Raw genomic sequence first — 288,358 nt, forward strand, 5'->3', positions numbered from 1 at the left:
TTTCATGGGCCTTATATCCCTCCGTTAATTTGGGAAATGATGCTGCATATGTGTAAGTGTGTGCAGGCTGCTACTGATGTTTTATCAAGCTTTGGCTTTATGTTCTTAGGTTTCGAAGAGCAGGATTTGACCAAAACCATGAATCTAAATCCATACTTGTTATTACATGGATTTGGATGACAAATCCCATGCTCTAAAACATAACCGCAGACAGTCAAAGCGCTCGAGAACAGGATTCGCTTATAAAGCAGGTACAAGACGTCCAAGATCCAGTGCTATGAAAGGGTTCTGCTACATTTCATTCCATAATATGACATTTGAGAAAATTCTGGCAGATTTCTGTTTAAAGCTACAGGTTGTATTGTCTAGTAAAGCAAAAGACAGGAAGTTGACAGAAGACACATGTTTCAAAGAGTTGAGCGGTAATAATTCCTTCTGGGAGTATAAATAGAGGAAGCTGGATGGAAAAGACATTTTTTAAAGGATAATAAAGTGTAAAGCACTCAAAAGAGTTGAAGGTAAGACCTCAACCCTACAAGCTGACAAGCAGGCCCAGACTTTTATTTATAGTGACGTGAGTGACATTTATCTGCCTTTCACTAGAACATCTAATCCACTTGTCAAGGTGTGTCTTAAACAGAGACCTGATTTCTGGTCAGAGTTGGCAGCCTTTGAATACAAATGTGACTGCCCTGGCTGAAATTCCCAATTGAAAAAAAAAACATTGAGATATGAAATCATCAGGTAAATATATCAACTTGATTTCAATTTGCCTCAGAGAGGTCATTGCTGGAAGACGGTCCTGGCTTTGTGATAGAAACTGTGATCTGTCAATTAAAATAGAAGTGGAGATGAATTACCAAGGGGTTCACAAAACTCAGTATCTCCCCACTTAGTCCCTGAATACAACCATAATAGAATTATAGATGTCTCTTTCTTCCCCCAAATTGTTAACACAGTCCAGTTTTAGGAACTGAAAATCAGGATGGCTCAGGGACATCTACAAAAGCTGCCCAGCTGCTATAGTTAAGGAACTTTGGGAGATCCAGGGTATGCTTCTCTCTTAAGGAGCTTGGTGTAGATGATGTGAGAAGGCATAACCACATTTAAGAAATTAACTAGCAATAAGCAAATTGAATAGCAATTCAAGAAAACAAAAGCCATGGTTATTTCCAAACAAATTGAACAAACAGAATTTACTCTAAGAGTTCAGAGGAAGGAAAGAAGAAGAAGTTGCCATGGGTAGCGAGTCAAGCAAGAATTTATGGAGGAAGTGGGATTAGGAACAGGTCCTGACCGAAGAGTGAGATAAATAAGATCTTCCTTAAGATAATATGTCGTTAGTTAAGTCCAGCCATAGTGATCTCATCCCACACAGACACACACATACACACACACTCTCTTCCTCTACTTCTTGTCCATATGCTCCTTTGGTCACTTAATCCACACTGCCATCCATTGCTCTTCAGAGTAGGGTCTGTATGTCACAGAGCTGTACCTGATCTTCATGTAGATGACAAGCACCTTAGGAAAGTCTCTCCTGTTTCCTCTTTGCCTTGTGGACAGCTGTGCCCAAATATTGTTCTATATTTTTAACCAATCAACTTTTTGAGGTGTAATTTACATGCATTAAAATGCATCCACTTTAAGTGTACAGTTCAATGAATTTTGACAAACGTATACACTTGGGTAACCAGCACTACAACCAAGATACAGAACAATTCCATTGCCCTCAAAAGTTCCCTTGTATTCCTACACAGTGCCAACTCCCTCCTCACCCCTGGCCTCAGGCAACCATTGATCTGCTTTTTGACCCTACAGGTTATATTAGTTTTTTCTAGAGTTTCCTTAAATGAAATCATACCACTTATAGTCTTTTGTCTGGCTTCTTTTACTCAGCATAATGTTTTTGAAATTCTTCAGCTTTTTTTTTTTTTTTGCCGTGTGGTATCTCGTTGCATGGATGTACTACAATTTGTTTACACATTCACCTGTTGATGGATATTTGGGCTTGTTCCAGTGGTTTGGAATAAAGCTTCTATGAACATTCATGTATAAGTTGTTTTTTTTTTTAGGAAATACACTTTCATTTCTTTGGAGCAAATGCTAGGACTAAGGGTTACATGGTAGCTATATGTTTAACTCTGTTAGAAACTGCCAACCTGTTTTTAAAGTAGTTGTACCATTTTACCTAAATATACGTTTGATGCTTATAGGAATGGCCTCCGTGAGCATTATTGTCATTGTCAAAAACCTTGGAAGCCTCTCTAATTTCTATAGAATGGAATTCACACTCCTAAGTCTAGCATCCTTGGTCTACTACCATCTGCCCTTATTTCACTTTTCAGACTTTATTTTCCACCGCTCTGGTACATGCTTACTTCGCTTATCCACACATCATTCATCTACTTTCTCATCCACAACTGAGCTGTACATAAGTGACAGTGCTTCTAGGACTGCAAATGGATTAGCAGTAGTTCAGTTCCTCTTTGTGCTTCGTCCGTATGACAATTGGCACACACTTACCAGCCAAGTGGTCAGGGTTAGGCACCAGCTTAGATGTGTGACTCACCACATTCTTTTTTTTTTTTATTGGGGTAACATTGGTTTGTAACATTATATAAATTTCAGGTGTACATCATTATATTTTGATTTCTGTGTAGAGTACATCATGTTCACTACCCAAAGACTCATTACCGTCCATTACCATACACATGTGCCCAATCACCCCTTTTACCCTCCTTCCTCCCCCCTTTCCCCTCTGGTAACCACTTAATCTAATCTCTGTATCTATGTGTTTGTTTGTTGTTGTTCTCTTCTATTTATGTGTGAGATCATACAGTATATGACTTTCTCCCTCTGACTTATTTTACTTAGCTTAATGCCCTCGAGGTCCATCCATGTTGTCGCAAATGGCGAGATTTCATCTATTTTAATGGCTGAGTAGTATTCCATCACATCTTCTTTATCCATTCATCCCTTCTTGGGCACTTAGGTTCCTGCCAAGTCTTGGCTATTGCGAATAGTGCTGCAATGAACATAGAGGTGCATAAATCTTTAGACACCCGTGTTTTCATCATCTTTAGACAAATACCCAGCAGTGGAATAGCTGGGTCATGAGGTAGTTCTATTCTTAATTTTTTGAGGAATCTCCATACTGTTTTCCATAGTGGCTGCACCAGTTTGCACTCTCACCAGGAGTGTATGAGAGTTCTCTTTATTCCACATCCTCTCCAGCACTTATAGTTTCCTGCTTTGTTAATCATAGCTATTCTGATGGGAGTGAGGTATATCTCACTGTAGTTTGATTTGCATTTCCCTAATAACTAGTGATGTTAATCATCTTTTCATGTGCCTGTTGGCCATCTGTGTACCTTCTTTAGAAAAATGTTCAGATCTTTTGCCCATTTTAAAATTGGCTTGTTAGTTTTTTTGTTGTTGAAATGTATGAGTTCTTTATATATTTTGGATATTAACTCACCACATTCTTAAGACAAATTTCACAGATTATTAATCTTGAAATTTTATTTGTCTCTAAACATGGCAAACATGTTTATAGGATTCAGGAATCCCTTTTTTGAGGGGAGAGGAGTACAGAGGGCATTCTGTCTTCATACATTCAGTCCACAAACATTTAGTGAGCATCTACTATGGACAAAGCTTTGTGGGAGACACAGGTATGCAGCGTCTCTGTAGGACAGATGTGAGGCTGCAGCATCTACAAGGAGGGAAGTAGCAGACAGCTCTTAGAAAGCCAGAGGTAGCTAAGTGGGATGATGTGATTTTAACTGAAGCACAATCTAGAAAATTGGAATGTATTTTTCATGACAATTACAAAGAGGAAGAAAAATAAAAATGCAGCCCACCCTGCCTCATTATTTACTCATTGCTTAAGCAAATAAACTTAAATCATCCATTTGGTGACGCTGAATGTGAATGAAGCACCATCAGGGGCAAGACTTGGCCCCATGAAGTCTTCTGGGCTCAGCTGGTGGTCTCTTCAAGGTAACGCTAATCATGAAGATGAAAACAAGGATGGAGGGGAGAAGAGTTGTGTATGTAAAAAATCACCAATGTCCAATTTTGCTCATAGGACAATGGTATCAATTTAAAGGAGAAACTATATTAATTTAGTGTAGAAAGTGTACAAGCACCGTTTCTCATTTCTTCTCCCTATTTTTTAAACCTGATTCGCACTGTTCTGTGAATCCTCATATTCTTTTCTGGAATGAACCTTCCCCCTGGACTAGTACATTTCTTTGTACTAATGCATGTTACTTAAATAGAATTATTCAAGAAACTTGATTTAGAACTAAAACATAGAATTGGACTCTTGTATTATGCAAAATGAGTCATATTTGACGTATGGCTGCACAATGTAGGAGCTGCTCATACTCCAGAATTTAGCGCAGCACAATAGGAGAGCGCCTTAATTAGCACTTGCAGAAATGTAACAAAGCTAAAGACCCACAAGCTTTTCTGTGAGTGAATGGCAGTAACATGTTTATATCTTTCTGTCACGGAGTCACCTGCTGAAGAAGAATAGGCTTAGAAATCTCTACCTTTTACCAAGAGTGCTTTAGCCAATGGTTTGCAAAAAAGAGGATTTTAGGACACCAAAGACCAGGATTATTTTTCATGCAGCTGACCCCACCACCTCAGGTATCAAATGACGTAAAACTCCAAAGAAAATGCATTTTCCTTCTGTCTGGTACACAGCGATGCTACAATGTCTGAGCCTGACTTTATTGTCCGATTCATAGAGTTAGTCTCTTTCTAAAACCTCATTCGTTTTTGCCCAGACAGCACTGTCAGGCTAGGAATGCTCCTTTCCAGAAAGGTGCTGTGCTGGAGAGAGGGGCAGCCCCTCCCCAGAGGAATAAGACCCTGGAGCTTTAACTTTACGTAGTGAGCCAAGTTACAGGGCCTGGCTCCTAAACCTGCTGCTGTGTGACCTTGAACGAGCCTCTCACCTCCTTTGGATCCCACTGCCCTCACCTATAAATGAGGAGCTAAACCAGGTCACCTCCAAGGACCCTTCCGGCTCTAACAGGCCAGGGTTAGATGCTCCCTTCCTTGTCTGAATGCCTGGGACCTTTGTGATCTGCATTTAAATACACTGATACACATGGCCCTATCACCATTTGTTTTCAGCTGTGTGGGCCTTCACTTCACTTCCTGGAGTCATTCAGTGCATTAATGACATCTGACAGATCCTGACTGAGCAGCTGCCATGTGCCAGACTCTGTGGGAGGTACTGGGTGCTCAGCATAAAGTGCCTACTCTCCTAAATTTTACAGGCTTGTTTGGGGTGGGGAGGAGGTTAGGAGAGAGACAGCAAATAAGTGAAGAAACAATGTATGATGTTGTGTTGCGTTGTGATAAGTGCTATGAAGTAAAATAAAACAGAGCAAAGAGATGAGGAATGACGGCAGGGTGGGGCCTCTATTTTAGGATCAAGGAAGGCTATTTTCCCATTTTTTAAACTGGGGTGTAATTGACTTCTATGACTCTGCCACCACTTCAAACGTGGGTTTTCTCCCTACACCATCAAGCAGTTCTCTGACACCAGGTTGGTGTCTCACAATTCAACTCAATCTAACACTATCTACCTGCAGACAGCATCAGATCCCACAGGGCTCAGTCCTCAAGACTGTCCCCCCTGCACCCTCACTTCAGAGGCCAATCACAGGTCCACATTGTCACCTGTGCTTCTGACCTAATGGCTACAGATTGAAGGTTTCCACGACCTCCTCCTCGTGTTCAACTAATTTGCTAGGGCGGCTCACAGGACTCAGAGAAACATTTTACTTACTAGATTACCAGTTTATTACAAAAGGATATAACTCAGGAACAGCCAGATGGAAGAGATGCGCAGGACAAGGCATGTGAGAAGCCTCGCGGAGCTTCCATGCTCTCTGAGCCACCACTCTCCCCAAATCTCCACGCGTTCACAATCCTAGGAGCTCTCGGAACACTGTCCTTTTGGGTTTTTATGGAGGCTTCACCTAGTAGGCATGATCACCATTAACTCCATTTCTAGCCCTTCCCTCCTCCCGGGAAATCAGGGAATGGAACTGAAAATTCCAACCCTCTAATCAATGTTGGTTCCCCGAGTAATAAGCCCCCAGCCTTAGGTGTGTTCCAAAAGTCACTTCATTAACATAACAAAAGACACATTTATCATCAACTCATCACTTAGGAAATTCTAAAAGTTTTAGGAGCTTGTGCCAGAAACTGGACAAAGACCAAATATATGTTCTTATCATAAACTACAATATCACAACACGCCATAAGATGAACAGTTCTTAAATGTACAGTTCGTGAGTTTTGGCAAATGTACAGACCCGTGGTGGTGTTAAAACATGTCTGAAAATTCTGTAGCACTCACCTCATGGTTCCCTTCCTTTGCATTTGGACTGGCCTTAGTGGCTTGATTCCAATGCACAGAATGTGGGAGAAGAGACATGATGTGACTTCTGAGTCTAGGTTAGAAAAGGCAATACCACTTCCACCTGGCTCTCTCTCCCACACCTCTCTCTCTCTCAACCCATCCACCATGCTGTAAGGAAGCCAAGCAGCCACATGGAGAGGCCGTGTGTAGGTGTTCTGGAGGATGGCCCCAGCTGAGATCCTAGTTAACATCAACATCAACCACCAGCTATGTGAGTGAATGAGACTTCGTATCATTCCACACACCAACCTTCAAATTTTCTAGCTGAGGTCCAAGACATCACAGAATAAATTGTCCGCCTATGCTCTGTCCACATTCCTGTTCTACAGAAACTCTGACAGATATTCAATAGTGATTCAATAGTTGTTTTGTGTAACTGAGTTTGGAGGGCAATTTGCTACACAGTGATAGATAACAGAAACAACACCCATGTAATCACCATCCAAAATAAAATACGAACATTTTCATCACCTCAGTAAGTTCCCTTGTGCCCCTACCAGTCAATTCCACCCTCCACCGAGAGGCACCTCTTTCTAAATTTTACTGTCAGAAGTTAGTTTTGCATATTCTAGAGAAGGAGGTCCCTTTGGATGAAACGAGTTCTGATTAGACACCTGCGGGAAGTGAAGGAGTAAGTGATCCATGCAAAGATCCATGGGATCTAGGCAGAGGGAACAGCCAATGCGAAGGTCTCTGCTCTCCTAGATTTTACAGTCTTGTTTGGGGTGGTGAGTAGGGTCGGAGAGAGAATGTGGGAATGTGACTGGTGAGTATGAGAAACAGCAAAGAGACTAATGTGGCCTGAATGGAGTGAACAGGAGAGAGGAGCTGGAAGAGGGAACGAGAGCAGATTAGTAGAATGTTGACGACCATAGTGAGGAATTTAGGTTTCATTCTGGACCAGGGAGAAGCTATTGCAGAGTTTTTAGGATAGGAGGACGTGATCTGACTTAAGCTTTAAAAGAAAGTCTGAAGGTTATGTGAAGAATTATAGGATGGCAAAAGTGGAAGCAGAGAGAGGCGTGGTGGTTAAAAACGACCACAAGTTCTTTGCCATTCTTCCTGTCGAGAGGTAGAGTTTCTTTCTTATTGCTTGAATCTGGGCAGTCCTGTGGCTGCTTTGACTAAAAGAATGCACGGAATAACTTGGTGTAACTTCCAAGGCTGCAATTTAAGAAATCTGCATCTTCCTTTCACTCCTATCCCCAAAAGTCTCCAGTAGCTTCAGTGCTTGGAACACCCTCGCCTGGAACCCATGCTGTGAGGAGGCCTAAGCAGTTACATGGAGAGCGGAGGTCCACGTGGAGGAGATCCAAGGCTGCTGGCTGTCAGCTCCTGCTGAGCTCCCAACTGTGATGGCAGCCATCACAAACTGCCAGCCATGAAGGTGAGGTCATTTAATCCTTCTAGTCATCTTAGCAACCCAGCTGGCACCAGCTGAAACTGTAGAACTACCTGGCCAACCCACAGAATCATGAGAAATAGTAAATAAACGGTTGTTGCTTTAAGCCACTTGTTTTGGGATTGTTCATTATGCAGCAATAAATAACTGAAACAACCTGTTAGGAGACTGTTAGTCTGGATAGGAGGTAATGGTGGCTTGGCCTAGAGTAGTAGAGTGGAGGCAGTAAAAAGGGAGATGATAAGGTTTGTTATTGTGAAGTAAGAGAAAAAGAAAAGAAACAGGAATAACGCAATGGATTTAGGCCTTAACCCTTGGAGGAATGGACTTTTCATTTACTGAGATGGGAAGAATGACAGAGGGGCAGGTTTGGGGAAGAAATCAAGAATTCAGATTTGGATATGTTAAGTGTGATATGCCTATTAGACTTCCAAGTGGAAATGTTCACTAGGCAGGTGGATTTGGAAGTCTGAAATCCAGGGGAAGAATTTGGGCTGGAGACTTTAATTTGGAAGTCAGCGGTGTGTAAGCGGTATTTAAAGTCATGAATATGGATGCAATTGCTCAAGGCTTGTGTTAAAAAGGAAGAGAAGAGTTCTGAGGACAGAGCCCAAGGTACTCCAGTATTGAGAGGTCACATTGCTATGGAGCCTGCTACTTATACCAATCATTTGATATTTGTTGAAACTTGCTCTGTGGCTGAGTATGCAATTAATGTTTACTAATGTTTTCTGTAGCAGAGGGGTGCAGTATTCTGTATATGTCAGATAAACCATGCTAATTCTGTTCAAATCCTTTATCTTTCCTTATTTTTGTTGTCTGTTTGATCTATCCATTACTGAAAATGGCATGTTAAAGTTACCAACTAATGGGTGATTTTATGTCTTTGTAGTTTTGTCAATATTTTTTTCTTTGTGTTTTTCAGGCTATGTTATTACAGGCATTTAGAGTTAAAATTGTTACAGTGTTACATCTTTATGAAGTGACTCTTTATTTTGAGAAATGCTTTTTGTCATAAAAATCTAATTTGTATAACATTAATTTAGCCATACTAGCTTCCTTTCAATACTTGCCAGATATGTAATTTCCTATCCTTTTTCTTTCACTCGTTATGTATTCTGGTGTTTTTTATGTGTTTCTTTCAAATGACAAATACATTTTTTTTGTTTCTTATCCAACCATCTCAGTCCAGGGGCCAGACAGGAGAGTTAAGAAACTGTCCTAGACATCCAGCCCAGTTAAGCATTCAGCTCACTCCCACTTCAGCCATGATGTTATCACATGCAAGACGCCAAGCAAGCACCCCTGAGCTAAGTCCAGTCAACCCACAGAACCGTGAGAAATAGTAACCAATTGCTGTTTCAAGCCGTTAAGTTTTGGAGTGGTTTGTTACACATCAGTAGGTACCTGGAAGGCAGGACTCTCTACTATCAGAACAAAGAGACTAGAGGAAATCACAAATGAGGAAAGCTAATGATTTGACTTTATGTAAAATAGTAACCTTTTGTATGTTCAATTTAAAAAATATATATGCATATTAAAAGATAGAGGCAGATTCTTCTTTCAGTGTCACAAGAAACCGAGGGCTCTGGGGCCCCTCTGGCCCCACAACAACCAGATATTACACACTCTTTGAGGCATTGCCAGGCTCGCGAGAGGCTGGTGAGATCTCCAGAGGCCTCTCTCCTTCCTTATTCTCCAAACAAACTACAAACCAGAGTTGAACCTGGCATGTCCAGGAGCCAGGGACTGGGCAGCCGAAGGCCAGAGCGGGAATGCCCAAGGGCCAGGCCGGAGAAGCGGGGCGGAAGCAGTAGAGAGTGGCGAGCCAACCCGCAGCCAGTGATGGAGTCCGATGAAGACCTTTAAGGACCTTTTAAAGTCCAACAAAGTTAGATTTGGTAGCATGCTGCCACAAGGGAGGGAGCGCCTGGGAATCATGGAGCCGCTCACCAAACAAAGGAAAGGACCGGGGTAGCCTCGGATTGGGCGGAGGCGAAGTTTAGGTAAAGTTTGAACAAAGCGGTGTTTTGATAGGCTCAAAGCAAACCAGGTTATGTATGAAGAAGTTAATATTAGGCCTCGACTCAGGATCCTACTTCCTTGAAAAATACAAAATTAAGGTAAGTGGTAATGCTGTTTTGGGTGGCAATGGAGGCTGCTTGTCTGTGTCCTAGTGACTCAAAATTGACAAGAGGCAGAGGCTGCACTGTCACTGACGTGGATTCAAACAGCAGAGTTTCTTTTTTGGAAAAGAATGATTTTAGAGGGTAAGGTTCCTCAGCACCTTGTCGTTTCTGTTGGTTAGCAAAGCAGTTTTTGCAGGTTCTCACTGGAGGTCTTTAGCGACAGTTTGTTGAAAACAGCAAGAAGGAGGGGAGGCTGAGTCTCAGATGATCATCTCTGGTCTAAACCCTGGATGGGGACTGAAGGGGTCCAGAGATGGGGATCCCCTCCTCACCCCCACACTCCCACAAAAGAAGAATACATCCTTCCTTTAGGAAGGCTTTGCCGAGATAGATCAAGAGGCTTCCAAATAGTAAAAATGAGCTTTGTCTCCAACAGAGACCTTGCATCCTTTCCAGATCTCCCTAGAATATTTACAAAAATGACTATATTAGGTTGGGCATCGCAAATTCCTGAAGGCAGTAATCCCACCATCCTCATTTTCTGACTCCAAAGCAATGACTTAGTCACTAACTGTAAACCTGCCTGGATGCTCAGCGTTAGTAGTAATTACAGGAAGGCAAATTAAACCAACAGGGTGATGCCATTCTTTTAAGCCGTTAGAACTGGCAACAATGAAAAGCATTAATTATACCATGTGTTGGTGACACATGGGGAAATGGGTAATTTCAAAAGCTGTGGGGCTGAAAATTGATACAGCCTTTGTGGAGGGCAACTTGAGAGTTTCTACTGAAATTGTACCAGCGTTCCCTTCTCAGGATCTAGAGATATCAGTATCCTTGTGCATAAGGGGGCAGGTACAGAAAATTTCAAGGCAGCACTCTTTTTTAGTAGAAAGGAGGATGGTTGAATAAAGGTAGCATATTGATATAAAGGAGTACTCTGTAGGAATGTAAAAAGACCAAAGTAGAGCTATAGGTATTAATATTTTATCATTTGTAGCACTTTTATAACCAGAAACATGAAACTTAAAATTCCTAAATGTAAGTGCCTGTTACTGAATGCAAAGCAAAACATAAGGTAAGTCTAAGGACACTTCCCTGTATTATAGAAGGAGAACCTATTCCTGTGCTACTTGGGCAATGAAAACAAAATTTTGTAGAGAAACTAGAAGAGAATGGAGCTAAATATTTGCAGTGCTTGCTTGAGAATCAAAGGCTTTAGTGTTTATTTTCTTCTACATCTTCATTTATGCATTTAGTAAATTTTTAGAATGATTATTTATATGGGAAAAAGGACAGTGTCGAAATAACAATAGAAACAAAAAAAAGAGACCACCAAAAAAATTAACAGAACGTGCTCATTAAAGGAGATAGGAAATTGCACAGCGAGAGTTCCTGAGCATGTTCTAGAACCCTTCTCATTGGCTATAGATACTTCCCAGGGAGTCTGTACATGGCGGTGGGGGTAGAGCAGGGTAACGGACCTCTGCAATCATTGTTCTTTGGTGACCTAGAATTGGAGTGCATCTTAATTATTAGTAGTATAACACATTGTAAAATGATCATTTATCTTTTAAAAAGAGAGACTTTGGGGCTGGCCTGGAGGTGTAGTGGTTAAGTTCATGCACTCTGCTTTGCTAGCCTGGGGTTTGCCGCTTCAGATGCCGGGCACGGACCTACACACTGCTTGCTCATCAAGCTGTGCTGTGGCAGCATCCCACATACAAAATAGAGGAGGCTTGGCACAGATGTTAGCTCAGGTGAATCTTCCTCCCCCAAAAAATAAAAAATAAAAGAGACTCTTGATGTATTCTATGTGTTTAAATGTCTTATGAAATTTGGAATAAAATATAATATGACTTTCTACCTTTTGTTTTTCTGCAAAATGAGTACTTTCAGCCACATAATAGGATGAGCAAGTGTTAAGGGCTCATTTGGACAGCGACCTAGCCATCGTGTGGAGCACTGTTTGTATGGGAAAATGCTTTCCAAGGATAAAACAACCAATTTATAAAAGGACTTTGAAAGATAGGCTAGTCATAAGATGGGTTCAAAAGGCAGTTGAACTAGTGAGTGAAGTCTAAATTTGCCTTTAATCCTGAAATTCTTGTGCTTCTGTTTATCTATAATTACTTTTAATTGGAAACCAATTCAAAGCTCGACTCTTTCAGTGGCGGAAAGTGTCATTTTAACGCAGGACTCAGCTCTTGTAGTCCTTTCTATGTTCACCAGGGGTCAGTTCAGAAAATACCTGTCAAACGAACTTCAGGGACAAAGAGATTTCCTACCAGGTCACGTGTTTTGGATACATGGTTTGCCCAACATGTGAGAACATGCAAAGAAAACAAGGTGAGAGCAGGCAATTAGTTGACCCCACAGAGAGGTGAGGCAGTGGTTCTCAAAGTGCGGTCCCTGGACCAGCAGTGACAGGATTTCCTGGGACAGGGAAGAAACGCATGTTCTCAGTCCCCACTCAGACCTCTGTATCTGAGTCTCTGGGGGTGGGGCCCAGGAATCTCAGTTTTAACATGCCCTCCAGGGGATTCTGATGCTTCGCAAGTCTGGGAACCACTGTTCTAAGGAGAATGGCGGAGGGTCAGAGCTGCGCTGTCTAACAAGCCAGCCGGCTTCCTGGTGGGCAAGGTGGGGAGCAGGAAAGGGAAGCATCTTCCACTCGGGGGCAGGCTTCCTGTCTCAGGTCTGGCTCAGACAGCTGCAGGTTTGCCCAGAGCCAGGAGTTCAGGTGACCCACAACCTGCAGGGAAAGCTCCAAGTAGGGAGTCCCCTGCAGTCACAGAAAATCCACAGTGGACAGGGGTAAAAGATAACCTGAGGTATATTAAAAATTTTAAGAGTTTATTTGAGCAAACTTTATTCGAATTGGGCAGCACCAAGCCAGAAAAGGTTAGGAGTGCTCCACCCACAGGAGCCAGGGGAAAGACTTTTATAGAGGAGAGGTGGAAGCAAAGCAAGATTTCTTTAATTGAAATATATTTGACATAAAACATTGTGTAAATTTAAGGTGTACAACATGTTAATTTGATAGGTTTATATATTGGAATATGATTGCCACTGTAGCGATAATTAACACTTCTATCACGTTATATAATTATTCTTTCTTTTTAGTGTTGGAATAATTAAGCTCTAGGCTCTTAGAAAGTTTGATGATTATAATACATTATTGCATCTATATTCGCTATGCTGTGCATCAGATTGCTGGGGCTTATTTCCTACTCACTGTAAGTCCGTACCCTTAGACAACATCTGTCTTGCCCCACCTCCCCACCCGTAACCACCGTTTTACTCTCTGTTTTTACAAGTTTGGCTTTTTCAGATTCCACATGTAAGTGATATCATACAGTACTTGTCTTTGTCCAACTTATCCCACTTGGCACAATGTGCTTAAGGTCCGTCCAACAAAGCAAGGAAATGATTTGAGAGGCTATAGCTTGAGCGGTTGCCTTATGTGGAAAAGCTTAGCTGGCTGTTTGTGATGGGTTATCCTTAGGTTTTGATTTCTTAACCTCAAGGCATTTCAGGCTTAGCTTTTGGTTTGCTTACATAGGCTACTAAGGCATTAAAACCGCTTTAATGTAATGGCCTCTTTGCTTAATTTAACGGTGAGAGCATGGATATGTACATGTCTGCTGGCTCCAGGGGTTCCCAGTCTATGCCTGATTCTGTTTCCAGAGCAGTCTTCTTAGGATGTTGGTTTTCTCCTTGTTGAGTCTCACCAGACAGGTACGGGTGTGGGGCATCCAAGGTCAATAGCTATGGGAAGCCCTGGCAGAATATTCCCACGGGGAAAAGGTTGGGGGCCAGGTGCTGAGGGCTGATGGGTGGGGACAAAGGTGGAGGGAGCTTCTCCCAGACCTTGTGGTCTGCCTCTCACGTGCCGGGGAGCATCCCCTTACCCCACCCAAAATGGGAATGTGTCCACCACAGAGTCTCTGTTTATAACCACTAGGATGGAGGATGATGGCTGTGATCCCAAACTGCAACTATAATAATATTTGACATCTATTTAAAATCTCAGAAGAAAGCTCTCTGCTGCATAAGAGGGACTGGTTGTAATCCGCAGATGGATGCAGAGTTAGAATGGAGGGGTCAGGAGTGGTCATGGGCAAGCCTTGTCAATGAGCTATGCGGACAGGGACCTGGCGTGCTATTCTGAACTCATCTGGGACAACATCATCTCCCACTTTCTGAGAAGAGAGGCTCGGAGTGACTTAAACCTTAGTCTTCTTCAGGAAATTATAAAGCTAGTTGCTGTGATGAACGCTTTTCTGACTGGGGCAGCACCAGCAGCATGAAGATCCATGTGCTCCATATTTAATGATGAGCTCAGGCCAAGATCAGCCTCCAAGGGGAAGCCGCTGAGTCTTTCTGCTCACTCAGAGCAGGGCTTGAGAGTCCTATTGGGCTGAGAGGCTCTTCAAGGATCTCAAGTTTGCTCAGCAGGGACGATATTGACCTTCCGTTTTAAATCAATGGTTCTTCCCCTGAGGCTGCACAGAAGATCTGGACTGTAATCTGTCCTTGTGCCTTTTCTCTCTCTAAAGTCCTTTCCAAGTTCTTGCAGAGCTGTTTCCTTGGGAAGAAATAAGTAAACATTTACATCTGACTTCCAAGGTTCTACTTACAGCCTGCGGGGTTCCTGCAGGATTCTGTTTTCTGAAGGTTTCCTGGGGTAGAGGGTGGAGGAGGGGAACAGTCTAAACCCAGGGTCAGAGTCCCTCTCCCTCCAGCAGAGGACTCACAGGAAAGGGACGCCACCTCACGGGATTGAGGTCGTGAATGAAACTTTGAAAGTCCTTGTAAACATTTTGCGTTTATTAGAATAAAATAATGACTCCTCACATAATGAAATGCCAGTATCAGCACTCCAGGAACCTTCAGGATCCTTCCACACTGTCAATAAGAAGCTTGTGAATTTATTCGGCTTTGGGCCACATATTGTACAAGCCAAGTAGAATTATTACTGTGAGTATGCTAGCTCTTCATGCAAAAAAAGTATTGTTTAATGCCATGAGTAGGGTTGGTAGACTCCTGTCTCCCTGACTCCTCTCTGTTTCTGGAGGTGTGCTTCTGCCTCTTCCATCAACAGGGGCAGGAGAGCCCTCTGTTTATTTACTTTCACTCTCTTGACACCACACTGCAAAAACAGTTTTACCTTCCTCTTCTCTTCCCACCCTCCAGGTCTCATTCTTTCTAAGCACCTCCCTTCCAGAGTGACTCATCTCTACTCAGAAAAGGTGCACTGAAGTAAACAGGAGGGAGCTGGAGGTTCCCATAAGGGAAACGCACGGCTTGGAATTACTATACAGAGAAATCAATGATCCACCAAGAAATAAAATAAGAACACGGGTAGCATTACCTCACAAAGTCGGGGTTCTCTGCTTGATGCGCATAAACAGCCAATTAATTACGGTGTCAGTGTCTGGGGGAGAAATCAGCTTTTATTCTGCAGGACGGGTCTGCAGGGAGACAGGGGGAGTGTGCCCTCAGATCTGTCTCCCCGACTGAGGATTTGGGGTGAAATTTAAGCGGCTAGGGAGAACAGGCTGGCATGTGGAAATGCCAGTGGGACAGGTTGTGATGCGTGGGCTTCAAGTATTTATGGTGAGGTTCTAAACATTTATGATGGGGTTCCAAACATTCATGACGGGATTCTAAACATTTATGACAGGGTTCTAAACATTTATGATGGGGTTCCAAACATTCATGACGGGATTCTAAACATTTATGACAGGGTTCTAAACATTTATGATGGGGTTCTAAACATTCATGACGGGGTTCTAAACATTTATGATGGGGTTCTAAACATTTATGATGAGGTAGGGGAGGAATTTTAACACTGGATCTTCCCGAATGAGGGGCCCCTGGCTTCTGATAAGAGTCTGACTTTCAAGTTCTGGTCTGGGTTCCTCAAGAAGGAGGATCTTTTGTCCCGAGGTCATTTCAGGTCACGATTTCTTCTTTTGCACATGCTCTGGCCGTGGGACTGCAGATTTTCTGAAAAGCAATTCTAAATCACTCTGTCGATAAGAGATGGGGTCAGTTGAACTGGTCCTGGAGGGCCCGCAATTACAGTAAGATCCACGAAGACGCCGATGCCAAATAGCAGGTGCACTGTGTTCACGTATGACCATAAACGAAAATAATACATATGAGAGTGCTTTATAACAGAGTGTCAACCAGTTATGAGGTAGACTGATAGACTTGAACAAAAAGTAGTTTATTCAGGGCTTGTTAGGACTGCAGCCCGGGAACACAGATGCAAGAGCGGCTTGAACCTGTGGAAAGGAGAACAAAGGTTTTATACTTGTGGCTAACAAAGACAGAGAAAAACAGGGCAGGGATGTTTTTTAACAAATTCCAGATGCAAGGTAGTCATGGGGTGAGGGTCGGTTGAAACAAGCCATTAAAACTTAGGAGTGTGGAAGATGACCCTGACAGGAACGAGGTCTCTGTCCTGGTAATCTTATCTTCTCTGAGAAGACTTGCAGATGCATTTCAGGCATCCAATGAGTTCAAGAGTTCGTCCTAAAGGAGGGATTTTTTCCTCTCCTCTCCAGGCCAGCCCCACTCCCTTTTAGTGCCTTAATGTGAGAGATTCCATCTTTTTTCAGTTCCACACTAGAAAGGACTAGTTTAGAACAGTGTTCACCACATATAAATGATGGCTCCTGTCGAAACTTATCACGTGTGGAGTAGGTAGAACAGGCGTCTTCCCCACTCTAAGAGGAGCGAGGAGTCAGCCAGGTAATAACCACGCTGTGACTTCTAGTTATGATCCTTTTCTTCAGCGAAATGCCTTTCAAGAAGTATCCATGTCGGGCCGGCCTGGTGGCGCAGTGGTCAAGTGCACGTTCCACTTCGGCAGCCCAGGGTTTGCCAGTTCAGATCCCGGGTGAGGACATGGCACCGCTTGGCAAAAGCCATGCTGTGGTAGGCGTCCCACATATAAAGTAGAGGAAGATGGGCATGGATGTTAGCTCAAGGCCAGTCTTCCTCAGCAAAAAGAGGAAGATTAGCCGCAGTTAGCTCAGGGCTAATCTTCCTCAAAAAAAAAAAAAAAAAAAGGAAGTATCCATGTCTATGTCTATAAAAACCAAATACAATGAGTAAGAGTTAAGTGGCTCCTGGAGTTAAAATTAAAATGCTATATAAGAGAAATTTTTTGGCACCAATAGTGAAATTCGAATATGAACTATATATTGAATGCCGTTGTTGAGTTACTGTTAATTGTCTTCAATATGACAATAGTGTTGTGATTAGGTGGGACATGTCCTTATTCTTCAGAGGTGCAGGCTGGAAGATGTAGGCCAGCAAGAAAGGAGAGGAGACTAGAGAGAAAAGCAAAATGAAGGTATCTGAAGACCCAGCTGGTCTGCTCAAGACCCCACTCAGCCACATGGAAAACAGACTGTTTTGAATGTCAATTGCTGCATAATAAACTAGCCCAAAACATAGAGGCTTAAAACAACAATTGCTTGCTTGCTCCCAGTCTGCACTTCGGGCAGGCAGCTCATCTCTGCTTCCTGTGGCCTCATCTCTAGTGCTCAAAAGGTTGGGGCCGAATGGAATGATTTACTGTTGGCTAGGTCCTTCGTTCTTCTCCACATGTCCTCTCCGTGTTGTTGGCTTGGGCTTCCTCACAGCATGGTGGCCTCAGAGCAGTTGGACTTCCCAGATGCCAGCTGGCTTCCTCAAAGTGCAAGACTGCAAGCTGCCAGACCTCTATAAGGCTTAAGCCCAGAACTGGCACTGTGTCGATTCGGCTGCAGGTCACAGGGCCAGAGCAGATTCAAACGACTTACACACCAGGAGGAGAGGCTCAGTGGGGGCCACACATAGGGACGAGGAGCTGTGACCAGTGGACATTTCCTGTAGGCTAGCAACAGGAACAGGTACATGAGAGATGACTTTCTTTCAAAAATCTTTGGATTCTTGATCATACCAGGGCACCTTAGATGAAAAGCAGTGATCAAAGTGTTTCACGAAAAAAGGGAAAAACAAGGGTTTCCTTATTGCAGCACCTCTCCAAGAATTTAAGAAGCTCATATGTATTGGGGGTATGATATAAAGTATTTCTTAAACCTATCTGGCTATGGTGCACACTTTTAAAAAAAAGGCTATTGTTTGGGACATTAGAACTATAAAGACTCCAATTTGGATTTTTTTTAAAAAATTAAAAATCTAATAACACTTTTAAAAAAATTGTGATAAAATACACATAACCTGAAATTTGCCGTCTCAACCACTTTTAAGTGAATGGTTCAGTGGTGTTAGGTGCATTCACGTTGTTGTGCAACCATCACCACTATCCGTCTCCAGAACTCTTTTAATCTTGCAAAGCTAAAGCTCTATACTCATTAAACAATAATTCCCCATTCCCCCCTCACAACCCCTTGGCAACCACCATTCTGCTTTTTTGTCTCTATGAATTTGATTTCCTCACATAGGTGGACTCATACACTATTTGTCTTTCTGTGACTGGCTTATTATAGCCATCTCTGCTCTCTTTTGATTGCTATTTGCTTAGAACATGTTTTTCCATCCTTTCACTTTCAACCTATTTGTGTCTCTAGATCTAAAGCAAGTCTCTTGTAGACAGTGTATTTTTTTTTTAAAAATCCACTCTAAAAATCTCTGTCTTTTGATTGGAGAGTTCAACTCATTTACCTTTAAAGTAATTACTAATAAGGAGGGACTTATTGTGTCATTTTGGTATTTTTTTCTATATGCATTATCGCCTTTTTTGTACCTCATTTCCTGCATTACTGTCTTTGGTGTTTAGTTGATTTTTTTGCAGTGAAGTGTTTTAATTCTCTTCTCATTTCCTTTTGTGCATTTTCTACAGCTATTCTCTTTGTGGTTACCATGGGGATTACTTTTAACATGCCAACATTATAACACTCCAATTGGAATTTATACCAGCTTAACTTCAATAACATACAAAATTACTCCTATACAAGTCCATCCCCACCCCTTTTCAGTTATTGAGGTTACAAAATTACATCTTTATACATTCTCCAAGAAAATAAACTAATAATTATTTTTTACATGTTAATCTCTTAAATTATGCGGAAAACAGAATGCGGAATTACAAACCAAAGCTACAATACTAGCTTTTAAACTAATAGTTTTTAAAAAAATATATTGTCTCAAATCATGTAGAATACAAAAATTGGAGTTATAAACCAAAGTTAAAATAATACTAGTAGCTTCTACTATTGCCCATATATTTATCGTACTGAGATCTTTATTTCTTCATACAGCTTCAAGTTACTGTCTAGCGCTCTTTCATTTCCACCTGCAGGACTCCATTTAGCATTCTTACAGGGCAGGGGTCATGGCAACCAACTTTCTCAGCTTTTGTTTATCTTGGAAAGTCTTAATTTCTCCCTCACTTTTGACGGACAGTTTTGCCAGATATAGGAATCTTGATTGACAGTTTTTTTCTTTCAGTGCTTTGAATGTAACAACCCACTGCCTCTGGCCTCCAAAGTTTCTGATGAGAAACCTGCTGAGAATATTATTGAGGACCCCTTGTATATGATGCCTTACTTCTTTCTTTTTGCTTTTTATTTATTTATTTATTTTTGAGGAAGATTAGCCCTGAGCTAACATCTGCTGCCAATCCTCCTCTTTTTGCTGAGGAAGACTGGCACTGAGCTAACATCTGTGCCCATCTTCCTCTATTTTGTATGTGGGAAGGCTCCCACAGCATGGCTTGACAAGGGGGTGCGTAGGTCTGCAGCCGGGATCCAAACTGGCTGACCCCGGGCCACCAAAGCAGAACATGCAAACTTAACCACTGTGCCACTGGGCCAGCCCCTCTCTTGTTGCTTTTAAGATTCTCTCTTTGTCTTAGTCTTTCAACAGCTTGATTATACAGTCATGCATCATATAATGACATTTCAATCAGTGATGAATTGCATATACAATGGTGGTCCTGTAAGATTACAATGGAGCTGAAAAATTCCTATCATCTACTGATGTTGTAGCCATTGTAACAGCATAGCACAACACATTACTCACATATTTGTAGTGATGCTGGGGTAAACAAACCTGCTGCACTGCCGGTTGTATAAAAGTATAGCACATACAATTATGTACAGTACATAATACTCAACAGTGATAATCAACAGCTATGTTACTGGTTTATGTATTTACTATACTATATTTTTTATCATTATTGTAGAGTGTACTCTTTCTACTTACAAAAAAGTTTTACTGAAAAACAGTATGCCATGTGCTTACTGCATCTCTTGATTTTCTCTTGTGCTTGATTTAATCTCATATTGTTTTGTTCATCATGGCCCTTAAGCATACAAAATCCACTACTAATGTTGCCACTCAGAGGTCATGTTGCGTGATTGAACTGGAAACAAAATTAAAAGTGATTAAGAACTACGAAGGTGGAAAATCAGTGATGGTCATTGCTTGCCAGTCAGGCATGTCCCACTCCACCTAGCTATGATCTTGCAGAATAAGAGCAAAGTGACAGAAGTTGTTAAAGGATGTGCTTTGTTCAAGGCAATGAGACTAACAAAAATACGAGAAGGGCCTATATCAGACATGGAGAAACTTCTAATGATGTGGACTGAAGACCAGTCACAGAAGCATATCCCTCTCAGCACTATGACAACGGGGCCAAATCAAAAACTTTCTTTGCAATGTTGAAAAAAAAGGCAGGATGTGACTATGATGTTGAATTTACTGCTAGCTCTGGGTGTTTTAAATGATTGAAGAACTGTATTCATTACATAATGTGCAAGTGAGTGGTGAGTCTGTGAATGACAATGTGAAGGCAGCTGAAGAATTTTTGGAAACTCTAGATAAGCTGATTGTGGAGGAAAATTACTTGCCAGAGCAAATATTCAATATGGATGAACCTCCCTATTCTGGAAACAGAGGCCTGAAAGGACTTTTCTCCACAAGGAGGCCAAGTCAATGCCAGATTTCAAGGCTTTTAAGGACAGGATGATAGTCTTGCTTGGGGGAAATTGTGCAGGCTACAAATGGAAACCCTTTGTGATCTGGCATAGTGAGAACCCCAGGGCCTTCAAGAATGTCAGTAAGCACACACAGCCAGTGTACTACAGGAGGTATAAGATGTTATGGATGACCCAGCTCCTCTTCCAAGATGCCCTCCTGAATTGCTACACCAGCAAAATGGAGAAGTACTGTTTGGAGAATAACATAACTTTCAAGATTTTGTTTATTGTTGATAATGCTCCTGGACATCCTCCTTTTATTGATGGTCTTCATCACAATATCAAAGCATTATTCCCCCTCCAAACACCACCTCTTTGATCCAACCAGTGCATCAAGGAGCTTTTAAGGCCTACTCCCTAAGGAGGACCTTTGCCCAGGGTATTGCTGCAACTGAGGAAGACACTGGTGCAATTCTGGAAGGATTACAACATTTCTGACTGCATCAAGAACCTTGCTTGGGCTTGGGGTGATGTGACCAAGGAGTGTATGAACGGCATCTGGAAGAAGACACTCAAGAGGTTCGTCCGTGACTTCAAAGATTTGTCAAAGATGAGGAGCTTGCAAAAATCAATGAGGCTGTGGTTGACCTGACAAACAGAATTAACCTGGGTGTGGCTAAGGATGACACTGAGGAGCTCCTAGAGGTGGTTCCTGAGGAATCGACTAATGAGGAATTGTTGGAACTGGAACAGGAACGCATAGCTGAACAAGACACATGAGAAAAGGAAACTGCAGAAGAGAAAGAAGAACCCCCTAGAAAACTCACAGTGAAGGGTTTAGCAGAAGCTTTTGCAGACCTCAACAAGTTCCTTAAAAAGTTTGAAAATATGGACCCAACACTGAAAGGTTTTCATTAATGGAGAGGAATGTTCATGGTGCATTATCTGCTTACAAGCAAATCTGTGATGAAAAAAAGAAACAAACCAAGGAAACCACCATGAATGTGTTTCTGAAGAAAGTGACACCTCCTCATGAAGAGCCTCAAGCAGGTCCTTCAGGTGAAATTCCAGAAGGCATTGTTATCATAGGAGATCAGCTCCACATGTGTTCTTGCCCCTGAAGACCTTCCAGTGGGACAAGATGTGGAGATGGAAGACAGTGATATTGATGATCCTGACCCTAGGTAGGCCCAGGCTAATGTGTGTATTTGTGTCTAAGTTTTTAACAAAAAAGTTTAAAAAGTAAAAAAAAATAAAAATTTTAAAAATAGAAAAAAGTTTATAGAATAAAGATATAAAGAAAGAAAATATTTTTGTACAGCTGTACAATGTGCTCATGTTTTCAGCTAAGTGTTATTACGAAAGAGTCAAAAAGTTAAAAAAATTTAAAAGTTTATAGAGTAAAATTTACAGTAAAGGTTAATTTATTATTGAGGAAAGAAAAATATTTTTTATAAATTTAGAGTAGCCTAAGTATCCAGTGTTGATCAGGTCCACAGCAGTGTACAGTAACGTCCAAAGCCTTCACCTTTTCTACCGCTCGCTGACTGACTCACCCAGAGCAACTTCCAGTCCTGCAAGCTCCATTCATGGTAAGTGCCCTAGACATTTTTTATCTCTTATTCTGTATTTTTGCTGTATCTTTTCTACATTTAGATAGTAACATGCTGTACAGGTTTGTAGTCTGGGAGCAATAGGCTACATCATACAGCCTAGGTATGTAGTAGGTTATGCCACCTAGATTTGTGTAAGTACACTTTATGATGTTTGCAGAAAGATGAAATTGCCTAATGATGCATTTCTCAGAACGTATCCCTGTTGTTAGGTGACACATGACTGTAATGTGTCTAGGTGTGGGTCTCTTTGAGTTCATCCTACTTGGAGTTTGTTGAGCTTCCTTGATGTTTACATTCATGTCTCTCATCAAATTTGGGAAGTTTTTGACCATTATTTCTTTGAATAATCTCTCTACCCCTTTCTCTCTCTCTCTTCTCCTTCTGGGATTTCCACAGTGTATATGTTGATCCTTTTTAGGGTATCCCATGGGTCCCTTAGGCTCTGTTCACTTTTCTTCAATCTTTTTTTCTGTTCCTCAGACTCAATAATTTCAATTGTCCTAACTTCAGGTTCACTGATCTTTTTCTTCTGGCTGCTCAAATATGCCTTTGAATCCCTCTAGTGAATTTTTCATTTCAACTACTGTAGTTTTCAGTTCCAGAATTTCTTTTCAGTTTCTTTTCAGGTTTTCTACCTCTATTGATATTTCCATTTTGCTCATAAATTGTTTATTGACTTTCTTCATGTCTTCCTTTAGTTCTTTGAACATCTTTAAGGTAGTTGTTTTGAAGTCTTTGTCTAGCATTTTTGCCACCTGGTCTTTCTCAACAACTGTTTCTATTGCTTTCTTTTTTTTCCCCCTTTAAATGGGCCATACTTTCCTGTATGCCTTGTGATTTTTTTCTTTGCATGCCTTGTGAGTTTTTGTTGAAAACCAGACCTTTGAATCTAATGATGCAGTAATTGAATATCAGATTCTCCCCCTTCCTCATGGTTTGCTGATTTTTGTTTTTTGATTGTTGTACACTGTATCTGTGACAAGGATAAGTCTCAGATATAAACTTAAGGTCTTCTTAGGTCTTTTTAAAACCCGTGCCTTTCCCTGGGCTTGTGTGGTGATTTTTTAAATTCCCCCATATGTGTGATTCCTTTTGAAAGTGCTAGACTTTAAACGTCTGGCTCCCAAAAGAGAAAAAGGAGAAAAATGAGGGGGAGGTAAAACGGAAAAAGGGTGCTGACCCTTTAATTCCCTGGAAGTTGTTTCAGCTGGAGAGGGAGAGACTTGCAACGTTGTGAGGAGGGGTACAGCAATGGCCACCTGCCTAGATTTCTGTACCTCCAAGATTAGAAGCAGCAATCAGCAATCAGAACACAGATCCCTAATATTTGGAAGACAGTGTCCTCATTGCCCATCCTGGCCCCCAAAAGTTGCCTGTAAGCTGCCTGCCATGTTTATGGGAGGTGCGGGGATTGGTACCTGCTACCATGGTGGAAGCTGAAATTGGCAAAAATTCCCTGCAGTTTATCATTCAAACCTTCCCCTGGAAGTTGCAAGCCTTGGAATAGACTCTAGAGTTCCCAAATAGTTACATCAGCCAGATTCTGCCAGCCCAATTGTTCTAGGTGAGGAGACAGATTTCTGGTGCTTTCTCCTCTGCCATCTTCCCAGAATCCTCTCTCCTCTAGTTTGGATGTTTTGTCCTTCAGACATGGAAGATGGTAAGTTTCTCACTGGATCGTAGTCATGGCTTTTCTGCTGCCCGTTGTTGGTGCCAACATGACACCTGTCCCCTGATTCTCATGTTGTATGTCGATGGTCCCTTTGCTCCCACATCCTCCCAAGGGAATTTGCTGAGGTTCAATGTCACCATGGGGTCATAATATGAGACTCAGGAGCCTAATGTAGCTCCCTAGGTATGATAAAATTGTAATTGCTCACAGGTAAAAATGATTACCCAGTCATATACTTCCCTTCGTACACGTATGCCCAGAATGACCAGACCCCCACTCTTCACTTGCAGAACTCCTCTTGGTCCTTTGTGACTCAGCCCAAAGTTTACCTCCTTGTCTAAGCCTAACCACAACCTAATGTCTAGCCACATCCACTAGCAGGCAGTCTATCCAATCCTTGAGATGTGTTTCCACAGAATAGCAAATAATAAAACTGTTAGCTAATATTTATTGCGTACTTACTACGTGTAAGATATTGTGCTAAGGACTGGGATTCAGATATAGACTTGTCTGACTCCTGAACCTGAGTGTTTAACCATTGCATGGTTCAGCCTCTCAAGAGAGGTTTCTCTATCAATATTTAGTACATAGCATCATCTGGCAAAAACTGCCAGTTTTCCACCAAAATTCATTTTCCGCTTCTTCTTGGGAACATGGCTGCCCAGTTGGAGAGTGTTTCCCAATACACTGTATGGCTAGATATATCCAAGTAAGTATACATCAGTGAAATGTGAGAAATTCTCCTGTCATTCCTTAAAAGGAAGTTCCTTTCTCAGGACTTCCACTTTCTCCCTCCTCTAGTGACTACAACCCAGCTTGGCCCTGCAGACCAGGATTATAACCCAGGGATGGTGGGGGAACAGGATGGAAGGGACCTGAATTTCTGAATGTCTAAGAGCGGAGCCACTTGCCAAACTTGGGGCTGTTGAGAGAGAAATAAACTTCCATATTCTCAAAGCCACTGTATTTGGGGGCCTATTTGTCACAATGGGTAAAACATCACCCTCAACAATTCACATTTACATGATTTGTCTCTACCTTTCTAGACAGAGAAATCCTTGAGGGCAGGGAACATACCACATTCATCTCTCCATATATTTGGCCTGCCATAGGGCCTGCGGTGTAGCAAGTACTCCGGAACGAGCGCTCTTTTTAAATGAGTGATTGAATAAATTGTTACTTCTTATATTATTGCAAAAATGCCTGTGAGAAATGGCTGAGCTTTGAGACCAGATGCAGGCATATCTGAAATGGGAGCAAGAACTGGTCCTTGGGGGCCGACCCTGTGGCCAAGAGGTCAAGTTCGCGTGCTCCACTTCAGCGGCCCAGGGTTTCGCTGGTTTGGATCCTGGAAGCGAACATGGCACTACTCATCAAGCCATGCTGAGGCAGTGTCCCACATGCCACAACTAGAGGTACCCACAACTAAAAATACACAACTATGTACTGGGGGGCTTCAGGGAGAAAAAGGAAAAAAAAATCTTAAAAAAAAAAAAAGAACTAGTCCTTGGCAAGAATTGGGACCAAGATGCAGGACTGACAGCATTCTTGTGGCACTGGAGGGAGGGGTGTAGTTTGATTTCAGCTGATTTCATACAGTTGCCATAAGTATGCTTGCAGGTGCTAGAAAGGCCTGGCCAGCAGGACCCTATGAATGCCATTTCGTAATACCATGGTGATTAATCTGCAGGATGCTGCAGAGTGACGTCCTAGCTCTTTTCTCTAGCACGCTCCCTCGGTTGAGAAGCATCCGGCTTTAAATTTGGGAAGGCAGGAGATGGCAGTTGTACTGTCCATCAATATCATCTGTCGCCATCTTTGAGCTGCCAGCGTGACAGCTGGGGAAGAGCAGGATCAAGTTGACTGGCAGAATGTTTTACATCTAATGAGTTTGTGCACAATAATAGTATAATAAATAAGGCTCTAGAGGAACTCGGTTATCGCTTGCATTCCAAAAGTGAGATATGGCCTTACCAGAAGCTCACAGAGCCATCTGTCATCAAATATTAGTCTTTGTGTCAATGGTTGGACTGGCCTGAGGAAATGGAAAACATCAGTGGAGAGGCAAATGACGACACTATGCCGTTCAAAAAGATTTAAAGGGAGCTACTTTAAGGAGCTGGAGATTTCCAGATGATTTTGAAATAAATATACAAAACTACTAACAAAAGCCATTAGACTTGAAATCTTGGCTGCTGAATGCGAATGAGTCTTTCCATTGGATGAGTTCAGTTTCTGTCACTCGGGGTAAGTTCTCGAGTAATATAATCCTTATCTGCTTGGATTTGGGGCTGGAATTATTGCGATCTTCTTTAATGTGTTTTTGCCAGTTTGATACATCAAGATCTGATCGTCACCGAGGCACTCTGCTGGTGACACAACTGCTAGTGACAGGAATACTGAAAGTGGACGAAAGCTTGAGAATTGGATAAAAGCTGTTAGGATTTGTGGTTGTTTGGTTTCCTCATTTTTTGTTGAGGAAAAGGAGGAGGGAACTCACGAGCAGTCACCAATAGAGAATTGGGCCTAAACAAATCTCGCCAGTCAGTAACACAACTAAACGATGAGCACATCACACCACATAGTGATGGGGGTAGTTGGGAGGACACAGGCGTGTTGACCATTAAAGATGAAGTGCATTTAGAAAAGCAATTCATTGAGATGAAATGGAGAGCCAAGACCTAGTGGCCCCCAAATGCAGGAGATTTTACAGGCCTTATCCGTGTGAGGTCTTCAGCCTAGACTGGCCTCGTTAGGGTTTATGCCTGGAGGATGTGTAATTTCCCACTGTGGATGGGAGACCCTAGATTGGCCTCTGTTGGGAGTTACAGGGTTGGGTCCCCAGGGACGGAGTTCAGTGAGGTCAACTTTCGTGGTTAAAACACAGAATTCGCCTCTGGATTTGGTTTCCCTGTTTAGAGCAATCCTTCCCAAGTGTATTCCAGAACTAGTAGTAGTAGCTATTTACAGTGGATATGGTAGCATGGTGCTCAACATCCATTCCAGCCCCTTGTAGTCTGCCTTGCTATACTGCAGACCCTGGAAAGCTAAGAACCACGTTTTCTAGACTCCCTTGAAGCTGGAGTTCTGTTGTGATTTAGGCAGATGCTACCAGTCAGATATACTTATATGAGATTTGCAAAGCGGTTTCATTATAATGGCTGGGAATGGGGAGTTATTGTGTAATGGGTACAGAGTTTCAGTCATAGAAGAAGAAAAGAGTTCTAGAGATGGGTGGTGGTGATGGTCGCACAACAATGTGGATGGATTCAATGCCACTGAACTATACACTTAAAAATGGTTATGATGGTAAATTTTATGTTATGTGTGTTTTAGCATAATTTTTTGAAAATTAGAAATTTACCGTAATTAAAAACCATCATTCCACTCTTGTGCACATATAAAAAGGAAAATATAGGCCAGTTAAATAATTAATGCTTTCCTAAAACTCCTTCACATATAGAAACTGCCTCTTCTAAATGACTTTTTGATTCAGAGTCTCTGATGTCAACATTTTCCCACACATTATCATTCTCTGTGCCATGAAGCATGTTGGTGTTGCCGCATTTAAGAGAGCTCCATTCTCATCTCCAGGCTTTTCATCCAAGCAGCTGACACTCGTTCTGCAAGTGTTGATGCATCAACACAGGCATTGACGACTATGTCCTCTCTGATGAGTGGCCAACGTGACATGTCCCAATTTTAGAGTTGTTCAAATGTGGGGAAAAAAGCTTGACTTTCATCAGCTGGTGGGCTGGATGAGCCTAAAATGAGATGACAAAATGCTCTCCTTAAATGGAAATCTCTTCCCCTGTTTAAAACCCTTTGATGGCTTCCACCCATTGACCAACAGAAGACAGTCCAAACTGCTCACCATGGCATACAAAACTCTTCATGACCTGTTTCTTTTAAAAATTACGAACTACCTTAAACACACAAAAATGTAGAGAACGACATAACTAACATGATGCCACCAGATTTGACAAATATTTGACAAATGTTGACACTTTGCCATATTTGCCTAGAATATTTGTTTTTCAATCAAAGAGATAAGCTGTTACTGATGCACTGAAGTTCTCTTTTTTATCCCTCCACCCATGTTTTATATTTTTACTATATATGAACCCTTTCTCCCCTTTCTATAAACAACACTTTGAATTGTTTTGCGTTGTTTTCACTTTTACATATAGTTTATTAACTGTAGGAATCCTCCAGCAATGTGTTTCTTATTGTTTTCCTGTTGGTGGGCACTAATGTTTCCAAATTTTCTCTATTTCTAACAATACTACAGTTAAGTTTTTGAGGATGTCTCTTTGTGTACAGTAGTGACAGTTTCTCTCTAGCAGCTTTGTCCAAGAGAAATAGAATAGAGCTACATTTGCAAGTCATACATGTAACTCTAAATTTTCCACTGGCCACATCAGAAAACATAAAAAGAAACTGATGAAATTAATCTTAATAAAATATTTTAACCCAACATATCCAATATACCCATTTCAGCATATAACCAACTTAAAAATCAATGAAGTATCTGACTATTTCTTTCATACACAGTCTTTGAATCTGATATGAATTTCTCAGTTTGGATCAGCCACATTTCAAGTGCTCAGAAGACCCACATGGCTGCTGATGACTGTGGTGGACAGCGTGGCCCTAGAGCTTATATTTAGAGATGGAACCATGGATCATAGGATATGCCATCTGCAGCCTTACTTGATATTATAAATGTGCTCTTCAAAGTGTATGAAAGTCCCTCTTTCCTGCTGCCCTTCCAAGTACCCGCTGCGATCTGCCTCCCAATCGCGACCGGTCTGCCGGGTAGGAAATGGCACCTCACCGTGCTTCCCTCATGCCGTTTGCTGGGCTAGTACGTTTGAGTACCTCTTTATGTTTACTGGTCATTGGGTTATTTTTTTAATGAATTGCTTGTTCTGATCCTTACTTCATTTTTCTACCGAGTTGTATTTCTCTTATTGGCATGTGGTTCTTTCTATATTTTCTTATTTCTTTATTTTCTTATCTGTTATTTGTTATTTTGTTTATTTGCTTGTTTTTTGCTGAGGAAGATTCACCCTGAGCTAACATCTGTTGCCAATCTTCCTCTTTTTTCTTGAGGAAGATTTTCCCTGAGCTAAGATCTGTGCCAATCTTCCTCTATTTTGTATGTGGGCCACTGATGAACGGTGTATGTCCACGCCCTGTTTATTTCTATAAAACAAGCAAATAAACAGAAAATAACAAATGTTGGTGAGGATGTGGAGAAATTGGAACGCTGTGCCCTGTTAGTGGGAATGTAAAATGGTACAGCTGCTGTGGAAAACAGTATGGAGTTTCCTCAAAAAATTAAAAATAGAATTACCATGTGATCCGGCAGTTCCACTTCTGGGCATAGACCCAAAAGAACTGAAAGCTGGGTCTTGAAGAGACATTTGCACACCCGTGTTCATAGCAGCATTATTCACAACAGCTAAAACATGGAAGCGACCCAAATTTCTATTGACAGATGAATGGATAAATAAAATGTGGTATATACATACAAGAGGATATTATTCAGACTTAAAAAGTAAGGAAGTTCTGACATATTCTACTATATGAATAAACCTTAAGGACATTATACCAAGTGAAATAAGCGAGTCACAGAAAGACAAATACTGTATGATTCCACTTCTCTGAGGTACAGAGTAGTAAAAATCAGAGAGACAGAAAGTAGAATGGCGGCTGCCAGGGATTAGGGGGAGGGAGAATGGGAAGTTAGTGTTTCACGGGTACAGAGTTTCAGTTTTACAAGATGAAAAGAGTTATGGAGATAAATGGTGGTGGTGGTTGCACATCGTGAATGTATTTAATGCCACTGAATAGACATTTAAAAATGGTCATGATGGTAAATTTTTTGATATGTATATTTTACCAAAATAAAAAAAGATTGTAAAAACATGTACTGGGGGAAGTGGAAGGGCATCAAATGTACCCTGAATAAATGAATGAATGAATGAATGAATGGGGGAGAGAGTGCTGCAGCGAGGCAGTGAGACGGGCCTCTTCTCTGTCTACTCGTGAAAGAGAGAAGATGCCAGCTGTTAAGAGATGGCAATGAAAGAAAAAGGAGCTGATACCCCAATCTTAGCAAAACAGGGGTAAGATTACCCGCTGCAGCCAGGGGAAAGGAAAGGTCTGGAAGAGCTGGTGTAGTGGTGCACTCTCCTAGGGAACTGACAAAGCAATGCTAAAGACGTCACTAAGCACTGAGAGCTAAATTGATGCAAAAATAAAAATTTTATGATTACCATGTAAAAAAATTTGTGTTTTTCATTTGGATCACCAGATTAGTCCAGCACCATTTATTGAGAAGTCTGTTACAGCCTCACCGATTTCAAATACTACGTCTGTCTACAGCCAGTTCTCATGCTGGGCTTCTATTCGGCTCCATGTTCCCGTCCCTGAGCCAATACTGTAAGGCCTTATCACCAGTCTTTATAATAAATCTTGATATTTGCTATGGCAAGACCTCTTCCTCTTTATTCTTCAAAATTGTCTTGGCCATTTTGGCCCTTTGAATTCCTTCTGAGTTTAATGACCAGCTTGTTGAGTTCTGGAAAAGACCTGTTGGGATTTTGATTGAAATGGCATTGACTTTTTGGATTAATTTGGACAGAATTTGTGATTTTTAAGGTACAGAGTCTTCCCATCCATGAACATGTAGTTCTCTACTGTCAATAAATGTTTAAAATTTTGTCTTTCAATAACGTCTTAAAAATTTTAATATTTTTGACATAATTTTTGGTGTTACTGCAAATGGCATCTTTTTAAAATTTACTTCTGAACTGGTTTTCCTGGTGTATCACTATACTGTTGAATTTTGAAATTGCTCTTATATCCACCAACTTTGCTGAACTCTCACTGGTTCTAACGCGTGGTCCTACATCTCTTGATTTTCTTCATGGACAATTGTATCTTCTGTCAATAAAGAACACGTTATTTCCTCCCCTCCAACCTGCAGTTGCCCCCTTCTCTTGGTGTACTCCGCCTGCCGTCATACACTCAGCTCTCATCCTCGCTGCACACGTGCTAGCCTCACGCAACAACTGTGTTCCATTTACACGAGTTTATTGTACCTCTGAGCTTTGCACATGTCCTTTCTCTGCCTAGAGTCTCCTCATCCCCCCAGCTCCACCTCATCCTGTACAAATGTCACCTCCTACATGAAACTTCCCTAACTCAACCCCAGGAGGAACAATTCTTTTCACTCCTCTGAGGTTTGGGGCACATGCACTGTACTTAATGTGGCTCCAGGTTTTGTCTCCTTGCTGGAGTGTGAGCACCCCGAGGTCAGTGACTGTGTTAGATCCATCTTTATATTCCCAATGACAAGCACACCAGTGCCTGCCACCCAGGAGTGTCAGAAAAGGCTTACTAAATGAGCAAATGATAAAGCTGCATCTGAACTTCAGTTAGTAGGAGCTGGGAGGGTGGTTACCCCAGATCTATAGAGAATTGAGTCCTCAATACTGTGAGTTTTGGTGCTCAATTTCATCGTTAACTAAGCTCACAAAAGTTTGATTTATAAGTTAGAAGACCAGTGTGAAAGAATAGAAAATATATATATGAGTCTCTGCCCCTGGTTCCTAACACAGAACTCCTAAAACCTTTCCTGGGTGAGAGGAGTATCTTCCTTCCTCATGAGGTGACTCACGGGGGACTCCTGGATAGCTTCCGGATGGGGGCTGGTCACTAGAAAGACCAAGCCATGATTAGAAGCTTGGAATTTTCAGCCCCACCTCCCGTGCTCTCAAGAGGGGAGATGGGCTGGAAGTGGAGTCAATGATCAGTCATGCCTACGTGATGAAGCCTTCATAAAAATCCCCAAAGGATGAGGTTTGGAGAGCTTCGAGGTTGCTGAGCACAGAGGTACTGGGAGAGTGGCGCATCCGGCAAGGGCACGGAAGCTTCAGGTCCCTTCCCCACACCTTGCCCTATGCATCTCTTCCATCTGGATGTTTATCATCATCCTTTCATATCCTTTCATTATAACCTGGTAAATGTAAGTAAGGGCTTCTCTGAGTTCTATGCGCCATTCCAGCAAATCATCAAAGCCAAGGAGGGTGCTGTGGGAATGCTGATTTGTAGCCAAGTCAGTCAGAAGTTGTGGGAACGTGGGGACCTACTATTTGCAATTGGTTTCTGAAGTGGGGGCCAGTCTTGTGGGACTGAGCCCTTAGCCTGTGGGTCTGCACCAACTCCAGTTAGTGCCAGAATTGAATTGTAGGGCACTCGGCTGGTGTCAGAGAGTTGGTTGATATGGGAAAAACCCTCCACACATCTAGTGCCAGAAGTGTGTGTGGTAGTAGTGTGAGAGTAAAGGAAAACACAGGAGTGTTTTTCCCATACAACCAGCTTATTAACTGACCCTGTGATACTGCTTTCACCTGGGAAACAAGACAAGCCACGGGCTCAGGGCACGACCTCCCCAAGAGCCTAACCCCCTGGAGACCTCAAAACAGATTAGAGTTGTTGGTGAGCATAACAGAGCGGAGCTTCCACCCCCATCCACCTAGCCATGGCCTCCTGGCACTTGTACTATTATTTCCTAGTATATTTTTTAAAGTAAATTCTCTTCTTTTCCCTAAAATGTATTTAAAAAGGAAAGCTTTTATCACTTCTATACATTTTAAACCAGAGTCACTTGCAACAAATAGAAAGTAAATGAAAAGAACAAGAGTTATTAAATTTTAGCTGGAAAATTTTGCCTACGAAAGGTGCTGGGCCCCAGGCCTACTCCCCCACGATTCAAAAGTAAGACACGTGTTAGCCAAGTGTTAAAGAGCAGCGCCAAACCGAGGTTCTCCTCTGCACCCTCACGGCACGCACGACACGCGACCTCCAGTCAAAGGAGCTCACCTGCAGGACTCCGGGCTCCCTTGGCATCGTGGACAAATAGCCAGTTAGTGCCCTGGCTGAAGGGCCTGTTTTGTTTCCTTAGTGGGTATAAATCTTTTAAACCTGGTAAGGTTTAGAATTAAAACTAAAAATGTTTAAGAGAATTACATGCATAGGAAAAAATGCATAGAAAAAGTTTGGAAGGCTATCACACAAATGTGAAGAATGTTTATTGCTGGATTTCTGTGTGTGGAATAATTTTAGATTTACAGAAGAGTGGCGGAGGTTCTTGTATATATTTCACTCAGCCTGCTTCCCCTAAGGTGATGCTCCTCTAATCTTAGATGACTGTGTATATTTGTCAAAACGAAGAGACCAGCACTGGCATGTCACTATCAACTAAATTCCAGACAATGTTTGGATATCACCAAACTTTCCATTAACGTCTTTTTGTTCAGGGATCCAACCAAGGATCCCACACCTCATTCAGTTGTCACGTCTCCTTTGTATCCTCTGGTGACAGTTTCTGTCTCCTTGATTTTCATGACCTTGACGGTTTTGAGGAGTATGGGCCAGGGGTTCTGTCGAATGTCCCTCAATTTGAGTCTGTCTGATGTTTTTTCTCATGATTAGACTGTGGTTATGAGCCTTTGGAAAGACCATCACGAGAAGCGCCCTTCTCATCACTGCGTATTGGGGGTCCCTGACATTCACAGGACCTATCACTGATGCTATTAACCTTGACCACATGGTTAAGGTGGTGTCAGCCAGGTTTCTCCTCTGTAATGTTGCCATTTGTCCCTTTCCACACTCTATTCTGTGGACGTGAGTCACTAAGTCCAGCCCACGCTAAAGGGGATGGTGGGGAGGGAAGAATTCAGCTCACCTTCCTGGGTCAGAGGGTTGGAGGAAACTTAGTTCATCTGCTATTTTCTAGCTAAGACATATATATAAACACCCTGAGAAATGCTGGAGATAGTGTGCCAGCTGTCCTGAGACTCCACTGGGCTTCACCATGGGGTAGGGTGACTGGGGGATTTCCCAGTGAACTGGCTCCCATCAACTGGTCGCCTTTTGAAGAATCGCCCAAGTGTTTTCCAAAGTCGTTGCACCAGTTTACATCCCCACCAGCAGTGTATGAGGGAATTTCTCCCCATCCGCAGCAAGCCTGTATTAACCTGTCTTTTTGATTCTAGCCATCCCAGTGGGTACGAAGATACTGTGGTTTTGACTTGCCTTTCCCTGATGACTAATGATGTCAAGCATTTTTCAAGTGCTTATTGGCCATTTGTATATCTTCTTTGGAATATTGTCTATTCAGATCTCTTGCTCATTTTTAAACTGGGTTGTCTCTTTATTATTGAGTTGTAAGAGATTTTTATATAGTCTGGATATGCCCCCTTTTGATTTACATAAAAAATATGACTTGCAAATATTTTCTCTCATTCTTTTCACTTTCTTGATGATGTCGTTTGCAGCAATAAAGTTTTAACTTTCATAAAGCCAAATTTATCTATTTTTCTCTCTTGTTAGTGCTTTTGGGGTAATATCTAAGAAACCATCGCCTAATGGAAGTCACAAAGATTTACACCTATGTTTTCTTCTAAGAGTTTTATAGTTTACCTCTTACATCTAGGTCCTTGATGTGTTTTGAGTTGATTTTTGTATACAGTGTGAAGTAGGGACCCAACTTTGTTCTTTCACACGAGGCTATCCAGTTGTCCCACCACCATTTGTTGAAAGACCATTCTTTCCTCATTGAATGGTCTTGGCACCCTTGTCAAAAATTAATTGACCGTAAATGTGAGGGTTCATTTCTGGATTATCAATTTTAGACTATAAATAAATCAACATTTCATTGATCTGTATGTCTATGCCAGTACCACACTGTCTTAATTACTGCAGCTTTTTAGTAAGTTTCAAAATTGGGAAGTGTGAGTACCCCAACTTTGTATGTCTTTTTCAAGATTGTGTTGGCTACTCTGGGTCCCTTGAATTTCCATATGAATTTTAGGATCAGCTTGTCAATTTCTACACAGAAACAACTTGAATTTTGATGGGCATTGCATTAATCACTTTGCATTCTGATAACATTTAAAAATGAATATGCTAGTTCATATCGATGTCATGAAATTTCACTGGAATAACAATGTGGTCCCAAGTTTTCATATTAAACAATTAAAAAACTTAAAAGGACATTTTTATTTTGGACATCACATATGAACACAGGGTTTCAGTTTGTTTAACGTCTTTATTCCCAACAGACGTTACAGCTTATTAGTCATAAAAATCATCAAAATCATCCGTGGACGTGTTCTGGTTTCCAGGACGTAAAGCGGCTTCAATTTCTGAGTTGCTGTCATCAGACTCACCCCAGAAGGCTGGAAGAGAGAACCAGACAGTTGTTTAACATCTCTGCATTTTGATTAGCTCAGCTTAATCAGCTGACTGGCTGATTGGAACACTGGCCTGCAAAAGGGACACATGTGATATACCCGAACAGATACACCCGGAATGCATGTGAACGCTGCACAAACTTAGACATTTCACCGTGTGTTCCATGCATTATAATGGAAAACACTTTGCAGAGTACTTTTGTTTTTAAAGATTGACACCTGAGCTAACATCTGTTGCCCATCTTCTTTTTCTTCTTCTTCTCCCCAAAGCCCCCCAGTATGTAGTTGTATATTCTAGTTGTGAGTGCCTCTGGTTGTGCTAGGTGGGATGCCACCTCAGCGTGGCTTGGTGAGCGGTGCTAGGTCCACGCCCAGGACCCGAACCCGCGAAACTCTGGGCCACTGAGGTGGAGCGCACGAACTTAACCAATCAGCCACAAGGTCGGCCCCTACAGAATACTTTCTTTTCCCTTCTCTTGTAGCTAACTCTTCAGGATGGGGGTTTAAAATCAGGATTAACATGGAAGCAGGGTTACCTGGGGTCTTTTATTAGGCTTGATACCACTGGCCTCAGCTGCTCCCCACTTTGCCCTCCCTCTGGTCTTCAGAGAGCAGAGAGAGGCAGGGCAGACAAGGTGGAGGAACAGCAGTGAGGTTTATGCTGAGACAAGGGCTTGGCTACACATGGTTTATTTGGGAGGTGATCCTGGGAACAATATGGGGGAGGCTGGGAGAGTGACACAGGGAAGAGAAGAAGCCAACCGAGGGTGTTAATGAGCAGGGGCTGGCAGTGGACAATGAGGGCTCAGTCCTGCAGGGGGCCCTTTGGGAGACTGAAGAACTCTCCTCAAATTATCCCAAAGAAAAGTAAGGAAGTGGGGTTATTTATCCACCAACTCCCATCTCTCATTGGTTGAGGGTTGTTCTCAACCAGGGCACTGGTCAATTCCCCGGCACTTTGGGCAGCCTGTGAGAGCTGAGCATGTTCCTGGGGCCAAAGAAAGCCCTCCGGTGGAGATACACAGCTACCTGGTGTAGAAGGCCAAGGGCATGTCACTGCACTGGGCTGAGGTGACCTCCAAGGTGCCGGGGCACACTGTCTGCTACATTGACAATTTCCATGACCAGCGATATCTACATGGCATGACCTGTCAGCTCTGTGATGACTTCTTATATACAACCCCATTTAATCCTTCCATCAACCTGGTAAGATAGGTATTAATGTCAGTTTCACTGAGCAAATCAAGGCTGAGAAAGGTTAAGTAAGTGGCCACCATCAGCGTTAGTGGGTGGTCAAGCTAGGAGTTCTACCTAGGTTGTCTGACTCAAACCCATGCTCTCAATTACAACCCACTGGGAATGGGGTTTAAGGAGACAGGAGTAGAGAGAGCCCAAGCTCAGCAGCGCATATGCCACTGTGTTAGTGTGGAAGGAGGGTTAGATTCTCCCTGTGCGCTGGGTGTTGAAGGATGTATAGGAGCTCACTGCGCTGAGGAAAAGGGAAAAGCATGAGCAAAGGCAGAGAGGTACGTTGTGGTATATCTGGAAAAAGCTAGTTGTGACTAGACCCAAAGAAGACAAGACTGGGAAGAACTGGGATGGGAAGTAGGGATGGGGCCAGACCACAAAGGGAGAAAGCTACAGACTCTATCCTGCAGGTAGTGGGGAGGCACTGGCAATTCTTAGCTAGGAACGGAAGGTTAAACGAGACTTGGACGCTGGTGGCCAGTGGAGGGCAGTCAGGAGTCGGGGAGCGGTTGGGCTTGAGGAGACCAGTCAGAGTCTACGGAAGAGCCCTGTCCCGTCGTGAGCAGCAGGCACTGGCGGGGCACAAGCGGTGAGCGGGACAGAGACAAGGTGGAATACACGGTGTGGGTGACCCATGAGATGTGGAGGCCAACAGCTCCTGCGAACTCGCACTCGCAAATTCAAGTGCTGAGCCCACGGCCCCTGTGCCCGCACCCCGTCAGGCAGCCCTTGGCCCGGGGACCCGCAGGCCGCCCTGTGGCCACAGGCCCGCCTCGCAGGCCTGACACGAGGGGCAGAACACAAAGCCACTCACGGCTCTTTTGGTTAAAACACACCAGGAGAATTTAGTCTTCAGTTATTTCTCTTACCTTTAGACTTGAAATTGACAGGTAGTTTCTTTTTAGTCTCACACCTGTAAAATAAAGAAATAATCTAAGTCCCGAATCTCAGTGCGCCTTTTCAGGAGCTTTTGCAATTTTAATGAATTTAAAAGTCCCCTCGAGGAGCATCATCCAAGTTTTTTATTATACTTACGTTCTTTAGGTTCATACTGAATGGTTGATGGAGATATTAAAACAGAAACTGTTGCTTGTGTATGGCTTGACATTTTTATTTATTTTCTCTTGTTTTCGTCAAAGTATTCACTTGCATTTACGTGTACAGATTATTTCACTAAAACAGACTCCGGCCTTTTAGATGGGAAGAACGCCGAGAAAACACCCAGATCCCACCGTGACCATCACTGCTCTGCTCATGGCTGGGACCCTGGTCCCCTGATGCAGGAAACCCTGTGAACTCATGTGCTCCTCTCCTTTCGGTGAAGTCTGGTTAACCCAGGGCTTAAAAATCTGCCTTATGCCATAATTTACAGTTTCTTTTCAGTAAAAGAAACTCCACTAAGGTCTCATTTTCTAGGCTCAATATTCGTCTATGTTCCCTTAAACTTGGTGCCGGTTTCTTTACTTGACAGGACCAACTAGAGGCCTGTGGCCATGAAGAGCGGACAGCCCATGACGACCTGAAAGGGCCTGGTGCTAACTGACGATCAAGGAGGCTGCCAGGAAGGTGGGCACTGAGGATGTGAGCCTGACAGACTCCCTTACACAAAGTGCACACGTGTGAGCGAGTGGGCGCACACACACAGACTAAATGCTCCTGTGGGTCTGTCCACCATTTCCCCCCTCCCATTGATGAGGACATGGGGCTAGATGCTAGGGGGAGAGGCAGAATATAAAAATGCTAGTGCAGTGTAAAGAGAGGCTAATTTGCCAGCTGTGGTTCAATAAGAAGAACTCTGGGAGGGTGAGGCGACAGCACCAGTGGCTGGGAGAACTGACAGCACGGGCTGGGTGATGGGTGGCTGCAGGATCCCTGAGGAAGCAAGGCACCTCCTGGACTCTGCTTTCACAGACTGGGACTGAGGGGCAGGAGGCGGTGGGATGTGGCAGTAAGGAGTCTTTGACACAAGCAAGAGAACAGAGGCAGGTGAGCCCAGGCCAGTCCCCATGGCCTAGGCTCCTTCTCTGAGCTCCAGAAATATGTGCACTGCCCACTTGCTAACTCTACTTGGCTGCCTCCAAAGTGCCTTGCGGTCAACACGCACATCCAGGACCGAATTCATGATCCTCCCAGCATGGGCCCCTCCCCTGCCAAACCATGCCCCTCCTCCTGTCTCAGCCAGTGGCACCCTAACCCTCTAGTCCCTCCCAAGGCCCTCTCCACTCCTCTGCCCTCCCGCACCCAGTCAGCCCGCAGGTCCTGCCTAGTTCACCTCTCAGCACTTCCCCAAGTCCTCTCTCTTTCCCCACGCACTGCCACCACTGGGTCAACAAAACCAGCATCTCTTGCCTGGACCTTTCTAACAGCCCTCTCACTGGTAACACCACATCCATCTTCTCCCTACAACCCATTTTCCACTCAGCAGCAAGAGTAAGCTTTTTGAAACACAAATCTGATCACTCCACTTCCTCGCTTAAAACTCTTCAATGCTTTCCCATTGTATTTGGCAAAAGACCTCAATCCTGAACAGGGCCTGCAAGGTGGATCCCCAAGACTTCGTCGGGCCCTCCTGCTGTAGCCTTCCCATCCCCTATCCCCCTAGCCAACCACCGAGTCCTCCTCAAAGTCGCAGTTTCACACCATTTGTGTGACTGGTATGTGACCTCTCCCCTCTGGACCATGTGCCCAGCGAGGACAGCACCCATTCCTGTTTCGTTTCCCTGCGTATCCCTCTGTCTGCACTTTGTGGGTGCTCAGTGAACATGTGCGGGATGAAGTGATGAACCTCACTGAGCACAGGGCTCTGCTTAAAGGCACTTGATCGATATTTGATGACACACTATTTGATTTGCATATTTCTACTTACTATGTGACTTCAGAATCAGGTTGTTCAAGTTTCTTACCAGAGACATATTTTCTTTACAAGAAACATGTTTCAGAACCAAATGCATGTAGTTCACCACTGAGAAAGGTGGAAGATGCCCTTCAGGTGTCTCCAACTCCATCTCAAATGTAAGGGGCAATTATTTTTCCCCTTGGGGAATCATTCTGCAAATCAATGTGACATTGCAATTCAAGGTTGATTTAATTACACACAATTCTTAGGGTCAACATTTCTTTCTTTGGGTCATACCTAACAAGTAAAACTAAGACAAGACCAATGGAGACAGTGTGAGAACTTTCTTTGGAGTGCTGGATAGAGGCAACTTGTTTAGTTACTATTGGAAATGAGAGAAAAACAAATTCACTTCTGAAAGTACAAGAAACGCAAGAAAGAGTTAAGCTGATAGGCCATGGGATGTGGTGACCTTACTCCCTCAGATGCACTTGGAACCTGACTGCTTAATCTCCCCTGAGGGCGTGAAAGTAACCCCTGTGTGGTTGTGGCATGCAAACAGCCACGGACAATATGTAAATGACGGGTCGTGGCTGCATTACAATCAAACTTCGCTTATAGACACTGACACTGGAATTTCCATAACTTTCAGGTATCATGCAACATTATTCTTCTTTGGATTTTCTGCCCAACCATTTAAAAATGTAAAAACCAATCTTAGCCTGTGGGCTGCACAGAACCAGGCAGCAGCCTGGACTTGGCCCCAGGGCCGCAGTTTGCGAGCCTGCTGTCCAGCACGGCCCACACACGCTGCACCTGCGTGGTCTTTCACAGCAGACTTTTGGAACCCAGGATAGCAGACTGCCTTTTTTTCCCCTAGAAGTTTACAATTAGACTACTTCAAAATAACCCATTTTCAGGTAAGATACCAAAGACAACTGATTAAATTAAAATGTGACCATGTTCTGCTGGTCTCATTATAATTGGAAATGATCTCTACAGAATTTTCTAGTAGGTTTGGTAATGTTTTCCCATAGCTGTAAAGTGAACATGATGAACCACCAAGGAGATGCTCAATTGTTAACATTTCGCCATCTTGGCATATCTTCCCTCTGTCTATCCATGAAGCCACCTTATTTTTTGATGCATTTCGGTAATTGTTTATAAATTGCCCTGCTATTGATAAACTAGATTAGGACAACTCTAATTAAAGTCACTTTTGTTCTCATCTTTGCTAAATTTAAGAAGTTAAGGTCAGCCAGGGTCTTAACAGAACAGGTTTTAGTCTAAGAGCAGCAGCTGGCACAGAGTGAACACCCATGTGTGTCATCACGATGATACAGTGTGCTAACGACAATAGCAGAAATTACCTGTCAGTTGCTCATTTTATATGAGCAAAAGGCTAACATAGCTAGAAACAGTCTACACAGCCCACCTGGTCAACACAACACAGGATTAGATGGCAAGGACTTCCGTAAGCATTAAGTTTTGCTTTGCAGTGTCAGCAAGAAGAGACAAAAATGGGACATGGAAGACCTACAGGTTTCTAAGAAACCCATTATTAAAGTATAGCATTTATGGATTATCAATTCAGTGCCTTCACTCTACAGGTGGTGGAGCCCAGAGAGGTTGAGGGATGTGTCCCAAGACACAGAGCCAGTGGGTGATGGGGCAGAAGTTGAACAAAACGCTCTTCCTGGCCCACTGACACTTACACAATGCACATGTTGCACACACCTGTCTCCACAGGGCCTTGTGAGAAGTGGTCAAACAGCAGTGCGGGGAGAACCTGGGTCAGAACGACTGGTCCCCGTTCCAGGTTTGACTACTGGTGGGAGGTGCTACTTCAGAAGCTGGGACAGTGTCAGCTCTGGGGCCAGACGGACTCTACTCCTAATGCCCACTTCTGCTCACTGCGCGGCCCTGGGGTTCCCTACTTCTCTGAGCACCTGTTTTCTTGTCTGTGAAATGGGGTAGTAATGCCTTCCTTAAGTGTCTGTAAAGCTCAGGGACAATCCTGCGTGAGAGCCCGTGGCCAGCAGGCTGCAGGAAGAGCTGCTCAACCGTCACGGCCTTGGGATGGACAGAGGTACGTGCTTGGTTTTGTGATCTGCAGTCGTGGGTTCTCAGCAGAGGTAATGAGTCCTCAGGCGCAGAGCGACAAAGAAAGGTAAGGTTTGGGGACAGACTGAGAAGAAACAGGCCTGAGCCACAGGAAGTTTTCCCCTGGAGGAGCCTGGTGGTGGGAGCACTGGGGATGGGGCAGAGACAGGAAACTGCCTCCAGGCCTTCTACAGGCGGGCGGGCGGAGCATCTAAGCTGCAATGGCTTGTTCACACCTTCATTCACTCATTCATGTACTTACTCAGTGAATACTCGACAGGAGACATGATGCATCAGGCTCTGTGCTGGGGCTGCAGCAACAGACAGACTCCATCTCTGCCCTGGGGCTCTCACGCTCCAGTGTGGGAGACAGACACCAAAAGAACAACTGTGGCATAAGCCAAAAAGGGCAACTGTGGAGTGGGCTGAGAATTGACGGCAGCTGATTGGGAGGTAACAATTGAGGGCCCCAAGAGCCCACCAGTCGTCGACAAGTTCAGGGCCAGGAGCCAGATGCCCTTTCAGCAGCAGACAGGATGGCTGTCAGGTAAGCACCCCAACAAGGCACTCTGCAAGTGCACTCCCCCGGGTCCTGCTCCCTGAAAACTGACAATGCAGAGTGCATGAGCAGAGAGGATGGAATCAAAGTGGACCACGAGAGTCTCCCTTTGAAAACCTGTGTGCGCACGTGTCCCTCCCTCCCCTGAACACTCGTGCAGATAACTTTATGGACTGCGTGAGTACCTGCAGGTCAGGTGCATGATGCCGTATAGAGGTGAGGGCAGGTGTGCAAGTGACTTTTATAAAGAAAAACGCTTGCATGAATGGTGGAGCCACATACAGATGCGCATTCACTCCAAGTCCAACGGTTACTGAGCATTGTGACTGAGAAAAGCCCCCAATACCAGTGAGGAGCTCACAGCGGGGGGAGTGTACCTGTATATGGCTTCTACCCCTGTGCTACAATGATGGCAGAAACAGCCACAGGGCCGCAGGAAGGGGATCTTGTGTGGCCAGATCTTCTGCTGGAAACTTTTAGAAGGTTAAGAGTTAAGCCTTGAAAATCTAGTAGGCATCAGCCAGATGACAGAGAGGGGCAGAGGCATTCCAGCAAAAGAGCAGAAATGAAAGCCAGGGCCCATGACGTGGCACACTGTAAGGGCATGACCTGTGGCTGTCGAGCGGGCAGGGGAGGTGAGGGAGCAGGCGGGGAGGTGCTGCTGTGCAGGCCACGCCGAGCTGGAGGGCGCACGGGCAACAGGGGCCTTTGAGAGACTCACAGTGGCGAGTGTGAAACAACTGAGCTGGGGCGTCAGACATTCATCTTAGCCCTGCAGGGAGAAGCAATTTGGAGAACAGCCGATCTGTGGCATGTCCTAATGTTAGTAACACATTAACTTTCAGCCTCAAGGTCAGTATCATTTTTTTTTAAGAAAAAAATATTCACAGCCCATACACAAACTACCCAAGTTCTTGTGACTCTGAGGCCATGTCAGTCGAATTTGGCACTGAGATTCTGAGCATCCTGCCAAGTGCAGTCTATGGTGTAGTGGACAATGGGGAAGGGCTCCCAGCGGGAAGTGTCCTTCCAGTTCTAGGGTCTTATTATAAGCCTGAAAAATAGCTAACTTTTGAGAAGATGTGGTCTCCAGACTTTGAATTCCATATTTTTTTAATGATTTGAATGTCTCAGACAACATATTTGGCTAGAATTTTTCCTCAAAACAGACACATATTTCTGAAAAATAGAAGGTAGAATATAATTCAGAAAGAAAAAAACCCCCCAGAGATGCCCACAAATCTCTGTAAATACTAATTTTACGTTTTAGAGGCAAACCAAAGTCTGAGACGGTTTTAATTTGACAAAGTCTGAGCGCCCCCTGATGGTTAAACGAGGGCCCTGCAGCAGATGCCATTTTTTTAGCTGCCTGGGGTCAACTTGTTAACTCCCTCCTTTCAGCTAATCATGCAAGTAATTGTTCTTTCATGCTCTGCAGAAAAAATAAAGTATGCGGGCTTATGATGAGAAACGTGGAATATTTAGGAAGTTGTTAATTCAGTAGAATTTAAGGAGAATGAAGATGTGCTAAGCCAGAGACTGAGACGGGTGTTTTTACATGAGAACCTACAGGACTTCCAGGAAACCCTCATTTTTATTTCACTGGACTATTGGTTCCTTATGATCTTCTTATTATCCTAGGGGAAAATGGCACAGTGACCAGGCCAGAAGAAAGAGACCACAGCCCCCAGCAGAGCATCAGCTGCAGCCTGGCGCCCTCCGCTGGCCACTCCTGCGGCTGCAGGGCTAGCATAGAATGCCACCCAGGGCGGCCCTGCCAGGGTGCGTGGCTGGGTGACTTCTGCCACCTTTCCCCCAGGCAACTATGTTGCAAGCACACATCCTTTTCTTTTGGTAAAACGTTATCTCGATCCAACCAGTAAACTGAAGTTACACGGCAGGCTGTTAAAATATACTCTCTGTTGAATAAACGGATCCAGGAGAGTGAAAACTGCTTCCTGGGGAAGGTAAAGCGAGATAATGTTTGCAGAGGAGAGGAAGCTCTGGCATGCACCCCTGAACAAAAGGGAACAAGTGGTCTTTACTCAGAGAACGGCTTCCTATTAGGATTCACTCCTTCGTACATTATGCCTTTCATCCCCACTCAACCACAAAATGATTTTGCTGAAGCAAATACAATGGTAGAAAAAGATTTACACTGAAAGAATCTTTAATAATAAACTGTTGCCGATCTGCCTACTTGCCCGTGATTTATAATACAATAAACATCGGATTCTATTACGGCTCATGCACTGAAGCTGCTGCTCTGAAAAACGGAATATGAAAGCGCCCAGACCCCACCACCATCACAATGAAATGAGCATGTATAAATGTGCTAAGAGTATCTCTTTGCATCTTTTATAGCTTGTGTGTATTAATCTGTAACGCTTATTAAGAAAGTCATTGCTATGCAAAGCAGCACCCAATCTCTTTCTCTGGCTTTTCAACAGAGTGCACTGTTTAGCCAATAGGACGGACCCTCCGGCCCTCATTCTGCATTCATCACAGGCAACATTTGCACAATGTATCTCTCAAAGGCGGCTGAAAAGAAGGCCTTAATACTCATGTAAACAACTGCAAACCAATTACTTAATGAATCAGGCCCACACATAATGAGGTGCAGACAAAGAGCTATAAATGCATTTTTGCGCCCAAGCCGCTGCTTTAAAGTAAAATCCCTCAGCTGTAGTTTGGGCTTAACTAGCACATCATAATTATTGTCTCTAGGACATCAGAGGAAGCCATTTTTTTTTTAGGTCCAACAAGGTCTCTTTTTTTTTTTTTTTGAGGTTGCTCATCAGCTCACTGACAAAATAGAGCAAAGAAGAATTTTTAAAAGTGCTACAGCAGCACTGTACTGTTATGTTTATTCTCAAGTACTGGGTTTCGAGACCACTTGTAAAGGCAATAAAGCACAAGGAGTGACTGCACTAAGTGGGATCCTTAAATGTAAGCCTCTAAGAAATTTCAGTGAATCCAGGCACAAACAGCAAAAGCGGGGCTCTCCAAAGCCCGGGGGGGCGCATTAAGACCACCAAACCCAGCGCAAGACCCAGACGGCGACACCCCGCGCGCCAAGCCCTCGCACGCCGTCCAGGCCTTCCCTCACTGCATCTGATCAAGTATCTATACAACCAAGGGTTCCTAGAAGACCTGTCTTTTTTTTCTTAAAGGGGGTGGTAAGATTACTTGTAGTTTATTTAGGAAATTAATTTCATGCAGAAACAGTAATAACAAAAGGCCCCTGCCTCAAATTGAAAGGGCAAAAAAGTTCGATTTTAGTTGTAGATGCAAGGCATGAAACAATCTGGCTGAGAAAATATTCTCCAGGATCAGCTGCCTTCTGAATGTATTTAAAAATTGCCCAAAGAATATAAATAAATAAAAGTTTAAGAAGAATTGGGTCTTTTAATGCCTCTAAAATATAATGGAAACACTTCTAACAATCTTTAAAAACTAAAGCGGTGTATTATTAAGCCAAATGGTAACATTAAGCCCTGAAAACTTTATTGTAGAATTTATTGTCTTTTAAAATTTCTTTCAAAAGACCTAGAATTTGAATTTATAGCATAATCATAAAAATATAATACTGTGACACTTTTCCTGTCATAATTCATTATTTCTCACTTCCTTCAAAAAACATAAAAATCCAGGTATTAAAATAATAATTTCTGATAATTAAATGTCCCTAAAATTGAACTTATCAGGTTTCTAAAAGCAAGAATTTAATTTCAGAAAATCAATCTTATTTTAATGTATTCTAGGTCCTAAAAATATTGTAATATTTTTCAAAATATAAATGAAAATAGGATTTTTTTTCACTTAAAAAATACTACGTTCCTGGATCAAATCATTTTATCTTATGTGACATTAGAAATGTAGAGTTCCTGTTTTAAAATCTCTTCGGGGCAAGCAGTTAATTCACATGTGACGCAGTCATCTAAAGGACAGCTTTTTCCTGAGAAACGCTATTACAAAAGGAGACTTGTGCTGTTTGACAAGAGATTTAGCCAAAGCAAAAAGGGAGGCGTTTCAGCAGGCGATCGCTTCTATTCCCATCTATAAATTCTTCCCAGGTGACTCAGTGCCACTGCCTGATCAGAATCTTATGTTGATGACAAATCTCGCATACAACTCACTTATCGTTGCTTGAAAAACTTACAAGAAGTGCTACTGTTTAACAAATGTGAAAAAAATAAATTTTGTCCTTTAGGAAAATAAGGAAGAAAGTATCAGAAAAGGAAAGAATAATCTAGCCCATCACTTGGTAAGAAAGAGGAATACAAAAACAAATATCCAGCAATTGCTAGTATATATATTGGCCATCTCAGAAAGAAGAAACAGGCCACTTTATTTCTTTTAAGGCCTCATGTTTTCTCTCTGCCCTTTTCCAACACCCTCCATTGTGTGGTCTCTAAGCAGCCCTACTGCGAGCAGCTGTAGACGCTAATTTGTGGTTCACTGAGGTGTCAATTGAGTCTTAAACCAAGGAAACAACAGCTGCAAAACAATACTTGGCTCTGGTGCAAATATTTTCAAAGGTAGACTAAAGTTTCAACTGTTATTTTAGATAAACAAAATCCCAAACCATAACCTTCCATCAAGTCACAAAACAAAGTAATATGCAGTGGAGTTTAATTCATCACACAGTGACATTTCTCATCTTGTCGCCGCTATTCAGAAAGGCTTTCACGACTTTACCTTGACAAACGACTTCCTTCGCTAGATGAATAACTAGCTTCCGAGGCGATTTTGTTAGTTGTCTTTGTCTTGAATGTACTGCTGCCAATATTCAGACCTGTGAGAAGCACAAACGTGGAGAGCGTCAGCCACCACGCAGCATCAAATGAAAAAGCGGCCTCACAATAACTCCAGTGAAGCAGACAGAGGAAGATGCTGCTCGAGCCGCGGAAGGCAAGGCAGTTTCTGAGGCAAGGAACATGTTGATAGAATTCTGAAAGGAAGTGGAGGGTTTTCCTGTGATACCTAAACAGCAGCCACAAAAAGTAAAAAATAAAATCATTCGAAGAGCTCTATTCTAAACGGCCAAGAGACACAGCGAGCACATGGGTCTCTCCTACAGCACCACGTGCTGGAGAACTCACAGTGTTCTAACACACGGGCAGCAAGGGGTCACCAGGACAGTGGGTGCTGGAACCAGGTCTCAGAAATGACTGGCACCCCTGGACGACAGTTAACCACCCCACCCACCCTTAAGCTCTCTGCCAAATCCTCTTTTTCCATCTTCCAGGAGAGAATGAAGCTCCACGGAAAGCCATCACGGCCACTCTTTAACCAGCCTGGAAAAGGCTGATGGGGAAAATGCACAATCCACCTCTTCTCTGGAGCCAGGAGAACCGGACTGCCCCCACGATGCTCTCAGCTTGCAGGGTAACCCCTGACCTCTGCCCCCTGGGGGACTTCAGCCTTGGATGTTTCTGCTGCCAAGTCTCATTCTTAACTGGCAGTCACCTGAGATCACGCATGGAGAGTGCATGGGCATGTCTGCAAAAGGCATTTGCTGAGTTTCCATCCTGTAACCTGCCTGCCTTCCTGTAATCTCTGCAGCAAAGCTATTGTCTTAACCCTGTGTCCATGCTCAGCCCGAAGAGGGTCTCCACGTGCTTAACAGGACAAGGCCTTTGCAGATGTGGAAATGAAGGTGCAAGGTGGCAGTGGCTTTCCTTTGTGACAGGTCCAGAGACAGAGACATCTGACGCAGAAAGTAATGGAAACATGCACTGCTTCATCAATAGTGAGATTTGGGGTGGCTCCTATGTTCAGAGTTCACCCACCACTACCTGTAACGGCACTAGCACAGGGTGCATGGCTTCCCTTTCCCTCGGCCCTCCCAGCCCGCCTCCTGCTTCTCCTCGGAGCTCAGAGAAGTCTCCAGGATCAGAGTGCGAGGGAGAGTGCAAAGTATCATGTGATCACAAGTAAACTAAATACCAGAGGCTGTATCTGACACCGGGGAAGGACTTCTATGATCCCAATGCAGGAAAACGTGGAGTCTTGCAAAGCACATAGTGTAAGTTAGAGTGTGGAGCGAGCGAACAGAATCTAGGGGTGCTTGATTATACAACCTATAAAGTATCACTTACGAATAAATTAATAAATACATTAATAATTAGTATACTAATAGTACCAGCATTTTTGAAACACATCCAAGGGACTACAACTTATGTCAAATTTACTCATTTTTTGAACCTGTCCAATTAACTATCCAAAACATATTTACCACACACAGATTTACGGAGTCACCTTGCAAACACGTGTGTCGTGTGTGCTAACTGGCTGTAATGCTCTGAGGGAGGTGCTGCTCTCTTGGTCCCTCCTTTGCAAAATGAAGGGGTTGGATAAATACTTTCTAAGATCTCTCCGGATTCTAATTTTGTGACTCAAATGTGAAGAAGGTGATGAAAAGCAAACGGTTAAGGGCTCACAAGAGCTGCATCTTTCCAAACAATGAAGCCCTCCATTGGGGCAGAGGCCCCGTCTTACACCTCAACAAACCACCAGGTCTCATGTTGACGAAGTTCAGATAACACCCTCCGCCCCTGCAGCCAGCCCTCCCTGAGGGCCGCTCTCTAACAGGCACTGTGCTGGGCATTTCACCTACAGTGGCTCACTGAATCCTCAAAATAACCAAAATAACAGGATTTTGCAGCAACAGATTCTAACACTAATATTATCTAGGAAATAGGTCTCTAAAGACAGACAGCTAAGTCTGATGCACCGTATGTCCCTCGAAAAAAACATCTGTCTGATGTAGACACCTTTGAGACAATTGGGAAATCTGGATATGGACTGGGAATTATGTGACATTAAGAAATCGCTGTTCATTCTGATAGGTGAAATTATGGCATGGTGGTTTACGAAAAAATAAAGTCATTCAAGTGTACTTCCTCTGTATTAATCCATTTACTTTCACAAAGAAAGTTGAAATGACATACTAAAAAAGAGGTGTAATAAAATAAGAACCACTGAAAATAATAAAAATGCAACAAAGTATAAGAAAATTACAATTAAAACAAAAATCCTAGATTGAAGAAACTACAATTAAGCTTAAAATTTAGCTTTACTGGGATTTACAGTCTTTTCATTTAAAAAACCCAAAGTTTCCCAATATCCTGGTAAGGGAAAACAGCCCGGGATGATGCTCCCCATTGGTGATTAAGAAACTGGAAGATGTGGGAAAAGAAGGCATTTGGGGTGTCTCCTGCGGTACTTAGCGACAAGTTACTACCATGACATGCCAGGTAGAATCCAAAGCCCGTAAGGACATCGCCACGCCAGGGCTGGCACATATCCAGGAGGGGAGACTCTTCCCAACTCTTGGTTGTTAAGGATGGAAAAAGAACTGGCTTATTCTAACCCAGTGACAGTGTGTTACAAAGCACCAGGCACCTTCAAAGAATGACCACGCTTTCCTGAACACAGCACTAGCCACTGCCTTGGGTCTCCTAGACACTGGCTGTGAGTGCTAAATCAGCTTGCTTACCTGACAGTCGGGATGCAGAAGCATCCGCCTTTTGGAACCTGTCTTCAGTTTGCTTCGTATTGTCCTGAAGGGTAGACTGCTTCAGTAACTGGTACGCTTTTGTTTCTATAGATTAAAAAAACGGCACAGGTAACTGGATATCCACATGCAAAAGAATGAAGCTGGACCCTTACCTTATACCATACACAAAATCCAATCACAAAGCGTTAAAGACTCAAACATAAGACCTAAAACTATTAAGTTCCCAGAAGAAAACAGAGGAGAAAAGCTTGAGGACACTGGATTTGGCAACAATTTCTTGGATATGACCCCAAAAGCACAGTCAACAAAATAAAAACCAGACAAATAGGACCATCAGAAACTTAAAAACTTTTGCATGTCAAAGGAAACAATCTTAACAGACTAAAAAGGCAACTTACACCATGGGAGAAAATAATTGAAATCATATATTTGAAGAGGGGTTAATATCCAGAATATACAGGAAACTTCTACAACTTGATGACAACAACAACAAACAAATAATCCGATTAAAAAATGGGCAAGGACTTGAATAGACATTTCTCCATATACAAACGGCCAATAAGAACATGAAAAGATGCTCAAAATCACTAATCACTAGGGAAATGTGAATCAAAACCACAATGAGATATCACCTCGCACCCATCAAGATGGCCATTATCAAAAGAACAGGAAATCAGCATTGTGGAGGACGTGGAGAAATTGGAACTCTTGTGCACTGTTGGTGGGAGTGTAAAATGATGCAGCTATACGGAAATCAGTATGGAGCTTCCTCAACAAATTAAAAATAGAACTACCATATGATCCCACACTCCACTCTGGGTATATATCCAAAAGAACTAAAAACAGGATCTCAAAGAGTTATTGGCACACCGTTGTTCATCACTGCATTATTCACAATAGCCAAGAGGTGGAAGCAACCCAAATGTCCATCAATAGTTGAATGGATAAACAAAATGTGACATATACATGCAATGGAATATCATGCAGCCTTAAAAAAAGAAGGAAATTCGTCACATACTACAGCATGGATGAACCCTGAGGACACTACGCTACGAGAAATAAGCCAGTCACAAGAAGCCAAATACTGTATGATTCCACTCAAATGAAGTACTGAAAGTAGGCAAAATCATAGGATCAGAAAGTGGAAAGGTGGGTAGTCAGGGCTGGGGAGAAGGTGAGGGAGTTTCAGTGTTTAGTGGGTACAGAGTTTCAGCATTGCAAGATGACAAAGCTCTGGAGCTCTGCTGCACAACAACATGAATGTCCTTAACACTACTGAACCGTACGCTTACAACGGTTAAGACGGTAACTTTAAAGTTACGTATTTTTTACCACAATTAAAAAAAAAAAAGTAGAGTAACCAGATATCCCAATTTGTCCATGACAATGCAGGTTTAAGCCTCTTGTCTGAGCATGATAATTAACAAGATAGTCTTTTGTTATCAAAAGTTTCCTAATTTAGACAATAAATTATATGGTCACGCTGCTTAAGAGACATATGAACAAAAGGCAATGCAACGGCACAGTTGGGTTACTCATCAAAGAAAACCAACTGACAGGCCAGCTCTGGTGGCCTAGTGGTTAAGTTTGGTGCACTCCGCTTCGGCCGGGCATACCTAATTCGTCTCTCAGTGGCCATCCTCTGGCAGCAGCTCACATACAAAAAGAGGAAGATTGGCAACAGATGTTAGCTCAGGGCGAATCTTACTCAGCAAGAAAAACAAACCAAAAAACCAACTGAATAAACATTTGAACACTGACTGAATATTTGATGGTATTGCTAAATTATTATTAATTGTTTTAGGTGTGAAAAAAATACACAGAAATACTGAATTTTCTACTACCTAGAGACAAGTTTTTTAAATTCTTCCTATGATGTTAACACTTTTCAAATGCATGTAAATTACTTTTTTGAATTGTCTCTTTTTATTTGTTTTGTTTTGATTTTGTTTTTGCTGAGGAAGATTAGCCCTGAGCTAACATCTGTTGCCAATCTTCCTCTATTTTGTATATGATCCATAGGCATAGTATGGCCACTGAGAGACAAGTGGTGTAGGTGCGCACCTGGGAACTGAACCAGGGCTGCCAAAGCAGAGCACGCCAAACTTAACCACTAGGCCATGGGTCTGGCCCTGTCCCTTTTTAGATACTCTGAAAACAAACAAACAAAAAACAATTTAGTTGAACCCAGATTTCAAGACTTGAAGTCAAGTTGTATGAGCTTATTTGAAGTGGCCAAATTCCAGTCATTATTTTGAGAGGATCTGTGGATAGGTTCAACTCCTAGTAAAATGGTTTCTCTGCATTCCAGGCCATGCAGCAGCTACTACAGGACCGAATCAGAAGAGACAGCACTGACTTCTTTGGTTGGTCAGCTGGTCACTCTGGAGCACTCCCTGCCCGAGCGCTCAGGCTCTCACATTTGAGCGTGGGGTCTCTGGGCTGAGTGAGGGGAAGGACGGTCCGGAAGGGGAGTAGTAGCAGGATGAGCTCAGAGACCCACTGCTGAGAAAATCTAAACAAGGCTTATTGTGGGGACAGAGAAGAGCTTTTGCAGGGAGCAAAGCCAGGTGCCCCAGAGGGGGCAGCCTGGGCCTCGCACGGATCCACAGGACGCCCTTACCCTGCAGGGCTTCTAATAATGTCTGCTGTAAGTGAAAGTGGGGAAGACTGTTGGGAAAAACAATAAAGATCACAGAAAGAACCTGAGAGATACAACCTTCCCCATTACCTCAAGTCTCAAGGATACCTGGATGAAACAGAGCATGGAGAAATAGAGTTTTAGCATAGATATAACAAAATAGCATCCGTGTCCACATCTTCAACGTGGCCACAAATAAGAGGGCTCCTGCTGTCAGCACCAGAGGCTGGCAATCGGCTGCACTCCTGCTTTTGCTGGCTCAGTTTAAGAACTTAACCACAAGCCCCTTATTACTGGATTAAAACTACCATCATGCTGAAGAATAAAAATGTAACTTATCTTGCCCTACTGAGAACCAATTAAGATAAAAATAAGTATTTAAAATGAGCATGATATTTTGAAATATTAAATGCTATATAGTTAAAATTTGTATAAATCAGGGGCTCTTTATTTATTTTTTTTCCTTCTTCTCCCCAAAGGCCCCCAGTACAGTTGTATATTCTAGTTGTAGGTCTTTCTAGTTGTGGTATGTGGGACGCCACCTCAGCATGGCCTGATGAGCCGTGCTAGGTCCGTGAGCAGGATCCAAACTGGTGAAACCCTGGGCCGCTGAAGTGGAGTGCACAAACTTAACCACTCGGCCACGGGGCTGGCCCTAGATCAGGAACTATTAACTCTGAAAATAAATCCTAAGGCAACACTTTTTCTTTTTTTTTTTTTTTAAGGATTGGCCCTGATCTGTTGCCAATCTTCCTCTTCTTTTTTTTTCTTTCTCCCCAAAGCCCCCCAGTGCATAGTTGTATATTCTAGCTGTAGGTCCTTCTAGTTCTGCTATGTGGGATGCCACCTCAGCATGGCCTGATGAGTGGTGCCATGTCCGCACCCAGGATCCCAGTCAGTGAAACCCTGGGCTGCTGAAGCTGAGTGCATGAACCCAACCACTTGGCCACAGGGCTGGCCCCAGGGCAACACTTTTTAACATTGCTGGATTGTGATGTTAGTTTGGTGCAGTGGAACTAGTATTTTGACAAATTTAATAAAGAAAACATGAGACATAATGCATGCAGAAGGGGAAAGTACTGTTTTGCATAACTTCCGTGTGTGTGTTGGGTACTGGCCTGGAACAGAAAGTGTTTCTTGCTACAGACTAGTCCCACTGTCCTAGGATGGGATCATAATACTCTCCAATTAATCCTACCGTCCATATTACTTCAGATTTGTGGTAAGGTACTTTTGGGAGAGGAGAAATATTAATAAAATCAAATACAGAGGGTCTGAATTCTAAAAAGGTAAGGAATCACTGTAAAAGAGGTGAAAATGTTGTGTTTTGTTTTTATTTTATAAAAGATTTTCAGCTTTTAGGATGTAAGTCCAGATCATAATAACTACATGGTATTTCTGCATTCAATTAAACTTACTTGCTCAAGGAAAAGAGAGTAAAGATGAAAATTAAAAACAAAACAGAAAAAAGAAGAAAAGAAAAAAGAGTAGTTTCTTGGTAAACAGAGGCTGCTAGCGGCTGGCAGCTGGGGCTGGGGCTTCCTCTCGTCTACTGCCGTCAGGTAAACCATCCGACTCCACTGAGCCGGCTCTCCTGCTTCTCAGAAACCAGGGGAACAGGGGCCTTTTACATTCAGGAGAGGATTTTTGTGAAAAATATCCAGCTAGTAGTTGTACGTTAATTTAACATTTGGGGGGGATTAAATATCGTCTAAGTACAGGACAATATGGATACTATTACTGGTCTGAGTGTAGCAGGGGAGAAATGTGAAGCGAATTCACTCTTAGCAGCAAGGGACCATTTACTACTCTGGAAAAGACAGGCCATTTCTATGCTCCACACACTTTCCATTCTGGTTTCTTTCCCTTCCTTCCTCTGCTTCTCTTTTTTAATTGAGGTATAGTCGACATATATGAGTTTCAGGTGTGCAACATAATGATTCAATATTTGTACACACTGTGAAATGCTCACCACAATGAGTCTAGTTGGCGTCCATCACCACACATAGTTACAAATTGTTTCTCCTTGTGATGAGGACTTCTAGGATCTACCCTTCTCTTCCTTCTTGAAGGACTTGGTCTCCGTAACTGGCCTTTCCCTTCAAGGCTGCCCTGGGTCCGCTTTCAACTGTACAAACAGTTTTGGAGGGCTTTGCTCGTCTCTCCTGTCCCATTCTACTGGAGCCCACCTGCCTTCCCAGCCATGGCTCCTACCGGGATTTGATCTCAAACCTTCTGTGGCTCTTCTTTAAGCAGAGAGTCATCGAAGCCCACCCAGACAATTTTTATCACGGGTGTAGCCACCCTGACCTGAGTAATAGAGGGTTGGCAAAACCAAGAGGACTACTGGGCATATGGCCCGCCCATCCCTGACACAGACTTCCTCAAGTGGAAGCAAAAAAGGCAAAAAATAAGTGGAAAAGGTAAAAGGATAAATGCATTCACTTGGAGGAATAAACACTAACTGAGGCAGGACTAGGACACCAGACCAGCCGGAGGGGTCAGGCAGGTGGCAGGCACTGCTGAGTAACAAACATGAGGCTGTGCCGGGGAGAAGACGCTCAGAGATGGGAGTCCGTCTCCCCTGGGATGCATCACAGCCTTAGTCCCCCCATTTCAGTGAGAAGAGCTGCACAAAACATTTGAAGGACTGGGAAACAACCCAAAAAGGAAAAACAAAATGAGGGTTTGGTTAAAAAAATAATCAGGAGAGGCTAAAGGTGACATAGCCTGCGTAGACACAAGGGAAGCAGGGCTCAAGAGCAGGTATTACACATGGAGCGGACAGGGTGGGGCTGCAAACGCAGATGCTCTGGGCCAAGCAGGTACCACAGATAAGTGAGTCAGGCCCCGTGGGAGCAGTGGAGGGGCAAGCCCTGAAGCAGGCTGGAGAGCAGGAGCCTGTCCAGGGGGGAAAGCTGTTCCCTGGCTACAGCCAATTGCTGCCAGGTGGGAAAGTGGGCCTATCTGGCCAGACTTCTGCCTTTAAAAAAAATAAAACAAAACAATGCACAGGCCAAATAGAACATACGTGCAACCTCAAAGCTAGGTGGTGCTGAGCAATTTTTTCTGTGTTCAGTAAAAGTGGCACAAGAACATGTACAGAAAAACTACAGCTAAGGGATATAAGCTAGGTGTTGGGAAAAGCTTTCTTAGTTTAGAGAGTCCCGAGACCCAGGAACACATTATCAAGTGGGGCTGCAACAGCCATATGGAGATTTTTAAGTAGCTGTTTGCATTTTATATAAACAATTTTATAGTCTATTTTATAGAGCAGGTTTCAGACTCTTTGGAGGCAAGATATACAGGGACCGGCCTGGTGGCACAGTGGTTAAGAGCGTGCGTTCCGCTGTGGCAGCCTGGGGTTCACCAGTTCAAACTCCGGGTGTGGACATGGCACCCACATATAAAGTAGAGGAAGATAGGCATGGATGTTAGCTCAGGGCCAGTCTTCCTCAGCAAAAAGAGGATTGGCAGCAATTAGCTCAGGGCTAATCTTCCTCAAAAAAAGAGTATACCTTTTGCTAGGGGTACTCAAACAATTCAGACATCCTCCTGGAACAGCCTAGAAGAGCTGGCCAGGATACCAACTTCATAAAACTACACGGCAAAGCTGTGGACGTGAGGTTTGGGGTAACTCAGGCCCAGGCTGTTCTGGAAGGAGGAAGGATGACGAAGAATCAAGCAGTGAAAAGCTGCGCTGCGTTGCTCTGCAAATTCATAGTTACGAAATGCATGAACGAACAGAAAAAGGAGGAAAAGGAACAGGCCTAGAGACTCAAGCCAGCCTGCTCCAGACAAGGTCAGTACGAGGTTCCTCCAGTTCCAAGAAGACTTGAGGCTCCTCTACTCTAAGTCAACCCTGTCTGCAAATTTGAGCCCAGGTGGCGCCTTAGGCTTCACTTTCCAGCCTGTGACTTACAACTCCAGGGAAACACTTCGTCTCACTAGTAACGTCAAACTCTCAGACAATTATTGAGTAGTGCATATAATTAGATAAAACAAATATTTCTAAAGAATACAATTATTTTCAATTAGAATGTTCTGGTGCACACAGAAACAAATATACATGCATGCTCAAGCTTTCAGTTCTGGATCTCTCAGTCAAGCATCTAGTATATACTCAAATCTGTGTCAAGATTTAATTTAAAAAGTAGAAAATACTGCAACTTAAAACATAAATAAAGGAGTCCAGGGGGCTAGAATCCCTCCTTGGCTATTAAATCCAGGCTGATGACACGACGAGATAAATATATTTTTCTCTACGTTGTTACATAGGTCAGCCGAACCCAATCATCTATCTTCCCGCAAAGTCAGAATCATTGAGATTGTTTTTTTTTTCTTTTTGATATGCATTTCGTGTCTAGAAAATGGAAACAGCTAGAGAAAGAAAGTGAAAACATGCTGAATAAAGGGAGGTAGGAGAGAGAAGATGTTGAGGAGGGGAGGGAAAAAAAGCCTCAACTTCTTATCTTTTATTCTCTTTTTTATGCAAATGTACACCTGCTAAAATACTTCTAAATCTACAAATAAAAAGGAAAAGAAAATATCTGATGAAAAAGTGCTTTTAACAACCCATTACAAGAGCCAGAGGAAGGCGGGAGCACTGGTCTCTAAGGGGCATCTCGAGGCAGAGGACCTGCCTGTGGCTGTCGCAGAAATCCCTAATGAAAAAAGAGGAGTTGGGCTGGAAAAGGAGTGACAAAGGGAGACGCAAACACCACCACCAGGACAGCTAGGAAAACAACCTTGAACCGACAAAGAACTGCGCATCTCTGAGTAAGGAAGGGTAACTACTATTCCTATACCAAGTATGCCGAAATTTAAAAATTAAATTTGAAAAGTATTTTCTGTCCACTGAGTGTCCCAGTGCTGTTACTTTTCATGTATTTCTATACTCATGCAAATTTTTTCCACACTACTAGATGTGTTGCTGATGCAGCAAACCTAGTCCTTTTGTAAAATAAAATAAAAATTGTCAGATATATTTCTAAAATTAATTATAAAGATAAATATTATCACTTAAAATCCAGAAATCATTTGTCCAGTAATCTGCTCAAATGAAAACAAGAAAATATTAGGATATAGATTGCCTTCACAATTCTGAAAATACAGAAAACTCATCTACATTTAGAATTTTTTTCAAAGGCCACAAGTCTATGAGAACGTGCGATACAGAGGCTGGCTCCAGAACCAGAATCGCTGTCCACGTGCAGACTTTCTGCAGTGAACTCCACTCCCCCAGCAGCCGTGCGCCTGTGAGTATAGTGCCAAGGCTTCTCTGTGCTCTCACGGAGAGGGCAGTGCACAGAGAAGAGAGACTCCTAATTCCTACGAGTTGCCTGGAACTGCTTCAGAAAATACATATTTAGATCACATTCTTAATTTCTGTGCAGCAATTCAACAATACACCTGGAAGTAAATGCCAGGCCTGTAACTGACCTTTAACGAATGTTCTAAAACTGCACTGAAAAGTGCTGCTGGGAGTTATAACCACAGTGCCTGCCACTTCACACGGTTTAATGATGGGAAGAGAATTCTCAACTCTCAAAGTCATGCAATCTTCTACTTTTCAAAGATTGAGTAATCTTGATCAGGAATCTATATTTTACAGGTATAATTAAATATTTTTAAAAACAATATTTTTAGCAATTTACATTCAAAGATTTACATAATGAGAAGAAATCATAAATAAAGACGATAATATCAATATTATCATTAGCATCATACGGAGCAGGGTCAGGAATAATCAACGTATAAGATGAACTAGATGCCAGAAATGTAAAATATGAAGAAATCCCTCTTCAGCCCCTGTAGTGGGTTGAATAGAGTCTCCCCCAAAGCTCATGTGCACCCGGAATCTCAGAACGTGACCTAATTTGGAAATAGGTCCTTTGCAGATGTAATTACCTAAGGATCTCAAGAGGAAATTATCCTAGATTTATGGCGGGCCCTAAATCCAATGACTGGTGTCCTGCCAGCAAGAGGAGCGGACACAGAGACACAGGAAAGAAGGGGATGTGAAGGTGGAGGCAGAGACTGAAGTTGTGTTGCCACAAACGAGAAGCAGCAGAAGCTGCAGCAGGCAAGGAAGAACTCTCCCCTAGGGCCTCCAGAGGGAGCACAGCCTGCTGACACTTTGATCTCAGACTTCTCGCATCCAGAACTGTGAGAGAATATGTTTCTGTTGGTTGAAGTTTGTGGCACTTTGTTCCAGCAGCACTAGGAAAATAATATACTCCCTTATCCCCGATTCTATTAAAATATCTAAAGCCCAACCTCCTCTCTCCCCACTTGAGTCTCTTGTATGAAATGAAGGTGTTTCATAACATGACCTACAAAGGCTCTTTCAGCTTTGGACCCCCTGCTCCATGGTTCTCAAACCTGGCGAGACACCTGGGTGTGTCATAAAAGACTGATGCCTGGGTCCCTCCCCTGGAGATTCTGATGTAACTGGTCACAGGTGTGGCTGGGGCACGGGTAGGTTTGAAAACTCCACACAGGATTGTACTGTGCAACCACCAAAGAGAATTTCTCTAGGCATTTATGAATTAATTTCCTTGAACGCAGGAACATCCAATCAAGAGCACTCTTCAAAAAGGTGCCTTTCATTCTTTAATGACCGTGTTAAATAAACACCACCACCCTGCAATGTCATGAGTGAAGACGCTTTGCTGAAGGCCCCACGGGTGAAGCCCCAGCAGTCTGACCTCTGGAGACAGGGCCACGGGGACTGCAGTGGACAATCCAGCAACATGCAATGGTTTCCCTGGTTTTGCACGAGTTCGGGGCTTCTTGTCCTAGACACAGCAGGTAACATACCTTCCCTGATTCTCGTGCATTTCCGGGACAGGAGAGGGGAGACACATTCCTAGTAAAGTCTCAGTAGTGGAGTGTCACACCCCTGTACTCTTGCAGTCCAACGCTGTCACCACAGTCTTCTCTCCCAGGGTAAATCCAGCCACCAACCACCACCTGGCCATTGCATGTTCCCAGCCTTTTCCACTTTGAAGTAAAACTTAAGCAATAATCTTTTGAGAAGCACTGCCCAGAACCCCAAGTGGCACCCCTACAATCTATCCTGACCTCCCACAAAGCTTCTAAACGGACATACCTTAGTATGACCTTGAATATTTCAGCTTGCCAAAGAACATCAGTGAGAAATGGCACATCAGGCAACCACTTTCAACACAGCTTGACCAAGAGAATTGGTGTCAAAAGAATGAGAGGCTGAATGGACATTCTTAGAGGCTTAATCCTCTTGAGATAAAAGCTGAGAGCCTTTTCACATGCAGCTTAAGAAGATGAGTTTTGCCAGGATGGGCACGTGGGGTGGGAAAGTATTGGTGGAGTGACTGACTGAAAGAGACAGCGTTCTGGCCTGAATCAACAAGCATTTAAGGAAACTCCTTAATACTCTCATTTTTATTCATTCATTTGACAAAGTGAGTGCCCACTGTGTGCCAGATATTGGGTTAGGTGATGGGTTTTTATGACATGTAGCATAAACTGCTCACTTGCTAAAACTAAAACTCACTTAACTCTCAGAGGTAAATTCAGTGTGAATACAAACAAAATTGCCAACGTGGGAAATTTCACTTTGGGGGTATAAGTAGTTCAAACGAGACTTTCTCTCAGAGTCTAGATAAGCATCGCTTTACTCCTGGCCTAAGCGTTTCATGGAAACGCTGACCTGAACATCCTATTACCTGCATGGGGTCTCAGGCCTAGGTGTACTCATGTTTGCCCTGCTTTATAAAGGGCATACACACCTCTGGGTAAAATCCATACTTGGAAATCCCTGCGAGTGCCCACCTCTAGGCCTAACAAAAGAGCAAAGAAAGGTACGGCTGTTTTCATCGTTGTTCTGAAAGCATCCTTGCGGAGCTCATCTTTCGTTATGATATACACTGACACTTAATTAATCCAGACATCTTGATGCAGTTGCCTCTCTTACAAAATGAAGGCAGTGGAACAGAAGGAGTTCAGGGCTTAAATCCTGAAGTTTGAGTTTGATTCAAGATCCAACACACTAGCTATATGGCCTTGAGCAGGACTCTTAGGCTTCCTAAGTTTGCGTTGGACTGTCTGTAGAATGAGTTCCTAATGTTTACCCCACAGGGCTGTTGTGAAGATTAGAGATGATGGAGGGTTAGTGAGGGCAAAGACCCAGTCTCACTCCCAGGACTTAGCCAAAGTAAAGTTGTGATACACGTGAAAATGATATACTATTTACTATCTAGAGAAAACCACACATTTATAGATATCAAAATTAACCTTTGCTTTCTATCGTAACTCTTCAGTGTGAACAACTAGACTAATAAAGGGGCAGACTGTGCTAACAACAACAGATCATACAGGCAATGGGAATAAACTCTGGTTGAGTGTGTGGGTGTGTGTATGGGAGGTTTCTATGTAAATCTCAGCACAGAGTGCAGGAGCTACAGTCATGAAACTTACACTCTCCAAATGATTAACAAAGCAGATGCTTTCAGAGTGACAGTAAACTCTAAGGATGAGCCCCTCTGCCAAGGAGACCTATGTTTGGAAGTGATAAGCAAATAAGAAAGGGAAAGAAAGAAGTGAGAATATTGGCATATTTGATTTCTTTAATCTGGAACGAGAATCACAGTTGCTCAGCAGCGGAAGGAAAGCCGGAGTTCCAGGAACAAGAACTCCTTCCACAGTGCCCCTCTAGAGAGTGGGTTCCCGCCACGGTTCAAGCACCCAGCACATAATCTCATACCCGGAGGACACTCAGCTTGGTTTTGCTGCAAAGAAGAGCTAGAAAGTTCCTCTGTTACTAAGCTGTGAACTCCTTCCCTGGAACAAACAGGGCCCGCTAAGTTACACTCTAAAATTAAGCTCGATAAATGTTCTGCCTTGTATGTGGCAGCCTTGCAAATATATTTAAAGATAGCTTTTGTACCCTCACAGGTAAGCTTCCCCACGGCCTTCGTTATTATGAAAGTGGTCTAACTCTGGAGCTTCCTCTCCATTCTGCCCAAACTCCTGGTGCCTGCCTGGAGTTCACCCGGGCCTCTTTCTCTACTACAGCCCTTCTGAGATGGCTGTAAAGCAAACAGTCACACAGAAGGACCCACACGACAGAGGAGCACTTCTGGACTGCCCAAAGTCACTACTGGAACCTGCTGGTTGTCAGTTCGTCACTTGAAAGCTGCACAGGAAGCAGCTTTAACAAGTAACTTTCAATTATAGCATCAACTGGGTTTAGTTACACTAATGTCGCCAAAGCCTCATTATAAAGCAATCTCATCCACAAGGGAGATTACCACAAAAAGGAATCACGGGAAAATGCTGACGATAATTTTAGTGTACTAAGAATACTGGCACCCTCATTGGACTCAAAGTTTTAGAAAACATGCCACATATAGGTGTGCATATTTCCCAAAACATGTTCCACAGAACATTAATTCTGTTGGCTGCTTTCACAAAGGATTCCATTTTCAAATAGAAGATAAATTATTTGAAACTCTAAGTTTACACCTTTAAATGGTTCATTTACTCAAAGTCTTCTAGAAGCTTTCAACATACTCCCACGCACTGTGCATGCTGCAGAGGGAGAGAGAGATGAGGCAGGGTTTCGTCACAGAACATGTATTCCCTGAAGTATTTTCGGGGTGGAGCCTGCACAGAACACATCTGGGGAGATGCTGTATCAGCCCATCAACACCGTGAGGCAGCACCCCAGAGGAGGACTGTCGTCTGGTGACCGGGTGCCCTGCAGCACCCTCACCTGGGAGCCGTAAGAGTTATGGCACACAGGCACTCACAGGCAGAGACATCGGGCCTTGACCAGTGAGATCCCAGGCGTAACTTTAGCAGCTTTTTGTGATTCTTCTCTAAGGGTTTCTTCATGGGACTAATTGGGAAGTTCCAAAAGTATCATGAAACTCTACTCAAGATTCCTTTTTGATAAGGTAAATATCCTTCTGGATTCAAATCATCAATTGAGTCCTCCAATGGAAATTTTTTGCGGAAACTAATTCAGTGGTGCCATTGGGAAGCACTGTGTGAGGAATTATAGCAGCACAGGGCTTGGGCGGGCCTTGGTCCCAAGCGGCTACTGCAACTCTGGAGGTGGTGTTCAGTCGCATTTCCATGGTGCGTCTCAGGATCACACTTCCTGTGGCAATGCACCCCCATCCCTCTGCTTCCTTTCCCCTGAGTTTGGTTTGTGAGATTCCTTTTAACTAGAAGTGCCTGGTTTGAAAATGCCAGGGATTGTGGGCCCGGTGCAGAAGATCAATACTACTACTAACATTCACATGAATATTATTATTATAAATTGTGACTTACATGTACTGAGTGTCTGGTACATGCTTGGCACTTTTACACACATTATCTCATTTAAACTTTAAGATCATCTTGCCAGGCAGTATGTCTGCTTTCCCAACACAGAGGCTCAGAGAGGTGGAGAAATAGAGCAGGGAGTAAAATGCTGACACTGACGCCAAAGCTCAGGCTCAACTACCACATCCCCTCAACCCTAAGAACAGCCTCTGGAATATTCCTTTTTTTTGGAATATTCTAGAAGGAACGCAGGCCATACAATGGGAAAGTCTCAACAAAACTATTATAAAGGGCGATGCAGACTCTATCTTAAATCAAACTACGTACCTGCCTTACTCTACCAAAGGCCAAATCTCCAAATAATTATGCCCAAAGAAACAAAGATTTAATAAAGAGATAATGGTCAAGAACCTAGAGATTAAACTAACACAATGTTATATGTCAATTTTATCCCAAAAAAAAACTAGGAAAAACAGGAACTTAGAGATCAAAGTAGCTTCAATGAGACATGACAAGAGCATTAAGCAGAGCCACGGTGCATGAGGCTCTCAAACGTCAATTTCATGGAGGTGTAGTGGGCGGGGAGCAAAGAAGGAAGAGAGTGTGGCGGCAAGGACAGAATGGAAACGCCCGAACAAAGTAAATGGCTTTGAAAGTTGTTTTCCATATCTCCCAAGTTATTTTATAAGTCTAATACTTTGGCATGCAACAAGCACAAAGCATTTTTTTTAAACTGCCAACTATTAATGGATCGATGGCAAGTTGTGGGAATTACAATTTCTTTAAAAATCTTAATGGCAAATAGCCCTTATTACTTCTAGGCACATCACACCTCTTTCTGTATGAAGAAAAGAAAGATTTCAAACCCCGGTACTTAACTATTTCTTCTCTTATAAAGAAAGTTTACGAGAAAACAATATTTGCATTAATTTTAAGAAGAGTTATCTACTTGCAGCAAAGAATACTGAAAAGAGAAGAAAGAGTGGGCAACCAGGTGATCTCCTGGTTTCTCCCCAGTAAGTCTTTATAATTTTAACTGAAATGAATTCAGAGGCCATTAGACACTTCTGCATCCAAGGGCGAATGCGAGAGAAAAGCCAACTTCTGGCTTATTTGCAATGCGAGACCATCTACACTCCCCCCTGTTAACAAATAATAAAGAAGGGACATGAGCAGAGTTTCCTCAAAATGAAGAATAAAAACGCAAGAAACATATCACTGGGAAAATGTTGAAAAGAAAAGAAAACCTCTGTATTTTGGAGTGAAATATTATCTGCTGCAGAATATAAACAATAATTGCTCTACTATAAACTTTTTTTTCAAAATCAGAGTTCATCACAGAAACATGGGTTTAAAAAATTAATCATCGGCCCATGAATTATATTGCCATAAAAGAAAGCCATTCTTTTCTGCTTATAAACAACAAAACGACCACATATGCAGATGCATGCCTTGGTACCTCAATGCAATGGTGTGCTTATTTGTATAAATATTTAAAGTCAGACCTTTGAATTTATAATGAAGTAGCACACCACTTTACAAAATAAGATCCTAGTAAATTTAGATGTATGACAAGTAGAACTCTGTTCAGAATACTCATTGCTGCTGTTGACAATCTAAAGCTAAAAAAGTAATGATATTCAGATTCCATCTAAACAAGTCTAATACATGTGCAAAAATCTTAATAGGTGTTGATGAAACCTTACTGCTAAAATTTTTAAAGTATCAGATGGGTTTTGTAACTGAGGCACAAGCAAGCTTCCTGTCTGGCACTGTTTTGCCCCGGCTCTTATTTTAATAATACACATTCAATTATCAGAGGAAAGAATAGAGTAAAATCAGAAACATCTGTAGCTGGCCACACAATGACTGGTGTTCCCCATGGAGACTGACCTTTTCACACAGACGCAGGTGTTGTAAGGCTGCGTGATGGGGTGCTCACATGTGTAAACGTATAACATGATTATGAAGAATGCAATAGACATGGTTATTTTCCACCCCAGTTTATGTTAATGTAATCTCCTGCTCTAGCACGTAGTAGTTGAATATACTTGCTCTTAGTGGAGTCCACAAACCACTAACCTGGAATGTTCCAATTATATAACAAGGTCGAATCCTGCATTTGAAACTCATAGGAAACCATAACTTTACCTGTGACTGGAATCTTTGCTGCCACGCTTTCTTCCTTGCCCTTGTCTCCGTAGCCACTTGAAACTTCTAAAAAAATCGAACACATGATAATAAAAATGTATTTCAAGGTTATACTCATGGAATAGGCCTTTGCTTTTTTTTTTTTAACTGCCATGCCTTTTATTTTCACTGCACCCTCAACTCATTTTTTGGTTAGTCTATTTCTTATCTGAAACAGTACTATTCAAGGAAACCCATTCTAAAACTAAGGTATCTCTATGTTGCTTTCTTGCAAAAATAATTTAGCCTGATACCTAGCAAGTTCGAGTGGAGCTTAAAACAAGCGAGTCTCCAATCCTGTGTGTGTGTATCGACTTCTGAGCACGTCCTGAGCACCTCACAGCTGTCCTGGGAACACACTACAGCAGTTTCCCGGCACGTCTTAACAGTAACGCTAACATAATCACAATTTCTGGAAACTAAAAATTGGTTATTAAATTTGGGGGGCATAAACTCATTGATTCTTAAACATCTGTTTAGACTTATAAAAGGTTCTATTATAATTAAAAAGAATATTTACAAATTATGAATAAATTCTATTAAGCGATATCAAAAACTTTACAGTACTTTATGTGAAGTACTTTAAGGAATCACTTTCATGGAATCCATCTTCATCTTTGCAGGATGATCAAAATTATTTACTAAGTGATTAGTTTTGTTGATTTCAACTTACAAAAACTTATTTTATTGGAAATTCAGCATAACAGCAGACCTACGATTAGGTTTCCTATTCCTGTTAGACCAAACAAAAACATATATTTATTGGAAGGTCGTACAGAACAAATAACATATTAGGTATATTAAAGTCAGAGGTATTCTCAAGTCTGCTTTATTTTATAGGCACACCTTGAGAAAGAGTGTGTTGCGATGACTCTGAATGCATTTTCACCGTTGACAGGCCCTTTAACAATAGTTACCTTGTTCCCTTGTAAGAACACTGTGGAGCCATAGAGCCGGTTTTGCTTCCTTTATTCCACTATTGTCATTCAGAATAGATGGCAAGCTGCAAGATGATTCATTACTGTGAATAGCTGACCTATCATCACACTCTTCTGTAAGGGCTTTTTTCAGTAATGCTGTTCCCTACAGTGTTTAAAAGAAATAAAAACAAACTGTAGCCACATTCCTTTTGGTCTCAAAGACCCAGCCTTCAGATATAATTTTAGGTTAAACTTTACTTAGGATTTAATTTGCTTCCTGACATTTAACTGAAATTAAAATGTCTTCAAGATAAAATAACATCTGATTATTTTGCAGCATAATTTAATTCTTTACAACAACTTACACATGCAATAATACATTTTTTGTGGCCTGAATCTTATGTAATGCTAAAGTGTTCTACTTGTGAAGCATGTATATGAGATGTGACCACCCTTGCAAATCTGGGCTGGTTTATCCAGGATTTACTCCCTCATTGCATGAATGCTGTTGGTTTGGACTGAAAAAGAGATCTGGAAAAATGTGACCTCAGAGTATCCTCATCCTTCTAGAAATGACTCCTGAACTTCCTCAAAATGAGAAGACCGCATAAAAACTTGGTGGCTGAGGAGGAGACACCAAGCAAAAAGAGAACTCCCCTTATTCTAAATCATAATCTTCAATCAAGGATAAAGACGCCCTGCACTTTGCTGCTAGTCTGCTGGGGAGCTCAGGAAACTTACTTGCTACACTGTCTATCTGTTTTCAAAGGGCACTAAATTGTCTTACGCTTATCACCTCATGTGTCCTGGGCAAGGAGGTGGGCACAGATTTTATCACAGCCAACTTGAGAGGCAGAGAAAAAGTGGCAACAATTAGGACAGGTGAATACTCCTGTCTCATAATTTCTAGGTCAGCACTCTTCCCCCGAGAAATAAAAATAAACAAGCAACGAGAGTTAAACAACCAATGATGACATTGTCCCACTGCTAGAGTGTACGTTTGTCTCTCATTTCCTACTTAGAAGTGGCGATTTGCCAGGCAGTTGGGAGGGGAAACCTCAGTGGTGGTGCTGATCTTTCACTGGTATCTGGCAACAGCAGTAAATACAGGACAATGTCCAAGTCAACCTGTAGAACGGATATGAGACTACAAGTAAATGTGAAGAGTGAAACTGGACAAAGCCTGACAGGTCATCTTTGGTCCAAGAGCAAGCAGTAACAACATTATTTTCTAGTGAACAAGGGGAAGATAACCATCTCTCCTTGTGATGATGCCCCAACAGGGAGAATCAGAGGCAGAATATGGAAGATCTTGCCTTGCAAGTTTGGCTTTGAACACACAAGGCCACTGCTATTGGCCTTGCTATCCAAGCAAGGCTCCTGCTCTCTGCCCTCTGCCCTTTCTAGGACTGGCTGGCCTCCTGGATCCACGGCCCGTCGTAGGGCCTGGAGCAGCTGATTTTAGAGGATTTTAGGAGTTCTAGTCTCCTTGGCCAAAGGACTTGATGTCAAGTTAGCCTTGCAGCCAGGACGTGTCGGGGGTCCAGTTCTAGTAACCAGGAGCTCTTCCTCCATTTATATGAAGCAGTCGTGCACTTCACTCGAGCTGCGGTAACTCTCTGCTGGGATGACCTACACAGTATCCCTGTTTCTGTAGACTGGGGTTCAGGTGTGGAGTCCTGCCCTTGACGTTCAGGCCAGGGCTGGTTTCCATCACTGACTGCCATAGTACTCCAATTCCAGCTGCCTACATGGACCACTGCACTGCACTTGCTTCCAGAATCTGTCCAGGAAGACAGGTGTGAAGAGTAGTACCACCTCCTTGATATGTCATCTCTCAGTTGTCAGTATGCTCTCTGGACCATCCTGGCCTGTCTCATTTCTAGATCTCTACCTATCCTGATCTAGTCTGTTTGTTCCCACAAAGAGTTAAGCTCCTATTCTGTGTGCCTGGATATATGAAAAGCATTTTAGAATATGAACAAAAAGAATTGGCCCAAATTCTGTAGTGAAAGTTATAATTTTCTTTTTCTGATATTTAAAATAATCCAAACATGCTGCGAGTGCCTGCTTTATGTATTTCTTCCTCATATCATCTTATGCAATAGCTGTAACTAATAATTTCTTCACATGACTTCATAATAGCCACTGTTTTAAGGCACTCATTTTAAGAATAAAATTGTTAAAGGACTTTCTATACTTTTTTACTGTAGAATTTGCAGTCAATGGAAACTGGTGTGGACTGTCAATGACTCAGATTACTTCTAGTCTCTCAATAATGACACACAATTTATCTGTTTTGCGCATCCCTTTCATAAAAGAGCTTTTGCTTTAGCTGGGTTCCAAGTGGGCTTCAAAAGAACACAGAATAAAATGCTACAATAATACAGCAAACATCTTTCTAACCAGTCCTTCTCTGCTTGATACGAATACCACCACTGCCAGTTGTACACGGAGCCCTCTTTTTCATACCACAGTGAGGTAAATAAAGTGGTGGGCATACTGCAGGTTTTCATTTATTTCATATATTTTATCTCACTTATCTTCATTATTCAACGCTCATATCTCTAGGATTTCTCTTACTTTTTTGATCGATATGTTTATAAAAGGACTCATCTTTTAAGATAATTCTAGAGATCATTTCTCAAAGATGAGTCTTTTATTCTATAAGGATTTTGATGGTCAAATTACAACATGAAAATGGTTGGTTTGACTTTACAGGACCAAGGAGCCAACAGAGAGCAGCAGATCTGCCCAATGGGTCATCTGTAAAGGAATCCACAATATAAGTCCCTAACAAGCAGGGAATCATGAAAAGTGGGGACAGAAACAAAAGTCAACCTCCGACAAGGAATGGTCAGAGGTTTCTAGTCAAAAACAACTTCTGCAGAGTCAGGAAAAACATCTGTAATACATTCTCAAGATGTATTGTTTGCAGATCTTTTAGAAAGGCATATTTCTAAGGAAGAGCCTAATTTGAAGGAGCCTACAGCCTGAGACTGCTAACACTAACCTACACCTACAAAGGAACAAAAACCCAGGCAAGAGTGAAGAAGCTGCTTTACACATCTCCTGCTGGGACTGAACGGGCTCTGCAGAAGGGAGCTCTCTATCTGAAAAATGCCACCAGACAACAGTTTTACCACGGGCCTCCTGATGGGCCTTATGAAGGGACTAGCTTGGGTTTCAACTTACCCTTCAGCTAATAAAAGCTCTCTTTGATTGCATACATTTGGAGCCCAGGAGGGAGACTGGAGCCCATCTCACTCTTCTCAGTCGTCTGAAGCCTAAGTGAACACCAACTAACTAGTTCCTCACTTTTCTGCCTTCCCAGGAGTCAGGAGAAAAGGCTTGGAAATTCAATGCCAAGGCACACATTGTTTGCAGAATGACTGATGGTATACATCTCCATATTTCAGAGCTTAGAAAGATAAGTTGTCCTATGCTTTACACCGAGCAGGACACCTAGAATTACTAGCTCAATTCTACCAGAATTTTTCTCAAAGTTCAGTTATATATGGGTCCTGCTAGGTCTAGAACCACAAGAGTTGTCTAGGCTGACTCAATTTATACCCAGAGACTTATCAATTGTGATATTCAAATGCTTAAATAGACAGATGAAGATATTAATGGAAAAGACTTTGTGTCCAAAACATCATTAAGAAAAATGAAAGGTGAAAATCAAACTGCTCAAAATATTGCAACAAATTGTAAAAATTTATATAAAAACAGTTCCTATAAGTCAATAAGAAAAAATATTACTAACATAATATAAAAATGAGCAAAGAACATGAACTGGCAAATTATAAGAGAAGGCTAACAAATAGGTAGGGGAGAAGTTTGACCTCAATTGTAATGTAAAGGCCAAATGAACAAAAAACTGGATGTCATTTGCACTTCTTAATTTGGTGATCAAACAAACAAAAGAGTTGATAGCACCCAGTTTCACAAAGAGCTCAGAGAAATGACACTTCCATCCATTCCTGGTGACTCTGACCACCCCTCCAGAGTGAGATCCGGCAGTGCAGAGCAACAGCCCGAGACACGTAGACACCTTTTGACCGAACAACTCTACACCTAGGAACTCAGCCTAAGGAAATAGCATGGATATTTGCACAAACTGAACTGCTCAGATGTTCTTGGAAATTTTTTAACTAGAGGAAAAATTAAAAACAACTTAAATTTGACCAATAGGAGCCTGCTTAGGGAGACGGTGGAGTATCCACACAGGGGCCTCTGTGCAGTCGTTGAAATGATGTGGAAGAACATGTGATGGCATGAAAGGAAGTCACTTGTGACAAGTGGGAAAAGCAGCAGCTATGTACCTAAATAGTACAACCCATGTTTGTCAATATAGTAAATATTAGAAACCATACAGCACAATGTCAATGGGTGATTTTATTTTCTCCTTTTTGTTGACCTCAATATTACAAGTTTGATTTTCTTTTTTCCTGCTAGTTTTTTAAAGAAAACATTACGTTAGCCCTAAAAGAATCTGGTTTCTGCGATGGGTGGTACAAATACAAACAGAAAGTGAATGTGAAAGCATTTATTAAAATCACATTTCCTTATATATGTAAATCACTGCCATTAATGCAGACAGAAAAGCAAGAGAATTAAAACCACAGATGCAGACAATAGATGACATTTCTCCTAACACACAGACTTAACTGACTCTTCTTCAAGAACCTTCCTCTTGCACACCAGAAGCCATTTTTCAATGTTTAAATAGAAATGCAAGCATCATCACATAAGTTATGTCTAAGCTGTAGGAGAAGAAGGGGATTTTATCTATGCAGCAATTAAAAGAAAGGGGAAAGTATTCGTAGGAGCCAGTAAATGAATATTCAAGAGAGAAGATCAAGACAACAGTCCATCATTAGGGAGAGGTGAAGGGATTTCTGTGACTAGTCACATATCTTTCTGGCGTTGTGTGGTGGGGACAGGATTGACCTACTTCTCTGAGCGCCACCAGCAAGCCACTCTGTCTTGCCTAGAGAAGTTCTCCTGGGTGGAAACAGACACCACTTAGGAGAAAAGGAGTATTAAGGCACTCTGTGTTTTAATGAAGCACCCAACTCATTTTTTTCCCACATAAAGTAATTACAAATTTTTCTGATTTAAAAGCATGCAGCTCAATTATGTAATTGCCTAATAGGGTATGCGGGTGCTGTGGATCTTATCTGGTCTCAAGGGGACATAATCTGAGTTTCGGAGGCTTTAATGATGTATTTACTCAAGAGACGGGATTGACTCCAGCTGACGGCAAGGGGACCCACAGGTAAACATCATTTACATGTGGCTGTTTAATTAGCCACTTACCCAAGAAATCAAAGTAAATATTTCTGAGCTTCATTAGACTCTTAGCCAAGTAATTTTTAGTAGAACTTCCTTAAATTTTGACAATCTCTCTTAAGATTTTTATCTACAGAGAAATATTTAACCCATGGTATTTACTAAACGTGTATATTGTTTCAATATAGGGAAACAACTCAAAGATACTTGATTTTGCTAATAGTAAAAGGATGATGTGTAAACCAAAACAGTCCTAGAACTCATAAAAGCATTTTGTTCTAAAGTTCTCAAGGCTTTCCCTGCCCATGTCATTTTGGTGACATTGTTCTTTAGGGCTGTGCAATTTCTTCAGTCACAACCTAACCGTTTGAGAAACCGCCTGCTTACTTCTACTTTTAAGGACAGATTTTGTCATTAATTTATTGATAATTCTTATGATTGTCACTAAAATGATCATGATGATTTAAAAGGGAACAAAAAACCTACTAGGGGAGGCAGAATATCATTTGCTTCATAAGTTATTAATTGGGCAGCTCTCTTCTCATTCACAATGGAATTATTATTTGAAAAATTATGAGCGGATTGGTTATCTGGAACTTGGAATATATTTTCTAATATAAATAATACCTTTTTTAAAAAAGATGACTAGATGGCAAAGGGCAGTAGACCACTAGTTATTTCATCCTTGACATGGCTGAGATGTGACATACTTAAAGGAACAAGAATGGAAAACGGGAGCAGGCCCAGCGGTGCAGTGTTAAGTTTGGGCGCTCCACTTCGGCTGCCTGGGGTTCACAGGTTCGGATCCTAGGCATGGACCTAGCACTGCTTGTCAAGCCACGCTGTGGCAGCATCCCACATAAAGTAGAGGAAGATTGGCAACGTCAGCTCAGTGATGATCTTCCTTAAGCAAAAAGAGGAAGATTGGCAACAGATGTTCAGTCTTCCTCGCAAACACACACACACAAGAATGGAAAACAATGTTGTTACAAAATGGTGCTAAATAAAACGGACAACAAAACTAGAAAACAAATCCTTCTTAAGATCTACGCTTATCAACAGATATGGAATGGATCTAAAAAACACAGGTTTCTGTTGTTCCTCAAGGACACAGTTCTTTCTTAAACAACATTCACACAAATGGGATCATACCTCAAACAAAGACAAAACTACAGGTTATTTGCTGAGTCACACAAAGTGCAGTAAAATGAAAACGTGTGCAGGAAGAACAGCACAAGGTTCTCTCTGAAAAGGCGCATGGGCTCGGTGAGAGGCGCACAGGGCCTTATCCCCATAATAATTTACTTCGGGAGAAGGAAAGTGGGGAGGAAGGAGTTTAGAGAGGAGAAGGAGAAAAGGAGGGGGGAAGAAGAAGAGGAAAGAGCAGAAGGAGGCAGGGAAGGTGGGTGAATCGGGGAGAGAGAAGCCAAGTCGGGGATAGGAAGATGGGGAGAAGGAAGATGAGGGGGAGAAGGCCTGAAACAAACAGGTGCACTGGTGACGGCACATGTGAGTCTCGGCTGGTGGGCAGGGAGTTGCTGGGTTCATTTTATCACTCCATGTACGTACGTTTGAAATGCTTAAAAAGACGATTCCTACTCTCTTTCAATTAAATGCGCAAGGAAAGGAGGGGCTTGAGGAGGACTGAAGGTACTCTGAAAGGCTTGAGGGGTGATGGCAGGGGCTGTGGACTGCACAGCAACACGGGTGTGTGACTTTGATACAGGGGTGCAAGCCATGCCTCCAGGAGGGGCACGTGTAAAATCCCTGAACTTTGTGCATGATAAAAATAAAAACTTAAAAAGGATCAAAGCCAGAAAACCCTGTATTACATATACAGATGAGAAAACATACTTGAAACAAGACACGTTCAAATTAAGGAAAAGAAAGGCCATCTCTGAATACATGGCTTTTCTAGGGAATGACAAAGACTATAACGGGAAGGCTCTAAATCTGGGCTCCGGGGTCCTCCCCTCGTGCTTTCCTCGGGAATCTGCGCCATCAGTTCCATTTCTCTTCAGCATACTCTTCGTTCATACTCCCCTCTGCGCCAGCTCCTGAGTCAGGCCCCTCCCTGTCTGTCTGACCACAGCAGGGCTTCCTCCTCTCCATCTCAGTCCTAATCCAAGCAGATTAAATGCCCCAAGGCGCTGCAGAAATCTTATTGCAGCCCAGCTCAAAAGGCTCTAGTGGCTTTCACAGTCTATTCAACTACACACCAACGCCCCAGCCTGGGCTGGACCCTGCGCAACAGGGCATGACCAGTCGGACTTTCTCACCTACCATCCCCTGGAGCCCAGACTCCAGCCACAGGGGATGGCTCTGCTTCCTGGGTCAGCATGGAACAGAGAAGGAAAACCAGAATGCTGCAAGATGCTTCTAAGTTCCTTGGAAAATGTTGTGGTGGATGAGCTTAATTAGGTGACCTCCAAAACTTGAGTTAACTTTATGTACGGAGTTGAGATTCCTACATAAAACACTATGCAAAAGGCTTGAGATCAGAAAGTTAAAACAAATAAACCACAAAACCTCACTATTATTTAACCTTTTTTCAAATATGTTAACCATTGTTGAGCATGCGACTATTTCCTCAAATGAATAATTTGTACATCTTGAAACTTATTTAAAAAAAATAAAAATTACTAACCCCTGTCCTCTGGTCCATGTTTTTGACTGAAAAAACTTTAGACAGCTTAGCTACCTCTTCTATGATAGAATTATCATGTTCTTTTGAGGTGGCAACATGCTGACCCAACTGTGCCCTCAATAAGCCTGAGGCTGGTGCTCGTTCATATCTGTAAAACAGAAACAGGAGACACATTAGAGATTTGTAGTATTAGGTTACTTATGAGATTCCCACATTTTTAAAGGCCCCATAATCAAGTTAGTAAAGACAGTTTATCTAGAAAAGTCTGAAACCTAATATATTCTGGACTGAGGGAATTTCCAGAGTCTAGGTATTTCTTTTTTAATTTTAATTTTATTTTGGTTATGATTTCATTGCTAGCTGAGCATTCTCAACTTTGGCTGCATACTGGAACCACCTAGGGAGTTTTGCAAAATCCAGGTGCCTAATGCCACCCCTATAGATTCTAGTAAAATTGGTCTGAGGTGTGACCCCATCATCGGGACTTTTTAAAAAAAATTTTTTTATTTGAGTTCATGATAGTTTACATCATTGTGAAATTTCAGTTGTACATTATCTCTTGTCCATCACCACATAGGGGCTCCCCTTCACTCCCTGTGCCCGCCCCTCATCCTCCTTCCCCTGGTAACCATTGAACTGTTTTCTTTGTCCATGTGCTTATTTATATTCTACATATGAGTGAATCAGCTGATGTTTGTCTTTCTCAGTTTGGTTTATTTCGCTAAGCAGAATTCCCTCCAGGTCTTTCCATGTTGTTGCAAATGGGATGAATTTGTCTTTTTTTCTGGCTGCGTAGTATTCCATTGTGTGTATCTGTGTGTGTGTGTGTGTGTACACACATATGGCGCATCTTCTTTATCCAGTCATTAGAGTCGATGGGTACTTGGATTGTTTGCATGTCTTGGCTATTGTGAATAGTGCTATGATGAACATAGGGGTGCATATGTCACTTTGGATTGTTGATTTCAAGTTGTTTGGGTAGACACCCAGTAGTGTGATAGCTGGGTCATATGGTATTTCTATTTTTAGTTTTCTGAGGAATCTCCATACTGTTTTCCATAGTGGCTGCACCAGTTTGCATTCCCACCAGCAGTGTATGAGGGTTCCCTTCTCTCCACACCCTCTCCAACATTTGTTATTTTTAGTCTTAGTGATTATAGCCATTCTAACAGGTGTAAGGTAGTATCTTAGTGTAGTTTTGATTTGCATTTCCCTGATGATTAGTGATGATGAGCATCTTTTCATGTGTTTATTGGCCATCTGTATATCTTCTTTGGAAAAATGTCTGTTCATGTCCTCTGCCCAGTTTTTGATCAGGTTGTTTTCTTGTTTTTGTTGTTCAGTTGTGCGAGTTCCTCATATATTATGGAGATTAACCCCTTATCTCCACCATCGGGATTTTTTTTAAGGCTCACAAGGCCATGGTTTCACATCACTGCACAGATAGTCAGGCTCCTCTTAAATGTAGATAAGAGAAATACATCACATTTCCATCTCAGCAACAGTTGATCCTTGCTATATACTTACTATGAAATTTTTTAAAAATTAAGATACTATTAGGAAAGAGTTAAAAAGGAAGGCTATATTGCTGTCTAGACTACGGTATTTAGATACTAAAAGGAAGCAGGGCCCCTTAAGGAAATGCCCTGTTTCAGTTCTGGGGCAGGAAATGTAGAAGACGAGCCTGGAACACCTCGTCATACTAGAAAGTATGGAAGCTATGAAAGACTAATGAACCATGTTAAAAGGCCTCAGAGACCATACTGAAGGGGCTCCTACTGGCCAAAGATGGGAAAATTTGAGCACCAAAAAAAATAATGACTGCAATGGACTGAAATACAGCAAACCTATAAAAATCCATGAGTTCATTTAAAAAGCAAATAATAAAAAAAAGTTTTAAAAATAATAAAAAATCTTTAGATTCAGCCTTAAAAAGGAAAGAAATCTTGTCACATGCTACAACATGGATGAATCTTAAGGATGTTACGCTAAGTAAAATAAGCTAGTCTCAAAAAAACAAATACTGTATGATTACACGTACATAAGGTACCTAGAGTTGTCAAATTCATAGAAACAGAAAGCAGAAAGGTAACCGCTAGGAACTTGGGGAAGGAGAAATGGAGAGCTGTTTAACGGATATAGAGTTTCCGTTTTGTAAGATGAAAAAGTTCTGTGGATCTGTTGCAGAATAATATGAATGTACTTAACACGACTGAACTGTACACTTAAAAATGGTTAAGATGGGAGCTGCCCTGGTGGTGTAGTGGTTAAGTTCGTGTGCTCTGCTTTTGCAGCCCGGGGTTCGCGGGTTTGGATCCTGGGCATGGACCTAGACACCACTGGTCAACCACGATGTGGCAGCGTCCCACATATAAAATAGAGGAAGATTGGCACAGATGTTAGCTCCGGGACAATCTTCCTCAAGCAAAAAGAGGAAATCTGTTGCCAATCTTCCTCACAAAAAAAAAAAGAACATAGTTAAGATTGTAAATTTTATGTTATGTGTGTTTTACCACAATTAAAAATATAAACAAACCAACCAACCTTTGGAGGTTGCTAGGGCAACAATCTGTTATTTTGAAAATTGGTAAGTAAAGGGATAGAATCAAGAATTTATCCTGCCTTTGTGGTCAAAAAACACATTTCACAATTAACAAGTAGATGATGGGAAAAATTCTTCCAACCAATAAATGAAGAAGAAATTAATGAATTAGAAAAGGCAGCATTTCGTAAGTTCAAATTAATGAATGCATCTAGGAAATGATCATAATTTGGTGAAAACTGCCTAACAGTAAACTCCATACTGAAGCATTAGTCTATCGCTGCTCAAACCCAGGGATCAGTCTCAGCACCGCTAACAACAGGACAACCAGACACCACGTGCTGCCTGAGGAGATGTAATAAGAAGTGCAAGCATCAACTATGATGTTGTCTTGCCAAAATAACTGGGCTGGAATATAGTCGTGTATCTGGATTGAACCACCAGTTTACAGGTAATAGCATTTTGATCCTGATTCAAACAAAGCAAATGTAAAAAGACTTCTTTGAGATAATCAAGGCAAACTGACAGGGAATAGGTATTAGATAAAGTAAAGAATCTTGTTAGGGGCCGGCTCGGTGGCACACAGGTTAAGTGTGCACATTCCACTTCTGGCAGCCTGGGATTCACCGGTTTGGATCCCGGGTGTGGACATGGCACCGCTTGGCACACCATGCTGTGGTAGGCGTCGCACATACAAAGTAGAGGAAGATGGGCATGGATGTTAGTTCAGGGCCAGCCTTCCTCAGCAAAAAGAAGAGGATTGGCAGCAGTCAGCTCAGGGCTAATCTTCCTCACAAAAAAAAAAAAAAAGAATCTTGTTAAATGGTAATGTATTAAATCCTCATATGTTAGAGATATAAGTATTTGTGAGTGTTTATAAGTAAAATATGTTGTCTGTTTTAAAATACTCAAAGAAAAAAGTGTGGATGAGGGAAAGATAAAACAAGACTAGCAAATGTTGACAATTGGTGGATCTGGGTGATGGGTACATGGTACTTCATTATGCTGTTATACCTGCCTTTGTGAATGTTTTAAAAATTTCAAAGTAAAAAGTTAAAGAACAGTATACTAATGTCTGCAACTTAATTGAAAAGGCACAAAAATAATAGATTGTGACTGATGGATGGATAGAAGTATGGAAAGAGAGACACATGGGAGTGCAATAAAATGTCAATGGTAGAATCTGGGTGGTGGGTTGGATGTTCACTGTACAGTTCCTTTTACTTTTCTGTATGTTTGTAAATTTTCATAATAAAATATTTGGAAAAAAACTAAGTCTAGGTACAATTCAGAACCTTCTTTAATAAACCTTAATTGTCATAACCTTTGCCTGACCTAACTCTAGTTTTTCCCAAGACTTGAATAAAGTGGGATGGGTCATCAGGATCCTTGAACTTACCTAAAACCTTCCCAGAATGATTCTAGGTTTCTGGCTGGCCTGGTAGAAAGCCCCTTCAGCAACTTGCATTTCTTGGTTCTGTCCAGACCTCACCAACATCATAATGCCACCTAATTCCTTTTTTCTGATCCTATGTAAATGAAGCAACCTTTGCATGTACATTTGGTTTCACAATAGATTTCCCTACTGGGAAAATGCACTCACAGGCTACCAGCAAATTCTAGTCCATTCAGCCTTTATATTTCTCATAATGAGTAAATCAATTGTGTTTGCAGCCTGAAAGGATGTTTACTTAGGCTGAATTAAACTTGGAAACAAGTTGAAGTAGGATAAATTAACATTAGTTAAAGCAGTGGCATAGACTGAATTATCAGCGACCAGTCTCTCTGGTGACCGATATACATAGTGACTTTCTGCAGAGGCAAAGCCAAGGCAAGTCTGGTTACTAATATCCCCACCAAGTATAACCGTCCTTTGGGCCCTGGCATTATTAAAGAACTAGCTAAGGTTTCCTATAACTATTATACGCACTTCACAAAAGGATGAAACCCATTCACTGACTTGCATGGGGTCAAATAGCAAATGAGCTATGGAAGGAGACACAGCATCTAGAATTTGTGACTTCTGGACAGCTAAGCCAACACGTAAAGCACAAAACCAGGCTTTCTGGCAGATTTATTTCAGGACAGATTGGGCAAGAAGTACAAAAGCCATGGCTGCCCTTGCATGAAGTCTTGCCCATGGTTCTACATAAACACACGAAGTCAGAAAATTTACAAAGTAGTACAAAGGATTTAAAGGAATTTTTTCTCCTCTTTTGTCCACTTTACATTGGAAAATTTATAAAATCAATGTCACACAGAAAAAACAAAGTTTGACGTCAGCTAAATTATATACTCTTTCAATTAAAAATTAATAAAAGAATAGACTTTAAACAGTCTATGCTTAATTTTATATACTTGGAATGGCTTCCAATCAGAAAACTGCATTTAAACAAATGTACCAGCATTTCCTAACTACAACTGATTTATAACAGATTGGTAGTTTGACTAAAGTTTTAAATGCAGACAAAGTAATAAGTACCCTGAATTTTATTCTGAACATAATAGGCAGACTAAAATAAAGAGGATTTTACATATTGTAATCCAAATAATTAAAGCTGACAATTTTTCAGCATGAGTTTGAAACCACAATTGGGCAACTGTTTCTGAAAGTAAACACTAATAAGAGACAATTAATTAGTGGCACCTGGAAAAAAATAACATAATGGGTAGTCTCAATATGGTTTTCATGTACGATAAAACTACGTAATCATTTTTATGTTTTCCAGAAGGCAATAATGAACAAAGTTTTTTTTTTTTTTATCAATTACTCCAAACGACATGAATCATATTTTAGTAATTCATGATTGTGTAAAATAACAACTTGGTCCTCCACCTAATAATAATAAACCTTTCATATGAAGGTCTTTGAACATTTAATCTCTGATATAACAAAAATCAATAATGATGACAGGAATAGTTTTGTTCTTTTTTCTTTTAAGTTGCTTCTCTTTGTGAGCAGGAATTGAGAAATCTTCACACCAGCTTTTAGCGTACGCTGTGGGGCAGGTGTTCCATTTTGTGGATGAGATTAAACTAAAGAGACAGATGTCAACTGCCATGGTTTGGGCAGGGGCACAAGCAGGGCTGCTGCCACACCAAACACAGCAATAGGCTTTAAGGAGTTCATAACCTGCTAGAGCCTTCCCACTCTGCCTGGCTTAGAATTCTATGACATCAGTGTCATTAACAACTAAAGAACAAAAGTAGACCATTCTCTCCAAATGTGTGTTTCTGAAACAGTTTGTCAAGTTGACCAGTTGACTGCTTTGGTCCAGGGGAGATCACAAAGCAGAGAGGAATATTTCACTTAGGGGAATAGCCAGCGATGACTCTTGGGAGTTGAGGGGTCAGGGGACGGCTAGAGCAAGGACGGCAGCAGGGAGCCTGTGGCCATGATTAAAACTTGTTAGAAAGAATCTGTATTTAAAGACCTGACTGCTTTTCTCTCAAAGGTCATATAAACACTTGGCACCTTTACCAAAGCTAGAGAGTGAACCAGTGACAATTAGTGCCCATTAAACAGCATCCCCAGTCACAACACACAGGGCAATCTTAATAGCAACAGAACATAACGCTGACATTAGTAACCATTCCTGACTTCCTTATCTGGCTTAAAAAAATCATTGTTGTAAAGAAACAGTCTTGAAGCCTCCAGATATTAATTTTAAAATTTGTGTTGGTCATAAAGAAGGAGCATTTCTTAAGGAAGGCTGATTTATACAAAACTGTATATCAATAGTCACGTAAAATGCAAGCTTTCATAATGGAAATCAACGCTCCATTATGCATGTTGAGGAACTATAACAAATGCTTAGTCTAGTAGATGTAGATATTTTATCTTATCACCCACAATCACAGTTTGGCAGCCTAGGTTAAGAGAGTCACACAATGAATCATTTAGTCTAATAAGTCAGTTTGCACACAGAATTATAAATGCATATATGCCTTCTATGCTACATACCACAACTGTGCTTTATGCCAAATAGTATATCAACAGATATAAAAGGCAGTGGGAAAGAAACAGGGGCCTGGCTAAAGAGCCTCACATAACATAATCACCAAACGACCTAGAGAGCGCAGAAAGATTCTCCCCAGACAGCTTCTTCCACTGCCTTGTAAAGGAGTATTTAAGACTGCTGGTTTTGGGGCTGGCCCGGTGATGCAGCACTTAAGTGCACATGTTCCGCCTCAGCGGCCCGGGGTTTGCCAGTTCAGATCGCAGGTTTGGACATGGCACCCCTTGAGAGCCATGCTGTGGTAGGCGTCCCACGTATAAAGTAGAGGAAGATGGGCACAGATGTTAGCTCAGGGCCAGTCTTTCTCAGCAATCAAAGAGGAGGATTGGCAGCAGTTAGCTCAGGGCTAATCTTCCTCAAAAAAAAAAAAAAAGTGCTGTTTTTTATTCCATATGATAAAACACAAAGAGGATTTTCTTGCATTGCCCTTTACTCCTTTAGGTTGAAAAGTTACTGACCAGGAAGGTCATTTCCAGCATTGTCCATAGTTTGGAGATCACTAGTTCAGATCAGAAGGTAATGTAGGGACCTGGAATTGGCCAGCTCAAGATATGTCTCTTTGGCATCAGGATTATTTGAGGCTGATTGCTTTTGATAAACTGGGACAGGGAAGGAGGAATGGAACTCGCCCTTTGTTAGGACACGTTTACATTTGTAAGGTAAATCTCTATCTGTAAAAGGTGCCTCCCTCTCTGTACCAGGAAGAAGAAAGGAGATGACCTTCTCTCTAGAAACTCTTAATCAATACCAAAGGCAAGGACTTAAATCTGCATTTTATTGTGCTAGTCTGGTAACCTCCTGTAACTGACTTCCCTCCCCCTCCCAACGTTGACATCTCCTTAAAGATTAAGCATCTTTCTTTAGGCTGGGAACCGATTGCTGAGCTCATCTGTGACCCCCCAGGCCGAGGCAACACACCTGCCACCCCGCGGTGCTCACTGGGACAGCAGACCTATCCGCCTCCATCAAGCGCTGTGCTGACAGAGCAGCTTCGTGACTATTGTAAAAGGGACATTTCAATCATATGTGAAACACCCTGTTTGGGGGTATATAACCACTCTGTGCACCCCACTTCTTCGGTGCCCTTTCTTCCTTTGGGAAGAAAGGCCCCGGGCCATGGTTCCTCATAAAGCTTTGTTTAATTTTCTCTTGTTATTCTGTCTCATGTGAATTTAATTCGTTCTCCGGCCAGACGAACCCACATTTGGGAAGAGGAAATGTCTTCCTCCCCTACAGTAATGTAAACACACTAAGGACTTGTGAACCTCATCTTGTGGTCTGTTAAATGGAACCACAACATTGGCCAAGTTTTCTTGTGACAAGGTCCTTTTAGAAACCATTACCCTGACTTCTCCTCATGCCTTGATGGGACCTAATACACAATAGATTTATGCTGAATTCTACTCTGAAGAAAGTCATTAACATAAAACAGCCTCTGTGGCACACTGAAGGTAAAGAAAATGACGTCGGATATAAGACACCCAGACCCAAGGCCCTCTCACTCTCTCTGCCAGACAAGGTCCTTTCAGATGGGCTTTTGCAGACACTCATCTGCTGACCACGCTCAAGAAATAACTTGTTCTCTGCTAGCAAACAGTGGGGATGTATTTTAATAAGAGGAAATAGTCCGTAAAATAAAAGTTAGGACCCTGGCAACAATTATGCATGAATTAGACACTGACCAAGTGCCAGTACTGGACAGACCATTACACATATCACACATCTGTAACTCTATGAACTCAGTAAGAGGCTCAGATGCCACAAAGCTCCTGAGGCTATGAAAAGAAACCCAGACTACCTAAAGGGTGCAGAGAGGGTACGGAACAGATTTCTGATTGACTTAGGAAGGATGTACAAGAATTATGGTTCATATGTGCCAACTACGCTGCAAATAATTAACCCTCTCTCTCATCCCAGCTTTACGGCCATTTTAGGCATATCCTTGAAGAACTGACTCTCAAACCTGAGCAGAGTTCTCTTAAGGGCTCAGTAAAACCCAGATGGCTGGGCCCCACTCCCAGATTCCTGATTCAGTGCGTCCTGGGTGGGGCCTGAGAACATGTGCTTCTAACAAGCTCCCAAGTCTTGTTGATGCTGCTGGTCCAGGGACCATACTTGCAGATTGGGGGCCTGTATCACTAGCATGACCTTGGAAATTGAGGAACTCATTTGGGGTCTGGACTTGCCAAGGACATCTTCTAGGGTGGTGGCTATACTGGAGTATATCCTGGGTTATTCACCAAGGTATGCTGATATTCCAGACAAACGCTACCTGTGCTCCCTCCCCACAAGTAAGCCCTTAACACATTGTTATGAGTAGGGACTGAGTGGATCTATCTAAACAATGATTGTAACATACAGTTACAAAGAAGTAAATGGTAAAGTCCATGAAAAAGTTAAACTGACAACTGCAAGTGTCTACCCTAGTGGTGACCAAGTGGACTGGAGTTTTGTTTTCATTTGGAAGCATGTGGGAACGAGAATGGCCATCCTACCACAGCAGCAATTTCACCACAGTAATACCTGACTTACTTTTCAACACTCCCACCTCCAGGTAAGAGTCTCGGAGGCTGGTGAAGGGCAGCTGTTCCACAGGCTTCAAGGTCTTCTTTCAGAATGTCATTCTGACTATGGAGCCTAGAAAATAAAACAGGTGCTGCATGAGATGTTTATTTAAGCACAGCTGGTCAGCTTCTAGAAGCCACAGTGGTTCTTCACGGTTTATTGAAATGCATCTGTAATACAATCTAGACATAAAAATGCAGCAACTAGACTGTCTCTCGACAAAGATGTAAGATGGAGCAGTTCGAAAAACTTGTTTGCGTGTATGTGGCAGTTTTAAACGCATCAGCGGAAGTAACTTTTAACCCTTTGAAGACTTTAATGATGTTCACGTCCACAGCTGTGCAACCGCACTCCGCATTCCACCTGACTGATGGGAGTGCTACATAATCTTAACAGCAGAAAAGGCTCATTTTATATTGTCAATCACAACAAAGTTAGCTCTCCACAACTCACGTGAAATTTACTTAAATTGTCAGTGCTAAGAAATTGAACACTGCTGGCTGAAGTACTGGTTATGTTCTCCAGTTCTGAATGCAGAAAAATATTATTTCTCCATTCAGATCCCACTGCAATAAAATTTTCTCTATTTTTAGTAAGAATAGGGAGGCAAGGAAAGAGAAATGTAGCCTTCATTATCTATTTCCAGTCTACTGGGGGACTGGTCGAACCTAATGATTTGGCTGCTGTTTTACGTTAGGTCTGTCACAGTATCAAACTAGCCCCCAAAGAGACTGGTTAATAAGCCCCTTTAAATAAGTGTCTATTTGGGCCAGCCCCAGTGGCCTCGTGGTTAACTTCAGTTTGCTCTGCTTCAGCGGCCTAGGTTCAGTTCCTGGGGGTTGACCTATACCTCTCTCTTGGCGGCCATGCTGTGCTGGCAGCCCACATACTGACAAAATAGAGGAAGACTGGCACAGATGTTAGCTCAGGGCAAATCTTCCCCAGCAAGAAAAAATTTAAAAAAATGTCTATGTGGGGGAAAGCATGATTCTAAAAAGCTATGGGACAAGATACCAAAGACAAACAGTACTTCTACGTTATAAAAGCTGATGACATATGTAGTTGGGAATATTCAACATGTACTCCAAAAAGAAAACGAAGTAACTTAGAAAGCAATATGTTAATTAGCAAAGTATTACTAATTTGTAATTAGTACAACAGTGGGTTAAGTTACTGGCTCTATTTGATGGCCATGTGACTAATATCACAAAGATGAAAGAGATGTGCTCTGTCTCATTGGAGGGTGAATGGCAAGTGTAGGCTCAGGCTCACGCTGACTCTGAAGCAGGCTTTCATCTTGGGCAAAAAATATAAATGCTCCCCCTCCCCTGATTCAAGCCCTATTCTGGACTCTGGGCCACCCTGTTGGTGCCCCACTTCCTTGACAAGTCTTGAGCTCTTGTCTAAACTCTAAGGCTGAGATTCTTAGTCCCTCTGGGCCACCAGATCCTTCTTGGGTCCTTCACTCCTGAGCTCCCTTGCCAAAAGCCTTCCATTTTTTGATTGAATTGTTTGTCTGTATTTTTTTGGTGAGGAAGAATGGCTCTGAGCTAACATCTGTTGCCAATCTTCCTATTTTTGCTTGAGGAAGATTGGCCCTGAGCTAACATCCATACCAATCTTCCTCTATTTTGTATGTGGGATGCTGCCATAGCATGGCTTGATGAGCAGTGTGTAGGTCCGCACCCAGGATCTGAATCTGCAAACTCCAGGCCACTGAAGTAGAGCATGCAAACTTAACCACTACACCACTGGGCCAGCCCCTGGATTGTTTTTTTGTTGTTGAGTTGTATGAGTTCTGTATATATTTTGGAAATTTACCCCTTGTTGGACATATGATTTGCAAATATTTTCTCCCAGTTGGTGGGTTGTCTTTTTGTTTTGTTCATGAATGGCCAACAGGCACATGAAAAGATGTTCAACATCACTGATTATTAAGGAAATGCAAATCAAAACAAGGTGATTTCATCTTACACTTGTCACAATGGCTATAATTAACAAGACAAGAAGCAACAAATGTTGGAGAGGATGTGGAGAAAAGAGGACCCTCATACACTGTTGGTGGAAATGCAAAGTGGTGCAGCCATTATGTAAAACAGTATGGAGATTTCTCAAAAAATTAAAAATAGAAATACCATATGATTCAGCTATTCCACTACTCGCTATTTATCCAAAGACCATGAAATCAAGAATTCAAAGAGATTTATGCACCCCTATGTTCGTTGCAGCATTATTCACAATAGCCAAGATGTGGAAGCAACCCAAGCGCCCATCAACGGATGATGGATAAAGAAGATGTGGTATATATAAACAAAAGAATACTAATCAGTTTTAAAAAAAGACAAAATCATGCCATTTGCGACATGGACGGACCTTGAGGGTATTATGCTAAGCGAAATGAGCCAGACAGAGAAACATAAACACCGTATGATTTCACTCATATGTGGAGGATAAGCAAACACACAGATAAGGAGAACAGACTAGTGGTTGCCAGAGGAGAAAGGAGTCGGGGGAGGGCAAAAGGGGTAAAGGGGCACATATGTATGGTGACAGATAAAAACTAGACTATTCGTGGTGAACACAATGCAGTCTACACAGAAACTGATACATAATAATGTACACCTGAAATTTACACAATGTTATAAGCCAATATGACCTCAAGAAAATAATTTGAAAATAAATTTTTAAAAACCCAAAAAGCCTTCCAGACTCCTGACCTATATGACTTATAGTACCTATAATACTTCTTTTTCCTTAGGCAAAATATGGGTCCTAATTCTTCCTGGAAGGCTTTATCTTGTCACCAGTTAATTCACAGAATAACACCTGCCCTTAAGAAGAGGAAGATAGGCCCACCGGAGGTGAGCCAATTTCAGAGCAGCAAAGGAGAGCACATCATCATGGGAAGACAATCGGGAGCTGTGAGGCAGTAGAGAGGCAGAGAGCTCCCTGGCATCACAGGGGCTTGACTACAGAGGAGGAACTTCAGCCAGGCAGGATGTAGACGGGGGAGGAGATGACACTTCAAGCTAAGGGGTAGCACAGGCAAAGGTGACAGGAAATGCCAGGGTAAGAGGGGTGCAGGACCAGCAAGGACACCAGTGTGGCCAGGTGGGGGTTGCTCTTGGTGGTGATGGGATAGTAATGGGAAATAAAATTCAATATGAAACTCTGGTGAGAAAACAGTAATAAATCTTGTGGATTTCTGAGCTACAGCTGGTTTCTTGAAAGTAGTGTTTTTGAGAGGGTTAGCCTGGCAGCTATGTGCAGATGTGGTTGGTGAGGGCAGAGATTTGAAGCTTAAGCCCAGCCAGAACACTGAACTTGTGCTCTAGATGGCAGGGGAAGAGCGTGTAAGTGTGACAGCAGTGGTACGGGTGGCAGAGGGGGAGAACAGTCATTCACAACTCAGCCGGGAGGAAGTCAAGCGCCGACAGCTGGTGGGGTAGGGTTGCGAAAAACTGGGGCATGTACCTCACTCAAAGGGCCAGTCACTCTCCTCCCACTGTGGAATGTATCTCAGTGATGCAGGTCTTCCTGGTTTTCAAGAGAAGCTAGAAATTCACAATTGCTAGTTTTATTTTGTATGACATCTCCCAAATTTAAAAATGTGGCCACTATTTCAAAATAAGGTTGATGCTACGCTGGACAAACAGAGCTGGCCTGCAGGCTTGAGGTCTCCGGCTCAGACTGCCTTTAGTCTCGCTTCCTGAACCAGGTGGTACCAAGAGGCTTGATGTTTTTGTACCTCCTCTGGAACACCAGTGCAGGAGTGGAAGTCAGCAGACACTCACTAAGGCTGCGGTGCCAAGGTGGGGGGCGGGCAGGGTGTTGAGCAGCCCCCCTCCAGGGAGGGCTATTTTCTCTGTGCCATTCTCAGGAATGCTGACAAGAGAAAATAGGTTCAGCGGTTTTATTACTGTTTATAAATTCTCTACAGCCAACGCACTCTTGGTTGCCTGTATCTGCATCCCCCCCCCCCCCACCCCCATGGTATGCCTGTGCTCAATTATACCTGACTGTCCAGTCAGGACAGATGCCAGATAACCTTTGTTCTCTTCCAATCTGATCAGCCCAAATATCAGGCTTGCTTAGACTAGCTCATCTCATACTTATCTAGGGGCTTCTCTGACTACCTCATTCATAAGGATATTTCTTACCCCTGAATTCCTTTAGCACAAGACAGACAACCTCCTACAGTGTACCGTTCTCTAGTTATGTCATGTCTGTCTAGTCTTTTCAACAAGACCAAAAGCTTGTTGAGTACAGCAACTGGACTTTTGAATTTTTATCTTACTTTAAGTTTCATGTCACACTCAGCACAATACTGAAGACACACTTAACAACACTATGTGATGAATGACAGGCCAAGATTTTAAACCTAGATTAGAGAAATTCATGACACCTATTTTTACAGTATGTTTTTATACGGTTGTTGTTATATGAGTCCAGGGCTTCCACGGCTAGGCAATGAGTGATCAATAAGATGGCCACAAGTATTGACTGAGCTTATGGACTACTCTAGATTAACTCAGAACCTTCCCTGGCTAAAAGACGAATTGGTCTGCGCTGAGGATTTCTAATAGTTATTTCCCCACGTGATACCTTACTTTAGTTTACAAAATATCCATCAGTCCTTTGCTGAAAACAACTCTATTAAGGAATTCAAACACTATGCAGCTAAAGATGAAAGACTGTGTTATAAAAATACTATTTTAGAATTCAAGGCCTCAATTTCTTTCATGTCTTCTATTTGCATTCCTACCAAAATAATTCCAGCTGGAGGGGCATCAGTCTGACAAGCCCACGTCCAGTCTTTCCTGGGGAATCTGCGGAGGGGCCTGGCACCAACATGCTGGGCGTTACCATCAGTTTGTCTCTGCCAAATCCAGCAAGTGGACAAATCTGATGGATGACAAGTAATTGTTACCCACTAGTTGCCCCAAGGAACTCAAGCGTGGGTTTGGAAGCATTTAACTGTTGTTCCAAATTGTTGTTTTCCTTTGGTTATGTGAAGGAGATGCAATCACCAACCACCCTGAATCAGACCAAGCCTCATCACAAAAGCTACTTTACGCCTATGACCTTTGCCTTATTTTTAATGCTAAGATCTCTCCAGGAGGAGCTTACGCCTCATTACCGTAACCTGTAGTGCATATGTTAGCATGTTTTCTAACTGAGCCTGCACAAGCGAATACCCTCCTCTCCCTTTTGAATATTCATTCCCATCTGAAATAAATGTCCCTGCTTCCCTTTGGTCGGGATGCCATGACTCTGGAAATGATTCCTCATGGGCTCCTATTTGCTGCAAAATATACTTTATTTTGTGAGACAACTACTTGTGGTGAAGAGTCTTATTTAATTCGCCAGGAGGGAGCCCACTTTGGTTTCGGTAACATAATCACTAGAAACACAAAAGGCATTTTAAAGAGGCACATTTTATTTTACGCAACAGTGCAGGCATACAATAAATAAATTTTGGGGGGCCAAATTTAAAGTAATTGCTTTCTAGCTTCATTTTCATCTTTCAGTCACACAGAATTTAGGAGATAACTTGAAAGAAAACAACTCCACTCCAGGCTAAAGAGAACACTCAAATGAAGGTATAATTTTCTTTTAAAAAGCGAGGAAGAGAGAAAAGGTACTATGCTTTTTCTCTCAGCATTGCAAACTGAGAATTACTTTTTGGCAAAAATAACCCTGTAGGAGGGCTGTAGAAAATAAACTTTTCCTTAACCCCACTAGGTAACGTCCACACAGTGCTGCAGCTGTTATCTTAGAGTTGACGTGTTTCTGGTGCAGTACTGTAGGCCTGACTTCCAGGTTTTATTTTCCCCAGGGAATAACACTCTCAAAATGGCATGGTAATCACTGACCATAACTAATCATAATTTACATAATGTAGTGTCACTTTTAAAAAGTTTTTTTAAAAGATTTTTTATTTTTCCTTTTTCTCCCAAAGTCCCCTGGTACATAGTTGTGTATTTTTAGTTGTGGGTCCTTCTAGTTGTGGCATGCAGGACGCCGCCTCAGCATGGCCTGATGAGTGGTGCCATGTCTGCGCCCAGGATTTGAACCAGCAGAACCCTGGGCCACTGAAGCCAAGCGTGTGAACTTAACCAGTTGGCCGTAGGGCCGGGCCCTAAAAAGTTTTATAAAATACGCTTACTGTATTTGCAATGAGACTGAAGAATAACAAAGCACCATAGTTAGTCACATCCAGAAAAAAGTTTTAGGGAAAGAAATTGTGTTTCTAAATGAGCTACAACAAAAAGGCATCCTCCGTGGAGGTGGTCCATAAGTTCTGAGCATGGAGTTTAGGAACAGCCCCTACACAGAAAGGTGGGCACCGGGCAATGTGACCAGCCTCTGCTTCCAATTCCACTGCCTGCTGAACACTGGCCCAGAAACTCAACTTCTTCCTTCTCATGGGTTTGACCCCACCCTCCAACAGAAACATAAGAAGGTTTTGATCTTTAAACTTAGAACACATGGTCTGGATAGAAAAGATTACTTTTAAAACCATCACATTTATCATGTTCTGGTTCTGTTTTTTCACATTTACTTCCCAGGGAAATTTGTTGGTTACAATTAACAACATTTAAAAATCCTCCTAAGACCCATGAGAATTCTTAAGTTTAAACAGAAGTAACAATGCATTCATGTACCCAACTCTCAAGGACCACAACTGCTACAAAATATAACTAACGAACCAAAGCGGCTGCTGTCAGTCAAACCCTGACAGCTAATTCAATTTGTGTAGATTACTGGTCATCCTGAAGCAATTTAGCACCTTCACCAGTAAGAGAAAACCTCCAGTGACCTCCCACAGACAGGTACACAAATACAACAGGGAACCCGAGAGGTCTGTGGAAGCCCTACCTCCATAAAGATGCAAATTAAGATTTAAACAGTATAACAATCGGCGAGAGCTAATCCTTTTACAGAGGTGTAAATGGCTATTGAGAACTGAATTCCGGCTGCTAGCTTTTGTTAAGTGGCGTTACAGACAAATTTCACCCAAGAGCAACACCACCAACTCTGAGGGCTATTGATAAACTAGTTTCATAAAGCGAGCGCACTTTGTTTACTTTGATATCAAGTTTCCTGACCATAAATCCAAACATGTAAATATAAACTGCATCAAGAATTAGTGCCCTGGGAAAATAAACTGGAAGCGACTATCTCAAGCCTGACACCCGATGGCTGGAACAGCTGTATGTGCGGGCACAGTGAGGTCTGTATATGGGGTTTTGTTTGCCACACAAAACAGTTGTAGAAAGGACAAACACATACATAGTTAAACAGTATTTTTCTTTTAATGGGCTGTCTTACAAAAACCTATGTTTTGGTGGCTACCTCAGTCCCTATTGTGCAGCCCCCTGGGTGGTCCCTTCCAGGGGGCCACTCGAAGGGAGCACAATGCCAAAAAGGAGGGAAGGAGGGGGCAGCGACACAAAGGCCAACAGAGCTGGGCGGTCTGCGGCAGGCTGCGGACCAGAGGTCAGCAAACAAGGCTCTCTCTTCACCCAGGAAACAAGGGCTCCTTCTCTCTACCTGCAAACAGCGGGATTAGGCTGACAGCTTGAATTATGGGCGACATTTTGTAGGGTACAGTCCGTCCGTGTTGCGGTCCTCTTTATTGTGGCAGAGGCTGCACAAGCAAAACCCTTGCCTTTTCCCTCTCTGTGGCCTCAAAACAGACCTCATCATTCTGCTCCATTTTAATTCTCAGGACGACTTTCCCATGCCACTTTTCCTTTTTTTTTTATTTTTTAAGTTCCTTAATGAGGTGCGGGGAGGCCTGAGAGACTTTATAATAGGTGTTTCCCTCCACCCTTAAACAGAGATAACCAGCCTGAACCCATAATGAGATTTGAGTAGCCGAGAGTCATTTGTGATGGCTGCAGAGTCCTTGAAATGGATAAGTGTTCTCAATTTTCTCCTTGATAACTCTATGGATCCCAAACTTAACACCCAGATTGATAAAAATTCTCTTTGCGGGGAAGGTGAACACTGGAGACATTTACTCTTGCTCCCTGGGTTTCTTTTAAATCAGCAGAGACGTGTCACCAGAAGGGTGTTGTCTTTAGCGTGCTGGCTGTACTCTCCAATCTGAGGTGGTTAAAACAGATTTACGGAGCCAGTCACCTAAAGCGACCTGGCTTTAAATATCTGCTGCCAAAAAGAACAGGGAGGGTAAAGGTCTTATCATACAACTTTATGCCTTTCAAAAATGTAATACAATCAGGCCTTGTGTTCTGACAAAGTTTAAAAAATACTATGAACATAATACATTTTTTCTGTTTATTAGATATTACCATAATTGGTTCTATAATTAAACTGTAGAGGGTGCTTTTTGTAAAAGGGCATCTGATATTGTCAGGGGAGAATTATCTTTGCTGGGGCTTAAGGACTGATGGAGGACCATCAAACAAAACACTAGACTTTTGCTGTTACATGTCTGTCTGTCTCCATATGTGTGTGTGTGCACGCATGCGTCTGTAAGAGAAGAGACAAGGAGGCTCAGACTGGGCTGGCAAAGGTCACACCACATGAGGGGATTGTAGGGGAGGCAGGACATTTCCTCTCCCCAAATGTGGGTTCGTCTGGCGGGAGAACGAATTAAATTCACATGAGACAGAATAGCAAGAGAAAATTAAACAAAGCTTTATGAGGAACCATGGCCCGGGGCCTTTCTTCCCGAAGGAAGAAAGGGCACCGAAGAAGTGGGGTGCACATAGTAGTTATATACCCCCAAACAGGGTGTTTCACATGTGATTGAAACGTCCCTCCCACAATAGTCACAAGATTGCCCTGTCGGCACAGCACTTGATGGACACAGCAGGCAGTGGGTCTGCTATCTCGGTGGGCGTAGCAGGAGGCAAGTCTATCGTCTGGAGCTGGGAGGTCACAGGTGAGCGCAGCAATCAGTTCCTAGCCTAAGGAAAGATGCTTAATCCTTAAAGAAATGCCAACGTTGGGAGGGGGAGGGAAGTCAGTTACAGGAGGTTACCAGACTAGCACAATAAAATGCAGATTTTAAGTCCTTGCCTTTGGTATTGATTAAGAGTTTCTAGAGAGAAGGTCATCTCCTTTCTTCTTCCTGGTACAGAGAGGGAGGCACCTTTTACAGACAGAGATTTACCTTACAAATGTAAATGTGTCCTAACAAAGGGCAATTTCCATTCCTCAGAGCCTCCTTCCCTGTCCCAGTTTATCAAAAGCAATCAGCCTCAAATAATCCTGATGCCAAAGAGACATATCTTGGGGTGGCCAATTTCAGGTCCCCACAGGATCCAGGGGAGAGGGAAACCAGAAGGCATGATGGGATGGTGGATGGGCTCACTGAGGGCTCAGGCAACATTCAGACTCTGAAAGAAGTTACTATGTCACTTCTCTGGGATAAGTGAGTCTCCTTAGAGGCCAATTAACTCTGGCGAATGGGAATGGGTCTAGTGTAGACACCCTCCACTGAGGGGAAGCTCAGATGTGAAGGCAGGCCTCTCCCTGAGTTCTGACCCAGTGTTCTGGGCCCACCTCCATGATGACAATGAGATGGGAGTGGCAGCACCCAGGGAACGTGCCTGAAGGAAAGGGACCGAACAACTTGGCTATTAAAGTTTGCCTCCTGTTACGTGAACATGGTCGAAATCAAAGAGAATTGCTGACAAGACTGTGCTGGTTTGCTACTGGGCCGTTTAGAGGGTCAATACTATATTAAAATGAAGAAGCTGAATCAATTTATTATTCAAATACTCATTCACCCAAGAAACTGCTAAAAGGAAGCCAAAGACAAAAAGAAGACACAAGAAAGTGAATGATAACAAATCATCATTATGAATGAATAAATGGATTCGCTGTGGAGGAAAGGCAGGCAGAATGCAAGCTAGGAGGAAACGTTCTCCTGGGTAGACCCCAGGAGCCAGGCGGGAAGGCTTCTCTCATCAGTGTGAAAGTTCAGGGGATACCAGACAAGGGCATCCCCAATTCTGGGTAAGCACACTTTTCAAAACAGTAGAAACCAGTTTCAACTGTGCTCATGATTACAGATGTAATAATGCTCCAAAACAACCATATCCAGCAGATATCGATATAATAGATAACTGCTGCTCAGTAAGGACCATCGGTCCCAGACTCAACACTGGAAATGCTTTTAGGGATTCAATTATCCTGGACAGCAGTGCTTTTCAATATGGCAGAACACCTCAAATTCATAGAACTTTCTGTAAAATATCATGAAGTATTGATATACTTCGCTTCATCATGCAAATTAGAAACATTTTTACTAGCGGACAATGAATATACAGATACAATATAAAAATCACACCACTAACACAAACATCCATGATAAAAAACCAATCTATCAAAGCTAACAAGACCAGCTGATTTCACATTTTTCATTATTATTCATTTGGTACTCTCATTCATTTTCTCTTCTAGTAGGCAAGCTACAGCAGGTTACCAAAGTTTTATTAAAACGATTTTGAGAAAGTTCTCAAAATTACAAAGATTCATTTCCCTACAAACTTGGAAAAGACCACTTTACTCAAGTGCAGAATAATTCTGCTGGCATCTGTCTGAGAATCACCGCACTCAGAGAAAACAGATCCGGCGTTGTTTGAAGCGGCAGATTCAAACACACTTCCGGGCCACCATAGTGACAATCAAACTAAAATGCACCGACGCTGACAAAGGAAAATAGAAGAAATTAGACAACTACTTGAAGGCCATGAAAGGGGATTCAGCATTGCTCCTCACATCTCCCTTGTAGGTTAAGGTAATACTATAAGCCTCCCAACTGAGACTCAAAATAGATTCAGTACAAAAGTACAAGAACACATATTAAGGTCTCCCTTTTTGCTTTTTGAGTTTTTTCTTGTCTTACCTACTTGGCCTATCTGCACACACTCCCTCACAAAAGCCCTCACTGAATAGAAGCTTGTCCACTCAGTTATCAAGCTCAAATCTTCCTTTTCAAATCCCAACTTAAAACAAATTTCGTTTTTCCAGAAGGCTATTACCAAGAGCTCAAAGACTGTTCTTCAAAGGTGAGAAATATAAGTTAAAGAGAATAAAAGGGAAGATGAGCCACAAGGAACTGAAAGAGAAGAAATAAAATGGACAACAAAATGGAGAAGTGAAGTCAGGTACAGAGAGAAGGAAAATGTGGAGGTTTGCCACTCAATCGGTAACAGATCTGTTTTGCTCTGATGAACCACCATTACTCCATCGTAATCCATCTATCTTGGGTTTGGTTCAAGGTGAAGCATGGAGTCCAGGTATAAGCCCATGGTGCCCTCCCCTTGCTACAGTGTTTGTGGAGCAGGTGGGCACATGATGTGGTCAGAGCCAATGAGAAACTTTGGCTCAGCATGCCTGGACAAAAGCCTCCAGCTGCTGGGCCTGAGAACTGGGTCAATCCAGAGGAAATGGAGCCAAGAAAAAGAGAAAGAGGAGTCAGAGCCCAGTGGCATCATCTGAGCCTTGGGTGAAGCCAGCCCAAAGACCATCTACCACTGGATTTCTTGCCATGTGGCAGTAGAGTTCCCTTTGACTTAAAGCAGTTTAAATCCAGTAAATACTTACAACAGAAAGAATCCTAATGGACACAAAGAGCAAATAAAATTTAAAAAGAGGTGAAAAGGACAAAAATATCCAGTAATTTCCTATTTCTGCATCAGTTTTTTTATTGTAAGCATTTGATTATAAAATATAAGATACTTTGTATGACAAGAAGAATACTTAGTACCTATGTAAAAAAAAAGTCATTAAAAGCATCCCCATTATAGGAAGATTTCCAAGGCCATCAGTGAAAGCTGTGAAACCAGCCATAAGACCAAAGGTGCCCTTGCCTTGACAGGGCAAGCACCACAGAGCTTCAGGACGTGGTTTTTAAGCTTTAAAATTCAAAAGATTTTTTTTTTTTTAAAAAAGAAACAGCTTTACTGGTATGTAATTCATATAACATAAAATTCACTCATTTAAAGTATGTAGTCTATGGTTTTTATTAATATAGAATTGTGTAACCATCACACAATCTAATTTTAGAATATTTCCAAAAGACAGTTTCGAGGGCTTGTTTTTAATTTTTCTTTCCGATTATAAAAGTAATATCTATTCACTACAGAAAACCTGAATGTAGTGTTTTGGTTTTCAACCACCAGAGTCATGTGTCAGAAATCTTGCTGGGGTGGAGTTCTATTTTAGACACAGCAACTTTGGCTGTTTCCTGCATCTGTGAACTCTTCTTTCAACCAAGTATAGCAACACTGTGGCTGCCTACTCAATGTCCAGCTCCCTTCTTCCTTTTAATGGAATCTCAATTTTGTTCAGGAATCAATCTCCTCCTGGTATAACTCAGGGGAAGGTAACCCCTTGTCTGATTCAGGAGTAGATTATGATTAGTAGATCATGAGCTGGGGGTCAGCAAACCATTAGTCTAAACCAGGGGTGATCAAATCCAGTCACAGTCTGCTTTGCACAGCCCTTGAGCTAAGATTTAAAGACAGAAAAAGGGAGAGAAAGGGGATGGGGGAAGGGAGGAGGAAGAGGAGCGAAGCCTAAAATATTTACTATTGGGCCCTTTACAGAAAAAGCTTCTTTTGTCTCAGTCAATTATAACAACCTCGCCAATGATTAACTTAGGAATGGGCCTGTGATCAAATTTTAGTCAATGAGATGTGAGAAGCAGTCTACGGTAGGCTTTCCTTGCTCCTAACAAAGAGACTCGAGAGGAGAGAGTCTCTTTCTATCTTTGTGACGTCCAGATGAGGTTCTTGGCACTTGTATTAACTTGGGCTGCTATAACAAAATACCATAGACCAGGTGGCTTAAACAGTAATGTTTACTTCTCACAGTTCTGGAAGCTGAGAGGTCCAAGATCAAGGTGCTGGCCAATTTGGTTCCTGGTGAGGGCCCACTTCCTAGCTTGCAGACGACTGCCTTCTTGCTGTGTCCTCACATGGCAGAGAGATAGGGAGAGCTCTCTCATGATTCTTCTTATAAGGGCACTAATCCCACCATGAGGGCCTGACCTTCATGACCTCATCTAACTCTAATTACCCCCTAAAGGCCCATCTCCAAATACCATCACATTAGGGGTCCAGACCTCACCATATGAATTCTGGGGACACAATTCTGTCCATAAGAGCACTGCTGCCACCATCTTGCTCTTGGTCTAAGGATGAGGTCAGCACTGAGGATGACAGAGCAGGGAAATGGAAAGGGCCTGGGTCTTTGATGACAAAAGAGAAGGGCAGTATCAACCAATCCCAGGGCCTGCTTTACCCCTGGACTTCCAGAAATAAATGACAAACGTGTTAATTGTTTGAGGCAGTTTGAGACAATGTTCCTGCTATTTGCAGAGACAGCATTCTGGTATACCAAGAGAATTAATAGGTAAATGTTCAACAGGGCCAGAAAGCTAAGTTTGAAAAAAGAACTCTGATGGACGGCTTTTCTGTAATTCAAATTTACCTTTCATTGAAAAGAATTTAAGAAGGGATCTTAAAATGACAATCCTACCCCTGTCACTCTGGCCCCCTAGCATGTCTCCTCTTCTTTTTATAAATATGAGTAATAGCAGAATCCTTGCTCTTGGTGTGGCTGGGCCAGCAGAAAGCAGGACTGAGTGGTTGCTGGAGAGATGAGAAAAAGACCCTTGCAGCCCATGAATGTGTTCCCTTGGCCTGCAGTGATGCTATACTCTGCCACATGAGCCACTCCTTCAGCTGGAGATGCCCAGTTCCCCAGACAGGGCCATGCGGGCTTGTCTCCAGGCCTCTGCTCACACTGGAGCCCTCTCCTGTAATCTGGATAGCTAATCAGCCAAACCAATCACCAGGGCTACTCTGGTTTTCTATTGCTTGTAACAGCTAACCTGAATTTAGTGACACGAGAAATAAACGTAAGGGAACAAGTTCATATTCTGGATAACTTTTCATAAATGCGTATAAAACATAATAACATTCTGAAATAACATATTCTACAGGTCAGCAGACGGTTATGAGTTTGGAACTTTCCAGTAACCACACATAGGAAAATAAGAAGTATCATGTACAATCTAAAGAGACAAATTGTTAAAAGCCGTGGGAGAGCTCATCACAAGGAAAGAAAGATGAAATGGAAGGGGAGAAAACCATTCCAGTAATAGATTTAAAAGGTAAAACAGAAACTAAATTAGAAATAACTTCATCAAAGCTATGCATTTCATAACTAAAACTCAAAGGGGTCAGAGGGCATCCGGTTCTCTGGCCTTCAGAAGGAAGCAGCAGCCAACTGGAAGTGACCACGAGGGAGAAGGGAGGAAGAGACACAGGGCAGGCTTTGGAGTGCTGATACTATTTCTTGACTGGGCAGGGGTTATGGGGTGTGTTCACTCTGTGATAATCAATCAAGCAGTATACTCATGATTTGTTTACTTTTCTGTGTGTATGCTATACATCAATAATACAATTTGTTTTAAAAAGTGCATATGACAAGGACTTCTGCTTCTCATAATGGCATCGTCGGTAATGCAGGTCTATCTTTGCACTAAGAACAAAAAAAAGTATAAAAAATATCTCTTTGACAGCTTAGAGAGACAAGGTAGTGAAGAATTACAGAATCAAACTCTAGGAAAAAAAGGCAATTGAGAGAGATAAGCCTAACATTTGGGCACCTTTTCTTTGAAGGGCATGTGCCAGTTCCAGAAAAGGCAGCTGAGAGTCTGAGAAGCTGAATGGAGCTGTAGGGAATACCACAAAATCAGAGAATAAAAACTGAAGTCCAGGTCTACCATGGAAGAGGAACCCTAATAAACCACTCACACTTTGAACTGGAACTTCAACAGGCTACTTCCTATAGATAAGAGTGAAACGGAAATAGTGTGGCCCTTAAAGGGACCAAAGCTTGCCTCCAAACCATCTCGATCCTCATACCTGGATGAAAGGGATCCAGGATTGCTTCTGCCCCAGATGCCTGCCAGAAGCAAACGTAAATCCTCTTTAGAGGAGGAAAACTTCCTCGTCCTCAAATCATTCCAAAAATGCTCCTACACAATATCCATTCAAAAACTGCCAGAAATTTGAGAAAAACATGACAGAGTGATTCAAAATCAAGAGAAACAAAAGAAAACAGAAACAGACCCACAGGGAATAAATGGAGATACAGTGTCCAAGGTACTTACACAGTCTAGAAAGAATGTAAAAACATTAATTAACAACAGATTTTGAAAGGTCAGAAACTTTTAGATCAAACAAAAATTAGTAAATATACATAGAATTAGAATCATGTAATTAATAAGCTTGAGCTAATGGAAACATATAGAACCCTACTGCCAACAAAGAGTGAATATACATTCTTTTCAAGCATACATGGGCTTTATAAAAATTGGCCATTGCTGTGGCTAATCAAGAAAGACCAAGGAACAGATGTTGTTCAGAATACATTCTCTGTCAACAATGTGATAAAACTGGAAATCTATAATGAAAAGAGAATCCTCTTTTCCCCCAATATGTTTAGAAACAACAAAAAAATCATTTCTAAATAATGCCTATGGCAAAGAAAAAAGTATAATAATTACAACCATTAGATAATTAAATTAAAATACTTAAACTGAATGACAGTGATAACAGTATGTGTTAAAACCAGTGGGGTGCAAGTCAAGCAGTACTTAAAGGGCAATTTAAAGCCTTGAAAGCATATGCTCTAAAATGAGAAAGACTTAAAAGTAGGCATTCAACTCAAGTTAGAAAAAAAACCACATGGTAAAACCAAGCAAAGTAAAAAGGGAATAATAAGGATAATAACAGAAAGAAACAAGATTTTCAAAAAGAAATAGATGGCATGAAATCTGACTATTTGAAGAAATTGATAAAATAGACAAAATCTCACACAAGACTGATTGATTAAAAACGCTGGGCAGAGAAAATTATGAATGAAAAAAGGAAACATAATTATTGAAATAGTTAAAATTCTAAGATATAAAATATGTCCACAAATTTGAAAACTTAGAAAAGTACTAAGAAACTAGAGAACATTTCTAGTACAGTATACATTTTCAAAATTGACTCAAGATGAATGAAAACATGAATGTACATGTGAGCATTTAGGAACTGGAATAAGTAATCAAACAAAAATTGAGGGTATTTTCGTCAGTGGACCTGTCTTGCAAGAAATGTACAAGAACTTCAGGCTGTAACCTTTGCAAGTGCTTCCCAGCACCCCCAGCCCTGCCTTCGCTCCACGTCAACCCCTCTTCTGACTAAGGCCAGCAGCCTACAGTGAGAAGGCTGGTATAGGCTGGGGAACCAGGTTCGGGTTGGCCAATGGAGACTTCTTTTAACATCTCCTGTACAGACAGTGAGTGACAATTATGGCCTACTTTGCCGATGATCAAGTCTCGGGACCACTGCCCTCTCGGAAACCTGGTCCTGGACTTTTGAAAATTTAAACAAAAATAAAGATAAGGAAAGTCTTAGAATTTTCAGATTAAAACAGGTGAGCTAACAAGAGAGGCACAGGCAAGACTGGGGAATGAAGTGCCAGGTGGAATATGAAGCGGATACACTGACGGTCCCACCTGCTGGCACCAGGTTATTTTTTCAAAAGTATAACGTACAATCTTGCTTTTGGAACAAATGCCAGCATCTCTGGGGTTGAAAGAAAAAGCTCAGGGGCCACCTGTTGAGGGGCAGAGGTCAGGTCCAGGAAAAACAAGAGACAGTGGTGAAGAAAAAAAGCAAGTGAGAACAGACACCCGAAGCCATTATCACAGGTGAAGGAACACTGAATTGATAAATATGTTTCCAGCTCCTCTTAAACTGACTTTAGGGTAAATTCTAAAAGAACACAGTTTTATTCCAGGCAATGTGATTTCCAGCAGCAAATCTTTGTCAGATGCAAGAACTTCCTTCCTGTATTTAACTTTGAAGGGGTGCTAAATTAAAATCACTGGATGAGAGTCAATCTATGTAATCACATTTTTATGACCTTGAGAAACCAAGGCTTTCATTTATTTAGCTTAAAAGGCTGCGTGCTTTCAGTCATACTCCAGGAGGAGAAAGAACAAAGCAACTTTGCAAGTACTTTGTTCAAGCTTGAAGACAGGCACATAGCACTTCATCAGCTTATTTGAGGCTGGAAGGCACAAAAATCAATACGCACAGAGAAAAAGGTCAAATTGCCACCACTTAGTTTTATTTTCTTTTTCTAATTAAATAAATCTAATTTGCTTCTTGAGCTTCCTTATTTAACCTTATGAAATATTATCTCTGAAGATATTCCAGTTGTTTAGGCAGTAGAGTGTTACTGGGAGACAGCCAGGTACCAGTTAAGAACGCAGACTCTGGACCTAGATGGCCAAGTTCAAAGTGCACTGAGCCACTTTGTGACTTTGAACATAATCTCTCTGTGCCTCAGTTTCCTCCTCTTTATTTATTTTTTTTTCAAGATTGGCACCTGAGCTAACAACTGTTGCCAATCTTTTCTTTTTTTTCTTTTTCCTGCTTTTTTCTGCCCAAATCCCTCCAGTACATAATTGTATATTTTAGTTGTGGGTCCTTCTAGTTGTGGCATGCGGGATACCACCTCAACATTGCCTAATGAGCGGTGTCACGTCCACACCCAGGATCCGAACCCTGGGCCGCAGAAGCTGAGTGCACGAACTTAGCCACTAGGCCATGGGGCTGGCCCCAGTTTCCTCCTCTTTAAAACAGTGATGATGATAGGAATAAATGGATTATTATAAACAAAGCTCAACAACAGGGCCTGGGACAGAGTTGGTGCTGTTGAAGGGTACATCACCATTATGCTTGTGAATTATATGGTAGAGCACAGAAATTAAGAGCAGGAATTCTGGCATCTGGCTGTCAGTTTGAATGCTCGCTGCCCCTCTGACCAGCTCTGTGACCTGGGAAGGTTATTTAATCTTTCTAAACCTCACTTTAAACACTTCACTTGGCATCTGCAGCACAACTCCTCCTCAGTTCTCCTGATTCTTCCCTGCAGCTTCGTCTCAGACTCCTTTGCTGGTTCCTTCTCATCTTCCTGACCTTGAATGTGGAGTTAGGCCTTGGGCTGCTTTCATATTTATGCTCAGCCCCTAACGTTCTTCTCAGGGTCTATGGCTTTAAAATACAAATGTATTTTAAACACTCTAATGGTTCAGTAAAGTTGCAAGACACAAAATCAACAAACAAAAATCAGTTGGATTTCTACATAACAAACAATCCAAAGAAAAAAATCCCATTTACAATAGCATCAAAAAGAGTAAAATACTTAGAAATAAATTTAACCAACGAGGCAAAAGACTTGTACATTAAAAACTATAAAACATTGTTGAAAGAAATTAAAGAAGACACAAGTAAATGGAAAGATATCTCATATTCACGGATTGGAAGATTTAATATTGTTAAAATATTCACACCACCCAAAGTGTTCTACAGATTCAAGGCAATCCCTGTCAAAATTTCAATGGCACTTTTTACAGAAATAGAAAAAGCAATCCTAAAATTCAAATGGAACTACAAAGGACTCTGAATAGCCAAAATAATACTGAGAAAAAGAACAAAGCTGGAGGACGCACACTTCCTGATTTCAAAACATATTACAAAGCTAGAGTAATCAAAACAGTATGGTACTGGCATCAACACAGACATATAGACAAACGGAACAGAATAGAAGCCCAGAAATAAATCCACAAATATATAGTCAACTGATCTTCAACAAGGATGTCAAGAATACACAATGGAGAAAAAGACAGTCTCTTTAACAAATGGTGCTGTTCTTCAGATGCAACAGAATGAAACTGGACCCTTATCTTATACTATACACAAAAATCAACTCAAAATGGGCTTAAAAACCAACTTAAACATAAGACCCAAAACTCTAAAACTTCCAGAAGAAAACACAGGGGAAAAGCTACCTGACACTGATTGGTCTTAGCAATGATTTCTTAAACAGGACACCAAAAGCACAAGCAACAAAAGCAAAATTAGACAAGTGGTGCTACATCAAACTAAAAAATTTCTACACAGCAAAGGAAACAACAGAGTGAAAAGGCAACCTACAGAATGGGAAAAATATCTGCAAACCATATATGTGATAAGGGTTTGACGTCTAAAATATATAAGGAACTCTAACAACTCAATCACAAAAAAACAAATAACCTGATTTAAAAATGGGGAAAGGACTTGAATAGATATTTCTCAAAGGAAGACATACAAATAGCCAACAGGTATATGAAAAGAAGCTTAACATTACTTATCAGGGAAATGCAAATCAAAACCACAATGAGACATGACTCCATACGTGTTAGGATGGCCATTATCAAAAAAAAAAAAAAAAGAAGAAAGAAAGAAAGAAAAGAAAAGAACAAGTGTTGGTGAGGATGTGGAAAAACTAGAACCTTGTGCACTGTTCGTGGGAGTGAAAAATGTTGCAGCTGCTATGGAAAACAGTACGGAAGTTTCTCAAAAAATTAAAAATAGGATATGATCCAGCAATCTCACTCTGGTTATTTGCCCAAAAGAACTGAAATCAGGATCTCAGAGACTTATCCACACTCCCATGTTCACTGCAGCATTATTCACACTAGCCAAGACAGCGAAACAAACTAAATGTCATTGACAGACGAATAGATAAAGAAAATGCAGTATATACATACAATGGAATATTTTTTAGCCATAAAAAGAAGGAAATCCTGTTAGATGCTACAACATGGATGAACCTTGAGGACATCATGCTACATGAAATAAGTCAGCCACAGAAGGACAAATACTGCATGATTCCACTTATATGACATATCTGAAGTAGTCAAACTCATAGAAGCAGAAAGTAGAATGGTGGTTGCCAGGTGCTGGGGGAAGAGGAAAATGAGAACTTACTATTCAATGAGTATGAAGTTTCAGTCATTCAAGATAAAAAAATTCTAGGGATATGCTATACAACATTTTGCTTATAGTTAATAATATTGTAATGTACATGTAAAAATGTTAACTTTTCAACAAATGTTGCTAGAACTGGACATACACATGCAGAAAAATGAATCTAGACACAGATTTTATACCCTTAAGTTAACTCAAAATGGATCACAGACCTAAATGTAAAATATAAAACTATACAACTCCTAGAAGACAACATAGGAGAATACCTAGATGACCTTGGGCATGGTGATGACTTTTCAGATACAACAGTAAAGGCAAGATCCATGAAAGAAACAGCTGACAAGCTAGACTTCATTAAAATTTAAAAACTTATGCTCTGCAAAAAGATAATGTCAAGAGAATGAGAAGACAACCCACAGACTGGGAGAAAATATTTGCAAAAGACACATCTGATAAAGGACTTGTATCCAAAATATACAAAGAGCTCTTAAAACTCAAAAATAAGAAAATGAATAACCCAATTAAAAAATGGGCAAAAGATCTGAACAGACACCTCACCAAAGAAGATTTACAAATGGTAAATAAGTATACAAAGACATTTCACATCATATGTCATTAGGGAACTGCAAATTAAAACAACAATGAGATATCAATACATACCTATTAGAATGGCTAAGATCCAAAAAACTGACAATACCAAATGCTAACAAGGATGTGGAGCAACAGGAACTCTCACTCATTGCTGATGGGAATGCAAAATGGTACAGCCACTTTGGAAGACAGTTTGGCAGCCTCTTACAAAGATTAGCATAGTCTTATCAAACAATCTAGCAATTGCACTCCTTGGTATTTACCCAAAAGAGTTGAAAACTTACTTCCACACAAAAAAACTGCACATGGATGTCTACAGCAGTTTTGTTTGTAATTGCCAAAAACATGGAAGTCACAAAGATGTCCTTCAGTAGATGAATGGATAAACTGTGGTACATCAAGACAACAGAATATTATTCAGCACTAAAGAGAAACGATATGTCAAGCCACAAAAAGACATGGAGGAAACTTAAATGCATATCACTAAATGAAAGAACCCAGTCTGAAAAGGCTACATACTGTATGATTCCAAGAATACAACATTCTGGAAAAGGCAAAACTACGGAGACAGTAAAAGGATCACTAGTTACCAGGGGGTGGAGATGGGGGTATGAGTAGGTGGAGCATAGAGGATTTTTAGGGCAGTGAAAATACTCTTTATGATACCGTAATGATGGATACATGTCATTATACATTGTTCAACCCCATAGAATGAACAACACCAAGAGAGAACTGTAATACAAACTGTGGACTTTGGGTGATTATGATATGTCAATGAAATGTACATTCATCAATTGTAACAAATGTATCACTCTGGTGTGGGATATTGATAATGGGGGAGGCTACGTGTGTATGTGGGCAGGTGGTATATAGGAAATCTCTGTACCTACTTCTCAATTTTGTTGTGAACCTAAAATAGCTCTAAAAAAATAGTCTTAAAAAATGTTAAGAGCATAGATCTCATGTTATGTATTTGTGTGTGTGTGTGAGGAAGACTGGCCCTGAGCTAACATCTGTGCCAATCTTCCTCTGCTTTGTATGTGGGATGCCTCCACAGCATGGCTGATGAGTGGAGTAGGTCCACACTCAGGATCCAAAGCTGTGATCTCTGGGCTGCCGAAGCAGAGCACACCGAACCTTAACCACTTGGCCATGGGGCCAGTCCCTGTATCTTTTTTATTTAAACATACAAAAATATGTGTACATCCAGAATTTGACCATTTCTCACTGCTGCCACACTGGCCCAAGGCACCACCAACTCTCCCCTGGATTACCGTAATATTCTCCAAACAGGTCTCCTTACTCCCATCCTTTTCCCTACAGTTCATTTTCCATTAAGCAGCCAGAGTGATTCTTCATCTTCCTTGATGCACAATCCAAAGTTCTTCCTACAGTCTACAAGACCCTTCATGATGTGGCCCACTGATACCTCTCTCACTCTGTCTCCTACCTTCCTCCCTTACCTCTTCTGGTCCAGCTGCACTGGCTTCTTTGAGGTTCCTAGAAACAACAAGTATTGTCCCACTACAGGGCCTCTGTACTTGCTGTTCCCGCTGCCTGGTTCTTCCTCAAGATATATCCTACCCATCTCCCAGATGTTGAAGGGGAGAGAGGAAACATAAATTGATAAACAAATACACCATGGTGAAAATAAGGTAGCAAAGAATAAAACAGGTTAAATAGACAGAGAGGGCGTGGGTACAATATAACGTGGCTTACTCATTCACTTACTTTAGATCTCCTCTCAAATGTCAAATTATGAGAAGGACTTTCCCTGAGCATGTTACATTAAATTGCATCTATGCCTCTCTATCCACTTAATCTGCTTGTTCTTTGTCATAATACTTTTCACACAGATTGTTTATTGTTTCATGTTTCCTTCCTCCTCTCCACATAGATGATACGTACCATAAGAGCAAGAGTAATACCGGGACAGAGCAGGCACTCAGTAAATATTTAATGTTAAATGAACCAAGTCCAAAACTAGCTATCTATAGACTCATAACAAACTCCCACGAAACTTAGTAGCTTAAAACAACAACTATTTTATCATATCTAATGATTTTTGTGGATCAGAAAATCAGGCAGGGCTTGGCTGGGTGATTCTTCTGTTTCATGTATTATTGAGAGAGGCTATTTGAGATATTTAACTGGTGGATGCATTTGTCTAGAGGGTCCAAGAAGTCTTTACCTACATGTCTGGCACCTTGGAGGGGACAGTTGGAGGGATGGGCCTGGCTAGGACCACAGTCTAAAGCACCCACATATAATTTCTTCAGCATGGCAGTCTCAGAATAGTCAGACTTCTTACATGGTGGTTCAGGGTTCCAAGAACAAGTGTTCCAGCAAACAGGGTGGTAAATTCATGGCCTTTTATTAACTCAACTTTGGAAGTCACAGAGCATCAATTCCACCATGCTTTATTTAGTTGAAGCAGTCATAAGCCTATCCATATTCAAGGGAAGGGGACAGAGATCCCATCTTTTGATAAGAGGAGTGTTGAAGAATTTGCAGCTATATTTTAAACTGCCACAACCCCATACCTGATAGTAAGTACAGAGCTTAGAGCCTGTTAGGTATTCAGGAAATTTTGGTTGACTCAAAATGGGATTATAGAATGGGGTTTTCAATTAAGATACTATAGTCACAAGAGAGAATAGGTTGGTTCTTTAATACAGTGGTTTAGAAAAAATAACTAATTTTAAATGGTCTACATAATTTCAAAACCAAAAAGGGAAACATTAAACTCAAAACCGAACACCTGTGATGGGCTCACTAGTAGACTGGAGATAGATGAGGAAAGAATCAGTGAGTTTAAGGATATGTCAGTACAAATTTCCCAAAATGAAATGCAAAGAGAAACAAGAATGAAAAAATATGAAACAGAATATCCAAAAACTGTGGGATAATTACAAAGGGTGTAACATACAAGTAATGGGAATACTACAAGGAGAAGAAAGAGATGGGAGCAGAAGAAATATGGGAAATATGGGAGCTAAGAGTTTTCCAAAGTTAACCACAGACACCACCAAACCACAGGTCCAGGAAGCTCAGAGAGACCCAAGTAGGATAATTACCCCCAAAATCTACAACTAGGAATATCATAAAACTTAAAGCATATGCACCTAACAACAGAGCATCAAAATCCACAGGCAAAAAGTGATAGAACTACAAGGAGAAATATATAAATCCACTATTATAGTTGAACACTTCAACATACCTCTACCAGTGACTGACATATCCAGCAGGTAAAAAGCAGAAAGGATATAGCTGAAGTGAATAGCACCATCATATTGGATCTAATTGACATTTATAAGATACTTCACACAACAACATCAAAATATACCTTCTTCTCAGGGTCACATGGAACATGGAACAAACCACATTCTGGGCTATAAACCCACACCTCAACAAAGTTAAAAGAACAGAAGTTATAGAAAGTATGCTCTCAGGCCACAGTGGAATTAAACTGAGATCAATAACAGAAAGATACCTGGGAAATCTCAAAAATATTTGAAGATTAAACAATACACTCCTAATGACATGAGTCAAAGAGGAAGTCTCAAGAGTGACATCAGCATCAGAGTGGAGTGACCTCTTCTCTTAGTCTCTCCCCACTAAGATACAATGAAGAGGACATTCCTTAACCAAGAGAGGACATTCAAACACACAATGGACATCTGAGAGATCCACACAGCCATGTGTCTAAAGGTGGGGGTGCTGGACTCCCCCAGGAAGCAGTAAGCCGATCTTCACTCTGTCCCAAGTGGAAACGATCTAGCGCGTAGGACCTCATGTGGCAACCGGCATGCAACTCTGAGAGGGGAAGGGGGAAGGGCAGCCCTCTGTAGGAATGCTCTCGCTCTTGGAGTTGTCTCCTGGTCTGTGCGAACACTTCACACCAACGTGGCTAAGCAATCACAGGGGCGTCCCCACCAAGCTGAGCTGCCCAGGCAGGCAGACAGTGAGTGAAGAGCAGGAGCTCATGGGATCATACATGCAAGAGAGTGCCCCTACCCCTTGTGCCTGGTGCACCAACTCGGCCAGACAGCCAGAGCAGGGGACCCCTGCCAGAGTGCCTGCATGCCTATGTGTGTGGAGTGGCAGTGGCCAGTAGGCAAGTGCAGACAGGCCCTGTTGGCACTGTTTCCAACAGACCGGCACATCTGCCACGGATCATGGCAGTCTCAGAAAACACAACTCCTCGCCCCTTTAGTGGCAGCAGGTGGAATCTGCAACCAGATACTACCACTATGCGATGGCAAAAGTCTACCCCATCAAATAGCTTAAAGAAATACATTAACACTGCAGATCAGCAGGAAAATGACAAGTACCCAGAAATCAATCCTGAAGTCACAGAAACTTACAATCTAAATGACAGAGAATTCAAAATAGTTATAAAGAAATTCAATGAGTTACAAGAAAACTCAGAAAGACAGTTTAATGAAATCAGGAAGAAAACTCATGAACAGAGGGAATTCTTTGCGAAAGAGATTGAAACTATTAAAAAAAAAAACAATCAGAAATGTTCAGGAGGGAAAACACAATGAATAAGAAAGGAAAATCTGGAATCCTTAAGAAAACAGAGCTGATGTTATGGAGGACAGAATTAGTAATTTAGAGGACAGAAATATAGAAATACTTCAGCTGGAGGAGGAGAGAGAACTAGGACTAAAAAGAAATGAAGAAATTCTCCAGAGAAATATCTGAATCAATTAGGAAATGCAACATAAGGATTATAGGTATTCAAGAGAGAGAGGAGAGGGAGAAAGAAGCAGAGAGCTTGTTCAAAGAAATAATAGCTGAGAACTTCCCAAACCTGGGGAGGGAGCTGGAATTACACGTAAATGAAGCTAATAAAACTCCTAATGACATCAATGAAAAAGACCTTCTCCAAGGCATATATTAGTAAAACTGGAAAAAAGTTAATGACAGGAAAAATATTAACGGCAGCAAGGCAGAAGAAAATAACCTACAAAGGAAACCCTATCAGGCTTTCAGCAGATTTCTCAGCAGAAACCTTACAGGCTAGGAGAGAGTGGAATGATATATTCAAAATCCTGAAAGACAAAAACTTTCAGCCAAGAATACTCTATTTAGTGAAACTATCCTTCAGATACGATGCAGAAATAAGAACTTTCCCAGATAAACAAAAGCTGAGGGAGTTCATCGCCACAAGACCCCTCCGCAAGAAATGATCAAGAAGCCCCTCATACCTGAAAAAAAAAAGAAAGGATTTACAAAGCTTTGAGCAAGGAGATAAATAGGCAGACAAAATCAGAAAAGTGGAGCTATCCGAACAGGTTAGCAAACAATTATGACATTAAAGATAAAGGGATGGAAAACATAAAAATAACTATAATCACTTCAGTTTAATCACAAACTCACAATACAAAATGGAATAAGTTGTGACAACAATAACTTAGACGGGGAAGAGGAAAGGGATGGAACCTGCTTAGACTAAGGAAATAAGAGGCTATCAGAAAATGGACTATCTCATCTATGAGATCTTTCACACAAACTTCACAGCAACCACTAAACAAAAAATCAGAACAGAGACACAAATGATAAATAAAGAGAAAATTGAGAAAACCACCATAGAGAATAACCAAAATGAGTTGGCAGTTGGAAATACATGAGACGAGAAACAAGGGAAATACAGAAAAATGGGAAAAAAAGAGATAAAATGACATTAAGCCCTCATATATCAATAATCACTCTAAATGTAAATGGATTGAATTCTCCAATTAAAAGACAAGAGTGGCTGGATGGATTAAAAAAAAGACCCACCAATATGCTGCCTCCAGGAAACATATCTCAGCTCTAAAGACAAACACAGGATCAGAGTGAAAGGATGGAAGATGACACTCAAAGCAAATGGCAAACAAAAGAAAGCAGGTGTGGCCATATTAATATCAAAGTAGACTTCAAGATGAAAAAGGCAAGGAGAGACAAAGAGGGGCAGTATATAATGATAAAAGGGACAGTCCACCAAGAGGATAAAAATCCTCAACAAAATACTGGCAAACCAAATACAGCAATACATTAAAGGATCACACCATGATCAAGTAGGATTTATACCAGGGATGAAGGGACGGTTCAACATCCGCAAATCAATCAACATGATACACCACATTAACAAAATGATGAATAAAAACCACATGATCATCTCAATAGATGCAGAGAAAGCATGTGACAAGATCCAACAGCCATTTATGATAAAAAAAAAATCTCAATAAAATGGGTATAGAAGGAAAGTACCTCAATCTAATAAAGGCCATATATGACAAACCCACAGCCAAAATCATCCTCAATGGTGAAAAACTGAAAGCCATCCCTCTGACAATAGGAACAAGACAAAAGGTGCCCACTCTTGCCACTCTTATTCAACACAACACTGGAAGTTTTGGCTAGAGCAATCAGGCAAGAAAAAGAAATAAAAGGTATCCAAATTGGCAAAGAAGAAGTGAAACTCTTGCAGATGACATGATTTTATATATAGAAAACCCTAAAGAATCCACTGGAAAGCTACTAGAAATAATCAACAACTACAGCAAAGTTGCAGGGTACAAAATCAACTTAGAAAGCTCAGTTGCACTTCTATACTCTAATAACGAACTAACAGAAAGAGAACTGAAGAATATAATCCCATTTACAATTGCGACAAAAAGAATAAAATATCTAGGAATACATTTAACCAAGGAGGTGAAAGATCTATACAATAAAAACTATTAGACATTATTTGGAAGAAATTGATGATGACATAAAGAAATGGAATGATATTCCATGCACATGGATTGGAAGAATAAACATAGTAAAATGTCCATACTAACTAAAGCAATCCACAGATTCAATGCAATCACAATCAAAATCCCAATGACATTCTTCACAGAAATAGAACAAAGAATCCTAAAACACATATGGGGTGACAAAAGAGCCTGAAATAGCTACAGGAATCCTGAGAAAAAAGAACAAAGCTGGAGGCATCATAATCCCTGATTTCAAAATAAACTACGAGGCGATAGTTATCAAAACAGCATGGTACTGGCAGAAAAACAGACACACAGATCAATGGAAAAGAATTGAAAGCCCAGAAATAAAATCACACATCTATGGACAGCTAATCTTTGACAAAGGAACCAAGAACATACAAAGGAGAAAGGAAAGTCTCTTCAATAAACAGCGGGGGGAAAATGGACAACCACATGCAAAAGAATGGAAGTAGACCATTATCTTTTGCCATACACAAAAAATAACTCAAAATGGATTAACAACTAGAAGGTAAGACCTGAAACCATAAAACTCCTAGAAGAAAACATAGGCAATGCACTCTTTGACATTGGTCTTAGAAGCATCTTTTTGAATACCATGTCTATTCAGGCAAGGGAAACAAAAGAAAAAATAAACAAATGAGACTTCTGCAAGGCAAAGGAAACCAGGAACAAAATGAAAAGATAACCCACCAACTGGGAGAAAATATGTGCAAATCACATATCTGACAAGGGGTTAATCTCCAAAATATATAAAGAACTCATACTACTCAACAACAAAGGAACAAACAACCCAATCGAAAAAAGGGCAGAGGATATGAACATTTTTCCACAGAAGATATACAGATGGCCAAGAGGCACATGAAAAGATGTTCAACATCACTAATCATTAGGGAAATGCAAATCAAAACTACAATGAGATATCATCTTACACCTGTTAGAATGGTTATAATTGTCAAGATGAAAAATAACAAATGTTGGAGAGGATGTGGAGAAAAGGGAACCCTCATACACTGGTGGTGGGATTGCAAATGGTGTAGCCACTATGGACAACAGTATGGAGATTTCTCAAAAGATTAAAAACAGAAATACCATATGACCTAGCTATCCCACTACTGGGTATTTATCCAAAGAACTTGAAATCAACAATTCAAAGAGATTTATGCACCCCTATGTTCAGTGCAGTGTTATTCATGATAGCCAAGATGTGGAAGCAACCTAAGTGCCCATCAAGGGATGAATGGATAAAGAAGATGTGGGAAATATATATAACGGAATACTACTCAGCCATACAAAAGACAAAACTGTCCCATTTGCAACAACATGGATAGACTTTGAGGGTATTATGCCAAGCAAAATAAGCCAGACAGAGAAAGATAAACACCACATGAGTTCACCCACATGTGGAAGATAAACAAATGCATGGACAAAGAGAACAGATTAGTGGTTACCAGAGGGGATGGGGGATGGGGGGGTGGGTACAAGAGACAAAGGGGCAAACATATATGGTGACTGACAAATAATAACGTATGACTGAAATTTCACAATGTTATAAACTATTATGACCTCAATAAAATAAAAAATAAATAAATAAAAGAGGAAGTCTCAAAACAAAAAATACTTTGAACTGAATGAAAATGAAAATGCAACTTATCAAAAATTGTGGGATGCAGTGAAAGCAGCGGTTACAGGGAAATTTATAGCACTGAATGCACATTTTAGAAAAGAAGAAAGCTCTCAAAGTCAATAATCTAAGCTTCCATCTCAGGAAACTAGAAAAGATAAGAGAAAATTAGGCTCAAAGTAAGAAAAAGAAAAGAAGTAATAAAATTTAGAGCAGAAATCAATGAAATTGAAAACAGGCAAACACCAGAGAAAATCCACAAAACAAAACGCTGGTTCTTTGGGGAAAAAAAACAACAAAATGGATAAACGATTAGCCAGGTATATTAGTCTGGTCAGGTTGCCATAACAAAATATCACAAACTGGGTGACTTCAACAACAAAAATTTATTTTTTACAATTCTGGAGGCAAGGAAGTCCAAGATCAAGGTGCCAGCTGATTTGGCTCCTAGTGAGATCTGCAGATGGCCACCTCCTTGCTATGTCTTCACACGGAAGAGAAAGATAGCTCTTCCTCTTCTTTGAATAGTACTAGCCCTGTTGGATTAAGGCTTCACCCTTATGACCTCATTTAATCTTTATCACCTCCTCACAGCCCTTGTCTCCAAATACAGTTACATTGGGCACTGGGGCTTTAATACAGGCATATCTCAGAGACATTGTGGGTTTGGTTCCAGACCACCACAATGAGGTAAATATCGCAATAAAGTGAGTCACACAAATTTTTTGGCTTCCCAATGCATATAAAAGTTCTGTTTACACTATACTGTAGTCTATTAAGTGTGTAACAGCATATGTCTAAAAAAAACAAAACCATGTATATACCTCAATTAAAAAATACTTTATTGCTAAAAAATGCTAACCATCATCTGAGCCTTCAGTGAGTCATAATCTTTTTGCTGGTTGAGGGTCTTGTATAAAATGCAATATCTGTGAAGCACAAGAAAATGCAGCACAATTAAATGAAGTATCCCTACGTATGAATTTTGGAGGACAAAAACGTTCAGTCCATAACACCAGGTTAATCAAGAAAAAAGAGAGAAGACACAAATATCAGAAAGCAATGAGAGATCATTGTTAACGATCCCATGGACATTAGAAGGATAATAAAGGAATAATAACAACAACAACTACTACAACAACTCTTTGCTCATCAATTTGATAACCTAGATCAAATGGACCAATTCCTTGAAGGACACAATCTACTAAATCTCATACAATGAGAAACAGAGAATCTGAATAGAATAATCTATCTCAAAGAAATTAAATCAATGATTAATAACTTTCCAAAACAGAAAGCACCAGGCCCAGATGGATTCACTAGTGAATTCTACCAAACATTTAAAGAACAAATTATGCCAATTCTCTACAATCTCTTTCAGAAGAAAGAAGCAGAGGGAATACTTCCTAACTCATTCTATAAGGCTAGCACTACCCTTACATCAAAAGCAGATACAGACATTACAAGAAAGGAAAACTACAGATCAGTATATCTCATGAACATAGATGCAAAAATCCTCAATAAAATATTAGAAAACTGTATCCAACAATGTATAAAAACTTATACACCACAACCAAGTTGATTTTATCCCAGGAATAGAAGGCTGATTTGACATTCAAAAAATCAATTAATGTAATCCATCACATTAACAGGCTAAAGAAGAAAAATCATATGACCACAATATTAGGTGCAGAAAAAGCAAATGACAAAAACCAACACCTATACATGATAAAAACTCAGCAAACTAGGAATAGAGGGGAACTTTCTCAACTTGACAAAGAATATCTTTAATAAGAACTAGATACACTCCCCACAAGATCAGGAACAAGGCAAAGATGTCCCCTCTCACTGCTCCTGTTCAACATTGTATTAGAAGTCCTAGCTAATGCAATAAGACAAGAGGAGAAAAAAGCAAACAGATTGAGAAGAAATAAGTAAAACTGTCCTTATGCATAGAGGACATGTTTGTCAATGCTGAAAATCCCAAAGAATCAACAAAAAAAATCCTGGAGCTAATATGCAATTACGGCAATACTGCAGGATATAAGGTTAATATACAAAAGTCAATTGCTTTCCTAAACAGTAGCAATGAAAAATTGGAATTTGAAATTAAAAACACAATATCACTTAGATTAACACCAAAAAATAATTAAGAATAAGTCTAACAACATATGTGTAAGAACTGCAAGAAGAAAACTACAAAAGTGATAAAACTACAAAAGTGATGGAAAAAATAAAAGATCTAAATAAATGGAGAGAGACTCCATGTTCGTGCATAGGAAGGCTCAACACTGTTGAGATGTCAGTTCTTCCCAACTTGATCTATAGATTCAATACAATCTCAATCAAAATCCCAGAAAGTTATTTTTCTGGACATTGACAAATTGATTCTAAAGTTTATATGGAAAGGCAAAATACCCAGAGGAGACAACACAGTACTGAAGAAGAACAAAGTCAGAGGGCTGCACTACACAACTTCGAGACTTACTATAAAGCTACTCTAATCAAGACAGCGTGGTAGTGGTGAAGAAACAGACAAACAGATCAAAGAAACAGAACAGAGACCAGAAATAGACCCAGAGAAATACAGTCACCTGTTCTTTTATGACAGAGCAAAAACAAATCAATGGAGAAAGGAAAGACTTTTCAACAGATGGTACTGGAACAAATAAACATCCACATGCAAAAAAAAAAAAGAAGAATCTAAACACTGACCTTACACTTTTCATGAATGTTAACTCAAAATGGATCATAGATCTAAATGTAAAATGCAAAACTATAATACTTCGTGAAGATAACATAGGAGAAAATCTAGATGACCTTGGGTATGGTAGTTCGTTTTTAAATACAATGCCAAAAGCACAACAAGAGAACAAAATTTACAAGTTGTACTTGATTAAAATAAAAAAATTCTGCTCTGCAAAAGACACTAAGAGAGAATGGAAAGAAAAACCACAAACTTGGAGAAAATATTTGCAAAACACATTATCCCCCTGATAAAGGACTTGTATCTAAAATATACAAAGAGCTCTTAAAACTCAAAAATAAGAAGACAAATAACCCAATTAAAAAGTGGGCAAAAGATCTGAATAGACACCTCACCAAAGAAGATAGGCAGATGGTAAATAAGCATATGAAAAGATGCTCAGCATCATATGTCATTAGGGAACTGCAAATTAAAACAACAAGATATCATTACATACCTATTAGAATGGCTAAAATCCAAAAAACTGACAATACCAAATGCTAACAAGGATATGGAGCAACAAGAACTCTCATTCATTGCTGATGGGAATGAAAAATGGTACAGCCACTTTGGAAGACAGTCTGGTAGGTTCTTACAAAGCTCAGCACAGGGGCCGGCCACAGGGCTGAGTGGTTAGGTTCGCACGCTCTGCTTCGGCGGCCCAGGGTTTTGCTGGTTCGGATCCTGGACACAGACATGGCACTGCTCATCAGGCCATGCTGAGGCGGCATCCCATATAGCACAATCGGAGGCACTCACAACTAGAATATACAACTATGTACCAGGGACCTTTGGGGAGAAGAAGAAGAAAGAAAAAGCTTACCATAGTCTTACCAAACAATCCAGCAATTGCACTCCTTGGTATTTACCCAAATGAACTGAAAACTTACATCCACACAAAAAGCTGCACATGGATGTCAATAGCAGCTTTATTCATAATTACTAAAATGTGGAAGTCACAAAGATATCCCTCAAGAGGTGAATGAATAAACAAACTGTGGTATATTCATTACTAACAAAGAAATGATCTATCAAGCCATGAAAAGGCAGGGAGGAATCTAAAATGCATATTGCTTAGTGAAAGAAGCCAATTTGAAAAGGCTACATACTGTAGGATTCTAAGAATATGGCATTCTGGAAAAGGCAAAACTAGAGAGACAATAAAAAGATCAGTGGTTACCAGGGGTTCAGATGACGGAGAAGAGAGAGAGATGAGTAAATGGAGCACAGGGGAGTTTTAGGCAGTGAAACTATTCTGTATGATATTGTAAAGGTGGATACATGGCATTATGCACCTGTCAACAAACAAATGAAAACAAACAAACAAAAAAACTCTCAATACGTTGCTTCATTCACTAGAGAAGGAACCAGAGAAATAACATTTGCATGAGAAACTGCTTTTTGGATGATGCAGATGTGCACACCCACTTTTCTAGGTCCCTACCCATCTGCCATGTTCCATCCCTGCTTACCTGCATGTGGCCATGTGTGGAAACACACTTGCTCAGATGGAGAAGGTACAGCACAACGGAAAGCGCAGGTTTTCTTGGGCTGCTCACTTCGCCACCCTGTCACCATCTGTTCCCACAGTGAACCCTGAGCACATCTGATTCACCCTGCTTTAGGTCACTATGGGCAGAAACTTTTACTCGTGCAATCCTTGCAGAGATACAATCCTTGATTCCAATTCTTCAATTGGATTATATTAATTTTCTATTGCTGCATAACAAATTACCACAAATTTAGCACTTACAAATGTATCTCACAGTTCCCACGGGTCAGGGGTCTGGGTCTGGGTTAGTGGGGTCCTCTGCTCAGAGCCTTACTAGGCTGAAATAAAGATGCTGACTGGGGGGCTGGCCCAGTAGCATAGTGGTTAACTTCACGTGCTCCACTTTGGTGGTCCAGGGTTTGGAGGTTTGGATCCCAGGCAGGGACTACACACTACTCATCAAGCCATGATGCGGTTGTGTCCCACACACAAAATAGGGAAGATTGGCACAGATGTTAGCTCAGCAACAATCTTCCTCAAGCAAAAAGGGAAAGATTGGTGATGGATGTTAGCTCAAGGCCAATCTTCCTCATCAAAAAATAAATAAATAAATAAAGATGTTGGCTGGGGCTGCGATCTCATTTAAGGCTCAGGGTCCTCTTCCAAGTTCATTGGTTGTTGGCAGAATTCAGTTCCTGTAGCTATTGGACTGAGGTCCTCAGCTCCCAGAAGCCAGACCCCATTTTCTGCCACATGGCCTTCTTCATAAGATGGCAGTTTGCTTTGAATCTGATTTCAGTAAGAGCCTAGTCCCTTTTAAAGGTTGATCTGTTTAGGTCAGGCCCACTCTGAATATTTCCTTTTTGATTACCTCAAAGTCAACCGATTTGGGGACTTTCATTATATCTACAAAATTCTTCATCTCTGTCACATAACACAGCCTAATCATGGGAGCCTTCAAACTCATAGTCCTGCCCATACCCAAGGTGAGGGGATTCCACAGTGTACACCAGAGGGTGGGAATCTCAGGGGCCATCTTGGAATTCTGCCTTCCACTGTGGGTAATTAATCTTGACCCAGCTAATGTTGTCAGATTAATTCTAAATGAAGTTACCCGCCACACTACCCTTCTCTTAAAATAACCTTCAACAGTTGTGCAAAACAGAGAAGGAACTCTAAATTCATCAACCTGACATTCAAGGTCTTTCTCAAACATGCCCCAGGCAACATTTTAAGCCTTTATTCCAATGAGGCCTCAGTCCAAGCTTTGCTCTGCCTTCTCACACCCTTTGTCTTCTCTGCATTCCTCCTTAGCTCTTCCTCTAGATCTAATCACCCCTTTCCCTCCTCCTTATTCAAAGCCTATACAGCCTTCAAGGTGCTGCAGCAACACACGTATAAAACCTTTCCTGACCCTTTGCACTTACACTGAGCTTATCTTCATTTGAATTTGTCCTAAGTACTGTGGTAGATCACAAAAAATGACCATAATCTTCCCATCCCTGTGTGCACAGCCTTTTGCAATGTGACTCTGCCACTCATTCCATCAAGAGGTGGATTGTATTTTTCCACTTCTTGACTCTGGGCTGGGCCCTGTGACTTTCTTTAACCAATGGGACATCAGCAAACATGATGCAAACAGAGAAAAGCATTTGTGCACCGGGGCTTACCCTCTTGCTGTCTTGGGAACCCTGCTACCACCACCAGGTGACAGAGGTTGGACTACTCTACCGGATGATGAGGGAAATGTGGCCAAACAATTCTTGTGGCCCTAAATGACACTAGGCCAACCACCTGGCAACTGAAAAATAATGTGTCTGATGTTTTAAGTTATGAAGCTTTGTACCAGTGTTTGCAGCAAACTACTCTTTAAGGATGAGATTCAAGGTCCTCCTTTTTAACTATATTTCTCTTACTCAGCTTCATTCTAGTATGCTTCCTTGTGAGAAACATTAATTACATCTTGCAATGAAGGAACTGTGCATCAAGCACAGTCTTCAATTATCTGGAAGTATCCATGGAGTGGGTCATAAAGCTTCTCAAAGATGTTTGGCTTTTAAAGGGAGAAGCAACCCAAATATCCATCAACAGATGAATGAATAAACAAAATATGGTTATCCATACAGTGGAATATTATTTAGCTACAAAAGGGAATGAAGTTCTGATACCTGTTACAACACGGATGAACCCTGAAAACATTATGCTAATTGAAATATGCCAAATACCAAAGGACAAATACAGAAGGGGGATGAAAAACTTTTGGTAATAGGTAGTGATGATGGTTGTACAAAGTTGTGAATGTAATCAGTGTCACTAAATTGTACACTTAAAAATGGTAAATTTTGGGGACTGGCCCCGTGGCCGAGTAATTAAGTTCACGCGCTCTACTGCAGGCAGCCCAGTGTTTCGTTGGTTCGAATCCTGGGCGGGGACATGGCACTGCTCATCAAACCACGCTGAGGCAGCGTCCCACATGCCAAAACTAGAAGGACCCACAACGAAGAATATACAACTATGTACTGGGGGGCTTTGGGGAGAAAAAGGAAAAAAATAAAATCTTAAAAAAAAAGGGCAAATTCTATGTTATATATATTTTAACACAATATTTAAATATTAATAATATGCCAAAAACTCTTGAATTATACACTTTAAATAGATGGATTGTATTGTATGTGAATTATATCTCAATAAAGCTGCTAAAAATTTTTTTAAATAAAACAAACAAAAAACAAGACAAAACACCACCAAAAATCACCCTTGGCTTCACTTTTCTCCTCAGATGGAAACTACCTTGCATACTGCACTTCTCTTTTCCCCTTCACTGCCAGGACGCTTAAGACCAAGTTTTATGTTCAAGTGCGCCAACTCAGCTGGCACATAGATGTGCTAAAACATAATACCATCATCACTCTCCTCAACTCAGAGGTTCCAGTTTCCTGTTCAGATCCTTCTATGTGTCTTCCTTTGTCCCACCTCTTCATCTTTGTTAACTAAAATTCATCCAAGTGGCTTTTCTCCAGGCCCCAACAGACCCTAAAGTAAACTGAGACAACGAGCCTTTGAGGTCACAGTACTAGCTCTGTAAATACAACGCTATGGTCTCAGATGAACCCTTAGAGCAAAGGAGGAGAGTTCATGCTAAAGAGGAAACAAGAGAACGCAGGACCTCAAAAGCAGAGGGACATCAGCGGGCTAACCAGGATCATTTAAAACCACCTTCAACCTATTCCTGGGGAGTAGTTTCACCACAGAAAAATCAATGGGCTCAAATCTGGTGACAGACAGAAAACAACCACAGCTGACTGACCTTTCTTTCTGGGAGCATTCTATTCAGACAAATTATTCAAAAATTGCCCAAATGCCCATATTTTCTAATAAATTTTGGAAAACCATATCCCAAAATTCTAAGGAGCTTGGCTTTAAGATCACAGGAAACAGAGACAGAACACTCTGAATTCTATAACATACTCAACTTTTTTCATCTCAGAAAAAGACTGTCCCAGGTAAGTACACTAGTCTTTCAGTTAGCCTACCAAAGTACTAACTTGTCCAGTGAATTGCTATAAAAAGAAGCCTACAGGGGCTGGCCCGGTGGCGCAGTGGTTAAGTGCGCCCGGGGTTCACCAGTTTGGATCCCAGGTGCGGACATGGCACCGCTTGGCAAGCCATGCTATGGTAGGCGTCCCACATATAAAGTAGAGGAAGTTGGGCATGGATGTTAGCTCAGGGCCAGTCTTCCTGAGCAAAAAGAGGAGGATTGGCAGATGTTAGCTCAGGGCTAGTCTTCCTCAAAAAAAAAAAAGAAGCCTACAATACAAAACCCAAAGTACATACATTCTATCTCTAGTAATACAGTTTCTGATGATGTAGTATACAATATCTGTACCTCTTTGATGAGAGAAGTATTATTACTAGAAAAATACATTTGGCTTGCCTCTCTAATAAATCAAATTTCCCAAGCACAGGAACCGTGTTGGTTTTTCCATCCACAGCACAAATACTTTGTACTTGGATGCACTATTAATAAATATTTCTTGAACATCAGTTTAAAGTCAGACTACAGATTAAAATTTTCACCATAAGTAATGAATGGTAAGAGGCAAGACATTAAAAGGTACAATGGTGCTCTAAAAGAGAATATACACCCTCATATACAAGAACGCTCACTTGGCTTTTCACTGTTGCTGGGACTGTTGGAAAGAGTGACAGCATCACAGTGTAACAGAAAATTCTAGGTGTGGCATGTGGGTTGGGGAGGCAGGCTGTATGGAGGGTCTGCCCCAGTGGCCTATGTGTCGCTCCTACGCCCCCGGCCTTAGTTTCCTCATTTTTAAAAGGCGAGATGTACCTTAGGTTGTTTACTCAGGTTCCTTCCACTCCTAAAAGAGATCTGATGGTATTAGAGTTATTTTTCATTGCAGAATTGATTTTCAACAGTTTTCATGTTTTCTATGCAATTCCACCTAGTCCCTCCAATCAACAGTAAAAAAATCATACCTGAGCTTCCTTGAGCTGGATATTACAATAAGCCCTCAAAATGTATAACACTGACGTTGTTCCTATTCAACATTAGAGACTCCAATGTCCTTATATTTACATTCAGAAAAGGAAAGCTGGCTTAAATACACACTTAGAAGAACGTATTAACTCATATTTAATCGTATGACAAAAATGACACTATAGCAAGGGATATTAGGATCAAGCAAATTAATTACAGACAAAGTTCTTAAGACTCTAAAGGTGAATTCCTAGTATGTTTACCTGTTTGTCACCTTCTGTGTTACCACAACTTCAAAATGATTTATTTTCTAAAAGGCTGCGGGGGGCGGGGGGGGGGGTGGGGAAGACTTATGCATCAGCCAAGGATTGTCTGGATATAATTATAAACTGCCAACCACCAGGATTTCAATGATATTCAGACTTTTAAAACTATTTTATAAAAAAAAGAAAACTAGACCCTTTCTAAAAGATTATTTATGAGACTTAAGGAACTTACATTCATGACTGAGTGTTCAATAATACATTCGCAGTGGAATGATCTCTAAAAATGTCTATAGTTAAAAACAGAACAGTAAAAAAAACATTGAATGGCTTACTGTCTTGCTGGTGAGTTAGTGGAGGATTCCCTTTTTGAATCAGGAGAGCTTAGAGTTTGCAAAATACAATTATGTTTTTCGGTGGATAGGGCATCTCTTTCTTGCTCAGAGTAGATTAAACTTAAGGCCTCTATTCCGTCTTCTCCCTCCATCTTGTCCGTCGGATTTGGCTGTAGTTCTGGACTCTTTAAAATCAGATCATCATCACTTATAGAAACTGTGAGGTCACTGCTGCTGCTCAAACTTTCCTCCTCCCGCTCCTGCTGCACTCTTCTGAAAGGCTTCTGTGACTCTGGGTCCCCGGAAGGAAGATGACCTGTAAGAGGAGATGTGAACAGATTACTGATCACTAAGTGCAGGGAGAAGCGAGCTAAGATGCTCCACCTCGCAGAGCAGGATTACTCATCAGTTTAAATCACGTAGAAACAATCCACAACTAACTATAGTACTTAAAAGCTCATTAAAAATATTTTTAAAATATAACAATGGGTTTAAAAATCAGAGAATTTGCTTGCAAAAATATTTCCAGGTATATATTTAAGAACTCATTAGAATGGAACTTGTCTGCAAAGCCACAGCTGTACTTTTGTTTTTTGACAAAGAGATAAAATTAGAGAGTATACTTTGTTCTTACATAAGACCACTACCACCCAGAAAAACCAAATACCAACAAAATCCAGCAAACAATCTCAGCCTCTCACCCAACCTGAGAAACCTTCCTGAGCAGAACGCTTCTCTTGAGAACACTTATTTTCAGATGCACAGTATTCTGAGACTGATATCGGAGAGACTGGCGGTCTGGCACTTCCTTCCTTGACTTCAATATGTTCCCGTGTCAGTATTTCTCCCTCTGATCTGCTGGAACTGTCACACTTTAAATCAGTGGTTCTGTTCTCTGGACTTAATCTTTCCCGTAACAGGGAATGGAGTTCAGCAGACTTTTTGCCTTCAGATAAATTACTCTTGCCGTGACGTGTGTTGCTTCCTATCTCCAAGCAATGAGTCTGTTCCTCCTCAGACAATACGCCGGCTGTGACTGGCGTTTCCTCACCAATCTGAAGAGATGTCTTTCCATCTATTTTGTCGGACTTATTTAAGCACTGTGTGTCACTATTAGTTTGTACTCCATAGCTGTCTGTCACATTACTGCTCTGGGCTGTCTGTTGGTGTGAATGTGGGTCAGAAATTGAAAAGTTCTCTGTGGGCTGGGGAGATTTCTGCTCTGTACTAAAATCTCCAATGCTTGAGATGGCTGACATTTGGAGGCCCATAAAGATTGTTGCTGGTTGATACAATCCTCTTGACACAGCTGTCCCCGAGTTAATTCCTGCCTGCATTGCAACCTGCAGCACAAAAGAGATGAGAGTCAAACATAGTGTATTTGAACAATTAGGTTGTTTAGGTTGTTTTCAGAAATGAAATGAGGTAAAGGAAGCATGTTCACTGAAATCAACATCTACCATGTTTATAAAACTCATGGCTTCCTACAAAATAAATGAGCAAAAAAACAGTGTAGTCCATACTATTTTATTTTAAAAGCAATGTTGGTTCACAAAGCAAATATTGTCAAAGAACTATGGAATCTATATTTTTCAAAAAGAAATGCATACCTTGCACAACTAGGTGAATGTACTTAATGCCACTAGGCTGTACCCTTAAACAAGGTTAAAATGGTAAATTTTATGTTATGCATATTTTACCACAATTAAAAAAAAAAGCTGTGAGTTCTAACCACTTTCCTCAGAGAAGCTCAGATTTGATGGAGCTAGGGAGGTACTTGACCAAAAAAAAGGAGAGAGAAAGAGAGAGAGATGCATACAAAGGACTCCTGCAGGTTTCACAACTCTATTTCTACTATTATGTGTAATATAAAATCCTCCAATAACCACATTCAGGATTGCATTAAAATATACCGTGTATGTGCAAAATAGTCATAATTTCTAGTCAAACTGCAGACAAGTTTTTCTTGAATATCTTCAAATAACTTTAAAGACATTTAAAGCAATTTATATTTACCGTCATGTCTATCAAGAGAATGAGAATTGTCTCTTCCTTAAAAAGAGAGAGGGGAGGGGAGAAGAAGAAGGGAGGGGTGGAGAAAGAAACAGAAGCAACTGGTTCAGTGGCTTGATCAAGGACACAGAGTGGGAAGCAGAACTGGAAGTAACAATCATGAAGCCTTGAGGAAGTTAAGTGCTTTTCTTCCAAAGAAATTGAAGCATCTCCACATACACAGTAGCATTAATTTGGTTTTTTAATTATTATTTTTGGTGAGGAAGATCGACCCTGAGCTAACATCTGCTGCCAATCTTCCTCTTTTTTTTTTTTTTCTTTCCCAAAGCCTCAGTACATAGTTGTATATCCTAGTTATAGGTCATTCTAATTCTTCTATGTGGGATGCCGCCACAGCATGGCCTGATGAGTGGTGTGTAGGTCCGCACCCAGGATCCAAACTGCCAAACCTTGGGCCACTGAAGCAGAGCATAAACTTAACCACTTGGCTATAGGGCCAACTCCCACACAGCAGCATGTAGTTCACAGAGCCATACGGAATAGATGGGGAGATGTATTCACATCCCTTTTCTGCATATGGAAAAACTGAGGCCAAAATTTTAAGACAGAAAATGCCATACACACAGCTGAAACAGAATCAGGTGTTCCTTCTCTTCAAATATACCATCTCTTCCATGGTCCAAAATAAAAGAAACAACTTCAAAGTTAAAAACAAATGAACAGGGATGTCAGAGAAAATGGTAGGATAAAGACCTCTCAAAATTCTATGCTCCATAAAAGAAATAGTAACGCTGGAAAACATCTTTAGAATAACTTTTCAGAACTCCAGAGTTTAACCAAGGGCTTGCAGCAATCTGGGAGGATTTATTCAGGAAAAACAACTGACTATTGGTAAAAACAGTACACTGTATGGCATTTTAACTTGTCCTATTCTCATTTTCCCCCTCGTCAGGTCTGTGGTAACCTTGAAAATCAACAGCCTGTAATCACAGCCTGTAAACCAGCAGTGTAACAGCTACTGGAAGGAGTAGAAAAGAGATGGCATTCCTTCAAAGCCCCACTCCCAGAGAACTGTCATTATTTGACTTATCTGGTGGTTTCCCGGAAGACTACACTCACAAGACTGTCTTTATTTGACCTGACTTGGAGCTCACATAGTACAAACAGCCTTCTCCTTGGGGGCATTTGTCAAAAACAACCAGAGACAATCGTTTGACATCAAGGCTGCCTAAGGCAGCAGATAAAAGCTAGGTAAACAACAGGGTAACCAAAAAAACTTAAAAGGAAAAGCTGGTAAACAAGATGTCCATAGAGGGCTTTGAAAAGCTCAAAATACTCCTGGAAATCTAGATGGCCATCTGCATGCCCAGGCCTTCAACATGCTCAGCAAAAGTCCTGAGAAGGGCCTAAGCTCTCACCCCAAGCTCACCCTGAGGCTCTGTGCAAGCATTAAGTAAAGGCCAAGGTGGAGTTGTAAGCTGCCTGGATGAGTACTGAAGGTGTGCTCCAACACACACTCAAAGCCCCTTGGCAAAGACTGTGGGACTTACTGGTTTTAGGCATTTAAAAAACGTTTCTGTCTAATCATTAGCTGATCACGAGTAAGTGAACAGAAACTTCACTGACCACACATGACAAAAAATAAAGACTTTATATAATTAGTTCATAAAGTCACTAAATATATAAACAGCAACAATAAACTCTGGGAGGGGGAGAAATCATATGTTCAGAATTATCATATTTGATTATTTAAAATGTCCAAATTTTAACAAAAAATTATGAGACATGAAAAAAACACAAGAAAATATAGCCCATACACAGGAGGAAAAAAAGCAGTCAATAGAGACCATCCTTGAGGAAGCCCAGATGTTGGACTTACTGGAAAAAGGCTTTAAATTGGCTATTTAAAATATGTTCAAAAAACTAAGGGAAATCATGTCTAAAGAACTAAAGGAAAGCATGAGAACCATGTCCAAATACAGACTATCAGTAAAGAGACAGAAAGTATTTTATTTTTTTTTAAAAAAAGAACCAAATAGAAATTCTGCAGTTGAAAATTACAATCACAAGAACAAAAAATTCACTAGAGGGGTTCAGCAGCAGATATAAACAGGCAGAAGAAAGCATCAATAAACTTGAATATAAGTCAATTGAGATTATCCAGACTGAGGAAAAGAAAGAAAAAAGAATGAAGGAAAATGAACAGAGATTCAGAGATCTGTGGGACACCATCAAGCATACCAACATACGCACAATGAAAGCCCCAGAAGGCGAAGAGAAAGAAAAAGGTGCAGAAAGAATTCTGAAGAAATAATGGCAAAAACTTCCCAAATTTGATGAAAAACATCAACCTATACTTCCAAGAAACTCAAAAAAGTCCAAATATGAGAAACTCAGAGATCCTCACCTAGATATATCACAATCAAATTATTGAAAGCCAAAGAAAAAGAGAGAATCTTGAAGTGAAAACAGAGAAGTGACTCCTCACATACAAGGGATCCTCAATAAGATTAACAGGTGATTTCTTATCAGAAACCATGGAGGCAAGCAGGCAGTAGGATAACACATTCAAAGTACTGAAAGAAAGAGACTGTCAAACAAGAATTCTGTATCCACCGAAACGTTCCTTCAGAAATGCAGGAGAAATGTAGGTGCTCCCCCCAAATTCTTCTTCTGTTGAAGCCCCAATCCCCAATGTGACTGTATTTGGAGACAGAGCGTTAAGGAGGAATTAAGGTTAAATGAGGTCATAAGGGTGGAGCATTAATCTGATAGGACTGGTGTCCTTAGAAGAGGAAGACACCCCAGAGATTGATCTCTCTCCATGCACAAGCAGAGCAAAGGGGCATATGAGGACAGAGAGAGACTGCGGCCACCTGCAACCCAAGGAGAGAGGCCTCACCAGAAACCAACCCTGCTGGCACCTTGATTTTGGACTTCTAGCCTCCAGAAGTGTGAGAAAATAAATTCCTGTTGTTTAAGCCACCCAGTCTGCAGTATTCTGCTATGGCAGCCTGAGCCAACTAAGACACCACTGAGACGACTAAGGCAGACCAAGGTCATTTTTCACTCCTTTCATTTTGCCACTGTGATAGATAACAGACATAATCAAATTTTCTCCACTGAGGCCACAAAGAGATGTCTCTGGCCATTAACTCCAATAGTTGTCGGAGCTATCTAAATTCTTTAATGGACCCATTAAATTCAGGCTTCAAACATACTTTCTCTAAGTTATTTTGTAGGATAAATCACTGTAAAATCAATCTATTATGAGTTGTTACCACCAGGTGGCTTTCTCTCTCATTTCTTTAATTCATAGGCAGCCTCTCCATCCCCACAGCCAGCCTCTCCACTATCCTAGATCAGAGGCAAGAAGCCAGGACCAAAGTATGGCTGACCTGGTGGAGAACAAAGATGGTGATGATGGTGAGAGTGGTGAGAGGCTCAGTGAACATTTGTCAGGCACTTACCAGATGTCAAGCAGATTATATTCATTACCTTTTTTGTTCTTCAAAACAACCATTATTATTATCCCTACTCTTACAAGACTTAACAAGGTTGAACAATTTGCTCTATGTCACAGGATTCAAACCCAGAGATGAGGACTCTAGTGCCCATTTCTTATGCTACAATTCTCAAAACTGAATCATTTAAACTCAAATTGTTACTGAACCACAGCTTTTTTGAAAAAATAAATAAAAATCCCTAATAATGAATCTGAAGTCTATGTCTAATTTCTTACTAAACACAACCAGGACAAAATCAGATCTACTAAATAGACTCTAAATGGAGCTTGCACCTGATAAATAAAACAGTCCACGTAGGGTAAACAGGAAGAGTAGAAAAGCAGACAGAAGCTTCAGGAGAAAGTCAGCATTCCTAAATTTTAGCAGTAAGTGATTTTCAAAAATCAAATGAACACAAACACCCCAGCACCAACATTTTCCCCAATATCTCCAGGCCTAAGCAACTGCCTTCATCAAAACAATATAAAGTCAAGTCATGGTTTTCAAGTGAAGAACAGAAGCGTAACAAGTATCTGAGAATATCAAGACAAAAGCTCTTTCTTTTATAACACAATTTAATATGCCCTGGATATGCTCTGTGATTCCCGAATAGGGTGACTCAGGATATAATTATGTCTCTTAGAGTTCCCTGTTCACTAAGGACGTGTGCGGAACTACAGCAGAGAGACAGAACACCACCTCTGTTTTCTAATTCTGAGAGATCTGAGGAAAGAGAGAAGCAACTCATCCCTACCACAATGAAGAGAGCAACCTCATCCATAGGCGGGCTCCTTCTTCCTAAAATGGGCTAACCACCTCCCCATTCCTTCCTCATACATTTAATTTTTTTCTTACTGTATGAGCATTATTAAATTAACTAGAGCTTCTATTTCTGGAGGACAGATTACCAAAAGTTGGACTGCTGGTAAAAAGTGTATGAGGCCATCAACTGTGATAGTTATTGCTAGATTCCTTTCCAAAGAAGTTCTGGGCACTAATCTTTTTTTTTCAGACTATATGAAGAAGACTGTCTTTTTCTACTAATATAGTATTTCATAGAATATAAGTACATGAAGTTTGGAAAGTCTTCTAAAGAACAAGAAACCAATGTTTGTTCTCCTGTGGAGGCTTCTGTAATCCCTTGTAGGGAGAAAAGTAGAAAAGAAATTGTTCCCCATAAAATTTATCTTCCTCTTGCAAAATCCACTTATGTTTCCTCTTCCCCTTCTTGTTCACTTTTTCTCTCTTCCCCATCACTCCACTGTAAGAGGTGCATCCATATGTATGAACGCAGCTTTCTCACTTGTAAGAGCCTTGACACATAATACACTTGCCCCATAATTCCACCATAGAGGAGGGGAAAGGAATGACAGTTGGGTAGCCAAATGTCTCCACAAAAGGTAAGACTTTATTGTTACTTTCATTCTTGACTATGAGAGAGGCTAAATCCCTTAAAGAAAGGCTCCCTCCCACCATTTTCTTAAGTGAAACCTTTCTTCCAGTAACTGAAAAGTGAGTTGATAAATTTATTAATTAAGGCTCTGAACCAGTCTGCTGGGATCTGAATCCTAGCTCTTCCACTGACCAGTTGTGTCACCTGGGAACAAGTTACTTAACTTTGGCCTCTGTTTCGTAATCTGCAAAATGGATATAAAAATAATTCTTACTTTGTAAGGTTGTTGCAATGAGAGTGTGTATATGTTTATGTTTGTGTGTATATTTATAAACATTTATATATGCATATATATAAAGTCCTTGGTACCTGAAACACAGCAAGACCAATATAAGTGTTAGCTGTAAATCTGAGCCACATTCCCCACCACCCACCTGGAAGGCACCCCAAAAGGAAGCAGGATGTGGAGAGTTCAAACTTCATTTGCCCTCTAACTCCATGTGCAATGGGATGCACACCAGGCTCAAAGAGAACATCTCTCTTCTTCCTCTTTGAAGGGCTGCAGGCTGCTGTCCCTCACTAGGTGTAGCAGGGGAAGGGGCCCTGGGCCCTGCCCTGTGGGAGCTCGTGGTCTAGTGAGCCTGGCGAGAAGAGCATTTACTGCCCTCTCCTGAAAAAATGTCTGCAGATCTAGTTTCAGGGGCAGGACTTGAAAAACTATTTGCGTATTCAGTTTAATTTCTAATTGTTTTCTGAATAGAAATACATATGAATTAAAAAGCTATTAAGATAAAAGACATCCAGCTGAACACAGAGAGACTACCTTGCAACTTGTCATTGCTCTAGGTCAAATAAAGTCACATTTTTAAGGATGGCAGAGCTGACGGGTCACCATCCCCATGAAGGTACAACAGCCCAGTATTAGAAACCTGGGCAACCACTCAGAGACCCACTTTAGGGAGATTCTTATGTACTGTTTATAACTGAGCAGAGATGCAAGGAGACTGTTGGTGAAGGAAGCACTGTGGGCTAGTAAGGATAAGAAACTGGGGCTTATAGAGACAACTTTAAGTAAGAACCCAACCCTGTCACCCCTCCACTTACTGTTTTTTCCTACAGCAGGTATGACAGGACCAGACCCATATCCCTGGGGCCCTCACCATCCCAGTACATGCCCACAGTGTCCTCCTACAAGCACCTGTGCCTCTTGGCCTGAGCATTTCCCTCGCTGCTGTGCAGCTGCCAGAAGTGGAGCCAAGAACAACAGTGTCAGTGACAGATGGGACGTGAAGGGTAAAGGCCTCCCTTTCCCAGCCCAAGATGGGAAAATGCCGAGGCACGTTCTCTACACAGGCTCTCAAGGTTCTGTGATGGGACTGCGCTCCAGCTGCTCACCGTGGTAACCCACTCAGTCACAGTCTTTACTGGCTGTGTCATTTTCTGCTCTATCTGGGATTCCTGGGCCTCTCTTCTAAATAAACTACTTACACGCAAATCCTTATCTCAGGATCTGCTTCCAGGAGATTCCAACCTAAGTCATTTCCTCTTTATATATGGGCACTTTGGGAGAATCTTATGACTCCTTTCCCCTTGCCACAATGTTTATTTCAATCAGGCGTCCCCTCCATAACGCTGATCGCTTCTGCCACTGGAGATGAGCTGGGCCCTACAGTAGCTGCCTTGGTCTTACAAACGCCACTCAGACCCCGGGAGCTGCAGGTTGTCCTCTCACGAATGGAACTCTTCCCACCATGCAATGCTGGGGTGTCTTCCCTGTCTGGTGACTCTCCTGCAGCGGGGCTGTGCACAGTCACAGCTCCACTACCTCTCCTGACGCAGCTCAAACCCACGGCTAAAGCCACTGCACACCAGGCACACATATGTCTTCTCGCTTGAAGTCTTCTTCAGTGGAGCTTTAAGGTATTTTTTCTGCCCAACAGCCATCTCAAACGGATGCTCCTTTTATAGGAAATGTGAGCAATTTAGACAGGCACTCTGCTTTTCATGGCTCACCTGATCTGCTGGAATATTACAGCACCAAGGGAGACCATTTCACTCTCTCCTAGGGTTAGATAAAAATGCAGCATCTAAATAAATTGGAACACTTCACATGTATGGCTAGGATGTTTTTATCTGATCAGGAATTTCTCGCAACTTGTGAAGAGCATTCACCCCTGCTACCTTAAAAGGCAGTCTAGCAGGATGGCTAATAGCATAGATGCTGAAGCCAAATGGTCTGGGTTTAATTTTGACGCTGCCTAGCTGTGTAGTCTCGGGCAAGTTAACTTACCCCTCTGAGCCCTCCTATAAAATGAGGGTAATGACAGTATCTACTTCCAGGATCACTGAGAAGATTAAATGAATTGATCAATATGAAGTGCTTAATGCAGCACCTGGCACAGGATAAGTATACAATGATCATCATTCATTGTTACTATTAGTATTAGAAGTGGAAGTAACAACCTGCACAACCATGCTCCACATGACCCCTGCAGGAAGGCTTACAACAGGGAAAGCGGAAGTCCCCAACCTGCCTTTAGCCCGGTGGTGGAATTCCCTGGTCCTCCACAGTTCTCCAGTCCTCGCAGAGTATAATCTTGCTATGAAGTGTTTAGTTCACTGCTGCTTTTAGTAGAATGTATTTCACAGCATAATAGTTCAAAGAAAATTCACAATCCCCACCCCAAAATTTATTCCTGCACAAACGCCATCCCCATCTCTCTTAGGTAGATACATCCTGATGTATTTTTATGTATATTCTCTAGTCACTGCTCATACAAAAAGCTGAGCAACTAGAAGAACATGTCTAGAGACCAAGAGAATTAGAGTTTACCCAAAAGAAAAAATGACAATGTATAACACAGGGGAATCATTACTAAATTACAGTGAAATTTGTGAGGATTCAAACGGGGGCCTGAACTCTTGTCTTTTTAACCAAAAAGTTTACCAACCCCTTAAAAAACCTTTACTAAGTAAACTAATAGTAGAAACAATCTTGGGGGATGTCTAGACCAATTATGAATTTTCTTAAGAGAACATGACTCTAAGAGCAGCCACTGGATGCATGAAAACATTGGAGTCTTATTATAAAACTGAGCAAGAGTTTTTACATTGAAAAAATGAACCACCACTACTTGATGACTTTTCTTAGCAGAGCATCCACGTTATTCCTACAGTCGACAGCTGCACGACCACTTTAAAAAAATATACCTTTTTCTATAATTCAGAATTATTATTCATTTGATAGATCCTTTCCCCTTCATTAGTGTTTTCCACTTCAGCGGACACCCCCAATTCAGGCCCTTTGTTAATTCCTCCCGTCTGAACCAAGGCTGATTCCCTCAGCTTCACTAACTCCTTCCCCAGCCTCATCTTCCTCCAGCTGCACACCTGTGATGTAACTGCTCCGGTCACAAGCCCTTCCTTTACCTGCCCCAACACACAGACACACATGCACACACACACGATTCCGGGGGGAACTCTCAATTCTTGAGCTGGAACTAAGAAGTTCCATGATGTACCTTTCCAAGCTCATTGTCTACCACTTCTCTACAAGAATGTTAGACTTTAGCCAAACCGGACAACTACCCACTGGGCTTTCCTGCTTCTACTTCTTTACTCATAACATCTCCCTAGATGTCTACTCATAATCCTAGAATGCCTATCACATCCCCACTGACTGATCCCCTACCCATCCTTCACACCACCTCAAACACCACCTCCTCCACAAAGCCTTAGGTTCTCATTTCAGAGGAAGCACACCTTCTTTCTCCATGTACCTCATGCCCGCCCCATGTAACCGGCACTTATCACATACTATCCGGTGCCTTAGAAAGAACATCACCTTGTGGGAAGCACCTGGGGAGCAAGCGTTGTGGAATTCACGGGGGAGGCTTTTGTGGCGTCTCAGACAGAACACTTGCTCAACATCTATTACTGACTTCAACCAGTGAGACTGTACTGTGCTTCAGGCCAGTCCCTGGAGACCAACGTCTCTGCGCACAGAGACTAATTCGTATGATTGCCCAAAGAAGAGGATCACAGACTTCCACCGAAAAATAAAACGTAACACATATGATAGGAATTGTTCTGGAATTAGTATGTAATAAGGATGAACTAAGACATGATTTTACCGAAAAGTATTTACCTTCAAATTGATGGAACATCCATGGGAAATTGAAAAAGGCAAGATATAATATTCTCAAAATGTTGCCTAATTGATTCTTATAGACAGCCAATAGTCAAAGCTTTTAAGGAGATGACACTTTTCAGTATAAAGGAAACACTTCTAATTATTACATGTGACATTTTTAAGAGGTTGTCAGCTATATGTGTCTTGTCCTAACTTTAAATATAACTAAAAAGGAGACATAACTTTATGTAAGGTAAGGAATCAGGAGTGCAAACAGAAAAAAAAATCTCCCGTTTTACTTAAGTACCATTGACACTGCCGTACTAAGAATGTGTCTATCAGGAAGGGCACAGAAAGAACAAACCAGTTTATAGATTAAAAACATGTCAACTATTTCATGAACAAATGCCAAACAGAAAAACTGTCTGAATGATTTAGAAGTCTATCACATCATACCACATCCGGCGTACATCTAATGGCACAGAAATCATTTATCATTAAAGGCCTTTTTATACAGGTCAGGGTTGCTGGGGCTTGGTGTTTTGTATCTTACAGTTTAAAGAATGCTCTAAATTCTAGGTTTTTAAACTTTTTAATCTTTGGGAAGAAAAACTAAAACTTCCTATAAACTCAGATTAATGCCTGCTAATGCACGGAAAAAAGGAAAACTAAAACCTTCCTCCTACTATAAAAACAAAATAGTGTGGCCTCTGTTTCTTTTCTGATAAGAGTCTTAAATACCAAACAGTTAACTGCATAATAACATTTACTGGCAGCCAGGCAGCCTGCTTAGCAGATATATAAAGCAGGTAAAAGGAGAAAAAGTTAATTTCTTGGCTGAATGATTCCATCGGTAGCTATAGGGCAAACCTGAAAGTCTTTTAGTAAAGTAGCAGTTGATTCTTCTATCAATCTGTAGCACACATACTCTTCCAAGGAAAGCATTAAATATGAAAATCATATCCCGTTATCATCTGTTTCCAGCTTTCAGCCCAGTAAGCTTTTCTTAATGAAGGCTGCAGCCTAAGGAACGAGCATGCTGTTGGCTTTCCTGAATAATGGAGCGATGCGACCATTTTTGCTTATTACAATATCGACTGGCTGAGGGGGTTTCACACATAGTCACAAGTGACTACTCTTGCCAGCATGCTCCAAGTTATTACAAGATGTTTTTAGACATTTCATCTAAAAGAGCTTTACTGCTTTTAGGGAAGAAAACATCTATGGTCTTGAACAGAATCATTTATATGGAGATAGCGGGAGGATTAGAAGCATGCACCACAGCAGAGCCACAGCAGAGTTTATTGAAGGATTCCTTGCCGGGCTTTTTGTCTGTGCTTAGATATGCAATCTTTTCTTCCCACTTTCTCTGTGAAAAGGTTAAAATGTACAAAATTAAATACACAAAGAAGCAAAATGCCACATTTTGTTTACTTTTCATTTAAAACATATCTGAACTAAGAAAAAAGCAGCTCCAAAGCATTATGTAGAAAAACACAATTTCACCTACTAATAACACTGAGGTTTTCTTTGGAATCTCTCTCTTTTAAACCCACAGTGACTGCCTTTCAGCAAATTTAATTGAATTAGACATTAAAGCAATACTCTATAAGCAAAAGTCTTTAAATAATCACTTAAAGTTTAATGAAAAAGATCTTTGTAATAAGATGATTTTATTTTAAACAATATCTTAAAAGATGAACACTCCAGAAATCGTCTGTTAACACAAAGTTTAGCATTTTAATTTATTACCTTTTCTCTATCTTCATCTTTCAGTTCATCTGTTATTCCCAGGCTATCTTTTGAAAGTAGCTGCATCTTCTTAATTTGAGTCTCATATTCTATCTAAATATAAACAAAGTTTGATTTGTGGTGGATATTATTACAACTAACATTGTCCATGTTTTTCAGTCCTTACAACATAAAAGGAACATTGAAGTAGAAATTCAAAGCTGATGCTGCTGAGAAAGTCAACTTATCTTTAAAAAATATACAATTTCACAAATACACATCAAAAGCTGCATTTTATAAAATGTTATATATTTTTAAACAAAATAAGATCTGATAGATTTTTACTTACTCTCTCATCAATTGAGGGAATAAAACCTTGATATATTAAGCTATCATGAAAATCCAGTTACTTTATTAGGAAGGTAACACATTAGATAGTGTTTTCTCAGAAAAGTTTTGTCCTAAACAAAGGAAAAGAAATCAATCCTACTGACTTCTTATCTCTGTGATATTTACATAATATCATGATCCTACTAGTAACAGCAATAGAGTATATTACTTGCTAGATCATCAACATGAAATGAATTCCATTTTCTATGAATAGAAATACACTGTAGCCATCAATGATCAGTACCATGGGAATCAAGTTTGCCCTGGCACTAATAACTAGACAAAGATGTCTGCATCATTGTCACACTATAATTGATGAAAGTGATTCCATCGTAAAATGTCTTATTTTTAAAAGCAAGGCATAATAAGCACTTTGATTCAGTATGTTAGTAATTAAAGCCTTAAAAAGTCACTGATTGTGGTCCATCACAGAAAAGTATCAGGATATTTTCTAAATTAGGCAGTGATGCACTGCAATTAGAAACACACCTGTGAGATAATCAAGTTAGAAAACTGTTTCCTTAGTTCTCAGTTTGAACATAAAAAAGGCCCGAGTTTGTTTTGACACACAAAAAATGAACAGACAATAATAACAAAAATTGACTTGTTTTCCTCAAAGTATCTTAAAAGGTATTACATGCTGCCCCATTTTAAATAACAGTTAAGCGGGGATTTTTTTCCTCTGTCAGAATGCTATCAATATGACAGATGGCAGTAATGTTCTAAAAAGATACCTAGTTAAAAAAAAGTGTTATAAGGCCAGTACAAATGATAACATAAACCAATAATAAAGACATAAGGCAATTAAAAAATACAGTTTACATCTCTCTGCCCCATATCTACTTCTTTGAACTCAAGAGATACTTAATTTTTAACCCCAAGAGCTTTAAACAGGTGTATTTCACAGATTCCAAGGGAAAGTATCTTTAAAAAGAGATTGGGGGGGGGGGGTGGGTTACAAAATAAACAGAAGTTTACTAAAAAATTAGAGGTTAAATAAAAATTCTTTATTCCTGTGGCTACAACTGTTTTCTTATGTTCTTTGAGATCAGTTATAAACATGCAACGGGCATTGAACCTGACTTTCTCATTACAACATCATTTCAGAGCCATACCTTCCAGAGATAGAGCACTTTGTCACGGATACATGAGAGTATTATTCAATTCATTTTGCCCAAGAAAAAGTGATAACTGCATGACGGCTTCATAAAGAAGAGAAAGGAAAGTATCTTCAAGAGTCCAATTTAGGGGCCGGCCCCGTGGCCGAGTGGTTAAGTCTGCGCATTCCGCTTAGGCGGCCTGGGGTTTCTATGGTTCGAATCCTGGGCACGGACATGGCATCGCTCGTCAGGCCACGTTGAGGCAGCGTCCCACATGCCTCAACTAGAAGGACCCCCAACTAGAATATACAACTAGGTACCAGGGGGATTTGGGGAGAAAAAGCCAAAAAAAAGCAAAAAAAACCCAGTCCAATTTAGATTGTTCTCACAGCATCTGAAAAATTTACTGAACTGTACATACTCTTCTAAATTAAGGATGCAAATAAAAACTGTACGATGTATTTGAAATCAAAAAGTTAGTATGATAAATTGATAAGTGATACAAACGTTACTCTGCATCAGCTAGGACCATGGATTTCCATGTAAAACTGCTTTGCTCTCTTTTTTTATTTATACGTATGATACTTGGTTATTATCCATCAAATCCACCTCCTGAACACTGGAGATCAGCGGTTCAACCGTGCTCTGCTGGGGCCGTCAGACCCCCGAGTTCCACTTCCTCTTCTACCTGCATTTAAACAAAGCATTCTACTGTGTTTAAAAGTGTTTTTTTTTTTAAAGTTTAGAAAACACTGAATAGATGACTCTTTCCAATACTTTCCCAGCTAAACAAGTCTGACAAAACAGCAGAGCATGGGTCCTTAACTGCATCTATTTCTCCAACCATCAGTCTTTCATGTTTTATTCCCAGTTTCTTCTCTGATCAGGTCTCACGTGTTTCTTCTATTTCCACAACACATTGGGGCTTGCATTGCCTCCTTTCTCTCTGGTGCAGACTCAGGTCCCTGTCCTCTTCTTGCAATGTGGCCTAGATTCCTCACAGTCAGATATGCTGCTTCAGGGGCCAAATCACTCCTGCCCCAGCAGTATCTGCCTGTCCAGAGCCTCTCTAAGGATAATCCCCTCATCCCCCAACTCCCCTAGGGAAATCTGTTTTAACAAACCCAAGAGCACTGAATTAACCCATCAGGTAACTTGTTCTGTCCGTTACTGTATCACCTTACAGAACTGGGCTCGATGCCCACCTAAGCTTAGGAGGACCTTCCCACTCACTTCCTTACTCGGCACAAGCAATTTATCTCAGCTCAATTAATGGAGTCTGTTGATAATGATCTGGGGCCCCGGGAAGAGGAGACGGCGGTTCTGGTAGGTCTTTCAGGACTCTAGCATCTCTCTCCATGCTCACAGTTTGTCCCATTTTCCATTATGCTTTCTTCTTTTCTTCTATATCCTCACTAACATTCCTTCAATTTCCCCTCATCACATTACCGCTTACCTAAAAGCGCCACCACTACTTTCCCCCATCCCCAGGCTTTCTTTTTTCATTGGTTTTTGGGATTGTACAGTAATTCTCAATTATAAAAGTAAATAGAATTAAAGATTGGCTGGCCTGGCCTCCTCATGGTAGAGTTGAATAACGGCACAGAGAGTCACATAAACTGACTGATTTGACCCTTTGGTGAATATGAGAGATGGGACTAAGATTTATAGTCTTTTGTTTTCTCTTCTATTTTTTCTAGTATATGGGATTCCTCTTAGATGCTAAAACTTTACCAAAAGATATGGAAGAACATTTATTTATTCAACTAAAATATATTAATAGGCAAGATACTCAGGTTGATAAAAAATGGGATTTGCTACAGACTTTGTCCTCAAGGAGCCTAAAGGTCATACCCTGCCCACAGTGGCTGTCACAATGCTCAGTAAGGTGTCCAGTGAGAGCTCAAAAGATTTGTTCTCCTCAAATTTCATCCCCTATTGGGACATATGACCTAATGAGTGAATTTTTAACAAGAATCATACTTTAAATATTGACATTATATCTTCAGAATGCCTCTGCTATTAAACACAAATGCTCCTGGAAGGTATAACACAGGCCATAATCAATACCACATTAGTTCCCACATAGTTGCTGATGGTCCATAGAAGAAAATGACAAAACACATGGAGAATTAAGTTTCAGTCAAGGGGGAGTCTCAGTGCTCACTTAATGCTTACAGTCAAGGATGGGGGCTGTTAATGCTCACTGAGTGCTTACAATCAAGGATGGGGGACTCAATGTTCACTGAGTGCTTACAAGGAAGGATGTGGGTCTCAGTGCTCACTGAGTGCTTACAGTCAAGGACGGGGGACTCAATGCTCACTGAGTGCTTACAGGGAAGGATGTGGGTCTCAGTGCTCACTGAGTCCTTATGGTCAAGGATGGAGGGACTCTGTTCACTGAGTGCCTACAGTCAAGGATGGGGGGGTGTCTCAGTGCTCACTGAGAGCTCACAGCCAAGGATGGAGGGTCTCAGTGCTCACAGTGCCTACAGTCAAGGATGGGCGTGTCTCAGTGCTCACTGAGGGCTTCCAGTCAAGGATGGGGGTCTCAGTGCTCACTGAGGGCTTCCAGTCAAGGATGGGAGACTCAGTGCTCACTGAGTGCTTACAGTCAAGGATGGGGGGTCTCAGTGCTCACTGAGTGCTTACAATCAAGGATGGAGGGTCTCAGTGCTCACTGAGTGCCTACAGTCAACAACGGGAGGGGTCTCAGTGCTCACTGAGTGCTTACAGTCAAGGATGGGGGGGTATCAGAGCTCACCGAGTGCTTACTATGTGTCACATTCTGGGTCAGATGCTGAGAGCATTGAAATATTAAGACAAGGAGCTCACAGTCAGTGGGAAAACAGACACGTAAACAATTATAATACTATGAAGGAAGTGCTTACTAAGATCATTATGACACAGATCTAAGGCAAGAGAGAGGAAGAGAGGCCTTCTAGTTGAAGGAGATAGGAGATAATGTAGTGCTTTCAAGGAGATACAAATTGTTCAACAAATTTAAAATTGTGTGGTGCATGTGAATGAGTGAGAGTCTGTGTGTGTGAGAGAGTGCGAGAGCACACGGATGAGAGATAAAGATGTAGAGGGACAGTGGGAAGACCTGGGGGTGAAACAGATAAAGGGGAAGACATGGAGGAGACAGGGGTGGGACAATTTTGGCATAGGAGAGAGGGAGAAAAGACGAGGGAAGTCAGGGAGAGATCGAAGGATGAGGTGGGGTAGAGGGAGAAAGTGGAAGGGGACAGGTTGGGGAGAGAAAATGTGCACGTCTGTGTATTTGTGTGTGAGGGAGCGAAAACGTGTGAGTGTGTGGTCACTGGGGTGGGAGGTCATAAGATTGAAGCTTTAGGGTGCTTTGAAGGCAGAGACCAGCTTCTGGGCTTTGTCCTGAAAAGGGTGAGCACTCAAGCACTTCAGGCCGATGAGAGATATAACCAGATGATGACTCTCACTCTGCCTGCGGACCCTCCCTGAATGCCCTCACATGCCAGCCCCATGCCTGTCACCTGAATGTGGAAAGCTAAAGCAGATGCCAGCAATACACCACACGTGTCCCTGGGATCTTTCTGGGTGCTCCTAAGTTCCAGTATCTCTGGCCCTGTGCCTAAGGTTCCTCAGAACCTGGCAAGGCTGTTCTGCTCACAGGAGCACATGGTTAATTCCCCACTACCTGCACCCCTCCTCCATCAGTCCTCAATCAATGATGCTCAGAAGCCAGTGTATGCATATCCAAAACACCCTGAAGCATTTACCAGAATTTCCCTGTGGGATTAAGCTCCAGGCGCTGACTGTGGCAGTCAGCTTAATAAAACACCCTTTCCAGCCACCTGCCCCTCCCTGTCTCACCTCCCCACTGGCCTATTGACTTGCCTTGTACTTCCCAAATAAACGACTTACATACGAACCTTGTCTCAGGGTCAGCTTCAGGGAGAACTCAACCTGAGACAAGGACAAAGGACACCCAAGGAAAACTGCTCTAAGGGCCAAGTGGAGCCTTCCACAAAGCTGCTAATGCAGGGCAGAAAGAGAGAAGGACACAATCTTCACAGAACTAATAACAGTAATATTTATATTCTTCAACTGAGATTCTTCAGCCTCTTTGGCCATCTGACAAGTAGCAATATAGCCACAACACTGTAATTTCAAAACTACATGACATATCAATTTCCTTACAAAGCCCTGAAAATTATTAATAGGCCCCCAAATAAAGTAGCATAATTCATAAAATCAGTTGAAAAGTTTTTCTAAGCTTTTAGCTCTTTTTAAAAGATTTTAACATTATATAATTAAGCAGGCCAGTCTTACAAGGAGGAAGAAATTCACTTAATATAATTTGTAGAAAATCCCCACTTCTCCCCCACTGTTTCACTTTCCGGAATTCTACCAATTAGAAGTTCATTCACATTAACAATATTCTTTGCAAGGGGAAATACCTTGGCATTTGGGGGCTGTGGGCAATACACCATGAACATGCTCAATCAGAACACCTTTCTCCTAGGACTTACACGAGGTCAGTCAGCAAAGGAGAGAAAGATCTGATTTCCTGAGTGGGGCAGGATTAAGAGGAGAAAAGTGCTTCTAGCATACTTCAGGCCACCACTGGACACCAGCACCAAAGGAAGAGGCAGAAAGAAATGAGAAGACACCAGAGACAAACATCCCCCACTCGGAGACTCCACTTACTGCACAGCTTGCTGAGGTAAGTGGTGGCACTGGCTGGGGATCCTGAGCTCGCTAGTTTCGTGGGCACACATAAAGCATCTTAACTCGGCGTAACTGCCAAAGCACAGTTCTCCACGGAACTCATCTCTCCCTCCTGCAGCTACATGATCTGTTCTTTTATGCCGTCACATTTTTTTGAAGGCATTCCTTATCCAAAATTCAAAAAGAAACATCTATGTAATTTTTGAACCATGTTTTTGAATAAAGGTTTACACATTCTTATATAGTTTATCATTCTTTTCGTTAAAATGGTCCCCTACGCTCACATCCTTTAGTAGCTCACTACTCATATAAGTATGAGTATACTCATATAAGTTTATTTACTTTTTTACACATTCTATATGCAACAAATGCTTTCAATATAAAAATATTTACAAAGGATGATTCTTCCCTTTAAATTCCTCCCTCGTATTTGTTTATAACAAGTAAATCAACATGAAAATAAGAGGAAAATTTCTATCTCCTTTATTCCCTGCTTCATGCACCACTTTTATTTTCTCTGTGAAATCTTTGAAAAGACAAGAGGTTTTTGATGTTGATAATGATCATTGCTTTTTCAACTTTATGCATTCTACTGCAACACTAAGAGGAAAAGACCTGGAGTACTGTGGCTAAAACCTGCTGCTGCGGGAGCACATCGAACCTCCAGATCCTGGTTTCTAAACACCTTCTCCACCAAAAGGAACCACAGCTGCTTGGATAAGAGGCCAGTCCCAGGTCTGAGGCAGGGAAGTATAAGGTAAACCTGAAACATCTTGTGCCCAAAAGCAAAGAAAGCTCTGAACTAAGAGAGTCATGTCAAAAAGACACAGGAACCAATCGGAAGAGACTCTCAGCACCCAAATTTGGGAAAATGTGAGCAAAAAGAATAATTATAGTAATTGATAATATACTGACTAAATAAAAATTCACAAGTCCATGGTGATATTTAAAAAGGGAAAGAGAGGGAGAGAAAGAGAAGGAAGATAAAGGAAAGAAAGCTCTTTTTTACAGAAGAATGCCAGCTACTGTAGACAATAAGATAAAATTAGATAATCACGATTTTACAACCTCCACTATAACTGATGCAGGAATCGTCAATGGATCCTCAGACCACTAGGGAAAAGGCTGTTGAGGAACAAGATATTCCCAAGATGCCAAACCATCACCCCATAGACTATTGGCTAATTGACAAAGGGAAAAAAGGTACCTTACAATAGACAGATCTAAAGACTACCATCTTAACCAAGGCATCAAACTCAGCCTCACTCAGGTAGAATCACCTGACATCGTGACATCATAAGCCTCCTGATGGGAAGCACTGAGAAGCAAACAACCTCAGCTGTGATTATTTACATTTAATTCATTAAAATAAACAAAACTGAAAATTCAGTTACAAATTCAGCCACATTTTAAGTGCTCAACAGCCATGTACGCCTAGTGGCTACTATATTAGACAGCATTAGTATAGACAGAGAATACTTCCATCACCACAGAAAGTTCTGTTGGGCAGTGCTGGTCTAGACCAAATTTCCAGTTTACAGGAAACATAGGGAATGCTAGACAAGTTAAATGAGTCCTCAAAGAAATAACCAGTCAAATACAGAATGTGAGTCATTCTACAAACAACTAACTGGCCGGCCTTAGTAAAAAAGCCAATGTGGGTTTTTTTTTAAAAAAATAGGAAGAGCAGTGGGAGACTAAATTAGATCAAGAGACTAAAAAAGACACAATAACCAAATGTAATACGTGAACTCTAGTTGGCTCCAGGTCTGGAAAAATAAAGGGACTTTTGGGGGGAACTGGGGAAATTTAAATATTGGATAGGTATTAAGTGATATTATGGAATCATTATTAATTCTCTTAGGTTTGATAATGGTAATGATTACATAGGAGACTCTCCTTGTTATTTATTAGGAGGTACAGACAAGTATTTAAGGGAGAAGCATCACAGTGTCTGCAGGACACAGTCAACGACTCAGGAAAAAAAATATACACACACACACAAAGGAAATATAGCAAGATATTTACAACTATTGCGTCTAGGTAGGGAGTATATGAGTTGTCTTAGTCCATTCAGGCTGTGTAACAAAACACCACTGACCGGGTGGCTTATAAACAACAGAAATGTATTGCTCACAGAGCTGGAGGCTGGAAGCCCAAGACCAAGGCACCAGCGTGGTCACCTTCTGGGTAGGACTCTCTTCCTGGTTCAGAGCCAGCACCTTCTTGCCGTGTCCTCATATGGTGGAAGGGGCTAAAGATCTCTCTGGAGCCTCTTTTGTAGGCACTTATCCCATTCATAAGAGTTCCGCCCTCATGACTTAAGCACCTCCTAAAGACCCCACCTACTTTCATCTTTAGGGGTTAAGATTTCAACATATGAATCTCAGGGGCACACAAACATTCAGACCACAGCATGAATGTTCATTATAAAAATTCTTTAAATTTTTCTGTGTATTTGAAATTTTTATAATAAATAGCTGGAGAAAAACTGCTTAAGGGGGAGAAAAAAAAGAATGGGAAGGATTGAAGCCAACTCCTCCTGTGACCAGTATTCGGCTGGGTTAACTTGGGCAACGACCCCTGACCTGTGCAAATTGTGAGAAGAAAAGCTTAGCCCTCCACACGTGGCATAATTTGTAGAGCAGAAGGTTGCCAAGCATCTCAAAGGACAGGGAATGGCAGGATCAAGAGGGCCATGAGAGCAGCTGCTCTGTGTCGCACAACCGAGGAGCAGGAAGGCGAACTCCTCGTGCTAGCCCCTCAGGCTTCTCCCAGTGCACCGAGGGACCGGAACAGAGGAGCCCAGTCCACAGAAAAAGAACCTTTTAAAGAAGGAAGAAGTTTCTAGAGGGAACAAACATTAACGACTGCCACTGATCTGAAACTTACTGCTCATAGTTTCCAATTTTAGCAAAACAGGATTAAAAAATAGTACAAAACGAGCTGTCACCTTCAGTCCTTGAAGCTTTTCTGTATTTGTGGCAAAGTGTCCAACACGAGTTTGAACACGTTCCAACTGCTTTAAATATTCCTGGTTTCGAGTGTGAGCCTTCTTTTCTGATTCACATATTTCCTTCAGGTATTTCTTTAGTTTTACATACTTCAGCTTAACTCTAGAAAAATAAAAGCAGATACTTAAGCAATGGAGTTAGGACTTCTGACAAACCTAAGGAGGAGAATTTTCTTTAATAAAATTGTTAAGGAGACAATATATTCTAAGATATTTTACCCAAACATTGAAACCTAAAGGACAGAATGTATGTGCATTCTGAGAGAGAGGAAATTAATGCAACATCACTGAGGTCTCACATCTAGGCATAACTCTCCTGAGAAATGTATATAAGACCATATTATAACATTCACACAGTAAAGATTTATGTGGATTTCTTTCTCAAAATTAAATGTGATTTCAACAGCAGTGTCTATGTGGCCATGTTCAGATGAATACCCATGAGCATTCCTTTATAGGACAGACAATTTCAAAACTATCTGCTCACATGGAAATAGAATCAAACTATAAACCACAATCCATAAACATTAAGAAAATTTTAAATTTAAAATACCAAAGAAGCTCTCATTTAGATAATGTAAAAACTTTTCTCAGAAATTACAACATACTATATTATTAAAATATTTTATAATAATATATGGACTGTAACTCTACTCAAATTGTGAAAAAACCTTTAGAGATTCTCATCCAATGCATAATGCTGGATAGCTCAAGTTGTGCAGCCCATTCTTCTCATAGAACCAACACTGCTAATTCTAGCTCTTTCTTTTTCACAAGTATTCAAATTACAAAAGAGTACCTGCTATGCAGCATTTCTATTGTTGGCTCAAAAAATTATACAACATTCTTTTAGCAAGCAAGAACATGTTAAATACCCCAAAAATATTCATCCTCAAAACACAGATTTGCAAAGATACTGGAGATGTCCAAAATTAACCAACCCTGAGACAATAAATTTTAAGAAATTCCTTACCATGCTAATATTGTGCTTTAATCTTGGTTGGCTGTCCCTATCTTTTCTTCTGAACAAAACACTTGAGACTGGTTTTACTGCTGCCCATGTCTAACGTTTTTGACAGAAGTGACAGTAATGGAGGAAGAATGTAATGTACTTACTGTCTTTCACTTGCAGGCACAGAGTAAAGCTGCCACTGGTGGCTAGTGCCCATCTGGAGTATCGACAACAGTAACCATGCCTTCTCCATCCAAATTCTAGTTTCATTCCTGCCCCCACATTAACCTTCAAAGCTGACCACATATGCAAGTCATCCATCCATCCATGCAATCATTCATACATTCAGGGCTCTGAATACAAAAGCCTCTCAGCTACGGTCCATAGGGAAAACAATCAGGTAGGTACAATACAGTGTGATGGATGCTATGAGGGCAACTGCAAGGGACCCTGAGTGACTGGGCCCCCTGACCTAGTGGAAGGGTCAGGGAGGGTTTCCTAGGGGAAATCATTTTTCAGCTGAGACCTGAAGGGTGGGTAAGAGTTAATGTAAAATTGGGGAGAGTAAGAGTAAAAAATGAGGGGAAAGCATTCAGACAGGGGAAACAGCATGTTGGAAAGCTCAAAGGCAATAAATAAGAATAACAGTGATATTGACATAAATAGTAATGAAAAATAAATTAGTGACTCTTACTCTGGGTCAGACACTGCTTTAAGGTTGCATATGTATTAACTCATTAAGTTCTCATAACTATCGTTATGCCCATTTGACAGATGAAGAAATGGAGGCACAGAAAGTTGAAGTAATCATCCCATGGGTAAGAAAGAGCTGGTGGGGACTCGGACTGAACCAAACAGCCTGCTTACACTGTACTACAAAAGATCTGGTCGTGCTTCAGAAACTGAAGTTTCAGTCCATGAAAGAATTTAGGGGGAGGCTGGCAAGAGATGGTGATGATGAAAATTAAACAGGGGCAGATAATGGAGGGTCTGGTAAGCCCCTGTACCAGACACCTCTCATGCCCTGCTCACATCCTCCTGGCCCACCTTTTCCTCTACCAGCCATGGCTGCAGCAACCTGCTGTATGGAGTGTCACCTGGTAGCACCTGCCTCAGCTCTACCAGGAATCCCGCCTTCCCAGGGCTGCAGCATGGAAAGCCTGGAAGTGAGAAGGAGTTAGCACCTCCTGGGACAGCGCTGACCAACAGGAGTCAGCAACCAGTAGGTAAACAGCCCCCCTCTCCCTTGCCTTCAGCAGACACTGGTGGGGAGCAGAAGGACAGTCTACATGGCTCCTCTGAAGACCTGGAGGGACGGAGCCCCAGGTGCCCACCGCAGTGATCAGTTCCTACTTCATTCTGCCAAGCCCTCCTCTCCAGTTTTACTGACCACTTCCTAAAATAAACTGCCACCTACACACAGACCCTCCTCCCACACTCTGCCTTCTGGGAGGAACCAGATTGAGGCAGCCATGTTAGACAGTTTGGACAGTTTACCCTACAGGCAAAAAAAGAAAGCATATTTTTGGCAAATCATACCTTCTCTCTTCCAGGAAACAAGAGGCTGAGGGAGGGAAACAAATTCAGCAACATGCAGGCACTGATGGCTTAGTAAAGGTTCCCAGTCTTCTCTCACTTCACTGCCTTCCCAACCACCAATAAGCCAGGAAGCCACCAAGAATAGGGTGCAGGAAAAGTCTACACCCTGTCTTCTGCCCCTTTAGCCACGGGCTTGAAAAATGGCAGCTGCCATGGACCCTTTCAGACTGGGGCCCACGTCTGAGGCCAGGGCACCTACAACACTGCTACTTCTTTCACCCTCTCATCGGCTCTTCTTGTCTCTTCTAGAGCTACTAGAGACATACGGCTGTCTACCCGGACTGGTACCTTTGGAAGTACACGCAATCTTAAAACCAAAGAATACTTTTGAAGATGAGGAAATAAATGGAATAGATGGGTGATTTGGTTTTAAAGTATTCTTGGCTTCTCTCTCTTTCGTATGAGATGTTTTCCCTTCTCGCTCATATTATGATATAGATAAGTCACAGACTAAATGCTATCATAATCAGAAATTTTTCATATGAATAATATGGGAGGTAACACCATACTTAAAGGTGAAGTTCAGTTTCTACAAAATATCATTAAAAATATTAAAAGTTTGCTCTTAATATTAAAGTAAATAACCTAAACAGAATAACATGTATATTAGCCACTGCTCACAATAATTTTAACAGTCATTAGCATATATCCATGAACAAATGAGACATCATGTAACCCTGCCCACCACAGTTTGTTGAAAGGTCAGCTATAGTAATTATGCCTTAATCATTACACAGGCTCAAGGTGTTTAAATTGTGACCAAAAAGATAAGAAAGACTATAATATATCTTATTCTTAATATATTTAAGCAAAACAGATTCCTGAAATAATTTTTATCTTATACTAATTTTAACCAAATTTATTCTTACATTTCATAGTGATTCTATTAAACTGCAATGTTTACTAGAAACTACTACACCTTAGAAATAAGAGAATGGTAAAAGTACCATAACTATGGTATTTGTAACATATATTAGGGTTACATTTTTTTGAAGAAGATGATTAGCCCTGAGCTAACATCCACTGCCAATCCTCCTCTTTTTGCTAAGGAAGACTGGCCCTGAGCTAACATCTGTGCCCATCTTCCTCTATTTCATATGTGGGATGCCTGCCACAGCATAACTTGATAAGCAGTGTGTAGGTCCACACCCAGGATCCAAACTGGAGAACCCTGGGCTGCCTAAGCTGAAGGTGCAAACTTAACCTCTATGCCACCAGGCCAGCTCTAGGGTTAAATTTTTATTGATTAACCTATGCAAATTGGTTTAAAAACCGTTACCACTGTCATATCTTACCTGCATATATCAGATTGGTTATATTCATAAAGTTTCTTTTCCAGGTCCAATCTCTTCTTTTCACTATAAGACAGAAAGAAAATATTTTAAGAATACTCACACTAAGTGATAGGCAGTAGGATTTAGAATAGGATCTCCTTTGAAATCACACCTTTGTGAGAATACTTCTCTGGCCTCTGTAAGAAGCAGAAAATGCCAGCTGCACTTGAAACTCAAAACACAAAAATACTTAGCAGTCACCATGGAAGTCTAAAAAGCAGAAAGGACATTGAAATGAAGCAAAAACAAGATTCTCAAAGTAAACAGGGAAATGCAGTAAGAAACGGCTGGGGAGCAGGTTCATTCACTCAGCAAGTATTTCTTGAGTGCCATGAGGAGCCAGGCCCAGTTCTAGGCCTGGAGACTAATACACTGTACAGACAACCAAGGCCCCTGCCCCCAGGAAGCTGACATTCTAGGAGGGAGGGACAGACAATAAATAAGGTAAATATGTAAAATACAATATGGTCAGACTTCTCTGAGATAGCGACATCTGAGCAATGGGCATTCCACCAGGTCTGGACAGAATGCCTACCCAAATCCACCTTGGATTGAAGACTGATGGCTTGCTCTGCTCTGCTCCCAACCAGACGAGCCTGGGCAGAGCCAAGTGGCTTAGACAGGAAGAGGTCTCTGAAAAGCAGATCTGCCCTCACTCATATTTAATGAAGACTAGATCCCCTAACACCACTACTTCAAATTTGCGGGAATTTCTTTTTATAACTTTTGTAATATTGCCATGATTTGTCCCTGACTGCTATTCCCTGGAGCTACTACCAGGAAAGACTTAGCCTGTGATGACAGGTGAGGGCTGGCAGTCAGCTAGAGGACACAGCCTACCCTGCACACCCAGCCTGGGCGAGAGGTAGAGGAAACTAGGCAGCATGGGAGGTGGCAGCAGCCAAAACCAAGGGGCTAGCCATCTGAGTGGGAAACCATCCCAGTCCCCAAAAGTGCCCTTGGGCGGTTTAAGCACAGAGGGCTCCGCTCAACCACCACCCAAGTACCAGCTTCCATCCCAGCTACGTGAAGCCAAAATGCGCGTCTAAGTCAACATTAACCAAAGGCCGAAAGAGAAGTCACATAATGTCTGAGAAAAAAATGCTAAAAAAACAAACAAAAAAAGACTGTGAATCAAAGACAAGAGTCCAACAGAAGGTGAGCTCAGGTTGGCCTCCTGAGGGACAGGGCCTGAGCCCATATTCCATTTGTGAGCTCTTAATTATTAGTTGCTGTTTCCTTCAGAGAAAAAAAAGCCCAAAAGTTACTCTGTTAGATAAATTATATGTTAAGTGAATTTCTTTGCTTAGCATAACCTAGAATGGAAACCACCATTTAATCAAAATTCTTTTAATGGGAAAATGAGGTGCAAAACCCAAACACCAAACCTTTGCTTAGGGAATAATCTCTTTCTTAGTTGACATATGCCTATGTTAAAGAAGGAAAAATAATTAAAAGAGAAAAAAATTATAGGAATGCAAATTTGTAATCTAATAGCTTCACACAGATCTTTACTTTCTCATTAATAATTAATGACTGAACTTAGAAGAAAAGTGAAAGAAATACGGTATCACTGCTTCCACCTTAGAAATTTTTATTAGGCACTTTTCTCCCTTCTAAGGTTCATTCAGTGATCAACAGGTTACTTAGTTCATGAAGAATGAAGGTCTAGACAGAGTGAGCAATTCGTCACTAAATTACGAGAAAGAAAGGCCCTTAAAAGCATTTATGATCTTGTGCCTCTGATGTCATACTTCACTACTGTGGAATTTCTGCCAAGAAAGCACGACTGGAGTCTCGTCATGAAGAAACATCAGATGGACCCAGCTTGAGGATCACTCTCTGGAACGAAAGTTGTACTCTGAAACTGTCAGGAATGTAACAGACAGGGAAAGACTGAGGAATAGCTCGAGCTGGGAGAGACTGGCAACGTAGGTTCACAGATGGAATCCTGGACCAGAAAACAAAAAACGCAGTGCTAGGACAGTTGGTGAAATTTGACTGGCGTCTGTGGACTGGTATATCAACGCTGATTTCCTGACTGGGAGGGTTCCATGGTGATCATGTAGGGAGCATCCTTGTTTTTTGGAGCTACACACTGGAGTTTTTAGGAGTGATGGGGCATCATATCTGTAGTTCTCAAATGGTTCAGAAAAGACTAATAATTTTAGATAGAAAGGTAGACAGAAAGAGAAAAATACAATACAATAAAATGTTAACAGTTGAGGAATGTGGGTGAGGGTAATGTTACAGGTCTTTGTCCTCTACTTGCAACTTTTCTGTAAGGGTGAACTTATTTCAAAATAATTTTAAAAATTTACCTATGACCTCTAGTGAAGAATGACCACAGTGTCTCTGGGAATCCACCACTCCTGAGTAGCAAGTTCTTTTTAATAAAGAACATAAAACTTCTTTGTTCCTGCTCTATCCTCAGTAGATACAAATGGGTCAGACTTCTTCCCTAGCATGACACTTCATACACTGAAGAACCACAAACACCTCTGGGCTTTCTACTCCAGGGAAAATGATGGTAATCTCATTCACTCTTCATCAGAGGTCCATTTTCTAATCTCGTCATCCATGCTATAGTGTCTTTGAATGCTGTCTTTCATATCTGTTTTCAAGATTTTATTTTTCCTTCTTCTCCCCAAAGCCCCCCAGTACATAGTTGTATATACTTTTAGTCATGGGTCCTTCTAGTTGTGGCATGTGGGACGCCGCCTCAGCATGGCCTGATGAGCGGCGCCATGTCTGTGCCCAGGATCTGAACCTGCGAAACCCTGGGAGGCTGAAGTGGAGCGTGCGAACTTAACCACTCGGCCACAGGGCCGATCCCTCTTATCTGCTTTAAATTTAAGACTTAAAACAAATTATTTACCCCAATAAAAAGCCAGAGAAAGGGCTTATTGGGAGGATCATCTTGCAATTCCTACACATTAAATCTCCACTTTAGAATCTTCAAAACACCCAGTCCTGGGATGTGGACCCACTGCTCAAGGTTTCAGGCACCTGCACCCCTCAATCGGACCTTTCCAAATTTTACACAGCAGGTTGGTCCTTAAAGTGGAGCAGGTGGTTTAGTTTTCTCCTTTTAAGCTACATGTTATTCTGTTTTTGTCTCAATGTCATCTTCAGCTTTACTCAACTACTATCTCAACATCAATTTCTGGATCTTTATGATATCTCAACCCTGAATCAATATTGCCATTGAAAAAAATGGGACTGGTTAAGGGGCCTTTTAAACAGATGTTTTTATATAATTGTAAGTGTCAGCTCCACTTCCATGTTTCTACCATGCTTGTGGCATATACATACTGTAACACGTCACTCCATCAGGCTCTTTTAGATTCAATGACTTTCCCCATGATGCAGAGAAAACACCAATACAAAAAGGAAAAAAATTCAGAATATAAAATTGCATCTATGTGTGACTACAGCTAAGACAATTTGGGCTAGAAATACACCATGTACAAGGGAGAGGCCCAGTTATGAGACCAGCTGACATTGCAATGACCCCCCTCTAAGAGGGCCAAGAAAGGGCAAGTTGTTGTTATCTCTCACTCCCAGGAAATTTCTGGACTGATAAAGCAGCTGTGACTACCCAGGGCTGTATCCTTTAAAATGTCTGGAGTTTTAAGGACAATGGTCATTGTGGTCACTGGGGTTGGTTAAGAGAAACAGGTACATTCAAACACTTAAATAGGATACAGACACTGATATTCATTACTTGTTGCTTTGCCAAACTACAGCTTTCAACTTTTTTACTTTGAGGCTCATTATCTACCAGAGAAAAAAAATCTGTGGCCTTACTTAACATATTAGTGAAGGCCCCTCATTTCCGGTGAAGAAACACAGTTCAGAGAAGCTCAATGACCTGCCCAAGGTCACACAACTGTTAATGGACTAGAACTTAGGTTTCCACATTTCTACTGCAGTTTTCTCTGTATCCAAAATTATTTGCCTCTATACTCATTAATTATGCATTAGAGTTAGTCGTGGACTTTTAAAATGAAAAATGAGTACACATAGCAACAGATCTGTACTGACTTAAAAATAAAACCAACCTCCAAATGCAAAACCATGAATAGGCTGTAAAATTTGACTCAAATTCCTTATATAATTTCAACAGCCTCACCTTGCTTAATAGTTAAAGCATTAAGTGTTAAACATTAAGTGAGAAATAATCATTACACAGTTATTATACCATAAGGACTATAAACAGCCAGGTGTTCCTAGCACAGGAAGCAAAATTGATAACTCACAATTAGCTCAAAAAGAATGCCATTTGAACCAGTAACATTATAAAACTAGAACTTGGACTAAGAGATACAAACAACTCAAGGCCTAGGGTAACTAAGCTACTCTTCTAACAGAACAGAGTCAAAAAGGACTTAAAAAGAAAACAAACACACACACACACACACAGACACAGAGAACAGACTGGTGGTTACCAGAGGGGAAGGCAGTATGGGGAAGGTGAAAGGCATAAAGTGGGACATTTGTACTGTGACGGATGAAACTACAATTTTGGTAGTGAACAGGATACAGTCTATATGGAAGTTGAAATACAATGACATACATCTGAAATTTATATAATGTTATAAACCAATGTGACCTCAATAAAAAAATTAGTAAAAGGTAAAGAAAAAAACTTATACCCACACCCAGAGGTGAATTTATTATTTGTTTGTCTGCTTTTTAACCTGGAGTTGGACTTTAGCATAAGATTTAGATTCGAGGATGGGACAACAGCTTAAATTGGTTGAATCTATAAACCAAACTTTAGCTTTTTAAAATGGTTAAGGAACCTCGGAGCAGAATTGAAATTTTAAAAATTATTTTAGTATTCTTATCGTTATTTTTTATTGTTCTTCCCCTTGGTGATTTCTTTTAACGTATTTAATCTTATATAATGGTTTCATTGTAAACACAATATAACAAACAACATTAAAGAAACTTTTTTGTAAATAAAAAGCACTTTAAGTGTACTGAAGTACAGAGTAATGTCTTTTAATGATCAGGTATACGCAGACACTTTAATACGTCTTTGAAATATCACACTGTCCACTTTTCCTGGTTGACTGGAAAACGGTCATTACTTAGTGGCAATGTGTGGCTACAGTGTCCTACACAAGACATTCATAATTCCTGGACACTAGCTGGTTGACTTGAGCTCTCTTCCATTCACTCAACAAACATTTATCAAGCCCCTCCTCCACCTAAGGTACCCTATTAGGAGCTAAAGATTCAGCTAGATAGGGTTTCTCTGCTCCTCGAGTTCTGCATCTAGGTAGGGAGCAAGTCACTTAAGCCATTATCTAGAGTGCTGTAAGAAACCAAGGTGGCATAAGTTAGGGACAGGGCAGGCACTGATCGTTTTAAAGTGAGAGTTGAGGAAGTCACTGGGGTGGGTGAGTGGTGGTACATCAGAAAGAAAATAGGATGTAAAAAAGGATTAAAGGGTAAAATATGGTGAGGACAATTAAGGAGGCCTGTTGTAAGATGCTCTATAAATACTTGACAAAAATTAAATCTAGCATAAGATGAATATAATTCCTTTTCCAAACTACTTCCTTCTGCCTTTACCTTCCATGTAATTATTGTCATTTTAGAATCGTCACACACACAGCTCTCCTCTTCACTAAAATGATTTTGTAACTTTTAACTCATTAAACATCTTGTTTATCAAGAGATCCAAAAATCTATTTCCTTTCTTGTCAACTAATGAGAGTTTCAACACTAATTAATTTAGCAGCTAAATGATAGTTCCAACAACTTATCTCTTACGTGGTTATTTATCATAAAGTGCTTCATAATTTTCTCTCTCTCTGTGCTCTTAGATCTAGCCGTTTTCAATGGTTCTCATCTTTCATGTGTTAATCAATGTATCACGAATCCTCTGGAAGCTGGACTTCTCTGTCTGGGAATTTCATCCCTTCGCTGGCAATATGGCCCCCAAAAGTCTCCCGCATTTAAATGGGACATATGTTTGACAAATACACACACACTCTCGTGCCTGCGTTCCTGGACCTGTCATCACCGATGCCGTGCAGCTGTCAGGGTGGGATGACAATGTGAAGAGAGACTGGGGAGGGGGCGCGTAGAAGGTAACTAGAGACAATCACAAGGCTTGACAGAGTGACAGGCAAGAGAACTCCCACGCTCACTTCTGGGCAAATTCAGCCACGCGGCCGCATTCTCCAGAGGGAGATCTCCAATAAGGGGGGTGTCTCTGCTGAGCTCTGTCCTCTAGGCTCCACTCGGCGCTTGGGGCGGGAAGACCCAGGCCCAGGGGAGCCATGGGCGGCGCCAGTGGGAAGGACCAGGGGGCAGGGCACCAGCTGACCCTCGGCACCGGCCGCTTCCCCGCCCCCGCCTCAGGTAGGCCGTACCTGTCCCGCAGCCCGTGCTGGAGGCGGCCCAGCCTCTCATAGTAGTCGGGGCTCGCTAGGGGCGCGGCCCGCGCGGAGGCCTGGTGCATCCCGCCGCCGCCGCCACGCTCGCTCCGGCCGCCTCTGGGCAGCGCCTGGGCGGGGGCGGGGGACCAGGTCGTCCAGGGCGACGGCCCCACCATGCACCGCGGGTAAACACGACGCCCCGAGGCCGTGCAGGAGGCGGGGCGCCGCGAGTGGGCGGGGTTTGCCGGTCGTCGGGGGCGGGGCCCCGTGGAGGGGCGGGGCGGAGGCGGTATGTCTTGGGAGCCGGTTACCGCTTCTCGGTGGGAGGGGATCGAGGCTGCGCGCTGGGGTGGTCTGCTGCCTGGTGGGCTTGGCGCCCAGGCCTCTCGGCCGAGCCAGGCGTCTTCCTTTCCCCTAACTCTCCAGAGCTCTGCCAGGAGAGACCCTGGCCCTCCTCCCGGCGGGGCGCTTCTCTGAGGGTCGGGCAGAAGCCTACTAATGACCCCCACCGTGGGTAAAGGATGGAGGCTGGCCAGGAGCGAGTCATGTGATCATATCTTGTCTTGGCTTGAAACTGCATTAATTTTATAAGACGCCTTCTCTTTCCCTCCCGTCACCTCTTCCTCCCTTCTCTCCAGGATGTGCTGAGTGCCACCCACTGTGCTAAGCTTGTTTTCCTACCAGCACTTAAAAGCAAAAGAAAACACCACAAGGCCCCGCCCCGGTGGCCCAGTGGTTAAGATCGGTGCGCTCTGATTCTGCGGCCAGGTTTGGTTCCTGGCAAAGGCATACGCCAATGTCAGTGGCCATGCTGTGGCAGGGCTCACATAAAAAAAAGGAAGGTTGGCAACAAATGTTAGCTCAGGGTGAATCTTCCTTAGAAAAAGAAGAAAAAGATAGAATAAAAGAAAACACCACAAAAAAGACAAAAGCCCAAATGTGCTCAGTCCTATCAGTAGAACTACCCCTTACTTGTAAATCCATGCTGAGCCAAAGGGTGTGGTTAATGCTGCAGGTCACATTACTGATTCGTGAAGAAGGGAAAGTTGCTAACAAGTTGCTTGCAAAGCAGGCATTTGTTTGTGCAGACGAAGCTCAGTAGACAAAGGCAGTAGGCCCAAATCCCCTCTTCCACTGCCCAACTGTGTAACCAAGTGCAAGTCACCCTCTGAAAGGCCAGGGTTCCTCATGTGTAAGACAAGGAGGATTGTTACTGCAGGGCCCACCTGTGCTGTTGTTATAAAGGTTAGATTTGTTAATGTGTGTGAGTGTTTAGAAGAGGAAGCACATAGGAAGCATCAGTTTTTATCATCATCATCACCAGCGTGCGGGAAGAGCTTCCTGAAGAAACACAACCATACTCCAAAACCCACAGGGAAGACAAAAAGAAATTATAGTTTCTTTAGTCTCTTGTTCTTCATTTCTTTTGGTTTCTTTTCTCAGTCATTAATTTTACTTACATGCAAGGTGTCACTTAAACTAGTAAATCAATTAGCAAGAGAGATGGACCACTGAAAGTTTGACAATATAAAATTATGATGTTACTCAGCCTTTGCTTCACATGTGCCAGGTCCAGGCCAAGAGTATGAATGGAAGCCCTCATACTATCTGTTGAAATATTAAACAATTATAAATCAAGATGACAAACTGTAGATAAAATATGTTCTCTCCTCCTACCTCGACCAAGGTGCCTTTATAAGAACCTGGAAAGCCACAGAGAAACTTAGTTCTCTGACTCCTTCCCCAGCCACTCCCATATTTCGCACCCTAGGCTGAGTCCTGCACTGTGAGGAGCCTCACACACTGGCAGGGATGTGTGTGTCTCCCCCACTCCCCCAGCCCAGTCTACAAGTCCCAGCTCTGTCCTCATCCCCACCTCAGCCTCCTCCTGGCCACTCCTCAGGCCTAAGGGCGAGCACCTTGCAGGAAGTAATAGTCACCCTTGCAGGAAGAACCCAGCAAATAGGGCTTTGAGGGTCTCAGAAAGGAACTGAGGGCCCTTTGAACAGGGAATAGCAGGGTGATGGGTACCTGGAATGTGTTCTAGAATGGTGTGTGTGTGTGAGACAGAGAGAGAGAGAGAAAGAGAGAGCGCACGTGCAAGCATGAGCACGAGCTCCAGGCAAGCAGGGCCCTGGCCCTCGGCCTCCTTGCCTTATATGGCACAGCATGGCTAGAAAAGGGCCGGAACAGGCTCTGTAATATACAGAAGCCAGAGTAGGGGCCCTCTTGCCCAGGTCTAAGGGTAGTACTGATGTTACTTTTATTTAGTTGTTATTTCAAATCATTATACCAAATTGATTCCGTGGTAGTTGTTGACATTGAACAAATAGCCAGTTATTTCTCCAGCACAAATGGGTTTATTTGGGATCAGCAAAGAACTGCAATCTGAGGTCTACAACCATGCCAAGCCATCTGCAAGTCCTGGTGCAGCAAGGAGAGGAGAAACTCTTTTGTAGAGGGGAAGAGCAAGTTGGGAGGGCGAAAGTAAAGAAAGAGTTCGTTGGAGGGGACCGGGAGTTGGAAGTGTAGTTGCTTCTCCTTGGCTGAGTTGTGGTAGTCTCTCATAGGCCTGAGCTGTTGCTGACAAGAAGAGAAAGTCTTTCTTCCTGTTGGGCCCTGCTATCTTCACAGGGTGTCAGAGCTTCCTCTTTTAGCCTCCTGTCTCCATTTTAATAAAGTTTCTGTTTATTAATTTCCACATAGTGTACAAAGGTTTACTTTACTGATTTCAGTGCAAACATTTTACTACAAGCCTGGTAAAAAAAAAAAAACCAAAATGCTTACCTTTAGGATATTTTATTTAGGACCACCCTCACCCAGGTTAGTTTTTTAAGGGAAAGATATCCCCCAACAATTGATATAACTAATTATTTTCAGCAAATACATAGAGTAAGCAGATGAGGCATCATTTAGCATCCCAAATCTTTATTAGACCATTATAGGAGAGTCTAAAATTAAATATAATTAAACAGTAAATAGATAATTTAAAATAATTATAATTTACATTCTATGGTTTTATTAATGACATATGACAAATCTAAATGCAGGACTCTATTAACAATAACAAATAGCAAACTAAATGAATATTTCTAGAGTATTTATGCTAAAATTATGCATTCTAAATGGTGACAGACTTTCAATAAATGGAGAGTTCTTCACTTTGAAGATTTAATTTGCTGGAGCACTCTCTTTTAATACTGTTCTTAAATCCTTTTATATTAGCAGAGCTGATTTCTGTAAATAGCTTTGTTTTTACTTACCTGGACCACGGGCCATCAAGTCTGTCTAGATCAGCAAGGCTTCCTATAACCTACAGAATGTCTTAGCTGAAAGTTTGAGGGACTCTGGCCTCACTCCCTTATTTTTTTAGAGGAGGAAAAAGGTTCAGGGCAGATAAGGGACTTGGCCAAGGTTACAGCTGATAAGCTACGTCAATGAGTCTAGTTCCAAAGCTGGGTCCCTAATGGCCCCATTAAACAAACAGCAAGGAAAGTCAGTGTTTCATGCCAGTAGTCCTATGGGTCTTTGGGTAAACCATATGAAACTGCTATTTTTGTAGCTCAGAATCAGCTGGATCAATGAATGGAAGATTGGTTTTAGAAATATGTTGAAATTAGAATTTTACATTTCAAAATGTAAATGCTACACAATTTTGAAGTTAAATACTACATATTTGAGTCAATAACTGCTTGGATATTATATTATGTAATTTGCCATGGCTGCCATAATAAAGTACCACAAACTGGGCAGCTTAAACAACAAAAATTTATTGTGTCACAGTTCTGGAGGCCAGAAGTCTGAGATGGAGGTGCTGGCAGAGTTGGTTCCTTCAGAGGAAGAATCTGTTCCAGGCCTCTCTGCTAGCGTCTGGTGGTTTGCCGTCAATCTTTGGCATTCTGTGGTTTGTGGATGCATCACCTCAAGCCCTTCTGTCGTTTTCACGTGGCCTTCTCCCTGTGTGTGTGTGTGTCTCCAAATTTCCCCTTTTGTAAGGACACCAGTTGTATTGGATTAGGGGCCCACATTCCTCCAGTGTGACCTCCGCTTAACTAATTACATCTGCAATGACCCTATTTCCAAATAAGGTCACATTTTTAAGTGCTGGGAGTTAGGACTTCAACATATGAATTTAGGGTGCAAATTCAATTAGTTGAATTCAATACAATTCAATCCATAACAGACATGAACATGGGAAAGTATTTCATTTTGCAATCGCTATGCAGAAATATTTGACATGGTATCCTATGCTATTAGAAAATTCAGTTAAGTAGAGATGACTCAAAAGTAGAAAGTAGGGAGAAAGGCTGTATGTCACATGTATAGGTATATGTAACCCCTCCTGCCATTGAGCATTTATACAAGTGTAACCATTTATTGCCTCATTTAAGCCCAATAACAGTTCTTTGAGGGCACCACAAGTTTAAGCAACTGGCCTAAGATCATGCTGCCAGTGTGTTCTTGATCAATTAGAGGTGGAGCTAGAATTCAAACACAGATCTTTTCCAATTCCAAAGTCTATCCTTTCTTATCCTCCATTCTATATGGCCTTGAAACTCAGGATTTGACAGCTACTGATATAATTTATTTTCCTTGTATGAGATGTGTAAAATATGTATTTTGTGACCTAGAAGGGTTTATACATATACATGGTTCATTGTTTGGGGAATGTATTCATTGACATAGAAGGCATTTTTACATGCTGTGATATAACACTACATGTTTACCATTCTGTTAATTTTCCTCCTTGGCACTCAGTGAGACTACATTTCTCATCCTTTCTAGCAGTTAAATGGGTCTGTATGACCTAGTCTGGCAATGAAATGTGAGCAGCAGTGATGCAGCCGCTCCCAGGCCTGACCCCAAGACATCTTGCACTCTCTTCCTCATTTTTTATTAGTTGGCCAGCTAGATGCAGAGGATTCAGTGGAGAACTCTGAGGCCCGAGAAGAAGAATGGATGATTGCAAAGAGCACAGGACTGTGTCTTGGGCAAGAAATAAACCTTCATTGTATTGAGCCACTGATATTTTGGGGTTGTTTGTTTCAGCAGCTGTCATTGTGTATCCTGACTAATACACAAGCATTCCATGCAACAATTACACAAATGCACCAAAACATTCTACAACATTCTCAGTGAGGATTTATGTGATGATCCAGTTGGTTAAGGAGACTGAAAACCTGGAACTCTGAGATTAAGGGTCAATGTCTGAGAATAGAATACTACTCAGTCATAAAAAAAGATGAAATCTTGCCACTTGCAACATGGATAGACCTTTAGGATATTATGCTAAGTGAAATAAGTCAGATGGAGAAAGACATGTGATATGATTTCACTCATATGTGGAGGATAAAAAAGCAGCAACAACAAACAAACACATAGACACAGAGAATATATTGGTAGTTACCAGATGGGAAGGGTGGTGAGGGGGAGAGCAAAAGGGGTAAAAGGGCATATTTGTATGGTGACAAATGGAAACTAGACTCTTGGTGGTGAACAGAGCATAGTCTATACAGTAGTCGAAATAGAGTGAGCTACACCTGAAATTTATATAATGTTATAAACCATTGTTACCTTGATAAAAAAATAAATTCAAAAAATGGAGTCAATGTCTGAGAAGAGAAGCCTGGACAGTGAAGGCAAAGTTACAGTGAAGAACCATCTAAAGCAGCTTTGTCCAATGGGACTTTTCAGCAATGATGGAAATCTTCTATCCCGCACTGTCCAATATGGTAGCTGCTAGCCACATGTGGCTATTGAGTAATTGAATGTGGCTAGTGCAACTGAGGAATTAATTTTTTATTTTATTTAACTGTAATTAATTAAAATCTAAATTTTGAGGACATGTATATCTAGTGGCTATGTATGGGATGGTGCAGATATAAAGTGGAAGGATGGATTAGCACAGTAGGGGACTGGGGGAGGTCGTAAGTCACTGGGAAGTAGAAAGGCACTAGAAGGTAAGATTTCATCCTTGGTGGGAGGTGATGGTGCTCAAGCGAGGAGGTGTGATGGTTAATTTTATGTGTCAACCTTGCTAGGCCATGGTGCCCAGTTGTTTGGTCAAACATCAGTTCAGATGTTGCTGTGAAGGCATTTTTTAAATGTAATTAACATTTAAATCAGTAGACTTTGAGTAAAGCAGATTGCTTTCCATAATGTGGTTGGGCCTCATCCAATCAGTTGAAGGCCTTAAGAGAAAAGACTGAGGTCCCAGAAAGAGAAGGAATTCTGCCTCCAGACCAGTTTCAAACTCAAGACTGCAACATCAACTCCTGCTGAAATGTTCAGCCTGCGGGCCTGCCCTATGGACTTTGGACTTCCAAGACCGCACAATTGCATAAGCCGATTTCTTAAAATCAATCAATTTCTCTCTCTCTCTCTCTCTCCAGATATAAATATAGATGTAGATTCTATCTGTCTATCTTAACTGGTTCTGTTTCTCTGGAGAGCCCTGACTAATACAAGAGGGCCTGAGGTTGCTAAGAGCATTGTGCTCACAGGCATTTGTAATAGCTAATTTAAGACAAGAATTGGGTGCAAATTCCAATAAATAAAATGAAATCATAGATTCCCTCATTTTATTTTGTATCATGTAAACCAACAACCAATGTGTGGGTCTCTAAAGTATACCAGTTCCATGAAAACTAAATAACAGCCAAAGAACAGAATAATAGAGTAGCCGAATGCCTCTAGCTGGAGACTCACTACCTAAGGGATATGGGCTCACTCTGTCTCACAGCTCTTGCATGCCTGTTTCCACTGAAGTCCTTGAATTTGTGCTTCCCTGAGGTCTCCAGAATTTTCTATTTGTTGACAAAGAGGAATCCTCAGAGGCGATAGACTTGACACGCCAAATCCTTGTCCTCTTTTCTCCCTGCAGGACTGGATGGTGGCTTGCTCCTGCCTGGAAAGGACTGCTCCACAGCCCTGGATCCCTGTGCACAAGTGGCATCCTCGCATCCCTGTAGGTGCTGATGTCACGCACGAACAAGCTTTGAATGCTGAGATTCTCCTCAAAAATCCTTTGGTAGATTTCATAATTGTTTGCCACTTGGATGCACTTCTCATCAGGGTTCAACAAGTACTCCTAACAACAAGGACTGGAAACAAAGGGACGCTCTAGGCCTGCGCTTACAACTCACAGGCAGGCTGAAACCAAAGGGTCGTGCATAATAAATACCGTTTAATTTGATGGCTATGTGTTTATGTTTACAAGGGGACAGGTGTAGAATATTCCACCTCTCATTGTCTGCAATTATCCATGGCATGTGTCTTCGTAGAAATATTGGCTTCATTCATTCCTAGCGCACCTGGATGGTGACCGCCACACAGAACACCCTCTCTGCTCCAGCAAACATTAGCCATTGTGTCCTAGAGAAGTGGTAGAATACAGGAGGCCAGAATTTTGGCTCAGGTGCCCCTCTGCATGGTATACTACCACCTCCTCTTACAAGCTGTGTGACCTTGGGCAGATTATTTAACCTTGCTGTGTCTCAAATTCCTCATCTGTAAAATGGTGATAGTAACAGTGCCTTCCTTTCAGACTTGTTGAGAGGATTAAATGTGGTCTGTGTGATGTACTTAGAGTCATGCCCGGTAGAGTCAGCCCTCAGTAAACACAAGCTAGCATCACTTCTTCAGAAAGCAAGAAAAATCTCCCTTTGGGACGTGGGTAGAGCCATCAGAGGTAAGGGCCCACATTCTGCTTCTTACTATTTGTCTCTGTCTCTCAGAGTCATTTCCCAAGCTTCCTCTCTATCGTTCTTTATCAATACTGCTGGACCTGCGCTCACACGCCCACTCAGAGGGGTCAGGTCACCTGCAGTTGGGAGCCTCAATCCGAGATTCAGTTTCAGTCCTTTTGTGTCAACCTTGGCAGTCATATGGCTCCCAGTCCATCACCCTTCAGGAAGAGAAAATCAGGACACAGAGGGGGCACACAGCACCATGTTATCAAAAGATCACATGCCTTGGAATCAGAAGACTTGAGTTCAGATCCTGACTCTGCCTCATATCAGCTGTGGGGCTCTCAGCACATTTCTTAACATCTTGAATGCTTCATTTTGCTCATTTTTAAATGAGGGTAATGACATTTTTATTTATGAAGTTATTGTGAGGTGTGAATGAGGTAACATTTGAGAAGCTCTTAGCACAGGCCTGGTTAATAGAAAACATTCAATAAGGAAATGGTTCCAACTTCTCCCTGAGGACGAGGAGCATTCCTAATTTCCCAGGACTTTTAAATGTAACCAAAGAGGAATGGCAACTGGTTCATTTTGTTAGTGGTTGTGTGTGTGCGTGCACATGTGCACCAATAAACAGCTAATATTGGCAGATCCTTACTTTGTTCCTAGCTCTTTATATGTATCACCCCCATTTTCCAGATGAAGAATTGGGGGCACATCAAGGTTAAGCTTTCCAACAAAGGCCACACATCTTCTAAGAGGAGAAGTGGTATTATAAGCCACATGATACAGCACAGAGCCCAAACTCTCAACCACTATCTTCTAGTGCTTCTCACATTGGCAAGTGTTTGTTGGAAGAGGGAAACTGAGGCACGAGAGACTGTATCCCGTCCAAAGTGGGCCATTGCACTCGGAGCAGACGTTGGAGTGCAGCCTGTGGAGATGAGAGGGAGGCATTGCTTCTCCCCAGCAGTGGACTTTTTTGGGATGTACTCAACCTGGAATCTTTGCAGCTATTTCAATAACGCATTGTGAGTATTTTGAAGCCAGGTTTCATTACCAAAACTCAATCGTAAGTCTTCTGCGGGAGGAAGACAGGCATTTTTTTCTTTGGTGTTCTTCAGCCCAGCTCTGGGATCAGAACCTAGCCCAGAAAACCACCCAAAAATATTGGCTGATGGTCAGATGTAGTAACAAGAAGCCATTTTTAAACATTAAGGTATAGTTCACATATCATAAAATTTACTTTTTTTAAGTGTAGAATTCAGTTGTTTTAGTATATTCACCAAATTGTGCATCTATGAGCAGTGTCTAGTTCCAGGACATTTTTATCACCCCAAGAAGAAACCCTATACTCATTAGTAATCACTTTCCATTTCCCTGGGCCCCCAGTCCCCAGATACCACTAATCTACTTTGTGTCTCTATGGATTTGCCTATTCTGGAAATTTCATATAAATATGGTTTTATGTAGCCTGTGTCTGAGGAAGCCATTATTTTTTAAATGCAGTAGGATAGTCAGTATGGAAGCTAGCTTTCACAGTGGCCCCTGCATTAATTTGCTAGGGCTGCTGTGGTAAAGAACCACAGACTGGCGGCTTAAACGACAGGAATTTTTCTCACAGTTCTGGAGGCTGGTCCAAGATCAAGGTGTCGGCAGGGCTGGTTTTTCCTGAGGCCTCTCCCCTTTGCCTGCAAATTGCCACCTTATCCCTGTGTTCACGTGGTCTTCCCTCTATGCGCGACTGTGTCCTACTCTCCTCTTTTTATAAGGACACCAATCATATTGGATTAGCCCCACCCTAGTGACCTCATTTTAACTTACCTTTCTAAAGGCGCTACCTTCAAATACAGTCACATTCTGAGGTACTAGGGGTTAGGGCTTCAACACATGAATTTTAGGGGAGAAACTCAGCCAATATCATTCCCCCAGTGTTCCTTTCCACCAGGAATTCAGACCCCTGTGTAGTCCTCTCCCACGTCAAATCAGGGCTAATGTGTGTGACAGTGTGTGACATTTAAGGATGACACTGTGAGGTAAACCAGTCACCATTTGTGAGGACACCTGAGCAGTCCTGAGCAAGGGCCTTTTGGAGAGTAACTGAGGCTTCCTGCTAACAGCCAGGACCAACTTACCAGCCATGCGGGGGAGTGCAGGTGGATCCTCCATCACTGTCCAGCCTCCTGATGGCTGCCGCTCTAGCCATCTGGTTGCAACCTTGTGAGAGGTCTCAGGAGAGAACTGTCCAGCCAAGCTGCTCTGGAATTCTGATCCACAGAAACCACGAGACAATAAATGATCCTTGTTATTTTAAATCATTAAGTTTTGTGTGATTTCTTATGCAGCATTGGATAATTGATACAGCTGAGGTAGGATGGTAGCGGTTGAAGAAGTCAGTGATTATTGTATACCCACTATCTTTTAGCCATAGAATCATCTGTGGGAACTATCTTCAAGCCTCACAAGAGCTCTGTAGAGCTCACAATAGCACAATAGAATGTGTGCTATTATCATGCTTTCATTGAGGCTTGGGAGGTTCAAGAATTGCCCAGGCTTTAAATCGCCGTGCTTTCTACTGTATTACTGGATCCTTACCGTAGGCTACCCTCCAGCGGGACTGCTGTTGTGAACACCTTTAGTTACTTGCTATCACTAAGCTGCAATAAGAGTGACCCAAAATGTACCTCACACTTACCTTGGAATTCTACTTAGGAAAAGTTACCTTTTTGCATTCAACATTTCTCCTTTTTTCCTCTCTTCTATTTCTTTCCTTTCTTTTTTCAGGGGTGTGTGTGTGTGTGTGTGTGTTTAGAGTCTTCAACAAAAATGACTTATTGTGTCTCACAAATCTGTGGGAGGCTGGACTCAACTGGGTGACCTGGGTTACATATTAGGCTGCATTCAACCAGGAGCTCACCTGAGGCTGGCATGTCCAGGATGGCTTCACCCTTATATCTGGGCCTTGGTATAGGTATTGGCTGAGCTCCTCTTTTCACATGGTCCTGCATTGTTCAATACTCTAGCTTCTTTCTCCAGTGGCTGGCTTCGAAGAGAGCTCTCATGCATTTCATTATTTTTAAAGCAGTACGTCATGCAAAATTCAACTGTGAATAAGATACACGGTGAAAAATATCTGTCTTATCCCTGCTGCCAGCCCCCTGGTTTCTTTTCCCAGAGGCAACCAGTTACCACTTTCTTAACTAGCTTTCCTGAATTATTCTGAGCACACATCTATATCTACGTCTATATGTATATATATCTCTCTACAATTCTATACCTATAGCTATTACATCAGGTAAAATATAAGTGGTAGTATTCTTTACACATTTCTGCATCTTGTGTTTTTGCTGAACCTATCCTGGATGTTTTTCTATATCAGTATATGGAGTACTACAGACCTACCTCCTTCCTTTTTAACAGCTATATAGTGTTTCCTTTTATGGATGTTATGTGAAACAATTTAATCAGTCCTCTCTTGATGGACCTGTTTTTATTTCATATCCTATGATACTGACGGTGGTGGCATTTAACGCAGTGACTGCTATTTACTTTTCTTTAATTGACTTCATAAGGTCATGGGGGTAGGCATCTTTCTGGTACACCACAGCACCACCCCACTGTAGTGCTGCTAGTGGGCCACTCACCAACTGTGTACATGTGCCATGCTTATGGAAGCGTGGTACAGGAAACGCTGCTGAGGCATACCTCTGGGCTTTGTAAAACTTGCCTCTTTAAGTCTTATGTACGGATGTGCTCCAGCGCTTAAAGTCTCCTCTCTCCAATTTCCATGAGATTTTTTAATACCCCATACTACTACTATTCTATTATCTTAGAAATATTATCCCTTCTTGGCTTCAGTGACCTGCACCTGGGCCCCTCCTTCAATCATTAGTTGTTTATGTTGCTGCTTGAAACCACATACAGTCAGATGTGTCCTTCATAACACCAGTCTTAGGAGACAAGTGTGGCAGAATCAAGTACTGCACTATTAGTGTCCAGGTATATACTGCTCAATGTTGTGTTATCATGGCTTCACATGTACTACTCCCATATCCAATAAGACTAAAGGACGTAGTCCAGAGCCAGAAGACCTGGGTTCTAAATCTAGCTCTGCTACTGACTAGCTTGATCATTTGTGAGCTGCCTTGGTTTGATTCCCAAAAGCAGATCTCCAGAGAAGGTTTCTGGGAACAAGTAGTTTATTTAGGAGGTGATCCCAGGAAGTGGTTGAGAGATGAGAGACAGGGAAGGGAGGAAGCAGACATAAGGTGTTTTGATGAGCAGGTTACCACTGTGTGCAACTGTGGCTCAATTCAACTGGGACCTCAAAGGGACTATGTAGACTAGAACAGAATCATTCTGATTGAGGGATGAGACAGTAGGGTTTTTATTATCTACTTACTCCCATCATTCATTGGTGGAAGGTTGCTCCTGGAGTCTTAACTCCCTAGTGTTTACAATCTTCCATGTACTCTTCCCAGTGTGCCCTAGGACCAGAGAACACCCTCAGGCAGAGAGATGCTGGCTGCCCTTGGCTGAACAGAAACTGTGAAGGTAACTTCCAGGGCTAGACCAAGGAGAAACGGACTCTGACAGAAACTGCTCTGTTTAGAAACAGCATATGGGTTAGCCAAAACCCTAGTCTTTGGCTCCTTAACAGAGTACTCCATGATAGGTCAACAAGTAAGGCCTTTTTGAGCACTTAATCTGGGCCTAAAGGGTGCTTAGCATTTGGGCCTATAAAAGAAGTTTCCATAAGGAGCTCAGAATATGAGGCAAAGGGCCCTGATGTATACTGAGTGTTTGCCCTGGCTGGGCCTGTAACATGCCTGATCCCATCAGTCCTGATGTAGTGTGGCAAGGTAGGCATAATAGCCTGAGGCTCTGAAAGGCTGCTTCTCTGGTTCAAAGTCCCACAGCAAACAGAGAAATACACATGAATTCATGGTCATCTACATGACACATGTCCTGTCCGCTGGCTAAAGGGGAGCAGGGAGACCAGGCTGTGTCTGACCTCTGGTTTCTACTGCCTTGCTGAGAACTAGTAAGTGAGCTTATCAAGGTTGTACGATAAAAGATCAATATAAAAAACTTGATTGTATTTCTCCATACCACGAACAAACGATAGGAAATCAAAGTTTTAAAAGTTCTGTTTATAGTAGCATCAGAAAATATAAAACACTTAGAGATAAATCTGACAAAAGGTGAGAAAGTTCTGTACACTGAAAATTGTGAATATTGCTGAAGGAAATTAAAGAAGATCTGAACAAGTGGAGAGAAACACGGGTCAGGAACTCAACATTGTTAAAATGTCAATTCTCTCAAATTGATCTGTAGATTGAATGTAATCCCAATCAAAAGTCCCAGCAGGTTTTTTGTAGAAAGTGACAAGCTAATTCTAAAATTCAATATGGAAATGCGAAGGGCCTAGAGTAGCCAGAACAACTGTAAAAAAGAAGAAAGTTGGGGGCTGGCCCCGTGGCCGAGTGGTTAAGCTCACGCGCTCCGCTGCAGGCGGCCCAGTGTTTCGTCGGTTCGAATCCTGGGCGCGGACATGGCACTCCTCATCAAACCACGCTGAGGCGGCGTCCCACATGCCACAACTAGAAGGACCCACAAGGAAGAATATACAACTATGTACCTGGGGGCTTTGGGGAGAAGAAGAAAAAAAGTAAAATCTTTAAAAAAAAAAAAGAAGAAAGTTGGAGAAGACTGATTTCAAGACTTATTACAGGGCTACAGTAATCTACTGCTTTGTACAAAAGGAAAGTGTTCAGCTGCCCCTGTGTGATTCAGGTTGAAGAACTAGGTGGACGCTCTTAGAAGCTGGAAGATGGATGAGATTGGGCACAAGCAATCCTGAGCCCAAGTCTTGGGCCAGTCGGTTGCCTTGTCACATTAGCAACTCCAATATGTTCATGAAAATGACTTTTTTACTTGCTGATTATACAGTTGTCTCCCCTTACCTGCAGGGCACACGTTCCAAAACCCCCAGTAGAAGCCTGAAACCATGGATGGTACTGAACTCCGTATATACTAGGTTTTTTCCTATGCTTAAATATGTATGATAAAGTTTAGTTTACAAATTAGGCACCGTAAGATTAATGATAACTAACAATAAAATAGAACAAATATAACAATATAGTGTAATAAGAGTTACTGTAGATCTTAGCAATCTTAGCATATGACTTTTTTTCTTTCCTTATTAAGTTGATAACTCTCACCTTTTCACTTAAAGGAAGCACTTCACAGCTTCTCTTTGGCATATCTGAATTGCCAGCATTACTACTCTTGCTCTTTGGGGCCATTATTAAATAAAATAAGGGTTATGTGAACACAAACACTGCATTACCAGGACAATAGATCTGCTAACCCAGACAGCTACCGAATCACTAACCAGAGGGTAGTGTACACAGTGTGGATATGCTGGACAAGAGGATGAATCCTGTCCCAGGCAGGACAGAGCAGGACAGCGTGAGATTTCATCACGCTACTCAGAACAGTGTGGAATTTAAAACTTATAAATTGTTTATTTCTGCAATTTTCCAGTTAATATTTTCAGACTGAGGCTGACGGCAGGTAACTGAAACCACGGATAAGGAGGGGACTACTGTACGGTACTTGCTGATTTTCTGGCTTTTGTTGTTGTAAAATTGGGAACAACTATGTTTCCAGCTCTCTACATCACCGAGCAGGAACTGTAAATCAATGGAATGAATTTTAAGTAAAAAGTAGAGGGAGGGGCCGGCCCCATGCTGAGTTCCCTAACTCCCCTTCGGTGGCCCAGGGTTTCACTGGTGGATCTTATGCGAGGACATGGCACTACTCATCAGGCCATGCTGAAGTGGCATCCCTCATAGCACAACCAAAAGGACCTATAACTAGAATATACACCTATGTACTGGGGGGCTTTGGGGAGAAGAAGAAGAAGAAAAAAAAGAAGATTGGCAACAGATGTTAGCTCAGGTGCCAATCTTTAAAAAAAAAGTAGAGGGAATGAAATGATTCAGAGGTCTAGAGCTGACAATATGAAATGAAGAAAGAGTCTCAGGCCACCTGGATATTGAAAGGTGTATAGAGAAACTAAGATTGAAGTCCTAGAGCGTGAAGGCAAAGTTCTCTATCGTGTCTCCATTTTCAACACCCCACGAGATTCCTTTTCTAACATTCTCTAAATTGCTTACCTTTCTTAAGCTTCCTTGAATATTTCAAAGCTGAATTTCTCATAAGTTTCCAAAGAACGTGTAGGAAATCGTGACATCATTATCTTTGGGCAATAAAAGGACAAAAAGGGAAAGAATTATCTGCCATGGGGGTGAAAGAGAAATACAAGATTACCCATGACCTCTCAAATCTCAGAGAATGTACCTGGGCATTCCAAGAGTAGGAGAATAATTGGACCTCATGTTATTTCCATTAAGATATTCAATGATATCTCCAGAATATTTTGGCTACATCATTGAAGAAAATGATTACCTCTTGTTCTGTGGAAAGCCTGTAGACAAGGTCAATGTCATCGTGTTTTATAAAAGCATCAGATAAAAGCTCCCTCATAATAAAACCACAGAAGTATTTTAAGGTTTATTTAAGCAACTTTATAGAGAAAGCAGCTATAAAGCCTCTTTCACCCTAACCTACCAACTATTTAATTAACTCTATAACCTCTTCAAGTCCTACAATTTTTATAGTTTAGTAATTGGTCCATATTATCTTATTTTACTTTTTATTAGTTATTTCATATTTTGTTTGTCTTAGTATTAATAAAATATGTATTATCAATTTAGTGACAGCAAAATATTCCATCTCATTAATGAGTCTCGGGATTTTGAGAAGAAAGTTGAAAAATACCTAAAAGGTAAATCTAGAAGATATTCACTATAGAGATGACAAAACTGAGGCCCAGAAAAGCAGGGTATAGCAGACTATGTCAGGTTCTGTTCTGATGACCTATTAATGCATGGTTAATGATTTTTATTACGTCTCATGGTTCTGTGGATTGACTGGGCTCAGCTGGATGATTCTTGCTTCAGGTCTGTATCAGTCAGGGTTCTCCAGAGAAATAGAAGTAGATATATACATAAATACATTATATATATATATATATATATATATATATATATATATTCTTTCTTTCTTTTTTAAAAAAATTGGTTGGAACCTTTGGCAGGAGTTGATGCAGCAAACTTGAGGCAGAATTTCTTCTTCTTCAGGAAACCTCAGGTTTTTCTCTTAAAGGCCTTCATGATGGATGAGGCCCACCCACATTATTGAGGATAATCCCCTTACTTCAAGTTAACTGATTTTAGATGTCAACTACATCTACAAAATACCTTCATAGCAACATCTAGATTAGTATTCTACTAAATAACTGAGTACCATAACCTAGCCAAGCTGACAAGTAAAACTCACCATGCTGGGGCCTCTTATACTGTTATAGTCACATGTCTTCTGAAGGCTCAATTAAGCTGGATATCCAAGATGATTCACTTCCATGGCTAGTGGTTGATTCTGGCCGGCAGCTAGGACTTCAGCTGGGGCTGTTGACCAGCATGCCAGTCTGATCTCTCTCCACTGGTTGGCAATTCTCTCAGCATGGTGGCTGCATTCTGAGAGGGAGTGTCGTAGGAGCTAGCATTCCAAGAAACAGGAAATGGAGGCTCCTAGGCCAGTTAAGGCCTATGCCTGGAGCTGGTACAGTGTCACTCCCACTGTGTTCTATTAGTCAAAGCAGTCATGGCTCACTCAGATTCAAGAGGGTGGAGAAATAGATTTCACCTCTTGATTGGAAAGTGGCAAGGCCACATTGTAGAACATACGGGCTGGGAGACTTAGTTGTGGACATTTTTTGAAAATATAATGGCTCTTGCTATTTCCATGCACACTGGCCAACCATCCAACAGCCAGCACCTGCAACTCTTTGCCTCAGGGCTTTCACTGGTGGCCAGAGTCTGCTACCTCTCATGGGGCAGGTCTCCAGCAATGGGAAATTAGCAGCCAACCAATGACTGACAAGAGTTGGGTACTACAATTCCCTTGCTTCCTAGAGCTCCTCTAGCAGGATTAAGCTCCATTTGCAAACAATGGTAACTTGCCTGATCATACACTGTTTACTGCTGTCTGCCTTTCCTTGTTTGTCTCCCCTGCTCCCTCTACTATATTGCTTCTTGAGAGCACCTGCTGAAAAATTTACTTGCCCTCAAATCTTTGTTTCAATGTCAGTTTCTGGGAGAACCCAACTCAAGTTATAGAGTAACTTGTCCACAGTCAGAGCTAAAACTAGGGGCTGAGCTGAGCCCCAGTCAAGAGTACTTTCCATATTTGTTACACTCTGAAAGAGGTTCAGAATATTCCAGTGCCTAACTGTCAAGTGATGGAGGGAGGGCTTAAAAAAGAGAAAAATTTGAAGTGTGTATGTTAGCTATCTTAAACATGTTTAGAAAGAGCACTGGACTAGGAGTCAGGAGATGTGGGTTCTCACTTTTGCTCCATCATGAACAAGTTGTGTAACTTCCCCAAGCAGAGCCGGAGAGGTTAAAACCTCCTCCTGAAATCAGACCTCTGGTATTTCCATGGGAGCCGAATGGATGAGGTCTGCAAAAGCAGTATCATGATGAAAAAGAGGCAAATGAATGGAAGGAATTAATTTTTCTCATTTTGGTGGCTCCATTCAACAAGACATGGTGTTTTTACTTTTTTCCATAAGCTTCTCATGTAGTCTTGATTGTCATTCTACGTTCCAGAAGTAGACAATTGCCCAGTTCACCAATCTATGCTCTCTGGATAGAGCAGATTATGTTGAAAGTGTCCAGTTATTTATTTACTTATTTTTTGCTGAGGAAGATTTGCTCTGAGCTAACATCTGTGCCAGTCTTCCTCCATTTCGTATGTGGGTTGTGGCTACAGCACGGCTGACAAGTGGTGTAGGTCTGCATCTGGGACCTGAAACCACGAATTCGGGCCACTGAAGCAGAGCCTGCCAAACTTAACCATTATGCCACAGGGCCAGCCCCTGAAAGTGTCGGGTTTTAAAACAAAGTCTTCAGATAGGCCTTTTAGCAGACAGTTGCCAGTGGCCACTTTAAGTAGAAAGAACTCCTGGGACAGAAATTTCTCTCACTCTGGTCAACAAATGTCCCTGTCATTGTAGAACATACTTAGGCCTGAACTGTCTGGATAAAGATAGTCAAGATACTTTTTTTCCATTGGTTTATTTTAAAAAATGTTCAGGGATCTGCCGGCAGGGTGACCTAGTGGTTAAGTCTGTGCTTTCCGCTTGGGCGGCCAGGGTTCGCAAGTGCAGATGCCAGGGTGGACCCACACACTGTTCATCAAGCCACGCTGTGGCGGCATCCCATAGATAAAATAGAGGAAGACTGGCACAGATGTTAGCTCAGGGACAAACTTCCTCATTGAAAAAAAAAAGTTCATACCATAGTATGGTTTTTTTTTTTTCCTTCACTAGCTTCTTCAGGGTTTATGAATTTCACCTAGCAGTGTGTGTGTGTGTGTTGAGTTTTTGATACCTATCTCTTTGTGTGTTAGTGAGTAGGATAGAAAAATGCAGACAACAGATTAATAAGGGAGAAAATATCTCAAGAATAGTCTTGGACACATTGAATAATATCGACCATATCCTGTGATAAAACAACCATGGGGTCAAGATTTATGTACTTATTTGCTTGCCAAATTGATCACACTTTCTGGTCAAAAAGGTAAAACGCAATTTAGCTGCTAAGGATTGTGAACATGCCTTGGGTTGACATTTGTTTTTATGTTGTATTTTTAAAAGGCAAATAATCTAATTTGATCTACGATTTGCTTAGAAAACTTTGCTTGCCAACTTAACTCAATTCACAGCCATTTCCTACAGAAACAGGAACTGGCGTTCTCTTGCTGCACACTAGCCTTGGCTTATGCTAAAGCAGGAAAGGTCTTAATTTGGGAATTACATTTCTTTCAGATACTAATTTCAAACTGGATCTTAAAAAAAATACTGTTGGTTGACAGATTCCTATCTCCACCCATCCCCCCCCCCCCCCAGGGGAGGTGTTCTTGCATTTGTTGGTTGTTCTGCCAGCGGGTTAGATACTGAACGCTGAGAGCTAATTACCCTCCTTGTGCCACTAAGACAACTTTCTATGAGCACTTCACTTGCTTCTTCTATTGTGTGGAATCAAATCATATGAACTTTCATTTAATTGGTTTATTCATTTTAAAAAGCCATCTAATAGAAATAGGAAAAGGAAAAAAAATAGGAGAAAATAACACCAGTTTCTAAAGACTTTAAAGTGAAGCATGTGGATTATTTTTAAAAAGAAAACCTCAAATTAAGGATTTAATTGAAAAAAGTCATTTATTTTCCTTTATTCGTATCTACAGTATGCAAAAGGCAAGAGAGCCTCTCCGAGTTGGGGGAAAAGTTGTCCTTTGAAATGACTTCAGTGATATGATTTCATCTGTATTTCAAACGCATTAATTTCACACCATCCACAATAGGTAATGAAGATGCATAGATTTGGGTTAAATTCACCCTCCGGAAAACCTGCAAATTAAGATGCTGTTGATGGATACGCCGCCGACTGTCTTAATCATCGTGATCAAAATCCAAATAGTAGGGAAAGGGTTCCCGGAGGGATGCGTTTGGGCTTTTGACAAACGCTCGACCAAACTCAGAAGCCTAGTCTGCACCTTAGCAAATCCTTTTTCCAGGCAAGAGGCCCGATCAGCCCGCGCGGGGCTCGCAGTGTTTCTCAAGAGTGGTTCGACACCTCCCTCATCCCCCAAACCAGACACACCCCAATCCCGCGAACCGGTCTGGGCTGTCAAAACACGCGGCAGCGTGCTCACTCCCAATAACTCGCATGATGATTAATGAGCGGCCTGATAATTTAATATCGCGTGAGATTAAATTATAAGGCGTGGGGGAGGGGAGCTCTGCGGGCCGACGGCGCCGAGCCAGCGGGTCTGGGCTGCCGGCGAAGCCGCGCGCCTTCGCACAGCGCCGGGCGAGGCTCCGCCAGCCGCGGGTCCGCGCCTTCCCAAGGTCAGTGGGTCCCGGAAAGGGAGGGCGGCGGGGGTGGGGGTGGGGGAAAGGGCGGCTTGCAGAGCCAAGGGGAGAGGTATGGGCGCGGGACAGCTCGGGTCTGAGCCGAGGAGCTGGGCGATGCCGGCTCTTTCCCCCCGCCGCAAAGGGTCGGAGAGCCGGGGAAATGGCCCCAGGCGAGGGACAATCTCTCCCTTAAACCCCCTCTCTGTCCGCCACAGGGACCCCGAGACTCCTGGCCCCGCTGGGTCTCCTCCCGGCCCCCAATCCCTCGCGCCGGGACTTTGAGAGGGTTTCCCTGCAGGCGGGGATGTGGCGGCCAGGTCGAGCTACCCAAAGCCCCCCTTCTCTTCCCCAGCCCGCGGACCCCAGCCCGGTGCCGTGCCGGGCAGGGTCCGGGGTGCAGGCACGTCGGGCGGGGAGAAAGGGAATATAAAGCCGCGCAGGAGCCTAAAGCCTCAGGAAGGCGGAGAGACGCTAACGAAACGCTAGGCGCAGCCTCCGGGGTTCCCAGCTTGACCGATTGGGGAGGAGGCGCGGGGAGCCAGTGTAAGCCCCTTCGAGATTACTAGAGGGACTCCTTGCTGCCACTCTCTTCTTCTTAAGGGGTCGAGGACAGGCTCTGGCGTGTCCACCCCTTCCTCTGGGAGAGGTGAGACCCCGGGTTTGGAGGCTGCGCCCCGCATTGGCCCTCATGGGTAAGGGGCGGCTGCCCTCATGCTGTCCCCGCCGCCACGGCGCAGTTCTGTCCCGAAGAGGCAGGTGGGTGCTTTCGCAGCAGCGCAGAGCGCTGGGTCTGCGCGGGAGGCGGCATTCTCGGAGGAGCCCCTGGGAGGCCACTCGCGGGCCAGAGGGAGGGTCGCCTCTTTCTTCGTGATCGCATCGAAGGGCTTAACTTTCAGCAGGGGTAGGGCAGGCCCTGGAGAGGCGGGCACGTCCCCGGAAGACCCTGGGAAACTGCAGACCGGGCTGTTTAGATGCTGAGCGGGAAGGAGAGAATGAAAGCGCCACACCCGGACTCCGGAGGTCCGGGCGTCCTGCGGTGCCCTGGCCTGGCAGGAGGGCGGCTGCTGGCTGAGTTTCAGCCTAGCAATGACATCCTGGAGGGGATGCCGCCGACTGAACCTAGACTACCCGCTTTCCTTCAGCTAGAGAGGCCCGAGAGAGCTCCAGAAATGGCGTGCCTGGGGTCCAGTGCCTTGGGCTACAGGTGCGGTGGCTGAACCTCCCTCTGAGAATGGGATGGAAGCTTCCTAGGCCGGGCTCCTCGGCTATGCGGGAATTACCGTTTCTTCCTCAGCTTCTCTAGATCTTTGGAAGAAGCACCAAGGAAGGGGGAAAGAGCATGAACAACCAAATGGACTTGTAAACAGAGGTCACAGTATGGAAATATATATATGTAATATATATTTAACCTCAAAACACCCAAAGAGAATATAAAAATGAACTTGCCTAGCTAGAGCAGAAACAAGCCACAAATTCTTTCTAGGAGGCACAGCCCGAAATGCTGCAAATTAGCAGAAGGTGTAGGCTGTGCCTACAATTCCAGGATATTTAGAACACACCAAATCCTCATTAGGAAAAAAGTTTGAAGGGCGGGGGTGGTGAAGGTGGAGGAAACGCCCAGAAGCTTTGTCTCCTCCTTTGCCCAGGTGGCCGAAGACCCTTCTGTCCAGGCCGGAAGGCTAGAGCAAGGAGGAGGCGGTTCCCCTCTAGGCGCCCGAGTAATAAGTAAAAAGGGTTTATGGGCAAGGCTGCTGCCTGCGACTGGTCTCCGCAACCGGCAATAATTCTGCAGAGAGGTAGCCCCAGATATCAACAGTGTGCTCGCCAGCGCCCGACCCTGGGGTACTGACAGCCCCGAGGCTAGACGCACAGGTCACGCACTGCCGCTTTTGTCCCTGTCCTTAAAATCACTCCTTAAGTTTGCTCCTCGTTCCTGCTTCTCCTAGACACAAGCTAAACCCCTCTATGTGGATTCCACCCAAAACAGTGGCTGGGCTCACGGAGGACAATTTAAAAGCTCAGGGCCAAGTTTTCCTCCAAAGGTGCCACATACCCCGTAAATAACAGGCGCCTCCTGGACACAATATCTTTCCCAGAAATTAAATTTTGGTTCCAGAAACCAGAATGGGAAGATCCTAGACAAAAGTGTGTCCTTGGACGGAAGGCCTCCACGTTCTCAATATTAACATGGATGGACAAGGGGCGTCAAGCTAGGTTTGATTTCCCAGATCATGGTCAATCTGCTGTCTTACTAAACGACGCCAGGATACAGTGAAGGTGACGGTAGTCTCCCATCTTTAACGATTCCCAAAGTTTCGAAAGAAGGAAGAGATTGTTTTATTCTCTCATGCACAAGATCACTCATGTCAAATGATATCGGACACCTGCAAAATGACGTCGAACTGGTGGCACTTTGGGTGGCATTGTTTATTCAACGTACCAGGACGCGAGCGGTGCTGTCTTTTCCTGCCTTCAGAGCGCGAGTTCGCGCGTTGATTTCAGCCCTCGCTCTCAGCCCCGCTGCCGCACACCATTTAGGCCAAGATCGGGCATAATGGGAAACACCATCAGCTGACAATTACCCTTTCAGAGGATTCACTTCTCCTCACAGACACTGTTATTTGAGAAATAGGATCATTTGATTTCATATTGCACTAAATAACACCCAGCCGTTTCAAATTGCCAGCTTCTTAAAAACCGCCCATTGGAATAAATTGCAGCAGCCTCTTGCTTTTCAGGGCAATATGCTGGGCACCGGGCAGAACTTGTAAAAATAACTACAAAGCCAGCCCTGAGCCGTCGCTATTGGTGGGAACAGCTCTGCCACCCTGCAGGCAAAGGCATTCAGCTACCCAGTTTCCTGCCACCGCCCCCTTCGCCCGCCAACTTAGAGATGATTCAACCACTGGGCTTTGGAATTAAAATGCACAGCCGTAGCCACCGAGAGAAAGCGCTTCGGGCTACGCGGCGCGTAATAGAGTCCAGCGGAGAAAGATCGGCGGTGTGCAGGCACAGATTTCCGTGCGTCCTGCCGCGCTGCCTGCAGGGCTTAAGCGTTTGGAGACTGCGGCGGGTCTGGGGCTCAGCGGCCGGCGAGTGCGCTCTCCAGCTTCGCGGGTCGTGTGTTCCCAGCTAGGAGCGAGCCATTGCCGCTGCGCCCTGCTTACCCGGGTGCTGTCCAGGCCTGCGGGCCGCGGCTCCCCTCTCTGACCTCAGCACCGGCGCAAAGCCCGGAGCCCTGGCTCGCTGAGTCCGACTGGGGACCAGAAAGAGGGGGGAGCCTCACTGTGGCTTCAGCGCAGAGTCCAGAGGGAGAGGGCGAAGGAAAAAGGAGAGGGGTGAACCTGCGTTCGCTGCACCCCCGCCGCCAGCGACATTTCAGAAAGAATTAAGCTTTTTGAAGTCGGCCACGAGCTATGGTTTGTTAATTGACACCCTGTTCAACTGGGCGACAATTGTTGAGCTCCATGAGGGTGATCCACCCTCCCCTCCACTTTGATGTAAAAGAAGATTTGACTTCTTGATGCTTGGTTCATTTGTGCCAAGGGGCAGGGTAATTTAAGACGAGCGGGGGCCTTGGCGAATCAGTCTGTCGAAGTCTTTATTACGTTTGTGTTAATGTACTTCACGAAGGCAGAATTAAATTCTCTTCCCCCGCTCCCCCCCGATAAATTGAAGTCCGCCTCCCGGAGGCTCACCTGTGCGCTCGATTCGAAGCGTGAACTGGAAGGACTCTTTTAGTGGATCCTGAGAACCGGAGGGAGTTAGTCGGAGCCTTTGGGGACAGGGTGGGAGCCTTTCCCTTTCCCTGGCACTGGGAGGAGCCAGGGAGCAGAGGTTGTGGGAATGCGTCCAGAAGGAAGGTTACAGGCGCGTCGAGAGTGGGAAACTCAATTTCTCTCTCCAGGGTCGGCACAGACTTTAGCTCCGGAGCAGTGTCGGGATTGCGGGGAAGGCGTGGGCCTCTGCCCAGGGTGGGGTGATGGAGGCCTGAGTGTGCCCGCTCCCTCCACTTGGCCCTGCCCTGCGGACCCTGAGCCACGCTACCCCTTAGGGTTTCGCCCAGTCACTCCTCTCTGCAGCAAATAAAAGCTCCGTCCACGAGGCCCGAGTGTACCCAAACCAAACCCTGGGTCGTGTTGGGCCGCAGGCGTTTGGAGCTGCCCTCTGGGCCTGGGACGAGGCCAGGAAGCACAGCCTCCCAAGCCGCCAGCTCTGGCCCTGTGTATCCCGATCCAAGGCAGGGGCGGGGCTGCCCAGTCAAGCCCCGGCGGCTGCTCCATCCAGGTCCCTACGCTAAGGCCCTCTCGCCCTCACTCCTCGCGGCACTCTGCCCTGCCCACTGCGCGTCTCTGCAAGCCTCCTGCGCTCCCCGGGCCCCGCCGCCACGCCAGCGCGGTTAGGGTGCTCCCTACCAACTTCCCACCCCCTCCCCATGGGGGTGCAGCCAAGGAGCCCTTTTTTTGTCAAACGCCAAGCCCAAACACGACAACTTTTCAAGAAGGCAGGAACAGGGTGGTTAAATTCGGAGGAGTCGGAAAGCGCGTCTTCCCAGCTCCAATCTTCTCCGTCCGCGCGAATGAAGCGCTGAGCGGTGTATGGAACGGCCGCGCCGCCGGCACCGCGACTGACAGAGGGCCGGAGCCCTAGAGCCGGCAGAGGCTGCTGCCGCAGCGGGCCATGCCCGCAGGGGACTCCGGGGACAGTGTGAGCGGGCCTTTCCCTCCGCACGCGCCTCCCTCACTCTTTTTCGGACCAGAGCAGGGCAGCGCTTAAAGGCTGACCTCCAGCCCTGCGTGGGGGAGTCTTGCGACCGCCCTGTCCCGGCCTGGGAGCCCTGGGTGAGGGCAGTGTGAACCAGTTGTCGCGACTCCTGTGGGCTCCGGCCTCGGGCTCCGGCCGCGGCCAGCGGGTCATCCCCTTGGCTCACTATTCCCGCCCCCACCCGGGATCACGTCTAGGCAGTGCGGCCCCCGCGCTACCCTCCCTCTCCCGCTCCCCCTCCATTTCGCCGCGTTTACCAGCGCGTTTTGTTCCCCTGTCGGATTCCGGGGCGAGGGGCTGTAACCGTGCTTTCCTCCGACGGACGCTAATCAAGTAATTTCCCCATCCCAGCCCCATCAAATTGCTCTTTAGCTGTTGAACCGCGGAGTTTTGCTCGCCTTTTCACATGCTAATCACGCCCATTCAGCGGCTCTCGGTGGGGCTGTTTGTCGCGGGATAAATCTCCTTGTTTGCCGGCTGCATGATTAATTGATATTGTTGTCTGGCTTTTGTGGGGGCCGCGAGGAGCTGAAAGGCGGCGCGTCGTGACTGCGCCGGGGGCCGCTGGCGACATCATCGGGCTGCCGAGGTCCCGGAGAGGTCGAGCCGGGGCTGATGACATTATGCGCCCGATTTGGTTTTCCTTATTAAAAAGATGATGAAAGACTCGGAGACCCTAGTTTACAACCCACCACTGGGGCGCAGAACCGCACAGAGTTTAAGCCACAAGCGCAGACAAAGCGCGGGCGTTTGCTCAATTCAGAGAAGAGTGTGTGTCACTTCTCCACGCAGGAGACAAATCATATTTCGGCCCACCCGGGGTATCAGTTGAACATGGATGAGCAGCGTTGTGCTTTGGTTTTTCAAACAAAGAATAAAATCTTTTTTGTTGTTGTTGGAGATTGGAAAAGGCGGGTTAATATCCTTAAAAGATAAATAAAAGGAAGCCAGAGCTCCGATGGAGAACTTGTAGGCAGCGGTCGAGGAAAGCAGCGCAAAGGTGCTTCCAAGCCGGACCCAGGTTTGCGGAATCGCGCCCTGCTTATACGGAATCGGTGGCCCCGGGGAGGCCGGGCGCTAACGCCGAGCTCGCAGGGTCGCTAAGGCCCGCGTCCGCCTGCAGGCCAGCGTTTCATTTGCCATCACAGGTCCCTGCTCGTTGCTGTATTTTTCTGCTGCCCGCAGATCTGCAGTCAAACCTACAAATTCCTCCGCCCTCCACACCCCTCCCGCCCTCTCCCCTGAGTCCTGGGGTTATATCCTAGACTGACATCCCCGAAAACTTAGAGATTCAATTAAATAATTCCAGCTACGAGGTGCTCCTACCACTTGCTTACTGCAAATATTTCCTTTTTCGAGTTGTTAAAAAAAAAAAGCGAAGAGAAGAAAAGAAACTGTCGCCTTCGCTTTCACTGCGCTCGGAGTAATTGATAGGCGCCATCGGAGGTCAGAATTTGCATAAGAATTAAGAGCAGTAAATTAATTTAATATTCCATGCACATCTCCAATTATTCCTGGAGACCTTTGTCTCCACGGCTGCCAGAGAGGGGATTCAGCTGCTCTTCAGCCAAACAACATCTGTGCGGTTAATAATTTGATAAACAGCTCATACAAATAGTTTCTGAATTATCTGGCAGGCCAATGACTATTAAGTTTGGAAATGTTTTGGCAGCGTCTCCCGGTGTCCTCCGAGGGCCTCAGGCGTCCGCCCAGACAAATGTCTTCTTATCTTTTAAACATCAGCAGTCGACAATGTGTAAAATAAGTCATTATCATTAAGTAATAACCCTGCCCCTTAAAAAAAATAAAAACGCCTGGATCATCACAGTGTCGGCAGGTCGTCTATTAAAGACCCTGAGATGAACAGACCTGCTGAACAGCGTGAAGGGGAGGGAGAGACGGGTGCTGGGGAGCGACTGGATGGGGGTGGGGAGCTTTCTTTTTGATATCATGGGTTGAAATTGAGTGACTGAACTTGTATATGGCAGTATCTACAATGCAAGGAAGGGGCATGGTGGTTGCTCCTGGAAGGGGAACCGGCTGGGTGGGTGAAAGGGAGACCAACTTTTCACTCTATTGCTTCTTGTACCTTTCACTGTTCTCCCTACCTGCAGATGTTATTTATTCAAAAAATAAATACACAAAAAACAAATTGAGTCACCAGAAAAAAGGGTGGATTATTTTGGCTGGATATAGTCCTTTAGTGACTTCTCCCCATTCCTCCTCGTGACCACACTCCCTCCTTCCTACCTTTACCCCCAGGCGATGGGCCCCCATCCTCCTAGCAGCTTCCCACAAAGCTGGGGTATGTCAACCAAAAGGTTGGGTTGGCTGGAATTTGGAAGGGAGCCTTTGCAGAATGATGCCGTCCTGTTATCAAAACAGATGTGAATTTAGACACTTTTCCTATGCTATCCCTCTCCCTACACTAAAGATTTCATGACTGCGATTATGTTCCTTTATCTTCCTGCCACCCCTAGCAGAACCCTTTTCCTGATATAAAGTCTAGAAAGGAGCCATTTCATCTTGAATGAGACTCAGACTACTCTAATTTTTGCAAGTGTGCAGCTCAGCTCTGTTTACTACAAGTCTGTGTTTGCCCTGGAATTGTTCTGCCCCGACTTCGCTATAATAGGATGTTCGACTAGGATCCTTATCTTTGTCTATACATTCCTACGTGTTTGATGTATACACCTCACCCATTCAGTATTCTACTTTCTATTTCCTACGCTGCTGACAATCTAAGTACTTGAAGCCACTGAAAACTACCGCGAAGTTCTGAGTAGTGTTGAAGCAGTAATATGATAGTGCCCTGTCCTTGTGCTCTAATGAGCCTGGGGTAGCACTGAGCTTTAAATACAGACAAACCCTTCAGACTTCAGGTCTAAATATACAAGTTTACAATGAATACAATGCTTGCCTGAGCTCAGATGAAGAATCGCTTTTCCAGAAAACAAGTCATTGTGTCACAAGGATATGACAATAGCTTTTCTACCAGGTGCATTCACTTCTATTTTTAACATTTTCTTCTTGCATTTCATTAGATTTTTTTCCCTTAGAACTATGGACACCGCCAAGCCTCGCAGGCTTTTATAAGCATACAAATCATCTCTGTTATTTATGATTGGGTGTCTCTGTCTGCATCTTTTTATTAATTTCTGACTTTGATTCAGACTTCTCTACTCAGCAGGCTGATTTGAAAACATTTCTTTTCTTAAATGGAATATTATCAATTCTTTTGGGAATCATTCTAATTTTAAACACCAACATATTCCATTTCTTAATCTGCAGCTCTGATGTTACTCATTTTTATGCACACAACCCATCTCCTTAGGCCATAGTTCTTTTATGCTTGATATTTATCTTCTTTACATTTGTTTGACTATTTTTCAAGGCAGTATATGGGCAGAAAATGACTATTAAACAAGGAGACAGGGAACTCTGACTATATTTTGACTATGTAAGTAAAGCCACAGAACATTGAAATTTTGAGATTTTTTTTTTTTTTGCTAATGAGCCCTCTCCAGAAAAGCCGTCTGGATACTATTAAAGTTGATGAGTTTGGAAGGATTATCCTGATAAATGCTGGGCTTCCTGGTCATTAGACACATATTTTCAACAGTCTCCTAAGCGAGACTAAGGTCTGCGTTTGGAGGGAGGTTTGCTGAGCATAACAGGAAATTGTCGGGGAAAAAATCTAGAGTATTGCTTTACTTTGTAGAGTTCAAATCTCTACAAAGGTAATGTTCAGTGGCTTAAACAATACATACCCTAGTTATTTCCAACCTAATTGTGAAAGAAATATGCTTTCTATCTTGGGAAAAGTTAAAGAATGGCCAAAGTGCAGAATAATGATTTAAAAACTCAGTGTCATCTCTATGAGAATAAAAGGATTTTATTTTTTTAATTTGAGAGAGAAGAACAGGGCAGAGCTATTAAAATAATTCTTCCAATAAAGAAATTCTTTCTATTCATTTGCTTCCATTGCTCTTTAAAGAAGGACAAGTTCTGCATATATGGCCTGCTTAAACCCAAATCTAGTCAAAAACTGAATTTGAAAAATATGGGTTAGTATGTAAAAGTTATGAGCAGGATTCACTTAGATAAACCTGTCTGTTCTCATTTTCCTCTGTTTTAATATTTAAATGAGCTGTGCTGAGTGCTGATGCTGGGTGAGCATCTCCATTCCTGATACAGGATTCAAAAAGAAAGAGCTTCAGCACTTATTAGCCTGTGGATATGGCAAGCCATGGAAATAAGTCCAGATTCTTCAGTGATGTCTGTAAAGTGTCTCTGATCATCATGGATGTCAGCCAGTCACATGGTTCTTGCCTCTCCCTCCCCTGGCCAGGAGTTGTGATTATGATTGACAGGTTGAGCTTCACCTAAAACTCAGGGTCACCCTTCACGCCATTGTTGTAGATTTGTGTGGTTTTAAAGACACTGTTCTGGTGTATGGCAGTAAATTTCCTTGAGGAAGAGCACCATTATTATTTTTTTAAAAAAAATGCACCAAGGGAAAACATGGCTCCAAGTGAGGCTGGCTGGCTCTGCTTGAAAGAGAGGATCATGGGCAGTAGGGATAATGGGTCCCTATGACATTTGCTTTAGCCAGAAGGTCCAATCTAGCAGCCTAGTGTAGACTGAACTTGAGAGGGGTTCCGAGAGCTTCTGCTTCGCTGACTCTCTGGTAAGGGGAGATGAACCCTGCAGAATATCAGACCCTTAAGCATGACATTTGAGACCTGCCAGAGTCTGGTTGGAATCAATGTGGGTGTAAAAGGAAAAAAATGGTGGGCAGAAGCCTTTAGTTCTAGCTGTCCACTAACTAGCTGCAAGTACTTGAGCAATAACCTAATATTCCTGTGTCAGAGACTCCTGTCTGCCACTTCTCACCAATTTATTCTCTCCTTGCTGGGCACATGGCTGCCAAGCTGAACTACATTTCCCAGCCTCCCTTGCAGCTACATATAGCTCATGTGACTAAGTTCTCACTAATGGATCGCAAGTAGAAGTGATGGGCATAATTGTCATCTCATACTTGTACCTTCTTGTCCTTTCTTGCTGGCTGGAAATGATGCTAATGGAAGCCACAAATTGAGGATGATGAAGCTCCTCCAATGACCTGGCTTTGCAAGATGACTTCCTGGAGCAGAGTCTGCCTTCTCACCCTCTCTTTATGGAGACAAATAAATTTCTATAGTGTTTGAAAAACTGCATATTTTTGTTCACTTTGTTACAGCACTCACCCAAAATAATCTGCATCTTGGTTTTGTTTTTCTTAACTGTAAAATGAGAGCATCGTAGTTTGGGTTTCCCCAGAAGCCAACAGTTTATTGGGAGGTGATCTCAGGAAAAACCAGTAGATGAGTGGGATTGAGAGACAGGGAAGGAAAGATGGCCATTAAGGTGCGTTATAAAGCAAGTTACCTTTGTGGGCAACTGGGCTTTAATTCTACTGAGAAAACTCTGGGAAACTGTGTAGGACACCTGCCTTAGAGTAAGTCCACCCAAACTGGGGTATTTATACGCCAACTCCTCTTAGTCATTGGCTGAGGGTTCCTCTTCACAGGCATTGTTTCCCCAGCACTTCTGGCCTGTTGCATAGGGTGGGCTGCAGGGCCAAAAGAAGCACCCAGGCAGTGAGATGCAGGCTCTGGTAGTTGGATATTGAGCTGGTACGCACTGAAGTATAAGGACAAGGGTCTACTGACAGGACACTGACAGCATCAGCTACAGAGGGCGTTGACGAATAGTCTTGAAGATCTCCCTCCCACATTACTTATCTGGGCCTAGTTTATCAATCTTTATTCTTCTAGTTGGTAATCTGAAATGTCTGCTCCAACCAGATAGGTTTACTCAATTTAGGGCTCCCCAAATACCACGTGCATGCATTCTCATTTTACTCATGCCTTCCTTTCATGTGGAAGCAGCTCAATGCTTGTATAATCTCCTATATCCCCACTAAATCAGTTATCTATTGCTCCTTAACTAACCACCCCAAAACTTAGTGGCTTAAAACAACAATAATTTATTATTTTTCACAATTCCATGAATCAGGAATTTGGTCAGGCCTTGTTGGGCACTTCTTCTCCATGGATTGTCAGCTGGGCTTATTCATGTGGAATGACCAGGATGGCTTCTCATCTTCCAGGGCCTCTCTTCACATGGCCTCTTATCTTTCAGTAGCCCAGCCTGGACTTCCCCACAGCATGGCAGCTGGGCTCCAAGAAGGAAGAAATGGAAGCTGCTAGTGCTTTTAAGGCCTGTGCCACTGGAAGTCTCAAAATGTCACTCCCATATCATTCTATTGTTTAAAACCAGTCACAAGGTCGGGTTGGAAAATAGATTCCCCTTCCTGATGGGAGGAGCTGCAAGTATGTACAGAAATGGAAGAACTGACATGGCCATATTCGGATACTGTATCATGCCTACCCATCCCTTTCCACTTATTCAAATCTCTAAGACATATTGCTACCTCATATGGGAAGCCTTTCCTATCATGCTAGCCCACTGGGGTCTTCTAGCCCTGTCTAAACTCCTAGGGTACCTCTTATTATACGCACTTGCTCTTTTGTCCTTAGTCATTCACTTGTCTTGTGCCACTTTTTGTTGCTGCTTATTGTTGGCTCTTTGGGGCCAGAAAATGCAGGTTAGAGTTCAGAACACTTGCACAGTGGGAGTACACAGTGGACTTTCAATGTGCATCTGTGCAAAGACAAAGGAAGGACACAGAAGTAAGGGTTAGGTGGAGGGAGTGACCAGCATGCATATGTCCTTGGGCTAAGATCTAGATGAATCAAGCTCACTTCTAGTAGATTTATCTAGAGTCATCAACAGCTTATTCTGAAAATCAAACAGTCATGAAATCCTCCCAGCCTAAGGGAAGCTCAAGTGACACGCACATCTACATGCAGGAATGGCCATGTTTGTGACTGGAATGTATCACCTAGAAGGTGCCTGGAAGGCTTCTCCTTTTCAAACACCACCCCTCCCCCGTGAGGCACTGTTCCCTTGTGTCAAGCATTACCCTCTCTGAAAGTGCAAGTACTACCTCTTGGAGATGGAATAGGAAGTGGAGGGAAGATGTGGAAATCTGAATCTCTAATGTCTTAGTGCAAAATTAACTGATAAGAGCAGTGTTTATTTTTCTCTCATAGAAGAAACTGGGGCAGCATGAATGTGCTGGAAGTTTAGAGACCACTGATACCAAAGGAAGGAGAACTGAAGAGGAAGGATATCTGTCATCTCCCTTCATGTCAGAAAGGCCAGTTGTCCAGGAGACATTCTGAACAATGCATTATCCTGGGCATTAGAAAGTGGGCAGCATTCTCAAGGACAGCAGAGAAAAATGGAAACATAAGCCAAAGGAAGATTCCAAAACTTATGGGCACATTTGTATGGGTTTACAGTCAGAGGATGGACATCCCTCCAGTCTCTGGGATCCAGTCTTCTACTTTGTCACTGTGTCTTTGGTCACTAGGTTTCCAAAGGCAGAGTACACCTGTGGACAGACTGGCCCATGGTGTCCACAGGAAGTGGAATAAGTATCATTGTTGTGTGTAGTAGAAGCAGCAAAAGGAGATCAGCAGGGAACTGGATGAGTCTAAGTGCTAAAGATTGACAAGACTTCCTCTGTTGCTCCTAGTGACTGGTGGGGACACTTCTATAGCTCCCTGAGCATGCAACCCCCACCCCACTTTTTTATTAAATGTCCTGAATTGCTCTTTTGGATCAAAACTTTCTTTATTATGTCAATCAAAGAAGGCTTGCTTCAGCCCACCTCATGGCTAAGGATATCGGATGTGTAAAAGATGACAGTTTTAACACATTATCGTGACTGGCAACTTTTTGTGCACTGATGTTGGCTAGCATGCCGAAAATGTGCTTATTGGATTCTTGGAAATTTGTAATGGATGCTGGCTCTAGGAGAGGCAGAACAGAGCATAGATTCTACCATGGGTCATGCCTGTGTTTAAATTTTGCCTCTGTCACTAGCCTTGTGACCTTGAGCACATTTGAAAATTCTATTAGATGTGTGAAAAGGTTTCCTCATCTGGAAAGTAGGAATAATAATACCTAAGTCATAGGGTTGTTGTGAGTAATAAATAAGTAAATGTTTGCTAAGTTTCTAGAAGTTCCTTGGCACAAAGTTGTATATAATAAATGACTTTAAAAACAAGTTTTGTTTTTTTTGTTACTTACCGTCTGATGATTTCACCACACCACTGTGCTGGCAGGGAGTGTGTATGCATTTTCCATTAACCATCAGAAAATAAACATAGGCATGTATGATTCCTAAAGGTAGGGAAGAAATCCAGAGGATCTAGGATTTCTGTCCATCCTGTTAATTGAAAAGAATATTTTGGCACCAGTTTGGGGATTCATAAAGAAGATAAGATGTTCAAGCCATAACAGAAAGGAATTCTTTTTTTGTGGTTGAAATAACAGATGAACTGGTTGCAAAAATTGGCAGAAGTCTTTCCTAGAACATTCAACCTCCAACTGCCCGTTGACTGGGCATTCCCACTGCTTCATTATTACAAATTCTGCTAAGTGTGTAAAGAAAGCTCCTTTCCTTTTGGATGACCCCTGGTTATTGAGAGTCATCCTTTTCCTCAGTCTGTGAATCCCAACCACATTCCACATTGAGACTTGCTCCTCAGAAGGGGAACTTTGGTGAGCAGTCACGCTTGTTCCATCTTTATCCCCTGGCCAAACTTCCCACGTGCAATCATATCTCCAAAAAAAAAAAAAAGAAAGAAAATCGAGAAAAAGTAAGAGTGTAAGAGTAATCCTTGCCGTCATCTTCTTCTCTTCCAAGGGCTTTCTGTAGGTTGATGACACTGCAGAATTTGCAGTGTTCTCAAGCACTTGGTGGAGCAAGCATCTCTCCATTGACTCTTTAATTGAGCTGAAGCACCCCGATGAGGGGTCTTTATGTGGCCATTTGTCAGGAAGCCAGGACCCAGGGATTTTGGAAAGAACAAAAGGAATTTGGTAATTTTACAAAACTCCTCTCCAAAAAATTGGAAATAGGAAAAAAATGCCTGGAGAAAATCAATTTGAAGATAGATACCAGACATATCTGAGAAATTGCTGGAAATGAATGTACTTACAGATGTCACCTTTCTGAAGGCAGTTAGATTCTTGAGTTTTATTTCACTCATAGTTTGTGCCCATTGCCGAGGATGTATTCTTCCAGGAAAAGTAAAGGCAAATTTCTTGGCGTTTGCTTAGCTATATCTCCCACTGGAAAACCCATTAGAGAGCCATTCCTGAGGGCAATTGGAGATGCAGATGAAATGGCCCCCCATTTAGTAGTTGGTTGAGATGACCCAAATGTTTGGCAGTCATTAAACCTCCTTCAGGCAATATTCATGAAAATAAACCAAAGTTGTCAATACGCAACATCGTTAAAGTTATGTCAGTAGTCACCATTGGAGGGGAATGGAAATCAGGTTTGCATTGCAGAATGCACTTTGTTCAAAACTATGGTTTCATTTCCACTTTTTGGGGAGCGGAGAGAGGTCGCACAATCTCTTTACTGAGTTTTTAATCGAGTCGCTATTCCACTCTTTCTTTTATGGAGCCATAGAAGTGTCTGTAACGAAAGATTAAAATGGTCCTGTGCAGTGTTTTGCAATGGCTATGCCCAAATAAAATATGACAGCTCTCTCATAGGGCCTATATGTAAGCAGAGGGAGCTCACTAACAAGCCATATTATGCTTTCTGCCATGCATACTGATTGCAAATTGTGTGGGTTCTCCTGGATGCCATAAAAAAAAAAAAAAAGGTGTGTGTGTGTGTGCTTAAGAGAGAGAGAGAGAGGGAGAGAATTTCTTTCTCCCAGCTGGTTATGAACCTTATGCATAGCAAGCAATGGAGAAATGAAGCTCAGATTTCCTGTAGCAGAGGACACACACACACACACACACACTTACACACTGACAGGCTAATGGCTACTTTCCCAAAGAGTGGTTAGAAAGAAGTAGTAAATGGGACTGTGTTGATGCTGGGAGAAGACCCGGGCAAAGATCAAGATACCCAGCAACATATCGGATAACACATAATTGGCGGGTCACAGCCAAATGAGTGTAGTCATGCATCGCCGGGCAGGCCTTTGCCTGTGATAAAGACACTTGTAAACAATTCAGTCCCAGAACATGGCAATAATATGTTGATCCGGTGTGTAATGAGGTGTCCCTGGAATCAATAAGCAGTCGTGGAGAGCAGGGAGCAAGGGCAGTGGCTGTCTTTTTGATGACCTTTCCTCACCACCAAGGACCCCATCTCCCCTGAAGAGGACTTTTCTCATTTTGCAGCCAGCTCCGAGTGTCAGAACTTCCATTCGCAGCCAGCAAATGAACAGCCAGGCCCTGCATGCTAATGAAGTCCAGGCTATTTTGCACCTTTTCATCCGCACATTATGCTCTTGACTCTGGAGAAGGTGGGAATTAGGCCGGACCCTGGTGTCAGACTGCCTGATGGCTCGGCTCCGGAAAACTGGTAATTGAAGCTGATGACTGATGCGAGGGAGGCCTGAATTTGGAAATAAACAGTTTCAAGCACTGCATGTCATTTCTAGAGAGACTGCTGAGAGAATGGAAATGAGCTCCGTTTCTTGAATCTAATGCAGTTTCTCAGCAGGAAAAACACCGTCTTTTAGACAACAATGCCAGTCATTAAGATTTAAATGTTCTGGCGATAATAGAAGAACTGGCCTCCCTGTTCACAAACAGCACTTATGTAAATGTCTTTCAACACCCAGATCTACATTTAATCCACGCCCAGGAAGATAACTGTGTCGGCAAGCGGAACCAAATGCAATTCCTAGTCTATAAATATCATTCATAAGGAGAGAGAGGAAAACAGTAAAATTGTTTGCCAACATGTCACACAGGATTGCCTGTCAATGCCAGCAACAACGACAACTCCCTGTTGAAACAATGAAAGGACATTCGGAAGTCTACAATAAAATACCCCGAAGCCACACTTTTACTGGTTATTTTTGCACTGCTGTATTTCATTCCAAATAATATACCATCCTGGCCTTTTATGTGGAAATGGCACGAATATTCCCTACCTTCCATGCAGAATCTACATTTGGATGGTGAATCTGTGTGTTTAGTGTTGCAACAGAAGCCCAAATCTGAACCCATTCGCTTATAATCTTTTAAAAGAAGTCCTTCCATCGTGTATTTATTTCATCTTCTCTTAACGTTAGTTACTAGGTTGCCAGAAAACCCCAGACCAAATGTGACAAATGGTTTTTAGTCTTTTCTCCCCAGTCTGCTGTGATTAATTGGACTTTGTGTTACTGTATGCAAAAAGAAGGGCTTGTCACCCACACACAGCCTTTTGTGTTTTAAGAGGCTTTAAAATCGTTTTTACTAGACATCCCTCCAGCCCAGTTCTTCCTGTGCAGGTGAAACACCTTCAGGGAGAAAATTACAAGCCCGGAGAAGAGGAGAACAAGGCCAGTGGTATTTATCATGGCAGGCCGGAGTGATTCATGAATAACCATCGGTTTGCTCTTTTCTCGCTTCTCTGCCCTACTAGAAGTGAGATTTCGATATTTTGGGCCTTTTTCAATTTAATGGTGACATACAGGATTCTCACAGGGAGTCTTTGGTTTGTTAGCGACATCAAGGATATCAGTACAACTTGAAAGAAACCGAAGGCAGCTGGGGTGTTATTGTCACTTCAGTTTAAAGGTAGCAAACCTATCTCGCAGAGGATCAACACTGAATTATTTCAACATTTCAAAAATATAGATAAGCAATGCATTTCTAATAGCGTGGATACTTGTGGATACTGGATAGGGCAATGAATATTCAGCAATCTTTTGCATGAAATATATGAAACTCAATGAGAAATAGGTTAAGTCTTAAACACACACACACACACACACACACAGGCACACCTACCCCTCATTGTGACAATGTTGCTCCATTCTGACATTATTCTTGTCTCGTGGGGTCTCCCATGACATAATGGCTAAAAAAGAGGGAGAAAATTGGGGTCACTAAAATGCAATAATGATAACCGCAGGCTCTGTGTGCATGAAGTCCATGCACACCGGGAATTCAATATTTGTATAGTGTGTCCAGAGCAGTGCTGCTTTCTTTGAAAAGCTTTTATGTGTATTTTCTCACTGGCCTCTCATGGCAATCCTATGGCACAAAAGTCTGTTTTATTAACATGTAAGAAAAGGGAGGCGAGAGAAATCATGTGATTTTTCTAAGGTCACACAGCAAATACAGTGGTAAAGCCAGAGTCGGAACTTTCTGTTGTAAACGTTTGCCATGGTGCTCTCTTCTATAAATCCCTGTTCCCCTGTGTAGATACTTTTGATAAAGAAATGTAGTCAGTACTAGGCTATTTCTACTTTCATCCTTCACAAGCACTATCTCTTCTGTTGCTGTTATGAGGTTGAAATTGTTCTGACTTGGAAGCAGGATGTGCAACTCCAACTGTCCTGGGGAAGAATAGCCAAGAACAAGGGTTTTTCCAGTCTTCAATGGTCCCTGGCGGTGACTACTATGGTAATAGCATCCTTTTTGTGTGGAGAGCGTTGCCTGGATAAGAAGCAGTGATTCAGTGTAGTTTAAGGGTTAAGAACCTGGGCTTGGCTTTGGTTCAAATCTTGCATCTGTCACTGTATCAGCAATAGCAGAAAAGGAGAGTGGGCCATTTCTTGCTCATGTACTGGGAGTTCCAGAAGCAGGCAGTCTAGCCTGGAATAGAACAGGCCCCATGATGCTATCAATGTCCCAGGTTCTTTTGTTTTTCTATTCCACCTTTTTTAGAACACTGATTCCACCTCCAGATCGCCTCATGGGCATGTCATGGCTGTGCAGTTTCAGCAGTCTCATCTGAAGGGGGGAAGAAGAGAGGAGGGCCCCGCAAAGAGCCAGGTGAGTCGCTGTCCATTCAAGGAGCTTGCGGGAAGCAGCTCCACCCCTCAACGTGTGTCTACAGCTCATTGGGAAAGACTTTCACATGGCTGTTTCTACCTACAAAGAAGGCTGGGAGGAGAAAACTTGAAGCTGACGTGTCACTACTCCCTCCGTCGTCTGACTTCTCGTACTAAGGAAGAAAAGAACAGACATTGTGTAATTAATTGAAGGAAGAGTTTGCTGCCACAAAGACTGACTAGATGTGTGAATCCCAGCTAGTTATCTAACTTCTTTAAGTCTCAGTTTACTCATCTGTCACATGGGAAAAGATAGTAGCCCCTTCCTCCCTGCGATACCAGGGTTGTGAGAATAAAATGAGGTGTTTCACGCGATGTGCCCATTTCAGTCTCCGGCACAGAAACGTTAAGATACTGTGATCTAAAATGAGGTATGAAAATATGCTCAGCCTTAACTAAAGATCAGGGAAGTGCAAATTAAAACCCCAAAAGGATGTCATTCTTCTCTCCTTTCCAATTGACAAAAATTAAAATAAATAATAATGTGTGAGGGACAAGTTCTCAGGGACGTAAGCACTCTCCTAAGCCACTAGTGAGATAACTGGGATGGTGTTTTTGGAGGGCAATTTGGCAGCAACCTTTCTCCTTGGAATCCATCCTAGGGAAATATTTGCGTAAATGTATAAAATGACCTGTCTGACAAGAGTCACTGAAACACTGCTTGTAATAGGAAAAAGCCCCAAACAACAAAAACTGCACATATCCAAATGAGGAATGTTTAATTAAACTGTAGTACATCCATGCCACGGCTTATTATGCAGAAGATTAGAAGAATGAGGAAGATCTGTGTGTACGTAGAGATAAGGAAAGAAAGAAGGGAAGAAATATTAAGAACTTGTTAAGTGAAAACAACAAGCTGCAGAATGACATGTAGGATACGATGTCATATATTTAACTCATACTTCACACGGTACTCTAAATCATTCTTTCTCTCTCTGTCTCTGTCTGTCTCTGTGTATACGCACACACATAGAGAATTCCAGATTTTAAAAAAAAATCACCTTTTGGTTAAGTATATATATATATACTTCCAGCATCTGCCCCAAATTTTAGTCATGATGTTGAGCAGGGCTTGTCCCACCAATCCACCAGGTTCTGACAACAAAGGGAATTTGTTCAGAGACAGATCCTAGCTCAAGTCCGTGCAATCCTTATTCTCAGGATTTTTGCCAGTATTCATCTTTTGGTTGAAAAAAATGTATATATATAGATTGATGTAGATACTTGTAATTGTATAGCTAATGCTCTAGAAAGAAATACACCCAATAAATAATGATCACTTCTGGACTCAGAGCAGGGGAATGGTCAAAGAAACTTTATTTTTCGCCTCATCTGTAATGATTTATCTGAATGATTTTTTTTTTAAGATTGGCACCTGAGCTAACATCTGTTGCCAATCTTCTGTTTTTTTTCTTCTTCTCTCCAAACCCTCCCAGTACATAGTTGTATATTCTAGTTGTAGGCCCTTCTGGCTCTGTTACGTGGGGTGCCACCTCAGCATGGCTTGATGATTGGTGCTGGTTCTGCACTCAGGATCTGAACTGGTGAAACCCTGGGCTGCTGAAGCGGAGCATGCAAACTTCAGCACTCAGCCATGGGGATGGCCCCCTAAATGATATTTTAAATGTACGCTTTTATTGCAATATTGTTAGGAGGCAATTCTCCGCGAGTCTCATTTTATATTGCATGTTTTGTGAGCAAAGGCACTGACAGCTTTTCTTCCAGACTATCTGTTCAAGGATGTTTGTACAGCAATCAGCTTTACAAGACAGTGAAAGAGTCTCCCTCTGAGGCAAGGGCAGGTCTGTTTGCTGTCCAGTATAATAAAGATAATGTCCCCCTACAGCGCCAAGTTTGAGCAGTATTTGCTTGCAGCCCCTTTAAAAGACTGAGATTTCCTAAGCTCAGGGTTCTTCAGGTCTGATGCAGACCCCGTGTGTGTGCAGCATCCACCTGGGCCCACCTTCATGTCACCCCCGTGGTACTTGAGAGTCAAAGGGAACTGACGCCAACGTGAAGCTCATGTTTGCTGTGAATAATAAAGTCCTTTGTCTCTGATGCAGGAGTCTCCTGGATTCTGCCAGCACCCATGAGATTGTGGCAGGCTAAACTCTCAGCCCATTCACAGTACTCATAAATATAACGTAGGTACTGAAAAGAAAACCTATAAGTGTATAGTTTGAAGAATTTTCACGCAGTTGACCCACTCATGTAACCAGCACGACATCCAGAAAAAGAACATTACCAGTGTCACAGAAATCTCAGTGATGTCTCCCTTAGTCGATAGCCCCCCAAGGGTAACACACTCCTATCTAACAGCATGGATTACTTTTGTCTTCTTTTGTTGTTGTTGAGGAAGATTCACCCTGAGCTAACACCTGTTGCCAATCTTCCTCTTTTTTGCCTGAGGAAGATTTACCCTGAGCTAACATATGTGCCAATCTTCCTATATTTTGTATGGAGGTCACCACCATAGCATGGCTAATGAGTGGTGTAGGTCCATGCCCGAACCTGCAAATCTGGGCCACCAAAGCAGAGTGTGCCAAACTTAACCACTATGCCTTTGGGCCGGCTCCCTAGTTTGGCCTATTTTTGAACTTTACATCAATTGAACCATACAATCTGTACTCTTTTGTGTCTGGATTCTTTCTTGCAACATTATGTTTATAAGATTCATCCGTATCATTACGGATAGTTGTAGGTCATCATAATCATTGCTGTGTCAATAAGCCACAATCTATATATCCTACTGTTGATGGACGTTGCACTATTTCAGGTATTTTACTATGAAATTCTTTCTTTTCTCCCCCCAGTTTTATTGAGATGTAATTGCATACATCACTGTATAAGTTTAAGGTATATAGCATAATGGTTTGACTTACATATATTGTGAAGTGATTATGCAGTAAGTTTAGTTAGCATCCATCATCTCATTTAGATACAATAAAGAGAAAAAGAAAAAAAGAAAGAAATGTTTTTTACTTGTGATGAGAACTCTTAGGATTTATTTTCTCAACAAATTTCATTTATATCACACAGTAGTGTTAACTATAGTCATAATATTGTACATTACATAGCTAGTACTTATTCATCTTATAACTGGAAGTTTGTACCTTTTGACCACCTTCTTTCAATTCCCCCGATTGTTTCTTTTTTAAAGGAGAGCATATTTATATATTACTTGTATGATTTAAAAACATTTTTTATTGCAGTAACATTGGTTTATAACATTATATAAATTTCAAGTGTACTTCATTATATTTTGATTTCTGTGTAGGTTACATATGTTCATCACCCAAAGACTAATTACAACCCATCACCACACACAGGTGCCTAATCACCCCTCTCGCACCCCTCTCTCCCCGTTTCTCCTCCGGTAACCACCAATCCAATCTCTGTTTCTATGTGTTTGCTTGTCGTTTTTATCTTCTATTTATGAGTGAGATCATGTGGTATTTGACTTTCTCCCTCTGACTTATTTCACTTAGCATAATACCCTGAAGGTCCATCCATAGTGTCACAAATGGCCGGATTTCATTGTTGCTTATAGCTGAGTAGTGTTCCATTGTGTATATATACCACATCTCCTTTATCCATTTGTCCCTTGATGGGCACCTAGGTTGCTTCCAAGTCTTGGCTATTGTGAATAAGGCTGCAATGAACATAGGGGTGCATGTATCTTTACGCATTCGTGTTTTCATGTTCTTTGGATAAATACCCAGCAGTGAAATATCTGGATCATATGGTAGTTCTATTATTAAATTTTTGAGGTGTCTCCATACTGTTTTCCATAGCAGCTGCACTAGTTTGCGCTCCCACCAGCAGTGTATGAGAGTTCCCTTCTCTCCACATCCTCTCCAACACTTATGATTTTGTTCTAGAAATTTTCAAACATACACAGAAGTAAAAAGAATGATATAATGATCCCCTATACACCCATGGCCCAACTTTAACAAGTATCAACTTCTGACATTTTGTTATAATTACTTATAAAATTGTATTTTATATATAGTTACATTGTAATTACAATCTATTAATTGTGATTACAATTATAATTAAGTTACAATTTAATAATATTTAAAAAGAAATAGGCCAACTTTTTGCCCCCCTGAATTGCTTTCAAGATGAAGGCATCTCTATGATGAAAGAATAATATCAACTTGCTCTCATGGTGAACTTATTTGGTCTCATGCCTTTAAGTACCATCTATATCTGGTTGACATCCAAGTTTATTTCTCTAGTCAAAACCCCTCTGTTGAACTCCAGATTCATATATCCATCTACCTCCTTGACATCCCTACTTGGATGTCATTTTAGGTCTGGTTCCTCAGAAGCAGACCTTAGATGAGGGTTTGTGTACAAGTGATCCATAAGGAGATACTCTTAGGAGATACTAGTAAGGTGTTGGGGGAAGCAGGACAGACAGAGAAGGTGAGGAAATCAGGCAAGGTGCAATATCAGGCAGAGTTCCAGAGAGGGTGGCTTCACCCTGACCCCACAAATGTGCTCTGGAGTGTGAGTTATGCCTCGCAATTCGTCCCAGTGCAAGAATTGGGAGCTGGGCTATTCTATTTCTGCACTCATCAGTCATTGTCCAAGGGTGGCTCTCTGCAGGGCACAAACACCCAGGCACTTCTGGCTTGGCAGCAGAGCATCAGCAGAGTCTGCTACTGAGTCCAGTAGATATCTCAAATGTAATGTGTCCAAAACTTCTGACACTCCTCCCCCAACTCCCATCTCCAAAGTACGTCCTTCCAGTACTTACACAAAATCCTTTGGAGTCACCCATGTCTCCCCTCTTTCTGTCACATCTCTGTCAACACATTAGGGAATAGGTTGGCTCTACCTCTAAAATGTATCTAGAATATTCTCATCCCCTCCACTGCCACCTCGCTGAGCCACCATCCTATCTCACTTGAATTACTGTCAGAGTTTCCCAGTTTGTCTCCAGGCATCTACACTTCTACCCGCCCTGGATCAGTGTCTTCTCAGGAAAGCAGCAAGGGAAGTCCTTTTAAAATGGAAGTGATCATGTTAGTCCTCTGAACAAAAGCTTTCCATGCCTCTCCATTTCCCTCAGAGGAAAGTCAAGTTCCTTACACAATGGCCGAAAAGGCCATGCTCAGTTCCCTGCCTCCCACCTGTTTACCTCTTGACCTCTTCTCCTCCTACACACCCTGTCGCTCACCCCCTCCAGCTGCACTGGTCTCCTTGCTGTCTGCTGAGCACACCAGGTCTGAGTCTGTCAATCCCTCTGTCTGGAGTATTTTTCTCCAGATAATTGCGGAGCTCCCTCCCTCACCTCCTGCAAGTCTGTTCAGTGTCGCCTTCTCAAGGAGGTCTAACTGGACAGCACTATTCAAAATGGCGACTATTCTCCCTGTCCCTTATCTCTCTTTCCTTGCTCTTTTTTTTTCATAGCATACCATATACTTTACTCCCTTAATGCGTGTACTGTCTGCTCCCACTAGAAGGTAAGCTCTGTGAGGACAGGAATTCCTGTGTGTTTAGTTCGCTGAGGTACACCAAGCTCCTGGAATAGTTCAGATACACAGCATATGCTCAAGAAGTCTTTGCTGAATGAATGATCTTCTGTAAATCTCAATTTATTGATACTATCTCAAAGGAATTTTCTTAGATTCAAGACCAGCTGTCTTTTAAGTTGTACCCCTGCAGTGTCCAGTCAATGGCCGTAGACTGCCCCCAGGGGCAGGCAGCTCCCTTCAGCTGAGGACTGTTTCTGGGAAGAGACTCAACAGTGAGTCCTAAGTAGGCAACTGCCGTGCAACCTGCAGTGAGTGCCTTAGCCCTGCAGGGGGACTCTGGCCAGTCCCACAGCGTCCACCACACATGTGCCTGTGCCTCTCAGGTGCACTTGCTGCATGTCAATTCACCCCTTCAGGATTCTCCTGTTTTTTTCCTGGGGAAATGTAACTAGGAGGGGAAGGTTAGTGGGATGAACCTGGTGCTGCAGCTGTGTTGGGGCCGCAGTGGGTACTCATCTTCTCCCTCCTCTGCTAACTGTTCTTGAGTTCCCTCAGTCTGAGCCTCTCCTGGCCTAGGTGGCTTACCTGTTAGGATGACCCAGGGGGAGTCATCCTTAAGGAGTCTGAGCCTCTGGTCTCCTTGCTCTTTGTAGACTGTGGCTCCTGCACTTGTCTATTTACCATCAAAGCTGGTCAGGGGAAGGCCAAGAGGCACCCACCTGGGTGCCACACACCTTCCTCCTTGCCTCCATTGTGTAACAGCAGCCTTACCTCTTCCTAGTGATCAGGGTCAATTACCCTGCCAGGATGGGGACTTTGCTCCTGGCTTTCTGGTCTCTTGGCATGAGGAGCCCAAAGTTGGCATTCATCACTTAGGGTTTAATGGGTCTCTTGCATCCCCTGGAGGAAGTGTTCCTCTTCTTGGGAACTAGGATGTCTAGAACCACAGAAACTAGAATTGCGGAGATAGGAAGTGCAGATTCTTCAATAACTCACTGGAAGTGATGGTGTATAGGGCCACTTCCACTCTCACTCCTTGGTTCCCAGACCTATTTATTTCACCTACTGTGAACTCAGTACCACATAATGGTCACTGATTTACGGTATGTGCCACATTCTGGAGGATAAAGGTCCATCCTTGCACGATATTGTATCTCAGCTGGCACATTGGCTATGCCTTGTATGGGTCATTTAACTAGTCTATCAGGCTGGAAGTTTCTTTGTGGTGTTGAATGCAGTAGAACTAGAAGACCCCCATGGACACGAGACCACTGGTGGACCATCTTTGCTATAAAGTAGGCCCTTCAGTCCAATGTGACGTAATGTGGGACCTTGTGTTGGTGGATCCATGACTCTGTAAGCTCTCTAAGCAGGGTGCTGACTGAGACTCTGAGGGCAGGGCAGGCAAACTCATTCTTGGAATAGATATTGACTTCAGTCAAGAGGAATGGCCATTCCTTCCAGGGTGGAAGGGGTCCAGTGTAATTAACCTTCTATCAAGTGAGTGGTTGGTCTCCTTGAGGGATGGTACCATAATAGGACCATCGGTTCCTGTGTTTGGCATATTGGACATTCTGTAGCAGCATTAGCCATGGTGAGTGAGAGCTCATGCTGTCAGGCCCATGCTTGACCCCCATACTGCCATCATGCCCAGTTAGTTCATACACATATTTTGCCGGCACTGAGATAGCTGATGATAGGGGAGGGCTGAATCATTTTCTCTACTTGATTTTTTAGTGTCTTTTCTGTGGTGTCCTTAACATGAGATATGAAAATCCTTATACTTCATACTCACTTCATTTTGTCCATCCACATGCTTCAATCTCAGAATTCTTTGTTCCTCGTCTTCTTATTTCGCTCCTTTTGGGCCCTTGATCTACCCACTAAGTCATTTGCCACTGCCTGTGAGGTTTTATGCAGTCTTCCCTTGGGCCACTTCTCTTTCCACATAAAGTGGATGATCCTTTGCACCGCCCCAAAACTCTGCTCATTGGGAGGATATTCCGGCTGTTAGGGCCACCCCTCAGTGGGGCCGTAGTGCAACTATTGTCCGTTTTCTGCTTCTACCCATCTACTGAATCAATCTGTGAACCAAGACTGGTGTTTTTCCTTCCCTGTCAGCTGGTCATAAAGGACGCACCCGTGTGGTTCACATATTACTTTCGGGAAAGAAACTGGTGGTGGATGGCATGGATGTCCGGCCATGTGGTTATGTAATCATTTGCCCTTTCTGAACCTGCTCATGCTCCAATCTGGATCTACCACACCCATTTTGCAAGGGATTACTCTTGGGTCTGCCCTTCCTTAAGACTCTACAGGTCTAATAGAATCCAGCTTATGATGGGCTATTCTGGCTGCAGTCACTTGCTGCTTCATTGTCAGGTACTCAATCTTTACCTGGGCCCAGAAGACCACTAGGAGCAATTTCTCCCCATGACCATTTTTTTAAAAATTTTGGTAAAAAACGCAAACCATAAAGTTAACCATCTTAACCATTTTTAAGTGTTCAGTTCAGTGGTGTCAACTACATTTATATTGCTGTGCAACCATCACCACCATCCATCTCCAGAACTCTTTTCATTCTGCAAAATAAAAATTCTGTACTCATTAAATAGTAGCTTCCCGTTCTCCCCTCCCCACTGTCCCTGGCAACTACCATTCTACTTTCTGTCTCTATGCATTTGACTACTCTAAGTACCTCATAAAAGTGTAATCACACAGTGTCTGTCCCTTTGTATCTGGCTTATTTCACTTAGCATAATATCCTCAAGGTTCATCCATATTGCAGCATATGTCAGAATTTCTTTCCTTTTTAAGGCTGAATGATATTCTGTTACAAGTATATTCTACATTTTGAGGATAAGTTTTTTTTTGAATGGTGTAAAATTCTGTACTGCTGATGGCCTGGACTTATTCCAGAACTCTAGGGTCTGACCTTGTGATTCTTTTACTGGGACATACATAAACTCCACTGGGCATCTTTTCCTACCACATATGCCTCTGAATACCACAAGGTCTGTCAGATTGTATGGCCCAAGAGACAGGCCTGACCTGCTGCAGGACCCTTTCCTGCTCTGAGCCCCATCAAAGCTGGCAGCCTTTTGCATCACTTGGTAGATTGGTTGGGGAAGCACTCCCAAGCATTTCCCACCAGAACCTGAATAGGTTTACCAGGCATTGCATGAGATTCAGTAACTTGTTTTTTTCCTTTGGAGATGTTCCATCATGCCTCAGACCACTAAAAACTTCATTGATGGGTAGTTTCCTCAATCTTCATAGGGTTTATCTCCTATTCTCTGTTTTACCATTTCTTGCTCATTTGGTCCTATTAACTTAATGTCATCGATACCTGGACCAATGTGATGTTCTCCTGGGTATCCAACCAGTAAAAGTCTCTATGGACATAGAGTCTATGGACCTATGGTCCATTGGTCTAATGGAAGGAGAGTTTTCATGGACCTGGGAAAAGATTGCAAATGTATGCCGTTATCCATCTTGGGTAGATACGGACTGCTTCTGGTCCTCATTCCTGATGAGTATGGGAAAGAAAACATCCTCCAAATCAATGGCTACATGCCACTTACCTGAAGAAGGTCAATCTGCTGTACAGATACCACATGGAGCACAACTATGGCTGCAGCTATGACTTTGTTCCGTTTGCACTTAGTCCATGATCACTCTCCAGTGTATGTCTTGGCTTTGTAGGGCCAAATTGGTGAATTAGATGAGGATATAATGGAGATAACTCCTGCCTCCTTCAGATCTTTAAGAGTGACCATAATTTCTGCCGTTCTCCTAGAATATGACATTGTTTTTGATGCAACCTCTTGACTAAGAGCAGAGGGGGCTATTTCAGAGGGTGCCATTTGACTTGGCTTTCCCCACTGTGATAGCTCTTACATCACAGGAACCAATGTGGTGATTGTGCCAACTACAAAATATATCCATTCTATACCATTAGATAAGTCCACAGATGCAGTAGACCCACTGAGATCCTGGCCAGGACTCTACTTATACCTTCCCCAATCTAATAGGGATTCCATAATGCTACTTTGGTTCCTTGGGTATCAAAGTCATGTCAGTCCCCGTGTTCAAGGGCCCTAAAAATGCTTGGGATGCAATCTCTTTTCTGGAAGGACAGCCTTCAGAGGATCAGCTGTGGCCACAATAACCCTTCTCAAGGAAGTGTAAATTTAGGTCACAAATTCATGTTAAGGCTGGGGAGTGGAAGGATTTTCAGGGGAGGTTTTTTTCCTGCCTATTGTCCATGTTAAAACAGGTAATTTTTTTGCCTTCCACTTACATGAGGGAGATTGTCTTTTCTGATTTACTTTTACTGAAGTGTGGTTTTTTTGGGAGATGCTGTTTTATGTGAGGTGTTTCTAATTCCCCACCTTCTACGAACCCTGCCTTCTGTTTCTATGGGCAAGTCATCAAATGAAAGTTTTTTCCTACCAGGTAGTGGCATCTGGCTTCAGGTGAGCTGATGGTTTTAATGCTTACTTATCTCTCTGGATTCCTGATTTCACGTTGTTTTGGCCCCTGAGGATTTGGGTTGTTTTCTTACCTGTGTGATATCCCTCCCAAATCAGTATATTGAACCCTAACCCCCAGGACCCCAGAATGTGACTGTGTTTAGAAACAGGACCTTTAAAGAGGTGATTAAGGTAAAATAAAGCCTTTAGTGTGGGCCTAACCCAACCTGACTGGTGTCCTTATAAGAAGAGAAAACTTGACACACAGAGAGACACTAGGGATGTACATGCACAGAGGAAAGACCATGCGAGGACACAGTGAGAAGGTGGCCATCTGCAAGCCAAGGAGAGAGGCCTCAAGAGCAACCAAACCTCCTGACATGGTGATCTTGGACTTCCAGCCTCCAGAAATGGAAGGCAATAAATTTCTTTTGTTTAAGCCAACCAGTCTGTGATAGTTTGCTATGGCAGCCCTAGCAAACTACTACGTTGTATCTGAAAAAGATTTTTAAAAATTTATCTGAATCATTAATGACTTTGCAGCAGAATGTTATTCAGGGTAGGCAGTCAAAATAACTGCTGTTTAAGTCCATCTCCTGATATTTCTATGAATTTGCTTATAAATATTGTGAAGTTGTTGTGAATTGTATACAAGTTTAGAACTATTGTCTTCTGAATGGATTCTGTCTGTTAGTATGGGACACATCTTTTTCTTATTTGTTTGCTTATTTATATAATTTTCTAATCATATTTGGTCTAATAATATTTCTACTGTCCCTTTCTTTCCTCCCTCCCAACCCAACCCTCCTCCCTTCCTTCCTACATTTGGATAGTATATGTTTTCATTCCCATTATTTGCAAGCTTCCTGTGTTGTTTGCTTTGGATTGTTTCTTATTATTGGAATATATTCAATTTTTGAATTCAGTTAAAAAATGTATATATTTTCAATGTTATTTAATAATCCAGATATAGATATCTATTTTTATCTGGATTATTTGTCTTTTTTATTGTTGAGTTGTAGGAGGTCTTTATGTATTCTGAATACTAGACTCTTGGTTGATACATGATACATGATTTGCAAATATTTTCTTGCATTCTGCGGGTTATTGTATCATTTTTCTGACAGTATACTTTGAAGCACAAAAGTTTTTAATTTTGACAACATTCAATGTGTGTATTTTTAATTTGATTGTTTGTGCTTTTGGTGACATTTCTAAGGAAGCTTGCCCAATCCAATGTTACACAAATTTTTTTAAAGAGTTTCATAGCTTTAACTCTTATGTTTAGATCTATGATCTGTTTTGAGATAATTTTTGTATATGGTGTGAAGTAGGGCTCTAAATTCATCCTTTTGCATGTGGCTATCAAGTTGCCTCACCACCATTTATTCAAAAGATTATTCTTTCCCTCATTGAATGGTTTGCACCCTTCTTAAAATCAATTGACCATGGAGGTGACGTCAGTAACATGGTGGAGTAAGCAGTTTTCTTTGTCTCTCCCCCTTTGAACTACAACTAATTGGACATTCATTGGGCAAAGGATATCCACACAGCATCTCAGGATGCCTGAGAGAACCATGCTGCTGTACATGGGAAGGTGGATGGACTTCCCCCTGGGAGGAGGTGGAGATAGGTGAAAACTCACCAACTGCCGGACAGCCTAGTACCTGCAAGTGACTTTCTACCAGCTGACATGCTCATAGCATCGCCACAGCACCAAGGGTGGGTGTGCATGTGTATCAGCAGCGCGACAGTGGAAACAGGTGACTACAGCCCTATCTAAGCCCCCCGTGATTGCTCCTTAGCCCAGTGGGAAAATCCATGGTCCCACAGAAGCCACGGGAAAGCCCCTACTCGGCATTAGTGGAGAGGCCCCACCCTCTCCGCTAATTCAGAACTCTCAGCATTCAGAACTCTGGGAGGCCCTGAGGCAAAAGAAGCCCGGCCTGCACAGCAACCTGCCAGCTGCCTCTAACACACAAGGTCCTGCTGTGACCCAGAGAGGCAAGGGAGACCCAGAGGGACCGTGGGAGTGGGTGGTGGCAGGTTGGAGCCCCAGCAAGCCTGCTCCATGGTTCAGGAGGAAAATCCATGACCCCACAGCAGCTGCAGGGAAAGCCTCTGCGCAGCGTGAGTGGAGAGGCCCCACCCAGCAATCACAAGGCTGGAAGGCCCTGGGGCAGAAGTAGAACAGCTGGGTGAGCTAACCACAGACTGAAGTAGATACCCATAGCTCTGCTGTGGCCCACAGTGGACAAGTGAGATCTTGCGGGACCTGACAATGGCAGAGCTGCGAGTCTAGGTGAACGTGCTCCTGGCCACTGTGAAAGCCCATAACACTGCTGCAGACCCTAAGGAGGGAGCACATCTAGGCAGTCTGTGACAGTAGGCAACAGCAACACGAGGCCCCCTTGCGATTGTCCTCACAGCTGATGAGAGACCCCCACAGGGCCACTGTGATCATGAGGAGGGGCCCAGGTCTAGTCAGCAACAGCTGACAGGGATCCTCTTTGGTTTGGATTACACAGCTGCTGCCTGCCCCCCTCCGGTAGAAGCAAGAGGAAGCAGTAACTAAACTCTATCTCTATGCGGAGGCACAAATCCACGCCATCAATCAGTATGAAAAATATCTTAAATATCCAGAATGGAAGGAAAATGACAAGTACCCAGAAAATAATCCCAAAGACACCAAAATCTGTAACCTAAATGACAATGAATTCAAAATAGCCATCATTAAAAAACTCAATGAGTTAAAAGAGAATACAGATAGACAACTCAACAAGTTCAGGAGCTATGTCACAAAAGAGCTTGATACTATAAAGAAGAACCAATCAGAAATGTTGGAGATGAAGAACACAATGGAGAAGATTAAGAACAGTCTGGACTCTCTGAACAGTAGGGTTGATAATATGGAAGACAGAATTAGCAATTTGGAGGATAGGAATATAGAAATGCTACAGATAGAGGAGGAGAGAGAACTAAGACTAAAAAGAAATGAAGAAACTCTCTGAGAAATATCAGACTCAGTTAGGAAATGCAAATAAGGATTATAGGTATCCTAGAGAGAGAAGAGAAGGAGAAGGGGGCAGAAAGCCTGTTCAAAGAAATAATGGCTGAGAACTTCCCAAAACTGGGGAGAGAGATGGAAATCCATGTGACAGAAGCTAATAGATCTCCAAACTTTATCAGTGTAAAAAGACCAACCCCAAGGCATATAGTAGTGAAGCTTGTAAAATTCAATGACAAAGAGAAAATACTAAGGGCAGCCAGGCAGAAGAAAATAACCTACGAAGGAGCCCCCTTTAGGGGCTGTTAGCAGATTTCTTAGCAGATATCTTACAGGCTAGAAGAGAGTAGAATGATATATTCAAAACTCTGGAGGACAAAAACTTGCAGCCAAGAATGCTCTATCCAGTGAAAATATCCTTCAAATATGATGGAGAAATAAAAACTTTCCCAGATAAAGAAAAGTTAAGGGAGTTCATTGCCACAAGACCTCTCCTACAAGAAATGCTCAGAAAGACCCTCATACCTGAAAAAACAAAAAAAGGAAAGGGGTTACAAAACCCAGAGCAAAGGAGATAAGTAGAAAGACAAAATCAGAAAGTTGCAGCTCTCCATCAGAACAGGTTACCAAAGGCTAAGTAGAACATTAAAGATAAAAGGAAGGAAAACACCAAGAATAAATATAATCTTGTCATTTTAACCACAAACTCACAACACAAGAAGGAAGAAAAAAAAATCTGACAATAACAACCTAGAAGGGGAAGAAGAAAGGGATGGAATGGCTTAATCTAAGGAAATAAGAGCCTATCAGAAAATGGACTATCTCATCTATGAGATGTTTTATACAAACCACATGGTAACCACTAAACAAATAACAAAAATAAAGACACAAATTATGAATAACAAGAAAGCCAATATAGAAAACTACCTACCTGAATTGGTAGTCCAAAAATCATGGGACGAGAAACAAAGGAAAGGCAAGAGAACTGGAAAACAAGCAATAAAATGGCAGCATTAGGCCCCCACATTTCAATAATCACTCTAAATGTAAATAGATTGAACTCTCCAATCAAAAGACACAGAGTGGCAGGATGGATTAAAGAACAAGACCCAACAATATGCTGCCTCCAGGAAACGCACCTCAGCCCCAAAGACAAACACAGACTCAGAGTGAAGGGATGGAAGACGATACTCCAAGTTAATAATGAACATAAGGAAGCAGGTGTCACCATACTTGTATCAGACAAAGTAGACTTCAAAGCAAAACAGATAAAGAGAGACAAAGAGGGGCAGTCTATAATGATAAAGGGACACTCCACCAAGATAAAATAACACTTATAAACGTATACACACCCAACACAGGAGCACCAAAGTATGTAAAGCAACTATTAACAAAACTAAAAGGAGACATCAACAACAATACGATAATAGTAGGGGACCTCAACACCCCACTAACATCAATGGATAGATCATCCAGACAGAAAGTCAACAAGGAAATTATAGAATTAAATAAAAAACTAGACCAGATGGACTTAATAGATCTATATAGAGCGCTCCATCCAAAAACAGCAGATTACACATTCTTCTCAAGTGCACATGGAACATTCTCAAGGATAGACCATATCTTGGGAAACAAAGCAAGTCTCAACAAATTAAAGAGGGTTGAAATAATATCAGGCATCTTTTCCAACCATAATGCTATGAAACTAGAAATCAACTACAAGAATAAAGCTGGGAAAGGGGAAAAAATGTGGAGACTAAACAACATGCTACTGAACAAACAATGGATTATTGAAGAAATTAAAGAAGAAATAAAATATTATCTGGAGACAAATGAAAACACACCATACTGACTCATTTGGGATGCAGCAAAAGCAGTCTTAAGAGGGAAATTCATTGCAATACAGGCTCACCTCAATAAACAAGAAAAATCTGAGATAAGCAATCTCAAACGACACCTAACAGAATTGGAAAAAGAAGAACAAACAAAGCCCAAAGTCAGTAGAAGAAGGGAAATAATAAAAATTAGAGCAGAAATAAATGCAACTGAAACAAAAAAGACAGTAGAAAGGATCAATGAAACAAAGAGTTGGTTCTTTGAAAAAATAAACAAAATTGACAAACCCTTAGCCAGGCTCACTAAGAAAAAAAGAGAGAAGACTCGAAGAAACAAAATTAGAGATGAGAGAGGAGAAATCACAACGGATACCACAGAAATACAAAAGATCATAAGAGAATACTATGAAAAACTATATGCCAACAAATTGGACAACCTAGAAGAAATGGATAAATTCGTAGACTCTTACAACCTCCCAATACTGAAGCAGGAAGAAATAGAGAATCTGAATAAACCAATCACAAGTAAAGAAATTGAAATAGTAATCAAAAACCTCCCCCAAAATAAAAGTCCAGGACCAGATGGCTTCTCTGGAGAATTCTACCAAACATTCAAAGAAGATTTAATACCTATCCTTCTCAAACTATTCCAGAAAATAGAGGAAGATGGAGCACTCCCTAATACATTCTATGAAGCCAACATCACCCTGATCCCAAAACCAGACAAGGACAACACAAAGAAGGAAAACTACAGGCCAATACCACTGATGAACGTAGATGCAAAAATCCCCAACAAAATTTTGGCAAACCAAATACAGCAATACATTAAAAAGATTATACTCCATGATCAAGTGGGATTTATACCAAGGACACATGGATGGTTCAACATCCACAAGTCAATCAACGTGATACACTACATTAACAAAATGAGAAACAAAAACTACATGATCATCTCAATAGATGCAGAGAAAGCACTCAAGATCCAACATCCATTTATGATAAAAACTCTCAATAAAATGGGTATAGAAGGGAACTACCTCAACATAATAAAAGCCATATATGACAAACCCACAGCCAACATCATACCCAATGGGCAAAAACTGAAAGCCATCCCTCTGAGCACAGCAACAAGACAAGGGTGTCTACTCTCACCACTCTTATTCAACATAGTACTGGAGGTTTTGGCCAGAGCAATTTGGCAGGATAAAGAAATAAAAGGAATCCAAATAGGCAATGAAGAAGTGAAACTCTCACTGTTTGCAGACGACATGATCTTATATATAGAAAACCCCAAAGAATCCATAGGAAAACTATTAGAAATAATCAACAACTACAGCAAAGCTGCAGGGTATAAAATCAACATACACAAATCAGTAGCATTTCTATATTCTAACAACAAACTAACAGAAAAAGAACTCAAGAACACAATCCCATTCACAATTGCAACAAAAAGAATAAAATTCTTTGGCATAAATTTAACCAAGGAAGTGAAAGACCTATACGATGAAAACTACAAGACTTTCCCAAAAGAAACTGATGACAACATAAAGAGATGGAAAGACATTCCATGTACATGGATTGGAAGAATAAACATAGTTAAAATGTTCATTCTACCTAAAGCAATCTACAGATTCAACACTATCCCAATCAGAATCCCAATGAAATTCTTTACAGAAATAGAACAAAGAATCCTAAAATTCATATGGGGAAACAAAAGACCCTGAATTGCTAAAGCAATCCTGAGAAAAAAGAACAAAGCTGGAGGCATCACAATCCCTGACTTCAAAACATACTACAAAGCTATAGCAATCAAAACAGCATGGTACTGGTACAAAAACAGGTGCACAGATCAATGGAACAGAATTGAAAGCCCAGACATAAAACCACACATCTATGGACAGCTAATCTTAGACAAAGGAGCTGAGGGCATACAATGGAGAAAAGAAAAAGTCTCTTTAGCAAACGGTGCTGGGAAAACTGGACAGCCACATGTAAAAGAATGAAAATTGACCATTCTTTTTCACCATTCACCAAAATAAACTCAAAATGGATCAAGGATCTAAACATTAGACCTGAAACCATAAGGCTTCTAGAAGAAAATATAGGCAGTACACTCTTTGACATCAGTATCAAAAGGATCTTTTCGGACACCATATCTCCTCAGATGAGGGAAACAATAGAAAGAATAAACAAATGGGATTTCATCAGATTAAAGAGCTTCTTCAAGGCAAAGGAAAACAGGATTGAAATAAAAAAACAACCCACTAATTGGGAAAAAATATTTACAAGTTATATATCTGACAAAGGGTTAATCTCCATAATATATAAAGAACTCACACAGCTCAACAACAAAAAATCAAACAACCCGATCAAAAAATGGGCAGGGGACATGAACAGACATTTCTCCAAAGAAGATATATGGATAGCCAATAGGCACATGAAAAGATGTTCATCATCACTGATCATCAGGGAAATGCAAATCAAAACTACATGAAGATATCGCCTTACACCTGTTAGAATGGCAAAAATAACCAAGACAAAAAGTGACAAATGTTGGATAGGTTGTGGAGAAAAAGGAGCCCTCATACACTGTTGGTGGGAATGCAAACTTGTGCAGCCACTATGGAAAACAGTATGGAGATTCCTCAAAAAATTAAAAATAGAACCACCATACGATCCAGCCATCCCACTACTGGGTATCTATCCAAAGCACTTGAAATCAGCAATTCCAAAAGTCCCATGTACCCCTATGTTCATTGCAGCATTATTTACAATAGCCAAGATGTGGAAGCAACCTAAGTGCCCATCAACTGATGATTGGATAAAGAAGATAGAGTATATATATACAATGGAATACTACTCAGCCATGAAAAAGGATAAAATCATCCCATTCACAACAACGTGAATAGACCTTGAGGGTATTATGTTAAGTGAAATAAGCCAGATAGAGAAAGATGAACTCTGTATGACTCCACTCATAGGTGGAAGTTAAACATGTAGACAAAGAGAACTGATTGGTGGTTACCAGGGGAAAGGTGGGGTGGGGGGAGGGCACAAAGGGTGAAGGGGTGAACCTACAACAAGACTGACAATAACGTACAATTGAAATTTCATAAGGTTGTAAACTATCATAATCTTAATAAAAAGTAAAAAAAAAAAAAAAGAAAAGAAATAAATGAATAAATAAGAAGGGAGTGTTTTATCTTACAGTAGAATGCCAACTAATAGTGGAGGTAGAAGAAATAATGGAGTTACAGAATTACCATTTTTTAACCATTGTAGTAAAATTTTACTCAAGGCAAGAATTATCAATGGAAACTAAATCTGGAGAGTGAAAGTTTGAAGAGAAACAGAATGTTTACTCAAAGTATCCCCCACAGTTACTTATTAATTACAACAGGAAAAATAATAGCTATCGAGTGGAGAAACCAGACAACACCTTCACAAAGCGATCACAATCGACATCACCAGTGAAGTGTAAACAGACATCATGTGCCTCCTTCATGGGACACCTCGAAAGAGACAGAGTGCCACTTAGGCAGCATTGCAGCCAAAGTGCACCAAACTTATCACGAGGATGCATTAGAGAACACAAGTTTAAGATCATTATGTAAAATAACTGGCCTGTGTTCTTCCAAAATGTCCACGTCATGAAAGACGAAGAAAGGCTGAGACGCATCAAGTAAATGACATAAATGATCCTGGATTGGATCCTGGCCCAGACAAAAGTTGCTTATAAAGGAAATTATTAGGGCAATTAATGAATCTGAAATATGGACTATAGATTGCATTCAAATTATTTATTAAATTCCCTGATTTTAATAAATGTACAGTGGTTAAGTAAGAGAATATCCTTTTTTATAAGGGGTGAAGGGGCAAGGTGTATGCAATTTACTTCTGAATGGTTTAGAAGAAAAAGCACGTATTTTATGTATGTACACACATATATATATATACAGAGAACTATAAAACAAATGTAGTAAAATGCTAAAAATTGGTTTACCTAGGTATATGAGAGTTTTATTATTCTTGCAACTTTTCTGTAAATTTGAAACTATTTGAAGTCTGAAATTACTTAAACATTTATTTTAAGTGATCTAGAAATAAAAATTTAAAAATTAGTTTGAAAAAAGAAAAAAAATCAATTGACCATGAAAGTGAGGATTTATTTCTGGACTCTAAATTCTATTCCACTGATGTGTATGTCTATCCTTGTTCCAGCAGTACACAGTGTTGAATTAGCCTAGCTTTGCAGCAAGTTTTGAAATTGGGAAGTGTGAGTCTTTCAAATTTATTTTTCCTTTTCAAGATCATTTTGGCTATTTTTGGTCCTTTGAATTTTCATATGAACTTTAGAATCAACTTGTTAATTTCTGTACCAAAAGAAACTGGGATTTTGATAGGGAAAGTGTTGAATCTGTAAACTAGTTTGAAGAGTACTGCCATCTTAACAACATTGAGCCTTCCAATCCATAAACCATGGGATGGCTTTTCATTTATTTAGGTCTTTATTAATGTCTTTCAACACTGTCATATAGTTTTCAGTGTATAAGTCTTATATTTCTTTTGTTAAGTTTATTACTAGATATTTTATTCTTGTTGATACTATTGTAAATGGACTTATTTTCATAATTTCATTTTTGGATTTTCACTGCTAGTGTAGAGAATACAATTGACCCTTATATATTGATCTTGTATTCTGCAAACTTGCTAAACTTGTTTATTAGTTCTAATAGTGTTTTTGTGCATTTGTTAGGATTTTCTATATACAATATCATGTCATCTGCAAATAGAGGTAGTTTTACTTCTTCCTTTCCAATTTGGATGCCTTTTATTACTTTTTCTTGCCTAATTGCCCTAGCTGGATTTTATAATTCAATCTCAGAGGCTTTGCTTTTTATTTCAATAGAGAAATAATTTATATACTGTAAAATGCACAAATCATAAGTATGCAGCTTGATGGAATTTTATACGTGTGTACACATAACTGCCAATCAATATATAGAACATTTTTGCCACCCCAGAAAGTTCCCTCTTTCCAGTCAATACTCTTTCTCTGAGAAACCACTGCAAACTTCTATTACCATACATTAGTTTTGCCTACTTTCGAACTTCATCTAAATGTAATCATACAGTAATACATTCTTTTGTATCTGGCTCTTTTACTCAACTTAACGTTTTGAGATTAAGAATGGATGCTGTGATGTATTGCCCAGATCCCTCTTTCAAGATGGAGGCAAATGTCTGTTAAAGTCTTTTGTCCGTTAAAAAATTGGGTTATTTGACTTCTTTTCTTGATTTATAGGAGTTATTTATAAATTCTGTATAGGAGTCCTTTGTTAGATATTGCTATGGCCTGAGTGTTTGCATCCTCCCACGTTCATATGTTGAAATCCTAACGTCAAGTTGATGATATTGGGGGGTGGGGGCCTTCCGGAGGTTAGTAGGTCATGAGGGTAGGGCCCTCATGATTGGGATTAGTGACCTTGTGAAAGAGGTCCCACAGAGCTCCCAAGATCCTTCTACCTTGTGAGGGCACAGTGAGAAGGCGCTGTCTATGACCCAGAAAGTGGGCCCTCAACACATAATGAATTTGCTGGCACCCTGAACTTGGACTTCCCAGACTCTAAGGAATAAATTTCTGTTCTTTATAAGCTACCCAGTGTGTTATAGCAGCCCCAATAGACTAAGACCGGCATATAGGTTATATTTCTTACAGGGTATGGCTTGCCTTTTCGCTTTCTTCATGGTGTCTCCTGATGAGTATAGATTTACATTTGTGAGGTCCGATTTTTCAGTTGTTTTCTTCTGTGGTCTATAGATTTTGTGTCTTTGCCTACCCCAAGTTCATGATAGTCTCCTATGTTTTATTTTAGGACTTTTGTAATTTTAGCTTTCACATTTGGTTCTTGATCCATCTTGAATTAATTTTTGTGGATGGTATGTGGTAGGGGTCAAGCTTCATTTTTTTTAAATACATATTTCCAGAGCTGATGTATTAAAACTGCTGAAAGAAAGAACTGTTAATCAAGAATACTGTATCTGTCAGTTATCCTTCAGAAATGAAGGTGAGATAAAGACTATCCCAAACATGCAAAAATTGAGGGAGTTCATCACCATGAGACCTGCAAGAAATGCCAAAAAGAGTTCTTTAAGTGGAAATGAATGAACAGTTTTTAGTAACATGGAAACATATGAAAATAAACAACACACTGGTAAAGACAAGTATATAGTCAGGTTCAGAAGAGTCCAATACTGTAATACGGTGGCGTGTTAACCACCGAACTCTAGTATAAAGGTTGAAGGACAAAAGTATTAAAAATAGCGACAGCAATAATAATTTGTTAATGGATACACAATACAGAAAGTTGTAAAGTGTCACATAGAAAACATAAAATGTGTGTTTTGGGGAATAAAAGAATGTAGAGTTTTTGTGTATGAACAAAGTTAAGTCATCATCAGCCTAAGATAGACTGGTGTACCTATAAGATGTTCCAAGTAAGCCTCAGGGTAACCACGAAGCCAAAACCTGTATTAGATACACACCAGATTAAGCGAAAGGAACAAAAGTATTCCAGTATGGAAAATCATCAAATCAGAAAAGAAGACAGCAAAAGAGGAAGAAAGGAACAAAGAAACCATAAAATAGCCAAAAAACAAAGAACAAGATGACAGTCGTAAGTTCTTACCTATCAGTAATTACTTTAAGTGTAAGTGGATTAAATACTCCAATCAAAAGGCATGGAATGGCTGAATGGATTTGAAAGACATTCCCACAAAGGCAAACCCAAAGAGACCAGGGGTAGCTATACTTACAGCAGACAAAATAGACTACGTCAAAAACTGCAAAAAGAGGGAAAAAAAGGTTATTGTATAATGATAAAGGAGTGGATTCATCAAGAATATATACAATGGTAAATATATATATACCCAACATTGGGACACTTAAATATATTAAACAAATACTATCAGATCTGGAGGGAGAAATAGACAACAATACAATAATGGCAGGGGACTTCAAAAACCCGCTTTCAACAATGGATAGATCATCCAAACAGAAAATCAATGAGGAAACATTGGATTTGAACTATACTTCAGACCAAATGAACCTAACAGACATATACACAACATTGCATACAACACAGCAGAATACACATTCTTCTCAAGCACACACAGAACCTTCCTCAGGGTAGATCATAAGTTAGGTCACATGACAAGTCTCAGCTCATTTACAGAGACTGAAATTATACCAAGTATCTTTTCTGACCACAATGGTGTGAAACTAGAAGGCAATAATAGGAGAAAACTGGAACATTCACAACTATGCGGAAGTTAAACAAGACACTCCTGACCAACCAACCAATAGGTCAAAGATTTTCTGCCTTCCTGTAATTGCCTACATAACTCTAATTAACATGACCTCCCACTAGTTCTTGATTTTTTTGATCTTTTCACATTTTCTACTAAAGCTCTGTTGTATTACATGAGGATTCAGTTCACGTATGCACTTTCCTTATCTTCCCTTCTTTAGTTTTGGTAGGTAGATCTTTTGTATTTGTCTGCTGGTTACCTTCACCAATATTTCTTTCCCTATTTTCTAATTCAAGCCACTCTGCCATATATTGCTGCTACTACATACATAGAAAAACAACATTTGCTTTATGTATTTCAGACAGACACTTATATGTCACTCTTCTGGTTGTAAATATTCTCTCCATTTTGGATCTGAATGTATTTTTCATCTTTAATTCAATCTGCATCACTTCAATTAAAGGACAGAAAAATAAAATTCACATGGGAAGCCTTGTGTGTGTGAAATGGAACCCTCATAAAATATTAAACCACGCACACACATACACACACAAAACCAAACTCAGCACCTGATTCTTCCTTTTATCTGAGTAATAAGGGTGAGTCACTCTTTGAAATCCTCCCTGGGATCCATGTAAATGACCAAGACAGTGAGGTAGTAAATGATCTTCAAAGTGGGCATCCTTCCAACAAACGTTTGCATTGATTTCATTATTTCTAAAGGCTGATTGACGCCAGAAAGAACAAAGAGATAAGGCAAAAAACATCTCTTTCATTGCCCCTCTATCTTGTATTTTAGAATGAGGATGTGATATTGGACAAATTCTGTCGTCATTTAGGGAATTTTAGACATTCCCTGCTGGGGGGCTAAGGCAGGCTAGCGGGTGGGGTAAGGACAAGCTGCACCATGGGGTCAGGTTTTCAGAAGTTCTGTGTGCTGTTTATTAGTTGTTCTTTATGACATTTGGGGATTAAACTTATTTAAAAAGGCTAGAGACAACCAATCAGTTATTCTGACCTAATATGAAACCATTGCTTTGTTTGAACTTTTAGCTTTTAATGCTATAAAGTACAGTATGGCACTTCCCTACTGCAGATGAAGAAACTAGAGTGGGTTTTCAGCATGCGTTAAATGGAAATAGGGAAAGGATATCAGACGCCTTCCCCAAGAATTTCCTGGTAACTGAGAAAGGAGGACAGAAAAAAGATGAGAGGGACGGGAGGACAAATGAAGTCAGGGTGTGTGGGGAAAAGCCAGAGGCACCAGGACAGCAGGACTAATTTATGAGAAAGAATCTTTTCATTATGAAGAAAATTATTCCAGATTCCTAAATATAAGCATGCGTTAACAAGATTTAACGTTGAAAATTTTATTGAGAATACTTACAATATTATTGAGGCAAGTAATGGGAGATTGAATAATATATTAGTATCCCAGAGGGAATGGTTGGTTTCAATTATCTTAATCTGAGTACAGAGGACAGACAGAAAAGGACCTGGAGTTTTAATCATTCGGGCAAAAGGAATTTATCTTTGAGTTTATCCACTGACAACTTTGGTGAGGCAAGGTGAGTTGGAGGACTCAAGTTCTAACTCGATGCTGTCCAATAGAAATATGGTGCAAACCAGACATGTAATTTTAAATTTTCTTATAGCCAAATTATAAAAAGTAAAAAGAAACAGTGAAATTAATTTTAATAATACATTTCACTTAACCCAATATGCTCAAAATAGTCCAACATTATAAAAATTATTGAGATATTTTACAGATTTTTTATTCTAAGTTTCAAATTTCAGTATATATTTCATACTTATAGCATATCTCAAAAGAGATGCTAAATTTTCAATATGTGAAATGTATCTGTACTAAAACAATAAAATTGTATTTAACAGAAACCCATTCTTACACTTCTTTAGTTTTAATACTTAATTAATTAAAATGAAGTTAAATTAGAAATTCGGTTCCTCAGTTGCAGTAGCCACCTTTCAAGTGCTCAATAGTCACATGTGGATGTGGTCTGCTGTTTCGGACAGCATACCTCTCACCTAAAGGTACCCTTAAGATTTCCATGCAGTCCAAGCCCATCGCCAGTCTTCCCGAAAGAACTTCTCGGGTTAGAACGGTTGTAGTTTGTGAACATCCCAGCTGTTCTGTGTCCCTTCACATTCCTATGTTGAAACCCTAACCCTCGGTACCTCAGGATGTGCCTGTACTTGGAGACAGGGACTTCCAAGAGGTATTTGGGTACAGCGAGGTCATGTGAGTGGGCCCTGATCCAGTATGACTTGTATCCTTCTAAGGGCAGGAAATTTGGACACGTGGAGAGACACGAGACATGCACTCGCACAGAAGAGGGGCCATGTGAGGACACAGCAAGAAAGTGGTCACCTGCAAACCAAGGAGAGAGGCCTCCAAAAGAACTAAGCCTGCTGACGCCTTGATCTTGGACTTCCAGCCTCCAAAAGTGTGAGAAAATACCTTTCTGGTGTTTAAGCCCCCTAGCCTGTGGTATTTTGTTTTGGCGGCCTGAGCTGACCAATACACTGGTCCAGTAGCTAGAGGGTTAAAAAAAAATTGGGTAAGCTCTTCATCATTTCAGATGCGTTCCTCCTATTTTGTCACCACCTTCATATTTTAATGTCCCACAAATCCTTAGAGCTTGGCTCTCTGAAAACCATTTTAAGAAAAAGAAATACCCAGAGGGTGTGTTTTTTTTTTTTTTAAAGATTTTATTTTTCTCCTTTTTCTCCCCAAAGCCCCCCGGTACATAGTTGTATATTTCGTTGTGGGTCCTTCTAGTTGTGGCATGTGGGACGCTGCCTCAGCGTGGTCTGATGAGCAGTGCCACGTCCACACCCAGGATTCGAACCAACAAAACACTGGGCCGCCTGCAGTGAAGCGCGCGAACTCAACCACTCGGCCACGGGGCCAGCCCCCCAGAGGGTGTGTTTTTTAAAACTGGCCTTGTGTGCAAGTTCTTGAGTGGTTGGTTGGACAGGGTGTTGTGTGTGTTTTCCATTTGGAAGGTGGGGAGTGAATGAGTCACATCGACAAACCACAGGCGCACGGCTGTGAGGTTCAAAATGAAGTGTCCATGCGCATCAAGCCGAACCTCTTGCCTTTGTCCATCACAGACGTCGAGCCTCTTCATGATCGCCAAGGTTCGTTAATAGCGTTTGTTCTATGCTAATACAATCAGAAAATTATGCAAGCCGTCTATTCCTTCCCAGAGAGAACAGGGTGAGCAGCCATTAGTGATTCACACTGATGAGCCTTCACTAATTGCGCAGAATGTAATTAGTGATTATATAATATTTGAGCTCTTGCAACTGTCATTAATGTCTGCGATTCACCAGAGATGGGCCCTACTGAATGGAGTGTGATTGCCGCATGCTAAATCTAGTTAATCCGGGGTATGTTAATCAGCACAGGATATACTTTAGGCAGTGGTTAAAAGCTCTGGCGACCTCAGAAAAAACCCTGCCATCCACCAAAAGCTGAATTGCTTACAATAGGCATCCCTTTCAAAAAAGAAATTTAATAGCTAAATGGCCTGGAAAACTTGAGGGCAGAGTTATTGGATAGTATTAACATTTAGATTTTTCTGTAACAGATACAGTGACCGAAATGTTGTAATTGTGCTGGCATTAATTTATGATACATTTGACTATTGACTCAGGGAGTATTATGTGCTGAAGTTATAATGGTTTTGTCCTCGGCTAAGGAGAACTGGATTAAGAAGTAGTTCTTTATAAGAGGAAAGACGGCTATTTGTTATTGCCCAGAGCCCTCTTAGAGCACAGTTTTGGAATTCATTTTATGGAACAAAGTTTGAGAAGCAATAACATTATAGTGATATTTTGCTTCCTGTAATAAAAGTTGTGTTCTAAGATAGATTCACATGATAATGCATTTCACCATGTCCTGAATTAAGATAGATTTTCAAGACATTTGCAGCAGATGCTATGGATGCCCTACTCTGTGTTCGCTGGGTCATTGAGTTCACCCACAGTTGCAGTGGCCAGTTCCCATATATACTGTAAACTTCCCACCCCAAGCATCTTTCTCTCTCTGCTTTTCTTCCCTGATGCTTTCTTTTTTCTTTTCTTTTCTTTCTTTTTTTTGGGGGAGGAAGATTGGCCCTGAGCTAACATCTGTGCCCATCTTCCTCTATTTTATATGTGAGACTCCTGCGACAGCATGGCTTGATAAGTGGTGCATAGGTCCACACCCAGGATCTGAACCGGCAAACCTAGGGCTGCTGAAGCAGAGTACGCAAAATTAACTGCTATGCCACAGGGCTGGCCCCCTCAAATGCTTTCTTTAGTACCCCCATGAGCTTGGTCAACCCACTTGTAGGGTGAGCTGTAAGTGTCAAGGATTCAACAACTCTGGGATAAGTCTCAACCAAAAGGAGGCTTGGTGGAGAGATACCCTAGCTTCCCCATCTTTGGGGGACATTTCTGAGGGTACGTTCTACACAGTTTCGCAGAGGGTCCCCTGCACCATTGAGTACCATTTGTTCATAGTGGCAACCTGCTTGTTAACGCGGTCTTTATTAGTTTTTGTCCCTTTTCTGTCTCCCTTCCTGACTCCCTCACTTATGTTTCCTGGGATCATCTCCTAGGATGCCTAATTTTATGTGTCAATTCGAAAAGCTGTCGGCTGCTCACATTAAATATTATTTCTGGATGTGTCTGTGAGGGTGTTTTTGAATGAGCTTAGCATTTGGATTGGTGGACTCATTAAAGGATTGCCCTTCCCAACGTGAGTGGGCATCATCCGATTCATTGAGGGCCCGAACAGAACAAAAGGCTGAGGAAGAAGGCATTTGCCCCTTTTTTAGCTGCCTCACTGGTAAGCTGGGCTATCTCATCTTCTCCTGCCCTTGGGCTCGAGACTGAATTATGCTACTGGTCTTCCTGGATCTCTAGCTTGCAGGCAGCACATCATGGGATTTTTCAGCCTCCATAATCCTGAGATCCAATTCCTCATCATATACACATAATCTCCTATTGGTTCTGTTTCTCTGGAGAACCTTGACTAAAACACCTCCAAATAAACTACCTGCACTCAAACCTTCACCTCAGGGTCTGCTTTTGGAAAACCCAACAAAAACATTCCCTTTTTACCATCCATTTCCAATACTTCATCACTCTAACCGTGGTAACCTCCAGTAGCCTCTTCATATGTGTAGCAAGCCCTGAGCAGTACTCTCCTGGTATGTATAGTTTTTACTAGTGAATTTATGTGAATTAAAATCTTTTATACAAACCATAATTTGTGCTTTAAGTGACAGTACATATAAATGGTTGTTCCCAATGTAGAATTTACAGGTTTACAAATTTCCAAGGCCTGGTCTAGTTTTTCATAAAATAATAGGGCAACTGTAGAACCCAAGGAAAACAGAAACTTAGGATTTATATGATTTCCTCCCACTTATGTATTTTATATAAATAATAAATTAGCTGGCATCTTTGCTTTGTAAGGTGCTTTCTAGTGGCTGTTTAACCAGCTCAAAGTCTCTGAGGTATTGTTTGAGAAAAGTTCTCTGAATAATAATAATGACAGGAACTTGGACCACCACTTATTCTCTACCAGGCACTGTGCTAAGCTTTCTGTTTAAGAGCTATCATCATCCCCAGTTACAGATGAGGAAATGTGGCTTAAAAAGGTTAAGTGATATCTTGCCTGAGGTCCCATGACCTTTAAGTGGTGGAAACAAGGGTTGGGGCCTAGACACTCCTTGCTTTAAAGCCCATTGTTTGCTTTGAGGCTGATAATCAAAGAGATTAGGATGCTCCCCTTGCATCTCCGCCTGATTCTCCTTCATTGGCCTGCACTAAGTCAAGGGCCAAGACACCATAGCAGACATCATGTCTGCCCCGGCAGTCTCATGCACACTAGCTCCCCAAAGCCCTTGCCTGTGTCTCTTTGTCCACAGGCTGCCCTCAGGGCTCTTCTGCTCTGAGGCCAGTGGAGATGCTGGAATTTATGTCTCCTTAGGGGCAGCCTGTAACAAAGTCAGATGGGAGGAGCCTGCCTGCCCTGGTCAGGACACGCTGAGGTGGGATCTGTACTGTCCCCAGAGCTCCCCTGTTGGGTTGAACCAAAGCCACGTTCTGGACAGTTGGCTTGATACTGTGCCTGGGCTGGCCTCCTTCCCTGTCCTCCTTCCCCACTCTCCCACCAGTTTTTCCTGGGCTCAGTTCTTAGTAAGCAGTGTTCACAGGAACATTCATCTTAGGGACTGCTTCTGGAGAACCAAGCCTAAGACGGAATCCATGAAAAGGTCTGTGAATTCTTGGAGCCAAAGCCACCCAGGGAGGTAAACCTGAAAGACAAACTGGAATTGGGAAGTATGAACAAGGTTTTTCATTATGTAGAACAGAATAAAACTGGAATACAGTTGGAAACAACTTGGACATCTCTCAATAACGGATGAGTTAAATAAATTACAGCACATTCATACAACGGAATAATATGCAGCCGTAAAAAAGAATGAAGAGATTTCATTTTAAATCAGCAGGAGTAAATTTAATCTATTGGATAGGAAGAAAAAAAAAAGAAAAAGGACTAAATAGAAAATATAAAATAAGAAGATAGACTAACTTTTAATATATTAGTAATTGTAACAAATGGATGTGACTTAAAAACAGACTCTCAGACTGGATTTAAAAATCCAATGATATATACAAGAGACACTCAAAATGGAAAAGTAAAGAAAATTAGAAAATAATAGGATGAAAAAACTGTGGTGGGAAAATATGAATCAAAAGAAAGTCGGTGAAAATAAATGTCAAGGGATGTAATGCAGAGCAAGGTGACTTGCATAACAGCACTATATTGCATATGGAAGGTTGCTGAAAGAGTAACTCTTAAAAGTTCTCAGCACAAGAAAAAGAAGTTCTGTAACTATGTAGGATGATGAACGTTAACTAGATTTATTGTGGTGATCATTTCACAATATATACAAATATCGAATCATTGTGCTCATTATGTTATACACCTGAAACTAATATAATGTGGTATGTTAATTATACTTCAATAAAAAACAATTGCTGTAGCAATCTCAATGTTCAACAAAATAAAATTTAAGGCAAAATACCATTAACAACAAAACAAAATGTTATACAACTGTAGAGGAACAAAAAGACAAAAACATCTACCCATCCTAACTATATATGGCCCTTGTGGATCAGCAACAACTGATAAAACCGCAGAGAGAGTTAGATAAACCAACAGTTGTTCCTGGGGTTTTAATACAGCCCTTTCAGAAACTACTAGACAAAGGACATTAAAAAGAAGCAGAGATATAAAAATCTGAACAGTACAGAACAGCTTCAGCTCATGGATGTATATAGAGCTTTATACAGAAAGAGGGAGAGAGATTGAGTTTTCTTGATCACACATGGAACATTTTTGAAAACAAACCATGTATTAGGTCATAAAGGAAATCTCAATAGATTCCAAATAACCAATATTTTTATTTTCTCTATTTGGCTATTTTCTCTGCCATAATGGAATCAATTAGAAGTGAATAACAAATCTGATAGGTTTTTAAATTAAAAACATATTACTAATTAACCCCTGAGTTAAAAATCACTAAAGAAATGAAAGAATATTTAGAATTGAATAATTAAGCCCTACTTATCAAATTTGTGGTTTATAGCTAAACACAGCACTTACAAGGAATTTTTTTAAGCTTCTAAATACATTATTAGGAAATCAGCAAGGTTAATAATAAATAAATATTCAAGTAAAACATTTGGAAGAAACACAACAGGACAAGACCAAATTGGACATCTCAAAAGAAGAAAGGAATAAAGAGCAGACATTCATGAAACAGAGAAAAAATAAAAAAGAGTTTTAAACTAGAAACGAGTTCTTTGAAAAGATTGATAAGATAGGCCAACCTCTGACCTCTGCACATAAAGAATGACAAAAGGAAAACAACTATAGAAACACCAGAAACTTAAATAAAGTAAAAGAATATTATTATGTATGTATGGTAATGATTCAAAATTCTATGTTGAAATGGTTAAATTCCTAGACAAAAATATAATATCCCAAAATTGGTGTAAAAAAATAATTTGAATAACCAATAAAAATTAAATAAATTGAAATCATGGTCAAAGATCTCTTTTTTTTCTAAACTTCACATGCCTAGATGATTAAAGTAAATTCTTAAAAAAAATTTCAAGGAGTAGCTAGTTCTCACCATAAACAAAGTATTCCAGAAAATGCTGGAAAGAGTAAAGGCTGCCTGATCCCTTTTATGGTATCGTTTTGGTTCTAAGACTTAATGAGTACAATACAAAGAAAAATCATAGGTCCATTTCATTTATGAGGATAAGCGCAGAAATCCTAAATAAAATATCAGTTAATTGAATCCAATAGTATATGAAAATATTTCAAGATTGAGTAGGATTTATCCCCCGAAAGTAAGGATAGTACATGCATTACAATAATAAAATGAAGGAGAATATCATAGGGTTTTCTTAATTAATGCAGAAAAAGCACTTGATAAGGTTCAGCACCCTTTTATAATAAATTTAGCAAGTCATGAACATAAGAGAACTTCTTTTAGTTGATAAAAGTTTTATACCAAAAGTTGCAGCAATCCTTATACTTAATGGAGACTTTAAATCCATTTTCTTTACTATAACACCATTGTTTTATGTAACAATGGGGTGTAAAATGGGGTCATTGGGTTGGAGGATGCCAGGTACAATTAATACAATATTATCATAACGAAAACAGGTATTCATTGACCAAATGCTTAGATAAATGCTACATGCTGAGATTCTCACTCCTCTTTTGGAGCTTCCCAGAAAGCTAGAAGTCAAATCTTCTCCATCCAGATAGAAGACCGAAGACTAGATTCCTGGAAATCTGAACAGTCCAAAAGGAAATATCCAAAGATATGGATATTGAAATTTTGTCAACAAATAGCCCACCCAGATTACCCAGAGGCTGGAAATCAAAAAGCTCCATACAAAAGCAATAAGTATGTATACGACACAGTAAAAAGATCAAAACACGTGGATTTGGAGTCTGAGAGGAGTGGGGCAAAAAATGGGCAGAGGCAATGTTTGAAGAGATTGTAACTGAGAATATCCCAAAGCCGGTAAATGGTATCAGGCCACAGACTCAAGAGGCCCTACGAATCTCAAGCACAATGAATGGAAAGAAACCATACCTGTGGACATCATGCTGACACTGATGAAAACTAAAGAACCAGAGAAAAATTTGAAAGTAGGTGGGAAGTAGGGTGGGAGTGGTGGGAGAAGACACGTTAACAACATTATTCCACAGTTTCTGTTGAAAAATTAACTATAAGTTTAATTGTTGCCCCTTTGAAGGTGAAACACTGAAAGAAAACAATTGCCCAACTCAAATTTATACCCAGTGAAAACATCCTTAATAGTGAATGTGAAAAGGCAATGTTTTCAGGGAAGCAAAAACTGAGATAATTTGTTTTCAGAAGAACCATATTTTTTTTAAAAAATGAAGACAGAGAAAAATTATCCCCCTAAAAAGCACAGAAATGCAGAAAGAGTATTGGAAATGATAGATATACATATAGTTCTAACTCAGTGCTTCCTAACTGAAGGCGAGTTTGTCTTCTGGGAGGCATTTGGTGCTGTGCGTACACATTCCTGGTTTCCACAACAGGAAGGAGTGCTACTGGCACCTAGCAGGCAGAGGCCAAGGATGTGGCTAAACATCTTATAATGCATGGGCCAAACTTCCCTCTCCCAGCAAAGAATTATTAATGCAAAATGTCAAGTTTCAGTGCCGAGGTTGAGAAACTGACTTAAGTAAATATTGATTGCATTAAATAACAAAAATATTGTCTTATGGTGTTAAAATACTTAACTAAAAATAAAAGTTAATAATAGCACAAAATTTAGAAAGAACAAATGGAGTTAAAGTGTCCTAGAATCCTTGAACTGTCTGAGAAATGGTAACAACGCTAATTTATAGTAGACCCTAATAAATCAAGGTGAATGTTGTAATCTCTAGGGCAAACACTAAAAGAATGATAAAAGAATGCATAACTTACTAAGAGAGAGCAAAAATGGAATAATAAAGACGCTTGGTTAATCCCAAAAAGGGCAAAAAAGAAGAGAAAAAGCACAAAGAATAGATAGAAAACAAATAGTAAGATGGTAGATTTAAACCCAAATATATTAGTGTATATGTTAAATACAAACAGACTGAACATCTTAATTAAAAATCAAGACTGTCACTTCCGGTGCGACCGTCGCTTCTGTCCGGCCGGGCGCTGGATGCGTTCGGTTCCTCCTTCCTGCATCTGACAGTCTACACAGCTGCCCCTTGCCTGTTACCAGCGGAAGGGACATGAGCGTCCCTGGGCCGTCCCCCCCGGACGGGGTCCTGTCAGGGCCCCTGGACTGTCTGGGGGCCGCGGAGCCTACGCTGGGTTTAAGTGACACTTCTCCAGACGAAGGGTTAGTAGAGGACCTGATGGTAGACGACAAAGCTGTGGAGCAACTGGCCGAAGGATTGCTTTCTCACTACCTGCCCGATCTGCAGAGATCCAAACAGGCCCTCCAGGAACTCACGACCTCTCTGGATTGCCCAGGCTGGCGTGTCATTTCTTTTTGTGGTGGTCAGCTTTCAACTGGCTGTGAAGTGCTGCTGCCCTAAGACCTACCCTTTGAAAATTTATCTCACAAGCCTTTATGAGGGCAAAAGGAGAGGAATAATCAACTGTGTCCATTTAATAAATATTAACAGAACCAAGTTGTATTGTTAGACACACTGGAACAAGAGATTTCAAAATTTAAAGACTGTCATTCCATGTTGGATATTAATGCTTTGTTCACTGAAGCAAAACACTATCATGGCAAGTTGGTGAATATAAGAAAAGAGATGCTGATGCTTCATGAAAAGACATCAAAGTTAAAAAAAAGAGCACTTAAGCTGCAGCAGAAGAGGCAAAAAGAAGAGTTGGAAAGGGAACAGCAACAAGAGAAGGAATTTGAAAGAGAAAAGCAGTTAACTGCCAAACCAGCTAAATGGATGTGAGGAGTTGGACGTGTGTGTGTGTTCCTTCCCCTATCCTGTGTTCTTTGGATGTAAGATGACTTAAGTGGTGACTGAAGTTAAAGTGGTGCCTTATACCAGTGTGTCACATTTTGAAAACCTTTTCCCAGAAGCCCTGTGTCTGCATATCTTCATTTCAGCCTTTAAAGAAGCTTGTTTTCTAAGTAGAAGACATAATGTGTGTTGGTTTGGATATTTATATGTAACTTTTTCAACTTCTCTTTTGCTTAATTTTAAAATTCCTTCTTTTGGCTTTGAATCATTTATAAACTGGAGAATGGTTTGATTGTTTTAATAGTCTACACTCTAAGTGGTTAAAAATCAGTGTGAATTTTTTAGCTTCTTAATAAGTGTGGATTTAAAAGTTGCAGTTTCTTATTTTATGAAACGACTTGCCTTTCTGGTGGTACATTGCTGGATTTTGGCAATTGCCTTTTCATTACTTGGTTAAGAAGAAATGCCAGCTGGTTAATCACATATGCCGCTGGAAAAGAAGTGGTGTAAGCCCTTGTGCAGAACATGATAGAAAGTGTGCACACAGGAAATAATAGCGTCTTAGACATGGGATAGGTGAGCAAGATGCCAGATAGACTTGGCTAACTGTATGCTCTGTCTGCTTCTTAGCATTGTTGTTGCTGTTTAGTTCTTACGAAACTTCTGGGTTCAAAGGAGATGAATCTGTTCCTAAAGTGTGGCTGTGGTGGTGGAACTGTCACACACAAATGCTTAAATATTTGTAATACTTAGTTGTCACACACTGAGATACAGTTGTCAAGTGTATCAGCCCATCTTTCCATTTGGTCATTTAGATTACGTATTTCTGTGTCTTCAGGACTTATTTCTGGGTACTTGTCATTTTCTCTCTGGTTTGGAGATTTAATATAATTTTTGATACTGCTAGGGGGCATGGCTTTATTCTTTTGCATCCTGGTATTATTTGGTTGCTGTTACCACCTCTCACCACTGGGTGGGGGTCAAGAGCCGTATATTCCGAGCCCTCTGCATTCCACCAAGATCCCAGGCACTGGAGCTGGTGCTGGGCAGGTGGGGGGAGGGGCACTGTCTTCTGCAGGCTCTTGTGGGCTTGCTCTCCTCTCACTATCTGCTCTACTGGGGTGTTGGCTTGATGAGGTCACCCCCACGTTAGCTTTCACCTTTGTAGGGGCTTTCCCCTAGGCTGCAAGGGACTTTGTGGGCGTCTTTGGTGTTCTTGTCAATGAGTGTCCTCTCCCCACTTCCTTCCCTCTTGGAGTCCACAGGCAGTCTCAGATCGCAGTCTTTTGGGGAGGGAGCAAAGTTTTCTCTTGCCCTGTTCCTCCTCCTCCCAGGGGAGCTCCAGCCTCTCTACCCTCTGATGTGTGGCTGCGTGGGTCTCTCAGACATCTTTTGTGTTGTGTGGATGTCCTCTGTTGGAGTATGAATCTGTTTTCATTGTATGGTGGAGGGGAGAGATCACCGGAGAACTCTCTCAGCCATGATGCTGATGTCACTCTCCTGTTCTTTTTTTTTTTAATTGAGTTTAATTGAGGTATAATTGACATATGAAATTATATTAGTTTCAGATGTAACATAATTTGAAATTTGTGTATATTGGGAAACAATCACCACAAAAAGTCTGGTTAACATCCATCACCAGACATAGTTGCAGATTTTTTTTCCTTGTAATGAGAACTTTTAAGATCTACTCTCTTAGCAACTTCAAATAAGGCATAATTTGTTCTAATGTATATATATCTTTAAATCATCAGCGTTGTTTGCTATGCAATTCCAGTAGTGTTGCCAATAAAGGAAGACACTTTAACTTGCTTCCATATTGTTCTCTCTGTGTTATTGTGGCCATTTTTACTGTGGCATTAAAGAAAACGGTTTACCTAGTGGTAAGTCTCATTTTGCTTTTATTTATTTAAAAACTGCAATATTTTTCATTAAGCTGAGTGAAGCTTTGATAATATCCTGGATTACATATCTCACAGCTTTAAATACTGCTGAAAAAAATGGCTGACATTACTTTTACATGCTGATGCTTACTATATGCGTGTCTTGGTTATCGCTATGGCTTTATGCCACCATCAGCTGACATGTTTAAACCACAACATACACATAGAGTTAGGTTCACTGTCAATAATAATGGTTGTATATCCTTTTTACCAGTAGTCTTCTTTATAATTTCAATATTTTTTTGGTTGACTTCTTGCCACATTAATTGGATCATTATAGTTTTGACCTTGTAATGAGGTGAATGGAGGATAATGGGAACGAAGTGTCACTTCTGCCATTTTTTTGTTCCTTTCTGCGTGTGATATTAGGATTATCTTCAATGTGTGATTTCTTGGCTAGAATATTTTAAAGTCACTTCCCAAATTGGGAGAGTTAATTTAGTGAAAGCTAGAATTATATAATCTGAACATTCATTTAGTGGAGCTCACAAAAGTGCCCTTTATCACAGTAGCTGGAAAGTCACCAAGCAAGTGTGTGCCTCTCAGCTCTTTGGCGGGTGGGATTGCCACCTTCTCTTGGGGTAACGAGGGTACCAATAATGCAAGACTGACACACAGACGTAGGAAAGGCACTAGTGTCAATCTGCATAATATAGTTCAGTGAAGCTTAATCACTTGCTGTTGTTACATAAAAAGTTACAAATAGAAGTCTTAATTTTTTTTTCTTCACCCAATGGGTTGTCATATGTACCCCAACTTGGAGACTCTGGCTTAAGGCTGTGTTTGTGTGTGTGTGTCTGTGTAGAAAGAGAAATGAATGAATATTTATAAGCCATTTTCTAGTGCCAAGCACTGTGCTATGTGAGTTACTTACCACAGCAGGTCACATCTATTGAGTACTTGTCATGGGTGCCACCAAGCTAAGCCCTTCATGCATGTACCCTGCAGTAATCCTATGAGTTAGGTGTCATTACTTACCTGTTGTGTAGGTGAGAAAGGCTAGCTATTTCCTTGGTTCATCTGGAGACCTGCTATGGGGGAAAGGAGGTCCCTGGAAACACACAGGCTTGCTCATTCCTCCTTCAGAACACAGCCCAATATCATTGCTTTTGATCTTTCTGGTTTTTAACTATTAAAATTCTTTTAGTTTTTAACTAAATACTGTTTTATTTAATAGTGGTCATCCATGCACAATATAAAATATCTCACTTTTCACCTGTGTCCAAAATGGTAAGCTCAAGGAGGCAGAAACCCAGCCAACTTCAGCGTAGTTATACCATGAGTGTCCAGCAGGAGTCCCTGGCAGAGAAGTCACACACATCTTTGTGGGACAAATGTATGAATGAATGAATTCCAAATTTTACTGTGTTGAATGAATTAATGAATGAATTACAAGGACAGTAATATAGAAGATTGTCTAGAATATATGATAACTCTCGTCTTTTACTGTGTCTCTTTTATAGGCATCCTTTAAAATTTTTCTCAGTAAAAAAAAATTTTATATGACCGTGAAAATGACAGTACTCATCTTTATATTTGACTAAGTTTTACTAATGTCTTGAGGAAGGCTTCCCTTCATAACTTAGCAACTTCCAAATAGTTAATCAGAATACCAGCTGAAGCCCCAGGCTTTGCATCCTGGATAAACGAAATCTCTGCTTTAGGATATGCATTAATTGCACAGACATGAGCAAACTGTTGCTTAACTATTAAAAATCCAACTATATTTCTAAGGGTATTTGTTTAGAATTTTAAATGGGCTTTTGAGTGTTTCTGAGAGCTTTTGTAAAAATACCCTAAAGCTCTTCTGAACTGGGGCTCAGTTTATTTTGCCTTTCTCGCTCTAAAACTCAGCATCATTGGCTCATTCCAAGAGTTTTTCTAACTGTCGGCCTGAGAGAAGTAATTTCAGCCATGTTGTGTGATTTTCTGCCAAACTGAGCTGGCTCACGGACTGAAACTCACTCGAGAAGTTTTATGGACAGCAAAAGTTTTTAAATGGTTCCTTTTAAAGTGACTCGTGGCCTCGAGGATGACTTTGTGGTATAGATACTCTCCTGCCCCCTCAGTTCTCTTTGTTTTCTAGAAGAGATCCTGTTGAAGGTACCCCACAGAATCACAAGCGCTCCATTTCATGACCCCTCCAGCTGCATCACCTATTTATTTATAACTTAGAAGGAACCCTGCGGGGGATTTCCTCTCAGCTGGCCTAGATTTATACAACATATGAGCTACAGCCAAATCTAAAACTGTAAATAAGCTGACAACAAGCAGTAAAGATCTTTTTGGTGTAGCGTCTTCAAGGATGGAGGAATGTCCATGCCGCATGGAAATGAACATGTTAAAATCGGTCTGGCTAGATTAAGGGTCTCCTGGCCGGCGAGCTCTGCCAGCGAGAATCTTTCCTTTGTCTCAGCATGCCCCCAGCTGGCAGACAGGGCTCATAATTTGCTTTCAAATATCTTGGCCTGGCCAAGATCTAGTGTTTAAAAAGAAAAGAGGCCCAAGAAGATTTCCCCAGTCTGCAACACTGGGCAAATAATCATCTTTGTGGGGTGATCTTTGGCTGTTGCAACACGTGAGGATTAACCATTCAATAAGGTTCCTGCTCTGTTTGAGAATAAGAAATCCGTTCAGGCACAGTTTATCTGCTCCAAGCTGTTGTCTTTTGCATCAACATTTTCCCACTCTCTCCATCCCTCTTCCAACATAGGGGGTGATGGAGAAGGGAACATAAATTATAGTCAGGGTCCCACTTGCTGCTCTGTTATAATCTGAATGGTTTAGCCATCAGGCCCACGACGGGCAGGAGAAAATCTGAATTCTGAGTTTCCGGAGTTTTGGGAGTATAGCAGATGTTGTCAGTACCCTGCCCATACTCCCTTAGCCCACCCAGAGGTGGCCTGCAGAGGGTTCCCTCACCCCTAAGCTTCCCTCATCATGCAGACGCCAGACTACCAGTGCCAGGAGTGACCCTCAATCAATGAGGTGTGGGAATTATCGAAAAAACATTCTCTTGTCCTGGCCTCTGAGGACAGGACGATTCCCCACAGCCTCTCAGAAGGCCCTGAGGGATTGAGTTCTGGGTGTCCACAGTGATAACATGGTCACTAATGTACATTGCGTTCCCTCCTGCCTCACTTTCATCACATCCTCACAGGGCTTCCTGGGATCAGTCCCCAAACAAACCCCTGAATTCAAATCCTTGTCTCAGGCTCTGCCTGAGGAACTCAAGCAGAGAACTTTTTGAGGGGGAAGTCAAACCAAGTCAGGCAGCCTTTACCACTGGCTGAAGCTGCCAAGGGCAGGCCTGAGAAGCAGTGGGCAGGAAAGGCAGCCTTGTCTGTAGCATTCACTGGGTGCCTGGGGTTGTTGACCTGGTCCCTTTCCATTTTAATTTGGTTCTTTTGCCTCATTGACAACTACCACAGCCAGAGCAGGGCAGTCTCTGGCAGGTTCCTGAGTGCAGTGAAGCACAGGGTGCCGCTCAAGAGAGGGACCAGTGGAGGCTGAGATCAGGCCTGCCTGGCTCTGTCCAACAACCCTGAGTCAAGGCATGGGGCTGGGGCAGCAGAGGAAGGAGAGCTTTTTGCTAATTGGTGGATCCAGAGAGCACATGAGTCATATCCCCATAGGGATGACTTTTCTAACTTGCCCAAAGATTCTTTAAGTCCGGCAGCCATGGCCAATGGAGGATCACCAATTGGGTTGCCAACCGTGGCCGCTTCTTTGGTTCCAGTCTTGAAGATTCTATGTGCTGCCCAGTGCAAGGTTCCAAGGCAACCCAAGACCCTGTTCTTGGAGGACTTTGTCTCCCAGAGAGTACCACCTCCAAGGAAAAGGGACTAAGGTCACCTCTCACTATTGCAACGTAAAAACAGTTGCAATACAGCACAGCTGTTTGTTTGATTTCCATTAAATTGATTTGTATAAACTCATATTCACATGTTATTGAAAATGAATAACTCATAAAAACTATTGTGGGGTTTTCTACTAAAACTAAACATACACATTACCAGTAGTTTCACTCCCAGGCATAGATTCAAGAGAAATGATTGGATATGTTGAAAAAAAAATATGTTAAAACTCATTCTTCTCCATTTCAAAACTTGCTTCAGAGCAATGGTAATGAAGACAGTGTAGAACTGGCTTAAGGAGACACATGTGGATCAATGGGAGAGAATCGAGAGTCAGATGGAAAGTAATGTGTTTATGGTCAATTGATTTTCAACAGGGGTGTCGGCATCATTCAATGGGAAAAGTGTAGTCTTTTCAACAAATGGTGTGGGGACAATTGGGTAACTACATCCAAAAGATGGAAGTTAGATCTTTACCTCACACTATATACAAAAATTAACTCAAAATGGATCAAAGACCGAAATCTAAGAGCTAAAACTATAATGCTCTTGGAAGAACACACAAGGGTAAATCTTCACGACCTCAGATTTGCAATGGATTCTTAGCTATAACACCAAAGCACAAACAAGAGGAAAAAGTAGATAAATTGGACTTTATGAAAATTAAAAACTTTTGTTCCTTAAAGAATACTATCAACAAAGTGAAAAGACACCTCACAGAATTGAAGTAAATAATTGCAAATCATATACATGATAAGGGGTTTGTATCTAGACTATACAAAAAACGCATTTAACTCAATAATAAAATGACAAACAAGCTAATTAAAAAAAGAAGAAGAAGAATGGCCAATAAGCACATCAAAAGATGCTTGACGTCAAAACCATAGTGAGATACCACTTCACACCCATTAGGATAACTGGAATCAAAAAGACAAACAATAACGAGTGTCGGTGAGGATGTGGATCCACTTTGGAAAACAGTCCAGCAGGTCCTCAAAAAACTAGCATAGGGTTACCATACGACAAGCAATTCCACTCCTAGATGTGTACTCAAGAGAAATGAAAGCATATGTCCTCACAAAAATTTGCACATGAATGTTCACAGCAGCAATATCCATAATAGCCAAAAAGTGGAAACAACCCAAGTGTCCATCAATTGATGAATGGCTAAACGAAATGGGGTCTATCCACACAACAGAATATTATTTGGCTGAAAAAAGGAATGAAGTACTGATATATGCCACAATATGGATTAACCTTGAAAACATTAAGCTAAGTAAAAGAAGCCAGTCACAAAAGACCACATACATAATTCTATTTATGTGAAATGTCCAGAGTAGGCAAAACCGTAGAGGTGAAAAGTAGATTAGTGGTTGCTTACAGCTGGGGGTGGCAGGGGGAGGGGGCAATAGGAGGGTGACTGTTAAGGGGTACAAGGTTTCTTTTTGAGGTGATGACAATGTTCTAAAGTTGACTGTAGTGATCGTTGTACATACCTACGAATATATTAAAAACCATTGAATTTGTACACTTTCAATGGATGAATTGTGTGGTATGTAAACTATATCTCAATAAAGCTGTTAAAAAATTGTGCCATATCATTCAATACTACTCAGCAATAGGAAAGCATGAATGAGTCTTATTCATTATTCATGAGTAGACTCATTCATTATGAATGAGTATTATTCATTCATTCACAGTGTACATGCTCTATGAGTCCCTCACATGAAGGTAGTGGGCCTTGCGGTGCACCCTCCAGATCCTCCCCACCTTTAGGACTGAAGCACTCGTTGCCCCAGGGGCCTGGGGAGTGTTCAGATCCATTTTTTTAACCCCTTCCTGGGGGCTCCACTGCTTGGTTTGTCCCTCTTCTGCTCTGAGTTGCGGTGTATAGGTGACATCCTTTATATCTCCTGGGCTGGGTGGGCCATAACACCATACTCACACTTCAGACAGGCGTCCAAGCCATGAGTCCATGAGCCCTGGCCCAAGCCTCATTTACTCCTCTGTGACAAGAGGGAGTCAAATGCAGTAATTTCTTCTTTTGACATTGCTTTGTTGTTTTTTTGATAAAAATTACATACTTGTTACAAAAATTGCTGAATGGTACAGGGAAGCATAAAGAAGAGAATAAAGAATCTGCTTCCCAGGGATGACCACCATCAACAGTAAGGTAAGTATCCTTCCTGACACTTCTCTGTGTGGATTGCACACCTCTTGTGCCCTCCTCAAAGCCCCTTGCCCACCTTTTTACTCCAGCTGCTGCCATGGCCACCAGCTGTGCAAGTCTAATCTCAGCTCCCCTGCCCATCTCTGCCCTTAGGCTCCTCTACCACTGCTCTGGGAGCATCATGCCCATCCTGGTGCTGGTGCTCACTGGAAGTGGAAAGGGGCGAACATCCCCTGGGGTGATCCACCCCGAAGGGGCCTGGATAGTGGATAAAAATACCCCTTTCCTGTTCCACAAGTGGATAATTCTGAGGCTTTCTACACAGCTCCTCAGAAGGTCCCAAATAGGACTGAGCCCAGTTGTTCACAGCAGTGACTGGCCTGACAATTGTCCCTGAGTTGGCTTTCCCTCTTTCCCTGTTTCACTCTTCTCCATTCCTCCCATCCTGTTCCGGTGGTCAGTTTCTAAAAATAAACTGCCGTATCAAGCCCTTGTCACAGGCTGACCTGAGGGGAACACATGCACTAGGACACCATAAGCGCATGTGGATGAATGACTGTGCAACGTCAAATAAAAGGGCCATGCTATGCACATGACTCTGTAACCTGAATTTGCACTTTCTATGTTACTAGATATATATGTAACTCCTAATTTCCATAATTGATGTAGAATTTTCTTGTTGTATGCACCATCCTTTACCTAACTCACTGGATGGTTTCTAAGTTCTTTCCTGTTTATTTGTTTGTTTTTTGTGAGGAAGATTCACCCTGAGCTAACATCTGTGCCATTCTTCCTCTATTTTGCATGTGGGAAGCCTCCACAGCATGGCTGATGAGTAGAGTATGTTCCTACCTAGGATCCAAACCTGCGAACCCCAGCTGCCAAAGTGGAGTGAGTGGAACTTTAACCACTTGGCCATGCAGCCTGCCTGGTTTCTAAGTTTTTACTGTCTTACACAGGACTTCACCCTTGAATGAAAATAAGCCAAATAATTTATAAGGTTTTGTCTACTAGAAACTAAACAGCCCTGAAAATTCCACTCTGATTGGTGGCTGGAAATACCATTTCTACCTCACCAGTTAATGCTGAGCAAAGCTATGATTCTTGCCTGGGTTCCAGCCTCAGCCCAATCCTACTGGGCACTCCGGAGTGTGAATTGCACTATGGAATTTATGCCCGTTGAGGCATATATGAACCCTTATCACACAGTCATTGGACACTGCTGCCCATGGGGTGGACTTATAATCCCCTGGGCGAGGTAGCTCACCTTCTGGCTCAGGATGATTCTCTGGAGAAGGAGGCAGCTGAGAGCTGTTAGCTGGCACGATTCCCAGCAGCTGAGGGACGCTGATGTCTTGTGGAGGGGACCTGGGCACAGCAGTGTGCACTATAGCTCATGTATAGAATATTACCCAACTGAGAATTATAGTACATTCTCTTTATGGTATATGTGGATTATCAACTTACAACTCACACTTTTGCTATGTACTCAGTTGGGCTGCCCCACCCATTCCATTTCCAAATACTCTGACAAAGTTGCCTTAGAAGAAATTTCAATTAAGTGAGAAGAAAATCTGCAATGTAGACATAAGGCACCAACAGGTATATCACAGTAACTAACAGTCCTTAATGAGCCACACTCTCTCAAAGCTCCATAAAAAACAGTTCCCAAAGACACATGAGGTCCCTGGGGACTGCTGCTTCACCAGGACTGTGCAATAGTCCCACTTCCCTGTCCTCTCTGGCCCGTCTGCCAGCATCCCTTCTTCCGTGCCCCGCCAGGCCCTTTGCACCTTCTTTTTGCCCTTGGGCTCTGCTCATTGCTGCCCTCTAGAAGGCACTCTGCTGAGCGTCCATGTAGTTGCCCCAGTCGTTCTCTGGGAAGCCCACATGGTGTCTGTAATCTGGAACTCCGGCTCTTCTGGAAGCTCCAGGAAATAGTGAAGCAAGCCTTTACTCTGCTTTTTCGTCTCTGGGCATCCTGAGGTCACTGCTGCTCTCCTCTGAGCATCTACCTCCCCTGCCTCAGTTTCTCTCCCACTCCATGCATTGGAGCTCGTCTGCATCTTTGTGAGTGAGCTTGAGAAGGGACTTGTCATCCGGTCTGTTCTCGGTTCTCCTAGTTGAGGAGCAGCAGCTACTGAGAGAACAACTGTAAATCAGCTCCTGGCCCACGGTTCCATCTCTCTGAGATGACTGTACCGTGGGAGGAAAAGTGGTGCCCACCGCATTAGGTTGTTGGGGGGCTTCAAAGAGCTGACGTATGGAAGGTGCCCAGAACAGTGCCTGGTTTGTCATAGGGACTTAACTGTTCGCTATTATTGGCTTAAGATCACCCAACCACTAGGATTTCCTGCCTCTCATCATGTTTCATGGTAAACATGGGATCTTTTCGTTTGCCTATGCCGAGTTCAGAAGTGTTTGGCTTGACAAGGGCGGCCTTGATGAGTGCTGGACTAGGTCTGCCTTGACGTGGATACAGTCGGGAAATAGGAGGCAGGTAGGATGCAGCGAACTTGATGCAAGCAGTGTGGGGGTGACAGCAGGATAGAACTGGGTTGGAATTCTGGCTAATTCACCGAAGCCTCAGTTTTCTCATCAGTAAAATGGGTAAGCAACACCTCCATCATAGGGTCGTCATGGGGGTTAAGTGAGGGAGTAGAGCCTAGCGGTTGACAGCGAGTAGGTTCTACAGCCGGACTGGCTGGCTCCAGTTCCACCACCTGTCAGTCATACAGCCGTGGGAAAACTACTTCACCTCTCCGTGCCTCGGTTATTCCATCTATAAAGTGGGATAGTAGTAACATCTGCTTTGCAGTAGCTTAAATGAGTGACCATCCATGCTAAGCCCTTATCTATGTAACCACTTCATAAACATGAAGCTCTTTGTAAGTGTTCCATAGCTATCATATTACTAGTAATATAAGTATTGATTAATTGTTAGCATAAAAATGAAGATGTGACAATTATGTAGTGAGGATGCATTTTTATGAGTTTAATTTAGTATAATATATTAATTATTTCATATTTTTGCTCCCAACTTGAAAGAATGAGAGTTTCCATGAAATAAAAATTAATCCAGAATTGTGTAACTTCAAAGCAGGCAGGCGGAGGGAATTGTACACTGGTTCATGTTGTGTCCGCATGGCTGGTAATCAGAAATGCTCAGCTCCTTCTTTGGGATTAAAGTTGAATTATGCAAGCTTTGCATTATGCAGTTTTTTCAGGAGCAGTACCTTTGCATGAAATGCCATGAACTTGCATAGAAACAGCCCTTGAAGGCTGTCTGACATGGAGGGGGAGCTCAATGAATGGCAATTACTGTGAAGCTGCAGTCTTCAGTTGGGTACCACGCAAATCTCTTGGGTCCTCATGAGCTTGGTTGTGCCTGAGTCTTCTTTCACCAGCCTGCAGGGACTCCCTCGGAACAGAAGGATGGGTGACATCACTACCCTCATCTCACTGCCCAGCCTGGAGTTTCCTTCTCTGCAAGCCTCTCGCCTGCCCGAGTGGCCCCATGCCGTTGCTGTGAGAGCAGGTCGCTCCTCTGGCCACATTCCAAGTCCTGTGACTCTTGGTGTGCCTTTTCTCTCGTATTTGTTGCCTTGTCTAGCAGAGCTATGTCTAACAGAACTGTGCATATGGTTTACATGCGGTACATTCTTATTGACAGATATTTTTCAAAATATCTTGGAGCAAGAAAGGGTAAAGGCTGTATTTGACAAAATTATCCAGTCAGAACAAGTGTGTTATTTGTAAATTTGTGTGGATGTTCGTGTGCACCTCTTCTAGGTGCCTAATAAAAGGCGTGAATGAGGGTGCTCTAGTTCCCTTCCTGATCTCGTCTCAGGCGGGGCACAGCCACTGGCTCCATTTTCAGCAGCTGCGCAGACGCCTCCTGTGATCTGAAGCGGCAGTTGAAGAGCAGGGCTCTCAGTTGACATCGCTCCCTTGCCGTTCAGTCTAGTCTTCATCTGGGTTCACTGTCTTCACCTGGGTTCCCTCAGAAGCAGACTCTGAGATGAGGATTTGTGGACAAGTGTTTGAGTGGGATGCCGTGAAGCACCAGTGGGCAGGGGAGTGAAGCAGGAAGGGGAAGGCAGTGAGAAAAGTATTCTCGAGCCCGCTACAACTGGGCAGATGGGATAGAGCGTGCATTGAAGTTTTCCCATCTGAGGGGTGAAGAGTTGGGCTATGTATCCAGGAACTTCCATTTTCCATTAATTAAGGGCTTCCCTGGTCCTTAACCTAACTCCCTGGTACTTCTGGCCTGCCCCTCACTGGCCATGTGGGCTGCAGGCAGGAAAGCTCCAAGGCAGAGAGTGGCAGTGGCTTTCAGTATGGTACGGGAACAATGAATGCCAAAGGGGTGTGGACAGAGCACCAACACTGGCTGCTCTATCCCTTAAGGAAAAGAGTGCATATATAGAAATATTCTAACTATACTCATCTTCTTAGGATGTAGTGTTCTGGTTATGTATTGCTGTGTAACATAATGCCAAAACTCACTGGTTTAATCTCCAGCTACTATTTTACTACTACTCATGGTTTCTGTGGCTAAGAATTCAGGAAGGCTTCCCTGGGCACATCTTTCATGTGGTTCTGTCAGTTGCTGATTGGAGCTGGTGGGGCAGATGGTTGTCTGGAGCAGCCAGAGATGGCCGGAATCTCTCTCTCTCTCCATGTGGTCTGTCTGCATGAGCTTGTTTGGGCTTCCTCACAGCGTGGCGGCTCTGGGCCGTTGGGCTGCTAACATAGCGGCTGAAGTCTACAAGAGCAGGCGTTCCAGCTCCCAAGGCAGAAGCTGCATTCCTTTTATGATCTTGCCTTGGCAGTCACTTCTGCTGGACTCTCTTGGTTACAGGCTCATCTCAAGCCAGCCCATATCCAAGGGCAACTGAATTAGACTCTACTTCTTGATGGAGGAGTGGCAAGGTTCTAGAAGAGCATGTAGGACAGGTAATAGCAAAGAGGCCCTTTGGAAAATACAGCTTGCTCTGTGTGTGTGCATGTGTGTATATTATTAAATCCTGCCATCTTTCAATACCTATGAAATAAATAGTACCTACGGAAGAGCAGATGAGCATGGGTCAGCACAAATGCCTTGACTAATAAGATATGCAGAAATGTCCAAGTTTGGTCCAAGTCTGAGGCTGCCCACCCACAGCCACTGGCCCAGGCTGTCAGTGGAGCTGTTGTATTTTTAGCCAGCTGGAATGTGTGTGTGTGCATGTGCGAGCAAACACACGTGCATTCTTAGATGAGACAGTATTGGCTAAAGATTATCAGCAACTGCGGAAATGAAGGAAATCAGTTACACAATAAAATCTCTAATTGCTTGGCAACAGTGTTTAGGCCTCATTAGGTAGATTTGTAACAGCTTCAAGAGAAATAAACTCCTGTGTCATTAGATAACAAGGCAAGAAATAGGTTATTTCCTTTTTGAAAGGTATGAAAGCTTCCAATTGCCTGATATATTCGCTTAGTAGATTATTTTCTGTCATCTCAGTTAATTGAATTTTATCCCTTGCTCTTAAAATGCTTTCCTTCAAAATAAGGTTATAAAGTTCAGAAAAGTCCTATTTTAAATCATAGTCATAGAAAGCAGAAATCTAGACAAAGTGCTTCAGGAGGAAATAAAAAACCCCAAACCTTTAGATCACCTTTTTCCCATACACTTGGGTCACTTGGCATTCAAATAGTATTTTGTGGAATACATCTTTGCAATACAGCACCCAATTTAGATTTTAGAAGAAAACTAAAAATTATTTATGATTCCATTTATATCCTTTCCATGGGAATTCTATCAAAGCTTTTATTGTTGAAAAGTTTTTATTTTAGTTAAGAAGGACAAAAATCAGAACTCAGGTTTGATTGCAATAAAAATTTGGATTGCAATATATTTGGTAGTAGCATGCTTTCAACTTGTCTGTGACATATTTCAGGCCTGCCCTCTTGTTATCTGTAAACTTTTGAGTCTTTTCGGATTATGCACACCATGCATACACACACACACATCCTTCACACTTTCGCAGTCAGGTATAATGTGGTACATAAATAAGCTCCTTTTAAACGCTAAAAAGTGGGTCAAATCAATGTAGCAAAATATTCACAATGTCTCACATCTGGATTTCTAGGCCTTAAATGTCCTTGACCATCCTGTTTACCACTTTCACTACCAACTTTCAAATCCATGCTCTCTTAGACAAAAGGAACGTGGGTGTTTACCATTCTCCTTGCTGCCTTGAGTATGTCCCCTGGTTTGTTTTACCCAAAGCCCCTTTGCCCCAGCCCCTCAGAAAGCTTGGACCGTGGAGGAGAGGAGCGGGAGAAGTCAGCACCCTGGGCATTCTCCAGCACACTTTGACTCTTTGGTGCCAAATCATGTCTCATGAGGAGGGACTGGGGGGGGTGGGGGCGGCGTGGGATGTAATCTCTTCCTTCTCTCGTTGGTGAAAACTTGAAGGGTCTAGGGAAATAAGAGTAGTCTATCCTCAGTGGTCATAATTCCAAGCCATTGGCCAGAACAATTTTCTTAGAATGATGCCTCTGAGAAGTGATTGTCACATTTGAAGCCAAGAATATCCTTGTGGAAGCATACCTACGGAGCAGACACTGTCAGTGGCCACCCCCATCCCAGTCACCTGGCTTTACCACGTTTGTACATGCCAGTGCCTGTGTCAGGCAGAGAGCCTGCACAGCTCAGGCAAAGGACAGGCCAAAAGTCCCCAGAAATTAATGCTAGGGGAGGTGTCCTCAACCACTGACAGACAGGAGTTGGTGGTTACAGGGCCCAGCTTCCTTAGCCTCGGACAGGATAACTCTGAGGCACGTTCAACATAGTCACCAGATGTCCCCAGTGGGATTGAGCCCCAGCTGCCCACAGTGGTAACATACTCATGAGTGCACCTCAGACCAGCTTCCTTCTCTTCCCTGTCTCACTTCCCCATTCCCCCGTGGTCTTTCCTGGAATTATCTTCCAAATAAACTACTTGCACCCAAATTCTTGTCTCAGGGTCTATTTTGGGGAGAACTTGGCCTAATTCCATTTACAAGGGCAATGAAGTCTAATATTAGATGCTGTCAAGTACCAAACATGAGGCCAGTCCGTGTGGAACAGACTAGGGCTGGCTGTGCAATCCCTGGCCTCTCATTCCCCACTGTGCACTGGTCCCACCCGGTTCTTCTCGGCCTGAGTCCATACTCTGAGGTTAGACCACCGTGTGCTGAGATACAACCCACCCTGTGATGCTCAATATTTGGTCAAGTCTATTAATTGGTGCCAGTGGGTTTTTGGTGGAAACTGGTAAAGGAGTTGAGTTTTGCTTCTGGGGACCATGAGGTCTCACTCCTAGGAAAGGTACTGGATTTCCTCAGGCTACAGAACTGGAGGCTGAAGCAATCTGATTGAGCTCCCAAGGGCCCTGGCTGACACCTGGCTTATACAGAGATCCTTGGCTGGGAACCCAAGGGGTACCCTGTCAGAAAAGCAGGAGTCGACAAGCATGAACTCCAGGCCGGGGTCTTCGATGAAGCAGCTGTGTGACCCTGGACATCTGCTTGACCTTTCTGGGCTTTGTGTATTCACCTGTATCAACTACCTATCACTTACATTTCAAAACTAAGACGAAGATAGAATGAGATGACATTCTGAGTATGAGTCTTAAATGAAAGTGCTAATACATGTCGAAATGAAAACTGTACAATCCTTCTGACCTAGCATTTCTACTTTTAAGGATCAGTCTTAAGTGAACAGTCAGAACAATTGCACACAAGGATAGTAGCTCAAGTGTTTAACAGCAAAATGTTGCAATCAACTTAAACGACCTGCAAAACATTTATAAATAAGTGATACAACTATAAAATGGAAACTTACGCAGTTGCCAAAAAGCTGTATTTATTTACAAAAATACACCCATCAGATGTTAAGTAGGAAAGTGAAATCAACCTGCACAATAGTATGTACAGTGTGACCCGGTTTGAGATATACAAAGAACAAAAGAAACATCCAGAAGACTATAGATGAAAATGTTAACTCGCAGGTTTAGGAGGGATTTTCATTGTTCCTTGTCCATACGGCCTGAAGGTGTACAGGGATCGCATATGATTTTCATAATCAGGATGTTTATATGACCAAGGCAGAAGGTCTCAGCCTTGGTCATTGAAATCAGTCACATGGGGTCAGAAGGTCATTGAGGCCTGGGGTCCTGCAAAAACTCAGAACCTCTCAATGGGCAGCCCCTGCCCGTCCCTGCCAGCCAGCCCCGGCCCCGCGGGTCTCTGCTTGCCCTTTACTCTGGGTTAGGCCCTGAACAGACTGTCCCAGACAGAACTTACTGGGGCTCAAGGAACTTATTTTCAGCACAGTTTGAGGGCAGGAGACAACTGATTTTTTTAAAGAAGGGGAAGAGTTTTCTAAGGAGAACTTCAGACCCTCTCCTAAAAGGTGAAGGTTAAGAATCAATTTTTTTGTAGAAAAGTTGTTATGTGACTCTTGTCCTTCTGGTTGAATCTGATATGTCTGAAGACAGGCAGTGGCGTCCACCTCATCCTTGCGTCTGTTCCACCCCAGGCTAGTTCTGTTCCGAGTCCAACGCTGGGATGAGAAGCTTAGGAAGCTTGAGAGTCCAGGGATGGGGCAATCGCTCCATTCTCTGGACCACTTGGCTGACTCCCTTACTTCATCCTGTGCTCATTTCCAGGCTCAGCCACCCAGAGCTGAATAAGCCTGGGCTAGTTAATTACCCTCTCTAGTCCCAGTTTCCTCACCTGGGACTGGAGATCAAAATCGTCCTTACTTCATAAGGTTGTTGCAGGGGGTGAAGGAGAAAATGTTTGCGACGGGCTTAATATAGTGCCCAGCATACCAAAAGTGCTTAATAAATGTTAACGATCATGACTATTTTAATTATTACCACCGTTATTGTTAATATTATGCCTAACTTCCTAGAACGCATTTCTGCACATAATTTAGCAGTTTGCCATATATTTCTTTGGCTCACTCTTGAGGTAGATATGCCACAAAGAAACCATGATGGCAGTGAAATTTGGGGTCAGAATATTTCTATGGCATAAGATATCTGAGTTCCGGAGTGTGACCTTTGCAGACCCTGAACTGTGTAGCAACAAGCCACTTAGTTTCCCTTAAAAGCAGAAAGTTTCATCTGACAAGCTCTCTAGATGTTCTCTTCATAGTTGCAACTTTATCTTCTGGAATGTTTCTAGTTGTGTTTACAATTTGGTGGAAACATAATTTGGAAAAATAACCCATTTAAAAAGTGTTCTAACTTTAAAAAACTTTTTAAGCTACAAGTTTTCTGTCTTCAAACTGTGCTCTCATTGAATGCTTGTTCTCAAGTGCAACCGTGCCAGAAAGTGACAAGGTGCTGCCGTCTTTGGGTACAGAATTTACTGCATTGATTTTACTGGGACCTGGATAAGCAACCACATACAAAAGAAAAGCAGAATTATTTTGGGAGTCTCTTTTATGTCCTTCCCTAGACTTACAGTCCTAACCAACTCTGTCTTTCTTCCTTAGAAACTTCTCCCTTCTCAACCCTCTCCTCCTTTCCTGCCCTACCAAATAACCTCGTCCCTTTCATAGGTTTCAGTATGGAAGCTTCCATCAGTGAGAATTCTCTAACAAGTGACTTCCAGCCTCCCACAAGAAAGGAGACTTGCTGGCGATCACATCGCATGTCGATTGTGCAAGCCTGTGGGAGTGTTTCTGACCCTTTGTGAGCTCACATGAAGTGGGTGGCACCGAATCATGCCGTAGGCTGAGTCTTTACCTGCAGTCTCTGATTGGCTGTGTCCTTCACTGCCACCTCACCCTCTCAGGCGCTTAATCTTTTCCTTGTTATTTGTTCCATTTTGGCCCTCACTCTGCCACCAATGTTCAGGAAGAACCTGCAGTAAATCATTCACGCCTTAATATTGTGAAGCAGAATTATGGGGTTTGAGCTTTATTAGGATGGCGTAGGGCCCAGGAAAGCTGGAGAGCGGGCATTCCTGAATCTAACCCGGGGCTGCAGCTGCTTTTCCCTCAAGGATGCCATTAGAGTTAGAGACAGGGACAGCAGCCGAGAAAAGTGAGTCCCTTACTGCTGTTGGTCATGTTTGGGCTAACAATGTATAGAACGCTGAGCCCTGATATGCTGGGCTAGAGAACATGGCCCAGCCCAGCACCGATCCTCAAAAGCAAACCCACAAACTTGCAAGGCCCCACACACTGGCTAGTCCCCTAGAAGGCCTGGGGACCCACAGAAGGAGAAGACCAAACTGCATTTGACAGAGAAGAATAAATGGAATGCCTCGGCCATCTTTACCACATTGGCTATGTGGAAGGAGCAAGCAAAAGAGAGAGAGGGAGGCGCCAGCAAGGTGAAGCAAGAGGATCAGGCCTCCTTCCCTGTGGGCAAGGTCTTGGGCCAGCGTCTGCTGTTGACCTTCTGTCTGGAAGAGGACAAGTTTTTTGTTTGCTGTCAAGTCGATTCTGACTTCTAGAGACCCTGCGTACAGCAGAGCGGACCCCTGCTCGGTCTTTATGTGTCATCCTCTCACCTTCTGGTGCTGCATCAGACAATGCTCCACTGCTATTCGTAGGGTTTTCATGGCCAACTTTTTCCAGAAGTGGGTGGCCAGGTCCTTCTTCCTAGGCTGTCTTAGTCTGGAAGCTCTGGGATGGTGAGGTTCTCTGACTGGGAAATGAACCTGGGCCATGGCAGTGAGAGTGCCGAATCTTAACCACTAGACCACCAGGGCTGGCTAGGGGGACAAGAGGACCACACAAATAAACATGCCCCAATCTGTGTCTTGGAAATGGACCAATTTTAGTGGGGACCCTCCTTTGGGGGCCAGGAGGGAGTAGGGTGAGAAATCCCCATCTCTAGCGATCTCAATGAATAGAAATTCATTAATTCGCGGCGGGCCTGGTGGCGCAGCGGTTAAGTGCGCACATTCCACTTTGGTGGCCCGGGCTTAGCCAGTTCGGATCCCAGGTGCGGACATGGCACCGCTTGGCAAAAGCCATGCTGTGGTAGGCGTCCCACGTATAAAAGTAGAGGAAGATGGGCATGGATGTTAGCTCAGGGCCAGTCTTCCTCAGCAAAAAGGAAAAAGGATTAGCAGTAGCTAACTCAGGGCTAATCTTCCTCAAAAAAAAAAAAAATTCATTAATTCCCTCTCTCAAGGTCATTTGAATTTTTAAGCCTCTATTTAAGGAATTTCAGGCATCATTGAGGAGGCGGGGAGGAGGACTTTGGGCCCGTTGATAGAGCCTTCTACTCTGAGCTAGGGGTGTAACCCCTGCTTGAGTCAATAAAGGCCCAACCATCAATAAAATCCCATTTAGTGACTTGCAAAGCTGTGGATGAAGAGATCCGTGTCAGCCTGGAAGTGCCTGGGAGGCTGGACGGATCACGCCTCCTGTCTCAGCATTGAATTGAAGGTCAGTACCTTGGATTCTCCGGCAGTAAGCAGGTGTCTAGAGAGTATAGATTTTCTGTCATGTAAGCTCGACTCTCCCTTATTGTTGGCCTTTATCAGGCCAGTTTCAAACCTGTCAAATCATATTATGGAGAAGCCAGCCTTTAACAAACCCTGCACGTGGTGTTTCTGGAATTTAGGGCTGATGTTGTCCCTCAGCCTCTCGCCTCCCCCACCTCACAACCCCTTCCCCTTCATTTCTGGATAACGACAGACCCTGACTGGTCTGGGCATAGCAAAGATGCCATACTCTAGAACAATTCACATGGTTTTGTATTCATCCATTGCTATAGCTGTTCTAGAAAATGATGGATGGGGGGGAGGGGTGAGCCACCTCCACCTGGAGATTCACCACAGGGACATAGTACATTTTAAGCATGTTAATATGCATAAAACCAGTGTGATGGTTAATTTTATACATCGATTTGACTGGGCCATGGGATGTTCAGATATTTGGTAAAAAATTACTCTGTTTCTGTAAGGGTGTTTTTGGCTGAAGTTAACATATAAACTGATAGATTAAGTAAAGCAGATTGCCCTCCCCAAAGTGGGTGGGCCTCATCTAATCTGTTGAAGACTGGCATAAAACAAAAAGACTGTCCTCCCCTGAGGAAGAGAGGATTCTTTCTGCCTGATGGCGTTTGAACTGGGACATTGGCTTTTTCCTGCCTTTGGACTGGAACTAAACCATTGGCGCTCTCGACTCTCCAGCCTGCTGGCCCACCCTGTAGATCTTGGGAACTGCCAGCATCCATAATCATGTAAGCCAATTTCTTATAATAAATCTCTTTATATATATGTACATTCAACTGATTCTGTTTCTCTGGAGAACTCTAACACAACCAGCAACTCGAAGTAGGCATTCATGCTAGCTCTTTCAGTGTTTTCCTTTTGCTGTCATTCACTCATTTGCTTATTTATTTTTCTATTCACTCAACAATTATTCATCAAGCATTATTATTTGGCAGACCTGTACTAGATGCTGGATGTACAATAGTTAACAAGAAGGAGTCTCTGCCTTTACCGAATTTAGAGTTTATCTGTATCAGTTAGCAATTGCCACATATGCTGCATAACTCACAACCACAATACTTCAGGGGCATACAACCGTAAGTGTTCATTTAACTCATGGTTTGTGGGTTGGCTGGGGTGGGCTGATCTTTGCTGGCATGGCCAGGCTGGATCACGGATCTGGGGGTTGGCTGAGTTAGACTGGCTTGGCTGGGCAGCTCTACTTCCAAGGTAGAGCTTTGGGCTTGGTTCCTCCCTGAGGATTGGGCTCAGATCTGCTCTTCATGTGTCCTTCTGGAGCTCACACCGAGGGGGAGCACCTCTCATGATGGCTGAGGTGCTTGCCCATTCGTGGAAGACTTTGCAAGCCTTCAGTCACGTCACCTCTGCTCACATTCCATTCGCCAAAGCAAGTCACATGGTCAAACCTACTGCAATGAGGGTGGGGAATGGACTCTGCTTCTCCAATGCAGGAGCTGCCCAGCCACATGGTGAAGGGAGGGATGAAGAGTCAGGGTCATTAATACAGTGTTCCACACCCATGCTGCTAGTTTTATCTCTCAGAGAGCACCCCAAGATCCAGGCAAAAACTTGTACCAGAAGAGTCTGAGCATGAGCACGTGGCAGCTTGGGGTGCTGGGGTGTGTGTGGCATAGGGGAGGATTTCAGAACCATGGGTCTGCAGGTGACAGAAGCTCTAGGGGAGTCAGGCGGGAGACCTCCAGGACAAAGGGCGTGGTGGACAGAAGAACGGGGGAGCCTCAAGTTGGGGAAAGGCCGAATTCACCTAATGACACGGGAAATGTGGATGTCACTGCGTACGCGTGTGTATGCACACATGTGCCTGTGCTGGGGGATGTCTGAGTGAGGCGGTGGATTGAGGGGGACAGCCCAGAATATCTATTTTGGAAAATAACTGATGAAGAAGAAAAATGATAAAGGATGTCAATTTCTTTCCATCCTCGGTGTAGCAGAATGTTTTTAAAAATGTACCTGGCTGGGCCCTACCTATGGTCCTCCCTGTGTTTCAGAATCAGCAGTACTGGGAGAGTCTTTGAGTTTTATGCTAGGTTAAAAATATATTTATATTGCATTCTAAAGCCATTCTTTATGTGTCTATATGGTAAGGCTAAAAGTTGAAAACCAGTAGCTGACATTTACATTATCGTCACTATGTGATTATTTGGTGTTCACCAAAGTGCTAAATGTAGGGCTAGTATATGTCTTCCCCTGCATTTCCCATTCTCAGGGCAGACTCTTCCTTGCTTCAAGGTGGAGGAGCAGACGGGTAGAGGGGGGCACCCAGTGGATTCCATGACCTCAAGCCAGCGGGGCTCAGCCCTGGCTGCACATTAGAATCACCTGGGGAGCTTTTAAAACTCCCAACGCCTGAGTTGCACCTGAGACCAGTTAAATCCAGGCCCTGTTGCTTTTTAAAGCTCCCTAGATGTCCCAGGGTGCAGCCTGGGCTGAGAACAACTGCTTCACTCTGCTGAAGTTCAGTCCACTTCTCGTGCCTGCCCTGCCAACCCTGTCACCTCCCGTCACAGCCATGGCAGCCTTCGCAGGCAGGCGGGGCCCCTCCACCTCAGCCCCACCTGCGATGTTTTTGCCTGCAGCTGCTCGTTTCTTTCACTAACCCTCCTACCTTTTCCTGTCTTTGGAAATGTGTTGAAATCTCACTGGCTGCGAACGCTCTCTCTATCCCATTTGCTTTGCTGTTACTGGGTTTTATCATTTTAAATCCATTATTACAATTTTAACAGAATCTAGGAAAGGTTTGGAGACAAAAAGTATATGCTTAATCCACCATCCTGAGATGCAACGGTCCAGGATTCTTAAACATATTTCTAATAGCTCCTTTTTAAGGTTGTCTGTGTGATAGTGACTCACAGCCATGAGCACACTCGCATTCATTTGGGAATGACGGATATAACGGACTTCTTTCTTTTTCCCTCCAGTTTTATCGAGGTATAATTGACATATAACATTGTATAAGTTTAACGTGTAAAAATGACGTGATATATGTGTATATTGTGAAATGATCACCACAGTAATTAGTGAACATCCATCACCTCACATGGTTACAAATTTTTTTTCTTGTGATGAGAACTTTTAAGATCTATTCTCTTAGCAAATTTCAAATATACAGTTAACTATAGTTACCATGCTGTATATTACAGCCCCAGGGCTTGTCTTATAATTGAAAGTTTTACCTTGGTTGTTGTTGAGGAAGGTTCGCCCTGAGCTAACATCTGTTGCCAATCTTCCTCTGTTTTGTACGTGGGTTGCTGCCACAGCACGGCTGCTGAAGAGCGGTGGGGGTCCACACCCAGGAACCAAACCCAGGCTGCCAAAGCGAAGTGCACTGAACTTAACCACTAGCCCATGGGGTTGGCCCCTGGAAGTTTGTAGCTTCTGACCACCTTCACCCAATTCCCCCACTTCCCCACTCCCGCCTCTGGCAACCACCAATCTAACAACGGATTTCCTGAGAGATTTGTTGATGGCACCTGATAATGCCTACCTGATGGATAATGTGGTTGTCAAATCACAAGGTGCTGTAGTAGGAGGAACATGCTCTTGGAATCTCATAGACGTGGGTTCCAATTCCAGTTCTGGGCAAATTACCTTTTCCAAGGCTCAGTTTCATTATCTGTAAAATGGAGATTGTTACACTTGCCTTCAGGGTTGTTGTGAAAATTTAATTCTATTTCCCAAATAGAAACCCCTGGTACAGTGCCTGCCACAAGTTATTTTCCTTCCTTCTTCAAAACTCCCCACCCCCACCCCCCACCGAGCCAGCCCTGATGGCCTTAGTGGTTGAAGGTCGGCTCTGACCACTTTGGCGGCCTGGATTTGCTTCTTGGTTGTGGAACCACACCACCCGTCTGTCAGTCGCCATGCTGTGGCGGTGGCTCACAGAGAAGGACTAGAACAACTTACACCTAGGATATACAACTACGTAGAGGGGCTTTGGGGAGGAAAGAAAAAACCCCCAAACCAAAAAACTGCCCCTGGGATTGTTTAGGTGGACCCAGACTTTCTGCCTAAATCAAATGTCTATTTTATTCTATGATGATACCAGGTATACCAGTGCAGGAAACTGTCTACATTTTTCAAAGGAATTTAATGGGCAAATGCTAATGTAAGAAGAAATTGTTATTTCTTCATGGGCAGGACACAAATGTCCCTTTTATGTTTTAAGGTATGCTTGGCCACGCACTAATTTTGTTAGTAATGTAATTTCTTTCCTTCCTGGGCAAACCTGAGCAGATGTTCTTACCTTCGTGTTTATCTCTGGCATATGTCGCTCTTATTTGGTTTCAGCTATTCCAAAACATTCTCCCCTCATCCCACATCATTATAAAGAAAAGGCCCAAAGCAAACTTCAGGGTATTTCTAACCCATATCCATATTTTATGAGGACCCAGCTGTTGCTCCTTGGTGACAAGAGCAAGTTGACAAGGGTCGTTAAGGTTTCATAGGAGAAATAATGCTGAGCGATTTCAACCTTTGCAAGGCGGCATCCTGCATATCCTTTCAGCGGAGGCCTGCTGCATGGGACAGTGGGGCAGGGGCTAGGGCTTACCCAGACAGCCCAAACTTTGCTTGTCCTGTCTTAGTCACCATCCTTCCTCTTTTTGCTACCTGGTAGCATTGTGTAGTATCTCAGCCCAAAGTCTTTGGAGACAAAAATGTTGATTTCAGTCCTGCTGGGCTCCTGATGGCCGTGTGCATCTGAGCCTCTGTCCCCAACTCTGTAGCCTGGACATGGGGCTCCTTATCTGGCACAGCTGAGTGTGGATTAACACAGGGCACGGTACACAGTACCACGTAGTGGCCAGCATCACTGTTACTGGCTGGGGCCAGAGACGGAAAGGCAAGGGGCACACTCATCAGATCATTTTCCCCATTAGCATTGCTGGAGGAACGGCTGGAGGAGAAAGTGGGACTTAGCAGCCAACATGAGGTGGGGGATTGTCTGCTGGGTTTTGGAAGCTGGTGTAAGCTCTGTGTATAGGGAGACAGGAGCACAACGTCTTATCTCTAATTAATGATGCTGTGGACTTCCATACACACACACACACACACACACATGACTTATCCCCGACCCACCCCATGGAGCCAGGATGGCAGGGCTTGTCTGTATCGGCCTCAGATTTTAGTGGTGTCCATGGCAGCTGACCTTGCCCTTGAAAAATGAAGAGCAGCATGAGGACTGGAATCCTGCTGCCCTAATCAGATAGAACTTACATCAATGTTCATCCGACACCTTTAATGAAATGCATCATCATTTCTGGGCCAGGTGTGAATTAGGCCCAGGGTACGTCGTGGGGATGACTTTTGCTCTTTCTGTAGAGGTGGAGGTATGGGGAGCAAGAAAGGAGTGGAGCAGCAAGCTGTGCACCAGCGTATTGTGTCTCAAAGTGCCTGGACCGTAAGTCGAGGGGGCCTAGGCTTCTTGCCCTTCCTCCAGGAGCGTCTACGACCAGGCGTTTCACCCACCTCCAAGGTATGGAGAACAGGGACAGGGGGATACTCAGTTCCATATTATCTATTTGGGGCAATCATTTGTTCTGGAAGATGCCTCTGCTCGTCGAGGAAGGAGGATCAGACAGGGCAGTTGAGACTAAAAGCTAATGAGTGGCCAACTTAGCCATTTGGTTGGGGAAAGAGTTTGTCAGGGAAATAAGAGGGGCTGTGCAGTGGTGAACCCTTCCTCTTCAGACCAACTTTAAAGAGCGAAGAAAGCTGAGTGTCATGAATTGTGGAGAGACTTTCACCAATGTACACAAATTCCTCCCTTACATGGCTTGGCACACTACTAATTAAAAATTAATTTTAGTAAACAAATATCTCTCTGTGAAAAGACAATGGCTGTAGCAAGTCATTCCCAACCTAGTATGAATTAGTTTAATCAGCTTGTTTTCCCAGAGCCTCACAGAAACACAGTTAGGGAACAGGAGTTTTATTAGGGCCATCAGTGGAAGCAGGACCAGGAGGTTATCTGCAGGGAGCTGCAGGACATGTCAGGATAGGGCTGGCTGGGCGGACGCCATGTAGGGCTGCAGACATCTCACACCAAGATAAGGAGATGGAATTACTGTCAATGTGTGTGTGAGTGTGTGTGTGTGTGCGCACGTGGTAGAGGTATGTGTGCTTGTGTGTGTGTGTGACGGGGTGCTGGTGGTGGGAGAAGTACTGGATATGTGGCATGGAGGGAGTAAGTGGAACGAGAAGAGCAGGAAGGGCAAGTAAGGAAAGAAAAACAGAGCGGGGGGAGGGAAGCCGGTTTATGCAATACATGAATCATCTGCTGTGTATGAAAGAGCATTTCAGGGCCTGGAGGACAGTGCTTCTCAAGCTTTTTAAGTAAAAACATTTCTTTTGTATGAAAATATGTTATGGACTAATCCCTTTATAATAATAATTTTTTTTTTTTTTTTTACTATTTCTTGACCAAAAAACAACATCATGAGAAAAAGTTAAAACACCCCCAGCTTCAGCCCACAAGGTTGGAAAGTACCTCATGGGCACACAAAGATGAAGTCAATGCAGATGTTGCAGTAACTGCAACAGCAGCGTTTCTCAGACCCTGCTGTGTTCCGGGGCTGCTGACTGCTCCGTAGGGACCATCGCCGTGAACCCTCACAATGACCCTCGAAGAAGCTATTACCCCTGTGCCTGTTTACAGACGAGAAAACCGAGACTCAGAGATAAGTAACCTCCCCGAGGTGTCCCAGCGAGGCAGAGACTGCTGTGTGGTCACGGAATCCATTTTTCTTCCTCCTAAGCATCCAGGTAGAATGTATTTCTCAGTTGCCCTTGCAGTCAGGTGTGACCATGTGAATGAGTTCTGACCAATAGATTGTATGGGGAAGTGGCCACAGAAACCTCCTACATGATCCCCTGCACTCTCTTTCTCTGTCTGGCAGCTGAGTGCCAAGGACCCAACAGAGGACTCTGAGGCCTTGGGGAGTGGTAGAGCCACAAAGTCAAAGGAAATTGGATTCCTGAATGATCATGTGGAAAGCACCTCCTGACCAGAAACATCCATTTTTGATTTTGTGTGAGCAAGAAGTCAGCTCTTATTGTGCTAAGATGCTGAGATGTGGGACTGTGTGTGTAACAGCAGCTGGTATTTACACTCCCCTCACCCCCATAGGCTGCAAGCGTTAATGTAGCAGAGCCAGGTCTAGCCAAGCAGAGTCTGTGAACTGACTGCATTGCCATACTACCCATAAAAAGCGAAACAAAGGAGAAAGTGACCAACGACCAACATCCTTCTTAAATCTTCTGACCCCCATTCTTGGCACTCTCAGGAGATCTACCTGTCCCTTTATTTTGGCCTTTGAAAGAACAGTCAGCTGTAGACATGAACAGATGCAGGAATGGGGGGGCCTGGGAATTTGGAAAGGGAGGTGGGGTGCTGAAAGGGAACTGAGGTGAACCACTTGGGCAGGAAAGGTGAAAAGAAGGTACATGCTGGGGCAGACTGCAGCTCAGCTGGACACCTGAGGGTATGGGGCTGGGACAGCTCTTCAAAAAAAAAGAAAAAGTTTCCATTTCTTTATCGAGATTTACAATTTGTTTCAATTATGGTATGTTTTTCCTTAAACTTCTGAATATATTTGTAATAGCTGCTTTAAAGTCCTTGCCTGTTGATTCAACAATGCTGTCGTCTCTGGGTCTGTTTCTGTTGACTGATTTTCCTTCTGCTTAGGGGTCGTATTTTCCTACGATTTTGCTAAGATCTTCTGACTGTATACTATGAGTTGTGGATTCTGTTGAGTGCTGAGTATTCGGGCAGGCAGTAATTTCCTTGCAGATCAGTTTGATCCCTGGAAGCTTGTTTTTAAGCTTTGTTAGGGTGGGTCTAAAGTAGCTTGTGCTGTGGAGCTTGCTTAGCTCTCCTTCCAAGGTGTGGCTTCAAGGATCTTGACTCATTGCCTGGAACATTCAGTGATGTCTTTCCACTCTGGCCAATAAAACTGCAGTCTCTCTCTGCCCTAGCCAAGCTCCAGAAACTCCCATTAGCCTACGGCCCCCAAGTGATTGCTCTCCCCCAGGCCCTGTGGATGCTTGCTCTGCACATGTGCAGCTTAGTATTTGGCCAAAGTGTCAAGGGGAACTTTATGCAGATTTCTGGAGTTCTTTCTCTGGACAACTCAGTCCTCTTTGGTATCCTGCCCCTCATACTGCAGCCACTCCAGCAGATCCAAACTCTGATTTTCAACTCCTCACCTCAGTGAGGATACCACGGTCTGTTTGCTCTCTGACTCTCTACAGTGTGGTCTGGAAAGTGCCTCCAGGTTGACAACCAGGGCAATAATGGGTCTCACCTTGCATCTTCCCCTTCCTTCTGGGGCCACAGTCTTGTGCTGCATTTCAATGTCTGAAAATAGTTTTTTCCAGTTTCATAGTGGTTTACAAAGGAAGGGCTGGTCTGGAACTTGGTACTCCATCATGATTGGAAGCAGCAGTTATTTTCCTGTTATTCTGATTCTCTTGGATTTGGAAGGAGTCACTTGCCTCTTCCATCCTTTCATACTCACTCCATGGTTGTTGTTGTTGCAAGCAGGCTGGAGGATACTCCAGTGGGGGTTCTTTGGGGAGAAGCCATCCTGTGCTGTGGATGGGAACGAGACCTCAGAGGGGCAATGAGCGTATGACAAAAGGTTGTGCCCTGCCAGTTGGAGCCAGCATGGGTTGGTGTTTGCTGCTCAAGTCCCTTTACTTGGCAGGATGCAGGCTGTTTTTTTCTTTTTTTAAGGAGGGGAGTAGGATGTAGCTAGGAAGAGTAGGAGGAGGTCTGGGCTAGGAAATCTGAGGAACAGACCCAGTTCTGTCACTTAGAAGCTATGGGATGTTAGACAAGCCATTTGGACTCTGAATTTCCATTCTCTCCTCTGTGAAGTAGAAGAAGTGGTCACGTTGCTGTAGAGCACCAGTGAATCGTGAATGTGAATGCATCTTGTAAACCATGAAGCGTTTTCCTTTCAAGGGAGTAAGGTGAGGTATAGAGTAAGATTTGTCCTGGACCCCAGCATCCCTCTGGAGACATCCAAAATTGCTGAAAGAAGCAACCAAGAGAAATAATAAGGGAGAGGATCCCTCTCCCATCATCCCCCTCCAGGTCTACTTGGTCCATCTGTCTCTGAGGCAGTAGTGAGACAGCAGTAGTGAGGAGAGAGCCTGTCCTCCTTGGTGTGTGTGTGTGGGGGGCTCTTGGTCCAGAAAAAAATAGGCAACCCTGAGGCCTGCAGCTACGCTGGAGAGGCTCCCCAAGGGCTACCTGGTGCTGGTCACCCAGAACCCAGGCTAGTTGGCTTTGGGCTCCTACAGAAGTGGCAAACCTCTCTTCCTGTGAGGGTTCTGACTTCTCTCCCTCAGCCCGACAGGCTGCCGCAAAATGTCAGATGTACTTTCACCTGAGAGTCAGGGTTGGGTAATCTCTCTGGGCTCTAGGCTGAAAGATGGGGACCACCAGAGAGAGGTGCCAGTTTGGCCTCCAGGGCTGACCCCACAGGCTTTATCAGTAGGATCAGGCCACATGTCTTTGTTAACCCAACATGTGGGTCGCAGAGAGGAGAAGTGTACGGAGCCTGGCTAGTGCTAGAGCTTAACTCCCCTCCCAAATCACAGTCCTGAGCCTCAGTGGCAGAGGAGGTTTATTTATTGAGACACGGCAGTGGGGAAGGCAGAAAATAAAGCAGATTTTGGAAAACAAACACATTTAATTTGAGAGCATAATGAGTTAATTTCAACACCACCCCACTTGCTCTCCCCATCCAAAGATTAAACTAGAAATCGTAGAGGTGGGAACTTCTGACTGTGATACAGGATTTTGCGGCTTTGTCATGAACCTCTCATGAACCCAAGTTATACGCACACCCTACTCCCAGTTGTATTTTTTTCTTGTTTTGAAAGTGAAATTTAAGCCTAACTTAATGTCATTAAACATCCTTCCCAATGTTTCTAACACAGCCCTGGGCAGCTGGCACACTTAAAAAGAAAAATCTGTCTTTGCAAATTAAAAAGATAATCAGGATTTGAAGAGGACAAATAATTGAATGAGGGTTTTCAGATCTAGTAATTTTAATTATGTAATTACTCTCTCGATGTCCACCTACACATTTTCAAGTTCGTTTCCTACCAGGCAGAAGTTCTACTTTCCAGTAAAAGCACTTTCCTCCCCACTTGATTTAACAGACACGGGTGAACTGACCGAAAAGCAGTTGGTGTTTTTTTTTTCTCCCAAGCACCGCTTTTGTGGGTGTGTTCCGCATCAGGAATGCAAACATCTGAGTCTGTAAACACATTTTGCTTTCTGTGTCTTTCCTGAAATTGCAAGAAAGCAAGCTTTGAGCTACTGCACGCATCTCTATTTAAAGCCCAGGATTTCTACTTAATTATAATACACACCCTTCCATTGTGAGAAAGAGAGCTTTACCTTTGTCAGATCCTAACTCGCTTTGCAGAGCAGTCTGGCTGTCAGTGAGGACTCTGGCTCAGCCACCCAAGACTCTGCGGTAATCCCAGACGGCTCTGGAGTGGGTCAGAGTGGCTCATCACTTTTGAAAAGGCAAGCTCCATTTTCTGCTTTGGTCAGTAACGATCATCCACCAGGCACATTAGAATAAATCACACAGTAGGTACAACACTGTTATATAGTTCCCAACTATTACAGAATTGTTCCAGCCCAAGCCCTTTTTTCCTGGGCCAGTTGGGTGGGACAATCCCGGAAAGCAACACGCCGTGGAGAAGCTCACAGCCTCCTCGCTTGGGTGGCTGCACGTCGGCACAAGTTTGTGCAGAGAATTTCAAGGGCCTTGCATTTAATAATGAAAGGGAAACAACATTCAAAGGCAGATGGAGACATCACCTTACTAAATTCTAGAGGAGTGGATGAACAGCAAGAAAAGACATCTTCGCCCACGCCAAAATTTGCCCAAAAGGGGGAAAAGGGATAGAGGTGACACTTTTAAAACATCATCTGTGAATACACGTTGAATGTTAGTTCTGTGTCTGAAATGTCAGATTGGTAGCTTGGGATCCTTATTAAAAAATTCTGAGCCACAAATTTATATACTAGTGTGAAAATATTGACTAAAAGAATCATTAATGGAGCTTCCTTAGAGCTAAGCTAATGTGCCAAACATTTCATGAAATAGAATCAGGTGACTTGAGAAGAACATTTAATTGGGAGAAAAACTTGGCTGCCCAGTAAACTAGACTGGGGTACAGATAGAGGTCTGCTTCTGTCTGAGGGAGAAGACCCCGCCTTCTGACATGTAACCATAATTGCAATGGTATGATAATAAATACAATCTAATTTATTATTTTTTTGTTTGCTTTTCTGAGGGCTTACCATGTGGCATAAGGTAACATGAGACACCAAGATGAAGAACATTGTTACATTTTTGTTGACGCTGATTGTTGGGGCTCCTATGTAAGGATAGAAAACTCATCGTCATCATCATCAACGTCATCGATAACAGTTATCGAGTATTCATACGCGGAGTGCTGCTTGAAGCACTTTACATATTTTATTTCAGTTGACTCTCACAACAAGCCTCTGAGGTAGGCACTGCTACTGTGCTCATTTCTGAGACGGGGAGAATGAGGCCTAGAAGGGTAACTTGCTCAAGGGCACAGAGTTAGCAAGCAGCAGAACTCAGCTGTGTAGACACACGTACACCAACCACTAGCAAGACGCAGCCGGCGCTGTTGGAGAGGCATAAATGGAATGCGATGGTGGTTGAGAAGGGAGAGGTCATATTTGGTTAAGGACAAGGGCAGGCTTCAGGGAGGAGGTGGTAGTTCAAAGGGGCTTGGACATGTAAGAAGGGTTTCATTGGGTGGAGACCAGGGGCTGGTGAAAGGAGGACACTCTGGTAGACAATTTCATGAGTGAATATTCAGGCTGGGAGTTGCCCCGTTTACAGAGGTCTCTGTCCCAATGCTCAGGATTGGGGCTTGTACTGTATGACCTCATGTCACCAAACAGTGATCACATGATCCAAAAAAGTGGGTTTCTGTATCTCAAAAATTGTTAATCAAGACAATGTCTACGTGGAAGAAAAGGTGAGCAGAAGATTCCAGAGAGGGCAGCTTCGAGGGTATGTTTGGGGAAAGGGGAGCATAAGTTTCCCTGTGGGTAAATAGTTGGCAGTAACGATGGAAAATCAAGAGAGGACCAACAACTGCTAGGGGATCCATGAGACAGACCTACTGTGTGTCCGGTGTCTTTACATACCTTAACTCATTTCATCCTAAAATAACCCGACAAGGTAGATATGCTTATTGCCATTTTATTGATGAGCACATTAAGTACCGAAAGATGAGGTAACTTACTTGAGACCACATGGCTAGTTCAGTGTAGGCACTGGAGCATTTGAATCCAGGCATCTCTGATTTCAAAGCCTGAACTCTTTCCACTCCACCAAAGAAGGCTAAAGCCCCTCATGGAGCGTCTTGAATGCCAGGCAAGCGTCCTTGTCAAGTGGAGCAGTAGTGTGCTTTAGAACATTTAACCCAGCAGAGATGGTAGGATGGACTGAGGAGGCGAGATGGGACTCAGGGAGAACTGTTGGGAATGGGAGTCTGAACTCGTGATGGCAGAAGAAAGAGAAGTCTAATTCTAGACAGTGTTTAGAATTAAAATCAACAGGTCAGCGGTTCTCAAAGTGTGTTCCCAGGCCATCAGCATTAGCATCTCCTGGGAACTTGCTAGAAATACAAATCCACCTACTCGATCAGAAATTTCAAAGGTGGGTCCAGAAATCTGCGTGTTAACAAGATCCCCAGGGAATTCTCATGCCCCTTCATGTTTGAAAAACTCTGTAATAGACCATATTTGTGGACTGGATTTGAGAGGTTGGGAGGGGTGTCATGGATGCAGATTAAGGGTAGCCATATCTCTAAACCATTTGTTTTCCTATGGCATTTTCCCCTCCCCCCAGCCCCTGGCAGCCACCATTCTACTTTCTGTCTCTACGTATTTGACTAGTCCCGGTACCTCATACAAGTGGAATCATACAGTATTTGTTTTCTCGTGACTAGCTTTTTTCACTTAGCATAATGTCCTCAAGGTTCATCCATATTGTAGCTTGTGTCAGAATTTCCTCCTGTTAAAGACTGAATGATATTCCATTATACGTATATACCACGTTTTGTCCATCCAGTCATCTGCCAGTGGACATTTGGGTTGCTTTCACCTTTTGGCTGTTGCGAATAAACCTGCTACGAACATGGAAGTACAAGTATTTCTTCAGGACCCTGCTTTTAATTCTTTTGGGTATATATCCAGAAGTAAGATTGCTGGATCATATGACAATTCTATTCTTAATTTTTTGTAGAACTGCCATACGATTTTCCTATATCGGTTGCACCATTTTACATTCCTAACAGTGCATAAGAGTTCCAATTTTCTCCGCATCCTCACCAACACTTATTTTCTTTTTTTGATTGAGGCCATCTTAATGGATATGAAGTGGTATCTCATTGTGATTTTGATTTGCATTTCCCTAAGAATTAATTATGTTCAGTATTTTTTCATGTACTTCTTGGCCATTTGTATATCTTCTTGGGAGACACGTCTATTCAAGTCCTTGGCTCATTTTGATTGGGTTCCTTGGAGAGTTCTCATTTTTAACCATCTTTCAAAGACTGTGATCAGAGAGGTCTGGAAGGTGACCCAGGTATCTGTAGGTTATAGAAGCATCACAGATGTTTCTGAAGCAAGTCTGATTTGAAAACTACTGTGTTATGTGGCAAGAGCTTCACCTCTGCCAACTCAATTAAGCATGAACATGTTCATATAAACGATCCAAGGAGAAGTTTAGAACTCCCTCATGTTGTCCAGTTTCTCTCTATGTCAAGTAGAGTCACTATGATTTTATTTTGGTTCATGGGTAGTCTAGCTCCCTTCCCTCTTTATTTTTAGACAACCTCAAGGAAGTTAACACTGATCACCAGTGGCTGAGGGAGAATAAGGAAAGTCTAACAAAGCAAGAGTTTTGGTTAGGGTGGAGGCTGAAACTATTCTCCATGGGTGCAGTGAATTTCCTATTTTTTTTTTAAGGTTATAGCTTAACTTTTTAAAATTTTTGCTGGGAAATATTTGCTCTGAGCTAACATCTGTTGCTAATCTTTCTCTCTTTTTTTTCCTCCCGAAACCCTAGTACATAGTTGTATAGTTGTGGGCCCTTCTAGTTCTTCTTTGTGAGCCACTGCCACAGCATGGCTACTGATAGACAAGTGGTGTGGTTCCATGCCTGAGAACTGAATTAATCCAGGCCATTGAAGTGGAGCAGGCCAAACTTTAACCATTACACCATCAGGGCTGGCTCATGAATTTCCTATTTTGGTTCTCAGGATCATAGTCCATGAGCAAGAGAAGAACACACTTCAAGAACTTCTGAGAGAAAACACCATACCCAAGATATGACCAAGGCGGATCAGGAAGAGTACGCTCTCGTAGGTGGGTTCAGCCACTGGATTTCACACAGGAAGCCTGGAACTCAGAGGTGTCAGTCAGCCAGAGATATGTTGTTTGCAAGTGACAGAAATACACCTCGAAGTGACTTGGGGTAAAAGGACACACTGATGTCTCATGTAGTGGGGAAGGCCTCAGGGACACCCCATGACACATTCTCTATTGACCTCTCTTGTCTCTGTCTCTCTGAATGTCAAACTGGAAGGAAACGCAGCTGCTGAGAGGTGCCTAGTCCAATCACCTATGTTTCCTCAGCTCCAGTTTGAAAAATTCCAGGACAGGGGATTCCAATTGGTCTGATGGGTCACTTGCCTGTGGATGGACCACTCAACTGTGACTGGGATAAGGGTGGCTCAGATCGTCAGTCCATGAGAGCTCTATTCCTGGGTTGGGGTAACAATAGTTTCTCCTAAAGAAGGGAATCCTCTTGCAGAAGGAAGGATGGAAAAACAACAAAGAGAGCACTGTTAATTCTCTCACATCGGACATGGGTTGAGGAGTCGTTTGTGTTGACTAGTAATGTGGGAGGATTGGACACGTGCAGGGAGGATGGCATGGACATCAGAACATCTTGTCCAAGCAAAGGATATCCCTGCTACCGATGGAGTCTCTAGGCCAGCCAAAAGCTTCTCTCAGGGACAGGAGGGGGTTAATTTTGACCTGGAGGAGAAAGCGGCTAAGTTAGACTGGTTTTCCAGAAGCAGTCCCTGAAACAAAGTGTAACAGATTCATTAAGAAGTGATTCCAGGAAAATTCAGGACAGGAGTGGGGAAGTAGGGCCAGGACAGCTGAGCAAAACTTGGTATCCAATACAATCTCATGGAGGATAACTTTGGCTCAATCCTTCAGGAGCTCGAGAGTCAAGGTCAGACTCAGAGTTGTCCTGCTCAGCAATGGCATGTAAAGCCCCGGACGCTTCCAGCTCTCCGTGCTCACAAGCAAAGCGGGCTCCAGCAGCTCAAGGGCTGTCCTCCGACAAAGAGATGCAGGTGCTGGCTGTTGAGAGTGAATGCACACGGGAGGTGGTTTGCATAAAAATAACAAGGAATTGTAGCAGACACGGGCAGAGCACTGATAGCATCTGCTACATCCACACACACTCTTATTCAGTCTTCAAAATACTGAAAAGTGTCATTTCTAATATAGTTGCCTATATAGGTAAGGGCCAGCTTAATCAGAAGATCTGGTGTAATTGGTGACAATTAGGAACACCGAGAGAGGCATAAATACGCCATCAAGACTCAGTGGTACCTATGACAGTGTGCTCACTACAGTTTTGATAGTTCAAGAATTAAAAAATATATTTTGATGGTTCAATAACAAAAGAGAGTTTTTATGAAAATAGGCCTGGGTCGCATACTCTGCACAGATAGCACCTTGAATGTTCTGTTTAGCTCAAGATTCTACCAGCTGGGCCAGCTTTGGTGACCCCTGCTGGACTCTGGCAGGTGTCTGTGGGCTGTCTGGTGACTGGATGATGGAAGATGGCCTCACTTACAAGTCTGATGGGTGGCAGGGTGTTGGGTCTTCCCTACGCGTCTCTCATCTTCCTGCACGATAGCTCAGGTTTGTTCACATGGCCATCTCCAAGTGCAGCAAGAGTGTGGGTGCTGAATGCTTTCCAAATTTCTGCTCACGTCACACTTATTGATGTTCATTGGCCAAAGCAAGTCAATCAAATCCTCAACCAATTGCAGAGTCAGGTCTGGAGGGCACTACCAAAGGGCGGGTGTGGGTCTAGGGAGGGGGAGAATTGTGGCCATTTGCCATCTCCCTCAGCCATATTTTGTGGGTACTTGTACTTATACATAGCTTCTCAGAGAACTTACCAACTTTTCAAAGAAATAGAAAAAAGGGAAATGCCTACATCCCTTTGTATGAAATTATTTAGTTGAAGCCTTGAAATATATATGCTATGTTAAAATCGTAAACCCATACATAGATTGTCAGGAATGCAGGTGGATGTATACGTTAAAAAGCAGATTTTACAAAATGCCTTTGGATACTATCGCCTGTCTAGACACAGCAGTGTCTGTACATTTCTAAAAGGATAATGATTAGCTAAGATACTAGATCACCTTTTTCAGTACTCCTGTTTGTGTGCATCTGGTCTGAATGAATCCATAGCTTCCTAAGGGCTTTATAACCTTCCCTAACTGGTGGTCATGGCACATTTTCAACAACCCCGTTCCCCACACTTTCATTTGACTTTTAATTCACTTATGGGATAACCAGTTTGGGGATTACAGTATTTTATTTTTAAAATAGGAGCAACATTTGGCTCTCAACCTCAATAAGGACCCTTCCCTCACCTGGCGTTAGGTCCCACCGTTCTCCACTCAGGAGGATAGTTCGTGAGGCTTTTCCTTGTCCTCTTTACCTTGGCTGGGGACACGTGAAGTGTTCGCATTTTACTTGCTTTGCCCACGGCTTGAGGTAAATCAGTGTGCTTCTCGTTCTGTCAGTGAACAAGCCAGAGTCTGCAAAACAAAATAATTTGGAAGCAAGCTCACTTGGTGTTTGTGAGTATTGCTTCGCTTACTTGGGTACACCCTATATTTTCCCTGTGGTTAATTCCTAAAAAAGTTTTGATCAAAAAGAAATCAAGAGGGGTGGCCCATGGCACAGTGGTTAAGTTTGCCGTGCTTTGCATTGGTGGCCGTGGTTTGTGGGTTTGGAACCCCAGTGCGGACCCCTACAACACTCATCAGCCATGCTGTGGCAGCGACCCACATGCAAAATAGAGGAAGACTGGCACAGTGGTAGCTCAGGTTTAATCTTCCTCAAGCAAAAAAAGAGAAAGATTGGCAACAGATGTTAGCTCAGGGAGAATCTTCCTTAGGAAAAAAAAAAATAATTGACACATTTCTATAAATGTGGGGCCAGCAACACTCAACAGAAAAGTAACCTACAAAAACCTAAATAAGTAACCTAAAAAAGCCCTTTGGATGCCAAATCCAGACCCCGAGTAATAATGATCTTTTTTTCACTCCTCCCTGATTAAGCACAAATATTTTTCTTTTAAGTCTCTTCTTGTGGTGTAGCAATGTTCCAGTGCCCTCCTCACACTGGGAGGAGCAGTTTCTGCCTATTTGTCCTTGTCCGAAACAGGAGCATACAGTTTTAAAATGAGACACATGCCGCCATCCCTGTCTCCCCGCCAACCCTCAGCATCTACCTTTTCCATGCTGTTTCTGTCTGTTGAACTGAGTCACCTGCCAGTGGTGGAGTCTGTGTCCAGAAAGCAATGATACCCTGATGGTGCCCTCAGCCAGCTTTGAATGCAAAGCCTGGGTCAGAACCCACTGTGGCTGCCCAGCCTCAGCAGGCCACCTGCACACGATGCCATAGATACTCCACAGTAAACTGCTTCGGCTCTGCCTCGAGCAGGACTCCACCTGGTTCTGGAGAGATGGCCCATGACAAGAGCCCTGCCTACCCTTAAGAACGCATTTGGGAAGTAGGGCAGAGGCCGAAGCCATGACAGGCGAGGGTACGGTGGACGATAGCCCTCAACTGTCCTAGCAGAAATGCCGGTGAGCTGAAGACTGCAGCCCGTGACAGACAGCTCCTTATTTGTAAGTAGTTAATGTTTCTTAGCAAGCACTTCTAAAAGAAATTGGTATGTAATGACAGCACTCACTGGAAAACAGGCCGATTAGAAAATGCACTAACTTATCTGGTATTCATTTGAAAAGTAAATGGATGCGCAGCAAGGTGAGAGTTCACTATCAATTCAAATATTTTCCCGTAACAGGCTCTAGCACTCCTGCTTTAATTCAAGCAGAAACACAAGTATGAATAATCAAACTAGATGACGCTCATCAAGAACCTTTGTGCCTTGCACCATTTCAAATGGTCATTGAAGCTTAATGGCAAAAAATTTACATTCTTCCTTTAATTTGTATTCTATTCCTTCCTCTGAGTGATGTGATCGTGGCTTGCTTCTGCCCGCTGTATTATTTTGATGCAAATGCTGTGTTGTGTGTGTCTGAGTCCAATTTCCTGGCTTTTGCAAGGAAGAGGAGTGACTGTGGAAATAGTTCAAAATCAGGGTTATTTGGAGAGTTTATCACTACTGCTCCTAATGAGTGAAACGATACCATTGATGAGCCCACTGTGTGGAGACACCTTGATGGCCCGAGGCTAACAGATGCCCACAAAGAAAAATAAAATCAACAAGAAAATCAGTTTACTTGTCTCCCTTTCCCCAGCTCGAATATTAGACTTTACGCTGGTTGCCCTCTACAAAAGAATTAAAAAATTTGTAATTCAGGCAAACCTCCCTTTCCTGCGACATACTCACTGGGGAGGAACGCTTTATTGAGATACAGGGATTGCTGGCCAAACACTGCAAACAGCGGGCCCCAAGGGCGATCCTGGAATGTAATGTATGCACAAACTAATTTATGATACTGTGACTAATTTACATTTCTTGTGCCTAGAGTTGCCTAGCTAATTACAGGGATGTTTTCTTAACTTTAGTAATTACGCTCTGCGCTTTCACCAGGCAGCAGAGCAAATGAGTGAGGGCGGATCGCGCAGTACTCGGGCCGGGCGCGTCCAGGCGAGAGGGGACCGCGCGCCCGCGCCGCAGGGCCAGCATCCCTGATCAGAAGCCTCGCCAGCTTTGACCAGCGCCCACAGGCTGCCTCGGAAGCATCTGGAGAAATTTTTGAAGGAACGCCCCGTAATTAGATGGACTGGCTTAATTAGGAGAAGTTTGCGGGCAGAGCGACGCCGGCGGGTCTGCGCTGGGATCTGAAGGTTTGCAGCTTCCTCCCGGGAGGCCGCAGCACAAAGCTCTGCCCGCTGAGCGCGCCCACGCTGGCGCGTCTGTACTTCCAAAGCGGCCCCTGTGGGGTGTGCGAGTCCAGGGCGGGGGCCAGAGGCCTGCCCGCCGGCAGCAGCCTTGCCGAAACAACAGCAGGCACGCTCATCTGGCTTTCCCCCACCACAGATAGAGCGAAGCAAACGGGAGGAAAACTCAGATGTGGTCGCTCTGTGGAAGCTGGCTTTTGGAGGCATTTTTGAGATTGGGAGGAGGGCGGGGATTGTGGACCATGATATTTGTCTCATTCGAGAGCCCCCTTCCCCAGGACATAATGCTACATCCCAAGCAAACACTTAGCTCTTTAGGAACCAAGGTCTTAACTGTCCAATCCCGTAAGTCAGAGCTTTCCAGCAAACTTAGAAACACTGCCCTGACCCTGTATAATTAGGCTGCCCAGGATGGCAGAGGAATGACGGTGGGGCTGGAGCGGTGGGCACAGCACACCTCTGGGACCCGTAAGGCCTGTAGACAGAACCTTTCCATAATCAGGAACCACAACGGCCAGAAGGAGAAAGGAGAAGTCAGTCGCCAATGCATCACAAACTCATCGTGTTTACCTACTCTGCTCATGTTCTGGAAACATCTCTCTTTCCTCCCACATGGGGAGGCAGCAAGGGATAGGCTGAAGGCTGTGAGTGTGTATGTGCATGTGTCAGTTGTTTTCTCCTCAGCTCAGCGATTTTTGCTTTCTGGGACATCAAGGCTGTTTATTTTTGACATACTATCAGAAAACACGGAAAGATTCCAGTAATCTGTTCCCACTTTGCCAAATTAAAATGATTCCCTCTGCTTTATAGAGATGAGGTGATTTGTACAGCAGGCCGTTCAAGATATAAAAAATGATCTGTCCCCAAATATCTCATTAGCTGCAAACATTTGATGAAATGCACTTCAGGCCTCTCATGATATCAATTTTAAACTAAGCCAGCCAGGTAACCTGAATCACAGCCGACCACGCTGAGGACCACGCTGCTGAATTTTTATTGTACCATTGAAAAACATTAAGGGGCTTTATTTTGAAATTCTAAAAATAGATTTCAAATGCATTTGAAAACACTTCTTCACAAAATGATGAAACCTACAGCAGGGCTGCTACTAAATCCCTTTTTCAAGTTTGGCTTCCCAGTTAAAGAATTAACGTTTCAGAGGACACTGCCTTCGGCTAAATCAAAAGAAAAAGAAATGAGTAGAGAGAATGCAAAGGAATGGTGGACATATTGACAACATCTCAGACATCAACTAAGACATTTGTAGGGTAGATATTCATGCCAGTATGGCTTCCCAATCAACCCAGAAAGGAGAGGTACAAGCAAATCCCAAACGCTGGGTGGCATTAGCTCATGCCGTGCCTAGAATCCCAGTCAGCCGTGACACAATGGAACCCTCACTGTTGGATGTGTCTTCCTCTTAGAGCAGCCCATACTAAAAAAAAGTCCTTCTTTCCTTCATTCAAGTGAGGCTGATGTGCGTGCTCATGTGATGTGGAAGAAAGGAAAGCAACAAGAAATGTAATTATTTTGACATGTTCTTTTTAAAAAGATTATTCTTCCTACTTAATGCAAAGTGGTTTACACTGCCATTATGAGAGGGAGTCCACTGTCCTTGGTCTCTAAACTGCGAGCGCTCTGAAGATTCAATGCCAGACACAATCGGCAGTCACTAATAGTTTGATGACAAACTACAGGGAGGCATCATTTCAGAGCTGTGAGAAATACAGACCTTTGCCTCTTCCTTCCTTCCAGCATTCTCTGTGCCCTACATTTTATTCCGTTTTACAAGGAAAAGCTCATTTTTACCTTGTGGGAAGGGGAAAACAATTTTGAGGGGATCTGTCCCTTATTCGTCCATCATTTTCTCCCCAAATGACTTTCATTTATCCTGAAACTCCATAGCACCCCCGCCCCGACTGTGTAATTCCTCTGAAATGAATTCTGGAGAGTTATTCCTCTGAATCATCGTAACGCCGTCCCGCCTGTTGGGAGAGCAGTTGTGGGTGCCTGTTAATCATTGTGTGTGAACAGTTGCTGGCTTGGGGGACAAGTGTGCCCATTTCTGTTCCCATCCCACTTTGTCTTGAAGACAGTCTGATGCTAGGAGACGGATACCTCAGAACCCCCAAACTCTGCTCCCTTTCGAGCCACCCTGCAGCTGCAGAGGGGGTCCAGATGTTCCCCCACAAAATGTCATTTGCAAGTAGGAGATCAAAGGCTCTCTGGGAGCTCATCGGCCTTACCATGCTCCTCGTGGCCTCCAGGGGAAGGAAGGGATCAAAGTCATAAACAGAGACCGTATCTCTGATGAATAATTTACATGCACGGTAGGTGGGAGTGAGTTAGTACATAAAGGTCCTTTTGAAGAGGAAAAAAATTGCTGCCTTTCCAGCAAACATTGACTTTGAGAGAAGCCTCTGAGAGGAAACCTTTCCACAGAGGGTTCGCCTCTGCTCTGACCATGACCGTGTGCTCTCAGAGCCACACGTGTGCACAAGGGCAAGACTGGCAGGTTGCGGAGGGTTTTAAACATGTATTTGTTCATTCACTGCCTAAATGGTGAAAGGGCTCAAACTGCGTGTCAGAGTTAATAACCCCAGCCAGAAGCCTGCCTCGGAAGACGTCCAGTGCTCTGCTGTTTCTTATCGTGAAAACTACCTTTTCCTACCGTGTCCACTCTCATCTCTCCGGGTTCTAATAAAGTTATCTGAAATTAAATACAGGCTTAAAATGCTGCCAAATCAAGAATCACACCGGATTTTCCTACAGAGTAATAATTATATTTGGAACAAAAGTGTGTTCAGGTGTATGTGTGTCTGGATGAAGGGAGGCTACTGGTATCCCGCTGCAAATGGGAATGTCTTCTCTCTTTTTAGGATGTAGGCATAAGAACTGGCTTTTGAAAGCAGGCAAATTCATATTTGTGAAAAGGAAAAAAATTGCACAGAAAGAAATAAAGATGCATTTAGCTTGTTGCTTAGAGCCAAGCATGCTGTTCTCTCAGTCTGTCTTAATTTTAGATGCTGACATCACTTGTGCATCTTAAATTATTAGAATGATAATCACTTCTTTAAAATAATTTTAGCACTCAGCTGCAAGAGAATAGATTTCTTTCAAAGACCCCTTACTTAAATGTGCTCAGTGCTACCTTCTGTATCATGCAGGTCAATTTAATTCAGCTTGGCTCTCTCTGCCCAGCCAAACAATTGCTTTTCAATCTCTGGAGAGCGTGGTGAATGCAGCCAAGAATACCCATCTAGAGACGGCCTTGGACACTTTGCTCATAAAAACTTGACATCTGAAGTCCCACTCTTTATTAATCTCTCGTCAAAGATTTAGTCAAGATTCCTGAAGAAAGTCAATGTCACATAAATCATTATTAATGATACAATAATGAGTGAGATTAAAAATAGAAGAAAGAAACATTTTAAGAATGATAGCTGGGCATCCGGTTTATAAGCAGCCCTTCTCATGATGGCTGCACTCCTTCATCTGTAGTCTGCTTTTCTCGGCAGCTCCAGACCTGGGGAACTATCCTTATGCCTTATGGTTTAAGTGACACTGCATGAGTGGTCTGGATGTCTGTGTCTATCCAGGTCTCTGCCTATGACTTGATTTCTTGCTTCTCTTACACTAACACGGCCTCACCACTTTTTTTTCTTGTGAGGTGTCTTAGTTTGTGGTTCTCCAGAAGCAGACCCTTAGACAAGGTTTGGAGTGCAAGTAGTTTATTGAGAGGTGACTCCAGAAAGTATAGGTGGAGAAAAATAGAAGTGAGACCAAGATGTCTGCATTAATGAGCAGGTTACAGGTGTGGGCAACTGGGGCTCGGTCCTATTGGAGACCTCTGGGAGGTGATGTGAGTTGTCCTACCCCAGGAACGAGGAAGCTGGAATATGTTTCCACCAACTCTCATTTGTCATTGGTTGAGGTACACCCCTCTGGCCAGAGAAATCCCCCTTTGAAATTGCTGACTTGCATGGGAATGGTGAGTGCCTAGAGGAAATGGAGGAACTGACTGTTTCCGCCACACAAGGCAGACCAAAATCACACAGACAACGCCAAGATGCTCGTGCAAGGGTGAGGCTCCAAGCCTGATTCTGTAGCTAACAGGCTGTGCATGACCTCCGGAAGTCAGGCACCCTCCTTCGGCCTGTGTTGAATGAAATGGACTGAAGGGTGCTGCAAGCTCCCATGGGAGTCTATGGTGGTCTTCCCCACCCATAATGTACTGCCCTGAGGACTTCTACCAGAGTTGCCCATCACAGTGATTGCCCCATAATCGCTGTGGGGCAATGTCCTAGACCTCATGCCCATTTCCTGCTCTAGAATATAGTTGGTTGGATCAGAGTGGCCACCTCATCCTAGGCAACCAATCAGAAAACTGGTTAGAAATATTTTGTGACTTGACTTGAAAAGACAAGCTGGGCCAATCACAGTAACTCTTTCAAGGCTCCGAGCTAAGAAGCAGGAAAAATGTACCCATAAATGGTGGGAACAGTAGTTGGAAGGTCATAAGGTAGAACTTTAGCTGTAAAGAGCAAGACAGAATCAAGGTCAATGAGGTCAGGGATATTTGTCTGATTGACCCAATGATGTACTCTCAGGGCCCAGAACAGTGCCTAGCACGTAGTGGGTTCTCAGGAAACACTGAATAAACGAATGAATCAATTGCGAAAGCTGATGTAATGCGGGAGTAGCAACAGAGAGTCACCAAAGGAAACCAGATGGAGAGAGAACAATCAGAAGTGAAACTCATTCATGGCAAGCTCTATAATGAAGATAAAAATAGTTAACCTGCCATATAAATGACCTTATATTACAACCTCTCATAATAGGTTCTAGTATCATCCATTTTAACAGATAAGGAAGCAGAAGAATGGAGAGATTAAGTAATATCCCCAGGATGACACGGTTAGTAACAGGTGGAGCCAGGGTTTGAACCAGGCTCTGTGCTCAGGAAAGTCTATTGTTAGTACTGCCTCATCTCTGCTAAGGGCCCAGGCCTCCTTGCATCAGAATAGGTCTCAAAGTCAACTGCTACGAGGCCCAAAACTATTTCCTTGTCCGGCCTTAGATTTCTATTTGATTGCATCCCTCTGCTGCTCCATGCTTATTCTTACAAAAACTTGCCCTCCGTATCTCTCTAACTGGAGACAGCCTCAGCAGGCCCTATTCCTTGCAATCAAAGAGCAAAATTAAAACAGAAAAACAGAGATAGCACTGAACGTGCTGCCCCTGCAAGTCTGCCAGGTGTTCGCCTGTGGTCTGGCCTTGTCCCTGTGGGCACCGTCCGCATGTGGTATGGTCCTGCTGTCAAAGGGCACTTGCTGAATAAATTCCGAGATAGTCACAGGAATCAAGTCACTCGTCTGCCTTAGGTGTGCTGGTCATCTTCTGCTGGCTAACAAACCACTTCGAGTCTTAGTGGCTCAAAAGGAGGACATTTATTTTGCTCATGAGTCTGGAATTTGAGAAGGCTTGGCAGGTGTTATGGGCTGAATAGTGATACCCCAAATAAATTCATATTATTCCAGTACCTTAGAATGTGACTGTCTTTAGAGATAAGGTCTTTATAGAATTGATTAAGTTAGAACAAGGTCATTAGGGCGGGCCCATATCCAATATGACAGGTATCCTCATAAGAAGAGGAAATTTGGTGCCCACATGGACAGAGGGAGATGACGTGAAGGCACAGCAGAGAGAAGGCAGCCATCTCAAGGCAAGGGGAAAGGCCTGGTGCAGATCCTTCCTTTCAGCCCTCAGAAAGAGCTGTCCCTGCCAACGCCTTGATTTTGGGCCTCCAGCATCCAGAACTGAGAGAAAATTAATCTCAGTTGTTTAAGCCACCCAGTCCGTGGCACTTTGTTATGACTGCCCTAGCAGACTAACACAGCAGGGGCCACTCATCATGCTCTACATGGTGTTAACTGGGCAGCTTGAAGGCTGGAGGCTGGATTCGCCCAAAGGCTCCTCGTTCATCTTTGATGCTTGATGCTGGCTGTTGGCTGGACCTCAGCTGGGGCTGTTGGTTAGAATGCCTCCATGTGGCCTCTCTGCATGTCTTGGCTTTCTCACAACACGGTGTCTGAGTTCTGAGAGTGGAACCAGCCAGGTGGACGCTATGCCATTTGTGACCTAGCTTGAAGTCACTTAGAGACACCGCTGTTGCATTTTATTCATTAGAAGTGAGTCATGGAGGCCAGTTCATATTGCATAGGAGGGGAATTAAACTCCCTACCTTTTGCAGACAATATTTTAAGATCACCGCATTAGGCAAACCAGTCAACATCCTTGTTTGAACAAGGCCCTCAGCAGACCATGAGTCACACCAGCTTGGACTCCTACCGTAATCCTTCCCACTTCATTCATACAAATTCAGTTTGCAGAAATGTCACACTCTAAATGTGTGCATAGAGGGAGTCATTGTATGTGGTCAGCAGAATCTATTGAACTGGACGTTGCCAGATATTCAAAGCTAAGACAAGCTATGTAAAATATAAAAACTTTAGCACTGTCAATTCAGCAACCTGCCCTGTTGTAAAAGTGCATCCCATGTGACGTCTGAGCCAATGGGCCTCAGGAGATGCAGCCAGTCAGAAAGTGGCAGTACCCTGACCCCACCCCATGGGATTGGTTGTTTATTTCTGCTGTGATAATTTGATAACTAAATCAAAGATTGAAGTAGATCTGGCAGTTTGTAACCAATATGGATAATGACAAATGGTATTTTACTAAGGTTTTATGCATTGAAGAAAAGTTTATGAGTAGGAGACAACCCGTCAGGGGCAGAGAATTGGAGAGTGAGTGTGCAAGAAGACAATCTCGAAAGACTTGAGATATGTGCAACTTGCCACTTGAATGACTTCTGCCTCTGATCTCATAGCAACAGGGAATCTTTTGTCTGGGGAAGGACAAAGGAGCTCTCTTTTCTCCAGCTGGGGTCGTCAGCTACCTCTCCACCTTTTCTCTAAACTTTCCCACAACGGTAGTCCAAGTTAGCCAGTTGTATAGTAGGAGAGTACTCTGTGAAGGCTGTGGCTATTTCCCCTACCAACCCAAGTTATTCTTTTCTGTGACAGGAAGACTGAAAGCTGCTATTCCCCAAGAGAGGACTCCTGCCTATTCTTCCATTAGGGGCACCTGCTCAGGCCTGCAAATCACTGGGAGACCCCATCACTCTCAGGAAGCATAAATATTAATGGGTGTGTGGCCCAGACACTGAGGGCCACATAGCACTTATAACAGAGAGAAGAAAGCAGCAGGACTATGGAAAATATAATTAGTGAGGCACGTGGTGTATGCATTAAGCAGTGTCTTCACCGTAGAGATAGATGGCTGGGGAGGGTAAACTTGAGAAGTGAGAGCGTCCTAGGCATTCAGCTGGCTTCAGACCCATGATGCCCAATTGTAAAAATCTCTTTCACCTAGGCCAAGTCTGACCCCTCTGATCAAGCTAGAAGTAGCGTAAAAATGGTAGCATCTTTGCTCTACCCCTCATTTGAATTCCATCTAAATTAGCAAAAGGGACTAAAGATAGAGGGAATGCAATCCATTGTCAATGAAGTAGGAATCTGCAACAGCATCACACCACAAACTATGAAACATTCCTGGTAAATGCCAAGAAATCTAGACTGAGATGAATGAATAAGCTGATAGCTGACACATGTTGCTCAAACTCTGATGAGGATGTGTGTTTCTTCAAAAGTATTTATCAACACCAAGAACATATCCAAGGATTCTTATAGGGCAGGTCAGGGGAGGGGTAAGGAATGTCCTCATTTCTATGCTTATAGCGAGGTCAGGGACTGGTGTGCTGGTAGTCTTGTTTCTGTTGCCTGTAAGCTTGAGCTTATACTCAGGGAAAACTCCCAGAAAGGAAGGTAGGGGAAGCGTGGGGAACAGCCAGAACCTGATCACATCCCAGAGGGCATGTGCCCTAAAGAGCTTACTGTGAGCAACACTGGTCCAGGAGCATAAGACCTAAAGAAAGAGGTGCCCTTATGAGGAAATTAAAGGTACAGGGAAAAAATACTAGAAAATAAAGAGATTGTGTGTAGGCTTGAGGCCATCACATAAAATAAAATGGAAAAGTCAACTATAGATAATGATTGCAAAGTAGATGATAGATATGGGAGACATGTATTCATAATTACTTCTTCTGAGTAAGAAAACAGGAAAATGGAACAACATACTCAAGGATACAACAGAAGAAAGCTTTACTAAAATAAGGAATCATTGATAGAACATACTGCTGTACAATAATCAGCACTAAGCTATATCCTGGAGGAGCCATTGAACTCCAGGGCTAAGGAAAGAATCATAAAGACATCCAAGTGGAAATATTTCAACATTCAACATACATTTGGAGAGTCTACTATGTGCCAGACAGTGTACAAGGCTTTGAGGATTCCGTGGTAAACAAGATAGTCAAATATCCTACCCTCATGGACTTTTCAAGTGCAGGGTTTGGAGTGGGAGAGTTGGAAAACAGAAAATAAGTTAAACAAATAGAATATTTAGTATCATCTTTCCCCTCCAGTAGACTGCCTATCCGTATTTTGAGTGTTTGAGCTGCATAAGTGCGTGGAGACATGTCAAGGGTGGTTCTCAACAAATGTTGAAAACTGTGATTTCTAGGCAGAAAGGTTTTGCTTTTTTCCTTGGTACTTTATGGATCACTTGAAAATGAGCATGTGCTTGAAAAGTCTAAATTCGAACATTATTCTAAAATTAATAAATAAAAGTATAGTGTTGGGACCAGTTGACCAGTTAGTCCTTTCCATCCTGCCCTGCTTCTCCTCCTCTGCTCCTCATGGAGCGCTCCACAAGATGGTTCTGTCTAGATGGTGGATAATGTACACGTCTACAGATCGTCCGGACTGAATTAGAGCCTAGGAAATGAGACAGAGCATCTGGTGGTGTTGTAAGGAACTTGGGAATAATATACTCTCTTGCCTACTGACCTTTAGTTCTTTAGGAATAAGAACTGCCAGGCCAAGCTCTCTGTGCCGAGGGTGGGGCAGAATTCGGGGATTAGGAGTCACAATCCATCGAGACCTGTGAGAGCAGAAAATGAATACTGCCCATTGCATGCCAGCCAGAAGGGAGGGCTTGCAGAAGACTTTTTCACATTTCCTTAAAAACATCACTGGCCTGGCTCTGCTAGGAAAACACTAAGTATTTTGGCTGTGGAAATTTGGTTTAAGGAGCAAATGGCCTGTTTGTTGAGTGCCTACTACGTGATAGGCACATCATTTCATTAAATCCGCATCAGAAGTTTATGGCATGGGAATACCACTATACAAGTGAGGGAACTGAAGTTCAGAGAGGGTAAAAGTCACTCAAGGTCACACAGCTACTGAGTGGCAGAGTCAAGAACTGACACCATGTCTGTCTGGGAAACTAGTATCTCTTCTCATTGAAGGGCTTCCAGAGAAGAAAATCTCCTGCCCGCAGAGGTAAGAGTTTGCTGGGCATTTGAAGCCTTCTGATTTTATGAGTGAAACCAATTTAAGAGTGGGAAGAACCACGACTTTGGTTGGTGTTTCAAGCATCCCTTATAAATAAATATCAATATCCCTTATAAATATAAATATCCCTTATGACAAGTCTTGTGACATAGGAGCCAATGACTAAGGGGTTCTGTCAAGACTTGAACCAGTTTGCTGGGAGCCAGAGGACCACGAGACAGAAAAATGGTGGGCTGGCCTTGAATGTCCCCATCTGTCTTTCTGCCGATGCCCAGATTCAAATGCTGAGTGATAATAAAAACTGGAAACAAGCCTAAGTGTGCATCAGAGAGAGAATGGTTAAATAAACTACAGTCATACCTATATGGTCATGGAAAAGAATGAGATCAAGCCCTGTGTGCTGATGTAGAATGATCTCCAGGACATATAGGTAAGTAAAAAACCAAGATGCAGACCAGTATATTTTTATACTCTCATTTATGTTAAAAAGATATATTAGATTGAATGATATGACAATCCTGCTTTCGTAGCTCAAAAAAGTTTCAACAGTGGCAATTTCATATGGTTCAATGTACTATACATGTATAACACACAAGCACACGTTTGCTTGTATAAGTACACAATACATAGGAAACTAGTAATAGAATATGCATCCTGGGTAGGTGACCGGGGACGAGAGGTCTCGGATAAGAAGAACAGGGAATTTACTACCAAGAGCAAGCATTACTTTTATAAAATATAAATAATAAAAAGGAAAAAGAAATATACTTGACACTCTGAATCTGAGGAAATAGGCTTCCCAATTTCTGACAGAGTCTTGATTCAAATATTAAAAACTTGAGTCAGATTTTTCATTTCATCAAATTCTGATGTGAGAAATGGAGTATATTTACTCTTTTATTTTGAGAACACTTTAAGCGAGAAGGGTCACTAATCAAAACCGGCCCCACTTGACTGGTGAGAACATGGACTAGAGATGGGAGCAGATGTTTAAAAGTGGCAGGGGGAGCCCACTCTGCACACACTTCTCTCTCCTAGGGCACTAATGTCTCCCAGCCCTTTGATTCCTTTCAAGAGAAGAAGATGCAATGCAAGACGACTCTCAGAAGAGGTAACACGAACCACAACGGCCAAACAGGCCTCCACCTAGTTGGGTCAGAGAACAAATATGGTTTAGATTCAGCGATTTTGTTGGATCATAAAGACGGCTGACTGCTGGGGTCAAAATGCCTATGGCTCAATGATTTCGGTTACACAAATTCGGCTCTTGAAAACGTTTGCCTGGGCACTGGAGGCAGACTGGGGTACTTTAACATAAACTAAGGTGATCCTAGAAGAATAGTTATCTTCACGTGGAATTCTAGCCCCAGAAAGGATAACATATACGGTGGATTAATTACAGTAAAGGCCCCAAATTGTTCATGCCTCCCTATTACATGCCTTTTGGTAGTTTTTATCACACTGATCTAGGCTTGGTCATGTAACTTGCTTTGGTCAATGGGACAGTAGCAAACGTGATGTAAGCCGTAACATGAAGAGCACTTGAGCACTGGCCGTCTCGCTGCTCTTGAGATCCTGCAGAGCTGCCATGTTGAATAAGTGTGCTGGACGTTGAGAGACCAAATGGAGCAGAGATGAGCTATCCCAGCTGAGCCATCTTCCACCGGCCCGACTCCGTCAGACCTGGCAACTGACAGCAGACACATGAGCATGCCCAGCCAACATCAACTGGGTCTAGTCCGTATAGGCAGATCACCGAGCTGAGCCCAGCCTGAACATCCACTCCTTAGAATAGTGACTAAATACATGTTAGTTGTTTTAAGCCGTTATATTTTGGGATGGTTTATTATGTAACAATATCTATCTGATACAACATCCTTGATTTTTAATATTTGATATAAAAATAGCAAAAATAGACTTCTTTTAGCTCCCCAGAGTGATATTTTGTTTAATCCATCCAACTCTTGAATATCTAAATAAGTGAGGAACAGGAACATGATGGAAAACCAAAATTACAGGCAACCCCAAATTCTCCATTCTGTTGAAAAAATTCCGGAGATGCATGGTGGTAATGGTGAATGTACTTAATGCCACTGAACTGTACACTTAAAAATGGTTGAAGTGGTAAATTGTATGTTGTGTATAATTTACCACAACAAAAAAAAAAATGAAAAAAATTATATCATCTGTTACTCTGTTCCTAGGTTCAACTTCATTCTGGGCTGAGACAAGTTAAAAAAAAAAAAAAAAAGGAACTCCTGTGGTTTGCTCTTATCCATTGCTCCTTTCCCTTGGGTGCTAATGAGCAGTGAAAGGGAAAAAGGTGAGCAGCTGTGGGGCTAGGGGCAGAAACGAGACATCTGGATAATCAGTTTCTGCTTAATGAGTCAACTAGCTCCAGGGGTCTGCTTGTAGGTGAGCACTTTTCTCTCCCGTGATCTTTTGATCAGCTTGAATCATAAGCAGCTGAGACGCGCTGGGGCTCCTCAGTTACACACATCCAAGGCTTACTTCTTCCATACACTCCAAAGTAATATGTGACCAACTCTAATGAATGAATCCTGTTTTTGAAAAATAATGTGTACTCTGCCTACTTCTAAAAGAGAATCTGATGTGCGATGGTAGAGACAGGAAAGAGATGTTTGTACCAGGAGCTGCTGGTTAGATGCTGCTAGCGCCCTGCTGTCTTCCCTAGGCCTACCGTGGAGGTCTCCTGTGGAGAGCGCCTGGACATGCCAATGGCTTTCTGTGTCTCTCTACGTGGGGCAACTCAGAGGTGCTAACAAGTAAGTGCCCCCAGGAGTAACTTCCAACTGATGAGGGACAGGCGATGGTAGATAAAGACCCCAGTTCCTTGACATTTTAGTGGGACAGCCGAACATATTCCTACATGGTCACTTGGAGGTCCTCAGCGATAGCCTGGTCATTACCACGCTTTCTGTTAGCTTTTCTCTCTGCTTATCTCACTTCCTGGCTCCCTCTCAGTGCTTCCTGGTATCACAAGTAAGCCACTTACACCCAGTTCCTCATTTTATTGTCTGCTTTCAGGAGGGAGGAACCCAAATACAACAGAGTTACCACAACTGGTAGTAAGTATACTCTTAGCTTCTTAGCAAGTAAGGTTAAGAAAAACACAAACTCGCCTCTTCAACAGAGCCAAGGATAAACCATTAGTTACTAAAATATTCTCCTTTTTCTATTAATAACCTCAGCATTATAGGGACTGCTCACTCCTCCTCCAGGTCACTGTCCGGGAAGCCCTATCCTGCCAACTGCAGTGAGTCACTCCAGGGCTGGGGCCCACCGTGGGCTCTGAGGAGTTTAATTAGGGTTATTAAGGATGGAAGGGTTAACAAGTGTCCTGAGGGAAGACCAGCTTTCCCAGTAAGGATGGTGTGAGAAGTCTTGTGAGGGGTCCCTTCCAGGTCATCCTACAGAGGGATAAACAGAGATGCTGTATTCCCCTAGAGTTGTCAGTGGAACCCAAATGTCTGCGTGAGGATATTTTTGGCAGTCTAAAAACACATCCATCAGTTATTTGAAATTCCTCCCATCCAGAGGTGGAGTATACGCCCCTGCTCCTTAATTAAGAGCCCGCCTTTGTGACTACATGATGAATAGAACATGATGAAAGTGAGACTGGGTGACCTCTGAGGCTAGATCAGAAAAGGCCTTGCCATTTCTTTTGGTTTCTCTTGGAACATTCTCTATAGGACCTTAGCCTACCATGTAAGAGGTCGGACCTGACTACCCCGAGGCCACTAGAGAGAGAGAGAGATGATGTTGGGAAGCCCCAGCTCTTCTAACCCCAGTTGTTGAGTCGTCTTAGCCTAGATGCCAGACATAAAAGTAAAAACAGCTTCAAAATGCCCCAGCCACCATCTGACTGTGACATGTGAATGACCCCCCCTCCCGCCCCCCCATCCCCAGGGCCTGGAGAACCACCCAGTTAAGCCAAATCAACCACCAGATTCATGAGGCAAATAAATGCTTGTTTTTCTTTTCAGTCACAATTTTAGGATGGTTTGCTATACAGCAATAGATTTATTTTGTGGCAAGTAACTGAATAGCCCACTAAAATGTGGAGGTTCATTTTCTTACTGACGTTTTACCTTATATGTTTTTCTTTTTATGGAAAACCTTTCCGAAAACCCCTACTACAGGCTGCCCTTGGGTGCCATTGGCTACGACCTAGCCACAGGGAGGCTGGGGAAGTGAATATCTCATCACTTTAGTCTCTAAAGTAGGAGGTGGGCTCTGCCACCATGGAGAAGAGGGTTGGGGATGGTCATTGAATACACAACCAAACATGTTCTCTAAAAATGAGTTTCCAGATAACTGAAGTTTCCTTGCCAAGCGGAAAAGTTTTATACTATTTTAATCATAATGAAAATCTTTCTAAAATATTCCTGTTTTACATTTCCTTCTGCTTCCTTTAACCACCTGAAACCTGCTCTGTCCTCATTGGAGGCACTGATTCTAAATTGGACGCAGCTGTTCATTTGACAGCATGGGAAATATTCCTAGTCCCCCGGGGGCTGCTGTGTTGACGTTGTCATCCATGGTGACCCCTGCGTTTTCACCCTGGCCTGGTTCTGGGCTCTCCTGTTGGTTTGATGTCCGGATTTGTTTGGGTCCCAGCATTTGGTACCACCTGTAGCGGCACAAAGCGTGCTTTGAAAACATGCTTCATGCATTAGTTGTCTCTTGCTGCATAACAAATTACTCTCAAATGTATGGGTTTAAGATAGCAAACATTTATCATCTCACAGTTTCTGAAGGCCAGGAATTGCAGAGTGGTGTAGCTGTGTGGTTCTGGCTCAGGGTCTCTCTGTGGGATTGCAGTCAAGATGTTGGCAGGGGTTGCAGCCATCTGAAGGCTTGCCAAGGGCTGGAGCTTACTCACAATGCTGTTGGCTGGAGGCCTCAGGTCCCTGCCTTTCCACAGAGCTACCTGAGTTCCTCAACATGGCAATTGGCCTCTCTCAAAGCAAGTGACTCAAGAGAGAGAAGCAGAAACCAATATGTCTTTTATAAGCTAGCCTAGTGGAAGGGGCATACCATCACTTCTGCCATATTCTATTGCCCGCCAAGACCAACCATGATCCAGTGTAGGAGGACGCCACACAAGGGCATGAAAACCAGGAGGGGAGGATCTTTGGGGGCCATTTTGGAGGCTGATTACGACACTTCATAAAAGTCTAGCAGTCTGTCAGGCCCCTGTGCAGTTTTGAGTTTTTGTTCTGATTTTTGAAAAGAACGTTTAATTGTTTTTCTTCTACTTCCACTTTCTCCCACTTTTTGATAACTTTCGTTTCCATTCCCTATGTCACATGCTTCTTAAAGATATCCAATATAGAAGATGCTGCAAGCACTTTGCCTATATCCCTGCAGATAAAAACCTTTTCTGTTGTGGGCTTCCTCTGGTTTTAGGGTACTTTGAGCCCTTGGCCCAGGTTGAGATAACTCTGAGATGCAACATATGCTCCCGTGTCTCCTGCGAGGTCCGACTCCCGCTGGCCTCTGCAGGACGTTGCCTGAGAGCACATCTCTGCTTGGCTTCCTTGTTTTCCCTTTCCAGCTTCTCCGAGCCCTTCTCACATTTCCCTGGGAGCACTTTCTTAAGAAAATACTTGCTTAAGAACCCTCATCTCAGGGTCTGCTTCTGGGGAACCTATCCTGAGAGCTGTATTGTTGGAGTGGAAAACATCCTTGTTTTATAAGCTATGCACGTGTTTGTAAACTCCCTGTGAGAAAGAACAAGAGAGAATTTCCTTTCAAGATTACTCAAGATTTCAAAATTAATAACAAAGCTCATTTAAAATAGACATACCTACGTATGAGAAAATACAAAAGTATGCTCAAATAACAGAAGAGTGTGCTGTGCATCTATTTTTCTGCTAAACCACTCCTCGCTGTCTGCTCTGCCTGAGCTTCCAGGATCCTGAGAGCCTGAAGAGGGTCAGGGAGCCCAACCTGGCGAGCCACTGACACATGAGGAGGGGCATTAGCTTCTGAAGGGCAAGTGCCAAACCTACTCTGCAGTGAGGGGCTGCTCAGCTCACTTCAAACCTTTCTCTAGGAGCCCCACGGCTGCTCCTAAGTCTCGGGAAGTATGCAGAGGGAGATCAGAATCGCTGCCTCCAAAAATCGGCATGTGTTTGGTTGATGACTGAGGATCCTTGATCATCCGGCATATGGCGATTATTAAGAATCCAGCTTCTCAGTGGAGGCACTAGGTAAGGCTCCAAAGACGTCTTCATTAGCTTGTGAACAAGTAGAAGTGAGCTCTCTTCCCTTTTCAGATATCTGCAAATTCTAGTTTTCAATAATGTTCCTGAATCATTTGTGAGCCTTTTTAAAGAGTAGACACTCCATTCACAGGTCTCCAAACCTCACTTGCCGACTTGGCCATGCTGGTTGGTTTATAGCAGTTTCTAGTCTGCAAAGACTTCAAATCCCACTTCTGTAGGAACCACTGTTGACGTTTTGGTGTATATCTCTTAAACCTGTGGTTTGTCCTGACAGCCGTATTTTCTCCATGCTCTCTGGCACTCCCTTTGGACCCTTTTCCGACCCCCACACTGGGATACATTCCCTCGGCAATGAGACATGTTCACCTGGAACACGTTTGTGCAGGAGCAGCCTTCCAACATTGTTCCTTTTGGGAGCAGAGATATTTCCAAGAACGCTGTTGACGTTCTCTATTCCCATCATAGCTAATCTCTGCAAAGGTCTCTGTGTGTTTAGCAGGCTGGAGGCAATAGGCCTTTATTCAGACCTACTATGGAAACCCCTTTATACAAACCTGTTGAGGAAGCTCTTTTTCCTCCCTGAGAATTGACTCCATACCATTCTCCCCAGCCTCTGAAATCATATTTTTCACCTTTCATAGTAAATAACGTCTTCACTAAAGCTTGTCTCTTCAGTTTTGATTGCTTCAATGATATCTGGAAATTTAAGTTCCCATGCAGAGCGTCCTTCTTTTTGTTTGTTTCACCTCTTTTTTTCCCCTAAGGTATGTACCTTTTCTTAGTGTCTTGTTCAAACAAAATCTCTTTGAATTTAGCCAAGTTGGTGTTTCGTTTTCTTTAGGGATCTCTTAGACCAAGATTTTAGCTAGATCCACAGACTGTTTGTCCACAAAATCAATTTATAGTGAATTCATCAAACCATTTTTTCCTTTGTCAAGCCAGACAAGATAATCAGACTAGGGAAGGGTTGTCTAAAGAGTCTGAAAGATTCTTAGTTTTTTTTTTTGAAATTTAAATGAAAGACTAGCTATCATTACAGGTGATTATTTTATGTATAAAAAGTTCAGTAGTTGCCAGCAGTAAAGAACAGATTGAAATAAACTGAAAGTATACAAATGTCTCCTGCATTTCAGGGATTTCCCTTCCCCTCTATGCCGTGGTCTGCACAAAGAGGTAGCAGTGGCTGTGTGTGCTCCAGCATCAGGGTGCCATGATGCGAGGAGCTTGGCTCTGATAGAAATCCATCTCTGTACCCATTTAACCATGATACATGTTGATTCACTAACACGTGAAGGGGATTAGACACACACACACACACAGCTATTCCAAGGAGGGCTACTTTCAGAAAAACACACTGCTATTTGCTTATGCAAATTCACAAACTTTTCACAAATCATTGTCCTTGGTGACTTACAGCTCAATCAGTGAGGCTGGGAAGAGTCTCTTACAAGAAGGAAGAGGCCTGGCACCTCATGGATCTGTGATGATGTTTCACGTACAAATGGCTTGGAGCTATCTCAGGGGGAGTTCATTTATTGAAAAGGAAGACATTTCCCAAGCTGGAGAATAATCATTTATTACTATGTACAGGAAAAAATATCCTCACTTAAAGCTGCACTTTCACCCATTTGGACTTTGTCTTAATTAAGAAACAAAAGGAAGCACGAGCAATTCAACAAATATTTCTGAACTCCTACTGAGTTCCAGCACCTGGTAGGGGCCAGGAGAGAGCCAAAGATGAAGCCAACGTGACCCCTGAATTCTAGGAGGATACAGCCTTGCCAGGAATAAAGTTCGTGTGTGTACATCTGTGCACACACACACATCCCAAACAACTACAATCAACAGCTGTTAAGATACAGATTCTGAGTCGGCCGAGAGCACAGAGGAGGAAGACGCAGTAATCAGGGTCAGCAGCTCCAGCAAACTAACTCCAGCAGTTCGGTGGTTCACACAAGAAAGTCTGCATATCCCACCCAGGTTGGCTGGGGCTGTCCTCACTCCCTCAGGGATCCACATTGATGGAAGTGCTGCCATTTCGTAGCTGCCTCATTTGGACCACGTGGCTTCTGAGGTTACTGTGGTGGGTGAAGGGAAGGACTGAAGAGCTGAGCTCATCCTGGAAGTGTCACACGTCACTTCTAATCACACTTTATTGGTCAGAACAGGTTACATTGCAAGGGAGGCTGGGAAGTGAAAGGAATCACATGGATAATAGTAGAATAATAACTGCTCTGCCACAAAACTGAAACTTGTGAGGTCTTGCTGTGTGTCTGCCTCTGGGTACCCACCAAAGTACCCCGAGGTTCTACCTAAGGGAGCAAAGGATTTATGAAAGAAAGAGTTTCAGGCCTGTGCCTTGAAGAAATAGTAGGCTCTAAATTGCAATAAATAAACAGAGAGAAAGGAAGAAATTCTATCACAGATGCTTGTGGGCAAAAGGATGGAGAGAAAGAAAGGACAGAGCAGCAAAAGGAACAAACTTCCAGTTGTAAGATAAGTGAGTCCTGGGGATGCACTGTACACATGGCGACCATAGCTAACAATGCTGTACCGTATATTTGAAAGTTGCTAAGAGAGTAGATCTTAAAAGTTCTCATCACAAGAAAAAATATTGATAACTGTGTGTGGTGATGGATGCTAACTAGGTTTACTGTGGCGATCATTCCCCAATATATACAAATATACAATTATTATGTTGTACATCTGAAACTAATATAATGTTTTATGTCAATTCTATCTCAATTAAAGAAAAAAGAAGGACAGAGTAGGTTTGGAAAACGGGGAGGGGTGCAGTCTGTTAGAGATACTGGGCCTGAGCAGCAGGTTAGCGTCAGGTCGTGAAGGGCTTTGGCTGCGATAGTGAAGTGTGGGTTTTCTTTTCCGGGCAATGGAAGCCTATTGATGAGCTTTGCTCGAGGAAATAGTATCATAACCGTCATCATTCCAGGAGCCATCATTTCTTGAGAGTGTCCAGCGTACTGGGCTCCGTTCTGAGCACTCTACGCTCATGGTCTCATTTGATCCTCATAATACCCCTGTGGGGCAGGTGCTTTTCTGATCCCTACTGTACTGATGAGGAAACTGAAGTTCAGAGAGGATAAAAACCTTTTCCAAGATATCACACTGCCAGCAGTCGGCAGAGAAAACCTTATTTTCTTGAAAATGATTTAAAATTGAGTAGATTCATTGTTACTATTATAGTTATTGGTATTACTTAAAAGCATTGCTAGAGTTCCATGTTTTAGAAAGACCAAGAGTCTGCTAAGAATCTTGTGTATTAAAATTAAAATGTGTATGCTGTTGACTTTTATTGTAACTATAAACCAGTGACCACTAACTTAAATGAATCCTATGTCTGGACAGATAAGATGAACAAAACAGATGGCCAGAAAAGACAAATGAAGGTACAGAGTGAATTTGGAGACTACTTAATCCGCCAGGGGCATCGCCATTTTGCTTGGAAAACAAGGCAAACATTAACATTACAGAGGCCAGTCCAATTGCACGTGATTTGACTGGCTGAGTTATAGCTTGTGTCTACACACCTTTTTTTCATGGTAACAGGGAGTTTGGGATCTGCCCTTCTAGAAAGATTAGAGGCTGTGGGTTATGTGTGTTCTATGTGCTGCTATCCCCAGAGATGTGATTACCAGAGATAAAAATGCTTTCCTGGACCTTTATTGTTCAAATAGAGAAGCCATGTATAAGGAATAGTTCCAAAAGGGAGCAATTTTCATTCACGTGACTTGTATTTGGTGAATGCATCAGAAAAGCTATGGCTGAAGCGGGGCAGGAAGAGTTTGTAGGAGATGAAGTTGGAAAGCAGTCTTGGGGTGCCTGATTCTTCACCCCAATGGACTGTGGCACCTGCCCCACCTCCTGAAGAGCGTAGCAAGCACACTTCCTGTGGTTTCCAGGTCTCCCTTCTTAGTTCTCTTGCCCAAAGACGAGGGATCCAAAGTGGACCACATTGGCCAGATGCTATGGGTGTTGGAGATTCAGATGTCTCAGCATTTTCCCCGTCCCGCTTTCAGTGACCAAACTTTGAGAGAGAAATGTTCTTGCTTCTCAACAATAAATCCTTTTCCCAGATCCCATATACACAGAGCAAGTTCTGCTAAGGGAGCCCGAGGCCCAGCTTCAGAGTGGCATTTCTGCCCTTAGTCCTCTAGTGCTATAGAGGCAAGGAGAAAACACAGATGCCTCAAATATTGCATTAAAAACATTAAGTTAAATGTAATCAAAAACCCTCTATTAAAGTATATTGTACATACAGAAAAATATGCGAATGAATAAATTTTCAGAAACCAAATACACCAGCATAACCAGCACCCAGATCAAGGATCAGAATGTCACCAGCCCCAACAAGCTCCCCTCTGTGTCCTCTTCCAGTCATTACTTCCACCAAGGGTAACCTCGATCCCGACTTCTCACACCGTGGAGCAGTTTTACCTGCCTCTGAAGGTTTATAAATGGAATACTTTATATATGTACTCTTTTAAATTGAACTTCTTTCAATCAGCATCATCTTTGTGAATTCATCCATGTAGTTGTAGTTCAATTATTCTGATGGCGTGTGGTATTCTGCTATAAACCTATTCCCAATTTATCCCTTCTACTGTTGATGGACATTTGGATGAATTTCAGTCGGGCCCTATCCTGCAGGATGCTGCTACAGCAGGCATCTTTGTGGGATACCTACCTGGGAGTAAGATTCCTGGGTTTGTATATGTCTGGCTTTAGTAGAGACTGCTGGTTTTCCTAAGCACTTTTAGAAATCAACGCTAGCAGTAGACAAGGGATCTGGTTGCTTCAAATCACATCAGCACCTGGTATTTTCCAATTTATATTTTTTTGGCTCTGCAGCAGAATTACTCTCAAAGAAGAAGGAAAGAGTAGGTCTGGGGTAAGAGTAATTTGATTTGGTTAATGTCCTGGAGCAGTACTCGACAATCCAAATATGGCTGCCCTGCCCAGCAAATAATGTTGGTAGCATGACAGAAGCCACTTCTGCCTCCTGGAACAACACAGACAGTTCTGGGAAATCCTTCTAGAGGCAAGTTTGTGCAGACAACTGAGAGATTAGCCAATGGTTCCATTTCTGCAAGAGTGATCCCACCTCTTCCCGTCCCCATCCTTACCTCCTGCAAGGCCGGCACAGAGGGCTGACAATGAAGCTGACTGCTATGCCTATTTCCCGATAACACATCATCTCCCCTACCTGCCCGACAGCCAGAGCCGGCTTTCCTGGTGTGCACAGCGCCCTGCCTTGCTTGCCAAGACAGAGCACAGCAAAGCTTCCACATAATCATTTCCAAACATTAAAATGGCCCCATTGTCATTACAGCAGGGAGATTGAATTCGCCTCATCAAAGCGGAGTGTGACAGGTGACTCAATAGGACAGTGCCAAACACAGAAGCAAGAAGATTAGCAGGGCACTGATATCATTATTTCCGCCTATCACAGATTCGGCAGGGAGGCAATTGTAATTTCTGGGCTTATTAGTCTACATTCGGAGGGAAAAACCGAGTGATAAAACTCACGGTGACAGCTAGGCATTTGTGCAGCAAGTGCTGTCACGGTGACACTTAGAAAATGCCAATGTGGCTACGTCCTCATAATCCTCACTAATAGAGGTTAAAGCCGGGCACAAAGGCACCCTTATCAGTCATCAGTCCACTAATAACATTTGCATTTTTAAGTTAAATATAGCAAGTAAAGGAGTAAGTAGCTCTTTGCGGTTGGGACAATTAATTTCACACTGGAATTAGAAAGCAAAGCCCAAAATTTCTAGCGGCTCCTATCTCTTCGATCGCTTGCAAGACTCCTCCAAGGAAAGAGATGAGTGAACGGTGTTAAGAACAATGTTACCGGCAGGATCTATTGCCTGTGAAACCGGCCATAGCAGAACATCACTAAACTCCTGAAATTAGACTTCTGGCCTCCTCCAGTCAACAGACAATGCAGCTCAAGGACTTAAGACTAACAAATGCAGCAGAAAATATCTTCACATGCTTAACATATTCCTGTCTTAACGCTCCCAATTTTGCCATCCGGAGGTATATTAAATCACATGAGAAGGCTCCAAAGAGTTGGGGAGGGTGAGACAGAGTCACTATTGGTGACAGAGATGGAGTGCTGCCTATCCTGAGGGCCACTTCCCAGAAAAGCCTTCCTAGCCCAGCTGATTTACACAAATCTCCTCTAATTAATACATTTCTATATCAGCATTTTTCAGGGCATTGGCCATGAGAGAGAAAATTAAGAGATTCTTTTTGGAGATAATACCAGAACTCTAGTTTCATGGCTAATATATATACACGGCTAGGTGATTGAAAAAATCATCTAGCTCGGGAAAAATATTAGAATTCTAATTTTATTTTGTTGGAAAAATATTACAGGTGGCAAGCCGTTACTTTTTCACATTTAAATAAATAAGAGATCAATTAAGAAGACTATGTAATTCAATTCTTGAGTGAGTGTCACTGAATTCAATTTGTTTCAGGTCAATGAATATAACGCAAAGTTATTAACGAAAAGGTCAGGGGCTGCATGTGAGCGTGCACACACGATGCAACAGGGGTAATTAGTGCACATTTCCAGTGTGCTGTTATGCTGGCATATGGTGGAGAAAACCTTAACAGGATTAGATGATGAGAAATTTTCAAGTCTGTTTTTTCTCCCCTACTCCCTTTATTAAAAAGCTTTGAATTAACTGCTCTCTCTCACGATCTCTCCCTCTCTCTCCAGCTCTGTTCCTTCATCGTGCACTGGAGATTAAACACACGGAAGTTGCCTTGGAAAACCACACATATCAGTGAGCAGGGCTGAAGCGCGCACTTTGAGATCCCCGCTGTACCGAGCTGCGTCTGAGTTAAGAAACCGTGGCGCCCCATCTGCCACCACTCTGAGCTAAGGAATCCGATTCCCCAAATTCACCCTAGGAGGCAAACAGGAGAACGGGGCAGGGCACGGTTCCTATCTTGTTTCGTGTAGGAGGAAGGAGAAACGTGGGCAAGGAAGATTTTCGTCTCCAGACTTTCCTGATGTTGATTAAATGTCCGGGGGAGTAGAGTAGGAGGAGAAGCGCAGGAGCTCTTCATGGCAGGATACGGTGCCGTCCGTCCAACATAACGCAGGGCAGCGGCCGTGGCGCAGGACGCGGCCGCACTGGAGGCCCGCGCTGACCGCGCTCTGCTGCGCTTCCGAAAACCACGTGTGGTCACGTTCTCTGTAGTCCCCACCTCGGCGAGAGGCTATCCCTGCTCATCACACCCCTAGGCGGGGAAAGCCGGGATATGGCCAAGTTCTGGTGGGCACACTGTGGGCAAGCGGCCTCCAGTAGAATCTGAAGTTCATTTTCCCAAAGCCCCAAATCTCCTTCTCCAGGAATAGGTGAGTAGAGGATGCTGCCGGAGCCTCACCACCGCCTTCTAACAACACACTGTCCTAAAAAGGACTAAGGAGTTTGATGTCCAGGTGGGCTGGACACACCTGAGCATGCTACATCTTCCCTTGCCTGGCTTACTTCTCCCCTCCCCACCACAATTTCCTGGTGTCACTTCCCGCATAAACTGCCTGCACTCTCCTTGTTTCAGGGTCTACTTCTGGGAGAAGCCAAAGTAAAACAAGGGGTGGAGGGAAAGGCAGAGGGAGGATGTGACTGACGCTCAGCCTCATGTTGGAGCAGACAGTAATTGCTATGCCCGAGTACAGCATGTTCTTAACCCAGAGGGACTAAGTCCACCGAAAGTTCCAGGAGTCCACTGCAGTAACTGACTCGATTGCCCTGTATGGGCTCCTTCTCTTCCCTGTCTTACCTCCCCACTCCTCTACTGGTGTTTCCCCAGGTCACCTCCCAAGTGATCACCTATTTGCCCCTGAATTCTTGTCTCGGGATCTGCTTCTGGGAGAATCCAACCCAAGGAAGTGGTCAAGATGCACAGTCTATGGTGTGGCTTCAAGAATTATCCTTCTCTAGAATCCTACCAGCATGTAATTTTAAAGTAACAGTCTGGTAAACAGCCTTGCAAATAGGTATGAAATATTTATCAGGCTTTATGTGTGAATAATTGAAAAACAAAGACAAAACCAGCCCATTTCCCCTCCTGGAGATAATAAAGGAAAGCAAAGGATGACATGAACAAAAATTCTTGTTACCCTTTGACAAGGTGTTCTCTATAAAGCTATTCTAGACGCAAATATGTGGCTAGTACTGACACGGCTGAGGCGTTACTTTAGAAAAATGACTTGCTTTTCATGTTTTTAGATAGAAAGCTAGCATTCAGCTAAGTACTTAGTGCTAATTTCACGTAATTTCCAGCTCTAATTATGTCATATTTAGAGCTTCTGTTGCACCCATAGGACATTTATCTTGACCTGGGGAGGTAAAACGACTCTTTTCTCTGGTTAAGTTGAATACCTCTGTGGTATGGCAGTTCACGTGCCTGTACACATACCCATGTGTAGGTGGAAGACTGGTAAATCCTTTCCCAAAAAGCTGGCTCTGTAGCACCAAAAAGGAAGATGGGCGTGCCTGACCTGTCTTTCTCAAAATTGTTGGGGCACATATGACGTCAAGCAAAGTAGTCAATGTCTCAGTTTTGCATCTGTATAGCGTGCATATGTACAAAGGGCATAACTTTCAGGGACTGAATCAGCTGTTACATGCAAAATGCCTGGAACATGGCAAGCTCCTATTAATGAGTGTCATTATTAGTATTTAGTACTTTAACCAAGAACCTGATTCTCGAGGCAAGAAAACCCTTCCCTCTTTAATATCTTACTAATTCAAGCAATACATATTAAAAAATTATGTATTATTTGTATTATAAGTAATACAAAAATTAAGTATTATAAAATTATGTATTATTCTAAAAAATTAGAAATTACAGATAAGCAAAAAACCTCCCCCAATTCTATTGTGCAAAGGTTTGTTCGCATTTGGATTTGTATTTTCTAGATTCATTTCTGAGCTCATGTATCTTTATATACTTTAACAAATATGAGATTGTGCAATCATACTGCATGAAACTGCATTTTTAAATTAATAGACTTTATTTTTTAGAGCAGTTTTCGGTGTACAGAAAACTTGAGTAGAAAGTGCAGAGTTCCCATATACCCCTTCCAACACAGTTTCTCCTATTTAACATCTAGTAGGAGTGTGGTACTTTTGTTACAGTTGGTGAACTAATAATCAATATCGATACAGGATTAACTAAATTCGTTAATTTACATTACAGTCCAATCTCTGTGTTGTACAGTTCTATCCGTTTTGACAAATGCATAATGTCCTGTATTCACCGTTACAGTATCTCGCAGAGTAGTCTCGCTGCCCTGACAATCCCCCGGCTCCACTCATTCATCTCGCCCCTCCCCACCCCCAACCATTCACAACCACTGATTTTTTTAAAAATTTTGCCTATAGTTTTTCTTTTCCAGAATGTTATATAGTTGGAATCCTGCAATATGTAGTCTTTTCAGATTGGTTTCTTTCACTTAGCAATATGCATTTAAGTTTCATCCATATCTTTTGTGGCTTGTTAGCTCATTTAAAAAATTTTCCAAATCTTATTCCATTGTCTGGATATACCATCTGTTACTTATCCATTCATCTACTGAAGAACATCTGGTTGCTTCTAAGTTTTTGCAGTTATTAATAAACCTGCTTATAAACATTTGTATATGGGTTTTGCATGCATATAGTTTTAAATTCATTTGGGTAAATATCAAAGAATGTGATTGCTGGATCATATGGTAAGAGTATGTTTAGCTTTGACAGAAACTGCCAAACTGTCTTCCAAAGTGGCTATAA

The 288,358-nt window shown here is 42.4% G+C and overlaps 2 protein-coding genes and 3 long non-coding RNA genes across 6 annotated transcripts in view; 4 read left to right on the forward strand and 1 right to left on the reverse strand.

Moving 5' to 3' along the window:
• Positions 1 to 35,324: 35,324 nt before the first annotated feature.
• KIZ (kizuna centrosomal protein) lies at positions 35,325 to 153,573 on the reverse strand. 2 transcript variants are annotated; one of them, XM_070588595.1, is made up of 15 exons: positions 153,346 to 153,513; positions 146,915 to 146,977; positions 143,009 to 143,171; positions 140,035 to 140,220; positions 133,877 to 133,969; positions 121,787 to 122,423; positions 121,081 to 121,396; positions 82,861 to 82,965; positions 73,768 to 73,915; positions 65,823 to 65,988; positions 64,867 to 64,932; positions 49,740 to 49,844; positions 46,937 to 47,033; positions 37,607 to 37,650; positions 35,325 to 35,474 (listed from the first exon to the last, which is right to left on the reverse strand). In XM_070588595.1, exons 5-15 carry the CDS (start codon positions 133,940 to 133,942, stop codon positions 35,371 to 35,373), a joined length of 1,854 nt encoding a protein of 617 aa, XP_070444696.1. In that variant the 5' UTR covers positions 133,943 to 133,969; positions 140,035 to 140,220; positions 143,009 to 143,171; positions 146,915 to 146,977; positions 153,346 to 153,513; the 3' UTR covers positions 35,325 to 35,370. The 2 variants fall into 2 exon arrangements, with proteins under 2 accessions (XP_070444696.1, XP_070444695.1); XM_070588594.1 differs by lacking the exon at positions 140,035 to 140,220 and having other exon boundaries at positions 153,346 to 153,573.
• LOC139078119 (uncharacterized) lies at positions 153,119 to 160,546 on the forward strand. Its single transcript, XR_011530885.1, has 2 exons — positions 153,119 to 153,334; positions 160,235 to 160,546. It is a non-coding gene; the product is annotated as an uncharacterized lncRNA (long non-coding RNA).
• Positions 160,547 to 172,838: 12,292 nt separating this feature from the next.
• LOC139078120 (uncharacterized) lies at positions 172,839 to 217,639 on the forward strand. The gene is made up of 3 exons (XR_011530886.1): positions 172,839 to 173,082; positions 190,666 to 190,773; positions 215,248 to 217,639. It is a non-coding gene; the product is annotated as an uncharacterized lncRNA (long non-coding RNA).
• A 5,552-nt stretch (positions 217,640 to 223,191) lies between these two features.
• On the forward strand, positions 223,192 to 225,418 carry LOC139078012 (biogenesis of lysosome-related organelles complex 1 subunit 6-like). The gene is made up of 2 exons (XM_070587722.1): positions 223,192 to 223,539; positions 223,711 to 225,418. Exons 1-2 carry the CDS (start codon positions 223,316 to 223,318, stop codon positions 224,003 to 224,005), a joined length of 519 nt encoding a protein of 172 aa, XP_070443823.1. The 5' UTR covers positions 223,192 to 223,315; the 3' UTR covers positions 224,006 to 225,418.
• Positions 225,419 to 285,487: 60,069 nt separating this feature from the next.
• The window catches only part of LOC139078121 (uncharacterized), a 5,810-nt gene continuing 2,939 nt past the window's right edge, over positions 285,488 to 288,358 (forward strand). The window contains exons 1-2 of the long non-coding RNA XR_011530887.1: positions 285,488 to 285,939; positions 286,395 to 286,581. This is a non-coding gene — a long non-coding RNA (uncharacterized lncRNA). The remainder of the gene's footprint in view (positions 285,940 to 286,394; positions 286,582 to 288,358) is intronic.

Source organism: Equus przewalskii, chromosome 21 (genome assembly GCF_037783145.1).
Source record: "Equus przewalskii isolate Varuska chromosome 21, EquPr2, whole genome shotgun sequence".
Taxonomy (NCBI): Eukaryota; Metazoa; Chordata; class Mammalia; order Perissodactyla; family Equidae; genus Equus; species Equus przewalskii.

Excerpts from the sequence above, each read along its gene's own strand:
- KIZ (XM_070588594.1), bottom strand. The coding sequence starts at position 153,527 with ATGGTGGGGCCGTCGCCCTGGACGACCTGGTCCCCCGCCCCCGCCCAG. Across the intron at positions 133,970-143,008 it reads AAAAGCTTCAAGGACTGAAG|ATAGAATATGAGACTCAAAT; the intron begins GTGACAGCTCGT and ends GTTTATATTTAG. Across the intron at positions 35,475-37,606 it reads TGTCAATTTCAAGTCTAAAG|CCTTCTGGGGTGAGTCTGAT; the intron begins GTAAGAGAAATA and ends TCTCTCTTCCAG.
- LOC139078012 (XM_070587722.1), top strand. The coding sequence starts at position 223,316 with ATGAGCGTCCCTGGGCCGTCCCCCCCGGACGGGGTCCTGTCAGGGCCC. Across the intron at positions 223,540-223,710 it reads CAGGCCCTCCAGGAACTCAC|ACAGAACCAAGTTGTATTGT; the intron begins GACCTCTCTGGA and ends TAATAAATATTA.